At 42.1% G+C, this 288,358-nt stretch overlaps 1 protein-coding gene, 1 non-coding gene and 1 pseudogene across 11 annotated transcripts; 1 reads left to right on the top strand and 2 right to left on the bottom strand.

Annotated features, from left to right (window-relative positions):
• The first annotated feature begins 64,828 nt into the window (after positions 1–64,828).
• On the top strand, positions 64,829–275,727 carry Tmem164 (transmembrane protein 164). Of its 10 annotated transcripts, XM_087902952.1 has the most exons (11): positions 65,914–66,011; positions 66,353–67,011; positions 91,915–91,992; positions 92,108–92,140; positions 93,426–93,500; positions 132,108–132,157; positions 156,435–156,501; positions 194,587–194,665; positions 269,331–269,431; positions 270,993–271,201; positions 275,269–275,727. In XM_087902952.1, the coding sequence occupies exons 2-10, from the start codon at positions 66,625–66,627 to the stop codon at positions 271,197–271,199; spliced, it is 1,077 nt and encodes a 358-aa protein (XP_087759078.1). In that variant the 5' UTR covers positions 65,914–66,011; positions 66,353–66,624; the 3' UTR covers positions 271,200–271,201; positions 275,269–275,727. The 10 variants fall into 10 exon arrangements, with proteins under 10 accessions (XP_087759083.1, XP_087759077.1, XP_087759084.1 ...); XM_087902951.1 differs by lacking the exons at positions 65,914–66,011; positions 275,269–275,727 and adding an exon at positions 65,487–65,625 and having other exon boundaries at positions 270,993–271,212; XM_087902950.1 differs by lacking the exon at positions 275,269–275,727 and having other exon boundaries at positions 270,993–271,212.
• LOC125405593 (U6 spliceosomal RNA) lies at positions 142,241–142,347 on the bottom strand. The gene has a single exon (XR_015737101.1). It is a non-coding gene; the product is annotated as a U6 spliceosomal RNA (small nuclear RNA).
• Positions 160,574–161,471, bottom strand: LOC146889214 (POU domain, class 5, transcription factor 1-like; annotated as a pseudogene).
• Positions 275,728–288,358: the final 12,631 nt, after the last annotated feature.

The raw sequence follows: 288,358 nt of genomic DNA, 5'->3' as shown, positions 1-288,358 counted from the left end.
ATCAGATATAATGCACCATGCCTGTAACATAACAGGTGGGAAATGGAGGCAGAAAGATTGGGAGTTTAAGGACAGCCTTGGGTCACAGCGAGGTTGAAAGTAGTCTAGGCTATATGAGAGCCCATCTCAAAGAGGAAAAGTGAAAGGGCCAAATATAGTATCACACTTGATAGTTCAAGGCTAGAAGACCAGGACTTCAAGGCCATACTTGGTGAGATGTAATGAGCTCATTATATTCTGGGACACATGAGATCCTGTCTAAAAACAAAACAAAATCCATGGGCGCTGAGTGAGGCTCCAGAATGCATGCAGTCAATAATGTGTAAACAGACCATAGATCTCGCATAACTGTTCTGATGTTCTCATAAAAGACTTGCTCAGTAGTTTTGGGGGGAGGGGAGAAAGGATGATGTGGTCAAAGCTGCAAAAGAGAGAAAGTAGTTACCTGCACATAGCCCCTAGCACTTGACAAATGTCAAGAAGACATTTAAAATTATCAGAGTTAGAGCACAATCAGGCTTCCCGCAAAGCTAATGGAACTAAGCACATCTTCTGCCAAAGCTAGTCAGGGCTGTTATTATCCTCTTACCTGTGATTGGTTAGCACAGCTGATAAAAACTTTTAGGTCACTCTGAGATGATACCAGCTTCTTTTAACTCTCCTTTTTTTCCTACTATAGCCAACTATGTTCAATGCATCTAACCATAAAGGGAGACAGTAACAAATGACTGGTTTGGGACAAATTTGTTCGCCTTTTCTGAAAAACAAACTGCCCAGAAAATACAGAGGTTGTTCTAAGTACTCCCTCTTTCTGTTCCTGTACTGGTTAGGCTATATCACAGCTGTGAGAAAGGAAAGCATCAAAAGCTATTCGATGCAGTTAAGGGGCCAAGATCCTGTCCTGGTCCATGAATAAGTCCTTGCTCTTGCCTTGGCTTTCTTTTTTGGCATGCCAGAAGTAATAGATTTGTTTGTTAAGAATTAGGAGATCATTGGGCAGCAGTGGCACATGCCTTTAATCCCAGTACTTGGGAGGCAGAGGCAGGTGGATCTCAGTAAGTTTGAGGCCAGCCTGGTCTACAGAGTGAGTTCCAAGACAGCCAAGGCTATTTCACAGAGAATCAAAAAGCCAAAGCCAAAAAAAAAAAGAAAAAAGAAAGAAAAAAAGAAAAGAAAAGAAAAGAAATTAGGAGCCCTGTATGTGATGTATGTGACTATGTGAAGGGGACCAGCAGAAGCAGATAGCTCTGGGAGGGGTGAAGAATTCGTTTTCCTCTTCTTAGCAGGGCTACAACATTCCAGGATTCCATATTGATATTGGAATCATAGTGCTGGGAATCTGGCTAGAACACACTGGAGACTTAAAGGCAGAGGTGATTCAAAAGTCACCACACCAATCAGGGAAGAAGCCGAAGATGAAATCTGGGTAAAGAGTTCAACGGAAACACCAATTTCAATGAGTACACCAAAGGGACAGAATGGGGACTCTGCAAAACCAGTCCAGAACAGCAGAAGCAAAAACAAAACAAGAAATCCCAAACCAAAATCTCATTACATAGCAAGACCCTGTCTTAAGCAAAACAAAACAAAAATAAGCAAACAAAACCCCTGAGGCACAGCAACCCAGAGCAAGAGGAAGGCAGAGTAAGAGCAACACAGAACTCTGAGTCCTTTGACAGCACTGCAGAAACCCTTTATGGGTCCCTTTGAACAAGATTACCTCACCATCACTAGTATCACCAAAAGAAAGTGTCATAGTGGGGTAAATAGGAGCATCCACTCTAGCATCAGACTGTCATCATTGGTCATCAATAAGTCCTGCTTATCAGCTGTGTGACCCGTGGTTATTGAATTTGCCTTCAGAATTCTTTCTACATGTGCAAAAGGTAAGGAAGGCAGTTCATTCCCACCCTGTTGGGTTAGTTAGCAAGAAGCAAATGAGGACATAGTGAGGATTTAACATACATAAATGATATATTTTTTAATATTATCTTTTTTCTTTATTTATATGTGTACCTGTATAGGTTTATGTTCATCTAAACATAAACCATGGGGGCTAGAAGAGGGTATTGGATTCCCTGGAACTGAAGTTATAGGAGGTGGTCAAGAGCCCCCAGGTGGGTGGGTGTTGGAAACTGAGTCTGAGTCCTCTACAAGGGAAGGGCGGTAGGTGCTATTAGCTGCTGAGCCATCTCTCCAGCCCCTAACACTGTTTTGGTTTACTTTGGTTTGCTTTGGTTTGCTTTGGTTTGTTGAGACAGGGTTTCTCTGTGTATCTTTGGCTCTCCTGGAACTCCTTCTATAGACCAGGCTGGCCTCAAACTCACAGAGATCCACCTGCCTCTGCCTCCCTGAGTGCTGGGATTAAAGGCGTGTGCCACCACTGCCCAGCTGCCCCTCACATTTTTAAAAGGATATCAAGAGATAAATGTAAACCAACTCCAAGCATACTATTCATGCTTAAAATTCCTAAGCAGATGTCCTGAGCACAAGGCAGGGGGGGGGCCTGTGTTCCTGTGGCTAACTTTGCAAAGGTCACTACATCTCCATCCGGCTGGCAGCAGGGGTATAGGCAAGTGAAATCTTTCTTTGATCCTGCCTTCCCAAGAGGATTTTCTGTTTCCCAACAATATTTAATCCCCTAAGTATGCAGACCCTGCTAACCTGATCTTGTGATGAGAAAAGCTCTACTGCCACAGACATGCAAATGGAGTTGCTGCAGCATTATCTCCCACTGCCAAGAACTATCAGAAATACTGGGGAATGGAGTTCAGTTGGAAGAGTTCTTGCCTAGGATGGATGAAGCACTGGATTCCATCCAGCGTGATGGCATATGCTTATAATCTCTGCATTTGAGAGGTAGCCGCAGGAGAATCCGAAATTTAAGCACATTATTCTCTATATGTTGAGTTCTAGGCCAGCCTGGGGAATGACAGTTTGCATGCAAATGGCCTTTATAGACTCATATATTTGAGTACTTGGTTCCCAGTTGGTGGAACTTCTGGGAACAAAGACGTGTATTTGGTTATAGCCATCTTAATCACAAATTAAGTAAGATATTCACCTCTGTAGGGCAAGTTCTGGGCCTAGGATATAACCCTTATTTCCCTGTGAGTTAAGATTGCCTGCAGACTTGTGGATCTCAGGCACCAGAAGTAATTAGCATCCCCTATTAATTAACTTTTACAGACCCTCAGTATTTCCTTATCTCTTCCTGTCAGCTAGGGATGTCTCCAGACCTGTCATTCCAGCATCCTAACCCCTCCACCCTTCTTGCTATATAATACTCCTGAGAAAAAAAATAAGGTTAGCAGTTTGATCAGAAAACAGACTTGCTGTCCATTTCTCATGTCTCTTGCCCCTTCATTCCTCTTCCTTCAAGGTTTGTACTCCCATTTGTGTCCCGCTGATCGGGACACAGAACTTTTACAAAGGATTAGAAGGTGTGGCCTTGTTGGAGGATTTGTGTCACTGGGGTTGGCCTTTGAGGTTTCAAAAGTCCTTGCCATTCCCAGTGGGTTCTCTCCTTGTCTCCAACTTGCAGACAGGATACAAGCTCTCAGCTACTGTTCAAGTGCCGTGGCTGCCTGCCTGCTGTCATGCTCTCCACCATGATCATGGACTCATCCTCTGAAATTGTAAGCAAACCCCCAAATTAAATGCTTTCTTTTATATGATGCCTTGGCCATGGTGTCTCTTCGCTGCAACAGAAAATTAACTAAGATACTGGGTTACATGAAATCCTGCCTTTAAAAAAATCTATCAGGATTTCCTGCAAGAAGGAACAGTCCTGGGAGGTAGGAGGAAATGGAAGCTATGGATCTGCAGGCCTTGTTATTCCAGAGTGATGCTCTGGAGAGACTGGGTCAGAAATTGGGAGAGAGAAGGCTCAAACCATGAGCCACCGGCGTCTTTGTCTTCTTTCCCAGTTTGTAAAGAATTTGGGCCAGTGATTTTGAAAGTGGTTTTCCCTGATTACTTGCCTGAGAACATATTGGAGAAGTGTAGATTCTGGACCCCTCCATTTTGGTTCACTAATTTCGACCATCTGCCTTGTTTATTAGCAAACACGTGCATGAATTTTGGGAGTTGAATTTTTGAGCAGACAACACAGTCACACGGGACAAAACCTTAAAAACACAAAAATATGACCAGGTATGGTAGCACACACTTTTAATATCAGTGTGTAAGGGACTGAGACAGATAATTCTCTAAGAGTTCAAGGCAAGCCTTGACTGTGTAGTGAGTGGCATGCTAGCCAGAGCTACATAGTGAGATCCTGTCTCAAAATAGATATAATTTTAAAAGTCTTTCTCTATTCGTCAGGGATATTTTTACTACTTTTACAAATGTAAAGTTAATTATGAAACTACACTAGGTTTTATTAAGTAGTTTCTTTATTGAAGGACGAGTGGGTGCTTCCAATATTTGAGTAATATAGTCAACTAATATAATGAGTTATCTCATACATGCATCATTTTACAGATGTAGGATACATTTCCAAAAGGAATTGTTTTTATACAGACCATAGGGCTTGAGGGTTGCTAATGTGATACAGCTAATCCACATTTGATTAAACCTCTTTTTGAAGACTCATGGGCATGAAGAATTAAGGGGGGCATTAAAAATACTTTTCCTTGTTACAAATGAGAAATTGATTCTTGAACAGAGGGCAGGGTTTTCCTCAAAGTTGCATGGCATGTTGGTAATAGCTGTAACTGGAGTGTAGATCTCCTTACTTTCAGGCCAGGGTTTTGCTGCGGATGAATTGTCATCTACAAACCAATAAGGCATGTCCTGTGCAAAATACTGTAGTCAGTAGCCAGGGAAGACAGGGAATGTACTGGAAAGAGGAGGCAGAATAGCTTAGGATAGATGCCAGATCTCTTCAGACAGGGAATAGTGGACTTTCATAGAACACCAGAATTAGATAGAAGCTGGGGAAGTAGGTCAATTGGTAGTGTGCTTGCCTAGCATGCACAAAGCCCTGACATCAGCCCCAGAATTACATAAAGTGGGTGTGGGGCCATATACTTCTAATCCTACCTAGCACTTAAGTGGTTGGAAAAAGAGAATCAGAAATTTACTGTTCATTGAGGATTCATTTGACTTGCACATCCAGATTATAGTTTATCCATTGAGGGAAGTCAGGGCAGGAACTCAAGCCAGAGCCTGGAGGCAGGAGCTGTTGCAGAGGCCATGGAGGAGTGCTACTTACTAACTTCCTCCTCATGGCTCACTCAGTCTGCTTTCTTCCACAGTCCAAGACCATCTGCCCAGGGATGACACCACCCCCAATGGACTGCTCTCTCCCCAACTAATCATTAATGAGGAAAATGTCCCCACAGACTTCCCTACAGGTCAATTTGATGGAGGCATTTTCTTCACTAAGATTCACTCTTCCCAGAGAACTCTAGCTTGTTTCAAATTGATAAAACACTCACACACACACAGACACACACAAAAAAAAAAACCAGGACACACTTCCTTCTGTAGCAATTCCAACATCTGTTTTCACTTTCTCGGATAAATAAAGGGAAAAGAAGATTTACTACATAGCTGAGGATAACCTTGAGGGAGGGTAGCCTTGAACTTTTGATCTTCCTGACTCCATCTCCTGAGTGCTGGGGATTGCAGGCATGACCACACCTGGCTCTTACTTCATCTATTGCTTCATCTTTCTGTAAGATCTGATGAAATGAGGAGGGACTGTTTGTATAACACCCCAATTCTGTGCTCAGCTTAAAAGGAGTGAGTCTCCAATTGAAGATTTCTGGGAAGAGATCAAAGGAGCCTGGGATCTTTTGACTGTAGAGGCTGAGCACACCAGACAAAAGAGATGCCATTTTCATACCGTTATCAGTCACTCTGCAGTTCTAATTTTGATAAGAATAAGACAATTGTTAAGTAGAGTGCGCCTCGTTCATCCACTTAATCAGCCATAGCAGTAACAGCCTCCTCTCTGCTGGTCATCAATCACTTGTCTTCTGAGATCACAGAGGGGGAGAGAGAGACCGCAGAAAGCTGGTACTGAAGAAACTTGCATTGCTTTAGCTCGTGTTTTTCTTTAACTCTGAAACATATACAGCCCGAGGGAACTGAGCATCCACAGCTGGAGCCCTCCTACCTCCCAACCCCATTTCCAAGCAAGAGGATGACCTGGGATTTTGCCAGGATCGCAAAGTTTAGCCAAGAATGCTGGACTGTTGGAGTCATTAGCAGCTTTCCTCCAGAGTTTATCTATGCATTCCAGCGTCTCGGGCTCATCTCAAAGTATAGTCCTTGGAACACATCTGCCAGAATCACCTGGAAAGCTTGTTCAGAAATGTTTCATCTCAGATTACTGAGTTAGAATCTCTGGCCATGGGGTGCCAAGAAATCTGCATTTTCTTCAAATTTCCTGGGAAATCTGTTATACCCCCAAAGACAAAAGCTGCCCCCTCTTATTAGGAGCAAATCTGCTTTTTCTCTTTTTGTTTTATTTGGTTTTGTGACAAGGTCCATATTACCTAGGCTAGCCTCAAACGTGCCAAGCAGCTGAAAATGACCTTGAACTTTATCCTCTGTAGCACAACGCCTGCTTGACATGCTACATGCTGCAGTATGGTTCACTAGTCAGGCAAGGGTCTGGAGATTGAAACACAAACACACACACACACACACACACACACACACACACACACAGAGAGAGAGAGAGAGAGAGAGAGAGAGAGAGAGAGAGAGAGAGAGAGAAATAGAGGGGGGTGCCAAGAATGCTCTCTTTATTATGTTCCAGGGAAGATTTGGTCTCCTTGACTAATAGCCATGCCCTAACTCTCAGCTGCAAGCCCACCAGAAACATCTCCCCTGTCATCAGGAGCTCCTGAGGGTCTCGAGCTAAACACAGGAAAACAGCTGTTTACTCCGGCAGGCAAAGGCTCACAGGAAATTCAGGGTCTGGGAGTCCACAGACCCTAACACGCCTCCAAGTTGCTGGCAATACAGGTATGCGGTTCCATTCCAAGCGGTGCTGGGGACTGATCCTAGCAGTTCCTGCACACAGGCAAGCATCCTACCAACTGAGTTGCATCCACTGACCTTTGGGGAGCTTTGGTTTGGTGGTTCCTGCCCTTTCTTTTCAAATCAGTTCCAATGTTACAAACACATGTAAACACGGTGGCAATGACTGGTAGGGTGTATTTACTGAACATTTGTTATATGCCAAACCCTTTACTAAGTTGCCTTGGATATTGTTCTCATATATTTAATCTTTGCAGTTACTTTGAGGAGAAAATATTATAAGTATCTTAGTGATCGTGTAACCAAGAGCTTGAGAAATGAAAGGGAGACAAATAGCACTCAGCCGATCTGGGATTCAAATAGAGCAACATCCGGCTGCAAAGGCTATGATCTGAGTTGATTGGTTGCTGTTCCCTGCCTCCAGGAGTCCTTCTGAAGCTGGTTCTAACCCTGCTGGTGAAAATGAACTGTCAGAATCCAGCCTCTGCTCAGGTCACAATAGCTGCAGCCGCCTCCTCTCACAGATACTGACAGGCATCCTACTGAGATATTATCGGGGACTAACATCCAGGGGCCAGGATTTCTCATCTAGGGCGTGAGTTAACATCAAAGGAGACAAGGCCCATGTGTCCAGCTCCCTTTTCCTCTGCCCTGCCTTCTGTGTGGGAACCAGATAGCCTGACAGCATGCTTGTGCTGTGATACTTTCCCCATCCTCTGAAAGGTACAAAGGCCCCAAAACCGCTCTTCAGAGACCCCACCTATGCAGTCTCTGGTGCTGGAGTCTGGACTCTCCTCTCATGCTGTTCTCTCTCTCTCTCTCTCTCTCTCTCTCTCTCTCTTTCTCTCTCTCTTCATGGCATTCAAAACTTTTCTAATAAACTCCTTACTCCTCAGCGATCCATCTCAGCGTCCTCTTGAACACCCCCTCTCCCTGAAACCAACCAAGGCATAGTCATCCTGAATACAACACTGTGATGTAGAGAGATTGCTGTGGCGGGACAATGTAGCATATCTGTATGCATCCTTTTGTGAGCAGATCTCTTTTCTTCTTCTCACATTCTTCTCAGGCCCATTACACCGTGTTTGGCATTCAGCCCTGTTTGCTGAAAGTAATTGGCTTCTCTGTTTACCTGAGCTTGCAGCATTCTGGACAATGATATTTGTTTGGCTTGACACTCTGTTACAAAACTGCTTTTCAAGCATGCTTTCCAAGTAACAGATTTTTTGATGTAGTGCTGAGTGCTTGTCTCACAAGTGTCAACCTTCCCCAACTCACTGTCTACTTCAGTCAAGATCGTACAATTCCTTCTATTTACAAAGTAACTGTTAGATATTTGTTTGTCTACTTAAGATGAGTCCTAGAAAAAAAAGCAATTAAAAAAACTCTTTTTTACTCAAATGACTTAGCATTGGATTGATCTTGAGATGAGATAGCTAACTAAGAACCACCATAAAATAAATATCATTGAGGAAAAATAACACTTTCACGATTGAATAAATTTGGTGCCACTATTTTCAGCAGACTGGCCACTGTTGGCATCAATATCAAACACTGGGGATGGAGGGATGGCTCAGCAGTTAAGAGTACTGGTTGATCATACAGAGAACCTGGGTTCAATTCCCAGCACCTACACTGCAGCTCACAACAATCTGTAACTCCAGTTTCAGTGCATCTGATACCTTCTTTTGCCCTCTGAGTGTGCTATGCATTGCAGGCAAATTAAAATTTGCTGAAAAGAAAAGGTGCTTTTACAACAGTTAAACACTGCACTCCATCAGTGTGCTGGCCTTCAAGAGGTTGCCACACATCTGCTTCTAGAAACTGACGTGCTTGGAAACAAAGACAAATTAGGTCTCATAGTTTTAGGAGGGGCACTCATTTTTTGGCCTTTAATAATCTCAGGAGCATAAAGCAGTATATTTCTGGCTGGGTGGTTGTAGCACATGTCTTTAAAACCAGCACTCAGGAGGCAGAGACAGGCAGATCTCTGTGAGTTCAAGGCCAACCTGGTCTACAGAGTGAGTTCCAGGACAGACAGAGATACTCAGAGAAAACCTGTCTCAAAAAGCAAAAAAAAAAGGAGAAGAAAAGAGTATAACTCTGTTGGATGGCAACAGGGTAGGAATCTAAACCTGTAATTGAATGTACAGTCCCAGAGGAATCCTTCCTTCCTCGATCTCATCTGAAAGAAAGACCTTGAACTAGAGGATAGCAAACGCCTTCCTTTCACTAAACACTGAAAACAAAATACCCAAAGCCAGCTCCGGAGAGGTGGATAAGCAATTAGAAGAACTGGCTACTCTTCCACCAGAGGACTGGGGTTTGATTCCCAATGCCTGCTTGGCAGCAAGTATTTGTCACTCCAATCCCAAAGAGCTGATACCTTCTTCTGGCCTCCATGGGCACAGGGCATGTAAGTGGTACCTAGGCACAGATGCAGGCAAAACAGCCATAAACATGAAATAAAATTTAAAAAAAAACAGAAACTACATGCTTGGTAATAGGCAATGAGGAATATGCCTATTAATCCTAATAATGCACTGGAGTCATGAGGAGAAAGGAGTCAAAGCGATTTGACTCCCTGAAGTAACCATTCTCACCTTTTCCTATAGTAGTAGGAACTTTAGCTACATGGCATAGATTAAGACTATATTTCCCAGCATCCCTTGTGTCTAGATGTGATCATGTGACTAGAGCATGGTCAGCAGTAGAATCACTTTATCACTGAGCTCTATCCCCAGCTCCTTTTGTATTTTGATACATGGTCTCACCCAGATGCTCATGCTGCCCCTGTAAACTCCAGGCAGGTCTTAAATTTCTCATCCCTATGCCTCAGCCTTCTGAATAGGGTATTATAGGCCTGTGCCACCGCCACCAGGCCTGACTACTTTTCTTCTTCTTCTTCTTCTTCTTCTTCTTCTTCTTCTTCTTCTTCTTCTTCTTCTTCTTCTTCTTCTTCTTCTTCTTCTTCTTCTTCTTCTTCTTCCTCCTCCTCCTCCTCCTCCTCCTCTTCCTCCTTCTCCTCCTCCTCCTCTTCTTCTTCTTCTTCTTCTTCTTCCTCCTCCTCCTCCTCTTCCTCCTTCTCCTCCTCCTCCTCTTCTTCTTCTTCTTCTTCTTCCTCCTCCTCCTCCTCGTCTTCCTCCTTCTCCTTCTCCTCCTCCTCCTCCTCCTCCTCCTCCTCCTCTTCTTCTTCTTCCTCTTTTTCTTCTTCTTCTAAACTAAGATAGTTTGGGGTCTTTCTTATCAAAACAAACTGAGCATATAACTAATGAGAAACTACTGGTAAGTTGCCCTGGAAAGCTGAATATGCACTACCCAGGCAGACCTTACATGTGGAGTCTGGTCAAGCTGCTGGAGGGAGGTCACTGATGTCATTGAGTGCTTGTCGCCTTTCTACTAACCTCATTACAGGTACTGTTTCTAAAACCCTGATAAGACTAGTTGCTGGTTTCTTTTCTTGTTCATTTGTTCTTGTTTTGTTTTAGCTCCCCATTTGTCTTTAGATCTCTTTCTCCACTTTGATAATCTATTTGTTTTGTTTTTCCTTGTTTTGTTATGTGTTGTCTTGAGACGGGTCTCATCTATCCCAGGCTGGCCTTCAAGTCATAGCTTAGGATGATGTTGATCTCCTCATCCTCCTACCTCCATATCCTGGGATTACAGGTATGTACCACCATGCCAAACTTCATGATGTTCTGGGGGTGAAACCCAAGGCTTGGTGCGTGTTCGGCAGTTTACCCCACAAGCCCCTGTTTATCTATTTATATTAACATATTTTTGTTTATCCATACAAGTTGTCATAAAAATAAGGTTTTATGAATCAGATTAGTGTGACTTTGACCAAATCTTAGCTACAATGAGGTTAGCTTCTTTGTTAAAATATAGTCAAATCATTGAATTCAAGAAGTAGTTGTAAGGGACTGTGAGTCAGGATTTTTGAAAACATCTAGAATATTGGGCATTTAGGCATATTAGCTTTACTAGTACTAACAATATCATAGGTACACTGATGGAGGAAGCTCTATTGACCAATCACCTTTAAGAAGTAGAACCTAGTTAAGGCGTGGCTACCTGGAGCCCAGGAAGAAAACTGGGACGGACCAGGTGCGCGCTCTCTCTAGGAGACTCCCACCAGACACGGAGGAACTCGAACTTCCCATTCTTGTGGCGTGAGTTTCCCCTTATAACAGTTAAAAATGTAATTGTTTATCTTTAAGCTGGCCTGGTTATTTCTCGAATCGACCTAAAATTCTACAGTACACTATGAAGTGACCATTGCATATGTGCTAGGCACTGTGATGCGTTCTGAATATATTGCTGATTTTCGCTAGTTCTTATGTGTGTGTGTGTGTGTGTGTGTGTGTGTGTGTGTGTGTGTGTGTGTGTGTGTAAGAAATATGGAAGGCTCAAACATCTGCTTGATTGGAGTTTTTTGAAGGAATGTAGATTACTGGTTTCACTTAGTGGAGAGCTAGTGGGCTCCTGCTTCAGCGATTATTGGTTGAGGCAGCGGAAGTTACTCCCACAACAGAGAGCAGAAAGTTACTTTGGGTCTGGAAAGACTTTGGGCAGAGGAGGGTGGCAGGGAAAAGGAAGTCCATTTATTCTAGTGTGATGATGGCTTCCTTTTCTGTCAATGAGATTCATTCACTGAGTTTTCCAATATACCGTCTGTCGAGTCTGTTAGAGAACATCTGGTATCTCAAGCATGTAAGCCTGTAATTATTATTTTTTTAAGATTTACTTTATATGTTTGAGTGCTTTGTCTACATGTATGTATGTGCACTATGTGCCTCTTTGGTGCCTGCAGAAGCCAGAAGTGACATAAGAACCCCTGGAACTGGAGTTAGAAAGAGTTGCAAGCTACTATATGAGATCTGAACCCGAGTCTTTTTCAAGAATAACGAGTACTCTTAACCACTGAGCCATTCCTCCAGGCCCCTCAAGCATGAAAGTCTTAACTGTCCTTACCCACATTCTTCCTAACTTTGAATCTAGTACTAGTTTCAGTGACAGCCAGCCATTCACTAAGTGAAATTTCATGAATTGTTGCCCTCTTCTGAGCCTCGACTTCCCCATTTGTGAAGTGAGCTGGTTAATGATACTTGCTTCTGTGGGTTTGTTATGAAGATTTAATGAGATAATGCATGCAAACTGCTTAGCATGGTGCCTGCCTCATAGCAATCAGTAGGCATTAGTTATTTTCATTCATGCATTAATTCATTCACTCCATGAGTGTTTGTTAAGTGCTTGGAATGAGCTGTGCTCTGAACCTTCCAAAAACTTTACAATTGCACTGGGAATACAAGACAAAACACAGCCTATGAAACGTTGTGTATATTTTTGGTTGTGAGTCCAGCCTTTAAAGACTGAGCCACCTCTCCAGCCTGAAATGTTACATATAAAGTGGAGTGGGATCTTTGACAAAGAAATCAAGATAAGGTAAGGGAAAGAAGAGGTCATTAAGGAGCAGAATCATGCTTCTAAAACTTTCTTCCTTTGATTCTCACTTCTTCCAAACCTTAGAGCTCTTTTTGGAGCAGCGTTTGAAAGTCAGCGGACTTGAATGAAGAGAAGTCGGTTATGTAGAGGCAAAGGACAGCTTGGGCGGTAGCTAGTGGAGTAACAGCAGGCTGGCGCAGGTATTGAAGGTTTGAAATAGCTACACACAGAACTTGTTCTCAATAGCTGTAGCTCAGAGTATCCTAACCCGTGTGCCAGAACAACAAAGAAGGCCCCAGAACAGTCACCCTAGGATGCAAACAGCCTAATTTCATTTTCTCACAGAATGCTACAGGAATGTTAGCTTTTGCTGTGCCTGCCAGCCCCTGCAAAGGGAGGCGCGGGTTTAGATTCTCAGAGGCCAGGCCGTTATGTTGAGGAGGAATTTTGAAGCACGTCCCACAGCTAAAAGGAAGGATAAAGAAATGTGGAGTAGGTTATAGAGGGTTGCCTGGAGTCTGAGTCATGCTAGCAAAGGTCAGATCCAGGGTCTCTGTATCATTTTCCACACTAACCATATATGGTAAAGAGCTGTTGCTGTTTGGCCTGCTCTGTGAACCCAGCCCAATCTTTACTGACAAAAGAAAGGAAAACCGAATTTAGTGCCCAACCACCCAAACCAGACCTATGGGGAAAACCTTTGTTCTAGTTTGCTTTCTGTTGCTGTAATAAACAGAATGATCAAAGACAGTTTGGGGAAGAAAGATTTATTTTAGCTTATAGGTCATAGTCCACCACTGAAGGAAGCCAAGGCAAGAACTTAAGGCAAGGGCTTAAAACAGAAACCAACGGATGGAACACTGCTTACTGGCTCACTTTTCAGGCTCCCTTTGCTAGCTTTCTTATATAACCCAGGTCCACCTTTCTAGGATCACAGTGGGCTGGCTCCTCACATATCAACTAGTAATCATGAAAATATTGACAGAGGAATCTGATGGGAAAGATTCTGCAGTTTAGTTCCCAGTTTATTATGGAGCCATTTTGAATGACCATGGCCCAGGAACACAGATTTAGGTTACCTCAAGTTCTTTGTTCCAATGTGGAAGCAATTTCATAAAGTTTTATAGCTTTACATAACAAAAAGTCATAAATCAAGGCAAGTTTTAAATACCTTGCTGGGCACATCAGAGAGGCAGACGCATGAGCTGGGGGAAGCTTTTCTATAGGTTCAAGATGCTATCTGATGTCATTCTTAGCTTTTAGATTGATGGAAGCTAGTGGTCTGTTAATATATTGCAAAAGAGCTTTATTTATTAGTCACAAGACATTAGTTCGGGCATAACGGTGAGCAAGGAATGGCTGTTCCAGAGGGCTAGAGCTAGCACAAGATAAGGCAATTAGCCTCTGGACCTGTAGCATTCCGGGCTCTTCACAGTACTGGAATTCTAATCAATCAGTCTCTGCAGACACCACACACAGCCTGTTTTTATGAGTTCTCATTCATATCAGTCATCACAGCCTTTGAAGGTAAGATTATAGTCTGCACATCTGGAACCAACTAGAAAACCACATCGGTATAATACATTGGTGAACATTTTTCTTCCTGACTCTTGGGAAAGAGACTCCAGGGTTCGATTTCAGTGGGGTTTTATATCTTATTAAACAATTTAGCTATTTGGTTCCTTCTCCATAGATGTTTGGTGGGCTTTGCTGAATTTTCCTCCACAACACTCCCTTTCTTTGTATTATCAATGTTCTTGCATTCTCTTGTATAATCAATCTGCATTGTCACCAGAAACAAATAAATATAGCTAATATAATCAAACAAAGCAAGCCAAAGAAAAGTTTCCTGAAAGGCTATCATGAGGGATGGGCTTCCAGAATCAAGAAGCCGCTGAAACACTAGGATTGGAAAATGGACATAAGCTGAAAGAGCTCCAGAGAAGCCATCAGAAGATTCTAACAGAAACAGTGTGTCCAAGACATAATAGTCAAAGCTTAGCATCCTCACAACTGTTACTAGATACATATTACCTCTGTCTCTCTGTCAGTTCTAGATTCATCATCCCAGAAGAGGAGAAAAAGGGAAGGGCTCCTTCTACCTCTGGAGTTAAGGCTGAGCACTATCCTACTAAATTCCATTTTTCTTTTTTATTTATTTTTTTTTCATTTTACATACCAACCCCAGTTCCCCCTTCATTCCCTTCTTCTGCCTGCCACCTCCGCACTTCCCACCCTTCCTCCACTCTTCAGAGGGGGTAAGGCTTTCCTTGCTTTCCTTGAGGAGTCAACAAAGTCTGACATACCAAGTTAAGGCAAGATCAAGGCAGCTCTCCCCGCCACCCATATCAAGGCTGAGCAAAGTATCCTACCCTAGTGAATGGGATCCAAAAAGCCAGTTCACAGATCCTCGATAAGTCCTGATCCCACTACCAGCACCCCCCACTGCACGAACAGATTAAGCCACATAACTGTTACCCACATTCAGAGGGTCTAGTTCAGTCCCATGCAGGTTCCCCAGCTGCCCAGAGTCCATGAGCTCCCACTAGTTTGGTTCAACTCTGTGTTATTCCCCCATCATTATCTTGGCCCACCCCCTTGCTCATGTAATCCCTCCTCCCTCTATTCAATTGAACTCCAGGAGCTCATCTCAGTGCTTGTCTGCAGGTCATTGCATCTGCTTCCATCAGTTACTGGATGTAGGTTCTATGATGACAATTAGGTTAGTCACTAATCTAATTAAAGGGGAAGGCCCATTCAGATACCTGCTTTGTTATTGCTAGGAGTCTTCCCTGGGATCATCCTTGTGAATTCCTAGGAATTTTCCTAGCTTCGGGTTTGTCCCTCACCCCATAATGGTTCCCTCTATCAAGATATCTCTTTCATTGTTCTCCCTGTCCATCCATCCCCCAACTTGGCCTTCTCAATCGCTCATGTTCCCATCCCCTCACATCTACCCCTTCCCAAGAGATCTTAACTATTTACCCATCCTGGGGCCCTCCATGTATCCCACTTAGGGTTCCCCTTTTTATCCTACTTTCTCTGGGGTTGTGGATTGTAGCCTGGTTTTCCTTGCTTTACATCTAATACCCACTTAAGAGTGAGTACATACCATGTTTGTCTCTCTAGGTCTGAGTTACCTCACCAAAGATGGTTTTTTTCCAGTTCCATCCACTTGCCTCCAAATTTCAAGCTGTCATTATTATATTTTTGCCATGGAGTGATGCTCCATTGTGTAAATGTACCACATTTTCTTTATCCATTCTTTGGTTGAAGGGCATCTAGATTATTTCCAGGTTCTGGCTATTACGAATAATGCTGCTATGAACATAGTTGAGCAAATGTCTTTGTGGTATGCTATAAGTAATAAAAACAGCTTGGTATTGGCATAAAAAGAGACACAGGGATCAATGGAATCAAATTGAAGACCCTGATGTTAATCCACACACCTATGAACACCTGACTTTTGACAAAGAAGCCAAAATTGTATAATGAAAAAAAGAATCTTCAACAAATGGTGCTGGTGATAACTTGAAATCAACATGTAGAAGAATGAAAATAGATCCATATTTATCCCCAAGCACAAAACTCAAGACCAGATAAATCAAAAACCAGCATAAATCCAGTTACACTGAACCTGATGAAAGAGAAAGTGGGAAGTAGCCTTGAACACATAGGCACAGGAGACTCCTTCCTAAATATAACACCAGAAGCACAGAAACTAAGAGCAACAATCAATAAATGGGACCTCCTGAAACAAAAAAGCATCTGTAAACAAAGGACACAGTCAATAAGACAAAACAACAGCCTACAAAGTGGGAAAAGATCTTTACCAACCCCACATCGACAGAGGTCTGATCTTCAAAATATACAAAGAACTCAAGAAACTGGTCATCAAAAGAAAAATTAGTCCAATAAAAAAGTGAAGTACAGACCTAAACAGAGAAGTCTCAACAGAGGAATCTAAAATGACTGAAAGACACTTAAGAAAATGTTCAACATCCTTAACCATCAGAGAAATGCAAATCAAAACAACTCGGAGATTCCATCTCACACCTGTAAGAATGGCCAAAATCAAAAACACTGATGACAATTTATGCTGGAAGAGGATGTGGGGTAAGGGGAACATTTCTCCATTGCTGATGGAAGTGCAAACTTTGTGCAGCTGCTTTTGAAATCAGTATAGCAATTTCTCAGAAAATTGGGACTCAATCTACCTCAAGACCCAGCAATACCACTCTTGGGCATGTACCCTTACAGGATGTAAAGTGCCATTTTGAGAGAGCACCTTCAAATAAGGCAATGAGTTCTGGCCAACAAATCCAGAACCCTAAAAAGCCATGGCCTTTGTAACTGCCCATAGCATTTCTCTTGCTTTAAATATTTTAAATGATTTTACCTTTAATTTTTAAATCACCATACAAAACAGTGAGTTTTATTATGGCATCTTCACACATGTAGATCATGTAATTTGCTCACATTCGCCACCCCATCATCCGCTCTTGTTTTAAGCTCCCCTTTCCTACTGGTCCTCTTCCTGTCTTCGAATAGTCGGTGATCTACTTCCAACTGTGCATATGAACGTATATATTAGTTTAATCTACATCCTACATATGAGAGAAAGCATTTGGCATTTGTCTTTTGGAGTCTGGCATATTTTACTTAACGTAATGATTTTTCTAGTCCATCCATTTCCCTCTAAGTGACATCATTTCATTTTTCCTATAGCCAAATGAATTACCATTGTAGGCATGTACCATGTGTTCTTTTAAATTTTTTAGATGTAGTTTTATTTTATGTGTATGGGTATTTTGCCTGAATGTAGGTCTGTGCATTATGTGTTTGTCTGATGTCCACAAAGCCCAGGGAAGGGCATAAGATCCCCTGGAACTTCAGTTACAGATGGTTGTTATCCACCATGCGAGTGCTGGGAATCAAACTTGGTTCCTCTGTAAGCAGCCAGTGGTCTTAACTGCTGAGCTGCCTCCCCTTCAAGGTACCATTTATTTTATCCACTTACCTGCTAATGGACACCTCGTTAGACTTCTCTTGGCTGTGTAGTATTTGTGTAGTATGGGGACTGCATTTCCATCACTTAGACACTGAGCAGTTGTGTAGCTAGACTGTATGCTAGTTTTATTTCTACATTTTGTGATGACTGCAAGTGGTGGCATATTATTACATGCGGTGATATATTGTCAATTTTTTGTTTTGTGCATATCTTATGAGCTTCTGTTTTATTTTCTAAGAATTCATAATATGCCTTCATGTTATAACATAACTTTCAATTGGACCCTCAAAATTAATGATAGCCAGGTATAGTGGAGCATGCCTATAATACCTGCACTCAAGAGGTAGAGGCAGAAGGACTAAGAGTTCAAAGCTAGACTAAGTGATATAGTTACCTTGAGGCCATGCTGGGATACATTGCTTCGTCAAAAACCAAGATTTAATTATATGTATTTTCTTAAGGAAATTTCTGTTTCTCTTTTTCTCTCTTTTGGTTTTTTTTTTATGGTGTTTGTTTATTTTTGAGATTGGGTCTCACTCGGTAGCCAGCCTGCATTTGAACTCTCAATTCTTGTACATTAGCCTCCTGAGTGTTGACATTATGGTTATGGATGGGCAAAGTAAGCTCCTCTGTTGATGTCATGGATTTGATATTTATCCTCTTTCTGCATAAATGTTGTGTCCTAAATACTGCTGTGGTAATCGTCCATCTATTTTTATATGTTATGTTTTCATTTTCATTCTATTCAAAACATTTTCTAGTTTCCTTGACTTCTTTTTTGACCCATTAGTTATTTAAAAGGTTATTCAGTTTTCAAGGATGTAGGGGTTTTTCTAAGTGCCTGTTACCAACATACTAAATAATGCCAAAGTGATCAGAGAATACACATTTTATGATTTGAACCTTCATAAATTACTGAAAATTAATTTGTGGCCCCTAATGTGGTCTATCCCAGTAAATGACCTGTGTATATTTGTAAGAGATATTGGCTATGCTCTTCTTAGAGCATTCTGTGTCAATTTCACTCAGTTGACGGATGGTGCTGTTGAGTAAACTATGTCCTTACTGATTTCCTGTCTTCTTGACTCGTGAATTATTGAGAAGAGTTGTTGAAATATTTAATTAGACGTAGAACTGCCTATTTCTCCTAGAAATTTCATCAGTGTCTGTTCCATGTGTGCTGAATCTCTGTTATCGGGCAATTGGCTCTGTCTATTTTTTTCCAGTCTCTTTTCTCTCCGTCATTCAGGTTGGTTTATTTTTGTTATTTTTGCTCTGATCAGTGAACTTAGAGCAAAATAACAAAATTCTTTCTTTCTTCCTCTCCACTCTGCTACTGAACCCATTCTTTAAGATGTTTAACTTGCCTTTGAGATCTTTGAATTCAATATCGGCACTTGAATCTGCTTTGTATCTTTGCTTCTTTTCTGAGAATATCTGATTTTTATACTTGTACTCAGGTCTGTAATTGTTTATTGAAACATTGTATGATGAAGGTTTCAAACTCTATCAGATCATTCTGATATATGACATCTTTTTTCTAATTCTCCAGTCAAAATGTTTTTATGTTTGAGACTGTAATTTTTAGATCATTTTTCCCATCCCTTTACTCCCTTCAAACCCTCTCATATATTCCTCCCTGCTTGCCTTCAAATTCAAGGTGTCGTGTTTTTAGACCAGGCTGTTCTCAAACTCACAGAGATCCATCTGCCTCTGCCACCGGAGTCCTGGAACAAAAGGCTTGTGCCACCACACCTGGCCCTCATGACGTCTCTTTTCACTAATTCTTATTGCATGCATGTATGTATATATGTATACATATATATTCTTAAATATAACCTGTTGAATCTGTATAATGCTACTTGTATGTATGATTTCCAGGCTGACCATTTGACACTGGTGTGCTCTTCCCTGGTGGAGGAGAAGACCACCTTTCCTCCCAGTTCTCTAGGTTGCCTGTAATTCTTTGTGGATCTCCCCATCCACTTGGGCATGTCCACTAATGTCATCCTTACACAGCTCATGTTTGGGCAGTCTTATTGGTAAGAACTTATGGGTGTTGCTTCTGATGTTACTAGGACATAAAATCTCACAGGAAACTCCCCGTGGCTCTTCAGCTGTACTCTGCTTCTTAAAATCTTTTTGCTCTCTCTTCTGCAATGTTCCCTGATCCTCGGGTGCAGGCGTGTTTTGTAGATGGTATATCTATCATCTTGATGTTGGTATTTATTGACTTATTTTTGCACTTAATTTGAGATCTTCCTAACTCTTAGCATGACACATAGTTTTTGTTTGAAATCTGATTATTTCCGGCATTATGTTCTACCAGGTATTATTTAAGCCCCTGTTTTCACTGGCTTCTTTCAAGAGTCAATGACTCATGTACATTCATATTACTGTCGTGTGGGAATGCTGTTTTCTGTTCCCCATTCAATCTCCGTTGACAATCAAGAATGGGGATTACTCATTAGTTACAGGTGGAAATGCGAAGTTCCGATCTCTACTGGGCCTTTATTTATATTCTCTGGCTGAGAAAAATAAGAATGACTTGCTATTGACACGGTAAGTGACGGTAGTTTTATTACCATTTATCAGCATCTTGACTCTTTGATAAGTTTCCTTTGATATTATTCACACCTGGGAAAGGCAAGGGGCATAGTACCTCTTCCATGTTGCTAGGGTAGAAACTCAGACGTTTCGTATGGTTTCCACTGACAATGTGGAGGGTTTTGCTATAAACTAGCAGTGGTGGAAGTCCCAGGTGGCTTTTCTGAGACCTCCTTGGCAGTGTGGATTGTGGGACTTCATTATTGTCCAGTGAGCCTAGAATAAAGGTCTCTGTACTGGCTGGTTTTGTGCATCAACTTGACCCAAGCCAAAGTCATCAGATCGGAAAGAGCCTCAACTGAGGAAATGCCTCCATGAGAGACAGCTGTAAGGCATTTCCTCAATTAGTGATCAGTACGGGAGGGCCCAGCCCATTTTGGGTGGTGCCATCCTTGGGCTGATGGTCCTAGGTTCTATAAGAAAGCAGACTCTGCAAGCTATGAGGAGCAAGTCAATAAAGAGTGCTCCCCCAGGGCCTCTGCATCAGCTCCTGCCTCTAGTTCAGGTTTCTGCCTTGTTTGAGTTGCTGTCCTTGACTTCCTTCAGTGATGAACAGCAACGTGGAAATGGAAACCAAATAAACCCTTTCCTCACCAATTTGCTTTTTGGTCAGGGTGTTTTCTTGCAGCAGCAGAAACCCTAACTAAGACAACCCTCCACCATGCAAGGTATCAGCCACAGATGATGGTGGGCGCTGGACAGTAGATTTTCCAGTAGCACTGGATTTGGTGGGCTAGGATATGAAAGTGGTCTGTCTTGCTAGGCTGCCCATTTTTCTGATCCTCCTGCTAGAGAGACCAGAATTGTTCCCTGTTATCTTCTCAAAGTTTCTGGCTTCTTCAGCTTCAATTATGAGATACTTGAGGCCAAGGAAAAGCAAGGTAACTTGTCACCACATGGTTCATTGTGTTCTTAAGGTCATAGCTAGTTTTTTGTCTCTATTTTTCTGAAACTTCTTAAATTTGTTTGTTTTATATAAAATTCCCAGGGCTTTTGGTTGCATATAGTAGGAAGAGTGTATTTGTGAGGGGGTGGGGGGTATCTTCGTTACCTCCCCTGAAGGAGAAGACCTGTAATCCTCTACTTTTATTTTATTTGAAAGATATTTCGACTTGGTAGGAATTGTAAGTAGACAATCTTTCAACACTTTAAAGGAGTTGCTTTTAAAGGTCTTCTTGTTTGTATTATTTCTGATGAAAAATCTGTTATTATCCTTATTTTTGTTTTTCTGTATAGAATGCTTTTTTTTCCATGTTGGAGATTTTCACTTTATTCCTGGTGTTGAGCAATTTGATGATGATGTGCTTGGTATGGTTAACTTTCGATTTGTTGTGCTTGGGGTTATATGAGCTTTTTTGTGCCTATAGTTTTATAATTGTAATCAAATTTGGGGCTGTTATTTCTTCAAGTATTTTTGTCTTGCTCCTCCTTCCTTCTCCTTTGGACTATCCATTACACATATTGCTTGTCTCACCGCTTAGTGCTACTCTGCTTTTTTTTTTAATATACATACACACACACACACACACACACACACACACATATATATATATATATATATATAAATTTTCTTCTGTCAGTATGTTTCATTTTGAATCATTTTTATTACTGTGGAAAACTACTTGGGAAATGGTCCTAAGTATCCTCATCCCCTGGTTTTCTGTTCTGTAGTGCCTGTCCCTTTAGTTTGGGTTGGATCTAGTGGTTTTTTTCTAATAAATGTGGCTTTTATTTTGGCTTTAAAAGACAGGATTTCTGTGTATCCCTTGCTGCCCTGGAACTCATTCTGTAGCTCAGGCTGGCCTCAGACTCACAGAGATCTGCCTGCCTCTGCCTCCCAAGTGCTAGGATCAAAAGCGTGTCCCACCACATCTGGCTAAAGATGGCTTTTCTGAGATTAGGTTGTAAATGTCTATGAGCTTCCCTATGACAAGATTCATGAAACAAGGAAATGAAGATTCCTTCTGACCAGCCACCATTAATGACCTGAGACTATCAATCCAAAAGCTTGAATAAACTGTCCTGTGAACTACAGGCACAAGTTTGCAAACAGATGCTTCCCCAATTGAGCCGTGAGACCACTCTGAAGCTTGTAGGAGATCCAGAAATCTACCTGAACTGTCAAGGGAATCTTAAAGTACAGAAAGCAAGACATTTTCAACACTACTATTTCATGTGTCTAAATTTGAGGCTAATTTGTCACACATAAATAGTAATAGTTCTAAAGAGTTGGATACTAGAAAGTATGGCCTTCTTTATAAATACATGAAAAAGCAGAAACCACTTTGAAGTCTTGAAATTGTGAATACTGGAAGACTGGTAGAGGATCATGCTAGCGACAGCAAACGATACTGAGCAAACCAAAGGAGAATATGTGATTAAACACCAGAGAAAAGGGGTGCTTATTATCTGGAAACAGGAAGTTCGGGGACATGGTCATGGATAGCAAAGCACATGCTTAATAAATTTGGATTTCAAGTCAATTTTAGAAGATACTACTTTCTTCCCTCTTCTTATTTAAAGTAAAGAGGGAGAGAAGAGTGAGAAATTGAGTGGAGAAATTTTTTCCAGGCAAACTTTTATGATAAAACAACAAATAACAACAACAACAACAACAACACTCCCAACAATATAAACATAGCAATGGGCATTTTATGTTAAATGAGAGTACAAGATAGTATCTTTATAAGTGTTAGTATTTAAAACTGAAACATTGGAAGGAAGGAAAGACTTTTACTGAAGGTGATTACCCACAGAGGTTGGGGAGGGCTAAGGTTTTGAATAAGAAATAGGTGTATGTATCTTTTGTTACCTGATTTTTGTTTTTTGGGTTTTTTAATAATTATTTTATTTATTTATTTTATATACTGACCAGTTTCCTGGGAATGTAAAATAGAAGAGATCTCTTGGTCTCCTGGGTAAACGGAGGGTGTGAGGAGGGGGGATGGGAACATGAAGGATCTGTTTGGGCTGGCTGGCTGGGGAGAGTAATGAAAGAGATAGATGCTTTAGCCAGGCGGTGGTGGCTCACGCCTTTAATCCCAGCACTTGGGAGGCAGAGGCAGGCAGATATTTGTGATTTTGAGGCCAGCCTGGTCTACAAGCGTTAGATTCAGGACAGGCTCCAAAACTACAGAGAAACCCTATCTCGAAAAACCAGAGAGAGGGAGAGGGAGAGAGAGAGAGAGAGAGAGAGAGAGAGAGAGAGAGAGAGAGAGAGAGAGAGAGAGAGGGATTCTTGATAGGGGTACTATTTTAGGGTTAGGGTTATGGTGCCAGGAAAACTCCCAGGAATCCACAAATCTGGCCCCAGGTAAGACTCATAGCAACAGTGGAAAGAGTACCTGAACTGGCCATCTCTTGTAATCAGATTAGTGACCACCCTAGAGATTCTCTATCCAGTAACTGATGGAAGTCTATGCAGAGCTCCACAACCAAGCACTGGGTCAAATGTCGGAAGTCCTGTTGAAAGGGAGGAGGGGTTATAGGAGCCAGGGCCCTTAAGGTTATGATGGGGTGGGGGTCGGGATTTCACATAAACAGCTGACTTGAGCTTGTGGGATCTCACAGACTCTGGACCAACAGCTAGGGAGCCAGCATGGGATCGTACTAGGTCCTCTGGATGTGGGTGACAGTTGTACAGCTTGGTCTTTTAATGGGGCCCATAACAGTGGGATCAGGACCTGGTGTGGGACAAATGTCTATATTCTGTCAATTATATTTTAAATAAACGCTGATTGGCCAGTAGGCAGGCAGGAAGTATAGGTGGGACAATCAGACAGAAAGTAGAGGAGGGTCAATGAGAACAGGAGAATTCTGGGAAGAGGAAAGCCCATTCCTCTGGAGTTCTGATCCATGATCCACAGAAGAAGCAAGATGTGACTGCCTTGCTGAAAAAGGTACCGAGCCATGTGGCTAACATATACTAGAATAATGGGCTAATATAAGTTATAAGAGTTAATAAGAAGTCTTAGCTAATGGGCCAATCAGTTTATAACTAATGTAGACCTCTGTGTGATTTCTTGGGGACTTAATGATTGCGGAGACCAGTCAGGACAGAAACCCCTGACAACAAGGACCTGTTCCTGGAGCTTAAGCTGGATTTTGGGAGCCTATTCCCCATCCTGGGTTGCCTCACTCAGCCTTAATGTAGGCAGAGGAGCTTGGTACTGCCTCAAATTGATGTGCCATGCTTTGCTGACTCCCCATGAGAGGACTGCCACTTTCTGAAATAAAGAGTGGAAGAATTTTTTAATGTTGTGGTTTTATTAATTTTTTTTGCTTCAATTTCATCTCTTTCTCATGTTTTTTTTTCCTTTGCTTCTTCAAATTTTGGGTTTGACTTTCCGGTCATTTAGTCAAGGTATCTGGTTGTTCATTGAAATCTTTGCTCATTGGAAGTATTCCGTCTTTCAATCTTTCACTTTCAAGTTCAAGGATGATCACACACTTCTCATCTGCCCTCATCCACCGTCTGAACAATGTATTGGCATGCCTAGTTTATGCCATGCAAAAGATTGCACTCAGGGCCTTGTGTATGATAGGCAAGGACTCTCTCTGCCAACTGAGTCACATCTCCAGCCACAAGAGGAGAATTTTTAAATGTAATGGAACCAGAAATTGATCCAGGGAATAAAAGATACTGAAGAATTAACTGGCTTCCTGTAGCCATGGTGATTGTGATAGTTAATCTATTTTTCAGTTTCCCTGCATCTTGAATTTACTAAGAGATAAACTGCCAGGCATACTTGTAAGGGAGTTTCTTGATCAGCTTATCTGAAGTGGGAGGACTCACCCTAAATGTGGGTGGTACCTTCCAGTGACCCGGATTAAGAGACATCTGTTGGGGTACAGTCCATTGCACTGCGAACCCTGAATTTGCATTTGCCTTGATTAAATAAAATTAACCTTGGGTCAGGAGGCTGAGTTAGCAATTACCTGATAGAAAATAATCATAGAGCATCAGAGGGCATCTGGAAGAGATAAAGAGACGCACCGGAAGTAGTAGGGAGGGATTTGGAGTGGCACAGGTTTTTCTGGCTTGGCAAAGCAGAAGCATGGGTCTTTCAGAAGCCAGCAAGGAGAAGAGGTTAGCTGCAACCCAGCCTCTCTGAGCTAGCAGGTTTCCAAAAAGGCCTTTGAATCTTGAGTCTTATTTATAAATAGAATGGTAGAGATTTAGTTAATGCTACCTTTAGCAGTAGCAACAGAACCAGTGCCTGTGGGAACAGAATTCCTGCAAAGCTGTGGCCTGAGTGGCTAGGAGAGAAGCAGGCCAGTAACTGCAGAGTTGCAATTGCTGGCTGAAATAGCAGTAGATTAAGGTGAAACCATTGTGCCAAAGATAAAACAACAGAGATCTAAGGGAAAGGCTTTGCTTTTGATTTATTTTTTTTTTAACATTTCGCTGGTGACTTTTTGAGTATCCTGTCATGGCCGCCACTGCAGCCGCTACATTCTTTTACTCCTACCAGAACACAGTCTTTTCAGGATTCAATTAGTAACTAAAGATCTTGCCAGGCATCATTCAACCAGCCCTTCAGGGCCAGTCCAGGGCCACTGAGACATCCAGCGTAATGGGCTTGGCAGCTACTGTGTCTTAAACCTCTCCAGTGTGAAGACAGACCTTGGACTAACACTGGGCATCTGAACACTTGCTCTCTGTATTTCTGGTGGCTTAGGAGGAGTGGCCTTGTTGGTGGAATCATGTCACTGGAGCCGATTTTGAGGTTTCAAAGTCATGAGGCATTCCTGGTGCACCCTCTCTGCTTCCTGCTGGTGGTGAAGGTGTGTGCTCTCGGTGTTCTTCCAGTCGCCATGCCTTCTGGCTGCCATACTTCCTCTTATTTCTCTGGGACCATTAGTCCAACTCAATCCTCCCTTCTATAAGTTGTTTCATCATGGCCATAGAAAAAGTAACTAATCTAAGCTCCAAGTCAAGCAAGCCCATCTAATAAATCCCCATTTGATATATATTCATTTTATCAGTCCTGTTCTGCTATAAAACCCCAACGGATACAACAATGCACAGTTGTGATCCAGCATTCAAGAGACAGATTTGGGAGGATCATTGAGAGTCGGAGACCAGCCTTGTCTTTATATCGAGTCCCAGGCCAACCAGGGCTATACAGCAAGACTCTGAGTAAGAAAAAAAAATAAACAGAGAAGGAAAGGAAGGAAGGAAGGAAAGAAGAAAGAAAGAAAGAAAGAAAGAAAGAAAGAAAGAAAGAAAGAAAGAAAGAAAGAGGAAAGAAAAATAAAAGAGAAATTACTTCATGTACACACAAAAAAATGATCCACAGAAATAAGATTTTATGACTTATATTGAGAACTGAAAATATTATTCAGTAATACCAAGGACCTGCAAAAGCAATTAAATGTGTGCTCAATTCTCAGATCTTCTTATTGAACAATAATGGCTCTCACCAAACCAAGTGACATTTCTTTGAGCTGGATTAGCAGAAATGCAGTGTAGAAAATGGCTTATTTTAAAGATAATTATAGGTTAAGGCTGGAGCAATGGCTCAGTGGCTAAAAGCATGTCCTGCTCTTGAAGAGAAACCAGGTTTGGTCCTCAGTACCTATACACGGCTCACAACCATTCATACTTCCAATTCCAAGGGAATCTGATGCTCTCTTATGACATCCAAGCCACTAGGCAGGTGTGCAGTATATGTGGCACACATACAGACATACATACAGGCAAAACTTTCAAACACATAAAAATAAATAGATAAATCTTTAAAGATAATTGCAAGTATGATGTGTCTATTGTAGTAAAATTTATTGAGACTCATAGAAATTTCACAAAGATTGCAAAACTAAAGAAACAGATCACAATCTTATTAGCAATAAATAGACTACGCAAACTACACGTTTGCAGCCACGTGCTTTTTATTTCATTTTAAAATGAAGGAGTATTCAGAGAATGGAAGCAAAAACTTGGATAATTGTGCCTACTGCCATGGAAAATTATTCACAATCCATGAAAACTAATTAAGGAACTTACAATGCTTGAATGGTTGTATTTCAGAGTTGCTATGAACCAGAAACTCCTATGTAGATCTGATTGCATCCCGTTTGGAACAGGAACGTCTCTAGTACATTAGCAGTTATCCTATTCTGTCTGATTCATCATTATTTTTTAATTGATTTTTATTGAGCTCTACATTTTTTCTGCTCCCCTTCCTGCCTCTCCCCTCCCTCTTCCACCCTCCCCCAAGGTCCCCATACTCCTATTTACTTAGGAGAGCTTGTCTTTTTCTACTTTCTACTTCCCATGTAGATTAGATCTATGTAAGTCTCTCTTAGTGTCCTCATTGTTGTCTAAATTCTCTGGGATTGTGGGTCAGGCAGTGGTGGCGCATGCCTTTAATCCCAGCACTTGGGAGGCAAAGGCAGGTGAATCCCTGTGAGTTCGAGGCAAGCCTGGTCTACAAGATCTAGTTCCAGAACAGCTAGGACTGTTACACAGGGAAACCCTGTCTCAAAAAACAAAACAAAACAAAAACACAGCCTTCTCTGGGATTGTGGTCTGTAGGCTGCCTTTCTTTGCTTTATGTTTAAAAACCACCTATGAGTGAGTACATATGATAACTGTATTTCTGGATCTGGGTTACCCCACTCAATATGGTGTTTTCTAGCTCCATCCATTTTCCTGCAAAATTCAAGATGTCACTTTTTTCCGCTGTGTAGTGCTCCATTGTGTAAATGTACCACATTTTCCTTATCCATTCTTCAGTCGAGGGGCATTTAGGTTGTTTCCAGGTTCTGGCTATGACAAACAATGCTGCTATGAACATAGTTGAGCACATGTCCTTGTGGCACGATTGAGCATCCTTTGGATATATACCGAAAACTGGTATTACTGGATCTTGAGGAAGGTTGTTTCCTAATTTTCTGAGAAATTGCCACACTGACATCCAAAGGGGTTGTACCAGCTTGCATTCCCATCAGCAATGCAGAAGTGTTCCTTTTCCCCCACAACCTCTCCAGCGTAAGTTGTTATCAGTGTTTTTGATCTTGGCCATTCTTAAAGGTGTAAGATGGAATCTCAGAGTTGTTTTGATTTGCATTTCTATGATGACTAGGGATGCTGAATATTTCCTTAAGTGTCTTTCAGCCATTTTCGATTCCTCTGTTGAGAGTTCTATGTTTTGGTCTGTACTCCATTTTTTTTTTTATTAGATTATGTGATCTTTTGGTGACCAATTTCTTGAATTCTTTGTATATTTTGGATATCAGACCACTGTCTGATGTGGAGTTAGTGAAGATCTTTTTCCATTCTGTATGCTGTTGTTTTGTCTTATTGACTGTGTCCTTTGCTTTACAGAAGTATCTCAATTTCAGGAGGTTCCATTTATTAGTTGTTGCTCTCGGTGTCTGTGCTGCTGGGGCTCTATTTAGGAAGTGGTCTCCAGTGCCAATGCATTCAAGTGTATTTCCCACTTTCTCTTCTATAAGGTTCAGTGTGACTGGCTTTATGTTGAGGTCTTTGATCCATTTGGGCTTGCGTTTTGTGCATGGTGATAGATATGGGTTTATTTTCATTCTTCTCCATGTTGATATCCAGTTATGCCTGCACCACTTGTTAAATATGCTTTCTTTTTTCCATTTGATATTTTTTGCTTCTTTATCAAAAAATAGGTGTTCGAAGATGTGTGGATTGATATCCGGGTCTTCTATTCGGTTCCATTGGTCCTCCTGTCTGTTCTTATGCCAATACCAGGCTGTTTTCAGTACTGTAACTCTGTAGTAGAGTTTGAAGTCAGGGATTGTGATGCCTTCAGAAGTTCTTTTATTGTACAGGATTGTTTTGGCTATAATGGGTTTTTTGCTTATCCATATGAAGTTGGATACCGCTCTTTCGAGGTCTTTGAAGAATTTTGCTGGGATTTTGATGGGCTGATTCACCATTAGTTGTGAGAAAGTTTTCTTTGTTTTGCATGGGGTGACAGCTTGTCTCTTTCATTTTATGGATCTCCGAATGTAACTATATCTGAAGAATTTCCCATTTAGATGACAAGACTCCTGGGTTCTAAACTGATCTGATAATCAGAAGATTTTGAGGGGCATGAGGATTGGGCAAATATTTGCATCAGATGGTGATTATTGGAGGGGATGACAGTAAACTGTTCAGCTGTGGCTCCCAGTGCTCTTGACCTCTGTTATTAATGATCTCACTCTGGGTAGGTGTTGAAATTAGTGACTTTCCCACAGCAGGAAGAATTTAGAAAAAGTGAAAGCAGTCAGGCATAGTGGCACATGCCTGTGATTCCAGCACTCAGAAGGCAGAGGCATGTGAATCTCACTGAGTCTGAGGTCAGTCTGGTCATTGAGCAATTTCTAGGCCAGTCAGAGCCCCAGTCTTGAGAGAAAAAAAAAAAGAAACAGAAAAAAACATGAAAGGAGTTGCCCTTTGAGGGTTAGTTCTCTCTCTCTCCCCATTTACTTTCTCTGCTGAACCCAGCTGATACAGTATGAACTTCCACATGGAGAAACTTATGTGGCAAGAAACTGAAGGTGACATACGGCCGATAGCCAACAAGTAACTGAGGTCTTCTGTCCAACAGCCTCTGAGAAATCGAATGCTACCAAGAATGTGAACTTGGACATAGATTCTGCTCCTTTTAAACCTTTGCAGGATAAAGTTCCCAGCCAATAATTTGTTTGTAGCTTTGTAAGAAACTCCAATGGGATGATTTAGACTAATTATACTCATATTTCTGACTGCCAATACCTGGATTTTTAAAACTGTGTGTGTGTGTGTGTGTGTGTGTGTGTGTGTGTGTGTGTGCTGATGCCCAGCCTACAGTTAACTCAGTTAACTCTACAAAGACTGAGACAGGAAGGCTGCAAGTTTAAACCCTGGATTACATAGAGTATGAGATCAGACTGAGCTATATAGTGAGACACTGTCTATAAAAGTGGGGATAAAAGAGATAATAGCTTGTGCTATTTATAAGGCTAAGTTTGGGGGTCATTTGTTAAACCGCAATAGATAACTAATACAGTTGCTGCATTTAGTTAATAGATATACAATTGCTGATTTTTGCACCTATTATCTTTCATAGGCTATCATTTTCTTTTGTCTTGATCAAATTTTATTATGAGTGTAATAGCTTTATAGAAACGCTTTGGAATCTTATTTTGTCCTTTCTCAGCTGTGAAATAGTTTGAGGAGTGTTGATACTAGTTTTCTTTTCTGTGCATCCATTCAGTACCGGGCTTTCCTTCATAAGTAGATTTTTTTCCTTTTTATGATAGCTGCAATTTCATTGTTCATTATTGTCGTTGAATTTGTACTGTATCCAATCCATTCAGTTCAATTTTGGAAGGTCATACTTACCTCAAAATTTGTCCATTTCTCTTAGATGTTCCAATTTGTGGCATGCAATTTTTCAAAATAGCCTGTAATGATTCTCTAGATTTCAATGATATCTTTGCCTCTAATTTTATTTACTGGGACTGTAATTTACTTTTGTGGCTAGGGTGTGGCAAGAAACAGCTACTAAACTGAGTCTTTTGTAGATGCCTATTAAGTCAATTTGACCTATAGTATTTATTTTTATTTTTAAATTACATGTATATGTGTATGTCTGTATATGGGTTTGAGCTCTTGAGTACAGTGCAAGAAGATGGCATTAGAATCCCTGGAGCTGGAGTTGCAAGCAGTTTTGAACAGCCTGACATGGTGTTAGGAACATGTTGACCGAGATTTTCTGTCCTGCCTGGTTCCCGCAGTCATTAAGTCCCAAGAAATCACACAGAGGTCTACATTAGTTCTTAACTGATTGGCCTAGTATCTCACACTTCTTATTAACTCTAAAATCTTATATCAGCCCATTATTCTTGTCTATGTTAGCCACGTGGCTTGGTACCTTATTCGGCAAGGCAGTAACATCTTGCTTCTTCTGCATCTGGGTCAAGACTGCAGACTGCACCTCTCTCTTCCCAGCATTCTCATTACCTCCTCTCTACTTCCTGCCTGGTCACCCTGCCTATACTTTCTGCCTAGCTACTGGCCAAACAGCATTTTATTAAAATACGATTGACAGTGTACAAACCATTGACCCACAACACTCCTCCCACCCTTTTTAAAGAAGAACTCTGAATCTAATATCCTTTGTTTAGCTCTTTTCCTGACCATTATCCATAACAACTTGTAACCAACATTCTAAACAAAGGAAAATATTTATAGTCCATTTTTTGAGGATGTGGGTGTAGTTTTCCAGGCTACTTCCTGCTGATTGGGGGCACCGATAATCTTATGGGAACCTACAGAAAATTTAGAATTATAATAAAGTCATGACTGGAGTATCCTGTAAGGCTTGATCATCTGACACATCAGTCTTGAATCTGTTCTGGATGTAGAACTCAGACATCTGGACCATCTGCTCCTATCAGAGATTTCTCAGGGTGTCTTCCTTGATCAAACCTGATTTTTCTTAACCCAGAATAGATCCATAGTTTCTCATTTCCTATAGAAACAAAAGCAAAAGCTCTTCTCCAAAGTAACATACCTTTTGACTTCAACTTTGAAGTCAAGGTATTTTCAAAATATTTATGTTTTATTAATCCAGCAGCATTTATGTTCAAATGTCTTTTAGTAGCTGTTGCTCCTTCCTCAGCTATCAAGCAATTCAATGACAACATAATAATATACAGTATTCAAACTCTCTGTGTATTTACCATCCTTATGTGGCTTTACTTTAAATTGTATTTCTTTTATTTTTACTTTTAATTTTTGGCTTTTTTGAGACAGGGTTTCTCTATGTATCTTTGGCTGTCCTGGAACTCACTTTGTAAACCAGGCTGTCCTTGAACTCACAGAGATCTGCCTGCCTCTGCCTCCCAAGTGCTGAAATTAACAAAGTGTGTCACCACACCTTGAACTCACAGAGATCTGTCTGCTTCTGCCTCCCAAACAATATTAGATTCAGAGTTCTTGTTTTTTTTAAAAAAAATGTGGGGGGAAATGCTGTGGGACAATGGTTTGTACCCTGTCAATTGTATTTTAATAAAACACTGATTGACCAGTAGCCAAGCAAGAAGTATAAGCAGGACAACCAGGCAGGAAGTAGAGGTGGGGCAACAAGAACAGGAGAATTCTGGAAATAGGAAAGCTCAGTCTGCAGTTGTGACCCAGCTGCAGAGGAAACAAGATATGACTGCCTTGCTGAAGAAGGTACCAAGCCATGTGGCTAACTCAGACAAGAATTATAGGCTAATGTAATTTATAAGAATTAGTTAATAAGAAGCCTGAGCTAATGGGCCAACCAGTTTATAACTAATGTAGACCTCTGTGTGATTCTTTGGGACTTAACGGCTACAGGACTGGGTGGGACAGAAACCTCAGTCAACAGGAACAGAACTCTGGTCCTCTGGAAGAGGGATGTGCCAGATAGCTTTATGTCCACTTGACATAAGTAAAAGTCACTTCAGATGCAGGAACCTTAATTAAGAGAATATCTCCATAAAGTTGGGTTGTAGGTAAGCCTATAGGGCATTTTCTTAATTAGTCATTGATTTGGGGAGAGCCTAGTCTGTTGTGGGTAGTGCCATCCCTGGGCTGGTGGTCCTGGAATATATAAGAAAGCAGGCTAAGCAAGCCATGAGGAACAAGTCAGTATGCAGCACCCCTCCATGGCCTCTGCATCAGCTCCTGCCTTCAGCCAGGTTCTTGCCCTGTGTGAGTTCCTGTCCTGACTTCCTTCAGTGATGAACATAGATATGAAAATGTAAGCCAAATAAACCTTTTCCTCTCCAACTTGCCTTTTGGTCATGGTGTTCCATTACTGCAATAGAAATCCTAACTAGGACAAGCAGCATGTACTCTTAACTGCTGGGATATCTCTCTAGCCACACACCTCCAGAGTTTAATGAAACTCGTATTTCTTTGGTAATGTTTTTGGCCGACTTATTTGTTGGTGAGAGTTGGAAACCAAAGTCCTCCACCGTTATTGCATCACAGCCTACTTCTCCATTTATGTTCTGTAGATTTTGACTTATAAAGTTTAGTTCTGTGATGTTTAGTGCTTATGGGCATGCACGAGCACACATAACCTAATCATTGTATCTTCTTGGATTGTTCTCTTTGTTAATAGGCTGTGACCCTTTTTCTCTTCTCATTTTTTCTTGAAGCCTAACTTTCAGATTTGAGTGTAGTTGCTTCTGTTTCCTTTTGGATTCCATTTGCTTGAACTGTACTTTTTCTGTACTTTCAATCTGCATGCAGATCCCGATGAGATAAATTACTTCCTGTCACCCTATTGTTGAGTCTTGATTACTAAATCAACCATCTGATCTGTGTCATTTAATTGAAGAGTATCTACATTCAGAATTATTTCTAAAGGTCTCTCTTAATTCCTATCTTCTCACTCCTTTTCTTATCCTTATTTTGAACTTTTGTTTATTTTTTCCCTCTGTATTCCTCTTCCAGGCATGGTGATTTACTCAGTTAATCCTGCTTGATTCTTTCTGTCTTGCTGTCTAGTTTTTTTTTCTTTACTTGTTATTTTGCTGTTTCCTTTTTATCTTGTTTGCTTTTTATGTCTTTATATGAAAAATTCATTCAAGTATCTTCTGTAGTGTTGGTTTAGTGGTTAAGAGTTGCTTTAGTCTTTTCTCACCTTGGAATACCTTTATTATTTATTTTATTCTGAGATATAACTTTTCTGGACAATGTTACTAAGGTTGGCATTGATTTTCTTTCAGGATCAGAAATATACCATCCTATGCCCTTCAGACCAAAAGAATTTCTGCTGAGAAATATGGGCTTACCTGTATAAGTGACTTGGTATTTTTCCTCTTCTACCACAACACAATCTTTCTAAAGATACAGGAATGGGCTGGAAATATGACTCAGTGGCTAAGAGTGCTTGCCACACAAACATAAGGACTTGAGTTGATATCTTCTTGCCTGTTTCTGGAGCCCCAGTATTGTGAGGGGGAGCAAGAAGATTTTTTTGTTGGGCCTTGCTGGCTACCAGCCAAGAAAAGAAATATGGTCTCCAGGTTCTTGGAGAGAACCTGTCTCAAAGGAATACAGAAAAGAGTTATAGAGAACATCTGAACTCCTCTTCTAACCTCTACACATGTGTGCATACATAGAATTAAACTCTAAATAAATGAATGAATAAGACATTAAAAATGGTTTGGGAATTTTCTTGTATTTCACTTAATAGATTTTCTATGTCATTAGTCATTGGTTAAGCACTTTCAGTTATGACAATTACCATAAATTTGGTCTTTGATGTTCCGTAGATCTCTTGTATGTTGTTTATAATTTCTTATTGTTTCTTTACTTCTAAATTTGATAATTCATTAAACTACTTTTTAATACCTGGTCTTCTCTCTTCCACTTGATCTAGGTGAGAGCTTCAACTGAATGCTTTATTTTGACTGATTTTTGCAGTTGGCATCCTGTGTATCACAGGCTAGCCTCAAATGTTCCATGTCATCCAAGTTGATCTTTTACTCCTGATTCTCCCACTTCCACCTCCCAAATGCAGAGATCATAGATGTGTGTCATCACACCAGGCTTTATGTGGTCTAAGGGGTTGAACACAGGGCTTATGCACTCTAGGAAAGCACTACTAATTGAACTGTATTTCAGCCCCTTATTCAATATTTTATTTCCCTGATTTATATTTGTTCTTTTTCAGAATCTCTTTTTTCTACTGACTTACTTTTTCATACCTTCTAACATCTTCCTTAATTATCCAAGTGTTTATTTGTATTCTCTTTGTAATCATAGGTTACTTCCAAAATATCTGCTTCAATATGTGTGGTTCCTGAAGAATTCTGAACTTCTAGGGGGGGGGATCATGTGGCCTTGTTTATTTTCTATTTCCTGTGTAATCTTTCCTAAGATGTGGATAATTTATTGTGAAAGATTTGTTTTTCTATTTTAGATGAGTTTTTTTTCTCCTAAGCAGTGCTCAATCTCCAGTACTGCTCACAGAGAAGGAAACAAGCCCCAGAAACAGCATAAAACAGATACATCAATATAATAAAGACCAATTAACAAGGCTTTGCAGTTAACAACACTGATTGTTTTTCCAGAGTACTAAGATGTGATTCCCAGTACCCATAATTCCCAAACATCTATAACTCCACTTCTTTGCTTCTTTCAGCACCAGGCCTGCACATGGTACACAGACACACATGTGGGTAAAATACCCATCCACAGAAAACAATAATAGAAGTAAATAAAAATAAGCAAAATTTTAATAGTTGTTATCACCAATAACAGTAAAATATAAAAGGAGAAAATAACAAACTAAAAAGCCAACAGCTAACATGGGGTCCAGGTCATTAACACTCACAAGAAAAATAACAATAAAATAATTTTTTGTAAAGGACAGTGTGAACATGAAAAAAGGATGACATGATGAAAAGGAAAACAAAAAGAAGAAGAAGAAGAAGAAGAAGAAGAAGAAGAAGAAGAAGAAGAAGAAGAAGAAGAAGAAGAAGAAGAAGAAGCAGCAGCAAGATTTGAAAGTACCAGAGGAGGGGCTAAGGGTGCTGCTTAATCAGTAGAGTGCTTGGCTAGCATGCCCTGTATTCCTCCCCAGCACCACACAATATGGGGCTCAGTGGCTCATACCTATAATCCCAGCAGTTAGGAGTTGGAGGCCAAAGGATCAGAATTTTATGGTCACCCTTAGCTACATAATGAATCTGAGGCCATCCTGGACATACATAATATGTACATACATGCATGAGACTAAAATGAAAAAGGAAAGAATAAGAGCTTAAAATCCAAATACATAATAAAACTAAATTAAAAAAATAGATTTTTTAAATTTAGTTTTAAATAGTTTTTATTTAAATAGTTTTAATTTATTTATTTAATTATTTATTTAATTTATTTAATTTATTTAAATAGTTTTAATTTAGTTTTTAAATAGTTAAGAAAAGTGAGTTGAATGATGTATCCTCATTGACATACTTAGATGGAAGAAACTTACTTTCTGGTCCTCTACTTTTGGAATCCACCACATACGAAGGAACTCTGGGTCCCAACTGATGTCTATCATAATTCCTCTCTGCTTTCACCACAAAGTTTGGTCCTATACGTTGGTCAAGCCTCACTTCTAATCCTTACTGCGCATGGCTAGTGAAGCTGTGCCATCTGCCAAAGACCTGCATTTACTCTAGATGAGTTCTTTAAATGTGCACTCTGTGCCAGTACTAACTTCAGCAATGTTCCAGTCTATGGGCCAGGCACATAGTGACTTGCTCTAGGGGTGATGAACATCCAAGCTTTCTAAGACTGTCTCTTCTGCCACCCACCCAGTAACTGTAGCGGATTGCTTCTTGGGATCCTGAATCGCTGTTTTCATTTTCTGAGCCTAATTCAGTCCCTAAGAAGAAGGATCCTGGTAATAGCACTCTGAAGAGACAGTGAGCAGTGCAAGGGGTTTCCTCCCTGATGCTGAGCTGCCATGCAAGAGTCACTTTCCAACCAAATCGTGCTAGTAGAGTTCAAGTTTCCAAGAACTATGTGTTTCTCCTGCAGGGAAAACTGCCAATCTTTTATTATGATTTGGCTGACTACACTCTCCAGGCTTAACTTATGCTTTCTCTGAGCTGTCTTGATGCTATTTAGCTGTGCTATAGCCTCCCTTAATTCCCTGAGCTTCTCCTTTCTTTTACTTCCTGGTGTATATGTTCTGCTTTGTTGCTTGGACTCTTATCATTCCCACAATTGTGCGAAGACTGCTCGTATTCCTCCACCTTCCAATCGAAGGACCTCACTGCAGTGGGCAAATGATCTGGCATCACCAGGGAAGAGCTGAGACAATCACAAGTGAGAGGCAAAGGAAGATGCCACTTGCAGAAAGAAGTGAGAATGGAAGCAGAGTTCGGAGTAAAGGACAGAGGAAAAGAGAGAGACCACCACCCCAGGATTGCAAGCAGCCTCCAGCAACTAGAAAAGGAAAGGAAACTAATCCTCCTCTTAAGCTTCCAGGATGAACACAGACTGTGATTTTAGATTTCTTTCCTCCAGTACCATAAAGTAACATATTTGTGGCTTTCATTTGATTGTGTGTTTGAAATTGTGTCTTGAGTACTCAAGCTAGCCTTCAACTTGCTGTGTAGCCAGAAATGTCCTTGAATTTCTGATTATCCTGTCTCCATGGCTCCTGAGTGCTGGGATCACAAGGCGTGTACCACTACTGGAGATTAAATCTAGGACTTTGTGCATGCTCCACATAAGAAATTAATCATCATTCTTTATTTTCAATATGAGATGCATTTAGAACTCATCAGCGTATCAGAGATAAGCAGGAAGCAGTAGGCCCCTGTCTGTTTTAGTGGACAACTGGTGCCTGCTTGTCTAGCAAGGTGCTCTCAGTTCATCCTTAGATCAAAAAGTTAGAGAAGTCGGCTATATGACTTAGCCCACATATCAGAAATGGAGGGAATTGCAAACCTTGGCATCTACATTAAGTAAAACTTTGCATCCTGAACCGATGGGATGAGGAACTTGGAGAAGGGACAATATAGATGTCTGGAAGATTGTACTTCTCTGAAGAATTTAGATAAGGAGAACTAAGGGGAGCAGATAAATATAATTGGGCATATAAAAAAAAGCACTGTTTTGTGCCACATTGACACACAGTCATTTTTGCCTTTTCTTTAGTTTGATACCCAACTTTGCAAGGTTGTAAACTGAACTACTTCACTTTCCCTACTCTGAGACTCCAGTACTGTTATTATGAAGGTGTAGATTGTTGCTTCTCATACAAGGCAAACCTCTACCAAGGGAAACACATCTCCGAGCTCTGTTTGTTCCTCTTAAGCCAGTAGATACGTGATTATTTCCAGGAGCAGAAAAAGAATACACCTTGAATTTGTATCAACATCTCTGAGTTCAATCCAATACCACAAAGTTCACTCTTGTTTTATTTGTAACTCTCCTCAGTGACAGTGAAAAATCCAACTTCTTTCATCCTTTGTCTTCCTGCAGGTGACTTTCTCCTTATCCAAAGCACAACAGTAGAAATGAATCTTACCAAATCAGTTGAGAAGAACTGACACAGACGAATGTAGACGGCTTGCTTCCATTTCGAAGAAGATGGATCTAGAATAGAAGTAATAATTGAGTACAAACGGGGCTGTGAGCTCTCACGTTCCTTTCATCTCTTCCTGTTGTGGCAGAAGCAGGAGCTGTAATGTTGACTGAGCGATAACAATGTGCCTAGCTGTGTTCCAGGCATTTTCAATGCATGGAGAAATGTATTTTTCACCGCAATTCCATGATATGGGTGGTTTATCATTTACAGATGATAATAGAGTGACCCAGAGAAATAAGGTGGCAGAGCTGTATTATGGACCCACACTTACCAGGCTCTATACCATCATGCCCTAGACCAGCACTTCTCCCAAGTACAGCCTCCAAATGAACAGAGCTTTGATGGAGACATTCAGGCTCTCTTGGCCTCTCTGATGGGTGAATGTGTAAGACCATAGAGCACAGGACTCCCATCTTTCTGAACTTCACTCAGAGTGCATTGATTTACTCCCATTGTATGGTTCTGGCTTCCTTCTGTTTGTCCTGCGTTTCTCCTTCTTTCATCAGGGGCATTGTTGGTAAACAGCAGACACTCTGCCCTTTATTGTTAGCCTCTTCTATAAGTCCTCTTTCAACAGATCTGTCTTCCCATCTCTTTTTTCTTAATATTAGTTCATAGCCACATGTTTTTTAGCCTGGTAGATTACAAAAATAATCAATGGAATATTTTCACATTATCTTTGATCAATAATCAATACTAAATTTCCTGTTTGGTAACATGCCATTGGAAACAAATTTCCACACATTTTCTACCTTTTTGTGAGTTCTAAGGATTTCTCAGAGGGATGTTGAAGGGCTCTAGCAAGACTGAGCAAGGCAAACACAGACCAGAGCATGGCAAACATGGTGCCCACTGGTTTTGTTTTTTACCATTCTCCACCTTGCTAAACCATTAAATTACTTTTCTAAAGCTAACCACCAAGATCTATTTCCTTATTTGGCCACTGACTCATTCCTGAGACTGATCACCAAGGTCCAGCTATCAAAACCTCAAGGTCCGGCAATCAAAATCCATTATTTTGAATAACCTAATTAAAATACCCAATCAGAACTTACCAACACATACTAGCTCATTTCTTCCCTTTTCCCTCTTAAAATTAACATTTGCAAAGCTTATTTACTGCTGTTTCTGACTGATTCAGTTTTAGCCACCTTATCTTTTTGCCTTGCTTAATAAAGTATCTCTTTGCATTTGGTTTGTGCTGGGAAACTGGTGCTTGGGTGTGGTCTGTGCCTAGTCTGGGGTCCAGAGGGGAGCACCCTGCAGTATTCAAGTTCCTTTAGGCATAACAGAATCTGCTTAGTTCCCTGTCCTGAAAATCCTCCTCTGGTCATGAGGAGCCTCAGATGACTTAACCCCAAACCACACACAGGTACGCTGGGCTCTGCCTCAACTCTACTCCACCAAGAATTTAAGGACCTTTAGTTCAGGTTCAAGGTCAGTTTTCTTATGGTGTTGTGATGAGGACTTACCCTATGTCCTGACCTCAAGTCCCTATCTTATAGCCTCACTCTGATTCTGGTCTCTACTCTCCCAAGTCTTCAGGCCTTAATAATCACCTGTAGAGGCAGGAGTGATGGCTCAGTGCATAAGAAATGCTCTTCCAGAGGACTTGGGTTTAGTCTCTAGCACCCACATCCTGTCTCAAAACCAGAGGTAACTCCAGTTCTGATCCTTTCTTCTGGTTGCCACAGAAACTGGTGTGGGAGAATTGTCTGTATTCTGTCCATCATGTTTTAAATAAATGCTGACTGGCCAGGCAGGAAGTATTGGTGGGTCAACCAGACAGGAAGTAGAGGCGGGGTGATGAGAACAGGAGTATTCTGGAAAGTAGGAAGCTCTCTCCGCATTCCTGCCCAGACCACCGAAAAGCAAGATGTAACCTGCCCAGCTGAGAAAGGTACTGAGCCATGTGGCTAACATAGATAAGAATAATGGGTTAATATAAGCTACAAGAGCTAATAAGAAGCCTAAGCTAATGGGCCAATCAGTTTATAATCTTATGGAGTCCTCTGTGTGATTTTCTTTGGGGCTTGTCAGCTTTTTGGGGTACCGGGCGGGACAGAAATCCCAACAAGCAGGCCTTCATGTTACAAGAAACCACATGTACGTGGTGCATATCCATGCAGGCCTAACATGTATGTAAAAATCAATAAATATTTAAAATAATAATCCCCTATAAGAGGGAGACTTCTCCTTCCTAGGAACTGCAATTCTTCAGTAATTGTAACCTTGCAACTTTGTGGTTGACTCCCAGCCTAATCTGAATACCCACTGCTTTAGGAATTCCCCCACCCCATGTGCTGTTTACCATACCCAGCAAGATCTCACAAGTCACGATCCCTAGAAAGCTGCCTCACCTGCTGTAATTACATTTCTTGCTCTTCTGTGGTACAGGAATGGATAAGGGGATGAGTAGAAGTTCCGATTTCCCTTGACGGTACATTTTATACCAGGGGCTTAACTGAAGTGTGCTCATTAGACCAATGGTACCTGAGAGCTTTTTAGAAATGCATAAAATGCGGTCCCACTCACCAGCCAAATTTGCATTTCAGAAATACCTATCTGAGCTAGCAGTGGATCCACTACCAAGTCAACAAAACTTCTTCAAGTGTCTCTTGATTATAAGATAATTCGACTAGAAGTGATGGTGCATGCCTAAAACCCCAGCACTTAGCAAGTGGAGGCAGGAGAATCCGAAGTTCAAATTCATCCTCACATATGTCTTGAGCTCAAAGCCTGCTTTGAATACACAAGACCCTGTCTCAGTAATACACAAAAAAGATCGTTTTTGCTCTGGGTTTAAATTTCATGAAGGTCAGGAAATTCATGCATCTTTCACATCATTTTTCTACCATCTGAAAGTGTGATTGACAGAGGGAAGCACTTAACAAATATTCGTTGATGGAATAAGCAAATGAAAAGCTGCATGCTGATTGGGTTCCTCTGGGAAAGTTAATAAGCTGTAAGCACCATCATTTTTTCCCATTTGTGAACTAGATGACAATTTCTACTTCCACTTAGGAGAACTAGACATAAAAACTGGAGATGAGTTGCGAATTGATATTTATTTTGACATATCTTTTCACTGGGATGTGTTGGATTTAGGATGAGCAGGCCTTTTCAACCTTTTTTGTCCATGTGTTACTCAGTGTTCATCCTACATGGCACTGTCTGTGTTGAGGGGTCTTCAGAGAGAGGCTCATTGTCTAGTTACTCCTCCATTTAACAAATATTAACTAAATATTAAGTGCCAGGTAGTCTAAGTGCTGGTGATCAGATCAGGGAATAAAGTAAAGTCCTGTTGGAAACTTATGTCCTGGTGGAAAGAGAGAAAGATGAACGAAAAGACATAGTAAATCCAGTGAAGATATTGATCAAGCGAAACAATGAGGTGGTTTGGTGGAGAAAGGAATGTTGGAGATGTATCAGAACAGAGGATTGGGAAGAATTCTGAAGGATGTTTGAGCAGAAGTCTGTAGGACGCCTATGTGGATAGTTTTACAGTTATTTGTATTGTTCATACAGATAAAAAGTTTAGTGCAAGGGCCCCAAAGTGGGAATGGGCGTGGAGACTGAGTGAAAAAGGATAGTGGCCTGAATCTGAATAAGGTAGTGATGAGGGCCAGGAGGCCTGGTAGATTCTAATGATGTTCTAAAAAAGGGTCAGGCATACTTTGCAGATGCCTTAGTTATGGGGTATCCAGTAAGGAAGATTTTAAGAGTTTAGACTTAGCAACTGGAAGCTTAGAATTGTCATCTGCACAAATGGGCAGATTTAGGAGAAGTGGGCAGTTAGGAAGCCTTTTCAGACAATGTCTTTGTCCTGCTGTGACAAAATATCGGAGACTAGGCCAGAGAGGTGGCTCAGCAGGTAAAGGTACTTTCCCAAAAGCCTGAGGATCCAATTTTGATCTCCAGAGACCACATGGTGGAAGAAATGAAAGGACTCTGCTAATTTGTCCTCTGGCTTCCACCCATATGGTTAACCATGGTGTGTGAGTGCGTGTGTGTGTATGTGTGTGTGTGTGTGTGTGTGTGTGTACACTAGAATCCCAGGAAAGAAAGTGGTTCAAGGAGAAGGAACATTCGTCTATTCAGAATGCAACTGAAGTGTTGAGCAAAATGATATGAATCAGCCATTTGCTTCGAAACATGGAGATTCTCTAGAGGGCTTGAGAAGCACTGTTTTGGTTGAGTAATAGAGACAAAAGCTTGTGTGAAGATGGTTTAAGAGAGACGGGGAGTAGAATCGGGGACAATAAATAGAGCCGGCTCTTTCAAGGAATCTTGTACTAAGGAGATGGGAAATGGGCAAAAGCTAAAAGGAGCTATAGATAGAATAGAAAGCTTTCTTTTTAAAATCTTGGCTATTGCAACATGTAAAGGATGAAATCAAAGATGTAAGAACAAAAAGTGTTCTATATTATTTATCTTTGTAGTGCTGAGATGGAAGCCAAAACGAATACTCTACCATTGAGCTACATTTCCAGTCTAGAATCATATTCTTTGGGAGACAAGAAGAGATGGGATTAAGGGTTTAAGTGGAGCTAGTAAGTGAAGGGGCTAGAATTTAAGCCAAATCTTCCTTTGCTGGGCTCACTGAAAAGCAGCCGTAGCCTCAGCTACTCTGGCCAGAGACAAGAGCGTAGTTCGCATTCAGATATTTGAAGCCAGCTTGGAAAACGTGGCAAGATACTGTCTCAAAAACCAAACCTCTCTTCTCACTTACAATCAGCGTCCGTACCACCACCATTAACCTCTCCTATCCAGACACTTCACACAACACTGTCCATCACATTCTCAAGCATTTGTGTCCTTGGGATTCGGGTCAACATTTCCACTTGATTTCACTTTTGATTGGGTGAAGAATTCAATCTATAAAACATGTCTCTGGCTTATCTTAAGGTCTCTAAAAGTTCTCCCTCCCCACTCTGGATTATACTGTCACTGTAGAGAGAGGACTGCATTAGAGAAGCCAGCAATTGCTGTGGGTTATTTTTTTCTGTAATACTGGCTTAATGGACAGAGATACTATTTCTTCCCCATTTTTTCCTGTACAAACATCTAATATTGCCCTTGATAGGAGTTCAAGCAATCTTAGAAGCAATAGTCATTTCTGTAGGTGCTTTTTCTTCTGCTCAATGAAATAGGAAAAGATGTTGGCTGAAGGGAATGAGAAGTATGGTGAAAAACACTGTTGTGTGTGAGAGCTTTTCCCCCAGGGACACACAATACACATTTACTCATTCCACAAAGGGCACACATGACAGACCAAAGTGATGACTGTCTAAAAATGCAACTTGGTGTAAGATGGAATCTCAAAGTAGCTTTAATTTGCATTTTCCTGATGCCTAGGGATGTCGAACATTTCTTTAAGTGTTTCTCAACCATTTGCAATTCCTTTATTGAGAATTCCCTGTGTAGGTCTGTATCCCATTTTTAAATTGGATTATTTGGTTTGTTGATGTTTACTTTCTTGAATTCTTTTTTTCTTCTTTCTTATCAAAGTTTATTACCGGGATCAGTTTCTGTTTAGTGGGGAGTAGCAGTCTCAGTGTGCTATGGTAATTTTCTGCTGTTATTCTGCTAAACAGCTGTACTGGGGCTGTTCGGCATAGATCGTCTTCAGCCAGTGAAGGAGAACTCTCATTGAGTTCTTTATATATTTTGGATATCAGCCCTCTGTCAGATGTGGAGTTGGTGAAAATCTTTTACCATTCTGTAGACCACCATTTTGTCCTATTGACAGTATCCTTTCCCTTACAGAAGCTTTTCAGTTTCATGAGGTCCCACTTATTATTAATCTTAGTGCCTGAGGCACTGGTATTTTGTTCAGAAAGTCCTGTGCCAATAAATTCAATGTTATTCCCTACTTTCTTTTCTATCAGGTTCATTGTATTCAATTTAATGTTGAGGTCTTTGATCTACTTGGACTTGAGTTTTGTGCAGGGTGATAGATATGAATCTGTTTACTTCTACATGTTATTTTGAGATTCCATCCTATACCTGTCAGAATGGCTAAGATGAAGAATACAAGTGATAGCTCATGCTGGCAAGGATGTGGTGCAAGGGGAACATTCCTCCATTTCTGGTGGGAGTGCAAACTTGTACAGCCACTTTGGAAACCAATATGGCAGTTCCTCAGAAAATTGGGAATCGGTCTACCTTAAGACCCAACGCTACCACTCTTGGGCACATACCCAAAGGATTCTCTATCCTATCTCAAGGAAACTTGTTCAGCTATGCTCATAGCAACTTTATTCATAATTGCCAGAAAGAGAAAACAACCTAAATGCCCCTCAACCAAAGAATGGATAAGGAAAATGTGGTACATTTAGACAGCGAGGGGGACCCTAGTGAGGACTTTGAGTAACGGGAAATATGGAGCCTGAACCGGCCATCTTTTGTAACTAGGCAAGACTTCCAGTGGTGGGACTGGGACACCAAGCCAGCTGTAAAACCTTCAACCTACAATTTGTCCTGCTTGTGAGATGTGCTGGGGTAAAGGAGGCACACTACTGTGGGAGGGACCAACTATTGACTGGTCTAACTTGAGACCCACACCATGAAAGGGAGTCAATGCCTGATACTGCCTGGATGGCCAGGATCTGGGAGCTGGATGACCCAGAGACCTAGGCCAAACATGACTGGCAAAAAAAAAAAATCAATCAATGAAATGATTCTTTCTTTTTCCTTTCTTTCTTTCTTTCTTTCTTTCTTTCTTTCTTTCTTTCTTTCTTTCTTTCTTTCTTTCTCCTCCTCTTCCTCCTCCTCTTTCTCCTCCTCCTCCTCTTCTTCTTCTTCATCCTCATCTTCTTCTTTTTGGTTTTTCGAGACAGGGTTTCTCTGTGCAACAGTTCTTAGCTGTCCTGTAACTAGCTCTTATAGACCAGGCTAGCCTCAAACTCACAGAGTTTGCCTATGCCTCCTGAGTGCTAGGATTAAAGGTGTGCACCACCACTGTCCAGGTCAATGAAATGATTCTTAACGATAATCTTCTATATTCATAGATCAGTGCCTTGCCCAATTGTCATCAGATATACTTCCTCTGGCAGCTGATAGGAACAGATGCAGAGACCCATAGCCAAATACTGGGTGGAGCACAGAGAACCCCACAGAAGACAGGGGGTAAGGACGATAGAATCCAGAGGTGTTGAGGCTACCAGGAGAACTTGGCCTACGGAATCAACTAAGCAGGACTCATAGGGGCTCACAGAGACTGAAGCAGCAATTGTGGAGCCTGTTTGGCTCTGTGCTAGGTCCTCTGCAAATCTGTTTAGCTTGTGGGTTTTGTGGAACTCCTAACAGTGGGAATGTCTCTGACTTTTTTGCCTGTACTTGGGACCCTTTTTTCCTCCTACTGGGTCTCCTCATTCAGCTTTGCTAATGAGAGTATATAACTGGTCTCTGTAACTTGTTATGCCGTGTTCAACTGTTAGCTCTGGGAGGCCTGCTCTTTTCTGAAGGGAATAGAAGGAGCAGAGGATTGGGGTGGAGGTGTGTGTGAGGGACTAGGAGGAGTGGAGAGAGGGGGAGGCTGTGGTCAAGAATGTACTGCAAGAGAGAAGAATTAATGCGAGAGGGAAGAAAAAAAGAAAACGCAGCATGGTGAGCCGGTGAGTTTGTATTGGGATTGCTACAAGGAGTGTCAGTGAGGGGCTGCTTCTAAGGGACGCCTCAAAAGCACCTGTGTTGCTGAAAAGCCCATACCAACACAGGCGCCCACTCAAGAAAACTGAAACCCTGGAGCTCTCCACACAGCTTGCAGGCGGCTCAACAGTCCAGGAATTGGCAGCAGAAATGATCAGAGTCTCCGCCACCAGCCCTTGTTCATTCCTTTTATGAAACCAAAGGGGATTCAAGAATCTTCCAAGTTTCTGTTTTCCCAGGCATCTGAGGTTTTGTGTACCTCCCAAGTTGCATGGACCTCCCTCTCCCTCTTGGAGGGAGTATTCCAATTAGTAGGAAACCGCCATATGACAAGTACCAAAATGTTAGAGTCACTCTGTTGCAGTTACACTTTATTGTAGGGTTGGCAAGCAACCAAGGGAATTCTTTCAGCATAGGTAAGTGACATTTTTACCTCACCTTGCTGCCACAAGGCAGCAAGATTCAAATGTGCTAATCTGGGACACTTGGAGAAGTACATGTTCTGTTTGGGGTGGCTGAATTATCTATCCCCAGAGATGAGGAGACCCAGAGCAGCAGAGAACGATGAGAGACAAAAAAAAAAAAAAAAAATCAACGTTTCAAGTCATGTGACCCTAGATATTTTTCAGGATGTGTTTGAAAGTTAAATGCAGCATTCTGGGTGAAGAGAAAGGAGAAATGGAAGGAGACATGGTAAGGGAAAGAGAGAAGAAAGCTGCTATAGTGGGAAGGATGGATCAGTAAAAGAGACTGCAATTGTGTCTGAGAGAAACAGGAAGCAGAAACCGAACTCATTAGTTACTTTTCATGTTGCTGTGATAAAAACCAGGATGAGAAGCAAATTAAGGAAGGAAGGAAGGAAGGAAAGGTTTGTTTTGGATCACAGTTTGGAGTAAGTGCAATTGTCTTGGGCAAGGAAGTCAGGGCAACATCTGGATTCATGGTGGCAGGAGCTCATAGCTTGAAGGACGCTGGAGTTCCTTAGATCTCAGCAGAACAGGAAGCAGAGAGATTGGGCAGGAAGTGGAGTTGGCTAGAAATCCTCTAGCACACCTCTCCCCTGTAACTCATTTCGCCAGCTAGGCACAACCTCCTAGAGTTCCCACGCCTTTCCAAACCAATGCTACCAGTCAGGCCTGAGGTGCTCAAGCCTATGTGCCCCTGAAGGACGTTTCTAATTGAAATCACAGCACTCAGGCTGATTCTGCTTAATGATAAATATTAATATTTTGGCTCCTTACTCATAGACGCTAGCTGTATCAAAAAAGCGTCTCTGTTTTTTTTGTGTTCACACGGGTATTAATCAGTTCTCTAGTGGCTGGGACAAAATCCCTGACAGGAACAACTTACGAGATGGAGGATTTCTTTTCACTAACGATTTCATGTTGGGAAAGGCATGATGGGAGATTGGCTGCTGTCCAAGGCAGCTAAAACCATAAGGCAGCTTGCTCAAATCTGGGTGGATGAAGAAGTAGAGCCCTTGGGCCAGAAGCGAGGCAGGGTTACAACTTACTGGGCCCCTTCCATATGGCCCTAATGCCCAAAGCTATGTGTCATGTCTAAAATATTCCACAACCTGCCAAAACAGCTTGAATCATCTGGGACCAATTGCGAGAATATATGAGTCTATGGGAAACATTCCACATTTGAGCCATAAAAACCTACTTGAGGGGCTGGGAAGGGAGCTCGGCTGGTTAAAGCGATTGCTGCATAAGCATGAGGACCGACATGAAGCCAGGCACCATAGCACACACCTATAAACCTAGTGCTCTCCAAAGAGATGGCAATGAAAGAAAAGGAGACTCCCCAGAAGCGTGTAGATCAGCTAGCCTGGCACATGCAACAGCAAACAAAGTAAGAGACCCTGTCTCACACCAGGTGGGAGGCAAGAACCAACACCCGAGATTGTTCTCTGCCCTCCACATGCATGCTGTGATTCACACTCACAGGTGAATGTACACACACACACACACACACACACACACACACACACACACACACTTACTTTAACTTGTGACTTTGAATGCTTCTCTCTGAGCAGGAAGAAACACCAGAAGACATTTTTCTGCTGTGAAGCTAAATTATTCCTCTTGTCTTCCTCCTATGTTTGCAGGGCCTGTGACCAATACAGTACTCAGCGTTTACTCCTAAGAACCACCTTGGCTGGCCTCCATTAAACATACCACATGTTAAGAGAGCTCGCATAGTACAATTGGAGCACAGTATTATGTTATTCATTTCTTAATCTAATCCTCTGCCTTTAGATACTGGAAACGGGAATTAGTCAGCGTCTAATCTCTGCAGGGATGTTTTTCTTTCCAGGCCAGCCTGTTCTGTCTCCTATAGAAAACAGGATGAAATTCAATCTTGAGGTGATCTGTCAGGAAAGGATAAGAAGAGAGACAGGCCAGCCACACTGGGAGAAGCCCAGTGGAGGCAAACACCCCTTGAATTCTGATAAATCCCATTTCTCTAAAATCAATATTTTGGGACACACCTTTGTGTGTAAAGTTGAGTTGACACAATCAGTCCCACTAGCTGATGTGGCTCCCTTATAGTAAGCTTTGGTGACTGCTGTGGACCCAAAAGCAGGGGAAAATGATGACGATAAATAATATCAATATCAAGGCTGTAGGGCCAGGTGAGTGGTAGAGAACTTGCCTAGCACACATTGCACTCTGGGTACAATCCCCAGCACCACCAGCCGAAAAGGGACTAAAAAAAGAAAATAACTGGGAAGGATAAAGGATACTCCCAAGATCCAGACACATGTCACTCTTTGATTTCAGCACCGGGGAGGCAGAGTCTAACAGATCTCTGTGAGTTCAAAGTTGGGTTACTTTACATAAAGAGTTCCAAGCCAGTCAGTGGGACATTGGGAAACCCTGGAGTGGGATGGGGGTGGGGTGGTTCTAGGGTCAGCAAAATGGCTCAGCAGGCAAAGGTACATGGAAACCTGAGTTCAGTCTTCGGGTGCCACATGATAGAAGGAAAGAAGCAGAACTGACTGCCACAAGTCACCCTCTGACTTTCACAGACACAGGGCAGCTCAAGAAAGCAAGCTGGAGCGTCTTCTGTTGTGTTAAGCCTTTTCATTTGAAGTTATTTAGATCCACATGTAATTGTAAGAAATGCTAACAAAAGACCACATATACAACTTACTTTGTTGTTTTTATTTTTCATGTTTTTTTTTTAAATTCTAGATTCAACTTAGGGCCTTGTACATGCTTGGTAAGCACACTCTCCCTAAGCTACATTCCCATGTCTGTCCGTGTTGCTGGGGAGAGTCTAGACCCTTACACAGGTAAATCATCTACTACTCAACTGTAGCCACACTTGTGTGTGAATTTTAAAGCACAGGGAGAAGACAATGGTGTGGCTCCCACTCATAATTCCAGCATTCAAGGTGCTGAAGCAGAAGAATCAAAAGACAGCAGCCAACCTAGGCTACATATCAAGACTCTCATGCTCATGGTTATATCCATATAATATTATAAATAGACTGCTAAAGATGGTGCATTCCAAGTCTAGGGAGATGGCTCAGCTCTTAAAGTGATCCCTAGCATTCACTTGGTGTGATGTTTCATGCCTATAATCTTGATAATGGGGAGGCAGAGATAAGGAAGTTTCCAAGGGTTTGATCCCCAACCAGTCTAGCTGAATAGCCAAGCTCTTGGTTTAGAGTGACCGTTTCTCAAAAAATAAGATGCAAAGCAATTGATGAAGACACTGGACATTGGCCTCTAGTCTCTACACACATGCATACACAACCACATTATACCTGCAGACATACATGTACAGATGCACGCGCGCGCGCGCGCGCGCACGCACACACACACACACACACACACACACACACACTAGTCCATTTCAAAGGAAGAAACCAAAAACTTGCACTTGAACCTTACACAGTCTCCACAGCTCATTATTTACCTGCCTTGATGACAGATTCCGCTTTTCCCTACAGAGTTCCTGCAAAGTGTTTCTAAACTAGATTCAAGGAAGTATCAAATATGGAAAATCATGGCATCTATATTTGTTCCTTGGACCGATAGCGTAACATAAGCTGTGTGGGTCACACACACACTGTGCTGTGTATTCCTTCCAGGGGAAGGTGGGCATCTGAAGAGGCAATCTTCAGGAAAGAACAGATGGAAGGCTGGTGAAGAGACAGGCTGGAGGAAGGTGCCAGGAAGTAGCCCTAAAGTTAAGGCTCTGCCACAGGGAATAACATGAGATGGAGGAGGCACTGGATGCAGCCACGATGCATGGAGATAAACGAAGAATGAGTAGAAAATGTTCATTTCTGGGATCCCTGGTGTGTGGGCAGGTGTGCGGGCGTGCATGGTGTGTGTGTGTGCACGTGCGTGAGAGAGAAAGAAAGGGGTACATGCTAAGGGGCAATCCAAGGACAAAATGGGGATGCACCTACCTCTTAATCCATCTGTTCTTTCTGCCTGTTTCCTTAGAAACAGATCCATCAGATTCTGGAGAACCCCATTCAAGAGGGAGTGGCTCCAGCGATATATTCAATCCCCAAGTGTTGTTTTGAAAGCAGATGCAGATGAATCCACAAAAGAGCCAATTTTTTTTTCTTGATTTGAAGCAATAACTAAAAAAGAAAAGATTTTATCCATCTTTTATTTGAAGAGGCAGCATAACTAAGCTCTCAAATGGTTCAAATCATGAGGCCAGATCTGGGACTCAAACCCCTGTGACCATTTGCTTGTCTCTACCCAGCCCTGAACAGCAGAGTCTGAGTACCTATCTACAGCCTGATCCTCCATACCTTGCCAGCTATGTTGCAAAGAGCCACAGGTCATATGAGTCTCCTAGCAAGAGGGACCTTGGTGCAAGGATAGTTGATTGTGCTGTGAATTTAGACAGCTCAGCTCTAGAAATATGTCCTTCTACTTAAAGCAACTCTTCTAGCCTTTCCCCTCCCTCCCTTCCTCCCTCTCCCCTCCTTCTTCTCCCCACTTTTTCCTTCCCTTCTTCCTTTCATCTCTTCTAGGTTTGAGATAATTTAGCATATAACTTCTTAATATATATGATTGCTACTATGATGTTTGTCATTTAATAACAGGTTTCCATAAAGATCCGTGTGCAACTTTGGCAACCGATTGCTTCTTTGGTGCTTGCTCTCCAGACCTCTCAGAAGAAAAGCGAAAGTGTGACTCAGAGGTGGCATACTTCCAGCCATGTGCAAGGTCGTGGCTTCAACACTTAGCAGGATGGGAGAGATTATTTAACTCCCTGCAAGAGTGATTATTAATAATAGTAACCCTTAGTAATCTCAAGTGAACTAGAGTCTGTCTACTTTCTTTGTCTGACTCGTGGAGCCACGAAGCTGAATTCTTTCTTGGCCTCTCCTTGAGGAGGGGCTGATAGATTTATCCTCCCTTGGAACAGGAAAAGGACAGGGCCCTGTATGTGTAGTTGGCAAACAGTGTTGTAGGTGAGGAGAGGGGACTTGCCTAAAGCTAGTGTGGATGTGGCCAACGGCTCTCAGAATCCCCCAGGGGCTCCCATGTGAGTTTTCTAAAAGCGCTTTCAGCATATTGATTTCTGACAGCACTCCGATCCAGGAAAAGAGCAACTACAAACTGCCAGCTTGCCCACAACTCCAAATCAATTGCACATGGAACAGATGCTTGGGTTTCTCTTTGCTTTTCTTCTTCCTCCCCTGCCGGAAAGTATGTGGTTTCTAATAACACTCGGCCATGTTGAGGCAGGACAGGATGTCAGCTTCACCTGAGGCTATAGAGGCGAAAGGCTATTTGAACAGAAATTCAGGCATCATGATCCACTTAGGGTAGATTTTATTTTTGCCTTATGATGAAAACATTATCACTTGCCATCTAACGGGAAGAAGGACCTCAAGTAAAGAGTTGTGGCATTACTTACTTGCCAGCTAAGATGCTAGCTACTTTGCATATGTACTTTCACATCGAACCTTACAACTACACTACAAGGCAGACACTGGGAATAATATACATGTAAAGGGGTTCTGTGTGGTTAAGCCACACGCCTCGGGTTGCCAGGGCTCATTGTTGGGAAATATACCAGAACTTACTTTTCTCCTTTAAGATTCAATTTGCTCATGTACTTTGTTATTGAAATACTGATTCATGAAATGAAACTCCAAGTTTTGGGAGGTGGAGCAGGATCTCTCTTCCAGGCTGGCTTCAAACTCACTATGTAGCTGAGGATAACTGTGAAATTTGGATCTTACTGTCTCGACCTCCCTCCTGCTGGACTACAAATGTGTATCATCCTATCCGGTCTTATGTAAGGCTAGGAATCAAGCCTGAGGCTTCAGACATACTAGGCAAGCACTCGCTCTACCATGTGAGCTACGTCTCGAGTCCCTATTTAGTTTCATGCTACTTTCAGCATCAGGGACTTAAAATATTTCTTGCAACATTAAACCATGGAGAAACAAAGAATGTGGTGTGTATGTGTGTTTGTGTGTGTGTGTGTCCTAATGCTTGAAATGTTACCTTTTGTGAAATTTTACTTACACTTATTTGTACATCTTACTTGGAACACAGCAAATACTCAGCTCACATTTACCAAAAAAATAAAGGTTAATGACAACAAAGAATGTAAGGAAACAGCCCGTGTAGCGATGAATCTTCCCCAAGAAGGTACAAGGTCTCCCATCTGCTATACATCTGTAGCTAGCTTAGCCTGGAACGAATCAGTTTATGTCTGTATTTAATGAAGCGATTCCTTCATTAGTGTATCGGGTCTAGACAGAAAAGAGAAAAATGAGCTAGGAATTCAAGTTTTCAAATCGCAGCCTAAATTTATAAGGGCAGCTCTTCCACACTGCCCTTCCAAGTTGTTTTGAAAGGATATTATTAAAGCTAGAAAGGAATTCAGAAGCGAGTGAAAGTATATTAGAGTCTAAAAGAAAAAACGGAGCCTGAAGACAGCATGATTGACTGATGCTAGTTGAACCATCTCTGGTGTCCAGCTCAGTGCTCTGTTTCTGCACAGTATCGCACCTTTCTGTACATCATCCTTATGATGTGGCTTTCTGAAGTTTGTCACCTGTGTTCAGTCTCAGTCAGAAAATATTAGTGGAAAATTCCAAAAGGAAACAATTTGTAAGTTTTAAATCCCACACCTTTTTGAGTAGGATTTTGAGATTTCACAGTATTTCTTCCTACCCTTCCTGGGGGACATGAAAAAATCCCCTGACATTGCATCGATGAAACCCCTACTATTCTGGTGTCTCAGTGCTAGTGTTCAACTGACTCTTATTTCACTTATTAATAACTCGAATGTGCAAGCATTGTAATGTTACAACTTAGATTTTTATTTAATCGATTATTATTATTTGTGTGCGTGATGGTGTGTGTGGTGTGTATGAGTGAGGGTGTTCACATGCCACAGCACGCATGTGCATGTCGGGGTGGGGGAACACCTTCCAGGAGTCAGCTCTCTCCTTCCACTAGGTTCTAAGAATCAATCTGAAATCAAAAGGCTTTTACCCAATGAGCCACCTCCCTGGTCTTTATGCTGCTATTTAGATACGAAGAGAAGCTGCCCACGCTTCCTTTAAATTGAACAGTGAAAGGCTTTGTAGTTTTATTTAAACAGGATCTCAGCATGTAACTCAGGATGGCCTCTAACTCCTGTTCCTTCTCCTTCGGTCTCCCAGATACTTGGGTTAGACATGTACAATATCATGATCAGCTAAAAAAGACAAAATTCCTTGACTCACTAAGAAAAAAATTGCATGCCAAGGGAAAGAAGAAAAAAATTATGCTTAGATTGTGAAGCTCTATGGTAAAAATAAACCTACCTGTGAAACTGTGAAGAGGGAAAAAGAAATGTATGTTAGCATTGCCTCGTTCCTCCAACTGCAAATAGCTATGGCCATGGTGAATGATAAATGCTTAGTTTTGGTGGAAAATGCATTAAATTTGTATACAAACAGAAAAGAAACATAAACTTAATGGATTGTACGAGTCAGTGTGGGCCTTGGAACACACCCCCTGCATGTTAGAGAGGACTACTGGAGTTTCAATTGCATGGTGATGCTGTCCAGCCAGGCTTTCCCACACTAGGCCAAAGACTGGACAAATCCTGAAAGGTTCTGTGCTGTGCCCAGTATTCCTCAGCAACAATGTTTTGGCTCTGCTTGAACTCAGGACATTTGACCACAGACTTTTCTTTTCTTGAAACCCGTGGAGGAAAGACAGTCATCTCATGACTTTGTGATGTAAGTAGCCAAATGATGCCAAATTGAACTTTGTATGACAAAGGGCATGGTAGTTTAGGACTAAAAGCCAAGAAAATATTTTGTCAATGACAGTTGATAAATGGAATTAAGGAAAGTTTAAGCTTGGAAGCTTGAGGGATAATTTGTTAGTCTTTAACTTTGTTTCAACTTGGTTTGTTCATTCTAGATTATAAATAAAAGGTTTAAGCGTGTCAGTGTGTATTTAAAGTTGCTTTCCATCACACCAAAGTGTTTCTGTCAAAGTTTTTTTTCCATTTAGTATGTACATGACATATGTATCTAAAATGCTTTTCCTGAAAAAGTCTCACCTTCCTCCTGCTATTGTTGGATTTGATAATGGTGATAATCTTTGGAGCAGACAGGGCAACAATACAATTAAGAACCTTCTTTGTATGCTGGAATGATAGAGCTCGCCTTTAATCCTGGCACACGGGAGGCAGAGGCAGGTGGATCTTTGTGGGTTCCAGGCCAGCCTCGTCTACACAGCAAGTTCCAGGACAGCCAGGATTTACGCAGTGAGACTCTGTTAAAAACAACAAAAGCCCCAAATCTAAAAAGAGCCATGTGTATGTTTGTAATGTTATTCACTCTAGGAATATTCTTGCAGAAACAAGATGCTAGGATTTGTGTCTTTCTGCCAACTCTGGGGAGAGCAAAGCAGGAAGTGGGTTAGACAACAGGTTAAAGACCCAAGGTTTTTATCTGGGTAGTTTGTGTCCTACGATAATAATGTTTGTCTCAACTCATGTCTCTGCTCCAATACTGATGACTTTTCTTGTCTGTGGCCAATACCTGGCAGGAAACAACTTAAGGGAGGATTTCTTTTAACTCATGGTCGAGGGAGATACAGTCAATCTTAGCAGGGGAGGATACTGGTGGCAGCCACTTGCAGATGTGGCGGTGGGAGTATGAGGCAGCTGTTTAGATCCTGGCGAGAGTCAGAAGCAGAAAAGGAATGCAGCATTCATCATGCTTTCTCATTTTTATTTTTTGTTCAGTCTGGGCCTCTAGTCAGTGTGATGGTATCCATCACACTCATGGCTAGTTTTCTCTCCTCAGTTAATCCTCTTTGGAAATGCCCTCACAGACATGCTCCAATAACCTATTCAAGTCTTCCAGGGGTAATGGCACATGCCTTTGGTCCCAGCCCTAGGGAGGCAGAAACTTAGATGGATCTCTGTGAATTCAAGGCCAGCCTTGCCTACATAGTGAGTTCCAGGACACCCAAGAAACTCTAACTCCAAAAACAAAAACAAAAATCCACTCAATTCAACCGGGAAGGTTAACTAACCTTCATAGCTCTCTTATGAAGTGATATAGCAGGGAATAAATAAAAAGGTGTTGCTAAAAGGACCAAGTAGGTCAGAAATCGGAGATCTAAATAATAAAATAGATAAGCAAAATCCCCACAGGATGTGAGGTAACCATCTAGAGAAGTTACCTGGACAGCCAGACACTGCAGTAGAGCGAGGAATAAAGTTCAGATAGTAAAGGAAGCTGTCTAGGAAGGAACCCCTTAAAACTGGGCAGCAAACGGAGAGGTCAGCGGGAAGTACTTGCCTAGCCTGCCTAAGGTCCTGGGATTGATTCCAAACACCACAAAAATGAAAGAAAGCCAGAGCCAGGCATGCTGGCTCACACCTGTCATCTCAGGGACATGCGAGGCTGAGGCAGGAGCATTTCAATTCTGGGAGTTTGAGGCAAACCTAGATGAAATAATGAGATCATATTTCTTTAAAATGAAGCAATAGCTAAAATGAAACAAGAAAGAAAATGTCAAGAATTTTACTCTCTCCCTCTCAAAACTGTTTTTTTTTTCCTGATATTTTTTAGATACTGGGATGCGAACCAGGGGCCTATGCGTGCTAAGCATCCACTCTACTGCTGAGCTACATCACAGCTGTGACTACTGGACTCTGCTGAGAATAAGAGCCCAAGTCATCATTGCTCCTGTTGAAGACCTTGAGTAGAGAAAAAGCGGAAGAGTAAAACTTCAGCAGCACGACTAAGCCACTTGTTTGTTTATTTATTTGAGTTTTTTGAGACGGGGTCTCACTATGCAGCCCTGGGTGTCCTGGAACTCACTATTTCAGAACAGGCTGACCTGGACTCACAACAGCCTGCCTGCCTCTGCTGCCCTAGTGCTGGAAATAAAGGCCTGCGCTTTCACCATGCCCATGACTAAATCCATTGAGCATGGTTTCAACCATGGATCTAGAACGTTTATTAATTTGATGGGGATGTTGTGGTATATACCTGTAATCCCAGCACTCAGGAATCAGAGGCAGGAAGGTCATGTGTTCCAGAGTAGCCTGGGCTACATAGGAAGGGTAGCCTGTTTTAGGAAAGGATAGAAGACAAGGCCAGGATTTGTTAGGGGTGAAAGAATGAAGGAAGGACAGGGAAAATAGCAGTCTCCATTTGGTGTTATTTGGGGGTCAACTAGGGCATTTTGAGCTCATCTCTGATGTGGGGATATTTGGGGAAGAGAACTTTATTGTTATGACAAAGAAGTACCCTAGAGAGGAATTCCTTATGAAGAAAAGAGACTTATTGGCTTCAACGGTTTTGAGGCTGAAAGTGGAAGCAGCATGGACATGGCCCAAGCAAAGGCCTCATGACAAACAGCTTGAGTTCAAGTCCTAGGAAGGGATCACACTGCCATACAGCGAACTAAAGAGAGTGCATAGAACTAGGCTGGCTTCTTTTAAAGAGTCCCTGCCCTGGAACTGCTCAAGAACAACTTTAATCTTTTCCAAGGGCAGATTCTCCCATATCTTATGGAACTCCCTCTAGGTCCCACCTCTTAAAGGTCTCATTTCCTTCTACGTTACTACACTGAGAAGCCAACTTCTAACTTACAAAGCCTTGGGAAACAAACTGTATCCAAACATGGCAGTGGGCCTGCATTTTCTTGCCCAGCCCTTTCCCACATCTTTTCGCCAAATGTTGTGACCTTGAGTCAGAAACTGTGAGGATCAGAATTCTTCATTATAGTATGAGACAATAAAAGTAAAAATAAATGAAGTAAAAAAGAATTCTTCCTGCGAGATATATATAATTTGGTGGGGGTTTTTTTTGTTTTTTTTTTTTTGTTGTTGTTGTTGTTTTGACAGGGTTTCTCTGTGTTCCTGGCTGTCCTGGAACTCAGTCTGTAGACCAGGTCGGCCTCAAACTCACAGAGATCCACTTACTTCTGCCTCCCAAGTGGTGGGATTAAAGGCATGTACCACCACTGCCTGGCTTTTTCCTGTGATCTTAAAGTCCATAAAGTTGAAATCTGTGTAGCATATCCCTTTTATTTACTTATTTTATTTATTTACAAGAGCTGTATTCTCTTGTTTCCCAAGATGTGTGAGCTTGATATATTATCAAGGTGTTTGAGCGGTTCTATGGGACTCCACTATGCAGGCACTGAACATATCAGCTGTGAGAACACCCCTGGAACTAAAACTCTGGGGGTGGGGTGGGGAAAGTCTTCCCAGAAGCAGTATTGCCAGACCTCTCATTAAAGCCCTGTGCTAACTGGGTCTTGTGTTTGAAAGTTTAGCGTCTCCTGCACTCAGCATTCAGAGACAGAGAGACAGAGCAAGATAGAGAGAAGAGAGAGACAGACAAAGACAGAGAGAGACAGAGAAGACAGATAGATAGATAGACAGAGAGATAGATAGATAGATAGATAGAGAGAGAGAGAGAGAGAGAGAGAGAGCTGTTTTGATGAACTTGGGAGATAGAATGTTGAGCAAGAGGAGCTAGTCACAATAGCAAAATGATTCCATTTGTATGGCATTCAAGGATAAGCCACGTGAATAGTTATGAAAATCAGAGCAATGGTTACCTCTAGAGGTGAGGATTGATTGGGAGGTGTGCCTGGAGGTCTGAATGGTGATTACAGGGGTGGACACGTTTTTGTCAACCTTGCCAGGCTGTACACTTAAGACTAATAATGCATCTTAGTGGATGTCAGGTAGCCATGAATGGAAAGAAAAAGATTAAATGCTGTGATCTTTTCACAGATTAGCCAGCTCTTCTCCCAAGAGTCTCTGCAGTACTGGCTCCGTGGCATGGTCCCAAGGGGTAATATTGTACATATGCTCAGGTCGCTAGCTTTGGAGAGTGCAAATCTGGGACAACATCTGAGCTGTGGCACTTGGAGGTAGTATGCTCTGAGTTTCCAATCTGCTGCCTGTAAAATAGGAATGATAGCAATAGGAATTATGTATATAAATATGAATAGTGACTGTGTCTCAGGTTTTTGGCCTCAAAGTTTAAATAAGATAATTTAAGTGAATCTCTGGGCCAATTAATGTGTTTGATCACCGATAATTAAAATTTAAAAATATTCTATTCCATTTATGTATCTATTTTATGTATGCATGCGTACATATGGTATATACATATGGTATATATGTGGAGCTCAGAAGACGATCTTTGGGAGTCAGTCCTCTCCTTCTACCATGTAAGTCCCAGGGATCAAACTTTATTATTTAGTTGTTCAGGTAGTTATTATTAGTGGCTATCACCTTTTTACCAACTGAGCTATCTTGCCAGCCCCCACTGAGTGTATGGGAGGTGGGGGTTGTGGACAGAACCCGAGGCCTTGCATACTAGGCAAACACTATGCCACTATACCACAGCCTCTAGGTTTTCAAACTTCAGTGACTAAACTCATGGTTTTCTATCTTTTTAAAAAAAGTCCCATTGTAAGCTTTTACTTCCAGAGATTCTAATTACATTGGTCTGAAAGGCTTGAGGTGTAACCCAGTTCTTGAGTTTTTAAACTTTAATTGCATTTATTTATTTAATTGATTGTGTGCACGCACAACACATTCAAAAACATGTGTATACCCCAGGACACTTGCGGAAGTCAGAAGACAAATTGTAGGAATTTGCCCTTTTTCCACCGTGTGAGTCCCCAGCATCAAACGTAGGTAGTCGGGCGTAGCAGTAAGCATGTTTTCCTGCTGAACCATCTCTCCAGCCTGAGACTTGGCGTCTTACGGCACCAGCTGGACAATTCTCAAGTGTAGCCACAGCTCATCACCATGGGTTACATTTATTTGCACCTCCAAATGGCTGTCTGTTTATCCAGGAGATGTCCGTGGTCATTCCAGCTCCTAGTGGTTTTATTATTATTATTATTATTATTATTATTATTATTATTATTATTATTATTATTATTTTCTAAACTCCGAAAAAAAAAGATGTATAACTGTGACCCAACATAGGCAGACAGCTGTGAAGGGTGCAGCTCTCTGAATGTTTTCATATGTAGCCGTACCTAGATCAAGACACTAAACAAGACTAAAGTCTTTGAAGGCTTCCTTCTAGGCTACTGACAGCTTTCTTCCATCGTACATAGCATGCTGACCTTTCTCCCTGTAGATGACTTTAGCTTTGTTAGAGCTACCTGTGTGCCACAACTTGTGTGGCTGGGATTTGACCTGAGTGTGGGCAACAGGGGCATGAAGAAAGGGCAGACACAGACACACATAGAGAAAAGCGGGGGTCAGGTGGAATCTGATGGCGTGGCGCCAATTATGATCTCAGTAGATGTCTATAGGCATGCAATCTCAGGTTGTAAACAACTAAGAGGCAGAGGTTGCAGTTACTAGTGTTTGCACACATTGGCCAATCATAGAAAGCACTTGTATTTGGATCAGACACTTTGCTATTTCCTGTAGCATGAACAATAAAAATCCAGAGACAGAAATTAGGGTTCAACCTGAAAACCAGAAAAGCAAAACAGTCAAGCCACTAAAGAAGTCTTACCTCTACCAAGGTTGGGTGCCAGTAAGCTAAGCACACTAAGTCTCTCTCCTCCCATTTTATATTCCCCCTAGTGCTGGGATTAAAGGTGTGAATCACCACCTGGATTTGTTTCTACACTGATTTTGTATAGCCCATGGTAGCCTTGAACTCACAGAGATCCATCTGACTCAATCTCTGCTTCCCAAATCCTGGGATTAAAGGTGTGTGTCCAACCCCAGAGAACCTAAACAACAAAGAGGACCTTAAGAGAGACAGACATGGATCTAAATAGGAAGGAGAAAAAGACCAGATCCCCTGAGTAAATTGGGAGCATGGGAGTCACAGGAGAACGTAGAAGGGGAGAGGGGAGGAATGGGGGGGAGTGGAGAAAAATGTATAGCACAATAAAAACACTAAAAAAGAAAAAAACAAAAACAAAAAATAAAGGTGTGTGTCACCATTGTCTAACCTCTAGTGGTTTTAACTTTGCCTCTGGTCTTCAGGCAAGATTTATGAAAATATAAATAATATACCACTGCAGTTTCCAAGGGTTTGAAGCACTGGGTCCTTGACACAGCCACGCCCATGTCAGCACACTCAGGAGTTCCTTTGCTCTTTACACATCCATTCATGGATTCCTTGGCTCCCCCACACCCCTGATTTACAGTTTTGTTTTGAGACAGGATCTTGCTGTATAGCCCCAGCTGGCCTGGGACATGCTTTGTTGCACAATTTGGCTTCAAGCCCTGATGTTCCTCCCTCCATCTCCTGCCTCTTGGGATTGTGGGCAAGTACCATCATACAGCTGGTCCCTGGGAATTTTGTCATACCTGCGTAGGTCATTTGGTCAGGTAGGATTTTCTCTTGTCTGCTTGGCTTTTTTACTCACCCCCCCCAAAGTGTTATTATTTAACCTTTCTTGTTCATAAGTGTTCTCTAGGGTGGATCCTTCGGGGCAAGAATTGCTCACAGGTTCAGAATATTCTTCTACACATTACAGAGATTCATTGACTATGGAGAGAATGAATGCTGGTGTTGAATGACTGGAGTGGGAGGAGAAGTAAGCAGACAGACCAAGACAAAGGCTTCTCTCTTCATCCTCCTCCATTCACATGCAGTTTATTATTCCTGATAGCACTTCCCAGAACATCAGGACTGTGCACTCCTGATAGCACTTCATAGAAAATCTCAATTGTGCATTGTGTTTGTTTGTTTGTTTTGTTTTGTTTTTTGCTTGTGTTTGACTTGCAGGTTTGCTGTGTCCCTTTTTCTGGGGGAGAAGTGGGCAAGTACCAATTCATCCCAGATAGGGCATTAATGATAGACCCAAAACAAAAAATCATTCCACTGAAGCCTAGTTTACTGAACTAGTGAGTTTATCTGGGCTTGTTTATAGAAGCATGGGCCACTCAAAAGAACTGTGTCAGTGAAAAGCCCACCCCAGCATGGGTAACAACTCAGCTCAAGCCACATCTGTGGACCTCCCTTTACTACGCGCATAGGCAACTGCACTCGAGTCTGCCTCTTCCCAAACGAATTTGTTTACTACTTACCTAGCCTTAGGAAGTGGTTTTGTGATTCTTGTAACTTTTTGAGTTTTTCCCAGCATTGTAAATTTACTTAGCTTCCCAAGTCTGAAGAGCCTCTCCTGTCTCTCGGGAAATGTTTCAATTGGGAGGAAATGGCTGCAGAAAACAAGGTTTCATTGTAGATAGAAAGCAGAAGGAGATTCCAAGAACCACGTGCCAGAGGAGAAAGTTAAGACTTGAAACTCCAAGTTTAACTTGAGAGTTTAATAAAAGAGAAGGCACTTCCTGTGACCTATAGGCTCCAGGAGGTCACCTGAGATCATAACTGAAAAGACGCTTTGGTCTAAAGAATTTAGGAGATTGTCTCTACAAGCAGAGAGATGACTCATGCCACCAGACCAGGAGATCAACTCTCTGTCATAAGGCTCCAACAGCCCTGAGAAGACAGGGAGCCGGAGTTCATAGACTTATACCCTTTTATGGCCATCAGGTATTTCAGTCTGTTGTCAAAAACATCCCCAAGAAGCCAGGTAGACTTGTATGACTTTTATCCCAGCATTTCAGAGGCAGAGCCAGGCAGATTTCTGTGAGTTCCGGACCAACCTGATCTATGTTCTGGGGAAGCCAGGGCTACATAGCCAGACCCTGTCTCAAAACAACAGAACAAGCAAACGACACAAAATACTCGCCCCTCCCCCACACCTATCAACTCCCTCCACCCTTGACCCTCCTTCCGCTGTCCACTTTACCCTAGATACACAGGCCCTCAAGCCACTCCTGCCCCTCCCCTCACAGCATTCCTCCCACAACCTACCCAGCTCCTGCAAAACCTTCCCTCTCATTTTCCTCTGCACCCAGCTGTCCTCCCACCCCAGCCTCTCTGAACTGCTGGACCTGTTGTGGAGTCCAGGTCCCCTTTTCACTGTGTGCCACTTCGACTTCCTTAAGAGCCCATGAGGTGGCTCGGCAGGTAAAGGGACTGGTTCCCAAGCCTGAAGACCTGAGTTGGACTCCTGTGAAGACCCACATGGTGAATGGAGAGGGGACCGGGTCCTGCAAATTGTCCTCTGACTTCCAAACACATGGGGTGGTGCTTGAGTGTCCAGTGTGCTCAACTTATAAACAAGTCCAACAATTTAAAAGATACCCCCTTAAAAAGCAAACTTTGTTTCTTTTTGTCAATGATTGGAGGTAAACAGGCTCTCCCAGCAAAGAAATGTCTAGACATTAGTCTGAAGATTTTTGTTGTTTGTAAAACTGGACCCATCATTTCAGTTCAGTTCTCACTTGCCTCTTTACCTATGATGACAACAGTCTCTTTGTCTTTGTGTGGTGTTTACTATGTGTCACCCTGTTAGGTGCTGAGGGGTGTGCTTGTGTAGAAAAGATTAAGACCCTTCCATGCTGTCAAAGAGCTGGGTGTGGGAGGCAGGGCTCACGGAGAACAATGAAAGGCAGTATGTGATTCAGAAGAAAATAAGTAGTGCAGGCAATAAATGCTATAGAAGTTTCGAGGAGGGAGAGGGATCTGGGAACTGGGCGGGGGATTGAGAAGAGTGTGAGTTTCCGTGGGTTTGGGAGGATGGTTGGCTTCTGCAGATGTGAGGGAGGGCACGGAATTGGAGTGTGTGTGCCCACACACTTAAAGGCACATGCAAATGCCCGACTTGTTAGCTGTTAGCACCAGTATTCAGTGGCTACTTTCTGTGCATCCAACATTCTGTATTTAATTCTGTATTCAATTCTGAATACAGAATTCAGTGCATTTGAATGTTATAACTCTATGATTCAGATGACACTATCTTTCAACTAATAGATAAGAAATAGAAGCTATGAAAGGTTGAGCAAATTACTAAAGGCTACCAAAGTAACTGGCATAAATAGGATTAGTTAGAATGTGTATCTTTTAATCATTTTTAAAGATTAATTTATTTTATGTACATGACTGTTTCACCTGCATGAGTGTCTGCACACCACCACATGATTGCCTAGTGACTAGAGGCCAGAAGAGGGTGTCAGATCTCTGGAACTAGAGTTACAGATGGTTGTAAACCACCATATGAGTGCTGGAAACAGAACCCAGGTCCTCTGCAAGAATAACAAATACTCTTAACCATTGAACCAGCTGTCCAGCCCAGAATGTACACTTTAAAACTATTTGGGCGGGGCGGAGGGGGGCTATACAAATGGATCAGCAGTTTAAAGCACTGGCTAACTCTTGCAGAGGAAGCAGGTATGACTCTGAGCAACAACATGATGGCTCACACTTCAGTCCTTTATGGGCACCAGGTACACAAGTGGTACACAGCCATACATGCAGCTAAAACATTCATGCACATACAATAAAAAAATAAATTTGTAAAATATTGAAGAAAAACCTACTTTGTCTAACCTACGAAAAAAAGAAAAAGGAATCTGTGGCTCAGGTCAAGAAGTTGGCCTGGTTCCAGTCATTAAAGATAGTCATTTTGCACACACAGGAGTGGCTAGGCCAAATTCCCTACTGAAGGTCAACATGGAAATGAGAGGGATTAATGAAGCCATTATTGAGAGCTATACCCTCATCTTTACTTCTTTGAAGCTAGGAACTTGAGGCCGCCAGATGCTACATTCCACTGCCAGGAGCTCCCTCGCTTTGTTCTTTGGTCATATTGCCGAGCTTTAGCTAAACACCTAAGGAGAGCCAGTGAGCCTCTGAACTGATTCTTGTTTGTTGCCATTCTTTATTAATTAGCACTTGGAAAACATCATGCCTGCTGTGGATGCTTCACAAAGCTTGGAATCAGACAAGCTTGCCCGGCTGTATTTGCGAGGTTGGAAAGGATGGGAGGGTAGTGGCCTGATAATACAGTCGACTGGATTTTACATTGGAAGACTGACATGCAGCCAACATCTGAAAGTGTTTCCTAGGCAAGGTGCCTAACTGTGTGTGTTTTTTTTTTCTGGATATTTTTCTAACTTATGTGAGGCTTCAGTAAATATTAAACCAATATGAGGTACATTCTGAATAGTTCTTTCCTTAATTCCTGATCCTAAGAAGAGTCAACACAGTCACTAGGTAGAAAGTGCCTGGAAGAGGGGGCCCCTGGACACTAGCTAGCACTCACTTTGTCCAGGCTTTCTTTCCAAGGCTGGGTTAGGAAGCAGCTGCTCTCTTTTGGGGAGGGAGGAGGGAGAGAGGTCAGGGGAAGCTCCTTTGCCTCTGCTGTGGAAGACTCGGGGACACGTGCGCGCACGCGCAGACACACACACACACACACACACACACACACACACACTGAGGGAAGGAGAGAGCAAGAGACAGAGAGAGAGAGAGGGAGAGGGAGGGCGAAAGAGACAGACGCACTAGAGAGACAGAGGGAAGGGAGAGACAAAGAGAAAGAAAGAGACAGAGAGAGAGAGAGGAGGGGGGGGGAGGGAGAGAGCAAGAGAGAGCCAGAGTGATTTGTGAAGCATGAGGAGAGAGGAAAAACATCAGAACCGGAGAAGCCCCCAACTTAGGCACTGAAATAGTAAGTGAGGCTTTGACTGGAAGGGTGAGAGATGATACTTTTATGGTTTTTTATCAATCTCCCATTTCAAGGCAGAAGAGAGGAAGCGGGGCGGGAGCACGCTCCAAAAGTCAAAGCCAGTGTTTCAGTAGTTTTATAGCCTTACTCCTAGAAGTTAGCGAGGGCCAGCAGGGTGCCTAGTATGTGCCCAGGTATACAAAGTAGTGGCCTGAGAACCGGGTCACTTGAGGAGTTCCTTCTCCAGGCTTAGGAGGGGAGGTGAATTCAGTCACAGAGGCTAAGGAGCTAAGCTTTGCAGGCGTGCTCCCATGGCGTGCAGAAGACCAGGCAAGGAGAAGGAGGAAAGAGGCGGGGATGGGGCCTCGGGAGGGCAGCGGGGTGGGGGGGGGGGGTGAAGAGAGGAAGCAGGGCGGGAGGTGGGAGTCGAGGGCTACGTGGGGGTAGGCTGTGGAGGAAAGGCGGCGAGGCGGGGCAGTGGTGGCTTGAGGACGTGTGTCTGTGCGAGCGGGGGGAGGATGGTGGTGGTGAAGTGGACGGGAGGAGGGCCTAAGGTGGAGGGAGTTGACGACGAGGGGGAGGAGAGAGGGAGGGGAAACCGGAGGAAGCGAGCGGCGGCTGCTGGGGGAGGAAGGCAGGGAGGAGGAGCCTTGAGCCGCGGCGGTGGCAGCGGCTGCTGCGGCCGCCTGGGGAGCCCTGCCGAGTGCCGCCTGGGGCTGCGGGGAGTGCGGAGAGACGGAGAGATCGGTCGAGCCCGGGCGGCGGGACCGAGCAGCGGGTGAGTGGAGCCCCAAGGGGACGCGGCGGCCCGTCCCCCGGGGGCCGGGCGAAGAGGAGCGGGAAGATGCGGCGGTGGCGGCGGCGGGGCAGAGGGTGGCGGCCCCGCGGCTCGGCCCCTGACTGGCCCCGCTTCCCCGCCCTCCCTCTCAGCTTCCTCCCGCCGCCCGCCTGCGCCTAGGGGGCTGGTCCCGGGCGGGCCGCGGGCAGAGAGGGTGGTGCTGGCCGGGAGGGCGGGCTTGAGGGGCCAGGGGGTGGAGCTGGGGGTTTGGGAGTGTACCCGGGGGCGGGAGGCTGGACCGGGACCGCTCTAAATTGGCTGGAGAGGGGGCCCCGTCGGCGGCGAAGTTGCTAGCTGGGGGCAGAGACGGCCACGCGGTTGCAGGAGTAAGACACCCCCCCCCTCTCGTGGAGTGCGTGAGACGAGGAGTCCGGCGTCCCTGCCCTCCCCGTCGCCCTCCCCGCCTGCCCGGCCCTGCTAGCTCCTCTCCTAGCCTCCGGTGTCCCCTCTCTCTCACCCTCCTCTGCCTCCCGCTTGGCTCCCTCGGCAGTGCCGGGTCCCCTAGGTCCCCGCCCTGACCCTCTTGGCCTCCAACTTCCCTCGACCCCTGCTTGCTTGGCCACCGCTCCCGTTCCCCTTTTCTTCCCTCGCTAGTTACCCCTCCCCGCTTCGTTAATTCCCGTGCAATTGCCTCTTTGAGACCTTTTTTTCCTCTCCTTCCTTTTAGATTGGCCAACGGCTCCTTTCAACCCTGCCTCGTTGGTGGCCACTGGAGAAGCGCGGGGGGCTCCCCAGACAGCCGTGGGGACAAGTTAGAGCCAGCACTTTACCCCGGGCCTCGCGTGTAGCTTTCCCTCCCCTGTTCTAGGTGCCCCAGTGTCCGGAGGGGGGTGCGGGTGTGCCCTCCTTACATGTTCCACCGCCCGGGCAACCCTTCGGTCTCGTGTTCCATCTCGCTCTTGTTTCCTGTACCGTAGTCAAGTGGAGCCACTTTGCATCATGTCCCGGTATAGCTACCAAAGTCTCCTGGACTGGCTCTATGGGGGTGTCGACCCCAGTTTTGCAGGCAATGGGGGCCCCGACTGTGCTGCCTTCCTGTCTTGGCAGCAGCGGCTGCTGGAAAGTGTGGTGGTCCTGACCCTGGCCCTGTTGGAGATCCTGGTGGCCCTTCGGCACATCCTGAGGCAGACGGAGGACGGTAGGGGTGGCCGTGGCAGCCAGCCACAGCAGGTGACCCAGCGGCCAGATGAAGGCAAGGAGAGCCTGAGCAAGAATCTGCTCTTGGTAGCCCTGTGCCTGATCTTCGGGGTGGAGGTGGGCTTTAAGTTCGCCACCAAGACCGTCATCTACCTGCTCAACCCTTGTCACCTGGTCACCATGATGCATGTGAGTCTGTTGACTTTTTCCTGGGCAGCCTAAGTGATAAGAGTCATTTATGTGCTCAGGACACTAGTGTAGAGCACTTCGTCCCCGTGGGAATTGGGACCCTTAAAGATGATTTTCCAACCAGCGGCCGCCTTTGTGCTAACTTCAGCATTGCACAATGGATCGGCCCTACAGTGGAGGTGAAGAGCCCTAGAAATGACTTGCACTCTGAGCCCCATGCCCCTCCCCTCCCAGCCCTGCTGGAGCCTGGTCTTTTCACCAGCAGGAAGTCCAGCCCCAGCTAGGTGCCCCTTCAGAATCACGTCTGTGGCCCCGTGGTGGCCCAGCCCTCTAGCCTTCTGTAGTAGCTCCCTCCCCCCCCCCACGCCCCGGGGCCCTGGTCACATGCTTTCCTGGAGGTGGTCACACAGGCTTCCTTGTCTCCACTGTGGTCCATTGGGGAAATACTTTTAGGGATTTCTCTTGATTCCTTCTTTCCTTTTGGAGTTTATGCTCTTAGGGAGAGATCTACTTTTGGGTTGTGAGAAGCTTGAGCAGCCCTGAGCTGCTAAGAGCTTTCTGAACTCGGCCCCATACAGATTTGTGGACTTTAGGTTCGGGAAATCTCGATCAGAGGTGAGAGGGTATTTACATTTTTCAAACCCGATTCTCTGTCCTCTGTCTTCTGGTCATGCTCCAAGGGTCCTCAGAGAGCTGATTTTTTTTTTCTTTCCTGACTTCTACCTATTAGTTATGCTAAGGCAAACAGATGGGCTTGAAAGGAGAAATTGCCAGCTAGGTATGTAGTCTGTGTGAGGACCAAAGACTGAGAATTTCTTTACTCAGCCTGAATCTCTAAAGTAACGGAGGGACGAAGGACGAGGGACGACAGAGAAAGCAATTAGGTCTTTTTAGATTCTGGGCTGTGGCAAACTTGGGGAGTGTTACTGGGGGGTAGTTTTGAAGCCCACCATTAGCATCCTTATTGCTTTTACATTTGTTGAAGGTTGTTCTCGGGACTGGTGGCAACCCTTCGCAACCCTTCGTGAGGTGGGAGGAGTTTGAGATTATTACCAGTATTTTACTGCCCCTGCGGGGTTCAAGGAGAGAGGTCACTTCAAGGCAAAAGATGGATTAGCATCAGGGATGGAAAGCCAGCTCTCCTTTGGAGTTAGTTGCGAGCCCTCAGTCCTAAACTGGGAGTGGCAGAGAGTGGTGAGTCCATCCTGTAGGACTTTGCTGTACACTTGTGGCTCATATATTTACTAGCTCACTTTTCCTAGAAATCCATTTGGTTACACAGATTTGGCCTCAGTTTCTTGATCTATAAAATGTGTAGAATGACATTGGCCCCATGGCATCTTGCAGATGGCAAGAAGATGTAGATAGCCCTGGAATAAAGGGTATGGTATCGATTGGGTCACTAAAAGCATGGAAAAGAGATGGAGTGGACAGTGGTTTTCTTTTTCTTTTTACTTTCTCTTCTCTTCTTTCTTTCTTTCTTTCTTTCTTTCTTCCCTCCCTCCCTCCCTCCCTCCCTCCCTCCCTCCCTCCCTCCCTCCCTCCCTCCCTCCTTTCTTTCTTTCTTTCTTTCTTTCTTTCTTTCTAGAGGGCATTGTAGGAAGGGGTGCCATTCACAGCTAGTCCAGGGTTGTCCTAGCTAGATCTTCTGTGCAAATTTGACCAGTCCTCTCGTTTCTTTTTAAGTGAATGGCTTTTTTGTTAATGAGAGGAAAGAATGCATCCCAGCCACCGTCGTGTGTGCCTCTTAAGACAGGAGTGCTATTTTAGGACAGCAGGTGGTGAGGGTCAGAGAGTGCCTCTCCAAAGGGGTCTTGAGGCCTCTGGCCACCACAGATCTAGAAGGTCAACAAAGGGCTAAATTCAGCCTCACTGGGGCTGCTACTGGTGTGATGACGTCAAACCTGGCAGCAATTGTGATTTTTAAAGGAGAGATTTTAGAGGCTTTTACGACTCCAGAGACCTACTTCTGGAATTAATTAGTTGTATGGCTTTGGGGGAAGTCCCCTTTCTGGGCCTCAGTTTCTCTACCTGTAAAGTTGAAACAGTTGTACTCCTAGCCCTTGACAGTCTGGTCTGTGGTACTTTTGCCCCATAACCGATGGCAATATGACAGAGAGCTACTTTGAAAGGCTTTTGACCTCCTTGTGCAAAAAAGGCAAATTGATCTCTGTGGAGGTCAGGTAGCCAGCCAGTCCACCCTTCACTTTTGCTCTATATAGCTCCCAGTAAAATAAATTGTTGAGGCAACCTTTGGAGTCTCAAACACTTGATGTCAGGACAGATATTTGGGGGACTACAGGCTGATCCTTCTGTGTAGCTTTTTCCTTAGCCTATGCCCTGAAGCTATAGGGTGGAGGCAGAGAAAGGACACGTGCTGACACATTCTTGCAGTGTGTGTGTGTGTGTGGGGGGGGGGATTTGTCCGCCTTTGTCCTCTGTCCCCAATCACTGCTTTGATGCATCTGACTTTCTAGTGCCTTCTGTATGGCTCTTCCTTAGAAGCAGGACCGTATGGATTTTTGAAAGTTGACAAGAGTCGGTAAGAAAAAAAAAATAATGACCAGCAGATGCTAACAACCAGTGTTATGACTCGGGTGCACACATTAGTAACGATACTTTGGAGGACTACTAATCACTTACATTTATCTAGCACTTTACCACTCATGCATTATCTAATTCGAGGCTGTGATAGATCAGCCTAGGCCTGGAGAAAAAGATGTTAAAATGCTTTCTGTGATTGTGTCTATTGCAAAGGGGGAGATATTATGAACCAGGAAATGCTTTTGCAAATGAATTAGATGAATTAGGCTATAGTGTAGCAACAGACCTTGGACAAGCAGCGACAAGGCCAGGGAGCTGTTAGCTGAAGGGAAAGGGGGTTTCAAGGTGGACATGCTTATGTTTGATAGCGTCTCTTAACTTCACAACTCCTTGTTTTTTTTTTTTTTGGCTTTCTAGAAAGTTCTTTCCCAGTTGAGTGTAACAAGGGCCATGTTACTTTAGGCCAGGAAGTAGAAGAGTTGGTTGGAAAATTGGTTCCTTTCTCCAGCTCTCATTTTTCAGTCTGCAAAATATCATTTGCAATGCCTTGTTACACAGACCCTCGTCACAGCCATGCTGATTTTGGGTGGCTGCCAACTGTAGTAACATAAGGAAGGGCATAACTTGTGACTGAATTCTGTCCCTGATTAACATTCCTGCTGTTGAGTTTCTTTTTAGTCTCGTGATTTCTCTGAGGTTTGAGGATCGTAGTCTGATAGTGGCTTGTAGGATTACATGAGTGCTGGCCCACAACTCAGTTCCAGCTGAAGACGCGAATGCCCAGGTTAGCACAGCATTATTAAACCCTGTGCTAAATAGCAGGTCTTTCTGCCAGCTGCACCAATGAGAATTTCTTCAAGCATGGCCACTCAATCCCCTTTTGCCCGTGAATTTTGGCAGGTATGCATTACGGGGAATGAACTTACTGAGCCATTGGGCTGTTTACCAAAAAAATCTCCCAGCAACTTAGTGGCGCAGGTGGCTTTAAATCTCAGCTGCCACAGTGGGAATCTGGGATTAGTCGGGAGAGATTCTTGTAGCTGTTTAAGTCTGAAAAAAAAGTTGACAGTTTCTCGGCAGAAGAGTTAAAATGCCAGACAGGCTAGATGTGTTTTTGAAGGCCTGCCTCTCAGCACTAGGAGGTTTAGGAGGGAGGATGACAAGTTCAAGGCCAGTATGGGCTAGATAATGAGACTCTCAAATTCAAACAAAACAAGTGCAGTCTGGCTGATAGTGTCTGCAAATAGGGATCTTTGACTAATTTTAACACATTGGTTCTTTTTCCTTTCTTCTTCTTTCTTTGGTTCTTTCATTACATCTTAACTTACTTTCTTTTTCTTGAATCCAGTTATGTTGTGTTTGTCTTGAGAACTTAATGAAAAGATCTCCTTTTTTCCATGCCTTGTTTAACTGCTAAATTCCTGTGGGTTCTGCATGTGTCTGTTAACATCTGATGAGGCACTGAACTTAGCCAGGTGCAACATTTGCCGTTAAATCCTCAATGCCTGAACACATAAAGCAGATCAGGTATTTAGCAAATTATAATTCATGATAATTGACCTGTAGCTCCCAGCAAGTACTTTATTTTTTTAAAAATTTTGGTCAGTATTACCAAACCCTCTCGTTTTTAAATTTATTTTATTTGTGTGTGTGTGTGTGTGTACCATGGTGCATATACAGAGGTCAAAGGACAACTTCCAGATGTTGGTTATCCTATGCATCTACTCTAGGTCCTGGGATTGAGCTCAGGATGTCAAGCTTGCATGGCAAGCACTTTTATTCTCTGAGTCATCTCTGCATCCTAGGCCTCTTGTTTTAGAACTGTGTTTGTTGTTACATGTTCTGCCTTTAAAAATATATTAATGAGGTTCAGTTTTCACCAGATAGGGCTTTCCTGCCTTGAGTTTGCTAAAGTTTAATCCACCACCCCTTTTTTCTGTCTTTCCCTCCTTTTCTTTATTTCTTTTTTCTTTCTCTGTTCCTCTCCTTCCTTCCTTCCTTCCATTCTCTTCCTCCCTCCGTTTGTCTCTCCCTCCCTCCCTCATGAAAACTCACCAAGGTAATGCTTGCTGACCTGGTGCTCACTTTGCAGATGAAACTGGCTGGCCTCAAACTCACAAACATCTGCTTGCCTCTGCCTCCTGAGTGATGGGAATAAAAATGTGGGCCCCATCTTATGGAGTGGTATATATTCACAGATTCTGAGCTTTCGGCTGGGCTGGAGCCCGCTTGGAAAAGTGTTTATCTTGCATTCCTGGAACCTTAGGTTCAAACCCCACTGCTTGATAAACAAAGCATGGTGGTACATGCCTGTAATTACAATACTGGGGAGACAGAGACAGGAGGAGTCAGAAGTTCAAGGTTATCTTCAGCTACAAAGCAAGATTTAGGTCATTCTGGGATATATGAGATCCGCCTCAAAAACAGAAACAAAACAAAATAAAAACTGAGCCTTTGGTGATACCTTCTTTGACTTATTGAACACTCACAGGTGCGTTCCATTTACCATATAATAGATTTGTTTTAGAGAAAACCAGGCAAAGAGTTGAGAATGAGGCTTTCTCTTTCCCCCTTGACTGCAGATGAGACACACCTCCTCTCTCCACATCTGTTGTCTGGAGCACTGATTACTGTTCCTACAATGGGATCGATGTTCATGGGGAATGGGTACAATGAGAGATCCAGCTATTTGCTGGCAGCTTATCAGATGGACTGTATCCTGTGTCATCAAACCAGGAGGGTACCAAGGAATTAATGTTTATATGTGCTTCAGTGTTGAGGAATGACATTATTTTATTCTTCCCTCCAGAGAAAATTGCAGAGGATTTCCCCATCTTTTGTTGTCGCCGTCTTTAGGGGAGACCACATTCATTATAAACAGAGGTGACTGTGGATTAGTGGATTAAGCATCTATAGCTAACACTGTGGTTGAATATTAGGATGTCTATGACTTTCTGTGGAAACCTGAGCAAATTATTTAGCCTTTTCCTCTCCAGATCTTCACTATGAAAATGAATATGGTAAATCTTTTTAATGTGCGAAGTAACTATGTAGTCACTTAACCTAGCGAAGCTGGGCAAAACTGATTAAAGCGGCAGATGACCAATATGGGTTTACATTAGTCTCAACCTCTTTTTATTTTTTTTCCAATGGCTAGTGAGAGCCATTCTTCTAATAATGCCTGTTGCTTTTCTCTGGATCCTTGCCCATGTCTCCATGCCCTTGTAATGCACAGCATGCAAAACTGGGCACCATAACTCTCAGGAGAGGTCCAGCTCCTACAGAGCAGGAGGAATGTTTCCCTCTCAGCCTTTTCATGCTGTGCACCTGTGAACACAGCCCACCACCATCTTGCTTGCTTTGAAATAACAATATGGTCCTGGCTCCTGCTCAGTGCCTGATTGCAGGCTCAGTGGGTTTTGTTCCCTTACTGCGTGGCCACCAGCCACTGTTGCAGTCTTCGTGGGGCTTGTTTTTCATCCATTCTCCCTGCACGGTCTCCTCTGAGGCTTCTCCTTTTTGAAATCTTTCTAGAGGAGCCTGACCTGACTCCAGTTCATTCTGTTAAAATGATATGTCCTCCTTTGCCAACCCTTCTCAACACTTCTCAGAATATTGGGCAAGGGGTTGGGGTACAGGTCAGGAGCAAGCGTGACACTCTGGGTTCAATTCCCAGCTCCTCACAGCACATTTTGTTTGTTGTTTGTTTGACGAGGGCTCTTGCTTTTGTGTGCTTCTTCAGTTTCCACTTTTTTTGTTTGTTTTTTTGAGACAGGGTTTCTCTGTAGCTTTGGTGCCTGTCTGGAACTAGCTCCTGTAGACTAGGCTGGCCTCGAACTCACAGACATCTGCCTGCCTCTGCCTCCCGAGTGCTGAGATTAAAGGTGTGCACCACCACTGCCTGGCTTCAGTTTCCACTGTTAACAGAGACTGGTTTTTATAAGAAAAGGCATGTGCTAATTTAACTCCATGTCACGCAGGCCTGAGTACAGTGATGTACATGCATGTTAATTGGTGTGGGCCTGGATAATGGTGATTAAGTAAGTGACTGACAGACTTGATGTTTTGTGCCCCCCTCACCCATGGTGACCTGTGTTCCCTTGAGGTCTTATGGACATGGTTCATTTATCTGTTGTGCTCACGAAGTCAATCTTCTGATCTGGTTCTTTTGTTTGTTTGTTTTTTGCTTTTTTCAAGGTAGAGTTTCTTTGGGTAGCCCTGGCTGTCCTGGAACTTGCTCAGCTTAGCTTCGAATTCACAGAGATGCTGGGACTATAAAGGCATGCACTATCACCACCTGGCTCTGATCTGTTTTTGAAATAGCCAGGGGATAGAAGCGGGCTCAGTTTTAGAGCACACAAGTCTTGTGGAAGTTCTGCCACAAAGAGGGCCTATTAAAACCATGAGGCACTCTGGATCCAAAGTACGGCTTTCATCCTGATCGGGAAATTATGCTGCTGGATTTTTTCCTTTATCCCTTGGCAGACGTCTGGGCATGACAACTTTAATTTCTTGCTTTACTATAGAAATAAAAAGAATGATATTAGGCCAGTGACTCACTTTTCTTTCTTTTTGTCCTATACTTTTCAGTCGTAGCTCATTGTTATTGTGTCTACTTGAAATATTCTCAACAAGAGCCAAGTTTTTCAGCTTGTCCTTGTCTTTCATATCTTTTTATTATTGTCATTTATTCTGAAGTACTGGAGAATGGATCCCATCCTTTGTGTGCACTAGGTAAGTGTCATACCAATGAGCTATAACCAAGCCCCATTTTTTTTGCTGTGTGCATATGCTTTGCTACATTGAGAGTATATCTGTCTCAAAGGTCCCTATCTGGCCAGGCTGACCGGGCATAAAGAGAGCTATGAATATGGAGAGGAGTGATTAGCTGCTTATACAGATGCCTGGCTCCCTCTATAGACACCCAAGCAGGTCCAGGGTAAGGATAGCATCATGATTTTTTTTTTGAGATAGAGTCTCTCTATGTGATCCTGGCTGACTCAGAACTCATAGAGATCTGCCTGTCTCTGCCTCCTTAGTGCTAGGATTAAAGGTCCTACGACAAGGGGTGGGGTCTGGCTTCAGAATTTTTTTCATTGGGTTTTGAGACAGGGTCTCTGTAGCTTGAATCTAATTGATTTTAGTAATAAAAACCTGGAGTCAAATACTGGGGTGAAGGCTGAAAGATCAGAGAAGGAGCCAGCCACTAGAGAGACAGACATCTTACTTCTACAGAATCCTCAAACTGAAAGGGCTGAGTTCCTGTCTCCTCCCCCTTACACGCCTCTCTCCACCCAGCCATACTACTTCCTGTCTCCACCTCCCTAGTGCTGAGAATTAAGGTGGAGATCCCAAGTGCTAGGAGCAAAAGTGTGAGCTCTTTTCTTTTGACTGATTGAATCTCCAAGTAGCGCAGTGTGGCCTTGACCTCCACATCTTCCTGTTTCTGCCTCCCAAGTGCTGGGATTAAAGGTGTGTGACACCACTGCCAGGCCTCTGGGCTAACTAGTGGCTGGCTCCGCCCTCTGATCTTCAGGCAAGCTTTATTAGGGAACAAAGTATCTCTATGTAGCTCTGGCTCTCCAGAAACTCAATGAGATCCGCCTGTCCCTGCCTCCCAAGTGCTGAGATTATAAAGGTGTGTGCCACTACCTTCAGCTTTGCATTCTGAATTTTAAAGAAACTCCTTGGTGAACTGGGAATGTGCCTAGCATGAACATTACTGTGTAGCTGGATGTAGTGCTCGTACTTGTAATCCCAGCACTCCAGAAGTGAACTGTCTCTTACAAAAACAAAGCTACCCCCAAACCAAACAAAACTCTCATGGTTCTAAGGTTGGCCAGTCTTGGGTCCCATTTTGGAAGGCATTCGTGGCAGAAATAGTCAGTGGGAAAACAACTCACGTGCTCATCCTGACTGATGTGAAACTGGGTAGCTTATGGGCAAGACATTTAGGCTTTTGAAAGCAATGTATATACGCTGGTAGTATAGGCCATGTAAGTAGTTTATGTAGATTATAATGCATGCAGTATGACTCAAGAAAGAGGGTAAGGTCATGAAATTTTTGTGAGGTGGCTTTTAAGGGAGTTGTTATCACTAGAATATTTGAAGCAAGCCTTTGTTGCCTCCTAATTATTCTTTATTCTTTCCTCTAAGTCAGTGGGTCTCTCAACTGACAGGAGGCCATTTTGACCCCTGATTGATGCATGCTAACTCCATATGTGACACTCTTATTTTAGTTTTAGATGGTTGTAAGAATTTATTTGTCCTTAAACTTTTTTTGAGATTTTTATTTTATGTGTATAGATGTTTTGCATGCATGTATGTCTCTGCTGCATGTATGACTGGGCACCACATGTGTTCCCGGTGTCTGCTGGAAGTCAGAAGAGGTCATGGGATCCCCCAGGACTACAGTTACTGATAGTTGGGAGCTACCATGTGGGTGCTGGGAACTGAACCTGGATCCTTTGGAAGAGCAGTTCATAGGCCATATTTCCAGCCCCAAATTTGTTTATTCCTGTATTCATTTAATAGACATTTATGAATGCCTGTCATATGCCAAACATTGGAGCCAGGCTCTGGAGATAATAATCAGTATTGGATCTTATGTTGCTCATAGTTTAGATGAAAATACAAGACAATGCATCAACTAATTTATAATGTTATGTGTCGAGTCATATATCAGAATGAAACAGAAGGGTAAGGTGTTTTCTTTTTTCCTTTTTTTTTTTTTTTGAGACAGGGTTTCTCTGTGTAGCTCTGACTGTCTTGGAACTCACTTTGTAGACCAGGCCAGCCTTGAACTCAAAGAAATCCGCCTGCCTCTGTCTCCTTGAGTGGCTGGGAAGAAAGGCATGTGCCACCACTGCTTGGTGAAGGCGGTTTTTTTTATAATGCATTTAAGAAAGATTTTTTTTTCCTCTTGAGGAAGTGACATTTGATTTGAGCTGGCTCATGTAGAAGGCATGTTAGCATCATGAGAGCAAGGACCCTTGTTAGTCTTGGTCTCTTGTTTATCTAGAATGGGGACCAACAAAGAGGGAAAGAAGAGAATTCTAGACATAAGACACAATTTATGGGCCAGTAATGGGAGCATAGGCCTTTAATCCCAGCATTGAGGAGGCATAGGCAGGTTGATCTCTGTGAGTTTTAGGCTATCCTGGTCTATATAATGAATTATAGGCCAGCCGGGGCTACATTGAGAGAGATCCTGACTGTAAGAAAAGAAAGAAAAATAAAGAAACAATGAATGTGTGAAGGGCTGAGGGTGTTGATGTTCAAGGTCCTAAATTTGGTCCTGGCTCTTGTTAAAGCAAAAGCAAAAAATTCTACACCCTAGTGCTGCTGCCTCCATAACCAGTGTCGCATCTGTAACCTTGCGTCTTATCAGGGTCGCATTTCTGCTTCTTCCTCGTCAAGGCAAGTGAATCTTTAAGAATGTTTTGTTATTTCTGGGCCATTGATAAAAGTCCCAGGCTTTTATCCTGAAATTTCCGTAGGGGATATTCAATACAGAGAGAGTCTTCTTCTCTGCCCTGTCCCAAGGAAGACCCATGCCATCAAGGACAGATGCCCAGAGCACTGAGGTAAGTTATCAGAGATCAGTGGATATAACATGCACCCATGTGCAACCTGGAGGCGATTATTGTTTTGTTCATGAGATGGTTACCCTTCTGAATGAGCTGGCTTCACAACAGAAACAGAATTCAACGTTTCTGAATTCCCTCCTCCCTCCTTCCCTCCCTATCTCCTTCCCTTCCTCCCCCATCCTCCTCTCCTTCCCCCTTTTTCAAGACTTGTTGTTGCTGCCTTCCAATCTTTCTTTTTCATATTCTTTCTTTTCCATTTCTCTGTCTTTCTACCTGACAACTCCATTCAAATTGGCCTCCTTCCAGAATATTTCACGCTGTAACACAAAGCCTTCTACAGTGCCTGTTCCAGGACTGGTAAGATGGCTCAGCAGGTAGAGGCACTTGCTGCTAAGCCTGTTTCCTTGGAGTCAATCTCTGGGACTCACTTAATGGAAGAAGAGAACCTCTCCCTGCGAGTGTCCTTCTGATCACACTGAGTAAATAAATGTAATAAAAATCTCCATTTCATTAGCGAGTGGGGCCTTCCCCAGGGGAACTGGGAGGAATGTACCTCCATTTTAAAGGTTCACACTGTAGTGGGAATGGCATGTGGGCAGACTCCATTGGCTCTCTGGGAAAGAAGGAGTTAAGAAACTGTTTCCCCAGTTGTAACATATCCTTCAACATTTTTTGTAATGAATTGTTGAATATTTTATTTTTAGTGTGTTTTGTGTGTGTGTGCACGTGCCATGTGCATGCCATATGTATATGTGGAATGTGTGGAGATCAGAGGACAGCTTTTGGAGTTGGTTCCCTCTTCTTTCCATGTGGGTCCTGGAGATGGAACTTAGGTTGTTAGGTTTGGCACCAAATGTCTTTACCTGCTGAACTGCCTTCATATTCCATTATTGTTTCACTTTTAAAAATGAAAGAACCAGGCCAGGTATGTTGGCACACATCTTTAATCTCAGCACTGAGGCAGAGGCAAGCAGATCAATGTGATAAATCGGACCAACCTGGTCTACATAGTGAGTTCTGGGCTAGCCTGGGCAATGTAGTGAGGCAGTATCTCAGAAAAAAAAAGACAAATTAATTTTTAAAACTGAAGAAAACTGTTGCATTGCTTATTTTAGAATTCTTCCTTTGTGTTGGACTGGAAGTTGAGTTTCTTTGTCTCTAGACAAAGTCTAAAGTCCAGCTTCACTGGATTAAAAGTACTGTGAGCATAAAGAAGGCAGACAGCCTATTATGCATAGTTCTTTAAAAGGGGTGGGACTGGAAAACCCTTTGACTTTATTCGTTTATTTAAGACATTCTACTCAGATTTGAGGCTCTGGGCTTTGGATTTTTTTATGTTTTTTATGTTTCCTAATGTTAGTGTAAACAGAACTGCTACACACGCAGAATGAATATAATTATTCCTCTTGTTACTCACTACTGTCATTTTCTAGGATTTCTTTGTGTGAATTTGTTTAAAAGAAAAAAAAACCCTTTTCATAATGACTATTTGAGTTTAAAACTCAGTAAATCTCACCAGGAGTTGTGGCACACACCTTTCCTTCATCCCAATGCTCAGGAGGCAGAGACAAGTGATCTTTGAGTTTGAGGCCAGCCTGGTCTACATAGTTAAGTTTTAGTATTGGTAGAACTTCATAAGAGGCCTTATCTCAACACCCACCCCCCAAAGAAAAACTGAAATCAAATCAATAAACCTCATTTTCAAAGAAAAATAACGACAAAAATTCCTAGTTACTTTTCCCTGGTCTAGTTTTTTAAAGCAGCTGGCCTTTCCCTCATTTCCTGCCCAGGGTTTATGCTTTTTGTTTGATTTCTTTCTTTCTTTCTTTTTCAAGGCAGCGTTTCTGTAGCTTCGGAAAAGTTTGTGCTTTTGTCCTGTCCTCTTTTCCAGACAGTATGGAAGCTGTCAGTCCCTTTCCACCCAGGTGGAGTATTGTGCTGCCTTGATAGCATCCAGGAGATGTGGGCAGCAGGGGGTGTGCGAGTGCTAGCATCCTGGCACGCTGGGCAGGACCAGTGCAAACACTGGCCTGCGGCAGATGCTCAGGTGTGTAGAAGAAGATCATCTGGAGGAGAAAGGAAGCGTGAGCCTGTTGTGCCACCTGAGCGCCTTGCGCCTCCCTATCCCCAACACGAGTCAGCAGAGCTGTGTCACCTTGGGGTCTCTTTTGCCTGTGAGTGGAATGGCCTTTGCCAGTTCACCAGCTGTGTTTGCAGAAAAACTCGAGCTGACTGTGCTCTGGCTGTTGCTAGCAAAGAGACATTTCATTCAGGTGCTGATTAAATAAGGCACCGAGCCAGATTGCACATTAAGGCCCTTAACTGTGGCCCTGGGAGCTCTGAGTAAACATTTATTAGATGTTCTGGGCACAGCAGTAGCCGAGTACCGTGCTGAGGCGTTATCTTCAGAAATCAGGTTGAAGGAAATGGGAGCTAAGAGACACTTCTAGAAAGAGATGGATCTTCTTTTCCTAGAGTCACCAGACCCAAATTGCTGGCATGGACACCGAAGGACTAGAGAGGTTTCCTCATTGACAATAACCTGCCGACACGTCGGGATTGGGACCTTGCAGGCTTCCTAGCTTGAGTAGGGCGATAAAAGTATCATCTCCTTGGCCTAATGTAAGTCGGGCCTAGTGAAGAGAGAGAGCTTTTGATTTCTTCTGTTCCCTAGGTTTGGCTTTGAGTTCCATTACCATGTGACCTTAGGCATGCTATATAACTACTCATCTCAGTTTCACTCATCTGTAAAATAGGAGAACTAATAGCACTCACCAGGCAGGGTTGTTGTGAGAAGTAAATAAAAGCATTTCAATCAAGAATTGAGCAGAAGTCTTGGCTCACTGTGAGCAAGCAACGGACGTTAACTTGTCCTGGCAGTCATTGTGGTACTGTGTATTTCAAGGCAGGGGTGGCATATGGTGGGAATGTGGGCTGAGGTGTTGTAGTCTTGAGTTCAAATCTTTGTAGCTATGTAACCCTGGGTAGCTGAACCCATGTTTCCATATTTGTGAAATGAGATGATCACATATAAATATATACCAGGGTCGTGTAAAGACTGAGAAACTCTTTATGATAGTACATGGTGTGCACACAGTGTGCAGTCAGTATCTCAGCTGTGATAGTGATGGTGAGGGTGACAACAGTCACTCCTGCTACTGTCACCCCAACTACCATGATGACATCTGAAATGAGAGGTGTCTTCAGGATTAGCGTTATAACTGTTGCTGTTTTCAGCTTGGGTGCCTGATGGTAGAGATTTGATACTGGATTTATGATTTTTGTTAATGAAAGCTCCCCTGGAACCTTTGTGTCAGGCATGAAGTGGGCAGAAATTCTGGTTATCATGAAGCTGGTGCCTGGCTGGTAATGGTTGTGGGCATTATGAAGGTTACTTGAGGTTAACCAGCCCTTTGGAGGAATGGGGGGCAGGGGTGGCTGTGGTGGCTTATTCCTGCTCAGTATCAGTAGGCTGACTCCATGGTGCACACTGTCTTGAGATTGGTAGCCTAGGAAACCAGTGAGTAGATGAGCAAAAGTATGAAAGGAGTGGTTTTCAGTGGGTGGGGTGGATAGAGAGAGGTGAATGGGTTTCATTTTTGAATTTTTCTTAATGTCTTTTGATTGAGGGAATTGTTCGTGGAGAATGAACCACTCACAGGCATTAGAGAAGGGCAGGTTTATTATTTTTCACTTTTATTTGTTGCCAAGCTTGGGTATAGAAGAATCCCAGGCCCTGTGCATGCTGGACAAAATAGTCTACCACTGAGCTACATAGGTACCCAGGCCCAGAAGAACAGATTATAAAGCAGGCCAGTGTCTTAGGTGAAAGGCCAGCACAGTGTGGTAGAAAGGGTGCTGGTAGGGGATCAGACTCCTGAGGCCTTTACTTACGATATCAGCAAATCGAACAAGACAAAACAGCAGTACCACCAACAAATCACAATACCATCTGCCATCCTAGTGTTTGGTAAACCTCTCCTTTCAAGAACTACCGCTGTTTTAAAAGAGACTATGCTCTGGAGTCAGAGCCTCCACTTGAGGGAGAACCATTTTAAATGCGGTTTCCAGGCCTTACCTCTTTGTCATATGACTTTATAGCCATGGGTTAGGTGGGTGCCTCACCCCCACCTTGGAAGATCCTTGGGTGCATTCACAAGCATTGGTGGGTAAATAGGCAGTTCTTTAGTTGAAGACTGGGGAGGCAGGCTAAGGTGTTCTCCTGCAGTGGTCCTGGTTCCCTGGGAGGGCTGTTTGAAGGGCACATCTGTAGCAAGCAGCAACCCAAGGGAAGCTTTTCCAGACTCACCCACCATTCTGAGACCTAGGAAAGTTTGCAGTAAAGGATTCTGTTCATCTCACTACTTCCTTCTTAACTGTTTGCGTTTGTTAAGGGTTTTCTTTATTGAAGCTTCAGGCACTGAGTGTGTGCACGCCTGTCCCTGCACTTTATTCTCTACCCTTCAGGAATGTTGTTGAGGCCCCTGTGCACAAGTGCCTCATTATCTTGAATATTTTCACACTGGGCCCCCTGGGCTGCCAGCTGATGCTTCTCCCCACCTCTCCCCCGGGTATTTCTCCTTCCCAGCCATGAGCAATATGGGCACCTGGGAGGAAAATGACTCATTTTACCTGTGGGTCTCCACTCTGTGTGACTGCCCCAGCCAGCTCACCTAAGAACAATCACGTGTGGCCTGTGAGCTCACACCAGCCAAGGTCAAGTGTTCTTTTTTGCTTGTGGGATTTTTTTTTTTCTTTTTGGCCAGTAAGTGAAGAAAAGAGATTGACCTCCAGTCCCGTGGCTGTCCTCCCTGGAAAGGCCTCTTAGGAGAGAAGGATTGTCTTGGGCCAAGGTTAGGGGTGACCTAGTATTGGCCAAGGTTGAGTTGGGTTTGCAAAGAATGTGAAGGCCGCTGTGTTCCTGGGTCTCCTGACCAGCTCATTCTTGTTTGGCCATGTTTCATTTCACAGCTAGCGCTGTGTTTGCTCAGATGGATGCATGTGGACAGCAGGCTTGAATCAGCGTCCCAGATTTCTTACTCCCTGCTTTTGGTCTTTCCTGAAAAACAATTTGCAAAGTACATTGTGGTCCACACCTGTTTTTATTATTACTTTTTAAAAATCCTCTTTTTTCACAGCCCCTTTGCTGTAACCTGGGATTAAGTCCTGAATACTGCTAGTTTCATTGATAATAGAACTTCAAAACTAACTCAGAAAGAAATATAAAGAACATTTTATTAGCATTTTAGAGAAAAACAACAGGCCAGCCAAGTTGTAGATCCTGGCAGCTGCCTGGAGGAGAAAGATGGGTAAGAGGAAGGAAAGCTATGTTTTTGAGCTGGATGTCAGTTTGCAAGTAGCTACATGGGCAGGGAGGGGGAGCATCAGAGAAAGAATGAAAACACTTGCTGTCAGGACAAGCACATGTAGGACTTACCTTTTATTTTCATTTTGCTTTTCGAGACAGCATTGGGTGTCCTGAAACTTGCTCTGTAGACCAGGCTGGCCTCGAACTCAGAGATCCATCTGCCTCTGCTTCCTGAATTTGGGATTAAAGGTGTGAACCACCACCACCTGGTGTAGGATTTATTTAAGTTTCTATTGTATATACGTAGGATTTTAATTGCTATCCAAAGAAGGAATTAAAAGGAGGGAAGCAAAACATTATGCTTTTTGAATTAGAAATCAGAAAAGCAGGGCAGGCTTAGCAGCAAGTGCCTTGTGGAAGAAGCTTCTGGGACGTGTAAGTACACTGTCTTATTAAAAGAGGGTAATTAGTCCTCCTATCTCCTTAGCCATGTGCTCAACTTTTCTGATGTGGCCTCCTAGCACAGAGGCAGGCGCAAGTGGGTTAATGACTGAGGGCAGGGAGGGTGGCAGTAGCATGTTTTGTGATGCTGTGACCTTTTGGGCAGTCTAGAACATTGTGTCTACCCCAAGCCAGAGACAGAGCTCAGATCTCATTCTCTTAACTCAAAATCCTGTACTTGAAGGAGAGATGTCGGGAGGAGGTCCTTGAATGGCCAGCCTCCGCAGAGCTCTGCTGCCTCTGCCTTCCTTTCGTATGACTTTGTGGATCCTCAGGAGGAGTAATTGTGATGGTTCCCTTTCTTAAAATTGGCATGTTGCTGGAGAAATGAGGGCGGGATCCAAGGCTGGGCATGACTGGGAGGATCCATCCTCCATGACCCCCCCCCCAGTCTGATGGTCCTCTGACTATATCTCTTTCTTCCACATTCTTTGTGTCTTCCCTTATCAACGTGTTTCTCATTTTCTTGTCATGTACTTTAAGCATAGCTGGCTGCCAGTTCTGGGATTATAGGTGTATACAGCAGTGTAACTGGCATGATTGCCCTACAGAAACTCTTCTTGCCTTTTGACTCTTCTGCAGACCTTTAAACGACTATAAACCAGAAACAGGGTCTGAGGGGCAAAGAAGTGTGAGATTTCAGAGGAGGAGCTCATGGTAATTTTTTTTATTATCTTACACACTCCTGGAAAAATCGACAGTAATAATAATACTTGTGACTTTGTGTTTTAAGACAAGGCGTTTGTCTTTTTATGTAGTTCAGGTTGTCCGAGAACTTAGGAGACTTTCTGCCTCCGTTTCTGAGGTTCAGGATTAGAGGTGTGCACCACTATGCCCCATACCAATTTGTAACATTTTTGAACACTCATTAGATATGCTGCAGGCTTGGGGCTAAGACTACTTACTGCTCATGTGTTACTTTATTTGCACCCTTCCACAAAGGTCACTTTGGAGTTCGCTACTTTTTTTACTTCTAATTCATCTCCCTGTTTGTTGATTTGCAGACCCAGGATATTCTAGCAACACGGTCTTTGATTGTTGAATCAGCTGAGTGATGGGGAGAAGAGCTAAAAACAAAACAAAACCCTCAGAGATTAGCTCAGAGGTGTCTATCCTCTCTCATTTTCTACTTTCTTCCTTTCTTTTGTTTCCCTCCTTCCCTCCCTCCCTCTCTTCCTCCCTTCCTCCCTCCCTCCTTCTCACCCTCCTTCCTTCCCTTCCTTCCTTTCTCTCTCAGGGTTTCTCTGTAACCTCCCTGGCTGTCCTAGAACTCAGTTTGTAGACCAGGTTGGTCTCGAACTCACAGAGATCTGCCTGCCTCTGTCTCCGGAGTGCTAAGATTAAAGGCATGTGCCACCACACCTGGCATCTTCCCTCATTTTCCAGATGAGCAAACAAACTCAGAGAGGTGGAATGACTCCCCAAAGTTGTGGCAGTAGGGTAGGTCAGAGAGTGAGGTCAAAATTAGTGTATGAAGAACTCCTTTATCTGTGAGAAGGATTGAGAACCTCTTCATCAAGATCAACATGTTAATAGCATGTGCAAAATGAAAAACCTGAGCTATGCAAATGTGTAGCTACACCAGTTGCCAGTGTGTTCAGTAGGGATGCCCTTGAGCTTTCTCCCAGTTCTGCTCCCTTCTCTCTTATTCAAATGTCATTCTATTGTCATCCACTTATCTCTGTCTGTATTTTGGGACAACAGAACCTAAGGACTCTCAGCAGATGTCCAATGTCACAGATTTGCGTGTCTACCTATGGCAGAGTTGCCCAGCTTAAATGGGAGCGGTGCTGGATTGTCTCTGAATTCCCAGCTGGATTGTCTCTGAATTCCCAACTTAGTTTCATATTGTGATCCCACGTGTGGCCTCCTTCCACCTCGAACTGTTGCAGCATACAGTAGAACTAGAAACTTTTTCCTGTGGCACGTGGGATTAAACTCGAGACTTTTGTACACGCTGGCACTTTACCCCTAAGCTACATCCCTAGCCCCAGGAGTCTTGTGAAGTTTGAACGTTGCTGTTCATAGCAGTTCTCAAAATGAGATCCTTTGGATCTGTCTGTGCATCTACTTGGTACAGTGATTTCCTTTGCTGTTGGCCTTTCCCCCCATTGCCTTTGCTTCTCCACAGGAGAGCCTGATCTTGCTGCTTGCTCGTCACAGGCAGGTGGCACAGGGAGCTGTGTGAGCACGTGAGCCTGTGTGTAGAGCCAGCGTGACCTGACTCCAGATGCTGTTTGCTTACACTCATTGCATACGCAGCTGTGGCTGGAAAGAGGCCATTGCCTCCTCCATGAAAGAGACTGGCATCTGAGATTCTCATCTGAGATGAGAATCGAAAGGTTAGCAGCTTTGTCAAGCTTAAGCAACAGTGGTCAAAGAAGAAAAAGGCCAAGATGATCTGCTCACCTACTGGATTTGAACAATTCGCAGTAATAGAAAGTGTACTGGGTTTAGTACAGGGTAGACCTGCGTCCTGATTTTAGCTTTGTTACTGACTGCTTGACAACACCGAGTTGTTTGGGATTGTCAAGTAGCCTGTCTGTGCTTCAGTCATAAGAATAAGACATATGGTGGCTAGTTAAATAAAATATACAGGCCCCAGAGCCGGTCTAGCTGGCTTCAAATCCCAGCACGGCTGCTTGCTTGGCTAAGTTTGTTGACATTTCTGGGCCTGGTTTATTTTGGTTTCTTTTTTCTTTAGGTTTCCAAAGCTATCCTTTTCTCCTGTTTGTTGGTCCCTTGGGGCTAGAGTTACAGTCAGTTATGAGCTGTCAGTCATGTAGGTGCTGGGAGTCAAACCCTGGTCCCCAGGGAGAACAGTCAGTGTTTTTAACCCTTGAGCCATCTTAAGAAGTTCTTATAAGAATTAAATACGGACTGCTAGGGAAGTGTTTGGAGTGGTCATGCATGACAAATGTTCAGTGGTATGAACTGTTGTTTGGAAGGGATGGATGACCTCTGCCCTTTGTGCACTGTCTTGTAAACAAAATGCCAAGCAAGAGGAATCACCCTTTGTCAACAAACAAACAAATGTAAGTGTTTCATTAACATATAGAATGATCAGGATGAAGGGGGTGGCAAATGTAGCAATTAGTTAACCTGGGTCACTAGATGAACTGTGATGGCAGGAACTAAGGCACATTCTGGGAAGAGTATCCTAACAGTACATGCTTTTCTTTCCAACTCTTCCAGCCACTTGATTAGAGATCAAGTGTGACTTTAAAGACCCCCTGAGGACACTGGGAAAGCAGAAGCAGGGTCAGCATTGCCTGACGGCTCCAGCATTTATACAGCTACTGACAACTCTTTTTTTCTTTAGTCTTTTTCGTTTTGTCTTTCATCCATCTCTTCTCTTATCCCTCTGTCCTAGTTCATCTAATTAGTCATTATATTTATCTTCATCACTGCCGTCATCTCTATCCGGTTTCTTCTTGCAGCAGTCTACTGATGAATAGTACCTGCTTCAAGTATCTTTCCTGCTCTGTCTACTGCTCCAGCTGGAGTGATAGATCTTGAAACAACCATCATCCGCTCTCAGTTGTCTTTCTGTGGGGATGGCAGACAAAGAGGAGGTGAATGTACTTTCTGGTGTTCTTGGCTGACGATGCTAATCAGCCATAAGCATGTTTCTTAGGGAGTATCTGTTCAGGTTCAAAATGTTTTTAGAGTAATTTTCTAGTCAGCCACTTAACAAATCAGTCAGAGGTGGCACACAGACAGGCTCGGTGGATGCGCGAGTCCCCTAGGGAATCATACTCCTGAGCTCCATACGTTCAAAGTAAGGATCGGCTGTGATTTTGCTCCCAGCCCTTTCAATTTTGTTTTTTATTTGTGCTTTCAGATTGAGTCATGCACGCTGTGTCCTTCCATGCTTTCCTGAGTTTATACTTTGTTCATGCTGCACCTTCAATGAGATATACTCGTTTCTTCCTATTGAAATAACTGCTAGTCATCATTCAAGACCTGGGCCAGACAGTCACCATGAAGCTGTCTCGGCTTCCAAGCCCGATTTAATGATTCTCGTCTATTTTAGCATGTTATTTTGCCCTATGTTATGTAACTGTTTATGTTATGTCCCTTCCTCAGAGTTTATGTCCCTTAAATGTGAGGTGAAGTTAATTTTTCTGTTACAAATTCTGGTGCACCCTAGGTAACCCCCTCTTCTTCCCTCCCTCTCTTCCTCCACCTCCAGACAGGCTTCAAACTGTAAGGCCCTATGGGTGGCCTTGAACATTTGATCTTCCCGCTTCTGTCTCTGAGTGGTGGGTTTCCAGGCCTTTGGGGATCATAGCCCTGTGTGAGCATACTGAGTTTGTGTGATGCTGGGGGCTTGGCACCTTCCAAGCACTGTCTATCAGTTGTCCTGTATCCCTGGCTCCTTCCTGTTTCCATTGAAATTTGTTTTTGAGTTAATTGAGTTTTGTTCCTTCCCTTTGCTTTTCAAATGAAGAGATGGGCTTAGAGAAAAAGGTCATGAGTACATTTTGGGGTTTGTTTAAATTTCAGATGTTTGAGACATTCAGACCTTTGAGGCTGGAATATTCCCTAGGCAACTGAGGTGTGGTGAGGACTAGAAATGTCAGTTAAGGCGGCATTTGCCTCAAGAATATAAAGGAAGAAAAGACAAGGTACATCCTTGAAGCTCAAATGAAAGTGGAAGAATATTCTAGGGAATGTTTCCTTTTAGGGACAGAAAGATGGTTCAGCAAAGCAGCAACCATATTGGAAATGGAAAGACACCCAGGGAAGTGGGGTGATTGATACCCAGGAGTGGCAAGAGTTTCAGCAAAGGGGCTGATCCTCTGCCAAGCAATGCTGAGACGGAGGCCCAGAAGGACTCAAGAAAAGGCTTGTCCTCTGTTGCCAACCACTCCACCCACCTCTAAATATTTACCCTATAAATGTTAATGTGTGAAGACCTTTGTGTGTGTGGCTCTTTATGGCAGTTGGTAAACAGAGAGCATTGGGAATGCATCCATCAGTAGGCGAATGGTAAATCAGGTCAGTGAATAGTGTGTGGCTTTCAAAGGAGGCTTCTGTAACCACTTTGAAAGCTGCTCACTGTACATTATTAAAACGAAAAGGAAAGTAGCAGAACGATATGCATGAGAGAAAACCCCTTTTTAGGTGCATTTCCTAATGAGCACACTCTTAAAAAGTCTGGAAGAACATATCCCAAAGAGTGCTTATTCCTGAGTGGTTGGGGGAAGGGACCCACTCTAAACTTTTATTTGCTACCATCCTATGTTGTGTGTATTTGCTGTGAGCTCAGATTTTCAACAGTAATTAGGAAAAATGTTTAGGCTTACGGGAGTAGCTCAGTGGTAGGACATTTGCCGAGCATGTGTCAGGCCCTGGGCTCTATCCCTAGCAAAATAAAAAATAACGAGAACAATGACGCATGCAAAATATTTAAAGGAGCGAAGGATGCTGGGGGGTAGCTCAGTGGTGGAACACATGTTTCACATGCATGAAGCCATTTGAGGATCTATCACTAAGGCCTGAAAAAATAGGGCTAAAGAAAGGAGGTGATTGGTAGCTTGAGGGCATGGTCATCATAAAAGATCCAATGGAAGAAAGATTTGGCAACTGAGGAAACATCCAGTATATGGGAGGCTGTGCCACAGGTGCCTTGCTGCCTGGGTGGTACCAGGGCTGGTGATAGTGGAAGATGACTCCCCAAACCAAGCAGTTACTCAGTGTCGGGAAGTTGAGCCAAGAGATTTGTAGAAGAGTAGATAAGTTCCCTCTAGAGGCAAGCAGGGACTGAAGAAGATAGAATTGAAAAAGTAATTGTGTGTGTGTGTGTGTATGTGTATATGTGTGTGCGTCTTGTGAGAGAGACAGAGACAAACAGATCCACCCCCCCTACACACAGACAGACAGACAGACTGACTGACTTGGTGCTGTGAGATATATAGATATACAGACTGACTTGGTGCTCTGAGGTAGACAGACAGACTGTCTGACTTGGTGCTCTGAGGTAGACAGACTGACTGACTTGGTGCTCTGAGGTAGACAAGATCCTGTAGCACCCACCATTGTGTGGAAGTGTCAGCATGAAACAGGATAGAGGAGATGAGAAGGGGATATATGAAATACCAGTTTAAGGAGTATAGAAGCTTCCAGAAAATGAAGAGCTCTCACTCAGGACAGTTGAGTAACTGATATATCTTCCCTCCTTTCCTCCCTCCCTCCTTTCTGAGACATGGTCTCTTTGTAGCCCTGGCTATCCTGGAACTCACCTTTTAGGGCAGTCTGGCTTCAGATGCACAGAGATCTGCCTGTCAGCGACCCCAAAATGTTGGCATTAAAAGTGTGTACTACCATGTCTGGCTTTCTACCCTGTTCTTAAATGTATCTGGGCTGAGGCCTGAATATAGGCATCTTTTAAAGTTCCTCACATGATTCCGGTCAGCAGACAGGATTAATGGGTTAAATTCAGAGCCTAAACTGGGACATTTGTGTCTGTGTGTTGAATAATCTATCTCAACACTGGTGTTTTCTCCTCTGCATTCCCAAAGCCGTTGGGCTCCACTGTTAGTCTAAGTGGTTCCTCTCATTGTGTGAGCTCTGCCTCTGTCTTGAGTGAGGTCAGACCTATGATGTCCTTCAAGAGTTCTTCCATAATAGTCATTGCCTTTGTGGGGCCTAGCAATGAGCTACATTAACTGTGACTCACCCTGAATCATACAACTTGTAGGATGGGTGGGGTACCAGCGCTCAGGCCCGGATTTGCTCCGTACTGGGGAAACGAGCAAAATCTGTGCTACCTAGCTGTTCAATCACTGTCACATAATGTGACAAGGAACTTTGTTTTCTTTTGCAATGCTTCTTTGTATTAAAAGCCCAGGGGTGGTAAAAAAAAAATCTGCCATATTCAAAAAGTCCGGTGGGAGAGAGGTTTGAGGAGACCTGTTTGGCATGCAAAAAGCTTCTTATATGCTAAGTACTGTGTGGTGAATCTACATCATTTAACAGTTATTAAGCAATTACTCGGGGCCCAGCATGGGAAGTGGGAGAAGCCACGGTGCTTGCTTCTGCCTCCAGGGAATTTATTGTCAAGGCTCATTTGTAGTCATTACTGCATTTTTAGGTGGCAGGTTCATACTGAATTCTTGTCCAGAAAATGGGAGAGGTAGGGGAGGGCTGAGTTCCTGTAGTTCATGACCTTTGTTTTACAGATGGGCAAAGAAGCTCAGAGAGGAAGCTACTTGCCCAAGGCCACACCACTTGGGAGTAGCAGAGTCATGACTGGTCTCTCAGGCCACCACCCTTTGAGGTTATATGACACTTTGTCTCATTTGGAGGATGAGTGAACCTAATGTCCCATCTTAAAAGTTTAATGAGAATTCCATTTTGTGCTTTATGCTTCCAGGCTTCCTTGTGTTTTGGGGGCGGGAGAGAAGGACTGAAATTTCTTTCTTTGTATGCCTGTGTCTGGTTTTTACCAGTTTTAGATATGTGTATAATGAGAGGCCTTTTCACCTTTCGCTCCCCGTGATCATCCCTGCTCCTCTCCGCCTAAAACCCATCTTCTTCCCAATATGTCGTTCACCTACTTTCATGGCTTTCTGTGTGTGACCCACTGAGTTTAATTAGAGCTCCCTGCGCGAGTGTGGGTGGGATGTTATTTACTGGAGCATGAGCAAGTCTGCTTCTATCACTGAAGAAAATGACACCCCTCCCCAGGCAACCATTTTTCTCTCTCTTTCTCTTTTTGTTTTTTTTGAGACAGGATTTTTCTCTGTTTAACAACCCTGGCTGTCCTGGAACTTGCTCCATAAACCAGACTGGCCTCAAACTCAGAGACCTCCCTGCCTCTGCCTCCCTAGTGCCTGGCTAGCCATCTCATTTCTTAAGACCTTGCCCAGAAGATAGCACTGCCTTATCAAAGACTAAGTATGGCTGCTTTCTCCTTAACTAGAGTAGCTGGGACTCTCGTTTCTTAGAGTTCGTTTCGATTGCTTCTAAGGCTCTTTCCCAGGCCTGGTGTGTTTCTGATCCCTCTTGGCCCCAGTTCCTTTTTTTCTATAGTTTCCTTTTGTGAAAAGTACCTAGGAGACTGGAGGTGTCTGGTTTTCTATGGGCCCAAGAATGAATGCAATGGTATCAGCTAGAATCATCAGGTTTTTTTTTTTTTTTTTTTTTTTTTGTTTTGAGGTCCTTATTCCTTGTTGGTCAGAAGTTCAGACCCAAGTTTGGGGTTTTCTTGGATTAGGCTGGTGTAATCTGAAGTTGATAGGATGGACTTGAACTTCCTGAGTCGTCTTCTCACACAGAATGCTGAGGAGGTGGTAGTCCTGACTGACATTTGGTGAATAATACCATGTGCCAGGTAGGCTTCTTGAGGAATGCACAGATACATGAATTGGCCTTTCCAGGTTACATACAAAAAAGTAAAGTCCCCATTGGTTAAACAGTGTGTCTGAAGTCACACAGGGAGGAAGTGGCCGAACTGGTATGAATAGTTAAAATCTGGTTGATCCCAAAGCTAATGTGGTTAAATAGAGGTTGACTATTTCATCTGTACAATTCTTGGGAAAAGAAGTAGTTGAGATTTCAGAGGTTTTCAGATTCTGGATTCCTTGCATATGCTTTACTGCCAGATCATGTAAGCACACAAAAAAATTTTGGACTTTGTACTTTTTTTCTTTTTTGATTTGCTTTTGGGAAAAACACTTTCTTTTCAAGACAAGGTTTCTCTGTAGTTTTGGAGCCTGTTCTGGAACTAGCTCTTGTAGACCAGGCTGGCCTCAAACTCAGAGATCTGCCTGCCTCTGCCTCCTGAGTGCTGGGATTAAAGGTGTGCGCCACCACCGCCTGTCTTTGGTTTACTTTTTGGTTACGGTTGGTCTATATGTGCTAAAGTAAGAGAACCTACCATTAAAGGACCTCCGCAGTTAGATTTTTGTATCTGTGGTGAGCCTGTTGACAATTTTCTGTAAGCTTTTTTAGAGAACTTGTCAGAAGACATCTGTTCTGTACTGGGGGACCAACTGTTTGAGGAGACCTACCCATCACCTGCTGTGTCGCGTAAGTCACTTCCCTTCCTTGAGACTCAGTTTCTTTATCTGTGGGAGAGTTGGAGCAGGCAATATTGACATAGTCAATATGTGATGACATCAGGACACTTCTTGCTTTTTCGTAGAATCGAAAAACTGAACCGGATGGGGGACCAAATGTAAGAATGGGGAAGAATGTAATGATACATTCTGGATGGTGGAGTTGCATGGCTTCAGCATGCTCAGCCAGTTACACATGCTTTGGTTTTCCAGTGGGCTTTTTATATCGAAATGGATTTTTTTTGCTGTTAGTCCCACGTCAGGAAGTGTTTTCTTAAAGTGGCTGTTGTTGCTTAATTTCAGGGCCATGATCTCTAAAGAGATAGTTATAAACATCAAATAAAGGCTGAAAGTTAACAGGGGACTTAAATATGTATGAGATACTCCTATTTTATTACTCTATGTTAGAATTACAAGGATGTGTGTTCTATTTTGCATGAGAGCTTTGCTTCAAGAAGAGAATAGTCTAAACAATGGCTCATGTACATGTTTACTATCTCTCTGCAAACTACATAACTAGTTCTAGTGTAATTTTCTTTTTTCTTGTCTATTTTCTCTTAAATATCACTAAGGCTAATAATCTGTAAAACCCCAACACTCCATTTAGAAGAATGATAGTTTTGATTTTTTTTTCTCATTTGAGACATGGTCTCACAGAATACAGGATGGCCTTGAACTTGTTATATAGCCGAGGATGGTAGTGAACTCCACATCCTCCTTGTCTCTACTTCCCGAGTGCTGGGATTACAGGCATGTTCCAGGGTTATGTGGTAAAAGGTGTAGAATTCAGGGTTTCCTGCATACTAGGCAAGAACTCCATAATTAAGCTTCATCCCTAGTCCTAAAGCTTTGATTTAAAGAAAAAAATATTACTATGGGGGTTGTGTGTGAGGGGGGTGTTCTTATGCCCATAAGTCTTGGTTTTTTTTTAAAATTGGGCTTGATAGAAATTTAGAACATGTATAACAAAGGATTGGTTTAAGAGGTGTCGGCATTGCAGGGAGGCTGGGCACTTTCTCCTTCTTTGCTGCCTTATACACATCTTTAGACTTTCTCTGTCCCACTAGTTCTCAGAGAATGGCAAGGAGACTTGTTAATTATGAAAGCTTGGCCTATAGCTCTGGCTTGTTTCTAACTAGTGCTTATAATTGAACTTAACCCATTTGTATTAATCTACGTGTTGCCATGTGTCTTGTGGCTTTTACCCCTCCTCCTGCATGTCCTGCTTTCTCTGTGTCAGGCTGGTGACTCCCCTTTTCTTCCCAGAGCTCTCCGTCTGGAAGTCCCTCCTATAACTCTTGCCTAGTCATTTGCCGTTTAGCTTTTTATTAAACCTCTCGCGGTGACATATCTTTACACAGTGTAATCAGATATCTCGCAACATTCAGGCTTTTTTTTTATAAGGTCAAATGGTTTATGTATTGTATGGAGAAGGAACACCGTCTTCTACCAGGGGACCAGGCATGGAAGACCAAACAGGTAGGTTCCGATGAAGTACGTCCTGGCACATACTGCAAGTCTATCTACTGCATCAGGTTATTTGAGATTTCAGTCAATGGTTCTTTTTCTTTTAAAGGTCTTCTTATTATGTCTGTAAGTGGGTAAGTGCACATGAGTGGAGGCACCTGTGGAGTCCAGAAGAGGGCACTGGATCCCTGGAGCTAGAGAAACAGATGGTTATGAGCCTCCTGACAATGGGTGCAAGGAATCAAATTTGGATCTTCTAGAAGAGCAGCACATACTCTCAATAGCTTGAGTCTGTTCCTCCCCCCCAAGAGTTACTCTTTCTAAGGCCCTGAGGGTAGGTACTGTGTGATATGTATTAGAAGTGCACCACAGCCCTGGCTTATGGAGTCAGTAGCCTCACCTTTCCTCTGACAACCCAGGGATTGCCCCTGACTTCCGTCTCAGTGGGGGTGAGATAAGCCTTTTCTTTGGATAATGAAGGGTATCCACCAGGAAGTCTGGATTTCATTTTCCTAGGAAACTTGAAGTTGTTGACTTTTACTGCCAGTTAAAGAGCTGGTAAGATTAGGGCAGAAATCTCCAGAGAGAGGGTGTGTTCTTCTGCTAATTACTCTATAGACAGTAGGGTGTGTGGGTAATGAGCTGTATGCTGGGTGTGGGAGCTCAGTGCCCACCCTTTGGGAAAACACAGACAAGTTTCACTGACTCTTGTGACATCACTCTCCGACTCTCATCCCTGGAGATGCTTTGGAGTCCAGTAGAGCTAGGGTCCTAGGGCTATTAGCTGCCTCATCGCAGTCATCATAAGCACCATTTAGTTATCTCTGACTTTCCTAGGCGCTCTTCTAAGTACTTCATGTGCCTTAGCTCATTTAATACTCATAATAGTTCTTAAAGAGAATTAGCTTGTCCAGAGTCATGTAACTTATCGGTTAGAATTTGAATTAGGAAACAGATGGTCTGGACCCAGAGCCTAGGGGCATAACCAGATATTTACTACCTTTTTGCTTTTAACTGGTATGTAATTTTGTTAGTTGCTGGTGCCTAGAAGTACGACTGATTTTTGTTCATGATCTAGCTACAAACCTTGCTAAGTACTTTTAAGTTAATGATAACTAATTTACTTGGATTCTTTTAAGTTATCTGTGTTGGTAATCATATATAATTGACAAATGAGACACCTGTGGCTTCCTTTGCAGCTAGTTTGTATTTTGATGTTTCTTGTGATTTTAAGATTTACTCATTTTTATCTATGTATATGAATGTCTTGCCTGTATACATGTGTGTGCACCGTGTGCATACCTGTTGAATCCCCCCCTTGATCTGGGGTTACAGGTACTTGTGAGCTACCATGTGGGTGCTGGGAACTGAACCTTCATTCTTTGCAAGAGCAATAAGTGCTCCTAACCATCGGGTCATTTCTCTAGCACCTTTAATATTTCTCTTTGTGGTCTTACTGTTCTAGTACCATGTTTAGTAGACTATCAACAGTTCATACCCTTATCTTGTTCTTTACCTTAAAGGATATGACTTGAGTATTGTGCCACTCCATGTGGCATTGCTGTAGATTTGTTCAGTGATACACATTAGGTTATAGTAGGTCCTTTTGTTCTCAACTTTGCTAAGACTAAAAAAAAATGAATCATGAATGGATGTTGCAGTTTAACAGACTTGTAAAAAATTGGGACGATCATATCGCTTTTGTTTTCAGGCTTTAAATGTAGTGGATTACATTGATTGATTGTCTAATATTAAACTGACTTTGCATTCTTGGAATCAAGTCACCTTGATTATGATGTATTATCTTCTTTATTATTCCTGGTTATGGCTTGCTAATGTTTTGGTGATTTGGTAGCTGTGTACCTAAGTGAATCTGCGTCCAGTTTTCCTTTGTTGTCTTGTTTCTCTCAGGTTTTGGTATTAAGTTTATGTTACTAGCTTCATATAATGGGTGGGGTAAATGTCTCTTCCTTTTCTAAATTCACCAATAGTTAGCATGGGAATAAGAATCTTACTTGATTTTTTTGTTAGAATTTTATAGAAATTGCTCAGTATACCAACCATTTGGAAAAGCTGTTAAGATTTGCTGTCACAGGGTGGATTTATCTGTTTCTTCTTTTAGCCAATTTTTATGATATGTATCTTAGGACTATTATTAGGAGTAATAAGTTACTTATTTTTTTCATATTCATTTATCACATATTTTATATAGGCATCTCATAGCAACTTGGTCTATAGAAGATGAATAAGGGTGGCATGGTGGTAACAAAAGCATCCTTCTAGGTGGGCTGGGTAAATTGGATTTTGAACCCCAGGGAAGAAACACATTTAAAGTCAAAACTGCACATTTTCAGCTAAAGGCTTATAGTAAATTTTTAAATTTGGCACTGCCAGACAAAATGGACCACCTCATATCCTCCAAGTGTCTGAGGCTTTTCATCAGCATTCAGACACTGGTAAAGCTCCATACTTTAGGATTTGGGCATGGAGTTGGGGGCCAAAGCTTTGTTGTTCATTGGCCTTAATGGCTAGAAGCTGAGACAGGCTTCTGACCCATAGGCTTCTTCCAATTGCTTGTCTTTTCTTTGAGAGTTGACCAAAATCTTGTGACTTTGCTCTCTTCCTTTTAGGTTTGGGGCTATAATTATATGACAGGTGTGAGGTGTGGGAAAATTGAGATAATAGTTACATTGGTATTCTAAATAATCTCTTCTGCTCAATCTGCTGAGAAAGAAGAAGCATCTACAATCCGTAGAAGACAAGTGTTCATAAGGACCAAGTGACTGAAATGATGGCAACTGTTGTCTCTTTTTATTAGATTTTTGAACGGAATCAGACTATGTGAAGTGGGAAGTCCTACTGAGAGGCAAATTGCATTTGAGCACATCCGGCCAGGAATGGAAGTTTTCAGCTTCAGCTCTTGAGCCTACACGGTGCTGTGAAATCTTATTTTCAGGCTCTGTTAGGGCAGTTCCTAGTTCTGATTGCATTTCCCAAATAAGCTCTCTCTTGTCATCTTCCTTGCCCCGCAGAGAATTTTCGAGAAGCGGGAGCAGGTGAGCCAGTGTCATTTCATGTCAGTACAATGAGCCTCCGCTTTCAGTATCTTGGTTTTTATGAAGTAAACTTTTATCTAGTTTTGATTACAGCAACAAAAATGATCGTAAGTAAAAATAGAGGATGGATAAATGAAAGGAGTTGCTCCTGGAGATCTATTTTCCCCATTGTCTCTGAAAAGGCCTTGGCAAATGTTGCTTTGTATTTCTCACAGAAGTGTAGCGTGGGATGAAAGCCACCCAGTTTGGTGGAGGGAGGAGGGCTGCAGATACTACAGATCATAGCTGCATGAGATAAAGATCAGAGCTTGAAGGAACAGCAATTCAAAACAACAGTTAGTCATGCATATGCACTTTTGATGTTTATTTAATTATTTTATATGTGAGGGTGTTTTGTGTCATGTTTGTGCTTGGTGCCCTTGGAGGCCAGCAGAGGGCATCAGGTCCCATTGTGATCCACATGTGGGTGCTGGGAATTGAACCCCAGTCTTTTAGAAGAGCAGCAATGCTCTTCACTGAGCCATCTCTCTAGCCGTGTGAGTGTGTGTGTGTGTGTAAATGTATAATATATATTATATATATGTATTTATATATATAATATATATTTATTTATAATATCAATGGATAAGGCAGAGAATAAGGTTGTAGGTGCAGATACTCTGATCCAGCTGTCTTTGTATGTGTTGGGGGGATGGGTGGCAAAGTGGTACGGTTCAAGTTATATCACTTCCATGAGACTGGGTAATAAACTGTAACATGCACCACACATACAAGATTAGCATTAACACTGGCACTCACTGCCACGTGATCTCTCGTTTGTCTGATAGCATCGCTGGACCATCGCACAAGGTCCTGACAAAACGATATTCCATGGCTCTGTTGTTGCTGTAATTCCAGCAACTTTTAATTTAATTGTCCTCATTACCATATTATATACCTCATCAGAAGGATGGAGGATCAGAACTCAGCCTCAGAAAAGAAGGGATAGAACAAATGTCACTTCCTCTAGTGATGCCTACAAATAAGGAACTAATGGTGGTGTAGGGTGTAACAGAAGCATTATGGGTAGCACCTCGCCCTGCCTCGAATACAGTAAAATAAGTGACAGTGCTCTATAAACTGTACAAGCTGGGTAATAATGCTAAGGATGGTTGTCATCATGACTTCTAAGATTGGCTGTCACCCAGTGCCTTTGCTGTGATATGCTTGCAGGCAGTTATTGAGAGGTCCTGTAAGCCCCTTTCCTGTACAGGTGCCAGGAAGTGGCATAGAAATACTGTCTCCTGATGATTGTAAAAGCCAGGCAGCTAAATTTAATAAGACATTTGTCAAGAAGATGGAAGATAATGACCAATTTTTGGTAGACAGATAGTTGCCTGCTGAAACAAAGCATGTATTGAACTATTTTGGAGTAGGAAGAAGCATTGCTATGACAACAAATTACTTATATTTGATTTAGAAAGAGAGCAGTGCAGCTAAATGGCTCAGAAAGCTCATGAGAACAATTGTTGGTATGGGTCTGTGTTAAAATATATAATGTTAAGTATGATCTGTTAAATAATTGAGCATCTTGGTGTATCCTATATCTTTTCCCTTTTCAATAAAGTGCAATATAAATAAAATTAAATGAAAAATGAATGAGCAGAGTTACACGGAAATTGTTCTTCCTTTTAAGATGCTCCAAATGAAATCCACGGCATTCATTTGTTGAAATACAGACAATGCCGTTTCTCATTTTGCCAGTGATTAATCTCCCTCTTCTCTCTTTCTCTGTGCATATGTGTGTGTGTGTGTGAGAGAGAGAGAGACATAGAGACAGAGAGAGGGAGGGAGGGAGGTAGTGTGTTTATTTGAAAGGAAACCTGCTCTTCAGATCATTTCCGCCCTTTGCTGTGTTCATAGCTGAGAGGAAGGGTAAACAGTGGTTGGAGGCAGCGGCTTGTGGGCATCTGGGGAAATGAGCGTGAGGCAGGAGGTGAGGACATGGCAGATCTAGGGGAAAGGATGCCTGTGAATACGGAGGTTTGGGCCTACAGAGACAACACTATCCAGTTCCTAAAAGGGAAACTTAACCTTTGAGGCCAAACTCATTTGCTGGGGACAGGTCTCAGAGTCTTTGGGCCTGGTTCTGAGGGCAAGTAGATCTTAGAGCTTCTTGAAGGGCTCTTTGATACAGGAGTGTCGAATACATTTTTCATCTCTCCTTTCTGCCTCTTGCTTCACTTTCCCCAGTGTCATCCTTGTTCGCCCATGCCACATCTAGGTTGTAAAGTAGAAGACAAGACAAAGCTTGGAAGTGTACAAGTTAACTTCAGGAAGCCTGAAACATCACCCTAAACGTTAAACTGCCTCTCCAGCCAGAGCTCACACAGCCACACAGCCTTTCCTTGTCTTTTGTGGGGAAGGTCCACTGGTCCTTGCTACAGGGAGGAGGCTGTGTCATATAGAGTTCATTAGGACGAAAGTTGAAGAGTAACGTGCCAAACCTTAGGCTAACCTCCTGTAAATGAGGAGTGGCCCTGTATTCCAGCTGTTGCTGAATCATTGACTTTGATGGGTACACCATTTAAATTCTGTCTTCCTAAATGACAGGTTTAGTGTTTTATTAGCTGGGATCATGTCCTATCCTGCTCCACCTTCTTCAAAAATCTCTACTGCTGCAGGTGTTTATCTGAAATTCTGACCCTGTTCCATGAAGGCCATCCCCAATTGGAAATACACCTTTTGGGAAAATATTAACACATTCCTTGTGATAGAGAATTTGGAAAATACAGACTTACAACCTTTTCCTGTAAATGGGCTTCAGTAATGAACATTGCAAAGATTTGTGGGCCAGGTCACAGCTACTCAACACCGTTACTGAAGTGCAGACGCAATCACGGGTAATGACAATATGTAAATGAGCGTATCTGTGGCTGTGCTCCAACTACACATTATATCTAATAAGTCAGCGAGTCAGATTTGATTTGCAGAACATACTTTTCCAGTCCCTGCATACAGAATCAAGAGCAATCATGATCTCACCACTGAGATTTGAACATTCTTCTGTCCCTCCTATGTATATATTATTTTACACTGTTGAAACTGTACTGTATCTTATCAACTTTGACTCCATTTGGGAGGATTATTACAAATATTGTCTGTAATGAAACTTATGACAATCAGTGCATACTGGCTGTATAGTATTCCATCACATAACTACATCGTTATGTACCTGATAATGTCCTCTAATTCTTTGTAGTTGTAAAGACCATTACAGAAAAGTTCTCTGTATAGATCTGTGTGTTGCAGATGACTTCCTAGGTCTTTTCCCATGAGTCAGGGGATGTGAATGCTAAGCTGCTGCTCAGTGTTGTGATGACCCAGGTAATGGCCATTAACATTTCCACAGTAATGAGGAAGAGCCTGTGCCACCTTCTTCTTGTCAACAGCAGCTATTCTTAGTAAAGCAAACTCTTAAAAGTGCTATCGAGATTAATGTATAATTCTTTGATTATTAGGATGATTATTGAAAGGATTTCAAATAATTATTCCTTTTCATAGTCATTTTGGTTTACTTTTCCCTAAATGCACATTGGACCTAATTTGATTTTCCCTTTCCTTGTGCCTTTTTTTTACACTTCTTCTGACTCTTTCTGTGTCAGTTTCATTCATCCTTTAGTCCCCGTTCTAGGTATGAATTGAGCTTCAGCCAGTGCAGCCTCCCTTAGTTCCTCCCACTCGATATGATCGCTTGGCTTTTGAACTCTGTAGCACAGTGTGCCTCATTCTTGGCACTTCTCTCTTTCTGCCCCCTCTTGGTTTTATCTTGTGTACTGACATTCCTAGAGAAGGGACTGGGCCATTGTTTGTTTTGTATGGACCCCCCCAGAGCTTAGAGGGCATAGTATGCAATGGACAGTATAGTTAGTCTTTTGGTGCTTTGTTGAAAGGATTCAAAGGTCTTGTTGCTTCTTCCTTTTTTTGTATGCCCTGTCGCGACTCCTTGCGATGTTTACAGAACTCTTTGGAATCACTCACAAGCTAGAAACTTGGCTGATGACTTAAAGGAGTCTTTTAGACTCTGGTTGCACTTTTTCTATAAAATCTGGATTATCAAATTTAACAAGCAGTGTAAATAATTTTTAGCATACCTGAGACTACTGTTCAGTCACATATAGAAAACGCAAACTTTTATTTTCTCATTCCTTTGCAGTTATTGTGTGATTTCCTGCAGCTCGTGTCCATGGTAGCAGAGACTGCTGAGGTCTGGCAGTTGAGTGGCAGAGAGTGGCTACCTGTGTGGAAGGAGGTAGCATCCTCTCCTCTGCTGGCAGCAAGAATTGTCCTCAGTAACCTTGGTCCCTTGAAAGAAGCAGTCTGGGCACCCACTTGTGCTTTTTCCATTTGACTGCTTTTGTTAACAGTTATTCTTTGGAAAATATTTTAAAATCTCATTTCCATTTATCATTTGTTTTTTATAGTTTTATGTTGGAGCCCTGGCTGGCCTTAAACTTGGAGCACCCATCTTGCCGCAGTCTGAGTGCTAGTGGTAGGGTAGGCATGCACTACCTCATCAGTTCTGATTTCATTTCTTAACCTTGAATTAGGGCAGACATTTATGATTTTTTTTCCCTTCTACCTCCTCTTTCCTGCCCCCACCCTTTCTTTACTACGTTGCCTGTGTTTTCATAATTGTGTCATGACTTCAACAAATGAGCTTAATAATTAGCTGTTATTATCCTAAGGCCCTCTTGACTCCCTTTTAAAGGAAAAGGCTGCGCAGGCTAGTCTCCCTCTCATCCCCACTCTGCCTGCTGGTCTGGCCCCACCACTGCCATTTCTGCTCTCCCTGTCCTCAGCACTTCCAGGCCCACTTTGGTTCGGGGAGACTGCCTAGTCTAGGGTCAAGCTGTTTCTTAGTAAAACTCATTCTAGTTAAACCAGATCTAGAAATCTCCAGAAACTCTTCACCCAGAAGGGGCCTTGGGACATAGCCAGCAGTCAATTCTCCACATGTTAGTATACTTCCCAATGGTTCAGTGCTCACGGTGGTTGTTCAGTGGCCTTTGGTGGGCCCCGTCTTCTGTCTTCCTTCCTGCTCTGGAGAGAGCTGCAACATCTAGGGAAGCACCTTTTTTTTTTTTTTTTTTTTTTTTTTTGCATAGTGAAACAGTTTCCTTAGAGAGGCCTCTTTAGAGGAAACAACAAAGTAGTTCTGGACTAAGTTGCCATGGAAGTGGGGTGGGAAGAAAGGGGAAAACCAAAAATGGGACAGACCACACATTTCCAGAGAGCAGGGGTTGTCTGGAGGTGGTAGAGCGCTCACCTAGTCTGCACTGAGCTCTGGGATAGAGTCCTACCTCAACTGGTTTAGTGGCTAGTGGCTGTAACCTCAGCAGTTAGGAGATAGAGGTGGGAGGATCAGAAATCCAAGGTCATCTTTTGGCTGCAACAGGAGTTCTCTAGGCCAGTCTGGGTTACATAAGAACCAGTATAAAACAACAACAACAAAAACTAAAATAAATTTGGAACTATACACCTGTGATGTTTAGTGAAATCGAGTATATTTGTATGGTTTCCCTGCTGGTCATGTAAGTGGCATAGTTCAAGGCTCAGAAAGTTCAAAGGCTCCATCTTTGAAAAGATGGAGTCTCACTAGATAGCACAGACTGGCTTTCAACCAGAGGTCTTCATGGCAGGGGTATAGGTATGTGTCAACATGCATGGTTGTTGCTTAATTCTGCTAGGTGCTAGAATCGGACGCTAATGAATTAAAATTTTGCCTCTATCTCTTGTTAGTTGTTTTGAACTTGGACACATTTTCGTACTTCTTCAAACCTCAGTTTACCTATTCTACAATGGAGATAATGATGTCTGCCTTGTGTGGTTTGTATAAGAGGGTCTCCAGGGGCAGTCCTGGGGAGCTAGCCTCATACATGCGCACAAGAACGCTTCTTGGAGCTCTAGCCCCAGCCCTGTTTTAGATGTGTTGACACAGGGTTCCCTTGAACTTGTACTGTAATCCTTACAAAATCCTGAACTAGCAGTCTTCCTGCCGTAGCCTCCTGGATAACTGAGATTAGAGGCCTGAACAGCCAGGCCTGGCTTATAAGGATTCTTTTTTTTTTTAATTACTGTATTTATTTTTTTCTCTTTTTGGTTATAAATATATTTTGATCATAGGTAGATATGGGCAGATTTTACTTCTGGCCTTTTGGTGAGTGATAAAATGGCCTCTGTTTGCTGCAGAAGGTGGTGTGGAAGAGGATGCATGTTTGTTTTGTTTTGTTTTTTTTTTTTTTTTTTTTGAGACAGGGTTTCTCTGTAGCCTGTCCCAGTACTGGCTCTTGTAGACCAGGCTGGACTCAAGCTCACAGAAATCCGCCTGCCTCTGCCTCCCTAGCTGGCCTGGTTTGAAGGGAAGTTTTCCTGGTGCTTTCTTAATGTTCAGAAATAATAGCGGTAATCTCAACCTGTGGGTCTTGACCCCTTTGGGGGTTGAAAGACCCTTTCACAGGACTTGCCTAAGACCACCAGAAAACACAGATATTTACATTATGGTTCACAACAGTAGCAAAATTGTGGTTATGAAGTAGCAACGAAAATAATTTTCTGATTGGGGGTTCAGCACAGCGTGAGGAACTGTGTGAAAGGGTCACAGCAGTAACAAGGTTGAGAAGCACAGCTTCAGCAGGTTTTGGATTGAGGAGACTGAGTGACTCTGGACTGTGAGTTTTCTGTCTAGTTGAGGAGAATTTCTGAAGGGGTGGTGTATGGGTATGGGAGGAGGTGGATGGCCCCTAGAAGGACAGTTGTGTCACACTGACATGGAAAAGTGTGAGACTCGGAGTTGCCCTAATGGGGATTTTTGGAAAGAAAGATGGGATCGCCATGACCAGTCCTAGATTGTAAATAATATACTCCTAGATAGCAGATCAAACACTGTGGAGACTTCCTCCTACGAGCTTAACTCAGCTGTTCTCCCACTCAGCCGCACTCACTTCCATCGCCCTCTCTTTTGTAAGAATAAAAAGAAACGTACTCTTGAAAGACTGATACAATCTACATCTTAAATCCTACTTCAAGGTTAAGAGAAACAACTGGCAGAAGTAAGGAATTCTAGGGAGAATCTCTCAGGCCAGCTCCTTAGTCACTGTACTCTGTGACATTTAAATTGTTGGTGATTACATATTTTTATGTGTTGGATATGCTTCAGGCAGATTACTTTTATCCCAAGCTACAACCTCCATTTAGTGGAGTGGCTGAATATGTTCCTATTCTACTTATGTATCAAGGGAAATGGAATCAGTGTTACAGTCCCCCTTCATCTATGTCCCTAGTGACTAAAGCCTCGGGGCGGTTGCAGCAACTCTACTAGGTCAGCTAGCAACTTTTTTCTGTATGTGTTTAAAAATAGGTTTATTTTTATTATTGTTTGTGTGTGGTGGTTTTGTCTGTGTTTATGTCTGTGCACCATGTGCATCCAGTGCTCCCTGAGGCCAGAAGAGGATGATGGATCCTCTGAAATTGGAGTTCCAGGTGGTTGGAACCCATGAGTATAACCACTGAGCCATTTGTCCACCCATCCATTCATCCATCTATCCATCCATCTATCCATCCATCCCCTCTCAGTTCTAAGCAAGTGTATACAGGATCGCTTTTTGTGATGACACCATGTATGATTGTTTCTTAAACAGCAAAACCTGAGTGAATTCTTGGTGTACGCCCTACTCCTGGCCTTCATCTTTCCCCTACACCCATCTTTCTCGCTGGAATTACTTGCTGTTTGGTCTCAACTCCCGAGGCTGAGCAGCAACTAAGCCTATTGCCTCAGAGGCTCAGGGTCATTCTTCAAAATTGATGATTTTGTGACCTTAATTGTCCACCAGTGCTGTTAGACTCCCAGAATATTAGCTAACCACCGTACAGTGTAGAATAAGACTAAACTGGATTCTGATGGCGGGGAGGCAGAGACAGGAAGATCTCATGTTTCAGGTTTGCCTTGTAGAGTGCTTGGCTAGCATAACCTAACACCATCTTTCAGTGTGTGTGCTGCAAGTGTTTGAAATCACTATCCTTATAGTTAAAAGGGAACATGTTCTTCAATCACAACACTAGACCTTTGTTCTTTTCTGATGTACCAAGTACAGAACTGTAAGGGGTTAAAGATAGCCTTTTTCCCCCATGATTGTAGAAACTCATGTATTATAAAGAGAATTTGAGCAAGTCAGAAATGGCAAAAATAGAAAGTGAAAATCCTCCATAGTCCCATCTGCCACGGATAATCATTAGTAACAGCTAGTGCTTATTCTGATGGGGCTTTGTCTTTACACATTAGAAACACAGAAGTGGCACTGCTCCCTGATATCTGAAACGGTCCCCTTTGATAGTAGTGTTGGAGTACTTTCCAGGTCAGTGAAAATAAATATTTCACTTCTTCTAACCATTGCATAATTTCCCTTGTGTGAAAAGGAAGCTAAGAAGTTTTTGAAGAGCTAGTTTTTCAGCGGGATAGTAGGTGACATATGGACTAGATAGAAAGGCTGCTAACTGCTGTTGAGTGTGAACCAAGCCACCATACTGTCTTTTTTTTTCTTCTCTGGCTCCTATATCTTACCAAATGGTTGGGATGGCCTCAGGAGGCTCCACCTCTCCCTGAGGATCCATAGGCAATTGGTAATGGAAGGAGAGACACTTTATCCAGTCGTATAGCTACCAATAAGTTGCTATGTTTCTGTAAGCCACCGTAATTAAACTCATTGAGTCACAAGGAAATAAAAAGAAAGAAAGAAAGCAAGAACGAATATGTGAGAATATACATATTAAAATAGAAGTGGGGTTAACTGGGAAGAAGATTGTCAGTGGGAGGAGGGGCCAAGAGATGGTAACAGGGCTTGCATATGGTCAAAATACATTATAAGCATGTGTGAAAATGTCATAATGAAGCTCATTGTGTATAATTAATATATGCTAATAAAAACCATTTAAAAATCAGTTAATACTGTTATGAGTTACAAGAAAGCTCTTAAAACTACTCAGGGATAATTAAGAGGCAAGACTGCACATCACATGCACATCAGTTCTTTCAGGACTTCCCCAGTCCCTTGAGACAGCTTCTTATGTAGACCACAGTGGTTTAAACTCACCCTGTGTAGCCAACAATGTTGTTAAACTTCTGACCTTTCTGTCTTTACCTCTTGAGAATGCTGGGATTGTAGGTCTGCACCACCATGCCCATTTTTTTATATGTTAGGAATTAAATCCCAGGTTTCCAAGCTAAAATGATCTACAAGCAGATTTTCTTGTTTGGTTCTGATCTCTCTGCTCTCAGTGGTTGTCAGTGTTTCTTTGTCCTGGGCAGTTGTCACTAGTAAAGCTCCTACTGAGGCTCTCGGGTGTGGCAATTTGTTTTTCTGACACCAGGGGATTGATGGAAGAGAAGAAGGTTATCTGGGGGAAGGGTTAACCAGGAGGTAGTAGAAGTATGGACAGCTATTATTAGGTGGCTGTCAACATAGTGCTCTTTACTTTCTGGCATTTTTCCCTCCTGGGAATGAAATAATCCAAGAATGATAAGCTCTCAATTGCCATCTGTCAGTTTGTGATGCTGCTTGCCCCGTTCTAGTTAACATTGAACACTGACCTCATATGGCATCTGGTGGAACTTACTGGAAGATAAGATGATCATAGGGTGTAAAGCAAATGGACCGAGTGCTTGTGGAGAGATGGACTAAAAGCCAGTGGTGTCTGTTTATCAGCATTTGTCTGTTTTAGGCTCTTACTTCTTCCTTCCCTCCCTTGGGGGAGCTGGTAGCTGATGTTGCCCCCTCAATTCAACTTGTGCCAATTCTTTTAGTAGGTATTAGTAGTTTACTGAGACTACTACTACTACTACTACTACTACTACTTCTCCTCCTTCTCCTCCTCCTCTTTTTTTTTTTTTTTGACACAGGGTTTCTCTGTAGCTTTGGAGCCTGTCCTGGAACTAGCTCTTATAGACCAGGCTGGCCTCGAGCTCACAGAGATCCGCCTGCCTTGGCTTCCTGAGTGCTGGGATTAAAGGCATGCACCACCACCGCCTGATGACCAAGACTTTTTAAATAGGGATGAAGAGACTTAGTTTCCAGGTTTGGTGTGAAATGCTAGCTTTTTTTCTTAAGACGGTAAGATTTAGAGTTGGAAGGTGCGACTCAGTCATAGAATGTTTGCCTAGTGTGTGTGCTGTTCTGGATTCCATTTCAACAGCAACAACAGCAATACAGAAACAGAGAGAGAGAAAGAGAGAGAGAGGCAGAGAGAAGCAGACAAAGAAATACCACACAAAGAGAGACAGAACATTTAACACATGTGAGGGCGGGGTGCAGGGGGGAGATACTCAAGATTGTAGGTGTTTGAAGCTCAAGGGTGGACATACCATTTTTCTTTCAAATTCTCAGCTAGGCATTCAGCATGTAGATATTTCTCTGTTCTTTCTGGCCAGATTCCCTTCTAAGGTAAAATGTATCTGTACCAGCTGTGCTGGGGTAGAAGATCAACAGGCAATTGTGCCCAAGAGCCTGCCTTCCTGGCACGGCTCAATTGAACGAAGAGTGGGCCACCTGTTTCCTTGATAGCCCATCCATCAAGTGGAGAGGAACACAGGCTTGACAAGACGAGCCCATGCAATTTGTGTTCCTCTCTCAGGAAATTAGAATTGGGCATCTAAGAGGCTGCCGATGACAGTTTGCAACAGGGACAAAGGTAAACTGGAGGGCAGGCAACCATGGTGAGCCAGGCCAATGCTGGTGCTGTGTGGAGACAGAAGCCACGAGGCAGAGGGAGCTTATAAGGGAGGAGCGAAGGTAACCCCGAGAGACAGAGGAGCCTCTCTCCACAGCTACCCAATTCTGAGGCCAGCTTCTATTAATACCTGCATCCTCCCCACAGACCTGTCCTCTGGAGCCAGCTTTCTTTGGACTCCATTTTCTTACATTGAATGTAGTAGGATGACATCCAAGCCCCTTCCTCTTCTACCATTGGCTTGAGCCAGCAGCTGTCAGAGGTACCAGTTGGGGCTCACATGAAGTGCTGACGACATTGTAGGCAGTGCTGGGAAGAGTGGAAAAACCCAAGCCGCGTGCTTGTTTTTCTCCAGCTTAGTCCTGGTGCTGCGAACTGTGAGGCCTTCCTTGTTCCTGGCACAACAGTGCTGAGGAAACTAGGCAGGGACCCTGACAGTTCATTTGTCACCTCACAGCTCCGCGCCAGCAGGGGGCCTTCTTTATCTCATTTAACCTCTCAGCTCTGGAGGATTTGCCTTTCACATAGTCCGTCTTGACTTTTCTTATATTTGGGAAAACATTCATGTGAATTAGAGAAGTCCGGCCCACCTTGGCCTCTCTTCCCATCACAGTGGCGTTGAACCCTGGAAATAGAAACAGAAATGGAAACATCTAACAAGAGGTAAGAGGCTGGGACAAATTTGGGTGGGTCATGCAAATTAGCATTTTTCACAAGTTTTTATGTTCCTTCTTTTGAAACGTTCTCTGTTTAAGTTCTTTATCTAATGGGAGGTAGCACGAATATCTGGCTCTTTGCCATTCTTCTCAGTTCAGGATTGGGGCTTGACTGGCTAAAATACCCAGAGTGGTGCTTGTCAGCCCTTGACTCCTCCGGCTTCACAGTCTCTCAGGGTGTTTGTTAAATATGCTAATTCCTGAGTGCTACTGCAGACCTGGTGCGTCCAGATCCCACGGAGGAGGAAGGGAGGGAGGCTGGTCTATAAATATGGCATGCATTTATTGTTTCCTGTTTTTTTGAAAAAAGAAAAAAGAATTTCACTCTTTAATCCACCGTGGCCTGACTTACTTCCTTCAGCTTGTTACAATGCACTTACCTCGGCCTCCTGAGTGCTAGGTTGGCAGGCACATGTCACTGTGCTTGGCTATGAATATGGATTTTAATCCACTCTCCTCCCGCTGGTAATTGCGCACACTCACTTTTGAGAAGGGCCACTATGCAATCACCTGAGGAGGACTAGGGGGAGGGTGGTTCTGGGAAATGAGCGCAATATCTCTGAGTCATTTACTACTGTTATTGGGAGTGAGGAGGAAAAAACCCAAAAAGCCAATAGACAAGCAAAACTGGCGTTTTAAGTGCCAGGGGGTTATAGCTAAGGGAGCTTTAGTGAAAGGAAAGGCCAAACAATAGTGAAGCCTTGGGGTAAGATCAGATGGTCCAGGCACTCTCATCTCTCCTTAATTAATGCTTGGATAATTTGAGAGTTGATTGGGCAAGGGCACAAGAAAACTGTTAGTTAAAGGACTTGGCTGTCATCCATGTTGTCTTTTAAAGATATAGTATCTTCTGTTTTAGTGTTGACTTTATAGTGAAAGCAGCCAGTTACACTTAACATACTGGGGGTGGGGTGGGTCATGTATTTGAATAATAAATATTAGTAGGTACTACTTATTTCTCTCTCTCTCTCTCTCTCTCTCTCTCTCTCATTTATTTTATTTTTTTTTCTTTTTCGAGACAGGGCTTCACTGTGTAATAGTAGCCCTGGGTGTCCTGGAACTTGATTTTGTAGACCATGGTGGCCTCGAACTCAGATCTGCCTGTCTCTGCCTCCAGAGTACTGAGATTAAAGGCCTGTGCCACTACACTGGGCTTCAGTCTTTTTTGTTTTCAATACTGTCTCAATGGAGCAAAGCAAGGTCCTGGATTTCGTTGCTTTCCAGGCATTCTCCAGCAACTGTTGAATCGATTTTTTTTTTTCTTCCCAGAATCGTCGTTGGAAGTCTATTTAGAATTCAGATTGCACTTTCCCATGGACACGATATTCTTCTGGTGGGTCAGGTTCCCAGAGCAGCTTGCAAAAGCCCATTTAATGTGTAGCAGAGTCCAAAGACAGACCTCCTGCACCTAACCAGAAGCCCTAAACATGTTTTTAATGGAGGAAAGAGCCAGTTTGAGCCCTGTGATCTTAGTCACATGCCCCAGCTTCATTTTTAGCAGAATCATAGGATTTTGTTGGTGGAAGGAGCAATTCCAAATCTTAGGTTTTATGTGACCTGGCAGCTGCTCACCTCTCCAGTATCTTGTCTTACCATTTCCTTGGCATTGCTTTGTGCCTAGGCAAAAAGACTACTTTGTACTCTTTGAGTGTGTCTTTATAACTTCTGGACCATTAAGTTAAGCTTTTATTTCATCTCCTCTCTTTTCTCTTTCTGGAACCTCTCCTTTCCTGCCCTCCAAAGAGTGCCAGTGCTTCAGGCTTTCAAAACTGACCACAGTTTTGTTTTGTTTTGGTTTTTTTTGTCTTTATTGTAGTGTGTTTGCATGCTTTTGCTAATTTCTTTTAGACTGAGTACTCGCACAAAAGCAAATAAATACCTTTTCTGTTACTTGCTTCACTATCTTTCTGTACTTAGTGTGGTCACTAGCAGCTAATTATGTGGTAGGTGAGCAAATCTAGTTCAAGGGTTTTCAACCTTTTTATATACACACACACACACACACATGAATGGTGGTCTTCATGTGCTCAATATACTTAAGTTGTACTTCACAATAATACGATGATATTTATGTTATACAGAATTTCTGATTGCTTTATCTGTAGTTCAAGCCTTTTTTCTCTGATTCAAGAAAACATAATGGGAATACACGTTAGAAAGGGTTTCATCCTCATGCTGTCTGCCCCCCAAAATGCTGCTCTCACCTCAACAGGAATAAGATATAGTGTGTTCTGGAGCCACATATGAGTGTCCAAGGTTCAGGAAGTTGGAGCTAGGTCACCCCAGCTTCCATACTCCTGTGGAAGGACAAAGCCATAAATCAAGGCAGTTTTGAAAGTGTGAACTTTGCAGGTGAATACACCGAATCATGATGTCAAACAGTTGTACATGCCTGTAAGTTTCCTTAGGATGTATTCTGGCATTTAACCTGATTCCCAACTATTGCATTTCCTTCCAGAAGTGTTATTTCTTTATAAATAAAGCCAGAATGCACTGCAGCCAACTAATCCACATGGGAATGTTTCAGGTAGTCTCAAACACTTGGCCAAGGGTTCTTACTGGTGATGGAGTGGTTGCAACCAGTAACACGCAATAATGAAGTTAAGTGCCTCCTGGCATTCCAATTTGGTTCAGTTGAACCTAGAGGAGAGCCAAAAGAGATTAGCTTAACCAAGGCATTCCTTACAGTCTACACAGTGGGTGCTTTTCATTATTCTGGGATGTCACAGCTGTGGATAGTATAGAGCATCACTACATGCTTAGTGGAGGTTTCCTGATTGTGTGCTTTGCTGACATCACTCACTATGCTGACAACACCATTTGGAATCTATTTTTGCCTATTTTGTATTTAATAAACATGTGGTTTGATAAACTTTATTCACTCATTTGAATAATAGCAATGCTTTGCTGTGGAGCTGAGAAAACACTTTTGATCATTTGCTTCAACTATTTAAATACATTTTAATATATCTTGATTATCTGTAATATGAAAAGCTGAGAAGTGAAACTTTCTGAGTTTTAATATGATGCTCAAAACGTTTGAGAGTTAATGTTCACCTGGCAGCTCATATTTTAAAATTGGAACGATAGAAAATTAGCTTGGCTGTCAGACAAGGATGACAGGTGGGCTGGAGAGATGGCTCAGAGGGTGAAGGCGCTTGCTGTGCAATGTGCAAGCCTGGTGACCCGAGTTCAATCCCTAGAAGCAACTTAGAGGTGGAAGGAGAGAATCAACTCCACTGTGGCACATGTGCTGGCCACATATGCACACAAATGCGTTCACGTGCACATACACACACACACACACACACACACACACACACACCACACAAAAGTACTAATAAATTAATGCATTTAAATGGTGATGATAGGCAGATCGGGTAGGGCCTATGTTTTACATTCTTTTTCTAAAGATTTGTAAAAGAAGATTTTGAAGGTTTGCCAACACAGAGAAATAATAAATGTTTAAGGAGATAAGAATACTCTTGTCCTGGGTTCATCATTGCATGCTGTATGTTTACACCTTGAATCACCACTCTCCACCTCCTGCATATGTAATTTTAGGTAATTCTGAGTGAGGTAGACAGATATACATGCAGAAAAAAATTTCAGCTGCGTGTGGTGGTGCATACCTTTAATCCCAACACTCCTGAGGCAGAAACAGGCAGATCTGGGTTTCAGGTTCCAGCCTAGAGCTACATAGTGAGGCACTCTCTGAATATGTTTTCTACAACTGTCTGACGCCTTTCTTTCTCTGAGGGCACTGGATTACTTCCTCACTAAAGAGTGGTGGGCAGTGATCGGAAATGCCAGGTTTCCAAGTTTAGAATTAGGGGTGCTTATCTGCTAAAACATCTGCAATCATTCCCAAATATGAATGAAATTGGCTATCTGAACTGTTTGTGGTTACATTTTAGATAAGATATACTCAGCCTGTGCTTTGGATGCCTGCTGCTAAATGCTGTTTATTTCCATGTGGGTCTTTAGTGTGCAGATTAGGATTTGTTAGTAGACAGCACAAAGCCTAATGGATAACCTTTGGAGAGTTCAAAGGCTTTTAGGAGGAAGGCCAGTTTGAAGAGAGGAAATATCACAACCCCTGGAAGAAAAAGAGAGGGTTGTTGTGGGCGTATGTTTGGGATTGAGAGTTGGCTTCCCGTGGCTGCTTTGTGGCCGCCTGGGGGAAAGGCATTGTTCACTGCTCTGCCTGGTTTTACTGTAGGACACACACCAGGAATTTCACACCACACTGCCTTTTCTCTTTTGTAATGAAGAAGCTAGTTGGCATGGATGTAAAGAAAATGATTGTAAGTCCCAAAGCTACTGTTAAATAAAGGCTTGTGAGACCCAGCATCCTTCTCTCTGGCCTCACAGATTCCTTCACAGCTGGTTGTCCAGCAGCATAATAAAGGAGAGTACCACCCACTGCTCCAGCTGTGGAGGCACTAGCCGACCAGCCACGGTTTGCAGTTTGTTCTACCTCAGACTGGCTTCTATGCTCCTTCCTTAATGGCACCCTGAAGAAACTCTCACGTGTTTGTCTGAATCCAGGAGCTCAGAGTCACGCATTTCCTTCTCTCTAGTAACTGCCAAACCACCAAACTGGTCCATTTACATCCGGCTCACTTTCTCCTAACCCTGCAAAATGAGGTCTAGGGCTCGGTACAACGTGAAGCTACCTGTTGTGAAGCAAATGTGGAAAGTGCCATAATTTGAGGTAGTTTTCAGAAGGGCCCCTTTTGATACAAAAAGGCTCTTTTTCCCCCCTTTCTTTTCTGCCTCTTTTTTTCTTTTTCATTTATGCCTCATCACATTTTGTCCAATTTCAGCCCCTTGCTGCTGGTATTTTCTGTTTGATGTCTGCTTTCTAGAATAGTCAGTGCCTGGGTGGGGGGATAAAAGAAAGAAAGGAAAGAAGAAGAAAAGGCCATCTCCCCAGCTCTCACTTTGCACCACCCCCCCACCAGCGCTTTCATCCTCCACAGACTCCAGGGGCAGAGCACAAGCAGAGGAAAGACCCTCTTTAGAGCCCAAGCACGTGTGGATTTCATGTTTCATTCTTGTCATCTTGCTTCCCAATTGGGTCAGGTACATGAGGAGAAGAGCGAGTAGGATTGAGCCGTGAATGGATGGTTCGCAACTTCTACAAAAGCTAAAATTGCCAGTTTTCAGAGAAAGTTTGATTAAGAAGAAAATGGGGTTTTAAGGTTTTAACAGACTAACTCGAGTTGCTTTCAGCCTGTAGGGCATCTGTGTGGAGATACAGAGTTTGCGCGGTGTAATGCAGACCTTGTACTGCTAACACAGGACTCCTTTGTTCCATTGCTTGCAAATTATGGAATAGCTACCTTTATGTTGTCTTGAATATAGACCTGCCTTTGAGGGGAATAGCTTGCTTAAAGTAGGTTTTTTTTTTAAACTAAACGTTTTTAAAAATTTTTTCCAAGATCCTTGAGAATTTTTGTTCATTGTATTTTGATCACAGCCCCTTTATCAACTCCTCCCATAGCTACCCCCACTTTTTTACTTATCTAGCTCGTGTCCTCTTTTGTTTTCCTAATCTGGTGAATACAGTTTTGCTGCCCATGTATGCATACTTGGCTGTTTGGCCTTCCACTGGAGTGTGCTTGATCTGCCTTCAAACAAGCCGACTCTCCCTCTCCCAGCAGCTGTCTACACATAGCTCCTCTGCTTGAGTGAGGCCTCTTCCTTTCTCTAAGGAACGGTAGAACAGGGATTGGAAAACGCAGACAAGATACCTAAGACTTGGCAGGTTAAAGAGGTGTGCTGTGAGCTGATGATGCCAATACTGGTACATTCACAGAGTGGCAACTTCGCTTCCATAATATCCAGGTACCCAGTGCCAGGGATTCAAAGAAGTCTTTCCAGTTGCTGTGGAGGAATAGTCCTACTTCTGCTTGGGATGGTTTGCCCAGAACTTTCTAGGTTTTTGAACCTGTCTCGCCTTCCAGTTAACTCCCTTCTCCTGCCCTCAATGCCGTGGTTTTTATTTTTCTTTGTTTAGTTTTAGGTGGGCTTCCCATGTAGTCTAGGTTGACTTGGAACTTGTGGTTCTCTTCCTGGCTCAGGTTCCTGGTTGCTGAGCTATAAAAATGTGCAGACACACCCAGCTTGGTTTGAGCTCTAAACATGGAGCATATCCATGTTACCTGGTGTATTTTTCTCTGGCTGATGAGAGTTTAAAGGAAAGAGACTAGAATGCATGACTTCCTGTAATGTCTGCTCACTAACTTGCTAGTTCTAAATTGCCATTACTGGTTTCTTGAAAAGCTTGACAAACACCAGGTGCATTGGAAAATTAAAATGCCACAAACATTTTAAAGTACTTTTTATTAGGTAATCAGGTCTATCCATTTAGTATATACCATATAGTATGCAGACATGGTCTATCCCGTTGATCACTCAACAAATACTGGATGCATTATGTATGATATAGATACTCTGGATGAATGTTAGAACTACATACAACCTGCTCTTTAAGACACTAGGGTTATTTAACAAAAAGACAGCTCCTTAGAAATTAGAAATGGTGATGCATGTTGTGAAAGAATAATTTCCATGCTTTATTTCTGCAGCAGTAATTGGCAAGAGTTCTTTGTCATCCTTGCTTTGTGCCCTCCCATCTGTGCTCACGTGCAAAGGCATATGTGTACATGTGTGTGCGCCTGCAGCTGAGTGTGCATGCATTTGTGTGGAGGCAAGAACTCACTGAACCTTCAGCCCATTGTTTGCTTAGATTGGCTGTCTAGCAAGCTCCGGGAATACTCCTGCCCTTCCCTGCCTCTCAGTATTGAGGCGGTAGCTGCTGGACTGCTCTGCATGGATGTTCTCTGCAGTGAGCCTCTTGCCCACAGGAGCTGTGTCCTGTGTCTTTCTATGTGTCTAGTACACAAATGGTTTTAGATAATTGGGTTGTTGCTGTAGTATGTTTATTTGAATAATTTTTGGTGTCAAACTCAGCCTTTTGGTTGCTAGGCAAGCACTCTACTACTGATCTAAATCCACAATCCCTTGTCCCACTTTTTTCTGGCAAGCTCTTTACCTATTGAACTGTTTTCCAAGTCCTTTTCCTAGTTCTTTGATTCAGAGGTGTGGATGGAAAGTTGGCAACAAAGTCACAGAAACAAAGGAATATACCCCCACCACAACTTATTCTGGCTAGGAATAATGAGTTGCTAGGAGGTAAGTTAATTACAGATCAGCCTGCTTTGTTATTTATTGTTGATTGTGTTGTATACCCCTCCCCTGGGTAGTCTGAAGGTTTCCTGTAGACAGGAGCTATGCTCCGGATCTCTTGTGTGCCTAGAACACAAACTGCTTACAGGTACTGGGCTGTGACTCTCTCCTCTTCCCCTGCTTTAAGGAGCACCACATATGATAGAAATTCTTGTAAAAAAAAAAAAAAAGATCGTGTTTTATTTTTAATTAGGGGTGTGTGTGTGGAGGGCTTGTGTGCATATGAGTGTAGGTGCTTGTGGAGTCCAGAAGATGGCATTAGATCCCCTGAAACTGGAGTTATAGGCAGTTGTGACCCACTCGACGCTGGTGCTTGGAATGGAAGTTCTCTGCAAGAGTAATGAAGTGCTTTTAACTAACCGTTGAGTCATCTCTCCAGCCCCATGAAAGGTGTTTTTACTCCTATTTTATTTCAATGTCCTTTTCCCAAGTGCTGGGGACCAAACTCAGTCTTACATTTTCTAGCCAAGTGATGTATCACTGACCAAAATCTCCAAACCCTTATTCGTATTTTAAAAGGTATAAACAATTTGGCCTCAGATTTGGGAATGTGGCTTAGTTGGTAGAGTGCTTGCCTAGAATGTACAAAATCTGGGTTACAATTCTAGCACCTTATAAACCACATGTCGTGGCACACATCTGTAACCCCAGCATTTGGGAGATGGGGACAAGAAGATTAAGAATTAAAAGCTTCAAGATCATTCTTAGCTATCTATGGAGTTTGAATCTATTCTGGAATACGTGAAACCTTGTCTCAAAAAGAAAAGTCAAAAAAAAAAAAAGAAAAACTAAATGATGGAAAACTAAAGATGGAAAAAGTGAAAAGGCCTAAAGATATGGGAAAACCTCTTTCCTTTGTGTATGCATGTGGAACCCAACAGCTTATGCCAAAAGCCCAAAATGAGATCCTTCACCAGTATTGCATGTAGTCATAGCTAGATCTTGTTGGCAAAACTCAGAAAACATACTGATTTGAGTGCCTGTGAACCTGACCCAGTTGGTCATCTTCCTGCAGTGGGAGTGGACACTGTCTATCCCTCCCACAGATTGGTGTAGCCTTGGTTACTTCAGAATTCTCTTGAAGTTCCATGATAACCAGGTCGTCTTGTTCTAAATATTTTTCTGGGATTGAGGTCCAGGCGTGAGCGCAATACTTTCCAAGTGGGTCAGATGAGGACTTTCTACATACACCCCATGAAAGATCCAATCCTTCATTCTCTTTCAGATTGCAACTCTGGCTGGGCTCCGCCAGTGATGTCCTACAGTGCCTCTTTCTGCCCGACACTGTTGTAGGCACCACAGGGAATGCAACAAATCACCTTATAGTGGAGACAGGAAGTAGTAATGGCTATGTTCATCACCTTTATTATTAGATAGCTCTGGGGACTTGTTGTTTTGAGACAGGGGTACCATGTAGCCCAGACAGATTTCAGTCCTACTGTGGAGCCAAGGATGACCTTGAACTTCTGCTCTTAGCTCCTCTATAACTGAACATAATAGGTTCACAAACTTACAGTACAAAGCGAAAAATCAAAGCTCATACATCAAAGAGGGGAGAAGCATTTTTATTTACTGCTGATAGGAAAATACAGCTTCCAAAGATGCCACGCTCTCCTCCCTTAAAGAAAGTATGAGGAATTCCTATTGGCGAGGCAGTTTGGGGAGGGTATTCCTATATATGTACAGTTTAATATGCATACTTCTGAGCAAGCTAAGTTAAGGCCACAGCAAAGTATCTGGCTCCCTTCAAAAAGTTACTCTGGTATAGTTTCCTATGTGTCTACTGGGAGGTTGAGGGGGGGGCTCAGATATCATGTGTGAGGAATGCATGAAACAACACATGGAACGTTCCAGCTCTCATGTCAGCCACATACAAAGTGCCTGATAATGAATTTTGTTATTAGCAACAACCCGGAACCAACAAACCAATTGCAGTTGTTTCTTTTCACATGCAATTTCTCCCTCTGCAGCTTTAGGCATCTCCAGTAAATTGTGATTGAAAAATATGAAGTGAAAAGGTCTGGAAATGAATAATTCATACATTATAAGTTGGGTACTATTCTGAGAGGCAAGACGCTTTCTGTTCTGTCCTGTCCAGGACACAAATAATCCCTTTGTCCAGTGTCTGCACACTGTGCATGCTAGCTGTACGGTAGTTATTTTGTAGCTGTCTCAGTTACCAGATCTAATGTGACAGTATTCTATGCCTGAGAGATCTCATTTGTATACACTTTGTATTGTGATACTTTTTGTATTTCATTGTATTTGTATTGTATTTGTGTTTCATTGTTGTCTTTGCTTTGTTATGGTGTCTCACTTCGGAATTAAAATCTTTCATAAGCCTCGAGATTTAGGGGATAAACGTCACTTCTAGAGTTTGGTGGTACTTCAGTTTTAGGTCTCTACTGTGGGTCTTGGAAGGTATTCTCTGTGATGAGCTTGGGACTGCTGTTCTGGACAGTACCAATAAGAACCAATGGATTTGAAGAAAAGGAGAAATTTGTATGAGTATACAAAAACATTCCATGAGGAAGTAGAATGAAATACGCACGGTGGAGAAGATCTGAAAGTGGGGTCTGAAGTGATCTGGAGTAGGGACCATGTCTGACATGCTTTGATGTCCACCGACCTGTCTGTTATCATGACCAATTATCTCCAGCCCTTTGTGGCTCTCCATTTCAAGAGTCTCACATTATGGAATGCAATACAGAAGAATGAGGTTAGGGTTCAAGTTGGTTCTTTAAGCTCAGCTTGAGGGTCTCTGTGCTTTAGTGGACTTGACATAAGTCCTAACTGGAAATTGGTTTGTGGCTTTGGAGTCCTATTTTCATCGCTTTACTCAGGTGTGCTGGAAACCTTATGGCCAATATGGTGATGGTGAGACGGAGCTGCACAGGGATGGTAACGCTGAATTAGTCATTTCTGATAGTAAGATTCCTGAAGCCTAATTTTAGGGTGGCTTATTTTACGATTCTGGATCCCTTGAATGACTCCATGGGAAAGTCCATTTAGTGTCAGATAGGCTACAGAGAATTGTCCCTTTTTGTTTGTCAATCACACCTTATTGTATGACTTGAATGTGTTTTGCTTTCTCCATTGCTGTGAATACATCAATAATTTCAGAGAGTTTCTTTTTTCTGATTACATGTGAAAACTGTATACTATCCGTGTATTCATTCTTCTAGAGTTTCTTTGCCATGTCTTTTTGTTTTGTTTTGTTTTGTTCTTTTTGAAACAGGATTTCACTGTGTTGTCCAAGCCAGCGGATCTCCATGTATAGCCCAGGCCGGTCTGGTGCTCCTAATCCTTTTGCTCAGCCTCCCGAGTGCTGGGAACACAGGTTTGTACTGCAACGCCCACCTTATCTTCACTAGGTTTCGAAATGTTATTGTTATAGTCATTTTTCCCCCTCAAATGTTCTTTTTGGCTTTATTTCCAAATTCCAGGTATGTTTCTACGAAGGGCCACCGCGAACGGCTATGCACTGCACAACCCTAGGAGGGGGTGCCATTCACATAGACTATAATTGAATGGCGCCACTAGGGTTGTGCAGTGCACAACCTGCACAGCTGTACTCGACGTTCCTGACATAATGAATGAATGTATTAATGCTGTCTTCATCGAGAGTGTGGTTCGGGGCAGAAATAAGAGGGTGGCAAAATTTGGAAGTGTTTCCAAGAGGTCTGAAACAGAAAGCTGCTGCTCCAACCAGAAACATTAAAAAGATGTCAAGTAGTGGTGGGGTGGGGGTGGTGGGAATCATTATTCTCTGGCAGAGGCAATCATCACACGGGACGGATATTTGCCTTTATTTACTCAGTGAATGATGCTTGGAGAGCCTATAATAAGAATTGAAGTGGGGGAAGGGCTGGCATAGGAGAGTTTTAGCAATGGGCCTTGCAAGTGAAGCTGGGCAGAAACTTATAAAGATAAGCAAGGAGGAGAGAATCCCCTTCCCGGGGGGTGGGGTAGTGGAGGGGTATATGGAAGTTGGAGCCTATGGGGGTATTTGGGTAATGGTGAATGGTTTATCAGGGTGTATACAAATGCATGTGAAAGAAGTGGGGGTAATAACTTGTGGAGGATCAAGTGATGTAATGGTAACTTGATGGCTAAATGAAAGCTTTTGCCTTTATTCATCAACTAATACGCAGCTATTCAAAGTTTGTGGATTTTAAAAGCCGCTTTATTGAGATATATTTACACACTATAATCCTCTCATTTAGAGTGTTTCTTTGAGAACCCGTGGTGGTGGTGCATATCTGCAGTCTCAGCATCTGCAAGGCTGAGGCAGGAGAAAGGAGAGCTCACTGCCTGCCTGGGCTACAATAGTGGCACCCTGTTTCAAATAGAAAGAAATGAATGACTCGCTAAATAAAGTGCACAATTTGAATGGTTTTTAATACATTCATATGAATATGTAACCATTGCCATAGGAAGGGTTAGAACATATTCATTAATTTCCCACAGAAATTCCTTCCTGCACCACCTGCAAAGCCTCAGAGTACTTTTGATCTATAGATTGGCCTGTTTCAGAAATTTCATATCAATAAAGTTATAACATGTCTTTTGTGTGGCCTTTTTCACTGTGTGTGTCTGTAATTACGTGGGTTGTTTAATTTTGCAGTGCTGAAGATCAAGCTCCGTTACATACATGCTAGTCAAGGGCACTCACTGAGCTTCACCTCCAGCCCCTGATATGACATTATTAAGGTTCATTCATGTTGTAGCATAACGTTGGTACTCTATTCCTTTTATGTCAGGGTAATAGTGTCTTGTATGGATGTGTACATCTTGTGTATCTTTATTCATTGATGAACACTGTAATTAATCCTTTCTGCTTTGATGCATACTATTTTAACCTCTATGTATCAGCGTTTGGGCCTGCATGTGTTCTCATTTTTCTTGGCTATAGAAGTAGGATTGGAGGCTGGAGAAGTGATTCAGAGTTTTAAGACCATTGGTGGCTGCTCTTCCAGGGGACCTTGGTTCAGTTCCTAGCACCCACTTAGAGGCTCACCACCATATGTAATTGCAGTCCAGAAGATCTGATAACATCTCTTGGCCTCCTTAGTTATCACACACATACATATGGTGCACAGATATATATGTAGGCAAAACACCCATACACCTAATAGAATAAGATTAAAAAAGGAATAGAATTGTTGGATTATATGATAATTATATTTAACCTTTTGGGGAATTGTCAACATTTTTCTAAATAGTGTAGGAGGACCTCAATTTCTTCATATTCTGTTCATTACTAATTATTGTCATTTAACAAATCTGTATGATGTGTGTGCATGTGTAGTGTGCATGCGTGTGTCCACTTACTTATGCCAGTAAGCATATATGCATGTGAATACAGGTGTGACTGCTTGCCTTCCACCTTGTTTAGGGCAGAAATTCTTGTTCCTTGCAACATAGGCTGGGCTAGCTGGCCTGACAGCTCCTGGGGATTCTCCTGTCCACATTTCCCATCTTGCCTTAGGTGTGGTGGAATTGCAGATGCATCCAGGTTGATGTAAGCTCCAGAGATCCAAACACAGTTTCTCACACTTGGAAGAGACTTTGTCCACTGGGTCATCTTCCCAGTGCTAGTAGTCTCTTTTATTGTATTTCTGCCGCTGTGTGGGATAATGTTACCTCCTTGAGAATTCAGTTTGCATTTCCCTCATATCTGGTGATGTTGAACATATTTTCTTACGTGTATGGACCATTTATACATTTTCTTTGGAGAAATGTCTATTGAAATACTTAGGTCATTTTCTATTTTTGATTTTCTTTCTAAATTTTTTAATGGTATATAGTCTTACTATTATCCCTTGTTGACCTCAGACTTGCAATCCTGTCTCATTTTCTGTGATGCTAGGACTATAGACTCTGTGCCACTATGCTGAACTATTAGTCTACTTTTAAAATTGAGTTATTTGTCTTTAAAACGTTATACTTGTTTATGTGTGTTTGCATGTGCACACATGTGTGGAGGTCAGAGGACAACTCGCTGGAATCAGTTCTCTCCTTCAAACCATTGTTCCAGGGATTGAACTCAGATTGTTAGGGTCAACAACGAGGAGTTTAAAGGCCCGGATATTCGGTTGTTGTTAGTTGCATGGCTCACAGCATCTCAATTCTCTGTTTGTTTTCTCAGTATCCTGAAGCACAAAATATTTCAACTTTTCAAAAGTTCACTGTATATTTTCTGTTGACTCCTCTGTTTCTAGTATAATATTTTTTAATTTTTTTCTCTGAAAGCTTTCATCCATGTTGGGTTGCAGAGATGGCTCAGAAGAATACTGGCTACTCCTAGAGGACCTCAGTTCCACATAGCCATTCATGACTATACATAGCTCTAGTTCCAGGGAATCAGATGTTCTCTTCCGGTTTCTACGGTCATAGATAAACACATGGTACACATATATGTAGACAAATACTTATATGCATAATTTTTTAAAAAAAAAATTAGGGGCTGAAGAAATGGCTAAGTGCTTAGGAATACATACTGTTCTTACAGAAGACCCGAGTTCAAATCCTAGCACCTATGTTAGGCGGTGCACAGCTTCTTATAATTCCACCTCCAGGGGATTTGATGCCTCTGGCCATTGCGGGCTCCTGTACTTAGTTGCACATTACCCATCTCTGCCAAATAATCTAAAATAAAATCTTAAAGAAAATTTCATATGTGCATTCAGTGTATTTGATTGTACCCACTTTCCCACTCTTTCAACTTCCTCCAGATACCCTTACAGTGTCTCTTTCCCCATTTAATGGCTTCTTTTTGAGACACGGTCTACATACCTCTGGCTGACCAAGAACTCACTATGTAGACCAGGCTTTCCACGAATTCAGAGAGGCCCACTTGCCTCTTTCTCCTGAGTGATGGGATTAAAGGGAAGCACCACCAAGCCTGGCCGGGCGGTGGTGGCACACACCTTTAATTCCAGCTCTTGGGAGGCAGAGGCAGGTGAATCTCTGCGAGTTCGAGGCCAGCCTGGTCTACAAGAGCTAGTTCCAGGACAGGCTCCAAAGCCACAGAGAAACCCTGTCTCGAAAAACCAAAAAAAAAAAAAAAAAAGACTCAATCTAATTAGAGTTGCTCGTATGCACTAACGTGTGGAGCTATCCAACCTGCCAACACGGACACCTGCCAGTGGCTATATAGCTGAAGAAAAACTACAACTAACTCCTCAACCAGGAGTGAGAACTCCGGACCTTCCTCCTCCTGATGCTTGGGTTTTGATGTCATATCTTTGAGTTCATTGTCAAATCGAAGTCATCAAGATTTATCACACACTTATAAAGTTTGACTGTCATGGTTAGATCTTTGATTTTGAGTAAACCGTTGTCTGTGGTTTTATGGTAAGACATTCTTTTGCATGTGAATAACTAGGTGGCCTGGCATCATTTCCTACAGTGAGTACGCTTTCTACCTTTAATGGTCGTGTCATTCATTCATTTCTTTAGAAGTCAGTTGAGAGGGTTCTCTCCCATCATTTGTATGCCAATCATTGATGTTGGTACCATACTGCTTCGGTTCCTGTTGCCATAGGTGGAATTTTGAAGCCAGGTATCATTAGTTTTACTTACTCTTATTTTAAATGTTGCTTTGGCTGTTATTGTCAGGTGAATTTGAGAATTAGCCTGCTACTCTCTGCAGTCCGTGGGATTGTGATGACTGCAGTAAATCTGTCACTAGAAATTCTTAAGGACTGTAATGTGATCAGACACTCTTTTAAATTTAGGGTTATAACAATACTTTGAACTGAGATGTTGGAGACCGGAGTTTAGCAAGGAAAACTGTAGGTTGAGGGAGTGATATTGATGAAACTAGGAAAAGATGATAAGGATGAACTTGAGACACAGTGAAAAGGTTGTAGTGGCAAGATGCCACACTGTGGGAACTGGCTGCATGTGAGGATTCAGTTCAGAAAGATAGGAGGCATCAAAATAGCTCTGAGCTTCGAAGAGAAGCTGATTGCGATTGGCTCACAGGTTCTTTTAATATTCGTCATCATCTTCAATCTTCCTTCACCTCCTTATTTCCTCTTCCCTTCTCTTCTGCCCCTTTTTCCTCCTCCTTCAGGTTGGGTCTCTCTTTTATGTAGGTCTGGCTGTCCTGGAACTCACTATGTAGACCAGCCTGGCCTTGAGTTCTCAGAGAACCACCTGCCTCTGCCTCCCAGGTGCTGGGATTAAAGGCGTGCACCACCACTCCCAACTGTTAATTTTGTTTCTTGAAATGATTGTGACTTATATATATCAAGGTTTCAAAGATAACTAATAGCCATCCAGTATACCTCCTGCCCTGCTTCTCCAAGTGTTAGTATCTTGTGTAATTATAGTACAATGCCAACACTGTTAGTGTTGGTACAGCATTATTAGCTAAGCTAAACACTCAGTTCAGGTCCCAACAGTGTTTCCACGAACTTCCTTTTCTCCTCCAGGCTCCAGTCCAGAGCCTCATGTTCCCTTGCCTTGGCCTGCCATTTTAGTCTTCTCTAAGCCAGGACAGTCTTCCAGTCTTTTTTGTGACCCTGGCAGTATTAAAGAATGCTGGCCAGTTTCTGTGGAAAAGTTCTTAATGTTTCAACTGGGATTATGTCATTTGAGTCCTATTATCACAAAAATGGCATATTCTCTCTGTCACATGAAGACATACATGGTGACATGTCTTATTAATATGGTACTATATGGTTTTCCTGCTTAGGGTGGTAACTATCAGGTTTCCACACTGTGAATGACTAGTTTGGAAATGGTTAGCACTTTCCTTATTAACTAGTGTGTCTTTTTTTTTTCTTTTTGTTTTTTTAAGACAATTTCTCGGTGGCTTTGGAGCTTGTCCTGGAACTAGCTCTTGTAGACCAGGCTGGCCTCGAACTCTCAGAGATCTGCCTGCCTCTGCCTCCCAAGTGCTGGGATTAAAGGCGTGCTCCACCACCACCTGACAACTTGTATGTCTTGTAGTGCTTCTTGCCTGCCACAGTTTTGGCTGTGGTTGTTGGCCTAGTTGCAATTGTTACGTTTCTCTCGTTTTTTTTTTTTTCCCCTACTCTTCTTAATGGGAAGTCTACTATATGGAAGGATAGGCCCCTTTTTCCCAGTTGTTAAAGTGGAGTAGACAGGGAAAGAAGGCAACAAGTTCAGAGTTAAAGCAAGCTCTCTGGGAGGTGCCTGTATGCCATCCTCATGAAAATCTCCAAAAAAGAATTTCACACCTACGTGGAAATAACAGTTAAAGCTGTGACATCACAGCTAAGTGCCACTATTCTTTCCATTTAGAAATGCAGAAATGGAGATTCAGTAATAGGCAAGGCATCACTGGGAGGCCACATTGGCAGGGGTGGGGGCTGCCTTTGATTATGCTGCTGTGGGCTTGTTCAGTGGCTCAGCCCTGGCAATTGGAGCTATGTCTGAAAGGAAGCATTGGTAACCATATCCTCGCTTTCAGTATACCGTGCCACTATGTGCAACTGTGTGTGATGATAAAGAGCCATTTAATTTCTCAAATTAAATGAAATCCAGTAAAAGTGTGTGAGGGTGTCTGGAGTTATTGTGGAAGACTGTGGAGGCAATATAACTTACCCTGTGCTTTGGTGGATGGAATTTACAGGGAGATGGGAAAGGGGTATCCCGATACTCTCCGTAGGTTGCATTCACTTGATTCTTTACGTTCTGCCATCCACTGAATTCAGTGGTCCAACCTTCATTTCTCTCACCTACCTTATGAGATAGTTCTTTTGTAATCCCCATTTCACAGACGAGGAATTTGAGCCAAAATGGCTAAGTATTTTTCTCCCTTTAGGCAGCTTGACAAGGAAAGCCAAGTCATATATCAAAGTGTTATTAGTGTGAGCATAAAATTAGAACAAACGAGGTAGAGTGGATTGCAAGTTTAAGCTAAGCTGTTGCTGATGTAGTTTGCAATAGGAATGGATGTTCTATAGAAATCAGGTCTATACCATGTATTTAGGGCTGACTGTGGTAGGCATTGTGCAAAGTGCTGTCGCTTTTTTTTTTTATCACGTTTGATAGTCTGAAACCCAGTGAGACATAGGTCCTATTTTCAGTCCCATTTTACAGATAAAAACCCTCTTCTTTTCCAAGGCCACAGGATTTGTGAGTGTCAGAATCAGTGTGTCAGTTCACATCTGCCTGGACTGGAAACCTATACATAAGCAGACCAAGGTGGTGCATGCCTGTAATTCTAGCATCCAGCATGCTGAGGCAGGAGGATTATGTGTTACAGATTAACCTGGGTTGCTTTGTGTGGTCCTGTCAAAAACAAAAAATACAGACTTTTAATCTGGGTGGATTTGCCAATTGGGTCAGAAGCCATTGTTTGAGTAATGGATGTCACTAAACTTAAACATCCCTCTGCACTTCTTATCCTGCATCCCAGTGGTTACCCAGCCAACCCTGATAATTTTTCAGAGATCTTTCAAAGCAGGCTCCAACCTGGTCCGTTAAGTCTATGACTTTACAGCTTACTTGTTTTCAGGCACATTTATTTCAATTTAAGTTCTCAGGGGGAAACATCTTTATAAGTTTCTTATACTGGCAAAAATGGTAAATTCTTACAAAGAGGTGAGCTGAGAGAGCTGGCTTGGGGAATGGGGAGTAGCATTTAAATGTGGGTTTGTACTTGGGGAAGGGTTCCTGGGGTAATGACTTGCGTTTACACAGTACATCAGAAGTAGCCACAGGAGGGAAAGATATTTTGGGAGGCCATTCTGGAATAGTGAATAGGACTACCGAGGGCAATTTCTTGGTGTTGCAGACTGATTGATTGATTGATGGGACAATATTTCTGTATCATTTACCTTTCTATTGTTGTGATGAAACACCAGGACCAAAGACCAAGACAATTATTGTAAGAAAGGGTTTACTTGGGCTCACTGTTCCATGGCAATTAAGAGTCCATGTCAGAAAGTGGAAGCAGAAGTTTTACGTCCTGAACCCATAGCTGGAAGCAGAAATAGAGACCTGACAGTAGGTGAGGCTTTTTTACTCTTCAAAGCCTGTCCCTGGTGACATACTTCCGCTAGCAAGGCCACACCTCCCAAATCTCCCCAGACAGTGCCACCAAACTAAGACCAAGGGTTGAAATGTCTTAGACTATGGGGGACATTTTATTCAAACCACCAGTTTCACTCTCTAAGTCCATGGGCTTCAAGTATCTATGTAACCTAGATTGGCCTGGAACTCACCCCTGTCTCAGTTCTCTCACCTACTGGGGTTCTATTTGTAAGCTACCATGCCTGGCTGATGTTGTACTTTTTGAAATTGAAATGAAACAACTATGAAAGTATTAGGAAAGCAAAAGGTGAGCCATTTTGTAATCCCAGGGTTGTAAAAGATTTTCAGAGCTAGAAGCCATAAAGGAAATAATATGTACATCTGATTGGCTAATAGTAAAACTTCTATATATCAAGAAACTACTCTAGGTAGAGTTGTTATGGAGGGAAACATGTCTACAATAGAAGTGTGTGTAGTCTAGATTAAGTGCTTTTGTCTTTTGAGATAAGATCTCCTATAGTTAAACTCCTGTCTCCTGCTGGGATTACAGGTGTTCATTGCCCTGCCAGGTTCTAAGTGCTATGAATATGTAGATAGTTTTTGTGACTCATTAAAACAGAAGCATATAAATTGTAATTGAAAAAGTACAAAGATGGCCACCCCCCCAAATGAAATACATCTCATTAGTAAAGCAGTTTAATGTTTCTGGATTTCTGAGACACACAAAAACAACTACAATCCCACTTAAGTTTCTTAGAGCTTTTCAAGATGAGTTACCATTTGATCAGGATGCAGCAGAAGAGAACACATTCTCATACATGCCTGAAGGAAATATCAATTCAAATAACTTTCTTAGAGCACAGCTTACCTATGAAATCAAAAGCCTTAAGGCATATGTGGTTGGCTTTTCATATCTTTTGGTTATACTACCTAAGAATTCAGCCAACTCCAGAAGAAAACTATCTTTTTATTAAAAAATTCCATTTATATTTAAAATGTGTGGGACAGTTCTTTTTCTTAACATTATCCCACAAATGATATAGTTTAATGTTGCTATACAAAAGTGTTCCATACTAGCCTAGAATGGAGTATAATAAAGGTTTGTTTATTAGGGGGGTAAACTTGTGTGCACTGGAAACAGGAACTGGAAGTGAATCCAGCAGCCAAGGGCCCCCCCATGCTTTAAGTCTGCATTTATAGTGCATGAGACACACCCAAAGTGAGCCAGTATCTTAAAGGCTATTGTCTGAAGGAGTTCCCACAGCAGTTTAACATCTCTTTACATAGTGTTTACATTCTATTAGGCATTATAAGTAATTTAGGGATCATTAAAATATATAGAAAACAAAAATAGGTGACATATAAATGCTACAGCATTTCTATATTGGAATTGAACATTCACAGATGCAGATTCGGGGGGTCTTGGAACCAATTCCCCATGAATATGGAGGGGTAACTATTTCTATTTCCTTGGTCTCAGAAAGTCTCCTATAATTGTGTACTAAGGAAATGGTAAAATTATGGCATGTGTATGTAATTGAGTAAGGTGAAGCTATTAGAGATAAGCTGTAGAAATGACTGGCTCCATGGTTAAGAGCACTGGCTGCTCTTACAGAAAATCCAGGTTCAAGTCCCAGCACCGACATGGCAGCTCACAGCTGTCTCTAAGCTCCACAGTTCCTGGGGATCTGATGCCAATTTCTGGCTTCCTTGAGCACTGCATCCATGTGGTGCACAGACATGCACACAGGCAAAATAGTCACATTTAATACTTTAAAAAATATGAACAAAGAAATGGAACCATAGAAGCACATGGACCAGCATATTATATGTTAAGGGTACTGTTGGCATTGTGCCTGCTTACATGGAAAATGGAGCCTGGAGCACAGATGTACTTATCTGCTGTGCTTTTCTTTAGGTATCGGCCAGACTTGGGAGGATTTAAAATAGCACAACAGAGTGACATTTTAGATAGATCTTTCTTGTATCATAGTGCCTGATGGGGGTACATATGGAAGAGATTGTCACGGTGGTCTAGAGAGAAATGATAAGGCTACAGAGGTATGAGCAGGAGTGGGTAGAGCTTCAGGATAGACTTTGTGCAACCCAGGAATGTGATCTTCCCTATGGTCAATAAGACTCACAAGCACTTGTCCTTAGGAATCCCTAGATATCTGGGTGATTTCATCAGAAATGAAATCAGGAAAACTAAAGCCAGAGGGCACTAGGACCTGGAGGCTAGTGTGCTAGGCTCCAGGTCAGTCCCTTGAGCCTCTTACTCTCAATTTTTATTTCATATAGTTCAACTATGTCCCTTCAGTGCTTAACTGGGCCAGCAGCTCATTTAGAATGGACCATGGTAAACTTGGGGCCAGTATGACTGGGGACAGGGATAGGGAGTAGGGCAAATGAAGGCTGAGATGGTGGGAGGCCAGGAGGGGGCCTAGAATCACAACAGTTCAGAGTTAGAAGGTGAATTGAGACAGCAATTGTGTAACTGAAAAGAGTTAAATGTACTGTTTTCTGTGCTTTTATGAAGTTTTTTTTATTTACTTATCCCTCTAGGGAATTATGACTAGTTTTCAATAGCATCCAGACATTTTTTTCCCCCTTGGGATGACTTGCCTCATGTGACAAATCTTAACTTGAGTTTTATAAGGATTTGCGAATCACATGTACCCACCAGACCTGGGGCTGAGAAGAGTTTGAGCCAAAATGAACTAGTGTGGGCATTGCTGGATCTGTGTGCTGGGCTGCCCTGTTGGGTATGTTTTGAGATGTCTCATGGCGTCGAAAATAGATCTCAGGAATGTATGTGGTAGTACTGACATAAAACCCCATGTGTTATTTGAGTGTAGTGAATGGGCAGAGCTGTAGGGGAAGGAGGGGCCTTTGTGGCAAGTACATGGAATTGGGGTTTCATCTGAAATGCTCGTGAGAGCTTTTCTCCCCCAGTTTTTTCATCTGGGAAATGAGGTTAAATAACACGGCCCTGCCTGTGATGGGATGTGTCTGTGTAACACTGTCTGCTTGCTCCGTAGTTTTTCTCTTACCTTCAGGAACTGTGCTGGGCAGTTTTGAACACAGATAGGAAGCACCGAGTGGGTGCTGGAATCTGCTGGCATCCGTTTTCATCTCTCATCTGCTTTGTGCTTCTAGATGCCCTCTCTCTCCTACTGTTTGCAGCTCAAGGGGTGTTTTTGTTTTCCTTCTGCCAGTCGAAAATATATGTTATCTAAAGATGAAGGTGGTGGAGCCACTCAGTGAATTCCTGGGGATCCTTGGGCTGTTAAGTTAAAATGTTTTTACAATTCCTGATCAATTAAGAATCATTATAGTTGTGATCTTAGCCTGACTAAGCAGATGTTTAATTTTAGAAATCCTTCAAGTGACTGAAAGAGTCTGTGGGTTACCTTAGAAAGGTGGGCTTTTTTTTTTTGCTTGTATATTTACTGTATTTGTCTCAAAGGATTGCACAAAAAACAAAAGAAAAGAAAACAAAACAAAACCAAAACTCTATCCTAGTGATAGACATAGACAGGCAAGGTGAGAAAGGCTAGAAGGTCGATTAGAATATTGGGCCCTATGAAAGTAACTGTTGGTAAGCACATGTAGACTCAAGACTCGACTAGCTTGCTGTCTCTGTGAGTGGTGGAGGAAAATCGGACAGTGGAGTAGCTTGGAACTGGAGGCTTAATCCTTAAAGTAAGTTCATGAATACCTGCTGTAGAGAAGGACAGAACCAGTTAAAGGGTTATGTGCTTGCCCCTAGAGGCTACAGACAGAAATGTAAGACTTCATTAATTGTGAGGCCCAGTATTGCATTTTTACTTTCTGTTTGGCATGTTGCAAGTGTCTGGGTATTTCCAAAATTTGGGGAGGCTGTTGGCATGGCTCTCTGGCATTCTCCAGATGAACTGGAGACCTTTCCAAGGTGGGTGGGACCCGTTTTCCTCTCTGTACTGTAGCTTCAAAGTGTAGGCTTTGGTGGGCGTTATGCTGGGTCACTATGTACAGCCTCCAACTTGGTTCTTTGCCTAAGGTAAGTAACCTTCCTGCTGTGTCTGGGGTAAAGAAGACCAGCTTCATTTAGTTCTTTTTTGGGCTGCTCCTGAGGGCTAAGTAGAGTTAGTTCAATGTGGTTCAGTAATCCACTTCTTTGGCAACAATGAATGCTAAAAGCATTTTACAGTGAGGTCTGGGAATGCACCCCACACAATGAAATACATCTTATTTCTGTGGAAAATACATGGCAGTTCCCCATAAATAAAGGGAGATCACCCCCATTCAAGTCATGCTTTGAATAAGCATTCATTTTTTTATTTTAGAGCCTTTTGGATTTGGGGTCCAATAGAGAATTGTGGACCTGAAGTTATCTTTGAGTTTTCACTTAGACAAATGGACCCATGGGGGAAAGGCGTGGTCTGGGGTGCTGGTAGAAAGCTCTTTCCTTTGAGTGGCTCTCTGATGGGTATCCTGGGTGATGGACTCCCACTGGTATTCTTTTCCATACTCTGTTCTTTTCCTCTTAGCGGGGATTCTAACTGCCAAACCGATGTCTTCCCTATGGTATAGCCTACTCTCCCTGTAGACTCTGAGAGAATGGAGAAACAAAACTCCAAAGCATGCAGACTCGGCAAAATCAACGTCCAATAATGGAAATTGTCAGAGCTTTCACCACGACAGGGACAGTTATCAATGAGTTTTTTAAACCACATAAACAAATCAGTTTGGGTCAAGGGACCCTGCAAACCTAAGGTTTAGGTATATCCTAAAGGTTGATCCTCAGTCCCTTGTGTCTTTGGCCCTCAGAGTAGTTTAGCCCAAGAGCACACGTGAGGCTACCAGGAATGACTGACTTCATTCGCTCTGGAACTTTGATTCAGCATGCATGTGGTAGTGGGGGAGGTCCCAGGTTTGCAGAATGAGAATGCTTTCTGTGAGAACCTCGGGATTTGCATATTTAGCAAATTTTGCAAAGGATGTTTTGTCCTTGAAGACAGTTAAAGACCACCATATGGGTAAAGTCCCAGCAACTGCCGGTCTTCAGTGGCTGTAGTCCAGGCCTGTGTCACACCAAGAACAGGGAGCTGATTGGTCTCTTAGAATGATAGATTCTTCTGGTTTACATTTTTGCCTGTCATGATAATAGAACCTTCTCAAATTACTTAGATCGATTTGTAGATACAAACAAAATTCAGTGGGGTTTAGAGTCTGAGGTGGTAGTTTGTTAAGAGTTGTGGGAAAATTCAGGATCCCCAGTTACATCCAATTTTTGGATAAACACAAAGCAATGTTTTAAAGAAATGGGCTTCATGCAACACTTCCAGCCTACTTACACAAAAACATTACTCATTGTTTCTCTGGAACTCCAATTTAACTTGGTGTCCTGTATTTTCATGTGCTAAATTTGGCACCTCTGAGTATTGATAAGCCCACCTACCCCCATGGGAGGCAAACCAGATGGCATGTGTGTGCATCTTCCATGTGCAGAATCTATTTTTACCTGCCCTGGGTTAAAGCTTCAAAGACTGACTACTTATGGCATATTGACGTTAAAGCACTGAAAACCAAGTCTTTCTCTCTCCATATGCACACACGCACACAAAAATACAAATGTACTTCGGTAAACTATCTGTTTGCCTTGTAACTATAAAAATTTTAACCAACACACAAATATACAAATTTTACTTTTCTAATTTTTTATATACATTTTTTTTTTTGTTGTTGAAGTAAGTGGCATTGTTAAAGTAACCCCGAGTTGCTGTGCTCAGTGTTTTGCTCACTAACCATTTTTAATTCTTCAATTGCAGATCTTCCTCCTGGCCTGCCCTCCATGTCCGGGAGCTATCGTCGTCTTCAAGTAAGAGAAAATTGTGTTTTACTCCATGGTCCTTCCTCTTCAGGCTCTTCTTTTCATTTGATGATAGAGGACATGTGGTGTCAAGCCCCTGGACTGTACTTCTTGGTCTTCTGGCCTTTCCTAAGGAATGAACATCTGTTGGGGTCTGCTGAACTGTCATGCACATGCTGTATGTAGGTTGTAACTGTGATGAGCCCTGGCAAAACCCACTGAAGCAATCTTTGTAATTACCCAGCCATGGCAGGGTAGCTTGGCAGCTTGTTGACCTACTGAGGTTACACGTGAAAGCTGCTGGGGACTACCTAGCTTTAGTCCATAGTTCCCCTCTATCTGTCTTGTCACTGAGGACATGGTACTAAAGGCCATTGTTCCTGTGTCTTAATGGACATTTTTCCTTCAGGTGCTAAATAAAGTGACAGGGATTCTGGAGATTGAATTCCGGGCCTTATGCCTGCTGCACAATGTTTAACCAGTGAGCCACACCCTTAGCCTTATAAATCCTGACTTTCTTGAAAATATCAGCAAGCATCAAATCCATTAAAGTATACTGCAAGCAAACATGGTTCTCTGAAGGCAAGTTTACTTAAATTAAATTAGTAAGAGGTCCGGAGCTCTGATTTTAGCCACGAGGTGTGATCATCTCCCTCATCAGACCTTTTATTAGACTTGCTAGTGCGAGGTAAAATGGGCTGAATTAATCCCCCCCTCTGCATGTTGGAGCTATTTCTGAATTGTGAAATGGCCAGAGGGAGAGAACAGGAAGTAATACGCCTAGGAGATGTGTCGATAGTTGAGAGTAGAGTAAATGGCTTTCTGATTTACTTAAGTCATTAGAGTATTAGGTAGGGGGCTACCCCATTTGCCCCTGCAAACAGCTCCTCAGAGTAGCCACTTAGTCCCTTGCCTAAGGTGAGTAACTTTCTTCTGGGTGAGGGCTAATGGATCCTGACTTTATATATTTTATGAAGACAGCTCCCACAGAAAAGGGCTATTTAACCTTACTTCCCTCCCTTGCCTTTTCGAAATGAACTCAATTATTCAGTGTAATGTTTTTAAAGCAACATTCATTGATTTTATTTCATTAGGGTGAAAGCAACAATTCTCATCAGAAAGAAAATAATCACCACCTCTCTCCTTCCCTCAAGAGATAATTTCGGTTATTGTCTTTCCTTTTTTGATAAGCAGAAATCATTGTTTACTCATTTTTACTATTTATTTTCTTATTTTAATTTAATTTGCTTATGTTTTATACTCATACATAAATATAGAAATATGATTACTGGGTATGTCATAATGGCCCTTTGCAATCTCTTTTTGCTTGGCCCTTAACTCATACTATCTCTCTGTATACTAAACCAGTATGTATCTTTTTCCATGGACATGGACAAGCTTATGTGACTTTTAGAAGTTTTTGTTAACTGTTTTTTTTTCTTTTTGTAGTTATACTTCTTTTTTGTTGTTGTTTTTATTGAGCTATGTATTTTTCTCCCCTCTCCTTCTGTGCTCCCAGTTTACTCAGGAGATCTTGTCTTTTTCTAATTCCCATGTAGATAGATCCGTGTATGTTTCTATTAGTGTCTTCATTGTTGTCTAAGATTGTGAATTATAGGCTGATTTTCTTTGCTTTATGTCTAAAAACCACTTATGAGTGAACAGATATGATATTTGTCTTTCTGGGTCTGGGTTACCTCACTCGATATGATATTTGTTAGATCCATCCATTTGCCCACAAATTTCAAGATGTCATTATTTTTTTCTGCTGTGTAGTACTTCATTGTGTATATATACCACATTTTCCTTATCCATTCATTGGTCAAGGGGTATTTAGGTATATTAGGTTGTTCTGGCTATGACAGTTCTGCTATGAACACAGTTGAACACATGTTCTTGTGGCACGATTGAGCATCCTTTGGATATATACCCAAAATGGTATTGCTGGGTCTTGAGGAAGGTTGTTTCCTAATTTTCTGAGAAATCACCACACTGACATCCAAAGGGGCTATACCAGCTTGCACTCCCCCCAGCAATGCAGGAGTGTTCCCTTTACCCCACAACCTCTCCAGCATAAGTTGTTATCAGTGTTTTTGATCTTGGCCATTCTTACAGGTATAAGATGGAATCTCAGAGTTGTTTTGATTTGCATTTCTCTGATGACTAAGGATGTTGAGCATTTCCTTAAGTGTCTTTCAGCCATTTTAGAATCCTCTGTTGAGAGTTCTCTGTTTAGGTCTGTATTCCATTTTTTTCATTGGATTATTTGTTCTTTTGATGATCAATTTATTGAATTCTTCATATATTTTGGAGATCAGTCCCCTGTCTGATGTTGGGTTGGTAAAGATCTTTTCCTATTCTATAGGCTGCCATTTTGTCTTGTTGACCATGTCCTTTGCTTTACAGAAGCGTCTCAATTTCAGGAGGTCTCATTTATTAATTGTTGCTCTCAGTATATGTGCTACTGGGGTTATATTTAGGATATGGTCTCCAATGCCAATGCATTCGAGTGTATTTCCCACTTTCTCTTCTATGAAGTTCAGTGTGGCTGGCTTTATGTTGAGGTCTTTGATGCATTTGAACTTGAGTTTTGTGCATGATGATAGATATGCGTCTATTTTCATTCTTCTACATGTTGATATCCAGTCATGACAGCACCATTTGTTGAATATGCTTTCTTTTTTCCATTTGATATTTGTTTTGCTTTTTTTTGGTCAAAAATCAGGTGTTTGTAGGTGTGTGGATTAATATCCAGGTGTTCAATTCGGTTCCATTGGTCCTCCTGTCTGTTTTTATGCCAATACCAGGCTGTTTTCAGTATTGTTGCTCTGAGTAGAGTTTGAATCAGGGATTGTGTTGCCCTCAGAAGTTCTATTATTGCACAGGATTGTTTTGACTATCCTGGGTTTTTGCTTTTCCATATGAAGTTGAGTATTGTTCTTTCAAGGTTGTTTTTATTTTTTAATGCATCCTGCTTTTTCACTCAGCAACATTTCATCGAAATCTATCAATGTCTACTGGAATAAGTTTTATTTCAGAGAGCTGCAAAATATTTCATAAATACACAATTTATCTTGGCATTGCCATATTAACGGATACTTACTTTCTTTCCATAATGCTGTGATAACCATTGCTGTGTACTAACTTGGTATATTGTTGCTTTCAATTTTCATTTGTGTGTATATGCGAATGTCTTGCCATGATAGTTGTCTTTTCCATGCAAAGATTATTCTTATATAACTTCCACATTTCCAATTCTACTTAAAGTTGCTTTACCAAAGATGGGTAACCAGTTGCACTAGAACAGTGTATTCCATACTCCCTGCTTCTTCCTGTAAACTGAACATCCATCCTTGTCAGCTGGTAGATGTTTTATGTACTAGGCTCGAGTTTTTGATTCTGTATCCTGTTCCACTGAATTGTGTACCAAGACCATATTCACTTGATTACATTAGTTTAAAATTCAGTTAGCACTGTCTTGTCAATTTTCCTATTTATAAATTTTAAGATTTCCTTTTACTTAATATTCCCTTCCACTTCTAATAGGATTCTAATTAGAATTACATTACATTGGGTTTAACTTTTTAATTATGTGGTTCTTTTTAGCTAAGAAATTGTATTTCTTTGCATGTTCACATCTGATTTTGTGTTAATTAGATTTATTCTTTTCTTCTTATCTATTATACACTCTTTTTGATACATTTCTCAAGAATTAATAGCTTTTCTCCTGTTGGGGCTCAAATATCTTCCTCATCTCCATTGCTAAGTGCTATTTGCTATCATTGAAAATGACTATTGATTTTTATGAATATTTATTTTACATTAGCTATTATACAGATTCTCCTATTATTTCTGGTAAATTTCATTTTCTTCTATCTTTTCAATACTTACTTTTTTGTTCCATTTTACATTTTTTGCTCTTTTTTTTGAAACTCGGATAGTTAAATAGAAATCCTGTTGATGGCCTATTCTGCCTAAAGATTTTAAAATCAAAATGTTTTCTGTGTTCTTTTAAATTTTCTGTCAGCATTTGTTTATTTATTTGGTTTCGAATTTTCATTTTGTTTTGTGTTTCCACATTTCCTTACAGAATTGGCTGCTGTATTTGAACAGCAGCTGCATGAGTCCGCAGTTGTACTCTATGGCTTTTCTTGTCTTTCCTGGAGCACCTTAGTCAAGTTCTGTGAGCTATACCCTGAGTTCTCAATTATTTTTTCAATACAATGAATTATGTTAATAGAATTTCTCGTTTTGAACTACAATTACAAAGGCTTATGAAGTAAGCCTGCTGATCGCAGTGTGTTATCATCTTGATACAAGGCTGAATTCTGTTCATCAGTGTTTTTATTTAGAATAGGTCTTCATTATTCATAAGTGAGATAGGACTCTTGTGTTTTTTGTTAGATTTGAAGATTAAAGATGGGTAATATGTAGTAGAGAAAGTCTCTTCTTTTTCTTTGGCCATAATACTTAATTATCCTTAGAAATGATATGTGTTTTGAAAGTCTGACGACCTTCCCTTGTAAAGCGCATTTGGAACTGGTACCTTTTTCAATAGGTAGAGCCATAATTACCTTTTCAATGTCTTCTTCTCTGGAAATCAATCTATTCAAATCTTTTGGTTTAATTGTGGTTGTTTGTGTTTATTAGGAGATTATCTGCCTATTCCGTATCTTCAGATTGCTTCCCATAAGTTTGGCTGAGTAAACAGACCACTCTATCATCACTTGACACTCTTTCCTCATGTAGCTATGCTTGGTTTCTTGACCTTAATCTTGTATGTTTTCTGTTGCTTCTTCTGTATTTAAATTTGCTCAGCAAGAGTGTTATCAATTTTTGATTGCTTTGTAGAAAATAAAGTCTTGAATTTATTTGCCCTTTCAGTCTTCCTTTTAGTGTTAAAACCATCGACCTATGTCATTTAACAGTCCGTACATCTCAGTGCCCACACCTAGGCTCCGCTGTGGGCTCGGTGACAAGCATGACCTACCTACCTGTTTCTTATTCCTCCACTAGTGCTTTGCTATACCAGTACTGTGCGAGTTTTCTGGCTTCCCAGCTAAACAGAACTTGGCATGTTCTTTGCAGAGACATGCCCGGCCACTGCAGGAAAGGGGTTCTGATGTGTACAGCAGGTTGCATTGTGCCATGCTGGTTTGGGACTGTCAGTTCTTTTGGGCGTGGAGTCGGGGCAGGATTCTCTACAGGGATCCCATGGTCTGTTTCACAGGGGAGAATGATAGTTTGCCAGTGTTTCAGCTGGGTCATAACTGTTGTGTTTCTGTGCACCTCTGCCGACACGTAGCCTGCTAAGTGCCGCTGCTGGAGCCTGCTGCTAAGAGGGATGCCTTAGCAGAAGCCATGCGTCTGAGATGTAGAGCTAGATTTGGCAGGGTTTCTACTTGGCCCACTCCACAGCAACCTTGGGCATGGCAGTCTTGCAAACTGTAATCGCACCAACTTCTGAAATTCCTGTCTGATCGCTTTCTGCTTCTTAGAGCCCCTTATCTTTATGTTTCTAGGCGTTCCTTCTTTCTGGTTGAGCAGTCCTAGCATCGTTTGTTGTATTGTCTTTGTACTTGCAATGCGGTTCTCCATCTCTTTGAAACTGAGCCACTTTCGTTTTCTCATTTGGCTACTTAGGATGACTTTTCCCTTAAGAGCAGTTGCCCAGTGCTTTCTATGGCCACCCTATAGGATACTTTTTCCTCATTCAGGTTTGACTGAAATCAATCCATTCTGCCCTCTGTGTTGAGGTTCCACCTCTCCAGAATCAGCCAGCTGCACACTGAAAGGTTTGTTTGTTTCTTTTCAAATTACATCTGTTCTAACAGGAGGCTCTTTTTCTTGTCATTATCCCCTAAACACTATAGTATAACACATGTTTACAGATTGTTTACATTGCATGAAGTGTTGTTAAAAACAACAACCAAGTAATCTAGAGAGAGAGAGAGAGAGAACAAGTATTGAAGTGCAGCAAATTTGAAGTTAGTTACCTATCTCAGTTACGATTAGGGAACCTATCCTGTCATATGTGAAGCAGTTGGTCTTCCCCCTCCCTAGTTTGTTTGTTTTCCTTTCAAGATAGACTCCCCACTATGTATTCCTGACTTGGCATCAACTCATACAGATTCATCTGCTGCTGACTTGGAACACTGGTATTAAAGGCATGTGAAGCCTTGTGAAACCCTCAGTCTTAGTAAATGAGACTTCTTCTTTAAACTGACATGTGGTGGGGTAGGGTGGGGTTATGCACTCCTTTAATTCCAGCACTTGGGAGGCAGGTGCAGGCAGATGTCTGTGAGTTCAAGGCCAGCCTGGTCTACAGAGTGAGTTTCAGGACAGCTGGGACTGTTACACAGAGAAACCCTGTCTCAAAAACCAAAAGAAAAAGAAAAAAGATTTCCTGTTGATAAAGAAAAGGATAGGAAAGAGGACCATGCTAGAGAGTCCCTCAGTTCTCCTAAACACCTCATTGGAACTTTTTCTTTACTTTTTTCTCTCAACCCTTTTCCTCAGTTTTCTTCTTCTTTATTATAGCAGATTTCAGAAATAGACATATTACATTTATTCTCATGTTCTTTCTTAAAAAAAAACCAAAGGATGTAGTTTCACTTTTTATTTATTTATTTTTATTCATTTATTATGTATACAGTATTCTCAGTATTCTGTCCAGAAGAGGGCACCAGATCTCAAGATCTCATTACAGATAGTTGTGAGCCACCATGTGGTTGCTGGGAATTGAACTCAGGACCTTTGGAAGAGCAGGCAATGCTCTTAACCACGGAGCCATCTCTCCAGTGCTATTCTCATGTTCTTTATACATTCGTATAATTTCTTCTGTGGACTATTATGATACTAATTTTATGTAGGGATATTTCTCTTCTTAGTTGAATAAATCAGATGTATATGAAGTCTAGAAGTCTTAATTTTGCCTTTTATATTCTCCTTTACCTTTTACGAGTATTGTTGTTAAGTTCAAAAGAGGACTTATTTTTATGTATGTGCTTGTGTGTATATATGTACATATGTAGACAGGTGCCAAGGAGGCCAGAACAAGGTATCAGATCTTCTGGAGCTGGAGTTACACTCAGTACTGAGCCTCTGACATGTGTGCTGGGACATCCATAAGAGCTGCAAAGTCTCTTAATCACTGAGCAGTCTCTTCTCCAGATCTCCCTTGGAAGTTTAAGACAGCTCTTTATCTATTTTGAATCAGTCTACAAATCACTATGTAGCCTAGGCTGGACTTGAACTTGAGATCATCCTGCTTCAGCTGCCTCAGTGCTTGGTTTACCGCCATGCCTGGCTTAGGTTATAACATTTCTTTTTGAGACAGGGCCATGTTATGTATCTCCTGATGGCCTCAGACTCACAGAAATCTGCCTGCCTCTACCTCCTAATTGCTGGGATTAAAAATCTACACCACATAGCCCACACCTTTTAACTTTTTATTGAAGTGTTTGCTATACAGCAATTTTGCATTTTTCTTGATCAAATTGATTACTTCTTCCTTCAGATCATGAGTATTTCCTATGTATGTATGTATGTATGTATTTAATTATTTGAGACAGGGTTTCATTCTATAGCCCAGACTGGCTTGAAATTGACTGTGTATCCTAGTATGGCCTGGAATTCTTGGTTCTCCTGTGTCATTCTCCCAAATACACCACCACAGCCAACTTTCTTTCTGTATTTTATGCCTAAACAGATTTTTTATTATAAGATTATAGAAAATCCAGTGTTATGCTTGTAAAAAATATTTAATGTGACCATTTAAAATTTGTACTAGGAAAATGGTGAAGTAGGGCTATAGCTTATATTTTTTCCTAAGTAGTTTTTTTTCTGTATTTGTTGTTCATTTGTTTTGACAGAGGATCCCATGTAGCAGAGACTGGACTTTAGTTTCTAGTCTTCCTGACTATTCTTTCCCAGTGCTAGGATTATAGATGCCGTCACACCCAGCAAAGGATTCTCTAAGGTCGTTACCACACTTAAGCTCTTGTATGTGCTAGGAGTTAGCTCAGGGGATGTTTTATTTTTTTATTTTTTTTTTGAAAGTAATTTTATTAAATTATAAAAAGTTTCCATTTACGCCCCTCCTCCCAACGCCCTCCCACTCCCCCCCCTCCCTCTCCTCCTCCCTCTTTGTCCCCAAGGGCAGTCAGGGTCTCCTGCCCTGTGGGAAGTCCAAGTTCCTCCCCCCTCCCTCCAGGTCCAGGAAGGTGAGCATCCAAACAGACTGGATCCCAAAAATCCAGTATATGCAGAGGAAACCAGTCCCAGTGTCATTGTCAATGGCTTCTCAGAAAGACTGCAGGCCAGCCACATTCAGAAAATCCGGCCACATTCAGAGAATCTGGTTGGATCACATGCTCGTTCAGTCACGGTCCATCTGGCCTTGGTAAACTCTCATTAGATCCGACCCCTTGTATCAGTGGGTGATAGTATCCCTCGCAGTCCTTCGTCATTTTCTTCCTCCTTCTGCTCCTCATTTGGATCTTGGGGGGCTCAGTTCGGTGCTCCAACGCGGGCCTCCATCTGTATCGCCATCCATCGCCAGATGAAGGATCTATGGTGATAAGCAAAATATTCATCAGTATGGTCACGGGCCAAGGCCGGTTCAGGCACCCCCTCCTCTGTCCAGAGAACAATCTGGGGATCTCTCCTTGGACCTGGGATCCCATATATAATCAAGTTTCCTGTAAACTCTAAAATGACTCCCTTAGTTGAAATATATTCTTCCCTGATCCCACATTCATCCTTCCTCCCTTCCCCCTATCTCGGTCAGCCGAGCTTTCTCCATTCCTCCCCTACTCCCTTCTCTCTAACCCTCTCCCCTTCCAACAACCCTCCCACCCCCCCCCCATGCACCCAAAGTTACCTGGGACTCTTGACTATTTCCTACCTCCTGGCGGATAGCTAAATAATCTTCATCAGGTTCGTCTTCTTATTTAGCTTCTCTAGGATCACGAATAATAGGCTCAAAGACCTTAAATTATGGTTAGAATCCACTTATGAGCGAATACATACCGTGTTCCTCTTTTTGGGTCTGGCTTACCTCACTCAGTAAAGCGTTTTCTATGTCCATCCATTTGCATGCAAAATTCAAGATGTCATTGTTTTTTTACCGCTGAGTAAAACTCTAATGTGTATATGTTCCACACCTTTTTTAACCATTCTTCTATTGAGGGGCACCTAGGCTGTTTCCAGGTTCTGGCTATTACAAATAGTGCTGCTATGAACATAGTTGAACAAACACTTTTGTAGTATGTTTGGGAATCTCTAGGGTATATTCCCAAGAGAGGAATTGCTGGGTCCTGAGGGAGGTTGACTCCCAGTTTCCTGAGAAACCGCCACACTGATTTCCAAAGTGGCTGCACAAGTTTGCATTCCCACCAACAATGGATGAGTGTTCCCCTCATTCCACATCCTCTCCAGCATAGGCTATCATTGGTGTTTTTAACTTTAGCTATTCTGACAGGTGTAAGATGGTACCTCAAAGTGGTTTTGATTTGCATTTCCCTGATCGCTAAGGAGGTTGAGCATGACCTTAAGTGTCTTCTGGCCATTCGAAGTTCATCTGTTGTGAATTCTCTGTTCAGATCAGTACCCCATTTTTTAATTGGGTTAATTAGAGTTTTAGTGTCTCGTTTCTTGAGTTCTTTGTATATTCTGGAGATCAGACCTTTGTCTGATGAGGGGTTGGTGAAGATCTTCTCCCAGTCAGAAGGCAGCCTTTTTGTCCTACTGACAGTGTCCTTTGCTTTACAGAAGCTTCCCAGTTTCAGTAGATCCCATTTATTCATTGTTTCTCTTATTGTCTGTGCTGCTGGGGTCCTACTTAGGAAGAGGCCTCCTGTGCCTAAATCTTGTAGACTACTTCCCACTTTCTCTTCTATCAGATTCAAAGTGGACGGATTAATGTTGATGTCTTTAATCCATTTGGACTTGATTTTTGTGCATGGTGATAGATATGGATCTACTTTCATTTTTTTACAGGTTGACATCCAGTTATGCCAGCACCATTTGTTAAAGATGCTTTCCTTCTTCCATTGTATACCTTTAGCTCCCTTGTCGAAAATTAGGTGTAAAAATATGGAACGCTTCACGAATTTGCGTGTCATCCTTGCGCAGGGGCCATGCTAATCTTCTCTGTATCGTTCCAATTTTAGTATATGTGCTGCCGAAGCGAGCACAGGGGGATGTTTTATTATTCTGTTCATCCCTCTCTTGGGTTTTAACCCAGCTTCATATTTTCTTTTTTTAATTCTTCTTACTTTATTTTACATGTATGGGAATTTTGCCTTTATATAAGTCTGTGCACCACATGTTTGACTGGTGCCCGTGGAAGCCAGAAGAGGGTGTCAGATTCGTGGACCAGTTGTGAGCAACCATGCGGGTGCTGGGAATTGAACCCAGATTCTCTACAAGAGCAGCTAGTTTTCTTCACCGCTGAGCTAGCTTTCTAGCACCACAAGAAATGATGCAGAGAATAGCCCAGAATATCATGGCCTTCCTTGGGTGGACAAAGGAACAGATTAGGGCCCCAGCTTTATAGCCTTGGATTTGTAACAGCAGGTAGGTAGACCAGATCTCCCTTTGCCCTCTCAGCCTACCATGCTACCTACAGTTCTTTTTAGTAGCTATTCTCAATCAGTTTTTTGGTTTCAGGGAAACTTTAAATATTTTCCTCAGGTTCTCTTCCAAATCCTGTCAGGATTTTGACTTCGCTTACTTTAATCCTATGATTTCACTGATGTCATCACAGCGTTGAATCTCTTCAGCCAGGATTTTTTTTTTTGGTTGTTTTGAAACAGGGGTTCTCTGCGTAGCCCTGACTATTCTGGAACTCACGCTGTAGACTGGGCTGACCTCAAACTCAGAGATTCACATGCCTCTGCCTCCTGAGTTCTGGGATTAAAGGCTTATGCCACTACTACCCACCTTCATGAATTCATTTCTTAATTTCTTGACATTTTCTTTTATATTCCCCTGTGTGTGTGTGTGTGTGTGTGTGTATTTCCCACATATTTCTCAACAATGACATTTAAATACACTTTGTAGTTTATGGTCTTTTATTATATCTTCTTTTATTACTGATGATCTGTAGGAAAGATTTCCAGTTTTGTATGTTTGTTTTATATTGGGCTACTGTGCTTCAGTCTTATTTATATAATAATTTTTCAGATTTTCCCCTTGGATCATTTTTCTAAATGGTAACTTTACTTCTTTTTAAAGAGCAAAACTGTGTTGTTGTTTTTTTTTTTTTTTTTTGGCTCAAGCCTGGTTGTGTTGGCTAGAGTTTCTGGCATCATTTTGAATAATGTTAATACTGGAAAGAATCCTTATCTTGGTTTTGATTTTAATGGAATTATTTCTGGTGCTTCATTTAATGGTGTGTTAGCTAAGTTTTCTGTTGCTGCAACGAAACATCATGACTAAAAAGCAAGTTGGTGAGGAAAGGGTTTATTTGATTTACACTTCAGCATTGCTTTTCATCACTGAAGGAAGTCAGGACAGAAACTTAAATAGGGCAGGATCCCCAAGGCAGAAACTGATGCAGAGACCATGGAGGAATACTGCTTGTTGGCTTGCTCCTCATGGCTTGCCCAGCCTGCCTTCTTATAGGTCCTAGGACCACTATTCCAGGAATGGCACCACCCAAAATGGGCTGGGTACTCTACTCATTGGCCACTAAGTGAGAAAATGCATGAGACTCCTTCCTCTGATGACTTCAAGTTAACACATAAAGCCAACCAGTACAAATGGGGATATTTTTATGTTTAACTCTTACATTGCCTATTGGCTTAAGTTAAATATGATATAATATATAGAAATTATCTTGTTCTTAAGTTGTTAAGTTCATTTAAAAATTAAGAATTTATCTATCTATCCATCCATCCATTTATTTGTTTATTTCTTGCAGTGCTGGGGTTAGAACCCAGGGCTTTGGACATGCTAGGCAAGTGCTCTACTGCTGAATCACCCCCTCAGCACATAGGTGGCTATTGAGTTTAGTCAACATTTTCTAGATAGAAGATGTTGAGTGGTTCATTGGTACTTTTTTCCCTTTGACCTCGTTTGTTATGTTATTTTGATAGAATTCCTAATCGCAACTGTTGAAGGGCTGCTAATGTAATCTGCTCTTTTCCTCTGTGTGTTTGCAAGAGATTCATATTTGGCTTTCTTCGCATGAACTTGATTGATTTTGCTCTCTGTCACCCCACCATGAAATTTAACTCCTTGTCATTCTTCCTTACTTTGCAGACTTCTCTTTTTGCCTCAGCTTGTTGTTTTTCTTTCCCAGGGCACCTATTCTGGTGGCTTTTAAAAAGTAACTGCTTCTTAGAGACCAGGTTTTCTTGCATACTCTCTAGGATGCACTGAGTTTTGTAAAACCCTTTCTAGTTCTTACACTAAATTTGGATGTTTGTGCTTCTCCAAGTCTTCAGAATGATATGCGCTTCCCCATGTGCTGCCAGACGTTTTCATAGGAGCTGTGCTGGCGTTTTGTATGTCTCTGCATATTCAAGGAGGGTCTGTTGTTTGTCAGAGACAGATTGTATATAGTGAATATTTTTATATTCTCTACTGGTTAGAACCACTTCTCAACTCCATTCTTTGCTGGCAGGTTAATTCTTACAGCTTTTTAACATGTTTCTCACAGTCTAGTAACTACTCAGATTTTCTGTCCCAACTACTAAACGCTCAAACATGCTGAACAAATAAAGTTTGTAAAAAGTCCTAGACTCTTTTATGTGTAACTCCCAGAGGTTTTCTTGTGAAGTCTCCCCTTCTCAGTACCAATCAGATTTGCCAGCATCAATCAGATCATATTGTACTCTGTTCACTTTGGAGAATTGATTAGAGCCCCTAATTAGATATAGACAAGATCCAGGAATTATTAATATTACCTGCAAGCAGTTGTCAGCCGTGGAGGAACGGCTTTCTGATTTGTGGGTTGCCAGCCATGAGGCTGATCATAGCAAGATCTTACTCTCTTCTTTTCAGGTTGTTAGAAGCTGCTGCATGGCTCAGCCACAGATTTTTTTTTTTCTCACTTTAGCACTATCTATATTACTGACAAAGATTTCTTGCAGATTCTGGCTGTCCGTTTGTCCGACAGTCATTTAAGGTTTTTACTGATTTGGGGAATTTGATCATTTTTGGTACCTTATAGTTATTTGAATGGATAGTTGGAAGAGGCTGTAAACCATGGATTTTAAGGTAGAAACCTAAGGTATATTTTGGTTTGGGGTGACTTTTTTTAATACGTAAAATAAAGGACTATATAGCAACATTTTAGACTTTAGGGGCTCATGACATAGAACAACATAATCTCTGGCCTTGAACAATGTTCTTTTGATAGAGAGAAAGAAACCTAAAAATATGTAAAGGAATGAATATGACTATGTTCCACTAAAGTGTTAGTTATGTAAGCAGCAGGACCAGATGCAAAAGTTGTAGGGACTGCTGAGGGTAACAGTTGTGCGACATCACTATTCTTAGTGCTGAATCGTAGAAATAAAAATAGTTAATATAGGGAATTCAGTGATAGATATGTTATCACACCCCCAAAGGAAGAGCAGGGCCATAGTTCGCTAACCCTGACTTTACGAGGATTTGATCTAGCGTACAGAGAGTCCGCAGTTGAGGTAGAATGAGGTTTGGACTGTACAATAGAACATTAGCCTTGTTAGTTAGGTAGATGGCAGTAGGTGATTTTTTTGCCTACTGTGATGAATACCTGGATGAAGGATAAAGAATTCTTGAAAGCTGAAGTTGCTTCTGGTGATGCCATCCCATGGTCGTTAAGGCTGCAATTAGTCATCATGTCTTCTGATACAAGAATCAGAACACAGATTTTTCTCTTTGGGAAAGTTCTGGTACTACCACAGGTCTTCATATTGGAGGCATCTTAAATAGCGAACAGGGAGGGGCCTTTGAGATGTCTCAGTGGGTAAAGGTGCTTGCTGAAAAGCCTGATGACCTGAGTTCAATATCCAAAACTCACATACAGGTGGAAGGAGAGAACCAGTGCCAAAAAGTTATTATCTGTCCTCCAAATTTGTACCATGGCAACCATGCATCCCTCCCCCCAATAATTACAATATTTTTAAAAACCCTCTCCTTCCTGATTATAATACAGTTGTTAGTTAGACTGCGCATAGTTGATCTCATCACTTCTCAAGGCTAGAAGTCCTGGTTCTTAAGTTATTGACCACAGTTGGCTTACTAGATAAAAGAGCACACACTGGCTGAAGTCTGTGGTCTATAGATAAGTTCAAGGTAAACGTTCTTCCTTGTCAGATGGAGACTTGGGCTTTTACATATGGAGAGCACTTTTGAGCCTATTACTTTTCTCTTGGTGCACAGAGGATAGTATCTACTTCTCAGCTCTAGTCTTTGCTGCCCTATTTGACCAACAACTATGAACAGCCTAAATTCCTGCTGCATTCTCCAGTCTGTCTAGGAGTTAGGAGCTGGGTAAGCAGGGCACTGGTGTGTTTGGTGTCATGCCTGGAAAACAGCAGATCCAGGTCTATTTTCCACTACCCTTGTGACATTACAGGAAGGCTAAGATCTCAGTGCTAGGGGCACCAAAGTCCTGGAGCCACATAGCAGGTTCAGAGTTCCTCTGTCTCTATTGGGTCTATTAGTTAGGCTAAAGGTGGTATTGCCATCACATGGGAGAATGCTTTTACACCCCTTCCTGGTCTTTGAAGCCTGTTTCCACAGGCGAATGTAGTTTTCAGCTTGGTTTTTATTGCCCTTGCTGTACTTTCCTTTCATCCACCCACCCACCCACCCACCCACTCATCCGTCCATTCATCCATCCCTGGGTCTTACTATGTTTATTGTATAGTTTGACCTTGAATGCATGGGCTCAAGTGACCCCCCTCCCAGCCTCTCCAGTTGTTGGGACTTATAGGACTGTGCTGCCTTGGCTGGCTGGTTGCTCATTTTAAAAGATTTCACAGGGGTCTAGGAGCTTCTTAGAGAAGATCTTTTAGGACTTGCTCCTTCTCTCTCTTGGGATACTTTGAAGGAATGGAAGGGAAAAGAGCAGCAGCTAAGGTTTTCCAAGTGTTGGGTTATGAACCAACAGTTCCCTTGCACTGTGAACACCCACGGTTAATGTGATGGGTTAACCCAACTGTGCACCAAAAGTCAGGGATGCTCAAGCCTTAAGTCTGTGACGTTTTGAATGGCTACAGGTTCCTCCACTCATCCTGTGTAAGAAAAGTGGCTGGCGGAGGGCTGACCAACACCCTCTGCTTCTGGAAGCCTATGGTACCTGCCCCTCCCCCACCCCTGTTCTGAAACTCTGACAGCTGCTCATCATGAACACATGGAAAGCAGAGGAGCTGGGATGCAACTGAGATTATCTGATCATGAGTATCTGCTGACTCAGTCCCGGGAGGCTTTTAAATGAGAGGAGATGAAATTTCATCTGTGCCGCAGAGAGCAGAGGTGCGCTGCGGGATGCAGAGAGGACTATAGGCCAGGTGTGAGCCAAGGTAGGTGAGGGAATGTGGGGGTGGGTGAGGGTAAGAATTAGGACAGCCTGACATGTGATCATGGCATTGAAAGACTGATAGCCCATTGACCTTTAGGCCACATGATATTAGAATAATTCTGTAGCCTCGTGATACTCTCTTTTTTAGCTCCCACTTAGACTTTATTGTACTCCCTGAATTAAATGTTTCTTTTTCTAAGATTATCATATAATTATTGAATTTTAAATATCATGGCTTTCTCCAAAGAACCTCATATCTGGATCTGTGAGTGTTCTGAGGCTGTGACATTCAGCTTGAACCAGTTGATTTTTTCCCCCCTCTCTCCCTCCCTCACTTCCTCCCTAATCCACCCACAATCAGTGTTGAAGACTGAGCCTGGGGACTCATGCATTGGAGTTAGGCATTTCACCACTGAGCGTAGCCCCAACCCTAACATGTCGTGTCTGTTTTTCCCAGTGCTTATCTTGTGTGGAACCTGAAGTTTGGAACTGTAGCTCAGCTTAGAGTAATAGATAAAGCTTTTAAAGGGATAATCTTTTTGGCACCCTTGCTGTGGAGGCGGCTGATTTGGGTTTGACTTTGGACTCATTACTGAGAAAGGTTTTTAGAAGATGGCCTCTGACCTGTGCAGCTTTATTAAATCTTGGTCTTGGCAAGGGAGAGAAAGCTGGCCAGAACACTATGCAGTTAAGAGGGAAGGAGAGCAAAAATCTAAAAGACTAAGAAATTAACAGTAGTTCTGAGAAACAGTTTTTTCGGTGGTGTGGTACTAAGCTCAGGTATCCCCTTTCCTAAGACCTAACTGTCTGAACCCTGCCTATATTCACAAGCATTCTTCCCTTAGCACTTTGAGGAGTGAGGGACTTTTCCAGTTGATTTTAGGTCTATTTCCCTTCCATGTCCACAACATAAACTAGCTTCTTCCCCACATAGTTAGTTTTGCCTTTTACACATCTCCTGTGACGATCTTACTGAGTAGGGGCTGCTTTCTTTTTTCTTCTTTTTCTTTCTTCTGTGTAACTGTGTTTCATGACCTGTGTTTGGGCATGCACCATCTTCAGGAGAAAGAAAGGCTATCACCCCAGATAACTTTTCCCATCTTGAGAAAGCCAATGGTGGACTCTCCTGCACTGTGTGTTTAAGAAAAGAACAAAATAGTTTAATAAGATTTGGGCAAGGTATGTTGAAGCTGTGCAGTCTTCAGATGCACAGTCTAGAGATGCCCCAATCTTTTTAAAGTCATGTGTGCTTGCTGTACAGAACAAAAGGAAACATTTCATAAAGTAACAAAGACAGTCATGGATAACAGTAATTTCTGTTAGTAGGATGATATCATTTTCTTCTAGATTTCCTCATGTATGTACTCAGAAATAAGAATTATTCTTTTTTATGCTTCGTAATTTTTTAAAAAGCAAACAGACTAGACATGGTGGTGCATGCCTGTAGTACCAACAGGTAGGAGGTGAAATCAGGGGAATCAGGTTATATAGCAAGGAAAAAGCCAGCCTGGGCTACATTAGAGCCTGTCTCAAAAAACAAAAAGGCAAACCAAACAAATGTTAGTAAGCACAATTACTTCTATATTTTAGTTACTATACTATAGTTGTTTCCCTATCTATCTTATTAAATACTTCTCTAAAAATTATTTCTAATGGCCATATAAATATCTATTATTTGGATGAATAATGTATCATAATGTAGTATAATTAATATAATATAATATGAGTGGCTATAAACAGTGTCCTGTTAATTTAGCATTTATCTTCTTGGCTAGATGGATGTTGAAGGAGTCTTGAGTAATCCAGTAGATTTCATGACCTGGGCTATATGTGTGCTTTGCCTACTTGCTTCTCAATCCTGAGTAAAGATGAAGGCCTCCATTTCTGCATTTTTAAAAAATGTATTATTAGTAATGGCTCCCTCCTTGCATGCTGATAACAGTTAGGGAAGCTGACCCCTAGAAATATTTTAGCATGGAGCTGACATACACTAAGTACGCAATAAGTGTTCCTAATAATACTAGCATTAGCCTCGTTTTTACTCTTCGCCAGCTCTCCCTGTACCTCACTTTTAAAATTTGAGATTGAAAATTGCTTTCATTTAGATAAGTAGAATTTCAGAATGGAAATTACTTTCATCTAAATAGCCTCTTTTACCAGTTGAGCATTTTCCAGATGGAAACCTAATGTCAACTTCATAAGAGGGGTCAATGTTCTGGAACCTTTGCACTTATGCTGACCCCATTTGATCCAGGATAAGGTAGTAGAAAGCCACTGGCTGCAACGGGTGGGTGGGGGGAAGGGTGGAGGGGGGTGGTCATTGTGCCCGCAGACAAAACCACCCAAACTTCCTCTTGTACCTATTACCTTTAAATGATCTTTGTCTGTTTTTTATGCTCCGATTTTCTTTCTTTTTAAAAAAATATTTATTTGTATTTTACATCCATTGGTGTTTTGCCTGCATGTATGTCTGTATGAGGGTGTGGGATCCGCTGGAATAGGATATAGTCTGCTCTGTCTGTATAATGTTACTTTGTATGATGTTTTCAGGGCGGACTAGTGTTTTATCTTAAGAATGTCGTATAAATGAAACCTTACTGCGTATAGCCTTTAGAGGATGGCTTTGTGCATTTGTGCATGCAACATAAGGCCTTTTTTATTCTTTCTTTTTTTTTTTTTTTTGAGACGGGTTCTCTATGAATCTCTGGCTGTCCTGAAACTCACTCTAGACCAGGCTGGCCTTGAACTCACAGAGATACACCTGCCTCTGCCTCCTGAGTGCTAGGACTAAAGGCATGCACCACCATACCTGACCTCAAAGAATAGGTGTTTTTTTTTTTTAATTTTATTTTTGAAATAGGGTTTCTCTGTATAGTCCTGGCTGTCCTGGACCTTGATATGTAGACCAGACTGTTCTTGAACTCACAGTGTTCATACATTCTGCCTTTCACACATCCTTCTTTTGAGATATATTCAAATTGTTACCTTTATCAGTTGTTTCCTTGCTTTCTATCTGAGTCATTTTCCACAATATGCATTGTCCAGTTTCTTTAGTTTTTTTTTTTATCATTTAAAGGGACTTGTACTGAATCTGTATTTTGGCTATTACAAAAGTTTTGTCAACATTAGTGTGTGCATTTTCACGGAAACATACATTTTTACCTCAGTATGGTAAATACTCTGGAGCAGAATTATTGGGCCACAGAACAGGCAGTTTTAGCTGTCTACACTTTTATAAATTTACTTTTCATTGGATTTGTTTACTTGATATCTAGTTTTGTGAGTTCTCCAAAGTTATTAATGACACAGGGTCTATCAACCACTCCAGGGCAGATCTCATTTTCAGGAGTTTTTCTTTTTGGGATGATGGAGTTTGTTTTTTAGGTTTTGGGGTTTTTGTTGTATTGGGCCTTTAGTTTGTTTGAGAAAGAACTTAAAGTTGGGTGGGTAGGGAGGAGGAGGAGAGGAACTGGACGAACTTGAACTTGGGGGGAAGGGAAGAATATGATCAAATATACTATACTGCCCAACTTTCCTGAAGTAGTCATTTTATATTTCCCATTGCTTCCCACAACGGATGAGCCCTCCAGTTTCTTTCCTTTCTGTGTAACAAATTCTGCTGTGGTGTTTTAGCAATTGTATTTGAAGGTGATGGCAATGTTCCGCTGTTCTCATAGTATTTAGACTATGGCCAAAATCACATGAGCCTATCAATGTGGTCTGACTCTGAAGTGTTCTGTTTTGATGACTGATGGGTCTGTTCTTGACCAGTGGCACATTGTTTTGCCTTCTGTAACTTTAAAATCAGCTACTGTCATGGTTATGTCTGTCCCTATGTCCTTTCCATGTGCATTTTAAGATCAGTTTATCCATATACACAAAACATGCTGCTGGGAGTTTGATCAAAATTGCTTGGGAGCTGTAGATGATTTTGATGCGAGCTGCTGTGGAGCTCTAGGTTCTAACCAACTAAGTTCACAGAGCACAGTATGAACTAAAATTGCGTATAGGAGGGTTGGAGTGATGGCTTAGCCGACTTAGAGTATTTTCCACTCCTGTAGAGTATCTGTGTTGGGTTCTAGTATTCACAAGGCAGCTCACAGTGGTCTGTAACTCCAATTCCAGGGGAATCTGACACCCTCTTCTGGCTTTGGGGAGAAACAGGTACTCCATGCTATACACACATACATGCAGGCACACACTCATACACATAAAACAAAACGTCTCATAAAAACTGCCTGCAGAGGAAATGTGATAGTAGTAGTTGCTCTTTTGTGGTTTTCTTTTACCAGGTGGCCAGTCAGGTGTAGCTAAAGAGGAGATAGAAGAGAGGCCGGAGAACAAGGTTTATTTCGTTTGGAAGGATCTAGTTTGGAAGGGGCACATGGAAAAGACATCAAGATGAAGTGGTCAAGAAGAAGAACATTTAGGCCACTGACCTTGAGTAGTCTTTGGGAAGGCAAGACAAGGCAGAGCTGGGTAAAGGGTTCAGGGCTGACTAGTTTGACTTCTTTCTATGTGCTCTAACTGAGGGGTGGATTTGAGTTGTATGGCACCTGATCCTGGGATGGCTGAAGTGGAGAAGTGTACTCAGATGAAGGGCGACTATGGACTGATTAGTTTACATACCAAAGATTTGCCCACAACTGAGCCCTTCTTTCTTTAGGACTAAGTCTCCAGAAAGGACATACTTTCCCTAGTCAGAAAGGTTATGGGGATGGGGCTGGAGAGATGGCTCAGAGGTTAAGAGCATTGCCTGTTCTTCCAAAGGTCCTGAGTTCAATTCCCAGCAACCACATGGTGGCTCACAACCATCTGTAATGGGGTCTGGTGCCCTCTTCCGGCCTGCAGGCATATACACAGAAAGAATATTGTATACATAATAAATAAATAAAAAAAGAAAGGTTATGGGGAGTACATGCTTGAGTGTGTGTGTGCATGCATGAGTGTGTGAGTGCCTGCATGTGTTTGTGTGTGCAAGCACTTGGGATAGAACCCAGGGCTGTACACATGAAACATATGAAGCAAGTGATCTTTCCTCTGTCCTTCTTCTCTGTCACACACACAAATAATTAAAATATTTTAAAAAAGACCTCAGTCTTTCCAGATTATAATACAAATAGTGACTAGTTATGCAGGACATACGTAACACTCATGCCATGTGTGAAGATGGGTAATAACTTGTTATACAGGCTACATGTGATGCTCATGCCATGCATGAAGATGAGTACAGTGGCAAAAATGGGTTTGAAACTTATGACCCACGTGATCTTGGGCAAGTCAATTATTTGGAGTTTTTGTTTTCTCCGTTATGCAATGAAGAAGATAATGATTATTATAATGAAACCTAGGTAAGCTGAGTGTGGTGGTGTATACCTTTAATCTCAGCACTCCAGAAGAAGAGGCAGATGGATCTCTGTGAGTACAAGGCCAGTCTGGTCTACATAGTTCCAGGACAGCCAGAGCTACATAGTAAGACCTTGTCTCGAAACAAATAACTAAAACAAAACAAAATAAGAACCCAGGAGGATTGAATTAGCTATCTTTGAATACTTAGCCCAGTGATTTACAAATGTTCAATATTTTTGTAATTATTTATGGTAAAGTCCTTTTTATGTATTAAATATTATTCACTTTACACTCGCCACACACCTTGTATAACTGAGTTTTGAGAACTTTTTTTTCTTTTTTTGAGACAGGGTTTCTCTGTTAAAGTCCTAGATCAGGCTGGCTTCAAACTCACAGAGATCCACCAGTCTCTGCCTCCGAAGTGCTGGGATTAAAGGCTTGTGCCACCACTGCCCGGCAAATTTTGAGAACTTCTAACAAGACTTGCCTTTATATGGAATTTTTGGATCTTGATACTAATTTTGTCACTGACCTAGTATCACTTGATGTTATATTTATCATTGATTTTCCATGGGCCCTTGGAATCTGTTCTATCATCCCTAAGATGTAACTTTGGATACCCAAATGTCTAACTGGCCTTGCATGAATGTCAACTTTCCTTTGAGGTTAGTGACAAAGGCTGGCACCAGATTCTAGTGGTACATGGATCATCGATGTGACTTTGGCAAAGCCTGGCGCCAGATTCTAGTGGTACATGGATTATCGATGTGACTTTTCTATTCCCAGCATGAATCTACACTGTGGCTATGATAGGGCCAAGTGGCAATGTTAGGCCAGAGTCAACCTTACTCAAGATGTAAAATCAGTTTTCCAGAGTGCAGAGTGTCTTGGTGGTTTTTCTGGAAACTTGACTGGTAAATTTACCTCAGCCTGAGGAAAATGGCGTGGCATTTGTTTGGTCTGCCTACTTGCACTAACCTGCATGATGAGAGAGTCTCTCACCCTAAAACCACTCTCAATGTCATGTTGAACATAGGGCAGATGATGCAGAAGGTAGAGACATGCCCAAAATCAAAGGAAGGGCAGAAGCATTTTTCCGTATTCTCCAAGGTCATATTTGGAAGAAAGGGAGGCACTGATATAAGGTAGTGATAAATGCTGGAAATTTGAAGTGTGATGTCAAGTAGATGTGGGTGAGTCTTGGCATTCAGCATGTTACCTTACTTTCCTGAATGAACTTTGTTTCCACAATAAAATGATGAAAAAGTCAGAGTGCCTGTTTAGAAATTTGCTACCAGAACTAGGTGAGAGGTTCATACAAAGCAATTAATGTGATACTTTCCTAAAGTGTATTAAGTGAACATCATGATCGTTGAGGCCTTGGTGACAAAGAACAGTAGGAGGAAACAGATTAGCAGGGATGAAAAGCAGTCAGTCTCAGGACTTTGTGCCATCCTATGGGGCTGCGCTTGAACATTTCTTGGTTGTCAGGCCACTTTTGTGAGCGACAAGAGGAGCGCCAAATGTCTAGGTGCAGGCATGTTCAAACTTTTGATGCCGGGACACAACATTGTCGTCTACAAAGTTCTCCTTTGAATACAATAGCAAAAGTCCCAGCATTGTGTTTTACGTTCATGACTGCTCGTTGGCCCACATTCCTAGTTATACTGGGCATGTGCAGCCCATGGTCCAAAGTTGGCCACACCTAGTAGGGTTCCCCTTCAAGATAGCCTGTTGTCCTAGGACTAGAATGTGTGTGTCGGGGCGGAGAGCGGGGCTCAGAGGTAATCTAGCCTCTTGTTCAGTTGTGTCTTCCTCAGTTTGTGCAGAGACACAGGTCAGTGATGGTTGGCCATGAGCATCCAATCAGCTTTTCTTCAGGAGGAACAAACTCATATTTTTGCCTCTTTCTCAAGAACCATTTGCCACGAATGGTGAAGAAAGCTAGCTGCTTCAATCCCTTCTCAGAACCTCCCAAGAAGGTTTATTCTTGGGTTCTTTGTTCTTGACATAGGAAGTATGGATAGTATGCATTTTATTTTCTTCTTCTTCTTCTTCTTCTTCTTCTTCTTATTATTATTATTATTATTATTATCATTATTATTATTATTTTTATTATTATTATTACTGTTTTTTGAGACAGGGTTTTTCTGTAGCTTTGGAGCCTGTCCTGGAACTCACTCTGTAGACCAGGCTGGCCTCGAACTCACAGAGATCCACCTGTCTCTGCCTCATGAGTGCTGGGATTAAAGGCGTGCGCCACCACCACCTGGCAGTAGTATTCATTCACCAAGTCTGGTATTGAGACCTAGAAACACTATCATTACTTGATGTTCCTCTTCTCTTGGTCCCTTCCTCCCCCCTCTTCTGTAATGCTGTAATGTAGGCTAATCCAGGACTCGACCACCAAGCTAAGGTCCTAGCACTGATAGCCTTTAAGTGACAGAATCCCTTATATAAAATAGATGAGAGATAGCCTGAAGGTTTTTTTTGTTTGCCCTCCTCACCTCCTGCAGCAGCTACTAAGTGCATTGCTAACAGCAAGGAAACAGTTTGCACCAATACCACAGCCAATCCTGTTAGTTTCTTTTTCTGTGGTTGTGTTAAAATACAGTGACAAAAGGACCTTATGGGAGAAAGGGTTTATTTTGTTCCCAATTCCATGTTCTAGACCCTTGGTGTCAGGATGTCAAGGCTGCAGGTGCCTGAGAGAATTGCTCACATTACATCCGCAGCCAATAGCAAAGAGCAATAAGTTAATACATGCAGCTCAGTTTCCATCTCTGTTTTACACAGTCTAGGATCCCAGGCCAGGGAATGGACCTGCTCAGTCATGGTGGGTCTTTCTGTCCCAGCTAACCCAAGTTTAATAGTCCATTACAGACATTCTCAAGTTAACGTTAACCCAGAGATTTCTTCACAAGTGTTCCTGGGAGCTTGCCTCCTAGATGTCACATTGATGTCACAGACCCTCATAGACAGCTCTCTAGCTTGCACCAACGCTTTCTGTCCAGATCTTTGGTGGAAAGGCTGACCATCGCTCAGTAAACAAGCAGTCGCCTTCTAATAAACAGGCTGCTATAGTAACAACAAGTGCTTAACCGCTGTGCTTCCCCTTTTCAAACAAATGCTGCAGCAGTTAGAGCCGTTAGGTGGGGCTGACAGAATATTTAGGAAGCAGACCTTGGAATGTAGTGAACGGTTGGAACCAACACATGTTCAGGAAGAGTTTGGGGATTTGGAGGTAGTATGTGTTTCAGGTAATAAACACAAAATATACTGATTTTCATCTGCTTTGCATTTGGATGAGCTCTGGGCCTGCTTTACACAGAGGGATACTTCTTACACATGTCCTAGCTCAACCTCAAACATTTTCTTCTCTCTCGTGACCCACTTGTCTTCTTTCGCCTACAGGTTACAGATGCACATGCTGAATGGAGCTCTTCTGGCGTTGTTGTTTCCTGTGGTAAATACGCGGCTGGTAAGTTGTCTCTCCTAAGAATGAATCAGCAACATCTGAGTCAAGATAACTTCTTTGCTACCCATTGTTTCTCCTGAATCTTTGCCCTTATGGCCACATGATTTGAAGTTGTGAATATCTGTTGATGTTTGCCACAGTCATGTCTATAGTTAGTGGAGGCTTTGTGGAGCAGGAGTACTATGTTAGATTTGTGCTACAGCATGGGTTTAGATCAGAAGTAGAAAAACCAAAACTTTATATAGAAATTGGAGAGGTTCTATGGAAGTAAATGGGTCTAAGTCTTCACTTTTAGGCTGAGACTTGTAGATGTTTTAAGAGGTGCAATGATGTAGACTAACATGCCAGGGAGCCTCAAAACTTGTCTGTTTTACTGGAGACCCTCTTGAGTAAGCAGATTTCTTCTCCATCCACTCAAATCAACAGGGTAGAATGGATCGCTTTCTCCACCTCCCCCTTCAGGAGATGGAGGAGCCAAAAGGCTGGGGAATAGTATACTGTCTAGACTCCTACATGTGGGGCTCCTGAAGTTAGTGAGACACTCATTGAAAGTCCAGGGGACGATTATTTTTAAACATGGCTAATATAGCTTTTTGCTTTCACGACTTAAGTTTGTCTTTCTAATGAACATTATAGTGTTATCCTTGAAATGGAAATTCCTCTTGTGGATAAAATTTCATAGCGTACAAGGTCTTTTGCTATGCTAGGCTGTTTTTGAGGTAGGTACATAGGACAGCTATTACAGCCTCTTGCTTCATAGAGGAAGAAACTGATACTCAGGATGTCACCTGAATTGTGACAGTTAGGACCAGAGTCTGAGCCTCTCAGTCCTAATGACAGACTGCATGCTGTTCCTTCTACATCATGTAATCATCTTCGCTCCACAGATGCTCCTCAGTACTGTAGGTTGTGCTGGTCTAGATTTATATCACATAGCAGTAGAAATTAAAAGTCAAAGTTCATATAAAGCAATGAATTTTGAACCTTCTCACTAGGCTCCAGACTCATCAGATTATTAGCTGGGTTATGGATTTAGCTCAGTGCTAGAAGGTCTGCCTAGTCTATTCAAGGGCCTGGTTCCCACCCCTAGCACTAAGAAACAAAGAAGCAAATAAAGAGGCTAACCAGGTCCCACAGGCAGAGAAACTGGTTGGGGGGGCAGTAGCAAACAGACCCCCAAGTGATATCAAAACAGGGCTCCTCAGACTGTTCCCAGAGAACCCATGTGTTAGGGACTTCTAATTCAGTTACTCTAAGTGTATAATTTGAAGTGTGGCCTGAAATTAAGCATCAACTGGGTGTCGTTTATTAGAAATGTGGGGGTTCAGGTCCCACCACAGATTCCTTGTTTCTGAATCTACTGAGATGGTACCCTAGATGACCTAGATCCTTTCCTTCCAGGAGCCCTTAAGCACCTTTTATGTGGACCATTTGGGGTGATGTGAAATGAAAGATGGCAGGCAGTATTGTTCCTCATTTAATATACAGGGTTCATTCTGATCAGTGTTCCCTTATGAGATGGCATGGGCAGAAACAGGTTGCATCAGAGGTACAGTTGCTCTCAATTCTATGTCCCACATAATATAATTTTCCTGAATTGGCCTGCTAAATTGTAGAATCTGAACTCATGCCTTGGGACTCCATGGGAGAGCATGTACTTCTGGTGTACAAGACCCTGGATTCTTTCCCCAGTACCAAACAAACAACCACAGTAAAATACCTCTCCCTTGGTCCTCAGAACAGAGGGCATAATGTATCACAGAACGGCATGGATAACCCACATTAACAGAATAAACTTGTACTTGCTGACTTTGTACCCCATTGCTCTTCACCTCCTGTGGCCCAGGGATGTGAAGCAGAAGTTGCTGTCTGCCTGTGGTAGGAACAGCTAAGGCTTAGGAAAGTGCCCACTGCTTTCTTGTGCCATCTCCCTCCTCACCTGAGTCTATCTCCCAGGAGACGGAGAGGCCAGGTGACCCTAGAGCTGCTGTCTTACTATTCCTCAGCTTTCTCAGCTACCAGGCCCAGTACAGGGGGTGAAGATACCTCAGAAAATCATTCCCTGGATTAATGGAGCCAGTGATTCTGAGTTTGAAGGTGCCCCCCCGCCGAGCTCTTGCTAAACAGCTTGGGCCACTTGCCTTTCTGTTCCCAGTGAAAACCTTGTAGAATCCTGAGTGCCAGACAGAAGTTCAGACTACCATTGAGAAAGGTGGAGAATGGAAGTTCCAAGGGGCTTGGTCACACACCTGAGGGCATCTAGGATGCTGGTGGCGAGGTGTTCATTGAGACAGTCTTGTTAACTGCAATTGGGTGTCTCACCAGGTCTCCGGATGTTGTCCTCAGCTTGTTATCAGTAGCTACGGGTGCAGCAACCTCAGCTGCCCCTTCCTGAGGGCCTATTTAGTGCCAGGTGCTGCTGTAACTGTTTTGCACGAGTGGATTTAGTTAGTCTTTTCAGCTTCCGAGGCTGTGTTCAGTTATCATCTTCAAGGCCAACATGCCATCAGGATTGGCTTCTTTAGGCCTCTTTCTTGGGCTTGAAGGTGGCAGCCATCATATGCTTGGCTCATGATTTCTTGTGGCTAATTATTCATGGAGACATCTATCATGTTGGATCAGTACACATTCTAATAGCCTACTTTTACCTTAATCTCTTCTTTAAATTCTTGTCTCCAAATATACTCACATTCTGATATACGGGGTTAGGATTTTGACATATAAATAGGGGGTTGCAGAGGACCTTCAATACACCGATAACCTTGTTTCTTCTCTGCCCCCTTGATGTTTTTTCCTATCCCTGACTTCTTTCCTCCATCCCTTTTCCCCTCTCCTCCTTTCTCCTTTTCTCTCTTTGCCCTCCCCCCATCTCTTTTCTTTTCTTTCCCTTGTCATGGCATGGATCAGCTACTACAGTACACAGTGCTTTCTCAATAAATGTCAAGGTAGAATTGTGTATTACTTTGTCACTGAAATTTCTTAAGACATGAGTCTAGTCACCCTAGTAAATCTTTACCCTCCCCCATTCTAAAATAAAGCTGACCAAAGCTCACATCTCCTGCATTTGTCTGTGAAATTGGTATTGACCTGACTCTTTCATGTAGTCAGGGCTTCTCTTGAGCAACTTTGGCCTTTAGGCAGCCAATTTTGCAGTGGTCAAGTTCAGATAGTCTTCAAATGAGACACAGGGAGGCTCGCTCTTCTAGCTGAAGCCTGATGATGATCCAATTAAGCAACTTTGACTTCTCTTTTGCCTTTCCTTCTTGGCCCTTTGTCTTTTAGCAATGATGAGGAAGCAAGAAAAAGGACTAATTAGTGGTGTGCCCATCCTACAACATGCGGACACTTGCATGCCCGAAAACAGGGTGAGAGGGAAGTGGAGGAGGTCACCACGGTCTGCTGAAGGATTTGAGGTCATCAGTGACTTTCTGTGGAACTTTTCTGCCCTGCAGCTGATTGCCAGCAGGGTCTGCAGATCTAGAAAATGCCCCACCTTCAATCCTATGGGTTTCTCCATCTTTAAAGCTAACACCCTAGAGGACGGACCTCTATTTCAATGGACCAAGTTCCAAGTAAATAAGTGCCCCTTATAGCTAGGATCTAGCTTGAGATGAAGCATCTTCAAGGCAGTTTGCAGCGTTGTGTCCTTTTGCTTCTTGAAGGCGAGCAGAGGAAGTTCATCATGAACCACTGGTTAGATTAGTCAGGTGCTCAGAGCTTGTATGATTTGATCTTATCTTCTAGTAGGGAGATGCCCTCCCTTCCTTCCTCCCTCCCTTCCTCCCTCTCTGTCTCCCTCCGTCTCTCTCCCTCTCTTCTTGCTATCCCATGCTTCTTTATTTAAGAACAAAATGATGAATGATTAACTCATAATCAATGGTATTACTGAACTTCCTGTTCCCTTTAACTACCCCCCAACAGTTCCTGTCCCCCCTGCCCTTTTGTGCTTCCAATCCCTTCTCAGTAACTGAAGAATTTATTAATCCCCAAACTGTGGTGGCAAAGGCTCCAGGTTCTCTTTATCTACCTCTTCTGTTTCCCTCAGCTTCCTGCATTCATGGGCAGGGCTAATGGTTCAGTTTGAATGTATTGGAGAGCCTAGGGCAGTGAAAGGAATAGAGGAAAATGCTTCATCCTTGAGAAAAGGGATCTGAGAGTAGAGCCTGGTGAAGTGGGTGCCCCCATGCCTGGAGCACCAAAACTGGGCCCTGAGGACAGAAGAAAAGATTGAGGCCTCCCTGGGAAAGGAGACCTGAAGCCTCATACTCTACTCATTGGAAATAGTCAATGCTTGACTGCTCGCCTGGCAATTACAGAAGCACAGACAGACTATAGCCTTCTCTAGTCTAAGCTGCTTGGCAATGCCACTGATCACTGATCCTCTGCAGGGTGGGTTTGGGGAATACAGGAACATGTTCTCCAGGTTCCTTTTTATGTGGTCCTCGATGCTCCAAGTTTCTCTGATGGGCCTACATCAGGGTCTCCACTTTGTACATCTCCTGAAGGTTCTCATTGGTGTTGACTTCCTCCCCCACATCTCTCCAGCAGCCCCATAGCTTACACGTGTTCTTGAAACTAGCTGCAGGGACTCAAAATGGCAGATGGTCATCTGGCTGAGCTTTTCCAAAGAGAATGCCCAGGTGAGCCCCACATCAGCCTGGGTATACCGTAAGGTCATCCTCTTCCACTTTAGCAGCTTGACAAGCTGTTCTGGTTCTTTCTGCAGGACTTTCATGTTCTTGGACTTCTTGGTACTTAACTTTACTCTCTCCTTCTCTACCTTCATGGCACTGGGGTGGACAGATAGTATAGGACTCAGGGAAGCTCCTTTCAAGTTGCCTGCCTACCTCAGGCTGCAAGGTCTTCAGGCTAACTTGGGGCATTAGGCCCACTCCAACCTGAGACCCACAGTGTGCCATCCCTCTGCAGAATTCATACACTGGGGGACATGGAGACATGGGGGAGATCCCCATATTGCCAAGCTTGGCCAAACCCCTGGTCTGATTTGGGGCTCAATCAGACAACCTTGAAAGCTTCCAGGTCTGAGGGTCCACCTACCCTGACTCCCATCCCTGTTGCGGGTGAGAGGGCCAGTTCTGAAGCCAGGCATCTGACCATGGAGAAGGTGGGCACCCCCAATCCAGGGGTGTGATGGAAGGAGGGTTCACTTATGGACTGCCGTGGCAGGGAGATTTCTGAGGTTAAGTGACTTGCTGAAGGAGGAGGCATGCCTAGAACCCCGGCCGAATGGCCACATCTATTCTGTGACCAAGATTTATAGTTGAGTGAGTATGCTAGCTGCTGAGATGAGGTGTAAGCAATGCTTTCTAGCTTCTTTTAGCATTAAGAATTGGATCATAGGCCTTGCTGAGTAGCTGGAAGAAATTGTAGAGCCTCTTCCCAGACAAATGCACAAATATTCTTCTTTGTGTGTATAGTACTAGGGGTCAAACCCAGAGGTATGAATATGCTAGGCAAGTCCTCTACCATTGAGCCCTAGGCCCCAAGCATATAATTTGGTATACAGTATCAGGAGGGACATGGACCATCACCTCCCTTCCTTTACTTCTTTCCTACCCATTTATGTATCCAAAATTATGTTCCCCTGCCCATATAGATCATAGTTTGGGAAACAGATGTGTTGTGTACTTTGTGTATTTCTTGTTATCATCATGAGCCTTTTGTCTTTACAGTGATGCTGGTTTCCACATCTGTACCTGTGTCTTTGCAAAGAATATCATGTAAGCCTGGCGTGGTGGTTTGAAAGAAAATGGTTCCCAAAGGGAGTGGCACTATTAGGACATGTGGCCTTGTGGAGTTGGTGTGGTCTTGTTGGAGGAAATGTGTCCTGGTGGAGGCAGGCTTTGAGGTCTCATATATGCTCAAGATACCATCCCGTGTTGGAGATCAGTTCCTGTTGCCTGCAAGATGTAGGACTCTCAACTACTGCTTCAGCACCATGTCTGACTGTGTGCCACCATGTCCCACCTTGATGATAATAGATTGAACCTCTGAACTGTAAGGGAAGCCACACTATCTAAATATGTTCCTATAAGAGTTGCCATGGTCATGGAATCTCTTCACAGCAATAGAAACCCTAACTAAGACACCTAGCTAAATTACCTTCTGGTAAGATCAAGCAACCCAAAAGTGGCATCCATGGAGGATGGCCACGGAAGTTGGCTAGAGATGTGATTACCAGCTACCTCCAAAGCTGGTAATCTGGCCCTGAAAAGAGGCAGGGGGCCCACGTGGCATCCTTCGCCCTCTGCCTGTTCCTTTTGTCTGCTAACTCCCATGACACTTCCTTCTCTGTGTGAGGTGTTCTGAGCCACAGAGAGCAGGCATAGAAAACAAGCTTAAGACAATGTATCGACCCTTTGCCAGATGGAAGAAGCTAGCATGGCCTGTGCCTGTATTTGCAGGCTTCTGTCTTCTACTAGGATTGTAAGGAGAGTGATAATGATCCTTTTCATCCGACTCCTTTCTTCTCCAAGGCCCGAAGCTCTAGTATATGATTATCTCATTATCCAAATTGCCCAGTATTGTGTATCTGTCTTTGTGGAGCTATTAGATTCATTCCCTCTCCCACCCCTCCCCCTTTTCCCAGTCCTCCCCTTTCCAGTGTTTCTTTGAAGTTCTCCCCACTCTCAGCCTCAACAGAACTTCAGAAACATTGTCGCAGTGTTCTGGGGATGCAGCTTTGCTGCTGGCACACCTTGTCCCCATGTGTGTTGCTGGGACAGCTTTGCTGTCAGCAATGCAAATAGGCTTGAGAATCTCACTCTCTGCTAATTGGCACATTGAAACGTGCTAATTGACCTGGAAGAGTTATTTGTGTGACTGACAAAATGGAGCTGCTTTTAAAAGTTATACTTTGGATTTTCGATTTGAGCTGAGGACAGACTATCTTTTTGGTTTCTTGAGGATACTTAAAGCATCAAAAGCTTGATTTCAAAAGAGGCCTTAAATTGCTGAAGCATTGACTGAGGCAAAATTGTTCCTTCGCTTTCTACAAAGGAGGATGTGTATTCAATCAGATAAATGCAGTGTGTCGGAGCCGTGGGGTCTGTTGAAAAGGATTTGAGGCTCCCACGTTTAACTAAATTCTACCCTCATATTTGGGTTATAAGTATAGTAATGATTACTAAAAAAAAAACTAGTCAGAAGAAAATAAAAAGGGGAGATTATTTTATGCTACCAACCTTCAGTGTTATCACTCGAGGAATAAGTTGTACTGAGGGCTTATGTGTCTGTCTTTTCATACTTCGCTCTTGTTCATACCTGCAGATAAAGATTTTCATAGTTCTTAGACTGCTGGATTATTTGAGATTAAGTTTCTTGCACAGTTGAGATTTTATTGTAAACATTATTCCAATGTATTTTTCCTATGATCTAAAACTAGACAGTCAATAATCTCATTAGGCACACACACACAGTTCTTTCCCATGCTTGATGATTGGGCTAGATCATACATTGTAAGTATTCTCTGTGAGGGTGGACAGTGTTTCTTGCTTTCTACCTAGGCCTTGCGGGCCTCATGCTCAGAACTTTATAGATACCACAGAGAAGAATAATTGAATATTCAGGGCCTAGAAATGCAGGTCTGTATGATGCTGAGACTGGAGGGCTACAAGTTCAAGGCCAGTTGGGCTTTATTTTGAGTCTGAGGCTACTCTGAGCAATTTAGTGAAACTTATGTCAAAATAAAAATTAAAAAGGGGGCTAATTCAGTGCTGGAATGCTTGGTTAACATGTGGGAGGTCCTAGATTTTACCCCAATACAAAAAGAAGACTTGAGATTGGGAGGTAACATGTTGGTAGGAGCATAGTGGGGATGGATGGGGAAATTGTGGGTAGATATGATCTTAAGCATGTCTGAAAATCTCAAATAGTCAAGAAAAAAATTTAAAAAAGATTAAAAGACACACCATCAAATCTTCCATAATATTGAGAGAATGTCCTGAGGTTCCTTTCCTGTGTTTTGGAATCTTGGGTTTGAAGAAAGAAAGACGGTAGAGATCTTTTCTAGGTGAGTTACTTTTTTCAGCCACTTAAAATCCTTTTTATTTTTGTGATTATAACAAAAGACAAAGTTATTACTGAAAATGCATGCAAGATAGTAAAGCAGAAAGGTCATTACCAATGCGTAGGTGGTTCCTCCCCCCATAGATTACAAACGAGATGCAAAAGGCTCTTGTGTGTGTGTGTGTGTGTGTGTGTGTGTGTGTGTGTGTATGTGTGTGTACTATATATGTGGCTGTATTAGAGATTAAGCTTTATTCATACTGGGCAAGCGCAGACATCATTCATCGTAGGCAATGAACCTTTAAGCTCCATCCCAGGCTTGTTTTCTTTGTTAGTTTGTTTTTCTACATTTTATTTTATAATGCCATTTCACTTAGTAGTCGAGGTAGGTTTGAATTTTGAACCCTTCTGAGTAGTTAGGATTATAGGCTGGACCACCTTGTTTGAATATATGATTTTTGGATAAAATTAATATATGTACAGTGCAGAAAAAGGAAAATACAGAAAAATACTCAAACCAAAATTATGGGCCAATAATGATGGCCAATGTTGTTCATTTCGTGTTCTAGAAGGACCTTTTTCCCCCTCTGTCGACATCACAAGTGCCTTGTGTGGAGCCAGGCTGCCTGTGGCTTTCTAGTCAGTTCCTGTGGGTACAGCCACATGACCTTGTGTAAGATAGTGGGTGTCCTTGCGGCCCTCATTAGCTTATCTGTAAGTTTTGCTGTGTCTGTGCGGCAGGAGGCTTGTAGTTAGCTGGGCCTGCCCCACAGGAAGCTGTGGAGAAGCACCCCATGGGAAGGGGCTAATACTACTGCTAATATTATCTCAATAATTCTGAGGAGGCCTCCTGTGGTGTGCTGTTTTTAACGTTATTCTGCAGCATTTTGGCCTCAGCTCAGGGTCCTGAAGGGGGCTTTGTTTCTGAATTAGCCTTGCTGAGTGAGATTAAAATTCCCTGGCAGGGATCCTTGTTTGAGCTGATGAACACTACTTGTATTTTTTGAATTCTGTTTAGGGGCAGTTTGTTTGAATGGGAAACCGGCCAGCCCTCACCCTTTCCTTCCCTTTGGACAGGTAAATTAGGCCCACTCCTGCTCCCACCCCCTATCTCTCTTCTTTACTGCCTTCCTCTCTCTTCTCCTTTCTCTAAAACAAAATAGACGGACCTATTGGGTAGATCAGAAGGTCCAAGCCAGAGGCTGAGAAGCTGCTCAGGGACTGGCATGGTTGGAGTCACATGTCAGCCTATTTGCCTTCTGAGCTCCTGGTGGCATGCCTTGGCTCTATAGGACACAGTTCTCCCGATTATCTTTTTGTTCACCCCGAACCACTGTTCTAAATGTTGACCTTTAAAGGGTGGTGCAGGGTCTTATGTGTTCTTGCTTGGTCTCAAACTCACTATGTAACTACAGATGACCTTGAACTCCAGATCTCCTGGCACATTTCTCAAGTGTGGGGATAATGCCCATATACTGCCATACCCAGGTAAGAGATGCTTCTTCGTGTGGCAAAGGTCTTATTTACCAAGTTACTTCTTTCTTCCCAGTCTGTAGATTGTTGGTTGTCAACCCTGACTGCACAATTCAGATTCCCAAGGCTCCTTTCAAAATGTACCAGTGGAGAAGTCAGGATGTGGCTCAGTAGGATGAGTACTTGCCTCGCATGCATGAAGTCCTGGTTTTGCTCTCCAGCACTTCACTAAAAGGAAAACAAAAACAAACAAACAAAAAACAAGCAACAACAAAATGTGACACAAGCCCTTAATCCTGGTGCTAAGGATCAGAAGTTCGTAGTCCTCCTGAGCTGCATCAGAGTCAGCTTAGGATGCATGAGAGGAAACAAAACAGCACACCACTGAACACAAAGGACCGCTGGCCATTCCACTGAGCAGCCAGGGCAACTGGGCTGCTCTAGTCCCAGTTTGTCTCCAGCTGGACCTGAGGTCTTTGGAACAGTTCGGTTCACCTCATCTAGCATTAGATAGCCAAGTAGGATTGGTGGCATTCATTCTCTGTATAGCCTAGCTATGGCATAGAGCAAAAAATACTAAAGAAACGAGGGTAGATAAGAGCTTTGGAAAGCCAAAAGTACTACGGAAAGGACTCCTTGGCCTTCTGCCATTATTCAGTAATATTCTTGGAGCAGGGAATTAATTGAGGTTCACCTTACATAAAACAATTGCATCCTTTTTTTTTTTATTTTTCGAGACAGGGCTTCTCTGTGTAGCCCTGGCTGTCCTGGAACTAGCTCTGTAGACCAGGCTGGTCTCAAACTCACAGAGATCCACCTTCCTCTGCTTACTGAGTGCTGGGATTAAAGGTGTGCACCACCATGGCCAGGCTAGGTGTTTTGTCATTGATCATGCTTTCAAGGTTCATTCATACTACAGCATGGATTAATACATCATATTTGTGAGCAAATAATATTTGTGTGATGTTTTATTTAGCTAATCAGGCATTAATGTTGTTTCTTTTTTGGGCGGGTATGACTGATGTGCTGTGCACACTTGTTTAATAATAGATGTCCATTTAGGTGTGTACCTTGAAGGTAGATTGTTTCATCATAACGTAACTCTGTCTAGGACTCGGAGGAACCTGCCAGACTATTTTGTACCAGTTCATAGCCTCACCAACAATGAATCACTTTAAAATTCTTCACATGCTTGCGCTCTTCTGTCTGTTTCATTAGAGCCTCAAATGTGGGATATCATTGTGGTTTTGATTCCTCTGGTAAACTAAATGACATTGAATGCATTTCCATGCACTTGCTAGTCATTTTTATATCTTTTGGGGTTTTTTTTCAAATTTCTTTTCACTTTTCATTGAGTTGATTTTTATTATTCAGTTTTAAGAATTCTCTAAATATTAGACCCATAGTCGGACATATGATTAGAAAAAATTTTCTCTTTGTCTATTGGCTGTTTTTTTCATATTTTTTGTTTGTTTTGTTTCTAATTTTTGAGAAAAGATCTTATTTATCTCAGGCTAGCCTTGAATTTGCCATGTAGACATGGATGACATTGAACGAATCCTCCTGCCTTCATCTTCATTTCCCAAGTGCTAGGATTACAGGTGTTCACTGTCACATCTGGTATCTTTGCATTTTCTTGATTATGTCCTTTTAACTAAACATTTTTTAATTTCAAGAAACTCTAATTGCCTTTGATTTGGCTGTCCTGTGAAATAAATATACATTTAATTTTTTTAAAAAAAATTCTAATATATATCCTTTCAATTTGGTTGCTTTTAATTTTTGGTATAACATGAAATGTATTATTGGCTAAGATAATGAAGAGAGGACACGTAAGAGACTTATAAGGTCAGCTCTTACTTTGGATTTATGATCATGTTTGAGCGAATTTTTGAATATGATGTGGGTCAGCAGTCTAAAGTCATTTTTTAATATATGAACATCCAGTTGTCTTTGTGCCATTTGCTGAAATGACTGCTTTCACACTGCCATCTATGTCAGAAGTCAGCCAAAAATAAATATCAGGTTTATTTTGGAATCTTCAATTCTATCCTGTTTATCTTTGTCTTGCCTGATATAAATGCACTGTACTGTGTCACTCACTGTCGCATGAGAGGAGGCTTGATGTTGTTTTGTTTTTAGATAGAATCTCTCTGTGTAACCCAAGCTGGCCCAGAATTTTGGTTCCTTTACCCTCCCAAGTACTTGGATTATAGACTCACACCACCATGCCTGATGATGGAAAGTTTGAAAGCTGAGACATAAATGGTTTTCAGGAAGGTTTTAGTTTTTCTGAGACCCTTGGTTTACCATAAAATTTTTGTGAAGCAGCCAATAGAGAATTTGATAGAGAGTGTATTGATTTTAGATTCATTTTAGAAGCTTGTGCATCATATTAAGTCTCCTAATCCATAAACACAAGGTATCTAAGCATTCAATTCTTCAACTTTCAGTGATACCTGGTATAAATGAGATGTATAGGGTATATATATAGGATATATGTTTCATTTGTTAAATTTGTTCCTTTGTATTTTATTCTTTTGTTTGTTTTCTTGAGACAGGGTTTTTCTATATAGTTCTTGCTGTCCTAGAATTTACTATGTAGACCAGGTTGACCTCGAACTCACAGAGATCCATCTGCCTCTGCTTCTCATGTGCTGGGATTAAAGACATACGCTACCATCACCCAGCTCCTAAGTGGAATTCTGACCTTTTAGATTGTTTACTGCTACTCTGTAGAAATACACCTCAATCTTCATGCTGGTTTTGTATCTCCTCACCTTTTAAGACTAATTTGTTGTCTCTAATAACTTATATGTGGGCTTCTGAGGATTTTCTATGACAAATCTTGTCACCTGTGAATGGAAATACTTCTATTTCTTCCTTTACAATCAGGAAACATTTTCTTATTTTCCTTGCTCAGTGGTTGTAGCTGGATCCTTCTAGAACAGTGTTAAACCTAAGTAGCAGAAGCAGACACCTTTATATGCATTCCTAACCTTAAAGGGAAGCCATGCTGTCTTTCATCTCATTAAGTAACTTACGTGCAGTGTTTGTAGATGTCCTTAACACACAGAGAGATTCCTTCCTTAACAAACGTTGTTAGTGAACTGCGCATAATGTTGCTTAATATGGGGAAAGTTAGTCATTTCTGAATTTGAAATAAGTGGAAAAGTATCAGTTCTTTAAAAGGGATTAATTATGATGATTCGGAGATCCAAGCAAGCTGTGTTCAGATTAAAATATGGAATTCTGTGTGAGGGCAGTGGTGTACACCTGTATTCTCAGTACTTTGGAGACAGAGGCCAGAGAACTATGAGGTTGAGGCTATCCTGGGATACATACCAAGATCTTGTTTTAAAACCTGAGGGTATAAGCATATGTAAATGACTATTCCAAGCAGATAGCTTCTGTGAAATACTGTAGTACTATATTGTAATGAGGCACATAACGTGAAATAAAATGCCACTTCATAACTGGCATATAGTTGATCTCAACAAATGACTGTGATATGACTATCATGCTTAGAAGGGATGTATGAGTCAGCTTAGGCTTCCATAACAAAATACAGTCGACAGAATGGTCAAGCAAAGAAAAATTCTAGTTCTGGAAATGTGGAGATGTGCTTTTTTGAGTGACAACATGCTAAAAGTTTCTCTGGCTTGCTGGCGATGATTTCTCACAGTGGAAGAAAGAAGTCAGTTCAGTATAAACTAATCTTTAAGGCTCTTTCAAGGACACCAACCCTGTGTTGATGTTTGTGTGTAACTGGAGATTTCCTTCCTGCCTGCCAGTTCCCGAATAACAATTCTAAGACTTAATAGTAATTACAAACTGTTTGACCTGTTAGCTCAGGCTTATTATTAACTAGCACTTACAACTTAAATTTACCCATTACTATTAGTCTATATTTTACCACGAGTCACCTGGCTTGTTATGTCACATCTTGCTTCTCCTGCAGCTGCTGGCATCTCCCTCGACTCTGCCTTATTTCTCCCTGTATTCAGTTTAACTTTCCTGCCTACCTATATTCTGCCCTGCCATTGGTCAAAGCAACTTCTTTATTAACCAATGGTAATAAAACATTTTCACAACATACAGAGGGGCATCCCACATCATTTGTGTTAGGTTTCTGTCACAGGGATGATGGACCCAAGACAATCATCTTATAAAAAATAAGTATTTATTGTGGCTCGAGAGTTCAGAAATTTGAGTGCTCATGATTATCTGACTTTTGCTTCCAGGCCTCTGGCAAGCCAGAGCATTATGACTGGTGGTGTTAGAGCTTCCTCACAGCTTGGCAGCTAGGAATGGGGGAGAGAGAAGAGAAAAGAAAAGAGAGGAGGATAAAGAATCATAGGAGGAGGAGGGAAAAAAGGGAAGAGATCTCGATATTTTCTTCAAGTACAGGCCTCTAATGACCTAACTTGCTTCCTTTAGCAGTGATTCTCAACCTTCCTAGTGTTACAACCTTTTAATACATATTGTGGTGACCTTCTTTCATTGCTGCTTCATAGCTGTAATTTTGCTAGTGTTATGGATCATAATGTAAATATCTGTGTTTTCTGGTGGTCTCTGGAGATCTCTATGGAAGGGTCTTTCGATCCCCCACAGGGTTGCAATCCACAGGATAAGAACCACTGCTTTAGGCCCATCTTCTACAGATTACCACCTCTCAATACAGTCAGAGTCTGGTAACTAAGTCTTCATGGAATTTTGGGAGATATTTATGTCAGTACTCCCAGACAGTGCTCTTCCCATGCTCCATGTGTGAGCCCTCGGTGGGATGCTTTGTCTCAGACATCTGGGACCTAGAGTCAAATGACTTGAGACCTGAATACAAATCAAGACTTTGGAAAGTTGAAGAGGCCAGAAGTCCATTCTAAGTCCTAGTGCTTTAAGGCCAATGGAAAGACTGTGGTGAGATGTGTAAGATACAAGGAACTGACCCAGGAAGAAAGTTTGGGGCAGAGAAATGTGCAAAGCCAGGAAAACTATACAGAATGCTATACAATTTTGACCATGGACATGTGCATGTAGCATTGTCTCTTTGTAGGTTTTTATTAATTAGTATTTTAATTGTATGAATTTATGAGATACAGTGTAATTTGGTATGTGAATTACTGGTGTTTAATGATCAAATCAGTGTAAAGACATTTACATCTCAAATATTTAAAAAGGTATGATGGTGCATGCCTTTAATTCTAGCACTGGGGAGACAGAGGCAGGAGAATCTCTGTGAGTTTGAGACCAGCCTAGTCTACAGAGTGTGTTTCAGGACTGCCAGGGCTACATAGAAAGACCCTGCCTCAATTTTTTTCAGTTGTCACATAATCATATATATGTAACATGAGGGGGCCGACTTGTCGGGGTTTCCGTCCTGCCCAGTACCCCCCAGCCGGCAAACCCCAAAGAAAATCACATACGGGACTCCATAAGGTTATAAACTGATTGGTCCATTAGGTCAGGCTTCTTGTTAACTCTTATAACATATATTACCCCATTATCCTTATCTATGTTAGCCACATGGGCTCGGTACCTTTCTCGGTGTGACAGCTTACATGTTGCCTCTTCGGTGGTCTGTACAGGAATGGCTGAGAGAGAGCTTCTGCTTCCAGAATACTCCCAGTCTCTTTTCTCCACCCCTACTTTCTGTCTGGCTTTCCCACCTATACTGCCTGCCTGGCCAATCAGCGTTTTATTAAAATATGATTGACAGAATACACACAATTCTCCCGCACCATTTCCCTCTTTTTTTTTTAAACAAAGGAAAATACCCATAATCCATTTGTTGGGAATGTGGGCGTAGTATTTCAGGCTACTTCCTGCTGGTTGGGGGCGCTGATAGTCTTAAGGGGACCTAAAGAAAATTTAGAGTTATAATCAAGTCATGACAGGAGTATCCTGTGAGTCTCGATCATCTCAAGCAGTAGTCTTGAATCTGTTCTGGATGTAGAACTCAGACATCTGGGCCATCTGTTCCTATCGGAGATTTTTCAGGTGGCCTCCCTTGGTCAAAGGTGATTATTCTTAACTCTGAATAAATCCAGAGTCTCTCGTTTTCTGTGGAAACAAAAGCAAAATCTCTTCTCCAAAGTAACATACCTTTTGACTTCAGTTTTGAAGCAAAGGTATTTTCAAAATTCCTATCTTGGGTTAGTTCAGCAGCATTTATAAACAAAAGTCTTTTAGCAGTTGTTGCTCCTTCCTCAGCAATCAAACAATTTAAAGAGAGCATAAAAGCATACAGTATGAAGATTCTCTGTGCATTTTTCATCTTTATGTGGCTTTATTTTAACCTCTATTTCTTTTATTTTTACTTTTACTTTTTGAGACAGGATCTTTGTATATCTTTGTCCTGGAATAACACTGTAGACCAGGCTGTCTTTGAACTCAGAGATCCTCCTGTCTCTGCCTCCCCAGTGCTGGGATTAAAGGTGTATGCTACCACACCTTGAACTCACAGAGATCTGTCTCTGCCTCCCAGGCATTGGGATTAAAGGCGTGTACTACCACACCTTGAGGTCACAGAGGTCAATCTACCTCTACCCCTTGAAGTCACAGAGGTCAATATGCCTCTGCCTCCCAGGCATTGGGATTAAAGGTGTGTACCACCACACCCAACTACTCTCTTTTTTTCCTTTTAACTTTAAGAACTTTAACTTTTAGCCTGCATATACACACTGTAAACCATTTAGAGGTTTTTTTCCTCTTTGAATCTCTCTTTACTGTATATTTTTCTTTTTCTGACCACATGAGCCATTAATTTACTAAGCAATATGGAGAGCCGTGGCTTTGACAGCTAGATCCAGCTCATTCCTTAGCATTTCAGCCTCAAGGCTGAGGTACCAGCCAGAGCTGTGTTCACTGCCACAACTCTATGGCGTTTTAAAGTCCTTGCCAGCAAGCAAGCTGTAGCATTCTGCTCACAGACCACACTCAGTCGGACTGCCTGCCTGAAAGAGTCAGAGTTTGCTCTGGCAGGACAGCCCAGAAAGCCGGCATTTTAAAACAGCACAGCTTTTTTCCTGCTACGACTGAAAACCGAAAAGCATGTGTTCAGCTTTTCACCAACAGCATTTAAGTGTTTCGTGGCAGGACCTCTTAATGAGCTGCAAGGTTTTGCAGTTAAGGCTGAGTCAGGAAGCCTCCCTTAGATGAGAGCGCTTGCTTGCTCTAGCAAACAGAGCAGACCTGAGAAATTGCTACTACCAAGAAAACATACTTTACTCTATTCTTTCCCAAACTTTCTCAGGCTTTCTGTGGATTCATTTATCCACGTCTGGGCGCCATATGTAGTGAGGGGCTGCTTGTTGGGGTTTCCATCCCTCCAAGTACCCCAACAGCTGGCAAGCAACAAAGAAAATCACACACAAGACTCCATAAGGTTATAAACTGATTGGCTCATTAGGTCAGGCTACTTATTAGCTCTTATAACTTATATTAACCCATTATTCTCATCTATGTTAGCACATGGCTCCATACCTTTCTCAGCTGGGCACGTTACATGCTGCCTCTTCGGTGATCTGCGCAGGAGTGGCTGAGAGAGAGCTTCTGCTTCCAGAATACTCCCAGTCTCTTTTCTCCACCCCTACTTCCTGTCTGGCTTTCCCACCTATACTGCCTGCCTGGCCAATCAGCGTTTTATTAAAATATGATTGACAGAATACACACAATTCTCCCGCACCATATATATTTATGAGGTACACTGATATTTTAATACACATATAATATGTAATGATCCAGTTGGATATTTAATATTTCCTTATCACACCTTTGTTTGAAGATTTATATTATAGAAAATTGAAAGATGTATCCTTGTTCATCTGTCTCGTGGTTTCAGCAGTTGTCAACTCATGGCGTATGCTTTGTTTAACTGGTGTACTTCACTCTCCCTCAAGTCTACCTTCATCCAACATAAATAGCTATTCCTGAATATTTGGAAAAAGAATTCATGTAATTTTAAATGAAAGTATTTTATTGACCGTCTCTAAAGTGTAAGGATGCACACATTACAATACCATGATCATAGTTAGAATAACAATTTCTTAATATCACATGTCTTTTCAGCAGAACACATGCTTTCAATGTAGACAGGCTGCTGTTCTGGGATGTGTTCTGTTGCACGAATAACTTTCTGATAGTTAGTTTCATATTGTAAGATGATAAAAATCTTAGCATTGTTCAGTAAGACAAAGAATATAAGGTACATATTTCAAGTTTCACACATTGTAGTAAATGTTCAATAAAGCTCACCTAATGTTATTAGTAATATAAGACATATTAACTGTCATTAAGGTGCCTTTGGGAAGTATTTTGGCTTAAGATTAGTAGTCATACTTAGAGCAGAGCAAATGGATTCTTTTTGAAAACAATAATAATTTTTAGAAAGTGGTCCCCACTAAACTACCAAAGAGCACTGGTATACATTGGCAGTAGATCTACAAATAACAGCATCCTTACCATCTGCTGTCTGTGACTCTCTCCCCACTCCCCCAGGGTTTCTGTTCACCATGGTACTAGGATGTAGATACTGAAAACTTCTTCCATTCCCTGGAGGAGACAAGAGCATATAGGCATGGGAGTTTCCAATGTGGGGAGCTATTTGGGGTAGGAAAGGACACTGCATTTGAAGGGGTGTGGGTCTCCAAGTGAAGATCTTTGTTCCCTCTATGGCCATGAACATGAAGCGCCCCCATTGAGCCACCCTGCTTTCTGGCATGGGGTCTGGACACGAAGCAGATTCACTTTGCTGTATTGTCCTTGGAAATCCCCCTTGCACTGAGATGGCCTGCTCTAGGCATCAGCTGAGAGCTTTTTAATAAAAATGAAGCCCAAAGGAGAAATGATAAGGTATCTGATTTTAACCCAAAGTGAGAGAACAGCAGATGTTTCATTCTGTCTAAGGGTCTGAGGGAGAAAAAGCAATTAGCAGCTGCTACTGATTTAGCAACAGACACCTGCTAAATGAAAATCTGTAAACCCGGCCAGGCTTGGCACCAGAAGCATGTATACTGCTTCTCAAGCATTTCTGGGAATTGTAAATTATGCTGGCTTAAAATGGCAAGCAGGGGGCTCAGAGAAGCTCAATATGTACATCTGGACCAGGAGATTAGTTTTCTAAGATGGCAGCAACTTAGATACAGCCTCTTTGATTGTTGGCCACAGAACAAGAGGAGTAGATGTATGAGGTGCCTGATTACTCTGCGTTTGACCTGGCTATAGGACAGCTTCTGGGCTGGGAATTCACCAAGCAGTATGCCTATTCCTTCTACCATAGGAAATGTCTCAGAATCAAAGGAAAACACAACTCTGGGTATTCTTAGCTCTACTGTCATTATTGGCTCTACACATGATCTAAATGCCTATTTAACTGTTGCTTTCTTTGATTTGGTTGGGAAGGAAGCTTCTCCATGACCTGTCACCTTCCAGGAGTCTTTTCCAAGGGCATATTGACTACTGATCTCTCCATCTGTTTTCCTGAGACCTACAGTAAAAACAAACCTCAGAAATATAGAACTCCATGAAGAAGTCTTTAGGGATTTGCAATATGTCAGGTGTGTGTATGCATGTTGGGGTAGAGGAGACAAGCTTCCACATGGAGCAGTAGTCAAGGCCTAAGTGACTTAAAAGGTCACCTTGTCAGGGCATCTACTTAGAATTGAAACAATTGGGTGACTCCCATTTGTACCTCATGGCACATTCGCTGTATGCACCTGCCACATCATAGTCTTTGAGCTAGGCTAGAAGCCACCTATAGCTGGGTGAAAGAGATGAGTCCTGTGTTGTTTCCAGGCTTAAGGCCAGATCCTTACAGAACACGCCAACCATGGATTCACTGAAGCTGTGTTCCCAGTCTACCCTTGACTCACACCTTTGTGGCCGCTGCCATTCAGAAAACTCACTGATGATAGAATTTGTCTCAGTGTTAGAGCTGCAAATCCCTAGTGATTGGATAAGTCCTCTGTTAACCAGAGGGAAGATGTCTTGTTCCAACATCATATGTTCTAAGAGGTCCTAGGTGATAGTCTTTCCCATGATATGCTAGTCTTTTGTTGTCATGATAAATGACTGAGAGAAGCAGTTCAAAGGGAGGAAGGCTTTAGTTGCGCTCATGGCTGAATCATTGCTCTCTGAACTTGTGTCAACATGGGGCACCGTGGCAGAGAGGCATGGTAGATCAGAACTGGTTATGAAGACCAGGAGGCAAAAGAGGGGAGGGAGGAAAGAAGGAAAGGAGGCTGGTTACAGAGTGTATCTTTCCAGGCAGTATTCCCAGTGATCACTTCTTCTAACTAGTCCTCATGTCCAGCATTTCCTTACATGTTATGAATTCATAGTAGATAAATCCATTAATTATGCCTGAGCCCTCTGAATCTGGCCACTTTTCAGTGATTTGAATCCACCTGCTGGGAACCAAACTTTCAACTCATGAGCTTTTCGGACCCACTTTATATCCAAACCATAATATATGAGCTCTATGAATGAAGGCAGGCAGGACTTGTGTATTCCAGCACACACAAAAGAGCATAAGATTACAGTGGCCACACCATGCCCAGAAGACAGCATTCTCTATCATACCTTCCCTTCTTCCAGTTCTTATACCTTTCCTGCCCTTTCTTCTGCTCTTTAGGCATTGAAGGAGGATGAGCTAGCTAGCTAGATGCGACATTTAGGGCTGAGCTTTCTTTGTTTAGTTGGGGGTTTGTCTGTGTGTGTATCATATGTATATGTGCTGCATGCATGTGAGAGTGTGGGTATGCATTTCAGTTCATACCTATGTGGAGGCCAGACATCTTTCTCTCTATCTCTCTACCTCATTCTCTTGAGACAGGCTCTCCCACTGAACTAGAACTTTGACTTTTCAGCTAAGTTGGCTATGGAGCTCCTGGGGTCAACCTGCTTGTTGTATGCGGCCATGCCAGTTTTTTTTTTTATGTTGATACCTGGGATCTGAACTCATCCTCATGCTTCACAGTGAGTTCTCTTACCCACTGGGTCATCTCCTCAGCACAGGGCTAACCTTCCAGACATCGCTTGTCATTTCGACCACTATTGCCCACTGTTTGTTTGTATAAACAGCTCTCTGTCTCTGTCTCTCTCTGTCTCTCTCTCTCTCTCTCTCTCCACACACGCACACATGCATGCACACACACACAGTTATATATAAGGCAATAGCAGTACCTTCTCCACTAAAGCATGTGACCTACCCAGCCATCATTGAGAGGGGAGGAGCTCATAGAGCACCACCTCGCCATAAGGATTTATACACACTTAATAGTTTCTGAGATAGGGAGAGTCATTCTTATCAGTGGTGTAGCCAATGACAAGTTACACATGCTCCTGTAAATAACCTCTCCCCCATGCTCCTGTATGTGATAAAACTCATTTGGTCACATCAAAAAGGCATGAAAATCGAAATGGGATGAATGGGGAAGAGGGAAGGAATCAGTGTGAGGGGGAGGGGAGTAAGAAAGTCTTGGAGTGAATATGATCAGAACACCTTCTGTATGTGATGAAATTGTCCCGATGAAGCCCATTATATGTGACTAAAATATACTAATAAAATAGAGGCTAGACTGATGGATTGATCTATGGGTAAGAATGTTTGCTGCTCACATAAAGCTGTTCATAACCACCTATAACTTCAGCTCCAGGGATTTGGATGTCTTCTTTTGGCCTCCAAGGGCACCCATACTTGTGTTTAAACACCTTTCCAACATACACATAAAAATAAAGACTAATTTTGTTTCCTTTTGATTTTTTTGAGACAGGGTTTCTCTATAACAGCCCTGGCTGTCCTGGAACTCACCCAGTAGACCAGGCTGGCCTCAAACTCCCAGAGATCCACCTGCTTCTCCCTCCTGAGTGCTGGGATTAAAGACATGTGCCACCACCACCCAGCTTAGGAATAAATCTTTAAAACTTAGCTGAAAGAGGCTGCTTGACAGCACACATGTGACTGATGTGTGTTGCATGGACTATTACATTTTACTTTAGGTTATGAACTGCATGTTGGGATTTTTTTTCCCTTTTGTTTCTTTATAGCCATGTTCTTTTTTTCTCTGATTTCACAGCCATATAGTCTTTAAGCAAACTGATTTATTTGTGGTGTCTGTACATGCATATCCATGTACACATGCTGGTGCGCACGTGGAGGTCAGAAGACAGTCTGTGGCAGTTAGTGCTCTCTTACCACGTGGGACTGAGGATTAAACTGAGGTCATCAGGCTTGGTGGCAAGTGCCTTTATACCTTTACCTGGTGGCAAGTGCCTTTATACCTTTACCTGCTGAACCATCTTACCAGTCCCTTATAACACTTTCTTAGGAATTGCTTTATTGAGATAAAATTCTCACAGCAAAATCTATCCACTTAATCTATACAGTTTATGGCCTTTTAGTATATTCACATTTGTACAGCCAAACCACAATCAATCTTAGAACATTTGGATCAGCCCCAAAGAAATCTGTGTCCATTAGCTAGTGTTTCCATGGTGCTCTAGAGTCTCTCCCAAGTATAAGCAACAACTAATCTTTTTTCTTTCTCTCTAGGTCTGCCTGTTCTGTGCACTGTGCACCAATGCAATCATGTAATCTTTGCCCCTTTGTTCTGTCTTCCCTTTCACTCAGCAGGCAGTTCTCAAGGTTCCTCCTTTATTACCTACTAATAACATTTGATTATGTGGATGTGCCATTCAAGTGTATGAATACACCGTGCTTTTTTATTCACCAATTGGTGGGCACCTTAATGACTTTTACTTTAGGCTATTGTAAAAAATGCAGCTATGGATTTTGAGGCCAGTCTGACCTACAAGAGTGAGGTCCAGGATAGGCTCCAAAGCTACAGAGAAACCCTGTCTTGAAAAATAAAAAAAATGCAGCTATGGTTATGTGCAACCTTTTTGAGATAGATTTTTTTGTCTTTCCCAGATATTTCCCTAGCAGTATATATTGTATTAGGTAGGAATGTAATCTTACTTATTTATATATAGATCCTATAATATTTAGTTAGCATCCCTCAACTTAGATGCTTGCTTTGACAAATAGTTTTTATTTTGTATCGTTTTAGCTTTTCTTTCCTTTTGTTTTTAGCTTTTTTTTAAAAAAGCATAGTATTGCTTTATATAATCAGTGTTCATTGTATACATATTTATCCCCCTTTTGACTCATTGATGTGATTTAGATATGATTTGGAGAGCTACCTTTCGTGAACCAAGGCTTCATGTACTGAAAGATAATCCTTGTTGTGATCTATTGGGATAGTGGAAATTGTGTGCAGCAGTTAGTTGTTGGGGTAGACCCCTCGGAAAATGATGGGTAACTTAGAGTATAGTGCCCATGGTTGAACTATGATGGCTTTATAAGAGCAAACACCACCTACCTCCCCCCTCTACCCTAGTCTCTTGCCAGGCAAATCTCTGCCTTATGACTCTGCCAGCAAGAAGGTCAGCATTAGATAAGGTACCTAAGTCTTACACCCCAGAACTATTAGCAAAATGAACATTCTTTTCTTTATCAAGTAGCTCACCATGGGTGATTTCATTAGTCATGAAAAACTAACATAGCTGGCGTTTCTTATTACATCTCAGACTTTTTTTTTCTGGAATTTCTTTATGCTTTCACACACACACACACACACACACACACACACACACACACTCACTCACTCACACACACACACACATATTCCTCTTTCATTCTTGGAGGTTTTTTCATTGCTTCACATTTTCTAGGTTCATATTTCCCATGTAAAATGAAGTTATATTTTCTCTATATTGTGTCTTTTATACTCTGTGCTTTGAAAAGTCAATGATCAGTGTTAAAGTTTTGGTTAAAAAAATCTTTTCTTTTCGGTCACTTTTAAGAAATTCTTTGTATTGGATGTTCTGCAGTTTCACTATGGGATGTTTTGATGTTAACTTTTCTTTATTCTGTTAGACTTTCTCTTTTCTGTTTCCCCTTCCTCCCTTTCTCCTTTTCTCCTTTCTTCCCCCAGTCCCATGAAACTGGGGATGCGGCACTCAACTATACTCCTGGCTCCTCTGAACTGTTCAAGTCTGTTTGCACATGTCTTTTAGAAGGTTTCTGAACAGTCCAGGCTGTAATATCTACTGAAGCTGCCTTTCTATCTATCTTCTGGAACAATATTTGAAAGAACATTATTCATCCCTGTCTTCCCAGTCCTTAGTCTTTCTTTCATAGTTTTCACCTTTTTGTCTTGATATACTGCATTTGGGATAATGCCTTCAGTCCTGTAGTCCAGTTCCTATCTCTTTAGTTGTACCCAATTAGTAGTTCTCCTACTGAGTTTTTGTGTCAATTCCTGTATATTTAATTGTTAAAACATTGAACGGTGTAGTCTATCATGTGAGATCTTGAAATGATCCTGGGCTTGACTCCTTATGTCTTTACCTAGCACTGTTGTTTTACTCTAAGTTTCTTCTTTTCCTTATGATCTTTATTTGGGGGGATATTTGGAGTGTCAAGTTTCTCTAGAGAGAACTTGTTTCATATGAAACTCTGATTCTATGGTCTTTGGATTGCCCAAGTAGTGTATGTTCAGATGGTGAGGTCCCTGTGGTTTGAAGGTGATAGTGGAAAAGCCTCCTTCACTCCTCCTGTCCTAACTCAGCATTAAATTATGAGACTGGGCCTCCCCTCCCACTGTAAGTGAAGAGACTGTTTGTGTTTCTCACGTTCCTCTAAACTAAAGTGTAGTTTTTTTTGTTGGGGGGGTGTCTCACCTCTCTTAGACTCTGCAAAATATTTGCCCATTCCCTGTGTCTCATTAGCCTATATAAAACTCAGCTCACATTTAGTTGGCTAAACTGGAAAATGATGATGTAATGGATCCCACTTATTTCACTGGGGTCCTGTTTTTACTTGGTGAAAATAGCCAGAAAAGTCCTTTTGTTTCAGATTTTTCTTTTGGGTGGCACTGTGGGTCTCATGCATGCTAGACAAGTGCTCTGCAATTAGGCCGTACCTTCGTCTACCAATTGTTCCAAGTGTCCTTAAAAAACAACTCAATCTATTTCATGCAGGGCTTTTTCAAAACTAACTCTTTTAAAACTAACTGTTTTAAAACAGGCTCTTTAAAAACTCACGTTTGATTGATCAGAAATGTGTGTTGATCTGCTTTTCCATCTCTTTTCAATCTTTTTTATAGCCATGTCCTTTTCCTCAGCAGCAGTTAGGAGGACAAGTTTGTCTATAGGTTGTCCTTGTTCAGAAATAGCTTTCCATCAGTTGACAAATACCTACATTGTGTCCAGTATTGCCACTTTCTGTGAGATATCAGAAAGTCCCCTTGACCTATTATGCCGCTAATTCAACACTATTATCAGTGGCCTTGAGTCCTTGAAACTAAACTAAACTAAACTAAATTTCTACATTCTAGAAATCAGCCTCTAGCGTGAGGGGAGTATAAGGCTTTAACGTTCATGAAGGCAAGACATCATCCTTTGTATTTTACTGATGGTGGTGTCATAAAGTAGATACTCAATATGTATTTGCTAAATGAATATGTTGGGGTGTGTGAGGCATGATCAACTCCCATATAAGTAGATTATTCCCTGCCTTAGTTCGCATGGGTGGGGGGAGGGAAAGAATAAACAGTGGATGTCAAACTGTCATGTACTTTGTAAATCAAGTTTAAATGTATTCCTCTGGCCCGGAAGTGGTGTCGCACGCCCTTAATCCCAGCACATGAGAGGCAGAGGCAGTCACATCTCTGTGAGTCCAAGGCCAGCCTGGTCTACAGAGCGAGTTCCAGGATAGCCAGGACTGTTATATAGAGAAACTTTGTCTCAGAAAAACCAAAAAAAAAGTATTCCTCTGTACCCCAAAAGGTAGTATAGGTTAATGGATAAGAATATCAAATCCCATAGTCAATTTGTCTAGTTTACCTGCTTCTTTTTGTTTGTTTGTTTGTTTTTTTAGACAGGGTTTCTCTGTAGCTTTGGAACCTGTCCTAGAACTAGCTCTGTAGACCAGGCTGGCCTCGAACTCACAGAGATCTTCCTGCCTTTGCCTCCCGAGTTACCTACTGTTTCTATGAGTAACCGTGGGACAGTTACCCAATTAATGTCTCCATTCAATTTTCTTGTATATAAAAAGGAAAATTTTAAAGCTATCTGAGGGACTCATCATAAGAATTAGTATGTGGAAGGTTCTTCAGCCTCCCTGCAGAGTAATTCTGTACAACAGCAGTTATTAATTATCATTCCTGTAATTCTGACTTTTGTCGTTGTTTTGAGTGCTCGTCACATTACTATTTTAATGAATACATTTCCTTGGCAGCTGCCTTCCATTCCTTTGTGAACATGCTCTAGTTTCTACACTTCCCATTCAGAGATTAAGAGATTTTATTTTTCAGAGTGTACATTGAACACTTCTACACCCAAATATCCTTAGGGAGCTTTATGAAACTACAAATTTCTGGGTTCTATCCAAAGAAGATTATTTTGGTGACAATCTGATAGAGATAAAAATTGTATACACTATGTTGCTTGAGACAGGATCTACTGGGAGTATAAATTTAACAACTGTCAGTGTTGATGGAAAATATGGGAACAGCTTTGAAACCGGGGAGGAGACAGAATAGGAGAAAGAACTCCAAGAGAAGTAGAAAGAGAAGTGAACAGAGTCTAATCATGCCAGGATATAGTCAAGTACCTTTTACCTCTGGTGGCCTGAAGGGAGGTGTGTGACATTTATTTGCCTTTAATTGATGGAGAAAGCGGTGGACTTGGCTCAAGCTTATAGCGGGGCTTATAGGGTGAGTTAAGGGAGATGTTGAAGGTAGCAAGACGGGGAGGCCTGCCTCCCATTTTCAGGCCTGCCTATAAAAAGTTCTCCCATCCCCAGAAATGTGTCCCCCGGAGAGTTGAAGATTAACTAGATTCCCTACTTGGTAGCGGTGGGATAGAGAGCAGGCTGAGTGCCCTTGAGCTGTTACAGCAAGACTGAGAGCCTTTGATTTAGTGCTAGTAGACTGACCTTATCTCTAGCCACTTGATGCTGAAGTCCTTTGAAGTCAGTAAATAGGGAAGGTGGGGGAGGGTACCACAGATTGCCTGGGCTAATGAGGAAGTGGGAATTAACTTTATGTGGATGAAATGGTCAGGGTAGAATCTGCAATCTGAGGTAGGACAGAATGATGTTCAGGCTGGTGAGTGATTAGAAAGGCCCTCTTTGAGCCCCTTGCCATTCTACCAAGCGTGAGGTCCAGCCTTGGGCAGGTCACTCTGGATGTGTCATTTGGCCTCTACAGAAACAGTCTGATTGACCTTTGCCTTGTCCTCGGTATCCCTGGAGACTTTTTAAACTGTCTCTGTGTTTAGCTTTTCCTTTGGGTTCTGCAGAGAAAAACAAGTACTGACTTTCTCTTCTTGAGTGAGAAATCAATGTGTTCATGGCTAGACTTCCAAGATCTGACGGACCTTCTTGTGAACTCTGAAAGTGGCCTTGTAGATTGCAACACAGTATGCAAAAGTTTGAAAAAGTGGGAAACCAGGAGTTGTGTGGTGACATTTCATTTGTTTTTTAATAAATAAAGCTTGCCTGAAGATCAGAGAATAAAATAGCCCCACTGGTCAACCTTATAGACCAGGCAGTGGTGACACACCTTTAATCCCAGTAGCTACACTATTTTGCTATAGAAACCAGGCAGTAGTGGTGCATGCATTTAATCCCAGCCCTAGAGAGGATTATAAGATGGGAGGAGACAGCTCTTACACACAGTCTCATTCTGAGATTCCTGGAGGCAGGATTGCCATTTTGGATTGAGATAGAGGTAAGAGCCAGTGCTGGCTGTTTTGTTTTTCTGACTTTCAGGTTGAGCCCCAGTTTCTGTCTCTGAGTTTTTATTACTCGTGCTTCAGAGTTGGTGAATTTCAGAACCTCTGTGTCCACCTCTGTCGGCAGTGCCCATCTCATAGTAGCCAGGTAGAGCCCGGCATGAGTCTCACAGGTTACTCTAGCTCTATTCTATCAGTAGAATGGCATAAAGAATGGAGGAGGCCACAGTAGTGCAAGTCATGGGTTCTGAAGTCAGATGTCTTGAGTTAAAATCCTGACTTAGCCATTTAACAAGCTTTAAAATGATGCACAGGCTAGTTAACCAAACCTCTGTTCCTCTCTCTTTTAAATAGATATTGATACACATAATTGGGGTCATCAAATTTGCAATCATGGCTTTCTAGCATCTTTGCCTTTCATTCCTGCATATTATCTTTTTGGTTTGCATTTGCATGTGTTTGTTTATAGACAACATAGTTCCTGTAAGCCTAGCATAAGAACTAACCCGTGTGCTAGCCTTCCACTCCTGCTGCCTCTGGCCTTAACCGTCCCCAAGAGAAAATGTAAGCCTGAGTTACAGTTACTATTCCTTTGCTTGTCTTTAAAAAAAGTTCCATAGGAAAGATTTTTTTTTTGTTTTTTTTTTTTACAAGTCAGAAGTATTGGACATACATAGCAGAAGCGATATTTGCTGTACATAACAGGGCTCTTGGACACATCAGCATGGCCGCTCTGTGACTGCATGCACAATTCCTACACAAGATCAAGTGTCCAAAATCAGAGGGCAGATGGACGAAGGCCTCATGAAGCCCAGCCCAATAGCAGTTGATGGCTGTTGAGGGATGGAAAGTCTGTTTTCTTTAGGGATGTGGTGACTGAAGGTTGCAATGCTCCAGCTGATGGACCTGTATCATGCACAAACAGACAGCACTAAGTTTACTCAGTGGGTGTCCAAAAAGAGAGCACATGAAATTGAGAGAGAAAAGTGGTCAGGGGTGGAGGAAGAACCGGAGTCTAGGGGATAGGGAATGGCACTGGTCAGTATATACTGTATGCGTGTGTACAATTTCCCCAAACATTGTTTTAGCTCTCAGGTGTGCAGATATGTCTATAAACATGAGTATGCAGTTATAGATTCCTAAACAAGATGTTATTTCGTTTTAGTTGTTTACTGGCCTTTATGGAGATGGTATCGTGTGTGTGTCGTTTTCTAGGACTTTCATGTTTTATGCAAGAGTGTGTTAGCACGATTCATGCCTGTAACTGTATTTACACTTTTCACTGTGGTCTCCCCTCACAGAAGTTGACCAGTGTCCTCCACTGTTCTACCTGGGATCGCCGTTTGGTTTCTAGTAGTTGGCTATTACAAAAAAGATAAACTCACTCTGTGCTGCAAGTTCTCCATGGAGGAGCGAGTGACTTTCGTTGTGGCAGCAGAAACATGGGGCAGCTGTCACCTTGCATGCAGTCCAGAAGCAGAGGGCATTGAGCACTGTTCTCAGCTCAGTTTCCCTTTTGCCTTCTCATTCGGACTAGAATACTGGTCCATGTGCTATCTTCAACATCTGAGGTAGCTCTTCCCTCTTCAGTCAAACCTCTTAGGAAAACATCCACACAGACATCCTAGAGCTGTTCTCAACCTGTGCACAGGTCTCAAGCATCGGACAACACCCATTTCCGGCGATCAAAACTGAGACACTGTTCAGTAGCATAATTACAGTTATGAAGTAGCAGTGAAATAATTTTATGGTTGAGGGTCACCACAGCATGAGGAATTTTATTAAAGGGTCGCAGTATTAGAAAGGTCACATTGAGAACCAGTGGCCCAGGGATATGCTTTCTAGGTCATTTTAAGTCCAGTCAGGTTGAAGATGAAGATTGGCCACCACAGTTGGCCAGGGTATTAATTTTCTAGGACTTCTGTAATAAGGACTGTACCGCACACTGGGTAAATGGGTATTCCTTACAGGTCTAACATCAAGGGATCAGTGGATAATATCTTGGGTCTTCTCTTTCATTTCTTAATGTCTTCCATGTTTTTCTATGTTTTCTAATCTTTTTCCAACCTAGAGGATATTGGTGGTCTATTGAATTAGGACCTAATGGTAACTAGAACCCACCTTTATGATGTATTTAAAGACTTTGTCTCTATATGGTCACATAATTAAGTATTGGGGTTATGACTTTAATACTTGAAATCTGGGGAGATAGTGAAATCCATTAGAGTTTGGTCATTAAAATCATTATGTTTTTTCTCCTTGTCATTAAAACTCAGGAAAATATACCGGATTTTGTGATAATATAGTCCCTAGGAACTCTTCATTGTAGTTGCTGTTCCTATTGCTGTGATTATTGTCATTATCACTAAGCATCCCATGCTATCAGGGCTTCTTCTTGCTTTACCCTTCCTTTCAGGTGTGACTTTAGGATCCAGCAACTAGAGTAGTATTTGGTCATTTCCCACGAGGACAGGTAGCAGCTCCAAAGTCAGTGAGAGGTGGAAGATTGGGAACTAAGAGAGTTCATTTTCACCTTGGTTAAAATAAAGAACTAAGTGAATCCTTGCAGAATACTTCATGGCACAAAGAGCTGAAACCGCCACTCCATGTAGTTCTATGGGCCTGTCCAAACAAAGCAGGCAGGTCTGGGCAACTATGCGTTTTACACCACGAAATTCGCTCGCCCAGATTGCTGTGTCACCAGAGCAAGTAGCGTCTTTGCTAAGCTCAGACTATCTCCTTTGACACTAGGGAACTTAGCAGCCATTTGGCAAGCACTGGTGTGTTCCTGTTTGCTGAGATTCAGAGAACAAAGGAGGAAGTCAGGAGTGGTGCTAGGGGAAAGACCAGCGCACTGCCCTGACTCACTCATTCCACCTTATAATGTCAGCAAAGGGAATGAGGCGGATCACAGTGTGCCTGCTTGGGTTGTTTAAGTTGAGTGTGGTGGCACATGCCTTTAACCCAGTGGTTCTCAACCTTTCCAATGCTCCAGGCCTTTAATACAGTTCCTCATGTCGTGGTGACCTCTCCAAGCATAAAATGATTTCATTGCTGCTTCTTAACTGTAATCTTGCTACTGTTATGAATTGTAATGTAAATATCTGATATGCGACTCTAAAGTGTCATGACACACAGGTTGAGAACCACTGATGCTTTAATCCCATCACTCAGGAAGTAGAGGCATTTGGATCTTTGGAATTTCAAGGCCAGCCTGGTCTACATAGCAAATTTCATGAGAACCAGTACTGAATGTGAGCTTAACCAGTTTCAGATTGACAAATATTTGTGTTTTCTCTTATATGTGGTTGTTGCATTTTATATAATAATATAAAGTATAAGACACAGAAAAGTATAAAAAATTATCTAGGAGACAAAAGGGACAAATGGGAAGGGGATAGGGAGAAAAGGGCTGGGGAAGAATATGCTTAAGATGCTGTACGTAGCCACTCAAAAATTAAAAATAACTACAAAATAGAAACACTCTCTATACCCTGTTCTCTTTTTCTGCTAACAGTGATGGCATTCATGTGGGGCTTGCTTTTTCACATCTGACTTACTTCATTTAAGCATCATGTTCCCTAGATTCAACTGGATTGTTTCAAATGACAGGCCTTCATTATTAGTTTTGATTCTTTCAGAGTTTCATACGTGTATGCAATGAGATATGAAATTCAATCATAGATACCCTCCCATTTCTCCCAACTCCCTGTGGATCTCCTCCCCTATGTCTTTCTCCCAATTTCATGTCCTTGTCTTTATTTGTAAAATAAGAGTCTACTAAATCCATTTAGTGCTACCCATATGAATATCCACTAAAGTATGGGGCAGCCTGTCAGTAGCCACATCTCTAAAGAATAACAATTCTTCCTTCCTCAATAGCTAATAATTGCTACTAGTTTCTCGGTAAGGAGTGGGTCCTGATGAGTCTGAATGCTATTTATTGTACATCTATACTGTGTTTTCTTTTTTAAGGAAATTTATTTTATTTATGTGCGTGTGTGTATTTTTGTGTGTATGTTCCATGTCATGTGGATGCCCATGAAGGCCAAAAGAGTGTATCGGGTTCCCTGGAGCTAGAGTTACAGTTGGTTGTGAGCTGCCCAAACATGGACACTGGGAACTGAACTTAGGTCCTATTGAAAGAGCAGCAAATGCTCTTAACTGCTGAGCTATCGCTCCAGCTCCAATATATCATATTTTCTTTATCTTTACATCTGTTGATGGACACGCAGGTGGACTCCATACCTTAACTGTTGGCAATGCTGCGGCAGTGAACAGCAGAGTGCAGAAACAGTATATACTGAGAAAATTCCTCTCGTGCTAAAGAGGCAGTTGCTGATAATAGTGTGTAGAATTCCTCTATTGACATTTGGGCAGCTTTAAAATAGTAGTTGTGCAATTAGTACTGGACTACTTTTAATTTGCTAGTAGATTTGCCTATAAAAGTATAGAAAATCTAAAGTCAAGTTATCTTCTTCCCTTTCCAAACCTTGTCAATCTTTTCCCCTACTCAGTTTGGTAAATTGTAGTCCAGTCTTTGTTCTATGCAAAAGATGTATACAAACTTTTCATTTTTGTCCTATAAAAAAGATCACATTTGATCAAAAATGAAATTGTTTTCTTTCACCTAGAAATGGTTAATGCCTTCTTTAAAAACTGTGGTGGCATAGTTCATCTTCCAGATTATTTCCTGGTGAAATTCTCGTTGATGGACAGTTAAACTGATCTCTCCTTTTTGTATTTACTTTCCAAATTTTGGATTGCTTCTAAAATTTTCTTTGGGACCTGGAGAGCTGACTCAGAAGTTAAGAACAGTTTCCGATCTGACAGAAGGCCAGGGCTCAGTGTCCACTATTCACATGATGCTCACAAGCATATGCAACTCCATTCCCAAGGCAACTGATGCCCTCTTCTGGCCTACACGGGCAGCAGGAGCTCACCTTATGCTCATACATCTATGGAGGCAGATACTCATACACATGAAATAAAAAGAAATAAAAACTTCTTGGTAACCTAAATATGCCAGAATCTAAGTTATCATAAATTTCCATTATTTTTGGTTTGGTGGTGGTGGTTTTTTTTTGTTTTGTTTTGTTTTTTTTTTTTTTTTTTTTTTTGGGATGGGTTCTCTGTGTAACAGCCTTGGCTGTTTTGAAACTCCCTTTGTGGAACAAGCTGACCTTGAATTCACAGGGACACATCCACCTGCCTCTGCCTCCCTATTCCTAGGAATAAAGGCACGTGCCACCACACCAGGATACCATAAATTATAAATTTCTAGTAGGGAGATGAGCAAGTGAAAATAAATGAGCATTTAAAACTTTTGATAACAGTTGACAAATTGTTATCCAAAATGAATTTTATCTCTCTCTTCCCCCCCCACCACGCAATCTTGCAATATTGGTTCATGACGATATATGCCATTTAAATTGAAAAGAATCCCCAACGTTTTAGTAAACAGCTATTGAAAATTAACAAGCTGACCTAGTAGCAGCATCAAGTACTTTCTCCTTCCTGCTAGAGCAGTGCTTACCACTCTCCCACATTCACTTTCTAAGTGTATCCTGTGTCTAAACTTGCTGAATGTTAGAGACAAATGTAAGCTTATTTGGTCTGTGTCAGCCTGCAGTTCGGAAGAATAAGGAAATCCTCTTGCATAAACATAGTAGCATTATCATGTTCCAGAAAATCATCAATCATTCTGTAATTCTAGTAAAATTGTATTCAGATTTGCCCAATTATCTCCCCAAATTTACATAACTTTTTTAAAAACCAAGGTCTAGGGCTGCAGGAAATGGCTCGGTTAGGAGTGCTTGCTATGGGAGCATGAGCGATTGGGCTAGGCTCTCCAGTACCCAAGTTATCAGCCAGGTGTGCATGGATGCAGTGGTGGTGGTGAGGAGATGGGAATTGCTGTGGGCTGCTGCTTGCTGTCTAGCTGAATTGAAGCAAAAACAAAATAACAGCAAAATTCCGGTGTGCTCCATGTTCAGTCAGAGGCTTTCTCAAGGGAATAGGATGAATAGCCGTAGAAAAAGACTCCTAAATTCCTTCCCTAGTCTCTGCAAATGTCCACTTGTGTGTGTACATACGTGCTTTCTCTCTCTCTCTCTCTCTCCCTCTCTCCCTCCCTCCCTCCCTCCCTCCCTCCCTCCCTCCCTCCCTTTCTCCCTCCCTCCCTCCCTTCCTCTCCACTACTCCCCCCTTTCTTGGTCTAGTCAGATTTTAGGTATTGGTTTGATTATTCTATTTCTTTCATTTTTATTGATTTGCTTATTTAGTCTAAGAACAGCTCACCCCCTTCATGGTATGACTGTGTATAGTTACTTTATAGAACAGTCCATATTCCTGATGTTTTGTGTTTTCTTAATATTAATGTTCCCTGAATGTATTGTGGCTTATTTAACTCTTTACTGATGGTTATATAGGTTGTGGGCCTTCCTTCCTTTTGTGACTCCTCTAATAGGTAGAACTTAATTCAAAGGAATTTGTGGTCTCACTTTGCTATTTAAAGTCTGTGATTAGTTAGTGAAGATGAACTGTTCCAAAGCCAAATGTTGCTGGAAGGAATAATGCCAAGAGCAATTGTACCTGTGGGCTGTATCCTTTCCCATTTAAAAGGATGTGGATTGCCAGACCTAGTGGTACACACCTTTGCTCCCAGCTCTCAGGAGGCAGAGGGAAGCTGATCTCTTTGAGTTCAAAGCCAGCTTAGTCTACAGAGCGAGTTTATAGTACAGCCATAGATGTCCACAGAGAAACCGTCTCGAAAAACAAAAAATGGGGGAGGGTGGTAGGATACAGATTAAGTTTTGGAACATCCTGACATCAGATATGGACTATTTATCATAAAGTTATTATTATTTGTTCTTCTGTGTGATGGTAGGAGGTGTGGGGGGGGGGCTGTGTCAGAGGACAGTCTTCAGGAGTTGGTTCTGTTCTTGCCCCATGGGATCTGAGGATTTAAGTCTTGTCATCAGACTTGGACAGCAAGTATTTTACCTGCCGAGCTATCTTGCCAGCCCTACACACAAGTCCTTTAGTGATACCAAGTCTCCTATAGTATGGTATCGTCAGTTCCTCCAACACAAAGCATATACCCTACCTGCGTACAGTTATTCTTTTCCCAACCTGTCCTTCCTTATCTCTGGATTATTTGAACAGGAAGGGGCTGGGCCACATACCATGTAGAGAGACAAGTAGGGACATGTTCTAGTTCCATGACGGAACCCATCTTTGCTACCACTATTACCACTCTGGTTGAGAATAGTGGCCTTCTGCATCAGCACCTTCTGTGGGGCAGGCTTTTGGAGGGGTACTGAGCAGGGCAGACTAGAGTTCTTCAGCCACAGGTGTGTTGACCATAGATTCTGCACCCACAGATTCACCAACTGGATTGCATGTATTGGAAACACGAGTCTATGCTAAACAAATTCAGACTTTTGTTATTCTCTGCTCAGCACAGTACGAGGACTCTTTTTCAGCCTTTACATTTACATTAGGGATTATAAGTCATCTATAACTTAACAGGGATATCCAACCTTTTGACATTGTGACATGACATTGTCATTTACACATGTGTGTATGTCCTGCATTCATAGTTGTCTTGGGGGCCATGTGACCAGGCCTGGTCTAATATATCTAGGCAGGTACTAGAGTGATGGCTCAGTGGTTAAGAGTATACCCTGTTCTTTCAGAGGACCTGGGTTCAGTTCCCAGGACCCACATTGGGCAACTCACAGCCACTTGTAACTCTCTTTCTAGAAGCCTGGTGCCCTCCTGGCATCTGTGGCACTGCATATATAAACTCAGGCATACACATATACACCTAAAATACATAAACAGATTATTAATTAAAGGGGTCTGGAGAGATAGTTAAGTGGCTACGAGCACTGTTTGCTCTTCTAGAGTACTCAGGTTCAATTCCCAGAACCCACATGGAGCTCAAACCACGTATAACTCCAGTTCCAGGGGATCATATGACCTCTCTGACTTTTGTGGGTACTGCATGCTCTTGGCACACAGACATACATGCAGACAAACCACCCATACACATAAAATAAAAGGAAAATTAAAAAGTGGAATAGAATCCCCCCTAACCCTAAAATGTCTAAGCAGATGTTTATACACAAGGGCTGCATTACTTTTTTGCTAGGGACTTGAACATCTTCAGATTTTGGAATGTGGTAGTGGGATCTTGGAATCAGCCCCCCCAAAGATACTTAGTAAAGACCGACTGCATACTGCCTGAGATTATGCATTTGAGGTCAGCCTGCATGCATTTGAATCCTGTCTCCACAATGAGCTGTAAGTTATCTTTCTTTTCTGTGCCCCAGTTTCTTATCTGGAAAACGGAGATAGTTGAGGCAGTATACTTAATAGTTTACAAAATGTTTCTGTCATAGTAGTTCCTGGCCCTATGGTGTTCTAAGATGGATATATAATATATTCTATATTGCTAAGTATAATATATAATATAATAAGTGTATATAAGATATATAATATATTATATATCCATCTTAGAACACCATAATTCTTTCTATTTAGTTGATCCCGGAAATTGAGTGGAGTGGTTAGGTGACTTGCCCACAGACATAGGCATGTTGAGTAACAGAGTCAAATCTCAAATACAAACATAGCAAGCTTGAATGGCATATCTTAAAGCCAGTGTGCTCAGCCGCCTGCCAGGACATGCAGGTGGATGCTTTGCTTTCTCAGAGGGCTCTGCAGGAGGCATGGGCAAATGGGTACAGGGAGCAGTGGAATCGCATGGCATTTCACAGTGACTGTTAGACACACAACGTTGATTTGGTTTTGTGCTTCATACTATGGGATGGCAGCCTGATCTCAGGCTCCTTTTGGAGAATGGTCAGTGTTGTGACTTTACCCAGAGAGTCAAACCATCCTGACATTCTTTACTCCTTGTCTGTTTTTGGGTGACTTCATTGAAATAATTGTTACCCCTACCACCCAACCCCCCATTTGCCTCTGTGCCTTAGGTTCCTTATCTATCAAAGGTGAGAGATTGAAAAGATCATGGTATAAAAATATTTGAAAAGCATAAATAATAACCCAAATTAAAACCACTATAATCATTCTTAACCATATCAATTAGGTTCACATCGGAGTCTCTTAGGCCGCCGTACCAGCCTTCTGCTGGTGATGCTGTGTGACAGATGGCATAACCAGCTGTGGTGTGTTCTGCAGACTGGTTTGGAACCTTGTCTCCTTTTCTGGGTTTAGACATTCCTCTGTGAACATAATGTAGTAGCTGTGTATAATCTCGGCCCCTGGGAAATTTTCCTTCAGTGTGGAATTCTGTAGTCAAGACCCATTGTCTGTATCCAGGGTCCATAGTTGGCCCAGCTACCATTCTGGGAATGCTGCCAAGTCTTCGTTTCAGCTCCTGGCACAAGGCAACCTTGGGCTCATGTGCTTTGGTTCCTATAACTGTTTCCTCTCATTAGCACACAGACTTGATTCTGTGTTTGCACTGAAGGGAGCAGGGAAGCAGCTGACACCTTCCCTGGAGTTCTTGTCTTCTGGGCCTGCCTTGGTGTCTGTATTGTGTGAATGTGTGTGTGTGGGGAGGGGGTGCGCATGCACACACACACCCACACGCACATCCACACCCACACCAGGGCTTGAGAATTTGCCTCGGATGAACCGCCTGGAAAAATTCTTTTTTTCTCCAGAGTTAGTAGTACAGCACTGAGTTTTATTTTGTGTTGTCTTTTTTTTTCCATTTTGGTCTTTTAAAAATTAATTATTTGAGGCTTTCATAAAGCATATCCTTATATTCTTTCTCATCCTCTCAGCACTTCTGTTTTGAGAGAGACAGAAAATGGGTGAGAGAGTATTGGACGTGGGGAGGCCAAAGGTCTTTCTGGAAAACTATCAGAATTGGCCCCACTCCTTAGTACTCACTCTAAAATAGGGTAAACCCTCAACAGACACCCAGGGTTCCCATGGAGAAATGCATTATTCTTGGAGCTGGACTTGACCACACCTAGGGTTTCTCTTCTTTTTTTCATTTGAATATGAGTTTCTTAAACCCTCCATTGAATGTTCTTGTCAAATGAGGAAAAAACTTTTAAATTCTCTGCCATCTGCTTTCCAAGTGTGGAACTATAAGGTTGTTTCTTCAAATGCATTCTACAGAATATTATTATTATTATTTTAATTTATTTATTTTAAATATATATATATATATATATATATATATATATATATAGATAGATAGATAGATAGAGAGAGAGAGAGAAGCACAGAGAGACAGACAGACAGGGTTTTTTGGTGGCCATGGCTGACCTAGAAATAGCTTTGTAGACCAGGCTAGCCTTGAACTCATAGAGGTCCTCCTACCTCTGCCTCCCGAGTGCTGGGTTTAAAGCCCTGTGCCACTACTGCCTGGTAGAAATATATTTTTCCTAAGGAAACACTTCAGAAAGCACGATACAAACCACTGAAGTTCCTTTTTCACCAGTGGTCTTCATGGTGCATCTCTGAGTGGATTTGTTGCTACACGTGACATCCATTCAATTTGAATACACTTTTCCTGGTAGAGTTTTCCTTTTACCATCTCTGTAAAATACAGCTTGAAATATGCCAAGATGAGATGAGAAAGTTCAATCGTTTTGTCCTTTTTTTTTTTTGAATTGTGACAGGAGGTGAAAGGATGAAATGTCACAATTGCCACCTTGTGGGTCCTGAAGGCTAAGGGTGTCTAGCAGAGTCTAATGCACCGTCTGTTCTGAATGTCTCTCTGTCTTCTCCACACAGCTCCCCTTTGAACTGGAGATTTACTACATTCAGCATGTTATGCTCTATGTGGTCCCCATCTACCTGCTTTGGAAAGGAGGTAAGACAAGCAAAGCACACGCCTCTGGACTCTCCACCCCTTTCCTTTCTCTCTGTCTAGAGGGGTTACATTCTCTTGGGTGCCTATCAGGATCTTGGGGTGCTGCTTGGCTGAGTGTCTACAGCATGCTTAATGTTGGTCACTAGGCGCTGGGGCAGTGGGCATGAAAGAGGCCTGCAAAGAGTCTGGGCACTGTTCAGAATCATCCCTTGTCGGTGAGCATGGTACTGCTGACTGCCTGTCACAGAACCTCAGTGTTGGGTTCTTGCTGATGGCCTGGGATGTGCATGGAACCCAACACACTGTGTCATTCTTATGCTTCTGCCTCCTCCTGGCCATCGCGCACCTCAGATTAGGAGAGAAAGAAGGCACTCTATCTTCTCAAGAAAGAGACTGCATTCTTGCTCTTTGAGTCCATGGTCTCAGAACCAGAAAAGCTATGGAAAGGGAAAAGACATGAACAGACTAGGGGATTATGGGATTGAAGATGTGCGCAGAATAGGAGATTAAGGAAATGAAGACATGCACAGAATAGATTATGGGATTGAACACATGCACAAAGTAGATTATGGAATTGAACACATGCACAGAATAGGAGATATGGGTATTGAAGACATGTACAGAATATGAGATTATGGGTTTGAGAACTGCACAGAATAAAAGATTAGGGGTTTGAAGATGGGAACATAATAGAAGGAGATTAAGGGATTGAAAATGTGCAGAGAATAGGAGGTTAGGGAATGAAGAAATGCACATAATAGGAGATTATGGGATTGAACACGTGCACAGAATAGGAGTTTAGGGGATTGAAGACATGCACCGAATAGGAGGAGATTATGGGCTTGAAGACGTGCACAGAATAGATTAGGGCATTGAAGAGGTACACAGAATATGAAGAGATTATGGGATTGAAAACGTGCACAGAATAGGAGATTAGGGGATTGAAGACATGCACAGAATAGGAGATTAGGGGATTGAAGACATGCCCAAAATAGGAGAATATGGGATTGAAGACATGCACAAAATAAAGATTATGGGATTGCAGACAAGCACAGAATAGGAGATTATGAAATTGAAGATGTGCACAGAATAGGAGATTAGGGGATTGAAGACGTGCACAGAATGGGAGATTATAGGATTGAACACGTGCACAGAATAGGAGATTATGGGATTGAAGACGTGCACAGAATAAAAGATGATGGGATTGCACACAAGCACAGAATAGGAGATTATGAAATTGAAGATGAGCACAGAATAGGAGTTTAGGGGATTGATGATATGCACAGTATAGGAGATTATGGGTTTGAAGATGGCACAGAATAGGAGATTATGGGATTGATAATGTGAACCAAATAAAAGATTAGAGGTTTAAAGATGTGCGCACAATAGATTATGATATTGAAGGCATGCAAAGAATAAGATATTATGTTATTGAAGACCTGCATAGAATAGGAGATTATGGGATTGAGGATGTGAACTAAATAGGAGATTAGGGGATTGAAGACATGTGCAGAATAGATTAGAGGATGGAGACATGCACAGTATATGAGGAGATTATTGATTGAAAATGTGCACAGTATAGGAGATTAGAAGATTGAAGATGTGCACATAATAGGAGATTAACTGGTTGAAGATGTGCACAGAATAGAAGATTATGGGATTAAAGAATATGCACAAAATAGAGTATGGGATTAAAGATGTGCACAGAATAGGAGATTATGTGATTGAAGATGTGCAAAGATTATGAGATTATGGGATTGTAGACATGCACAGAATAGGAGATTACAGGATTGAAGACATGGACAGAATTAAAGATTAGGGGATTGAAGATGTGCACAGAATAGATTATGTAATTGAAGATATTCACAGAATAGGATATTAGGGGATTGAAGCCATGCACATAATAGGATATTATAGGATTGAGACTTCACAGAATAGATTATGGAATTTTAGACGTACACAGAATAGGAGATTCAAGGATTGAAGATGTGCACAGAATAGGGATTTATGTGATTGAAGCATGAACAAATTAGGAGATTAGGGTATTGCAGAAGTGCACAAAACAGGATGTTATGAGATTGAAGACGTGCACAGAATAGGAGATTAGGAGATTGAAGAACTGCACAGAACATAAGATTGTGGGATTGAAGGTGTGTGCACAACAGGAGATTACGGGTTTGAACTTGCACAGATTAGAAGACTATGAGTTTGAAGACATGCACAGACTACGTTATTAGGGGATTGAAGATGTATGCATAATAGGAGATTATGGGGTGAAGACGTGCATAGAATAGGAGATTAGGACATTAAAGACATCACATAATAGATTATGGGATTGAGACTGCACAGATTAGGAGATTATGGGCTTGAAGACTGCACAGAATATGAGATTATGGGATTGAACACGTGAACAGAATAGGAGATTAGGGGTTTGAGGATGTGCACATAATAAGAGATTCAGGGATGAGACTGTACATAATAGGAGATTATGGAATTGAAGACATGTACAGAATAGGAGATTAGGGGATTGAAGACATGCACAGAATAGATTATATAATTGAAAACGTGCACAGAGTATGAAATTATGGAATTGCAGGCGTGTACAGAATGAAAGATTATGGGATTGAAGATGTGCACAGATTAAGAGATTAGGGTATTAAAGATGTGCACAGAATAGATTAGGTGATTGAAGACATGCACAGAATATGAGATTGCATAATTGAAGACATGCACATAATAGGAGATTAAGGGATTGAGACTGTACAGGAGATAATGGAATTGAAGACGTGTACAAAATAGGAAATTAGGGGATTGAAGACATGTGCAGAGTATGAGAATATTGGTTTAAGACAACACAGAATAGGAGATTATGGGATTGAAGATGTGCACAGAATAGGAGGGGATTATGGGTTTTAAAGCGTACACAGAATAGGAGATTAGGGGATTGAAGATATGCACATTACAGGTGATTATGGGATTGAAGTCAAGCATAATAGAAAATTAGGGAATTGAGGAAGTGCACATGGTAGGAGATTATGAGATTGAAGACGTGAACAGATTAGGAGATTATGGGATCGACGACATGTACAGAGTATGTTAGGGAATTGAAGATGTGCCCAGAATATGAGATTATGTGATTGAAAATGTGTAAAGTATAGGAGATTAGGGGGATGAAGATGTGCACAGAATAGGAGATTATTGGCTTGAATTCAGCACAGAATAGGAGATTATGGGATTGAAGACATGCACAGAATAGGAAATTAGGGGATTAAAGAATTGCACAGAATAGATTAGATGGTTGACGATGTTACAGAATAGGAGATTTTTGGATTGAAGGCATGCACAGAATAGGAGATTATTGGATTTGAAGATGTGTACAGAATAGATTAGGAGATTGAAGACATGCACAGAATAGGAAGAGATTATGGGGGTAAAAACATGCACAGAATAGGAGATTTGGGGATTGAATATATGCACTGAATTGGAGATTATTGGGTTGGAGTCATGCACAGAATAGGAAATTAAATAATTGAAGGCATGTACAAAATAGGAGATTAAGAGATTGAAGATGTGCACAGAATCGTAGATTATGGGATTGAAGGTGTGCACAGAATTAAAGATTATGGGATTGAAGACGGGGACTGAATAGATTAGTGGACTGATGCCGTGCACAAAATATGAGGAGATTATGGGATTAAAAACGAGCACAGAATAGATTAGGGGATTGAATACATGCACAGAATAGGAGTTTAAGGGATTGAAGACTTGCACAGAATAGGAGATTATGGAATTGTAAAAGTTCACTGAATAGGAGATTATGAGTTTGAAGTCATGGACAGAATTGGAGATTAGTTGATTAAAGATGTGGGATTGAGACTAAACAGAATAGGAAATTATAGGATTGAAGATGTGCACTTAATAGGGGATTATAGGATTTAAGATGTGTAGAGAATTGGAGATTAGGGCATTGAAGACATGCACAGAATAGAAGGATATTATAGGATTGAAAATGTGCACAGAGTAGGAGATTATGGGATTGAAGTTGTGCATATAATAGGAGATTATGGGCTTGTAGACATGCACAGAATAGGAGATTATGGAATTGGAGATGTACATTGAGTAGGATATTAGGGTATTGAAGACGAGCACATAATAAGAGATTATGGATTTGAAGACATCTGCAAAATAGAAGATTAGGGGATTGAAGAAGTATACATAGTAGGAGATTATGGAATTGAAGATGTGCACAGAATAGGAGATTATAGGATTGAAGATTTGCACAAAATATAAGATTAGGGGTTTAAAAAATGGACAGTATAGATTAGGGGATTGAAGCCGTGCACAGAATAGATTAGTAGTTTGAAGACATGCACAAAGTAGAAAGAGATTATGTGATTAAATACAGGCACACAATAGGTTATTAGGGGATGGTATATGTGCACAGAATAGATTATGGGATTGAAGACTTTCACAGAATAGGTTACTAGGGGATTAAAGACATGCACATATTAGGTTATAGATTGAAGACCTGCACATCTTAGGATATTAGGGGATTGAACACATGCACTGATAGCAGGAAATTATGGGATTGAAAACATGCTCAGTATAGGAGATTGAAGATGTGCACATATTATAAAATTTTAAGATTGAAGACATGCACAGAATAAAAGATTAGGGGTTTGAAGAAGTGCATAGAATAGGAGATTATGGGATTGAAGATGTGCACACAATAGATTATGGGATTGAGACTGTACAGAGTAGGAGATTATGGGATTGAAGACATATACAAAATGGGAGATTACGGGATTGACAACATGCACAGAATAGGAGGAGATTATGGGGGTGAAAACATGCACAGACTAGGAGATTAGGGGATTGAAGATGTGCACAGAATTGGAGATTATTGGATTGAAATCATGCATAGAATAGGAAATTAAGGGATTGAAAGCATGCACAAAATAGTAGATTAAGAGATTGAATGTGCACAGAATAGATTATGGGATTGAAGATGTGCACAGAATAGGAGTTTATGGGATTGAAGACTTGCACAGAATTGGAGATTAGGGGATTGAAGACGTGCACAGAGTAGGATATTATGGGATTGAAGACATGCACAGAAAAGGAGATTAGGGGATTGAAAGCATGCACAGAAGAGATTAGGGGATTGAAGGCTTACACATAATAGCAGATTATGGGATTGAAGAGGTGCACATGGTAGGAGATTATGGGATAATCTACAAAATAGGAGATTGGGGATTGAATACATGCACAGATTAGGTGATTAACCACATTCACAGAATAGAATAGGTGATTGAAGATGTGCAGAAAATTGAGGTATGGGATTGAAGACATGCCTAAAATAGATTATAGGCTTGAGGATTGCACAGAATACGGGAATAGGGGATTGAAGACATGCACATAATAGATTATGGGAGAGATTCTTGAGCATAGGAGATTAAGGGATTGAAGATGTGCACATAATTGTGGGATTGAGACTACCAAATAGAAGATTATGGGATTGAGGATGTGTACAGAACAGGGGACTAGGGGATTGAAGTCTTGCAATTAATAGATTATAGGATTGAGACTCTAAAAAATGTGAGATTATGAGATTGAAGACGTGTACAAAATAGGATATTTGGGGATGGAAGAAATGCACAGAATAAGAGATTATTCGTTTGAGGACAACACAGAATAAATTATTGGATTGACGATATACACAGATTAGGAGATTGAAGGCATGCACATAGTAGTAGATTATGGGAATGAAGACGTGCACAGTATAGGAGATTAGGGGATTGAAGTCATGCACAGAATAGGAGATTATTGGCTTGAAGTCAGCACAGAAGAGGAGATTATGGGATTGAAGACGTGCACAGAATAGGAAATTAGGGGATTGAAGAATTGCACAGAATAGATTAGATGATGGAAGACATTACAGAATAAGAGATTTTTGGATTGAAGACATGCAAAGAATAGGAGATTATGGGATTGAAACTGTGTACACAATAGAAGATTTGAGGTTTGAAGATGTACACAGATTAGAAGATTATGGGATTGAAGCTGTGCACTGAATAGGTTATTAGGATTTTAAAGATCCTAATAGGAGATTATGTGCCTAATAGGATATTATGGGGTTGAAGACATGCACAGAATAAGAGATTATGGGATTGAAGGCATGCACAGAATGAAAGATTATGGAACAGAAGTCTTGCCCAGAATAAAATATTATGGACTCTAAATCGTGCATACAAAAGCACATTATGGGATTGAAGTCATGTACAGATAGGAAATTAAGGGATTCAAGCCATGCACAAAATAGGAGATAATTGAATTGAAGGCATGCTCAGAATAGAGGATTGAAGACGTGCAAAGATAGGAATAGATTATTGGAGTGAAAACATATACAGAATAGGAGATTATGGGATTGAAGACCTGCATAGAGTAGGAGATTAGGAGACTGAAGACATTCACAGAATAGGAGATTATGTGATTGAAGATGTGGACAGATTAGTAGTTTACAGGATTGTAGACATGCACAGAATAGGAGGTTATGGGATTGAATGCATGCACAGAATTGAGATTAGGGGATTTAAGACATGCACAGAATAGGAGATTTTTGGATTGAAGACCTGCATAGATTGGGAGATTATGGGATATAAGACATACACAAAGTAGGACATTAGGGGATTTAACATGTGCAGTGAATAGGAGGAGATTATGGGATTGAAAACATGCACAGAATAGGAAATTGGGTGGTTGAAGACATGCACATATTAGGAGATTATGGGATTGAAGATGTGCACAGAATAAGAGATTAGGGATTTGAAGCAGTGCATAGAATAGAAGATTATAGGATTGAAGGTGTGCATAGAATGGGTTATTATAGGAATGAAGTCCTGCGAGGAATAGATTATGGGATTGAAGATATACATAGAATAGGTTATTAGTGGATTACATACATGGACAGAATAGATTGAGATTAATTGATTGAAAATGTGTAGAGTATAGGAGATTATGGGACTGAAGACATGCAATTAATAGATTGTGACATTGAAGACATGCACAGAAGAGATTAGGAGATTGAGGACGTACACAGAATATGAGGAGATTAAGGGATTAAGAAGTGCACAGAATAGGAGATTAGGGGATTGAAGATGTGCACAGAACTAGAGTTTATGGAATTGAAGACTTGCACACAATTGGAGATTATGGGATTGAATATGTGCACAGAATAGGAGATTAGGGGATTGAAGATGTGCACTGAATACGTTATTAGGTGATTGAAAATGTGCACAGAATAGAAGATTATGGGATTTAAGACGTGCACAGAAGGAAACAATGGGATTGAAGGTGGGCCCAAAATATATTAGAGGATTAAAGTCATGCAAAGCATAGTAGGGGATTATGGGATCGAAGACCTGCACAGAATAGAAGATTATGGGATTGAAGGTGTGCACAGAATAAAAGATTATGGGATTGGAGTCATGGACAAAATTGGAGATTACTGGATTGAAGACATGCACATAATAGATTATGGGATTGAAGACTTGCACAGAAGAGATTACTAGGGGATTGAAGATGTGCCGATATTAGGAGATTATGGGATTGAAGACGTGCAAAGAATAGCAAATTAGTGTTTGAAGTTGTGCACCGAATAGAGATTATGGGGTTGAAAACCTGCACAGAATAGAAGATTAGCATATTGAACATGTGCACATATTAGATTATGAGATTGAAAATGTTCACAGAATAAGAGGGTAGGGGTTTGAAAAATGCACAGAATAGGAGATTATGGGATTGAAGTGGTGCATATAGTAGGAGATTATGGGATTGAAGATATGCGCAGAATAGGAGATTGGGAGATTGAAGACATGCACATAATAGGAGATTTTTGACTTGAAGACAGCACAGAATAGGAGACTGTGGGATTGAAGTCTTGCACAGATTAGGAAATTATGGGATTGTAGATGTGCAGAGAATAGGAAGTTATGGGATTGAATACATGCATAGAATTGGAGATTAGGCGATTGAAAAAATGCACAGAATAAGAAATTTTTGTATTGAAGATGTGCACAGAATGGAAGATTATGGGATTGAACACGTGCACAGAATAGGAGATTAGGAGATTCAAGGCATGCATAGAATTGGAAGAGATTATGGGATTGAAAGCGTTCACAGGATAGGTTATTACGGGATTGAAGACGTGCACATATTAGGAGGTTATGGGTTTGAAGAACTACATAGAATAGTACTTTAGAGGATTGAACACATGCACCAAATATTGGGAGAAGATTATAGGATTTAAATCGTGCACAGAGTAGATTGGGGGATTGAAGATATGCACATTTTAGAAGATTATGGGATTGAAGATGTGCACAGAATAAGAGATTAAGGGTTTGAAGAAGTGCACAGAATAGGTGATTATGGAATTGAAGATCTGCATGTAATAGATTATGTGATTGTGACTAAAGAGAATAGGAGATTATGGGATTGAGACTGTACACAATAGGCAATAATGGGTATGAAGACGTGTACAGAATGGAAGATTAGGGGATTGAAGACATGCACAGAGTTAGAGATTATTGGATTGAAAACATGCACAGAATAGGAGATTATGGGATTGAAGTCGTGCATATAATAGGAGATTATTGACTTGTAGACATGCACAGAATCGAAGATTATGGAATTGGAGATGTGCACAGGATAGGAGATTAGGGTATCGAAGACAAGTGCATAATAGGAGATTATGGGATCGAAGATGTCCACAGAATAGATGATTAGGGGATTGTAGAGGTGCACATAGTAGGAGATTATGGGACTGAAAACCTGCACAGAATAGATTAGCGTATTGAAGAAGTGCACAGAATAGATTATAAAATTGAAGATGTGCACACAGTAGGATTATGGGATTGAAGACCTGCATAGAATCAGAGACTAGTGGATTGAAGGCTTGCATAGAATTGTAGATTAGAGGATTGAAGACATGCAGAGAATAGAAGATTATAGGATTGAAGGCATGAACAGAATAGATTAAGTTATTGAAAAAGTGCACTGAATAGGACATTAGGGGATTGAAGACATGCACAGAATAGGATCTTATGGGATTGTAAACATGCACAGAATAGGAGATTATGAGATTGAAGGCACATGCACAAGATATTATGGGGTTGAAGGCGTACACAGAATAAAAGATTATGTGATTGAAAACTTGCACAAAATGAAAGATTATGTGATTGACGACGTGTCCAGAATTGGAAATTAGGCGATTCAAGATGTGCACAGAGCAGATTAGAGGGCTGAAGATATACACAAAATAGGAGATTTTTGTTTTGAAATCATGCACAGAGTAGAAGATTATGGGATTTAAGACGAACACAAAATAGGAGATTAGGGGATTGAAGAGGTGCACTGAATTGGAGGATTATGGGATTGAAAATGTGCACAAAATATGAGATGATGGGATTGAAGATTTACACATAATAGGAAATTATGGGATTGAAGACATGGATAGAATAGGAGATTATGGGATTGAAGAGATGGTCAGAAAGGAGATTATGCGATTGGAAATGTGTGCAGTATAGGACCTTAGGTGATTGAAGACATGTACAGAAGAAAAGATTAGGGATTCAAGACGTGCATAGAACAGGGGATTATGGGATTGAAGGCATGTAGAGTATAGGAGATGATTGGATGTAGACATGCAAAGAATAGGAGATTATGGGGTTGAAGATGTGTACAGAATATGAGATTATGGGATTAAAGATGTTTATAGACTAGGAGATTATGGGATTGAAGACGTGCATACAATAGGAGATTAGGTGCACAAATTAGAAGATTATGGAATTCAAGATGTGCACCGAATACATTTTTAGGGGATTGAAGAAGGGCACATAATAGGAGATTGAGGTTGAAGATATACACAGAATAGGAGATTATGGGATTGAAAGTGTGCACAGAATAAGAGATTATACAATTGAAGGTGTGCACTGAATTGGAGATTATGTGATTGAAGTCATGCACAGATAGGAAATTAAGGAATTTAAGGCATACACGATATAGTAGATAATTAGATTGAAGATGTGCACAGAATAGGAAGAGATTATGGGAGTGAAAACATGCACAGAATAAGAGATTATGGGAATAAAGACATGCACAAAATACAGGATTAAGAGATTGAAGACATGCACAGAATAGGAGATTAAAGGGTTGAATATGTGCACAGAATAGATTAAGGGATTTAAAGAGTGCACAGAATTTGAGATGAGATAAAAAATGTTCACAGAATAGATTATGGGATTGAAAATGGGCACAGAATAGGAGATTAGAGGATTGAAGATGTGCAGAGAATTGAAGATTTTGGGATTGAGACTGCACAAAGTAGATTATGGGATTAAAGACGTGCACAGAATAGATTAGGGGATTGGAACATGTGCACAGAAGAGAAGATTAGGGAATTTAAGATGTGCACTGAATAGGTTATTAGGGGATTGAAGATGTTCACATAATAGATTATGGGATTGAAGATGTTCCTAGAATAGGAGTCTATGGAATTGAAGTTGTGCACAGAATAAAAGATTATGGGATTGAAATCGTGCACACAAAAGCACATTATGGGATTGAAGTCGTGCAGACATAAGAAATTCGGGGATTCAAGGCATATTCAAATATGAGATAATTGGATCGAAGACCTGCACAGAATAGATTAGGGGATTGAAGACATGCACAGAATAGGAAAAGCTTATGGGAGTGAAAACATGAAAGAATAGATTATGGAATTGAAGACGTACACAAAGTAGGAGATTAGGAGATTGAAGACATGCACAGATTAGGATATTATGGGATTGTAGATGTGTACAGAATAGGAGGTTATGGGATTGAATACATGCACAGAATTGGAGATTAGGGGATTGAAGACGTGCACAATATAGGTTTTTGGATTGAAGAAGTGCACAAAATGTGAGATCATGGGATTGATATCATGCACAGAATATCAGATTAGGAGATTGAAGACATGCACAGAATAAGAAGAGATTATTGGATTGATAACGTGTACAGGATAGGTTATTAGGGGACTGAAGATGTGCACAGAATAGATTATGGGATTGAAGAGTTGCACAGAATAAGACATATGTTTGAAGACTGTAGAGAATAGGAGATTATGGGATTGAAGACATGCACAGAGTAGGACATTAGGGGATTGAAAACATGTACCAAATAGGAGATTATGGGATTGAAAACGTGCACAGAATAGGAGATTGGGGGTTTGAAGATGTGCACAGACTCGAAGATTATGGGATTGAAGACGTGCACAGAAAAGGTTATTAGGGGATTGAAGGCATACAGAGAATAAAAGATTATGGGATTGAAGAAGTGCACAGAATAGGAGATTAGGGGATTGAAGACGTCCACAGAATAGAAGATTAGGGGATTGAAGAGGTGGACATGGTAGGAGATTATGGGTTAGAGACTGCACAGAATAGAAGATAAGGGGATGGAATATGTGCACAGAATAGTAGATTAGGGGATAAAAAACGTGCATAGAATAGATTAGTTGATTGAAGACATGTGCAAAACAGGAGATTATGGGAGAGACTCTTCAGAATAGGAGGTTATGGGATTGAAGATGTGCATGTAATAAGAGATTAGGTTATTGAAGACATGCACAGAATAGGGAGAGATTATAGGATTGATAACGTCCACAGAATAGGTTATTAGGGGATTGAAGACATACACAGAAGAGGCTATTATGGGACTGAAGAATCCACAGAATAGAAAAATAGGAGATTAAAGACATCCACAGAATAGAAAGAGATTATGGGAGTGAAAACGTGCAGTGAATAGGAAATTATGGGGTTGAAGACATGCACAGAAAAGGAGATTATGGAATTAAAGATGTGCACAGAATGGGAGATCATAAGATTGAAGACTTGCACAGAATAGATTATGTGATTAAAGAAGTGCACAGATTAGGAGATTATGGAATTGTAGAAATTCATAGAATAGGGGATTATGGGATTGAAGTCGTGGCTAGAATTGGAGATTAATGGATTGAAGATGTGCACATAATAGGAGATTATGGGATTGAGACTAAACAGATTAGGAGATTATGGGATTGAAATCGTGCACAGAATGGAAAATTAGGGGATTGAAGACATGCAGAGAGTAGGAGATTAGAGGATTGAAGATATGTACAGAATAGGAGATTATGGGATTGACAGCATGCACAGAATAGGAGATTATTGGATTGAAGTCATGCATATAATAGGAGATTATGGACTTTTAGACGTGCACAGAATAGGAATTTAAGGAATTGGAGACATGCACAGAATAGAAGATTAGGGTGTTGAAGATGAGCACATTATAGGAGATTATGGGATTGAAGACGCCACAAAATAGATGAGGGGACTGATGAAGAGTACACAGTAGGAGATTATGAAATTGGAAGTGTACAAAATGGAGATTATGGGATTGAAGACCTGCACAGATCAGGACATTAGCAGTTTAAACAGTGCACCAATAGTAGGAGATTATAGGGTTGAAAATGTGCACAGAATAGATTATTAGAGGATTGTATATGTGCACAGAATAGGAGATTATGGGATTGAAGACTTTCACAGAATAGGTTATTAGGGGATTGAAGACATCCACATATTAGGAGGTTATGGGATTGAAGATCTGTACAGGTTAAGTCATTAGGGGATAGAACACCTGCACCGATAGGAGGAGATTATGGAATTGAAAACATGCTCAGTATAGGAGATTGGGGGATTGAAGATGTGCACCTAGTATGAAATTATGGGATTGAAGGCATGCACAGAGTAAGAGATTAGGGGTTTGAAGAAGTGCACAGAATAGAAGATTATGGGATTGAAGATTTGCATATAATAGGAGATTATGGGATTGAGACTGTACAGAATAGGAGATTATGGAATTGAAGTCATACATTTAATAGGAAATTTATGGGCTTGTAGACATGCACAGAATAGGAGATTATGGAATTGGAGACGTGCACAAGATATAAGATTAGGGTAATGAAGATGAGCACATAATAGGAGATTGTGCAATTGAAGACATCCACAGAATAGATGATTAGGGGATTGAAGAGGTGCACATAGTAGGAGATTATGGGATTGAAGCTCTGCACAGAATAGTAGATAGGGTTATTGAAGAAGTGCACAGAATAGGAGATTATGAGACTGAAGATATGCACAGAATAGTATGGGATTGAAGATGTGCACAAAATAGTATATTATGAAACTGAAGACATGCACAGAATAGGAAATTAGAGGATTGAAGACGTACAGAGAATAGGTTATTTTAGGATTGAAGTCGTGAGCATAATAGGAAATTAGGGTATTGAAGAAGTGCACTGAATAGGAGATTATGGGATTGAAGGCATGTACCTAATAGGAGATTATGGGATTGAAGTTGTGCACAGAATAGGAAGATATTATGGGAGTGAAAACGTGCACAGAATAGATTGTAGGATTGAAGACTTACACAGAGTAGATTAGGAGACTGAAGACATGCACGGAATAGGAGATTTTGTGATTGAAGATATGCACAGATTAGAAGATTATGGGATTGTAGACGTGCACAGAAAAGGATTTTATGGGTTTGAATACATGCAGAGAATTGAGATTAGGGGATTTAAAATGTTTACAGAATATGGTATTTTTCGGATTGAAAACCTACACAGAATAGGAGATTAGGTGATTGAAGACAAGCAGAGAATAGATTAGGGGATTGAAGGCCTGCACATAATAGGTTATTAGGGGTTTGAATAGGTGGAGATTAATAGATTGAAAACATGCACAGATTAGGGGATTATGGGACTGAAGACTTGAAAATAATAGATTATGGGATTGAAGAAGTGCACAGAATAGATTAGAAAATTCAAGACGTTCACAGAATATGAGGAGATTATGGGAATAAAAGCATGCACAAAATAGTAGAGTAGAAGATTGAAGATGTGCACAGAATGAGTATATGGGTTTAAAGACTTGCACAGAATTGGAGATTGTGTGACTGAGTTCATGCACATAATAGGAGATTAGGGGATTGAAGACATGCACAGAATAAAATATTATGGGATTGAAGATGTGCAAAGAATAAGAGATCCTGGGATTGAAGACATGTGCAGAATACGAAGTTATGGGATTGAAGGCATGCACAGAATACTAGAATATGGAATTGAAGGGTGCACAGAAGGAGACAATGGGATTGAAGGTATACACAAAATAGATTAGAGGATTAAAACCATGCATTGAATAGGAGGGCGTTATGGTATTGAAAACCTGCACAAAATAGGGGATTATGGGATTGAAGATGTACACAGAATAGGATATTATAAGATTGAAGACATGCACAGAATAGGAGATTATGTGATTGAAGACGTGCACAGAATAGGAGATTATGTGATTGAAGACGTGCACAGAATAGAAGATTCTGTGATTGAAGATGTGCACAGAATATGAGATTATGGGATTGAAGACATGCACAGAAGGAAACAATGGGATTGAAGGTGTGCGCAGAACATGAAATTTTGGGATTGAAAACGTGTGCAGAAGAAGACAATGGGATTAAAGGTATGCACAAAGTAGATTAGAGTTTTAAAGCCTTGCATAGAATAGGAGGGTATTATGGGATTGAAGACCTGCACAGAATAAGTGATTAGCGGATTGAATGTATGCACAAAATAAAAGATTATGTGATTGAAGACGTGTAGAGAATAGCAGATTATGGGTTTGTAGACGTGCACAAATAGGAGATTATGGAATTGGAGACGTGCACAGAATAGATTAGGGTATTGAAGACGAGCACATAATAGATAATGGGATTGAAGACGTCAACAGAATAGAAGATTAGGGGATTGAAGAAGTGTTCATAGGAGGAGATTTTGGTATTGAAGATGTGCACAGAATAGATTAGGGTATTGAAAAGTGTACAGAATATGAGATTAGAGGATTGAACACAATAACAGAATTGGAGATTATGGGATTGAAGACATGCACAGATTCAGAGATTATGGGATATAAAACATGCACAGAATAGGAAGTTAACTGATAGAAGACGTGCACAGAATATATTAGGGGGTTTAAGACATGCACAGAACAGGAGATTATGGGTTTGAAGGCCTGTAGCGAATAGGAGATTATAGAGTTGATGATGTGCACAGAATAGGAGATTATGGAGTTGAAGATGTACAAAGAATAAGAAATTATGGGATTGAAGATATGTTCAGAATAGGAGATTATGGGATAGAAGATGTGCACACAATAGATTAGATGTTTGAAGATGTGCACAGATTAAAGAAGATTATGAGATTGAATCGAGCACAGAATAGTTTACTAGGGGGTTGAAGATGAGCATATAATAGATGATTATGGGGTTGAAGACGTGCACAGAATAGGAGATTATGGGAATGAAGTCGTGCACAGAATAAAAGATCGTGTGATTGAAGATGTGCACATAATAGGAGATTATGTGACTGAAGACATACACAGAATACGAATATAGGGGATTGAAGACGTTCACAGAATAAGAGATTATAACATTGAAGACATAAACAGATTAAAAGATTATGGGATTGAAGACGTGCTCAGATAGGACATTGGGGTATTGTTGATGTATACTGAGTAGGACATTAATGGATTGAAGTTGTGCACAGAATTAAAGATTAAGGGATTGAAGATGTGAACAAAACTGGAGATTAGGGGATTTAAGACGTGCATAGAATAGAGTAGGGGATTGAAGACATGCACAGAATCGGAGATTAGGAAATTGTTGTTGTGCATAGAATTGGAAATTAGGAGATTAAAGGTGTGTACAGAATACAAAGAGATTATGGAACTGCATACGTGCACAAAATATGAGATTATGGGAATGAAGATGTGCATCGAATATTAGATTATGGAATTGGAAACATGCACAGTTAGGCAATTATGGGTTTGAAAATGTGTACAGAATAGGAGATTAGGGGTTTTGAAGACATGCACAGAATAGTAGATTATGGAATGGAAGACGTGCACAGAATAGGAAATTAGGGAATTGAAGGCATGCACAGAATAAGAGATTAGAGGATTGAAGACATCCACAGAATAGATTACTGGATTAAAGATGTGCACTGAATAGGAGATTATTGGATTGAAGACGTGGGCAGAATAGGAGATTAGAGTTTGAATTCATTCACAGGATAGAAGATTATTGTATTGTAGGTGTGCACAGAATAGGTTTATTAGGGAGGTAAAATGTACACATAAGAGGAGATTATGAGGTTGAAGACGTTCACAGATTAGGAGATTATGGGATTGAAGATGTGCACAGAATAGGCGATTATGTGATTGAAGACATGCATATAATAAATTATAGGATTGAAACTGCACAGAATAGGAGATTATGTGATTGAAGATGTGTACAGAATACAAGATTAGGGGATTGAAGATGTGCACAGAACAGGAGATTATGGGATTGAAGACATGAACAGATTAGGAGATTATAGTATTGAAGATCTGAACAGAATAGACGATTATTGGATTGTAGGCATGCACAGAATAGGTTATTAAGTAATTGAAGATATGCACATAACATGAGATTATGGGGTTGAAGACGTTCACAGAATAGGAGATTATGGGATTGAATATGTTCACAGAATAGATTATAAAATGTAAGACATGCCCAGAGTGGGAGATTATGTGATTGAAGATATGCACAGATTAGGAGATTATAGGATCATAGATGTGCACAGAATAGGTGATTAAATGATCGAAGACATGCACATAATATATTATAGGGTTGAGACGGCACAGAATAGGAGATTATGTGATTGAAGACGTGCACAGAATACGAGATTAGGGGATTGAAGACATGTACACAATAGGAGATTATTGGATCGAAGACGTGCAGAATTGATTAGGTGATTGTCAACATTCACAGAATATGAGGAGATTATGTGATTGAAAACATGCACAGAATAGGAGATTAGTGGATTGAAGATATGCACAGAATTGGTTATTAGGGGCTTGAAGTCATGTACATAATAGGAGATTATGAGGTAGAAGATGTGCACAGAATAGATTATGTGATTGAAGATGGGCACAAAATAGGAGATTAAAGGATTGAAGACATGCACAGAATAAGAGATCATGTGATTCATGATGTGCACAGATTAGGAGATTATGGTGTTTTAGATGTGCACAGAATAGGAGATTATGTGATTAAACATGTTACAGAATACAAATTTAGGGGATTGAAGACATGCACAGAATTGGAGATTATGGGATTGGAGATGTGCTCAGATAGGATATTGGGGTATTGGTGATGTGCACAGAATAGGAAATTATGGGATTGAAGTTGAACATTGAATAAAATATTAAGGGATTGAAGATGTGCACAGAACGGGAGATTTGGAGATTTAAGACGTGCAGAGAATAGATTAGGGATTGAAGATGTGCACAGAATAGGAGATGAGGAAATTGAAGTCATGCACAGAATAGGAAATTAGTGGAGTGAAGCTGTGCACGGAATAGGAAGAGATTATGGGATTGAATATGTGCACAGAATATGGGATTATGGGGTTGAACATGCACAGAATTGAAGATTATTGTATTGAAGATGTCCACAAAATAGATTATTGGCTTCAAGATTGCACAGAATAGGAGATTAAGGGATTGAAGCTATGCATAGAAGAAAGGTTTAGGGGATTTAAGACGTGCACAAAATAGGAGATTTGGGGATTGAAGGCATGTAGAGAATAGGACATTATGGGGTTGAGGACATGCACAGAGTATAAGATTATGGGATTGATGTGTGCAGAATAGGAGATTATGGGATGGAAGACTTGCACACATAGGAGATGAGGTGTTTGAATACATGCACAGATTAAAAAATATGGGTTTGAAGACGTGAGCAGAATAGATTATTAGTGGATTGAAGAAGTGCACATAATAGGAGATTATGCTGTTGAAGACGTGCACAGAATAGATTATGGGATTGAAGATGTGCACAGCATAGATGATTATGGGATTGAAAGCATGCACAGAATAAAAGATTATGAGATTGAAGACATGCACAGAATAGATTAGGGGATTGAAGACATGCACATAATAGGAGATTATTGGCTTGCAGTCAATACAGAGTATTAGATTATGTGATTGAAGATGTCCACAGAATAGAAGATTAGTGGATTGAAGGGGTGCACATGGTAGGAGATTATAGGATGAGACTATGCAGAATACAAGATTAGAGGATTGAAGACCTGCACAAAATAGGAGATTAGGGGATTAAAGGCGTGCACAGAATAGATTAGGTGATTGAAGACATGCACAAAATAGGAGATTTGGGGTTGAAGACATGCCCAGTATAGGAGATTATGGGCTTGAAGACTGCACAGAATAGGAGATAATGGGACTGAAGCCGTGCTCAGAATCGATTAAGGGATTGAAGGCGTGCATATAATATGAGATTATGGGAGAGACTCTTCAGAATAGGTTATGGGATTGAAGACCAGCACATAATAAAATATTATGTGATTGAGATTGTACTGAATAGGAGATTATGGATTGAAGACGTGTACAGATCATGAGAATAGGGGATTGAAGACATGCACAGAATGGGAGATTATGGTATTGAAACTGTACAGAATAGGAGATTATGGGATTGAAGACATGTACAAAATAGGATGTTAGAGCAATGAAGATATGCACAGAATAAAAGATTATTGGCTTAAAGACAGCACAGAATAGAGGATTATGGGATTGAAGATGTACAAAATAGGAGATTGGGAGATTGAATGTGTGTACATAGTAGAAGATTATGGGATTCACGGCTTGCTCAGAATAGGAGATTAGGGGATAGAAGATGTGCACCAAATAGTATACTGGATTGAAGACGTGCGCAGAATATGTGGATATTCTGGGATTGAAAATGTCTACAGAATAGGGGAATTAAAGATTTAAGATGTGCACAGTATAGGTAATTATCAGATTGCAGACGTGCAAAGAATTGATTAGGGGTTTCAAGTCATTTACAGAATAGAAGATTATGGGATTGTAGACGTGCACAGAATAGATTATTAGGGGATTGAAGACTTGCAAATAAAAAGAGATTATGAGGCTGAAGATATGTAAAAAATAGGAGATTATGTGATTGAAGATGTGCACAGATTAGGAGATTATTGTACTGTAGACGTGCACAGAATAGGAGATTATGGGATTGAAGTTGTGCACATAATAGATTGTAGGATTGACACTGCTCAGAATAGGAGATTACGTGACTGAAGACATGCACAGAATACGAGGTTAGGGAATTGAAGATGTGCATAGGATAGGTGATTATGGGATTGAAGATATGAATCGATTAGGAGATTTTGGGATTGAAAATGTGCTCAGATAGGACATTGGTATTGGTGATGTGCACAGAATAGGAGATTATAGGATTGAAGTCATACACAGAATGAAAGATTAAGGGATTGAAGGCATACACCGATTAGTAGATTATGAAATAGAAGATATGAACAAAATTGGAGTTTATAAGTTTGAAGAATTGCACATAATAGGCGATTATAGCATTGAGACTGCACCGAAAAAAAAGATTATGTGATTGCAGACAGCACAGAATAGGAGATAATGGGATTGAAGATGTGAACAAAATGTGCTCAGATTGGACATTGGGGTATTGATGTTGTGCACAGAACAGGAGATTGTGGGATTGAAGTAGTACACCAAATTAAAGATTAAGGAATTGAAGACTTGCATAGAATAGGAGATTAGGGGATTGAAGACGTGTACAGAATAGATTAGGGAAATGATATTTGTACAATGTAGGAGATTATGGGATTGAAGACATGCACAGAATAAGAGATTATGTGCTTGAAGGCAGCACAGAATAGGAGATTATAGGATTGAAGATGTGCACAGAATAGATTGGGGATGGAAAACGTGTTCATAATTGGAGATTATGGGATTCAAGACATTCACAGAATAGAAATTATATTATTGAAGGCATTCACAGAATAGGATATTATGGGACTGAAGACATGCACAGAACAGGAGATTAAGGGATTGAAGACATGCACAGAATAGGAGGTTAGGGGACTGAAGTCGTGCACAGATGAGAAATAGGAGGAGATTATTGGGTTGAAGACATGCACAGAATAGGAGATTATGGGATTGAAGTCGAACATATAATAGGTGAGTTTGGGCTTGTTGACTTGCACTTAATAGGGGATTATGGGATTGAGACTGTACAGAATGGGAGATTATGGGATTGAAGACGTGCAGAGAACAAGATTAGGGATTGAAAATATGCACAGAAAGATTATAGGATTGAAGACATGAACAGATTAGGAGATTTTGGGATTGAAGACCTGCTCAGATAGGGATTTGGATATTGATGATGTGCACAGAATAGGAGATTAAAGGATTGAAGATGTGCACAAAATTGGAGATAGGATTGAAGATGTGCTCACAATAGATTATAGGATTGAGATTGCACAGAATAGGAGATTATGTGTTTAAAGATGTGTACGTAATTTGAAATTAGGGGATTGAAGACATGCACAAATTAGGAGGTTATGGGGTTTAAGACTTGAACAGATTAGGACATTATGGGATTGAAGTTGTACACAGAAAAGTAGATTATAGGATTGAAGACGTGCACAGAATAGGAGGTTATAGGGTTGAGACTGCACAGAATAGGAGAATATGTGATTGAAAATGTGAACATGTTAGGAGATTATGGGATTGAAGACGTGCTCAGATAGGACATTGGGATATTGATAATGTGAACGGACCAGGAGATTCGGGGATTTAAGACATGAACAGATTAGATTATGGAATTGAAGACATACTCAAATAGGACATTGGGATATTGATGATGTACATAGAATAGGAGATTATGGGGTTGAAGTCGTGCATAGAATAAAAGATTAAGGGACTGAAGATGTGAACAGAATGGGAGATTATGGGATTGAAGACATGTTCAGATAGGACATTGTGACATTGATGATGCGCACAGAACAGGAGATTAGGGGATTTAAAATCTTCACAGAATAGATTTAGGGATTGAAGATGTGCACAGAATAGGAGATTATTGGATTGAAGATGTGAACATAATAGATTAGGCATTGTAGACATTTACAAAATAGGATATTATGGTATTGAAAGAATTCACAGAATAGGAGATTTGGGAATTGCAGACGTGCAGAATAGGAGATTAGGGGATTGATGTCTTGGATAGAATAGATAATTAGGGTATTGAAGTCATGCACAAAGTAAGAAGAGTTTATGGGATTGAATATGTGTACAGAATATGAGAATATGGGATTAAAGACATGCACAAAATATGAGATTATCGGATTGAAGACGTGCACAGAATAGGAAATTAAGGGATTAAAGGCATCCACAGAGAGATTAGGAGATTGAAGTTGTGCACAGAATAGATTAGAGTATTGAAGATGTGCACAGAATATGATGAGATTATTGGATTGAAAACATGCACAGAATAGGAGATTAGAAAATTGAAGACGTACACAGAATAGGAGATTAGGGGTTTGAAGTTGTTCAGAGAATAGGTTATGGGATTGCAGACGTTCACAGAATAGGTTATTAGGGAATTGAAGATGTGCACATAATAGGAGATTATGGGGTTGAAGACATGCTCAGAATAGGTAATTAGGGTATTGAAGATGTGCACAGAATAGGAGATTATAGGATTGAAGACATGCACAGAATAGATTATATGATTGAATATGTGCACAGATTATTAGATTATGGGATTGAAGACGTGCTCAGATAAAACATTGTGGTATTGATGATGTGCACAGGATAGGAGATTATGGGATTGAAGTCGTGCACAGAATAAAAGCTTAAAATATTGGAGCCATGCACAGAATAGGGAATTTAATACGTGCACAGAATATATTAGAGTATTGAATAAGTGCACAGAATAGATTAGGAAATTGAAGTCATGCACAGTATAGGAAATTAGGAGATTGAAGGTGTGCACAGTATAGGAAGAGATTATGGGATTGAAGACTTGCACAGATGAGATTATGGTATTGAAAGCATTCACAGATCGGATATTATGGGACTGAAGACATGCATAGAATAGGTGATTATAAGATTGAAGACATGCACAAAATAGGAAGAGATTATGGGATTGAAGATGTACACAGAATAGGAGATTAAGGGATTGAGGACATGCACAGAACAGGTGATTAGAGGTTTGAAGATGTGCACAGAAGAGAAGATTATGGAATTGAAGATGTGCACAGAATAAGAGATTAGGGAGTTGAAGATGTGCACAGAACAGATTAGAGGAATGAAGATGGGCACAGAATATGAAAAGATTGTGAGATTGAAAATGTGCACAGAATAGGAGATTGGAAGATTGAAGATATGCATGAAATAGAAGATTATGAGATTGAAGACGTGCACAGAATAGGACATTAGGGGTTTGAAGTCATTCACAGAATATAGGATTATGGAATTGTAGACATGCACAAAATAGATCAGAGGATAGGTGTGTACAGAATAGGAAGATAAGGGATTGAAGGCGTATACAGAATATGTAATTTGGGGATTGAAGACATGCAAAAATAGGATATTAGGAGATTGAAAACATGCACAGAATAGATTAGAGGATTGAAGATGTGTACAGAATATGAGATTATTGGATTAAAAGCGTGCATAGACTAGGAGATTACGGTATTGAAGAATGCACATATTAGGAGATTATGGAATTGAAGACATGCAAAGAATAAGAGATTAGGTGTTTGAAGAAGTGCACAGAATAGGAAGAGATTATGGAATTGAAAACAGGCACAGAATATATTATTGGGATTGAAGATGCGCACAGAACAGATTATGGTATTGAAGACTTACACAGTATAGGTTACTAAGGAATTGAAAACGTGCACATAATACAAGATTATGGGATTGAAGATGTACACAGAATAGGAGATTAGGGTTTGGAGACGTGTGCCAAATAGGAGATTATGGGATTGAAATTGTGCATAGAATAGGGGATTCGCAGATTGAAGACATATACATTGTAGGAGATTGTGAGTTTGAAGACGTGCACAGAATAAGAGATTAGGGGTTTGAAGAAGTGCACAGAATAGGAGATTATGGTATTGATGAGGTACACATAGTAGGAGATTATGGGATGAAAGATGTGCACAGAATAGGAGATTAGAAGATCGAAGACATGCACAGAATAAGAGATTATTGACTCTAAGATAGCACAGAATTGGACATTATGGGATTGTAGATGTGCACAGAATTGGAGATAAGGGGATTGAAAATGTGTTCAGAACAGGAGATTTTTGAATTGAAGACATGCACAGAATTGGAGATCAGGAGATTGAAGATGTGCACAGAATGGAAAAGATTATGGGATTGAAAGCATGCACAGAATAAATTATTAGGAGAATAAAGATGTGAACATATAATGAGATATGGGATTGAAGACATGCACAGAAAAAGAGACTGTGTGCTTGAGGACTACACAAAATAGATTATGGGACTGAAGATGTACACAGAATAGGACATTAGGGGATTGAACACGTGTGTCGAATAGGTGATTATGGGATTGAAAATGAGCACAGAATAGGAGATTGGAAGATTGAATACGTGCACATAATAGGAGATTATGAGATTGAAAACATGCACAGAATAAGATATCAGGGGTTTAAAGAAGTACACAGACTGTGAGATTGTGGGATTGAAGATATGCAAAGAATAGAATTCTGGGATTAAAGACATGCACAGAATACAAGATTACAGGATTGAAGACATGCACAGAATAGGATAGCATGGGATTGAAGAGGTGCACAGAATAGGAGATTAGGAGATTGAAGTCATGCACTGAATAGATTAGAGGATTGTAGTCATGCACAGAATATGAGGAGGTTATGGGATTGAAAACATGCACAAAACAGGAGATTAGAAGTTTGAAGTCGTCCACAAAATAGATTATGGGATGGGAGACACGTACAGAATAGGATAGCATGGGATTGAAGACGTACACAGAATAGGAAATTAGGAGGTTGAAGCCGTCCACAGAATAGGAAGAGATTGTGGGGTTGAAGATGTACACAGAATAGAAGATTATAGTATTGAAGATATTCACAGAATAGGGTATTATGGGATTGAAGACATGCACAGAATAGGTGATTATAAGATTGACGAAATGCACAGAATAGGAGGATATTATTGGATTGAATACGTGCACAGAATATGAAATTATGGGATTTAAGACTTGCACAAATGCGAGATTATGTGATTGAAGAGGTGCACAGAATAGGAGATTGTGGGATTGAGGACGTGCACAGAATAGATTAGGATATTGAAGACGTGCAAAGTATAGACTAGATGATTGAAGACATTACAGAGTAGGAGATTTTTGGATTGCAGACATGCATGGAATAGGAGATTATGGGATTGAGGATGTGCACAGTATATTTCATTATGTGATTGAAGACGTGCACAGAATAGGAGATTGTGGGATTGAAGACATGCACACAATAGGAGATTAGGGGATTGAAGATGTGCACAGAATAGATTAGATGATTGAAAACTTTACAGAATAGGAGATTTTTGGATTGAAGACATACACTGAATAGGAGACTGTGGGATTTAAGACATGCAAAGAATCAGAGATAATGGGATTGAAGACATGCCCAGGATAGCAGATTATGGGATTGAAGATGTGCACAGAATATAAGATTATGGGATTGAAGTTGTGCACAGAAGTTGACAACAGGATTGAAGGCATGCACAGAATAGTAAGAGATTATGGGATTGATGTGCCCAGAATAGGAGATATTTGGATTGAAGACATGCACAGAACTGGAGATTTTGAAATTAAACACATGCACAGAATAGGAGATTAGGAGACTGAAGACATGCACAGAATAGGAAGAGATCATGGGGGTGTAAACGTGCAGAGAAGAGGAGATTATAGGGGAAAAACACGCACAAAATAGATTATGGAATTGAAGACTTGGACAGAATCGGAGATTTGGGATTGAAGACATGCACAGAATAGATTAGGGGATTGAAGATGTTCACATATTAGGAAATTATGGGATTGAAGATGTGCACAGAATAATAGATTAGGGATTTGTAGAAGTGCACATTATAGGAGATTAGGGGATTGAAGACACATATAGAATAAGAGATTAGTAGATAGAAGACTTGCAGAGAATAGAAAGAGATTATGGTATTGAAAACGTGCACAGAATATCTTATTAGGCAATTGAAGATATGCACACAGTAGGAGATTAGGGGATTGAATACTTGCAAAGAATAGATTACGAGGTGATTGAAGATGTGCACATATTAAGAGTTTATGAAATTGAAGATGTGCACAGAATAGGAGATTAGGAGTTGAAGACAGGCACCGAATAAGTGAAGATTATGGGATTGTAGACGTGCACAGAATAGGTATTTAGGAAATTGAAGATGTGCACAGGAGATTATGTGATTGAAGGCGTGCACAGAATAAAAGATTATGGAATTGAAGACGTGAACAGAAAAAAGAGATTATGGAGTTAAAGTCGTATACATATAGGAAATTAAGGGATTGAAAGAATGCATAAAATAGGAGATGATTGGATTGAATACATGCACAGAATAGATTAGAGGATTGAAGACGTGCACAAAATAGGAGATTATGGGAATTAAGATGTGTACAGAAGAGGAGATTGGAGACGTGCATAGAATACAAGATCATGTGATTGAAGACATGCACAGAATAGGAGATTAGGGGATTGAAGACCTGCATAGCATCGGAGATTATGGGATTGAAGACGTGCACAGAGTAGGAGATTAGGAGATTGAAGATGTGCACAGAATATGAGATTATGGGGTTGTAGACTTGCATAGAATAGGGGATTATGAGATTGAATACGTGCACAGAATCAGAGCTCATGGGATTGAAGATGTGCACGGAATAGGAGATTAGGGGATTGAAGATATATACAGAATAGGAGATTATGAGATTGAAGATGTGCACAGAATAGAGATTAGGGGTTTGAAGATGTGCACAGATTAAAAGATTATGGGATTGAAGACGTGCACTGAAGAGATTAGGGGATTGAAGTCGTGCATGTATTATGAGAATATAGGATTGAAGATGAGCAAAGAATAAGATTCTGCATTTGAAGGAGTGCAGAGAACAGTAGATTATGTTGTTGAAATGGTTTACATGGTACAACATGGGATTGAAGACATGCACAGAAGAGATTAGGGGATTGAAGACATTCTCAGAAAAGGAGATTATTGGCTTGAAGACAGCACAGAATAAGAGATTATGAGATTGAAAATGTGCACAGGATAGAAGATTAGGTGATTGAAGATATGCACATAATAGTAGATTATGGGATTGAAGACTTGCGCAGAACTGATTAGATGATTTTTGTAGACGTGCACAGAATTGGAGATAATGGGATTGAAGACCTGCACAAAATATAAGATTATGGGATTGAAGACATGCACAAAATAGGAGATTAGGGATTGAAGACATACACAGAAGAGAAGATTTTGGGATTGAAGAGGTGCACATGGTAGGAGATTATGGGATTGAACATGTGCACAGGATAGGAGATTAGGGGATTACATACACGCACATAATAGATTTGGTAATTGAAGACATGCACAAAATAAGGAGGTATGGTAATGAAGACATTCCCAAAATAGGAGATTATAGGCTTGAAGATTGCACAGAATAGGAGACTATAAGATTGTAGAAATGTGGAGAATAGAACATTATGGGACTGAAGATATTTACCAAATAGGAGATTATGGGATTGAAGGCGTGCATACAGTAGGAGATTAGGGCTTTGAAGATGTGCACAGATTAAAAGATTATTGGATTGAAGATGAGCACAGAATATATTGTTAGGGCGTTGAAGACATGCACATACTAGAAAATTATGGGGTTGAAGACATGCACAGAATAGGAGATTATGGGATTGAAGATGTGCACAGAATTAGAGATGAGGGAATTTAAGACGTGCACAGAATAAGAGATTATGTGATTGAAGACATGCACAGAATAGGATATTATGGAATTGAAGGAGTGCACGTAATAATAGATTATGGGATGGAAGACATGGACAAAATAGGATATTATGGAATTGAAGGCATACCCATAATAATAGATTATGGGATGGAAGATGTGCACAGAATAGGAGATTAGGAAATTGAAGACATGCACAGAATAGGAGATTATTGGCCTTCAGTTAGCACAGAATAGGAGACTAAGTGATTGGAGATTATGGTATTGAAGGCATGCACAGAATTGGATATTAGGGGATTGAAGATGTGCAGAGAACAGGAGATTATAGGATTGAAGGTGTGAACAGAATAGGAGATTAGGGTATTGAAGAAGTGTATAGAATAGGAGATTAGAGGATTGAACACATGTACAGAATAGGAGATTATGGGATTGAAGACATGCACATAATAGGAGTTTAGGGGTTTGTAGAAGTGCAAAGATGAAAAGATTATGGGATTGAAGAAGAGCACAGAATAGGTAATTAGGGGATTGAGGATGTGCACATACTAGGAGATTATGGGGTTGAAGACGTGCACAGAATAGATTATATGATTAAAGACGTTCACAGAATAGAAGATTATGAGATTGAAGGAGTGCATGGAATAAAGGACTATGAGATTGAACATGTGCACTGAATAGGAGATTATGGAATTGAAGACATGCACAGAATAGGATGTTATTGCCTTGCAGTCAGCACAGAATAGATTATGTGATTGAAGACATGCACAGAATTGATAAATTGATTGGAGATGTGCACAGAATATGAGGAGATTGTGGGACTGAAAACATGCACAGAATAGGAGATTAGTGGATTGAAGATGTGAACAGAATCGGAGATTATAGGATTGAAGATGTGCACAGAATAGGGGATTATTGGATTTAAGATGTATACAGAATTGGAGATTATTGGCTTTTAGTTAGCACAAAATAGGAGATTATGTGATTGAAGACGTACACAGAATAGATTAGGGGATTGAAGAGGTGCACATGGTAGGAAATTTTGGGATTGAGACTGCACAGAATAGGAGATTAGGGGATTGAACAAGTGAACAAAATAGGAGATGAGGGCATTATAGACGTGCATAGAGTAGATTAAATGATTGAAGACATGCACAAAATACGAGATAAGGGATTGAAGACATGCCAAGAATAGGGTATCGTGGGCTTGAAAATTGTACAGAATAGGAGATTATGGGACTATAGACATGCAGAGAATAAGATATTATGGGATTGACGATGTGTAGTGAATAGGAGTTTATGGGATTGAAGACGTGCAAACAATAGGAGATTAGGGGTTAGAAGACGTGTACAGATTAAAAGATTATGGTAATGAAGATGAGCACAGACTATGTTATTAGGAGACTGAACATGCGCACATACTAGGAGATTATGGGGTTGAAGACATCTACAGAATAGGATATTATAGGATTGAAGACGTGCACAGAATTGGTGATGAGAGGATTCAAGACTTGAACAGAATAGGATATTATGTGATCAAAAACGTGCACAGAATATATTATTGGATTGAAGGCATGCACACAATAATAGATTATGGGATGGAAGACATGCACAGAATAGGAGATTAGGTAATTGAAGACATGTACAGAGTATGAGATTATTGACTTGCAAAAAGCACAGAATAGGAGATTATGTGATTGAAGATGTGCACAGAATTGATTAGGTGATTGTAGATATGCACAGAATATGAGGAGGTTATGCGATTGAAAATGTGCCAGAATAGATTAGTGGATGGAAGACATGCACAGAATAGAAGATTATGTCATTGAACACATTCACAAAATAGGACATTATGGGATTGAAGACATGCACAGAATAGATTAGTGGATTGAAGAAATGCACAAAAGAGAAGATTAGCATATTTAAGACATGCACAAAACAGGATATTTTTGGATTGAAGGTGTGTAGAGAATAGATTATGGTATTGAATGCATGCACAGACTAGGAGATTATGGGATGGAAGATGTGTACAGAATAGGAGATTATGGGATCGAAGACATGCACACAATAGGAAATTAGGGGTTTGAGGACGTGTGCAGATTAAAAGATTTTGGGATTGAAGGCATGCACAGAATATGAGATTAGGGAATTGAAGATGTGCACATATTAGGAGATTATGGTGTTGAAGATGTGCACAGAATTGGAGATTAGGGGATTCAAGACAAGCACAGAATAGATTATGTGATTATAGACATGTACAGAATAGGAGATTAGGGGATTGAAGGCATGCACAGAATAGGAGATTAAAGGATTGAAGACATGCACAGAGTACGAGATTCAGAGTTTGAAGATGTGCACAGAATATGAAGAGTTTATGGGATTGAAAACATTTTCATAATAGGTTATTAGGAAATTGAAGATGTGCACAATATATGAGATTATGGGATTGAAGATGTGCATAGAATAGTTTATTAGGGAATTGAAGATGTGCACAGAATAAGAGATTATAGGGTCGAAGACTTGAACAGAATAGGTTACTAGGGAATTGAAGATTTGGGGATAGAAGATGTGCACAGAATAGAAGATTATGGGATTGAAGATATGCACAGATTGGGAGATTATGGAATTGAAGATGTGCACAGAATGGGAGATTATAATATGGAAGCCATGCGCAGAATAGAAGATTATGAGATTGAAGACATGCTTAGATTTGGAGATTATGGGATTGTAGATGTGCACAGAATAGATTATGTTATTGAAGACATGCACAGAATAAAAAATTATGTGATTGAAGACATGAACAGAATTGAAGATTATGGGATTCAAGACAAGCACAGAATAAGAGATTATGTGATTGAACATGCACAGAATAGGAGATTATGGGATTGAATGCATGCACAGAATAAAAGATTATGAGATTGAAGATGTGCACAGAATAGTTGATTATTGGCATGCAGTCAGCACAAAATAGATCATGTGATTGAAGATGTCCGCAGAATAGAAGATTAGGGTATTGAAGAGGTACACGTGATAGGAGATGTTGGGATTCAGGCTGCACAAAATAGGAGATTAGGGCATTGAAGACATGCACATATAGGAGATTAAGGGTTAAAGACGTGCAGAGAATAGATTAGGTGATCGAAGTTGTGCATAAAATAGGAGATACGGGATTGAAGACATTCCCAGAATAGGATATTATGGGCTTGAATACTGCACAGAATGGGAGATTATGGGATTGAGGATGTGCACAGGATAGTAGATTATAGGCTTGATTTTGCACAGAATTCAATATTGTTGAAGACGTTCACTGAATAGGAGATTAGGGGATTGAAGACGTGCGTGTATTAGGAAATTATGGGATTGAAGATTTGCACAGAATAAGAGATTAGTGGTTTGAAGAAATGCACAGTATCAGAGATTAAGGGATTGAAGACATGCACAGAATAGAAGATTAGGAGATTGAAGACATGTACAGAATAGAAGATATGGGATTGAAAACGTGTATAGAATAGGTTATTAGGGGTTGAAGATGTGCACAGAAAAGATTACTGGTTTGAAGACAACTCAGAATAGGGGATTATGCTATAGAAGACACGCACAAAATAAGAAATTATGTCATTAAAGATGTGCATAGAATAGATTAGATGATTGAAGACATTGCAGAAAAGATTTTTGGCTTGAAGACATGCGCAGAATAGGAGATTATGGTATGAAGACGTGCAGAGAAAAGGAGATTATGGCATTGAAGACGTGCAGAGAAAAGGAGATTATGGCATTGAAGACGTGCAGAGAAAAGGAGATTAGGAGATTGAAGACATGCACAGAATGGATTATTGGCTTGAAGACAGCTCAGAATGGGGATAATGGGATTGAAGACATGCACAGACTAGATTAGATGATTGAAGGTGTTACAGAATAGATTTTTGGATTGCAGACATGCACGCAATAGAAGATAATGGGATTGAAGACGTGCAGAGAATAAGAGATTGTGGGATTGAAGACGTGCACAGTATAATTCATTATGTGATTGAAGATGTACACAGAATAGGAGATTCTGAGATTGAAGACATGCACACAATAGCAGATTAGGGGATTGAAGATTTGCAAAGAATAGGAGATTATGGGATTAAAGTAGTTAACAGAATAGGAGATTAGGGGATTCGTGACATTAACAGAAGACTAGATTATGGGATTGAAGATGTGCACAGGAGACAATGGGATTGAAGGGGTACACAAAATTAATTAGAGAACTGAAGCAATGCACAGAATAGGAAGAGTTTATGGGATTGAAGACATGCACAGAATGGGATATTATGGGATTGAACACATGAATAGGAGATTATGGGATTGAAGTCATGTACAGAATATGAAATTATTATGGGATTGAAGATGTAAACAGAATAGGATTTATGGGCTTGAAGACTGCATAGAATAGGATATTATGGGATAGAAGATGTGCACAGAATAGTAGATTAGGGGATTAAAGACGTGCACATATTAGGAGATGATGGGATTGAAGATGTGCACAGAATAAGAGATTAGGGGTTTGAAGAAGTACAAAGTATAGGAGATTAGGATATTGAAGTTGTGGACAGAATAGGATATTAGGAGATTGAAGATGTGCACAGAATAGGAAGAGATTATGGGATTGAAAAATTGTACAGAATATGTTATTAAGTGATTGAAGATATGCACAGAATAAGAGATTATGGGATTGAAGACTTGCAAAGAATCGATTACCAGGGGATTGAAGGTGCAAAGGATAAGAGATTATGGGATTGAAGAAGTACACATAGTAGGAGATTATGGGATTTAGACGTTCACAGAATACAAGATTACTGGATTGAAGACATGCACAGAATAGGAGAACATTGGCTTGAAGACAGCACAGAAAAGGAGATTGTAGTGTTGAAGACTTGCACACAGTAGCAGATTAGGGGATGGAAGACTTGCAAAGAATAGGAGATTATGGGATTAAAGTAGTGAACATAATAGGAGATTAGGGGATTGAAAACGTTAACAGAATTCTAGATTATGAGACTGAAGACATGCACAGAAGGAGACAAAAAGATTGAAGGCATGCAAAAAATAGATTAGAGGATTGAAGCCATGCACAGAATAGGAAGAGATTATGGGATTGAAGATGTGCACAGTATAGGAGATTTTTGGATTGAAGACATGCACAGAATAGGAGATTATGGAAGAAAGATGGGCACAGAATAGGAGATTATGGAATTGGAGACATGAAGAGAATAGGAGATTATGGTATTGAAGACATTAACAGAATAAGAGATTATGGACTTGAAGATTGCATAGAATTGAAAATTATGGGATTAAAGAAATACACAGAATAGGAGATTAGTGGATTGAAGCTGTGAACATATTAGGAAATTGTGGGATTGAAAATGTGCACATAATAAGAGATTAGTGGTTTGATGAAGTGCACATTATAGGAGATTAGGGCTTTGAAGACATGCACTGAATAGATTATTGGCTTGAAGACAGCACAGAATAGGGATTATGGGATTGAAAACGTCCACAGTATAAGAAATTAGGGGATTGAAGGCATGCATAGAATAGATTAGATGATTGAAGATGTTACAGAATAGTAGATTTTTGGATTGAAGAATGCACAGAATAGGAGATTAGGAGATTGAAGATGTGCAGAGAATAGGATGTTATGGGATTGAAAACATTCACAGAATAGGAGATTATGGGATTGAAGACATGAACAGAATAGGAAGAGATTATGGGATTGAAAACTTGCACATAATAGGTTATTAAGGGATTAAAGATGTGTATAGAATAGGAGACTATAAGATTGAAGATTTGCAAAAAGTAGGTTACTAGGGCATAGAAGACATGTACATATTAGGAGATTATGGGATTGAAGACATGTACAGAATAGGAAATTAGGAGTTGAAGACATGCACTGAATAGGTGGAGATTATGGGATTGAAAACGTGCACATAATAGATTACAGGATTGTAGACATGCACATATTAGAAGATTGTGGGATTGAAGACATAAGGAATGTACAGAATAGATTATGCTATTAAAAAGATACGCATAGTAGACATGCACAGACTAGTTGATTAGGGGATTGAACACATGCACAGAATAGGAGATTATTGGATTGAAGGTGTGCACAGAATAAAAGATAATGGGATTGAAGACATGCACAGAATAGGAGATTAGGGGGTTGAAAACATGTACAGAGCAGGAGATTATTGGCTTGTAGTCAGCACAAAATAGGAAATTATGTGATTGAAGACACACAGAATAGAAGGTTAGGGAATTGAAGAGTTGTACATGGTAGGAGATTTTGGAATTGAGACCTAACAGAATAGGAGATTAGGGGATTGAATTCATGAACACAATAAGAGATTAGGGCAATAACGACGTGCACAGAATAAATTATCTGATTGAAGACGTACACAAAATACAAGATATGGGATTGAAGACATGCCCGAATAAGATATTATTGGCTTGAAGACTGTACAGAATAGGAGATTGTCGGTTGTAGACTTGCAGAGAATGATAGATTATGGGATTGAGTATGTGTATTGAATAGGAGATTATGAGATTGAAAACGTGTACACAATAGGAGATTAGGGGTTTGAAGATGTGCATAGAATAGGAGATTATGGGATTGAAGGCATGTATAGAATTGGAGGTGAGGGGATTCAAGTCTTGCATAGAATAGGAGATTATGTGATTGAAAACGTGCACAGAGTGGGTTATCAGATTGAAGGTGTGCACATAATAATAGGTTATGGGATGGAAGACGTGCACAGAATAGATTAGGGAATTGAAGATATGCACAGAATAGGAGATTATTTGTTTGCAGTAAGCACAGAATAGGAGAATATGTGATTGCAGATGTGCACAGAATTGATTAGGTGATTGTAGATATGCACAGAATATGAGGAGATTATGGGATTGAAAACATGCACAGAATAGATTAGTAAATGGAAGACATGCACAGAATAGAAGATTATGGGATTTGACACATGCACAAAATAGGAGATTATGGGATTGAAGATGTGCACAGAATAGATTAGACAATTGAAGATGTGCACAACAGACAAGATTAGGGTATTTAAGACATGCACAAAACAGGAGATTTTTGGATTGAAGGTATGTAGAGAATAGGAGATTATGGGGTTGAAGACACGTACAGAATAGATTATGGGATTGAAGATGTGTACAGAATAGGAGATTATGGGAGTGAAGACCTGCACATAATAGGTGATTAGGGTTTTGAATACTTGCACATATTTAATGATTATGAGAATGAAGACGTTCACAGATTATGAGATTAGGGGACTGAAGACATGCACATAATAGGAGATTATGGGTTGAAGATTTATACAGAATTGAAGATTAGGGGATTAAAGACGTGCACAGAATAGGAGATTATATGATTAAAGATGTGCACAGAATACAAGATTCGGAGATTGAAGATGTGCACAAAATAGGAAGATATGGGATTGAAAACATGCACATAATAGGTTATTAGGGGACTGAAGATGTACACAGTATATGAGATTATGGGATTGAAGAAGTGCACAGAGTAGGTTATTAGGGAATTGAAGATGTGCACAGAATACAAGATTATGAGTCAAAGACTTGAACAGAATAGGTTATTAGGGAATTGAAGACTTGTCCATAATCGGAGATTACTGGGTTGAAAACTTGCACAGAATAGGAGATTATGGGATTGAAGATGTGCACAGAATTGAATATTGGGGATTCAAGACGAACACAGAATAGAAGATTATGTGATTGAAGATATGTGCAGAATATGAAATTATAGGATTGAATGCGTGCACAAAATAAAAGACATTGGGGTTGAAGACATGCATAGAATAGAAATTTATTGGTGTGCATTCAGCACAGAATAGAATATTATTTGATTGAAGACGTCCACAGAATAGGAGATTAGGGGATTGATGAGGTGCACATGGTAGGAAATTATGGGATTGAAACTCCACAGAATAGGAGACTAGGGGATTGAAGACATGCACAGATAGGAGATTAGGGGATTAAAGACATGCACAGAATAGGTGATTGAAGACGTGCACAAAATAGGAGATATGGGACTGAAGACATGCCCAGAATAGGAGATTATGGGCTTGAAGACTGCACAGAATAGGAGTTTATGGGATTGAAGACATGCACATAAAATAACATTAGGGGATTTAGACTGTACAGAATAGGAGATTATGGGACTGAAGATGTGAACAAATTATGAGATTATGGGATTGAAGATGTGCACACTATAGGAGATTATAGGATGGAAGACATGCACAGAATTGGAGATTATGGGGTTTAGACTGCACAGAATAAGAAATTATGTGATTGAAGACATACACAGAATAGGCAATTAGGGGACTGAAGATGTACATAGAAGGAGAGATCATGTATTTCAAGAACACATAGAATATTGGATAAAGGGATTGAAGCCATGCACATAAAAGGAGATTATGGGATTGAGACTGCATAGAATAGGAGATTATGCAATTGAAGATGTGCATAGAGTAGGAGGATAGGGGATTGAAGACATTCACAGAATAGGATATTATGGTACTGACAACATACTGAATAGGAGATTAGGGGATTGAAGACGTGCACAGAATAGGAGATTTGGGGATTGAAGTCATGCAAATAATAGATAATTAGGGGATTGAAGGCATACACAGAATAGGAAGAGATTATGGGATTGAATATGTGCACAGAATAGGAAATTAGGGGATTGAAGTTATGCACAGAATAGATAATTAGGGGATTGAATGCGTGCACAGAATAGAAAGAGATTATGTGATTGAATATGTTCATAGAATATGAGATTATGGGATTGAAGACATGCAAAGAATAAGAGATTATGGATTGAAGACATGCACAGAATAAGAGATTAGGGTATTGAAGACATGCGCAGAATAGGAGATTATAGGCATGAAGATAGCACAGAGTAGGAGATTATGGGATCAAAGTCATGCTCAGATTAGGAGATAAGGGGTTTAAAGCTGTGCATAGAATAGTAGATTGTGGAATTGAAGATGTGCACATAATAGATTAGGGGTTTGAAATCATGCACAGAATAGGAAGGTAAGGGATTGAGGGCATGTACAGAATAGGAGATTAGGGGATTGATGATGTGCACAGAATAAATTAGAGGATTGAAGGTGTGCACAGACTATGAGATTATGGGATTGAAAACATGCACAGAATAGGAAATTTGAAGATTGAAGATGTGCACAGACTAGGAGATTATAGAATTTAGACTGTACCAAATAAGAGATTATGTGATTGAAGATGTGCACAGAATAGATTATTGGATTAAAGATGTGCACAGAATAGATTATAGCATTGTATATGTGCACATAATAGGAGATTATAGAATTTAGACTGCACCAAATAGGAGATTATGTGATTGAAGATGTGCACAGAATATGAGATTATAGGATTGAATATGTGCACAGGATAGGTTATTAGGGGATTGAAGATGTGCACAGAATAGGAAATTATGGGATTAAAGACGTGCACAGAATAGATTATAGCATTGAATAGGTGCACATAATAGGAGATTATAGAATTTAGACTGCACAAAATAGGAGATTATGTGATTGAAGATGTGCACAGAATACGAGATTATAGGATTGAATATGTGCACAGGATAGGTTATTAGGGAATTGAAGACGTGCACAGAATAGGAGGTTATGGGATTGATGATGTGAAAAACAGATTATGGGATTGAACATGTGCTCAGAATAGCAGATTAGATGATTGATGATGTCCATAGAATAGGAGATAGTGGTATTGAAGACATGCACAAAATAGGAGATTATGGGATTGAAGATATGCACAGAGTAGAAGATTAGGGAATTGAAGATGTACCCAGGCTAGGCATTTAAGGAATTGAAGATGTGCTCATAATAGGAGATTAAGGGATTGAAGACTTGCACACAATAGGTATTTAGGGAATTGAAGATATGCACAGAAGAGGAGATTTTTGGATTGAAGACATACATGGTACAGGAGATTATGGGATTGAAGACGTACACAGCATAGGAGATTAGGGGTTTGAGGATGTGCACAGAATAGCAGATTATGGAATTGAAGAAGTCCACAGAATAGGAGATTAGGGAATTGAAGTCATGCACAGAATATGAAATTAGGGGATTTAAGGTGTGCACATTATAGGAGATTATTGGATTGATGACATGCACAGAATAGATTAGAGGTTGAAGACTTTCTTAGAATATGAGATTATTAGATTGAAAACTTGCACAGAGTAGGATATTAGAAGTTTAAAGATGAGCACAGAATAGGATGTTATGGGATTGTAGATGTGCTCAGAATAGAAGATTAGGGGTTTGAAGGCATTCACGGAATAAAGGATTATGAGATTGTAGACCTGCACAGAATAGGTATTTAGGGAATTGAAGACGTGCACAAATACGAGATTATGGGATTGAAGATGTGCACAGGATAGGAAATTATAAGATTGAAGGCATGCACCTAAAAGGAGATTATGGGCTTCAAGATGGTATAGAATAGAAGATTATGGGCTTCAGGTCGGAGCAGAATAGGAGATTATGGGATTGAAGACGTGCACATGATAGGAGATTATGGAATTGAGATTGCACAGAATAGGAGGTTATGGGATTGAAGACATGTACAGAATAGTATATTAGGGGATTGAAGACATGCACAGAATAGTAGATATTTGGCTTAAATACAGCACAGAATAGGAGATGATGGAATTGAAGATGTGCACAGAATAGGAGATTATGGGACTGTAGACATGCACAGGATAGGAGATTATTGGCTTGAAGACAGCACAGAATTGGAGATTATGGGTTGAAGATGTACACAGAATATGAAATTAGGGGATTTAAGTCATGCACAGAATAGATTAGATGATTGAAGATGTGCACTGAATAGGAGATTTTTAGATTGAAGACATACATGGTACAGGAGATTATGGGATTGAAGACGTGCAAAGAATACTAGATTATTGGCTTGAAGACAATACAGAACAGGAGATTATGGGTTTGAAGTCTTATACAGAATGGGAGATTAGGGGATTGAAGACATGCACATAATAGATTAGAAGATTGAAGACATGTACAGAATTTGAGGAGAATGTGGGATTAAGAACCTTGTATAGCATAGGAGATTGGTGGATTAAAGACATGCAAAGAATAGGAATTTATGGCATTGAAGACTTGCACAGAATTGGAGATTATTGGATTGAATATGTGGACAGAATAGATTAGCGGATTGAAGATGTGCACAGAATAGGAGGTTAGGGGATTGAATACATCCATATAATAGGAGATTATGTGATTGAATACATGCAAAGAATAGGAGATTCTGGGATTGAAGACATGTACAGAATACAAGATTATGAGATTGAGGGCATGTACAAAGGTGAAGGCATGCACGGAATATGGTATTATGGCACTGAAGATGTGCACAGAAAGAGACAATGGCACGAAGGCATGAGCAGAATGAGATTATCAGAATAAAGATGTGCACAGAAGGAGACAATGGAATTGAATGTGAGCACAAAATAGAATAGTGGATTGAAGCCATGCATAGAGTAGTAGGGGATTATGGGATTGAAGACATGCACAATGTAGGAGATTAGGGAATTGAAGGCATTCACAGAATAAAGGATTATGGGATTGAGGACGTGCACAGAATAGGAGATTAAGGGATTGAAGATGTGCACAGAATAGGAGATTATAAGATTGAAGACATGTACACAATAGGAGATTTAGTGATTGAAGACGTGCAAGATTAGGAGATTATGGATTATAGACGTTCACAGAATAGGATATTATGGGATTGAAATCATGGACAGAATTGGAGATTAGTGAATTGATATGTGCATATAATAAATGATTATGGGGTTGAGACTAAACAGAATAGACTATGGGATTGAAAACTTGCACATAATGGAAGATTATGGGATTGAGACTGTACAGAATAGGAGATTATCACATTGAAGATGTGTAGAGAATAGGAGACTAATTTTTGAAGACATGCACAGGATAGGAAGAGATTATGGGATTGAAAACGTTCAGAGACTATATTATTGGATTGATGTCATGCATATAATGGGAGATTATGGGCTTGCAGACGTGCACAGAATAGGAGATTATGGAATTGGAGACGTGCACAGAATAGGATATTAGGGTATTGAAGACATGCATATAATAGGAGATTTTGGGATTGACGACGTTCACAGAATAGATTAGGGGATTGAAGAGTTGTACATAGTAGGAGATTATGGGATTGAAGACGTACAGAGAATAGGAAATTAGGGGTTTGAAGGCATTCACCGAATAGAAGATTATAGGATTGTAGACATGCTCAGAATAGGTATTTAGGGAATTGAAGATGTGTACATAATAGGAGATATGGTCATGTGCACAGAATAGGAGATTATAAAATTGAAGACATGCACAGAATAGGAGATTGTGGGTTTTAAGATGATGTAGAATAGTTGATTGTGGGATTTAATACGTGCACATAATAAAAGAATAGTTGATTGAAGAAGTGCACATGATAGGAGATTATGGGATTGGGACTGTACAGAATAGGAGATTAATGGATTGATGTTGTGGACAGAATAGTATATTAGGGGACTGCAGAGAGTAGTAGATTATTGGCTTGAAGACAGCACAGAATTGGAGATTATGGGATTGAAGACATGCACAGAATAGGAGATTATGGGATTTAAGGCATGCACATAGTAGGAGATTATGGGATTGAAGCCATGCACAGAATAGGTGATTAGGGGTTTGAAGACATGCACTGAATAGGATATTATTGCCTTAAGACAGCACAGAATAGCAGATTATGGGATTGAAGACATGTACAGAATAGGAAATTAGGGGTTTGAAGATATGCACCAAATGGCTTGAAGGCAGCACAGAATTGGAGATTATGGGATTGAAGACATGCACGGAGTACGAAATTAGGGGATTGGAGACGTGCACAGAATAGATGAGAGGATTGAGGATGTGCACAGAATAGGAGATTTTTGGATTGAATAAATGAGCAGAATAAGAAATTATGGGCTTGAAGACTTGCATAGTACAGGAGATTAGGGGTTTGAAGATGTACACAGAACAGGGGATTTTGGGATTGAAGACGTTTACAGAATAGAAGATTAGGGGAATGAACGGGTGCACATTGTCAGACTATAGGATTGAGATTACACAGAATAGGAGATTAGGGGACTGAAGACATGCACAGAAAAGGAAGAGATTATGAGATTGAAAACTTGCACATAATAGAAGATTATGTTATTGAAGACGTGCACAGAATATGAAATCAGGGGGTTGAATACGTGCACAGAATAGGAGATTATGGAATTGAGACTGCACAGAATAAGAGATTATGGGATTGAAGACACGCACAAAATATGAGATTAGGGTATTGAAGATGTGCTCAGAATAGGAAATTCTGTGATTGAAGATGTGAACAGGAGATTATGGGATTGAAGACATGAACAGAAGATTATTGGATTGAAGATGTGCTCAGAGTAGAAGTTCAGGGAATTGAAGTCATGCACAGAATAGGAGATTATGTGATTGAAGACGTGCCCAGCATACAAGATTAGGGGATTGAAGTCATGCACAGAATAGGATTTTAGGGAATTGAAGATGTGCACAGAATAGATTATGGGATTGAAGATGTGAACAAAAGAGAAGATTATGGGATTGAACACGTGCTCGGAATAGCAGATTAGATGATTGATGATGTCTATAGAATAAGAGATAGTGGGATTGAAGACATGCACAGAATAGGAGATTATGGGATTGAAAACTTGCACAGAGTAGAAGATTAGAGGATTGAGGACGTGCACAAAATAGGTATTTAAGGAATTGAAGACGTGCACATAATAGGAGATTAGGGGGTTGAAGACTTACACTGAATAGGTATTTAGGGAATTGAAGATGTGCACAAAATACGAGATTATGGGCTTGAAGACATGCACAGAATAGGAGATTATGGGATTGAAGACATACACAGCATGGGAGTTAGGGGTTTGAAGATGCGCACAGAATAGTAGGTTATGGAATTGAAGAAATGCACTGAATAGGAGATTATAAAATAGAAGCCATGCACAGAATATGAAATTAGGGGATTGAAGGTGTACACAGAATAGAATATTATGGGATTAAAGATGTGCACAGAATAGGAGATTATAAGATAGAAGCCATGCACAGAATAGAAGATTATGGGCTTCAATTGGCACAGAGAAGGAGATTATGGGATTGAAGACGTGCATAGAATATGAAATTATGGGATTGACGTCATGCACAGAATAGATTAGATGACTGAAGCACAGAATAGGAGATTTTTGGGTTAAAGACATCTATAGTACAGAAGATTATGGAATTGAAGACGTGCAGAGGATAATAGATTATTGGCTTGAAGACAGCACAGAATAGGTTATGGGATTGAAGATATGCACAGAATAGGAAATTAGGGGATTGAAGACAGGCACAGAATAGTAGATTATTTGCTTGAAAATAGCACAGAATAGGAAGATTATGGGATTGAAGACATGCACAGAATAGTAGATATTTGGCTTGAAAACAGTATAGAATAGGAGATTATGGAATTGAAGACATGCACAGTACAGGAGATTATGGGGATTGATGATGCGCATGATGATGCGCATAGCAAGGATATTAGGAGACTGAAGAGGTGCATATGATAGGAGATTATGGGATTGAGACTGCACAGAATAAAAGATTAGGGGATTGAAGACAAGCACAGAATAGGAGTTATGGAATTGAAAGCGTGCACAGAATAGGAGATTATAGGATTGAATATGTGCACATAATAGATTATTGAATTTAGACTGCATCGAATGGGAGAGTATGTGATTGAAGTCATGCACAGAATATGAGATTAGGGGAATGAAGATGTGCACAGAATAGGATTTTAGGGGACAGAAGATGTGCACAGAATAGGAGATTAAGGGATTGAAAATGTGAACAGAATAGAAGATTATGGGTTTGAAGACTTTCTCAAAATAGCAGATTAGAAGATTGATGATGTCCATAGATAGGAGATAATGGGACTGAAGATGTGCACAGAATAGGAGATTTTGGGATTGAAGACTTGCACAGAGTAGAAGATTAGGGGATTAAAGATGTGCACAGAATAGATTATCATATTGAAGATGTGCACATAAAAGGATATTATGGTATTGAAGGCATGCACAGAATAGATTTTGGGGTTGAAGCCTGCACAGAATAGATTATAGGTTTGAAGACTTGCACAAAATAGGAGATTATGAGATTGAAGACGTGCACAGAATAGGCTATTAGAAGATTGAAGACATGCAAACAATCAGAATAAATTATGGGATTGAAGACTGCACAGAATAGGGTTTAGGAGATTGAAGTCCTTCAGAGAATAGGAGATCATGTGATTGAAGACATTCACAGAATAGGAGATTCTGGGATTGAAGGCATGCGCAGAATAGAAGATTAGGGGATTGAAGATGTGCTGAGAATAGGAAATTATGGGATTGAAGGCGTGCACAGAAGAAAAGATTATGGGATTGAAGACATGCACAGAATAGGAGATTATGTGATTGCTGACATTCACCAAATTGATTAGAGAATTGAAGACATGTACAGAATAGGAGATTATGGTCTTGAAGACAGGACTGAGTAGGAGATTATGGGATTGAAGTCATGCACATAATAGGAGATAAGAAGATTGAAGAAGTGCACAGAACAATAGATTCTGGGATTTAAGACATGAACAGAATAGGAGATTATGGGTTTTAAGACATGCATAGGATAGGGATTAGTAAATTTGAAGATGTGTACATAATAGGAGATTATGGGATTGAGACTGCAAAGAATAGATGATTATGGGATTGAAGATGTGCACAGAACAGGAGATTATGGGGTTGATTATTTGCACAAAATAGGAGATTAGGGGATTGAAGTTGTGCACACAATTGGAGGAGATTAGGTATTGAAAACGTGCACAGAATGGAGATTAGGGGATTGAAAACTGCACATCATAGAAGGTTATGTGATTGAAGACTGCACAGAATAGGAAATTATGGGATTGAAGTCCTTCAGAGAATAGGAAATTAGGGGATTGAAGGCCTGCACAGAGTAGGAGTTCATGGGATTGAATATGTGTACACAATAGAAGATCAGGAGATTGAAGGCATGCACAGAATAAAAGATTATGGGATTGAAGACATGCACAGAATGGGAGATTTTGGATTCGAAGATAGCACAGAATAGGAGATTATGGATTGAATACATGCACAGAATAGATTAGGAGATTCAGTGCGTACACAGAATAGAAGATTAGGCGATTAAAGAGGTAGACATAATACAAGTTTATGAAATATAAGACATGCACAAAATGGAAGGTTAGTGGATTGAAGAGGTGCACATAATAGGAGATTATGGGGTAGAGACTGCATAGAATAGGAGATTGTGGGATTGAAGACATGCACAGAAATGGAGATTAGGGGATTGAAGATGTGTACAGAATAAGTGATTATGGGATTGTAGATTTGCCCAAAATTGGAGATTAGGGGATTGGTGATGTGCATAGAATAGGAGATTATGGGATTGAAGACATGCACTGAATAGGAGATGATAGGATTGAAGACGTGCACAGAATAGGAGATTAGGGGATTGAAAACGTGCACAGAATAGATTTGTGGATTGAAGACATGCACAGAATGCGAGATTATGGGACTGAAGACATGCACAGAAATGGAGATTATGGCCTTGAAAACTACACAAAATAGATTATAGAATTGAATATGTGCACAGAATAGGATATTAGGGTGTTGAAGACGTGCATAGGCTAGGAGATTATGGAATTGAAGGCGTTCACAGAATAATAGATTATTGGGTTCAAGACATGCACAGAATAGTTTAGGGTATGGAAGACATGTACAGAATAAGAGTTTATGGGATTGAGCACCAGCACAGAATAGGAGATTATGGGATTGAAGAGAGCGGAAGATAAAAGTATTATTTAGCATGTCTGAGAAAGAACTACGACTTCTCTTTAGCCAAGCAGGAGACAGCATTGACCTTGTAGAGACAGACTGCAAAGGGACCTGAAGTGCTACTGACTCTGCTGTAGATGGACGTACAGGAGGCCAGGACAGGTTTTGTGCCTTCTGGGCTTCCTGAAAACCTTTAGAACTGGAGGATTCTCTTTTCCACTCACTACTAGAGCATGTCTGTCCTGGTTACTGGGAGCTTTCTGGGAGACAAACCATTTCCTACTGCACCTCAGGCAGCCAAGTTCCATTTCTATCACTTTCAAACCGGCCACTTGGAGCATTGTGCTCACTAGTTGGTACTCCTGAAGAAAGGTTGGGCTCAGCTGCCTCTTTTCATCCAGATTTGTCTGCTCTTCCCTGGTTCTGTCAGGTCTGCTTTACACTTGGTGACTGACTGTCCTTTGAGGCTGTTTAATCCGATGTTGCCACTAGGTGTCTCACACTGTCAAAGACCTCTTCCCTTTAGTTAGATTTGAAAGGATTGTTTTCTGACTGAGTGCCTAGAGAAGCCTAACATTCCTCCATCCAGGAGACGCCTGCTGCTTCTCAGCTCTGTCCTGGGTGGCAGAGGCAGCTGTCTAGTCATCATCAAATCTCAGAAGTTCATGCATTCCGAGTGGAACCAGAACACCGGCCCGTAGGTAGCTAATTGTTCCTTTCCTCTGAGGTGTGTGCTGGGAAGTATGGCCAAATCCGCATGTTTGTCATTGGCATGATTTTGTACTCCGAGCTCACCATAAAAAGCTGTCCAGTAGCTGTGTGACAGTGGTCTATCGTGGAACGTGCCAGATGGTTAGCGCTCCACCTTCTGGGGTGGGAGTGAGGGGTCAGGGAGAGACAGCTCAGGATGTCATGTCTTCTAAACAGGGTTGATTCTCTGCAGCCCTCTGTGGAGGCGGTTTCTGTCTTTTTTGAGGCAGCTGAGCTGAGGAAATAGGTATTCTGAGTCTTCAATTTGTTTCTTATTTTCAGTCTTCACTCGATGGGAAGCTGCAGCAGTACTAAGAGCCACAGTAAATAGGAGTAACTGACTTTTTATGGACTACTTGCCCTGTGCAGAATATGTGTACGTGTTTTGTATGTGCACTTTTAAATGGTCTATTGATGGACCCTCCAACGGACAAGAAAAGTAAGGTTGAGAAACGTTACATACTTTGTCCATTGCTCTAAGGAGGCAAAGCTAGATTTCAAAAGCTAGCCAAACTTCCTCCCATGACTAAAGCTTTCCCCCCACGCACCATCCCATCCAGAAGACCAGATGTCTTTGCCTTTACCACATCAGCCTGGGAGTTCTGTCCCTTGTGTGTTCTTTCTCCTCCACTTCAGTTCAATTACTCAGTGTGGATTTGTTGAACACCTCCCATGTGTCAGGCATTCGCAAATGGGGAACCTGGGGAAGGTAGAGCATTGCAGCACAGCGTGGGAGGTGCTACGGAGGGGAGTGTGCAAAGAGAATGCCATTTCCAGATGCCACCTCATCTTCGTTTCTCTACTGTTTCCAGGAAGGTAATTGTATGTTCTTAGAGAAAATACTGCTAGTATCTGAGGGTCCTAACTCAGGAGATGCAAACTAGGACCATAAGAAGGGGCCGTCTGCTCTTTGGTAATACCTCATTGTCAGCTGAACTTGGTGAGGATTTAGCTGGCAAGACTGGAAGGATAATGTCCCTTTTACTCCAGGTCTGGGTGAGAGCTCCTAAGTAACCAGTAAAACTTGAAGGTCCTCTCCTTTCCTTCTGGACTGTGGAGAGCAGTTCCCAGGATTTGGCTTCTTTTCTGACTCTTTGCTGCCACCTGCTGTTCACTTGAGAATTGTGAGCACAAAGAATAAAATTCTAAATTTCTGTCAAAGACTAGTGTTGTTTCTTGTCCTTAGCCTTGGGCTCTACCCCTTCAGGAGGGGGCTTGAATCTGGAGATAGGAGATGCTAAGTACCTGATAAATCAAGAAACCATAGTTTTTTGTTTCTAGTCTCCTCGAGACTCTGGATGTATTCCTGAAAGAAATGCTTGCAAGTTTTGGCATGAGCACAAAGTTTCTGTTCCCAGAGCTCTGGTGTGGGGAATTGAGTGGGAACCCCATTCCTTCCTCATTTCCATGGTGCTAACACATCTTCACAGGCCATATTGGCTGTTTGTGGCCCTAATGTTCTTTTTCTGCTCCGACCTGACTCTTCCCTTCTTCCCAACTCTTTGTCTTTGGTTTCCTGGACGAAATTTTCTCTTTGTTTTTCCCCTTTGTTGTTGTTAATGTTTGTGGTTTTTTTTCTTATTGTATCTTGCCACATTGCAGTTGTATTTGCACACAGGGCACACTACAATAGCACACACATGGTAGAATGATTGAATCCACTCGTATATAGGATACAGAATAATGCTGAAGCATATATGATGTACAAGAATTGAGTCGTGCTAATCAAAGCTCACTCTTGGAAACACCCTGGCCAGCAACTCTCTACAGAACCAAGACTCTGATGTTTTCCCCAGGGCTGTGCAGTGTGCCCTGCCCCGTGTATTGCCTGGTAATTCCACCATCTTCCCTAGGTCATTGCTGCATCTCAACTCTGGGGGAAATGCTTTCTCCTTTATCATTCTCTTTACAACTACCACCTCCCTCTCTCCTCTCCTCCCCTCCCTCTTCTGAGTGTGGGGTGAGAGGCACCCATACATACTACCATGCCTGGCTTATGCATTGCCAGGATCAAACTCAGGATCTTGTGCTTTCTAGGCAAGCAATCTGTCAGTTGAGCTATATATATCCCCCGTGTCTCTCTACTCTCCTATTCCCTGCTACCATCACTTGGGTTTCTTCTTTGCTATGAGAGCTCCTTCAATAGCCTTTAAGATACCAGCCCACTTGGATGTGGTCTCTTGTACTATAAATGCAAACATATAGCTTGTGCCCCTCCCCCTCTCTCTTGACTGCTGGATTCGGTTTCTGTTCCCTGCTCATGCAGAGGACTGTGATCTGTGAGTCTACCCCTAAATAAAGAACCCTTTATTATACTCAATTCTGAGCTAGTGTGGGACTACTGTATAGCATCCATCTATACTTTTTTGCTTCCTTCACACTCTTAGAAATCTGTGGCCCATGGCTCTCAGGATTTCCATTGCAGTGTTAGGTGACATTCCCTGAGACTTGTTGCGAAGAATGTTGGTTGCACCCCTGCCTTCTCAAGGTTTGGGCCTGTAAATTGCATTGGCTTCCAAATGCCCTTCTCTTTCACTACCAGGATCCTGCTTTCCCCCAGGACTGCTCTGTTCGAGATGACAAACTGCTCTGTCCATGTCTTTGATCTATAGCTTCACTCTTCTCAACTTCCGGTCTTCCCACTTAGCTTGCGCCACCATAAGCAGCTGCTGGAATTTTCCTTTCCCAAGCTCCTGACCGTTTCCTATGCCCCTGTCCCCTGTAACTGGGAGCAGTTTCCAGTTTCTTTGTCATGTGCCCAGTCTTAGCCTAGTGGGAAAAAAGTTAGGGATTCTGATGCCGGCCACTGAAGCTGCAGTCTCTGTTACAACTTCGGTCAACACTGTGGCTCAGGTCTTTTCTCTTTGCTTAGATGCTTCCTCCACACATGTAAATGATTAAACATTTCCCACCTCAACTGTCCTGCTCACTGTACTCACACTTCCTAGTCTTTACATGCTCCAGACTCTGCCCGCCCCTCAGACGGATAAAATGGAAGTTAGTGTATGGGAATTCTCTCATGCTTCTCACCCCTTCTTTAGTGTCTTTCCCCACATTACACTGACTCAATGTTCATGTCCCTTCTTCTTTCATCTCAGAAGAAGAGGTAGTCCTGACTGGCCAGTCACACCTCTGTTACCCTCCACACCTCATGGGCAGACCCCATTTCTTCTGTTCTTTTTTGGTGGTTTTGGCTGTTTGAGACAGGGTTTCTCTGTGTAGCCCTGGCTGTCGTGGAACTTGCTTTGTAGACCAGGCTGGCCTTGACTACAGAAATCCACCTACCTCTGCTAGGGTTAAAGAGTTACATCACCACTGCTCAGCAACAGTATTTTCCCTCCCTCCCTCCTTCCTTCCTCCCTTTTTCTCTCGCTCCCTTCCTCCCTCCTTCCTTTCCTTTCCTTCCTTTTCCTTTCTTTTCCCCAGGCTTTTCAAACAATTAAGCCCAGCACAGTTCTGTTTTTGTTTGTCCAGTCCAAGAATAGTTGAGGACAGCTCAGCACAGAATCATACACTCACGTAAAATATTGTGGGTTTTCTTTGGTGATTCGGTTCTTCTAGCATGAATTTTGTGGAGGCCACAATATCAAAAGGCAGAGGATGCATGGTGTCAATAATATTTCCACGTTTACCTCTTTACTTATGATGGCTTTTTTGCCTTCTTCATATGAACAACATCTATTACTCAGAATGTAATATATGTCCTTGAATCTATTGATTTTAAAAAAGTGTGGTTATTCTTAAGGCAACCCTCATAATGTCCGTTAAAGCGTAGCTTTGATTTCCTGTCTGTTTTTTAGACACTTGAAATATATATCACTTTTTAAATAATTTATAACCACATATCCCCTCATGAGCTCTGTGGACTTGTGGAAGACACACATCTGCTCTCTGAGTCTGCCTTCTCCATTAATCCTTAAAGCAGTGCAACCTGACATCCGCTCTCTTACGAGGCTCTTCACAGAAATGGCACTGCCAAGGTCACCACCAACACCTGTCTGACCAGAGCTAATAACCAACTTTTATCCAACAGGAGCCCTGCTGCAGTGGAGACTCTTGGCTGCATCCTTTTGGAAGACTTTGGGTTTTGCCTTCCCAATCTCCCTTTCTTCTGGCCTGCGCTCCTCACTGCCTCTGCTTTCAGGGTGTCTCTCACAAGGCCCCTTTCTGTAGTCTTCTGGGGTGTCTGTTTCCCAAGAGGTCTGGTCTAGGTACATTTCCTCTTGAAGATCCTGGCATCATTTTGTGTTTTAGATCTTGACTGTCAGTCGGTGTAGGGCTGGCTGCTGCCACCATCCATAGGTCTAATTCATGCTGTTGGGGGTGGGAAGTATATGCTATGGTGCGCATGCGTAGACAAGAGACTAGCTTTTGGGAGCTGATTCTCTGCTTCCAGTTTTATGCGGGTTCCAGGCGTTGAACTCAGATAGCAAGTCCTGTCAGAGAGGCATTTTACCTGCTGAGCCATCTTCCGGTGGGTCACGAGGCTTATTTTTTAAAGCTCACCACCAGCTCTACCTGAGTGTCCCCAGCACACCCGCTTCAGCCTGACTGTGATTTTATGCTTCTCACTTCCCCTCCAGCATGTCTGTTTTTCTGATTTTACTCAATGGCATCACAGAGTCTCTCAAGATAGAATCTAGGAAGATCCCCGCCCCTAGGACCCCACCTACCCTTTCATTCATTCCTCTGTGCTATTTTAAGTACCTTTTCCCAGCAAGCCTCCTCACTGGCCACTAGGGTGCGCTAGTGAGCGAACTCCAGACTATCTTATCCCACTCAACTTTTGTGGGTCCCTGCCCAGAGAAAAATGGATCTGTTATAGAAATAGGGTAAAACGGAGATGAGTACTGGGAAGAAAGGGAGCATTCGTTCATGAGAGCATAGGACAAAGCAAACTGACCTAGTCTGGGGGCTTGGGAGAGAGAGAGAATTTCCCCTAACACTTAAATGGAGAATGGAAGGGTAAGTGGGAGTTTATCAGGCAAGTAAAGCTGTAGAAGCCGTGAACTCTTTCTTGTGGCTGGACAAAATGTCATGTATATTTGTGCCAAGGGTGAGAGTGATGGAAGAGGCTTGTGACAGTGGGCCCAAGTGGCAGGTGGGGTCACAATAAAAGGCTCTGTGAACCATGAGAGGTTGGTCTTGTTTATACAACACAGGGGAGGCAGTCAAAGTTTTAAGAAGGGCATAATGCTGGCTCGTTTTTCACATTGAATTTGTTTCCAGATTCAAGTTCATTTACAAAATTTACAAACCTTAGTTTAAGAGCGGAAATACTAAAACCTACAGTATTGTTAAAACTTTCTACTCTTGTTCCGTCTACGTTTCCCCGCGCTCACTATGGAGGCAGCAGCTACTTTGGTTTTTTGCATACCCTTCCATGGTTTCCCTCTGTACAGTCGACCTTCTGTGTCCACGGGTCCTATTGCATTTATTTCTCTATTTCTGGGCGTGCATGTGTGTCACAGCACACATGTGGAGGTCAGAGGACAGCTTCCTGGATATGGCTTTTTTCTTCCACCAAACTCGGGAGTGGATCTAAGGATGAAACTCAGGTCCTTGGGTTGGCAGCAAGCACCTTTACACACTGAATCATCTTGCTGGGCCCGGGTTCTGTTTCTTTCCATATCCCTGGGTTCAGTCAAACTTTATTTGAAAGTTTTTTTTTAAATTGTCTGCACTGAACATGTACAGCCTTTTTTCTCATTATTGTTCCCTAAACAATATAGTATAACAACGTTTAATATAATGTTTATATAGTATCGGGTATTGTAAATGATCGAGAGATGATTTAAATTATGAGGAAGGTTTGTGTATATTATGTGCAAACACTGTTCTGTTTTGTATAATCATCTGGAGTAGTGCTTATTTTGGTATCTCTGCAGGTTCCTGGAACCAAGCCCCTTAGATATCAAGGGATAACTATACAAGGAAATGAAAACATGATTTTACCCCTTCTTAAGACAAATACTCAAAAACAGCATGTCTGCTGTCGCTGTTAGTATGGCTGTCGCCTTAGTTTAGCTTAGAGAATGGCTTCAGGTAGGCCCACAGGGATCTTTCCCTTTGTTTCCATGGCAGCCTAGAATTCCATATATCGATGGTAGAATATACTATAATAAGAATGACCGTACCTTCTCTAACACAGCTAATGCCAGGTATTCCTTCCAGCTTTAGCTCACTTGATCACAACAACACTTTTAGGGAGGTGTCCCTGTTATCTTCTGCTTATTTTTGAGGAAATGGATGCTTAGTCCGTAGCAGATGCAGCATTTGAATGGGAGACTGTGGGTTGACAAAGGGCTCTTCCCTTTGAAGAGGGACTTGGGGGTTACAAGAGTGGACCATAATTTATTGACTGATGTGCATTTGGGTTGTTTCCATACAGATGTGTTTCTAGTCTTTTGTATTTTTTGCTTATCTGGTGGGTGAAAAAAAAAATCCAAACGAAAGCAAACTAGTATAACAGTTCAATTTTCTTCTCAGTTTCTTTTTGTTTGAGTAGAGCTGAGTACAGCTGAGCACTTTAGGAACAAGTTCACAGTCTTTCTCTCCTTGCTGGGATGGAGCTCAGGGCCAACACTTTACACTAAATAAAGCATACTCCCAGTCCCTTCTTTTTTATGTTTGGGATTGTATTTGATTCCCCCTTCTCTGAACTCCATGTTTCTCCTATGTGCTCATTTTTCTATTTTGTCAGTCATTAAATACATTGAATCCCAAAAGTTCTTTACATATGAATACTAGATATGGTGCCAAGCTTTGTTATCTTTTGACTTTTGATTTTATTTGACTTTATTTGTATTTGGTTTTGATCAGGCAGAATTTCTATGTGGTTTTAAGTTGTCTGTCTCTTTTTTAAAAAAAAGATTTATTTTATTTAATATATGCTTGTCTGCACGACAAAAGAGAGCATCAGATCTCATTTTGGGTGGTTGTGAGCCACTGAGTGGTTGCTGGGAATTGAACTGAGTACCTTTTAGAGAGCAGTCAGTGCTCTTAACCTCTGAGCTCCAGCACAAGATGTCTGTCTTTTAAGTCCATGGCTTCTGCCTTTTGAGTTGTGCTAAGAAGGCCTTTCCTCCTCCATGGTCATCTATAAGCATTTAGTACCCCTCCCTTATTTACCTGTAGGGGTAGTACCCAAGGCTCCCAGTGGGTGCCTGCAGCTTCAGGTAGCATCAAACCTTGTACATAATGTGTTTTTTCCTTTGGTTATGTTTTCATTTATAAGTTAGGTATAATAAAGGATTAATATTAGCTATTATTAAAATAATTATAGCAGTTTCTGCTATCTCTAGAGTCGCTCCTTGGGGGGTCCAGCCTTGCAGTCCATCGCTTCTTCAGTGGTGACAGTTGGCTCCCGATGGTTTTCCATTCACCTTGACACTCCATTGGACTTGATTGTAAAGTCACTTCTTAAGTGTCTTCCTATTTAGAAACTTTCTGTGGCCCCCATTATACCCAGGACACAAAAGACCCCCTGTAACCTGGCCTCTAACTTTTCTCCTACCACATCTGTTTTGGCCCCTCCCTTGCAGTCTATTGCTTGGCCATATCAGAATCCTTTGTGTTCCCATTGCTGCAGCTTCTGCTGAGATTGGCCTTTGTCCTGCCAGTCCTGGGCCTGGACAGTATTCGTTTCTCTAAACGCCCCTCAGCTGTGGCCTTCTCCAGGCACCCCACTCCCCACTCAGCTCCCCTCAGCTGTGGCCTTCTCCAGGCACCCCACTCCCCACTCCTTGGCTGCCTCCTTCACTCCTTCTGCAGGCTGCTGAGCAGGTGGCTCTTGGTGTCCTTTTACATGCTGGGCCCCTGAAGGACAAGAGTTTTTCTTTTGTTATTGGTTGGAGAGTGGGGTGAGTGAGTGAAGGAGCCTCTGCACATACACAGAAGGGAAGATATGGCTTCTGAGCTGAAGGTTGTTGTCTGTGCGCTGCACACTTTTCTTCTACTTTTCTTTGTAGAATCTTGATCTCATTTAATCTCCCTGCATCTGCCAGACTTAGGGGAGCCTCACACACCTGGGGCTCACGACCTTGAATGAAAAAAAAGCAAAACCAAACAACTATATCATCTATATTAACTCCAAGTGAAATGAAGTGTTTCAGTCGGTTATTGAATATCAACAACGAACTCCAATTACATCTGCAGCACTTGGCACATTTCCCTTAATGTAAATCAGGGATCTTCTCCTCCCATACTACTATTGATGTGGAGAGCTCAAAAACGCACTCATATTTATCAGTACCTAAAACCTTGTGGATTTTCTATTTGAAAATATTTCAATAACCAGATTTTAATACGATTGGTTTCGTTTGTACTTGTCTATGTCCTATGCTTACAATTTTTATTCAAGGCTGTGGATGTAGCTCAGTTGATCGAGGACTTGGCCTACCAATATATGAAGCCTGGGGTTCAGTCTCCAGCACCACATCCACCAGGTGTGATAGCACGGGCACGGAATCCCAGCACTTTGGTGATAGAAACAGGGTTATCCTTGGGTACATAGTGAGTCTAGTCCCAGACCTGCCTGGCTACTCAAGAGCTACCGTGTGTGGGGCTGGGGAGATGGCTCAGTGGTTAAGAGCATTGCCTGCTCTTCCAAAGGTCCTGAGTTCAATTCCCAGCAACCACATGGTGACTCACAACCCTCTGTAATGAGGTCTGGTGCCCTCTTCTGGCCTGCAGACATACACACAAACAGAATATTGTATACATAATAAATAAATATTTTTTTTAGAAGTAAACTTTATTTTTTTAAACTTTATTTAACTTTATTTCATGCACATTGGTATAATGATGTCAGATTCTCTTGAACTGGATTTACAGACAGCTGTGAGCTGCCATGTGGGTGCTGGGAATTGAACCCAGGTCCTCTGGAGGAGCAGTCAGTGCTCTTAACCACTGAGCCATCTCACCAGCCCCATAAATAAATATTTTTAAAGAAAGAGCTACCGTGTGTGTGTGTGTGTGTGTGTGTGTATTCATTCTGGGAGGAAGGAATAGTTAGGCTTCTTCAACTGCTCCAAGAGTCCATGGTACCCAAACTGAGGGGTACTTTTTCTGGAGTTTATTCCAGCACTTGAAAAGGGGCCCTGCGGGCTGGCTTTCACACATCACAGAATCACTGGATTTAGAACTGTGGGTTCGAAAATTGATATTGCCAGTTGCTAGTGGACTCTGGCATAGTGGTTAGTGCTTTGAGGTCTCTGTGTCTGTTTGTCACTTTGCGTGCTGGGGTGTAGTACTAGGACCTACCTTCTTCATTGTCACAAGGACCCCCAAAGCTGACATGCTTGCCAAGTCCCTAGAGCAGCAACCGGCACTAGTGGTGACCTCCCCCCGCCCCCCCCCCCCCCCCGTCCTGCTGTTATTAGCGTTCACCACTCTTCTGCCTCTTATGAATTTACATCTGTGTCTTTTGACTAGACTGGGGGCTCTGGTGGTGAGGATTATGCCTTGATCAATTCTAAAGCCACAGAACCCTGCATGGACAGATTGCATGATTAGCAGTGGATTTAGCGGCTTCTGCCCCCTTCTTTGAGATGCTGATTTCTCTCCAGGGCCAGATGCTCCTATTACCTGGTTTCCTGCTCTGACTGAGCTCCGCTGCTTGGGATGCTCTGCTTTGCCCACCCTACCCAGTTGCCTGTGGACAGGTAGCGCATGCTGGACACTCTCATACGGACACTTCAAAAGATAATGGCCAGCACCAGACTCCTCAGTTGTCCCCTTCTCCCAACTTGTACTCCTTCCTTGTCCTCCATCTCCCTCCAGTTCAGTCCCCCTCCGTTGCTTCATTTTCTCCACTGACCGGTTCAGAAGTTCTGACCTCAAACGCCTAGCAGTGCTGGCATATTTTGCCCCCCACCCCTACCCCGCCCTCAGCCTAGTGTAGTTTCTTATCCACTAAAATAGGGGCTACTTTATTTTCTCACTCGCATCCTTGCCTCCCCTATCCCTCTCCTGCCCTCCACCAACTCTGCCCGTCATAGCATCAGAGTTGTCTAAAAGAGCAGAGCTGATAGCTTTTGTTCGCTGCTTCTAACTCTCACCTAGGATTTTTGTAACATGCCCATTGCTTCAAGTGGTACTGAAGATCACTTCCAATCTCACCTTGCCTAGCCTGTTTTGTTTCCTTTCAGGACTCTGACCCTATTAGTCCTTTGACTCAAACAATCTGCTGTTCTCCAAACACACACACAGCACACACACACCTACACACCAACTTTTTTTCTGTAACCCGGTGGACCCCAGCCAGGCCCTTCTTTATAAACTAACTTAAGAGTGCTGCCTTTTTTCTGGAGGGGTCTCTCACTGAGGCAGCTAGAAAGCACTTTTCTCTTATTGTTGTTGTTTGTTTTTCTAGACAACAAATCCCTGGATGCCCTAGAAGTCAATCTGTAAACCAAGCTGGCCTCGAACTCACAGAAATCCGCCTGCCTCTGCCTCCTAAGTGCTGAGATTAAAGGTGTGCACCATTGGGCATTTTTAAAAAAGATTTATTTTTATTTCTTTATCCTTTTTTTGTTGTTTCTTCGAGACAGAGTTAATCTGTAGCTTTGGAGTCTGTCCTGGAACTTGCTTTGTAGACCAGGCTGGCCTCAAACTCAGAGTGCTGGGATTAAAGGCGTGTGCCACCACTACTTGGCTTATTTTTGTTATTTTAATTATGTGTATGGGGGGTATGTGCACATGAATTCAGGTGCTCACAGAGGTCAGAGGTGAGATTCCACTGGAGCTAGGAGTTACAGGCACTTGTAAGTCATCTGATGTGGGTGCTGGGAATTGAACTCAGTGTCAGGAAGAGCAGTATGAGCTCTTAACACAGAGCCGTCTCTCCAGCCTGCATTTTCCTTTATGTGCCATTTTCCTTGCACTTTTAGGATGTGCATTGACCTAAACTGCCACAGCTAGTGGATGCTAATCTGTATTTCACCACCAGGTGGCAGTAGTCGCACATTTTTAATCTCAGGCGAGCAAGTCTGTTTGGATATTTGTTTTGCATCATTAAATGAATGCTAAACATTGATAAGCTAATAATCATTGTTGTAATTAAAATTCTGTGGGATCAAGGGAAACAGTGCAGCCCACAAGCCTTCTAGGATTTGGGCTTAGGACAGGGTGGGAGAAAGTGCTGCTGACAGAGAGGAGGTGGCACAGAAAGGAGCAGAGTTTAGGAAGTGATTTTTTTTTTCCGGACTGCTGTAACAAAAACACCATGCATTAAATACCTTATAAAGATCCGAAATTGATGCTTCCATTCTGGAGGCTGGGAAGGCCAAGATCCAGGTACTGACAGATGTAGTGTCCGGTGAGGGCCCCTTCTTCATGGGTACCACTGTCTGTCTCTATCCATACATGCGCCACAGATAAACAGGTCTTCTTCGGCCTAGTTGACATGGACAGTGGTCCCATTTATAAGAGTTCTGCCCTGTAATGCTCCACCTTCTAGTACCATCACATTGACAGTGAAGTTTCAACATGAATTTAGGGGATAAGTATTCAATCTGTAACAGAAAGGAAATGGTTGAGCTTGAGGTGCTTCTAACCTGTTCAGGCTGAGTTGTCCAGGAGACAGTAGGATAGAAAGTTCCAGAGCTGTTTGTGGGAATTCTGGAAAGGGGTGGGCTTCAGTATCACTGGTATAGAATTAGTGACAGAAGCTTTGTAATGAATAAGTTGGTCCAGGGTAGCTAGGTAGCTGGTGTGGTAAGGGAACCTGGAAAGAACACTCAGGGTAAAGCAACCTGCAGAAGGTGGAGAGAGAAAAGAAGGCTGTTGGGAGATAGTAGGAATGGCTGGAGCAACAGGACAGTTGAGTTGTCCAGAAGGTAAAAGAGTAGAAAGTTTCACTTGAATAACAGTAGCAAAACTACATGGGATGTGAGAAGTACAAGATCAGGCCTCTGGAGAAGAGGGGAAGTTGTGTGTGCCGGAGACAAGGACCCATGGGCATCGCAGAACCGACGGGAGAAGTTGCCTTTCACTGCTACCTCCATTTTCCCTCATCTTGGTTCTTTCCTTTGTCTCCTCTCCCCAGGACTGTGCACGTTCAGACCCCATGATAAGGTCCTTGGCGTGAGAGAACTTTGAAAGTATGACGGAGAAGCGGAAGTCAGTTAATGATGCAGTTAGGACACATGCTGAAAGCGGCAGGGGTTTGGTGGTACATTAGAAATGACGGTCCCAAGAGGACCAGGTGATGAGGAAAATACAGGAGTCTAGGCTCTTTGAGTAGTGTCCATAGAATTGTTGTGTGTGTGTATGTTCATGTGTGTATGGTTGTGCTTGTGTGGGGGCATGTGTAATACAACACGTGTGTAGGCTGGAAGTCAACCTCTAGTGTTGCTCCCATCCACCATCCACTTTGCTCAGGAGAAAGGGTCCCTCACTGGCCTGACGCCCATTAAGTAGGTGAGGCTGGACGGCCAGTATGCCTCAGGAATCCATCTCTCTCCTCCTGAAATTATAAACGCATGCTTGCCACAAAACTTGTTTTTCTAATTTTTATTGGCAATAGATTTTTTTTCATATAATATATTCTGATCGCCCTTTCCCCGCTCCTAACTCCTGTGACCCCTCTTACTTCCTCACCCACCCTTTCTTTTTCTCATTAGAAAACAAACATATACATACTATAGTATATAAGCAAAAGACTTAGAAGGTAAATCTCCTCAGTGAGACTCCATTGGAGAAACCTGATTTTTCCCTGGTGTGCAGTAATTAGCTGGAGATAGCTTCTGGGTTAGGGATGGGGCTTGTGTCTACTTCCCCTTTCAGCACCTGGATGCTCTCTGGCTTCAACCTGTGTTGGTCCTGTGGCTGTACCACAGTCTCCTGTGAGTTCATATGGGCATCAGTCCTGTTGCATCCAGCAGGCCTTGTTTCCTTGGTTTCTTCCATGCCCTCTGGCTCTTATAATCTTTCTGCCTCCTCTTTCACACATGGTAGCAGCTGAATGCTAGCGCATCTTATGCAGGTCTTCTTTAGCACCTTCCCTCTGGACACAGCTTCCTGCTCTGTGCAAAGAGAATGGAAGGAGGCTCCGCACGTAGAGAATGGAAGGAAGCCCCATACATGCACGTAGAGAATGGAAGGGGACTCCGCACATAGAGAATGGAAGGAGGTTCTACTCATAGAGAATGGAAGGAGGCTCTACACATGCATGTAGAGAATGGAAGGAGGCTCCACACATGCACGTAGAGAACGGATGGTGACTCCAGCTAAAGCAGGTCCTACCTTACTCCCCTCCTGTCAGAGGCACTGAGAAGTAGAGTAGAGAGGAAGGTATACAGGTCTGTCTGCTCAGAGACAGCCTATATTGGCATGTCCACGATAATGAGGTATGCTCTGTGCACTATGCAGTTAGATAACTTGTTTCCAAATTCCAAATTCTCTTTTCAGAAAGAGATCCTTGAATCCAACGTCCCTTGCTTAGTTTCCTCCCTTATCACAGCCAGTAACAGCAACCAAGTTCCCTAAATATAGTAAACATCCATGATCCATTGAATGGCCACAGACTACCCACCCCACCTCTTGGGGATGTGGTGTCATGTTCTCTAGACTGCTTCCTGTTGTCTGGAAGCAATGCCATCTTTAGGGGACCCTGAGAAAATTGAAATAATGTTCAAGTCCTGGGAGAGATAGTTGTATTGTTTTTTACTTAGTCTCTGTGTGATGGGAAATTGTAGAGCTTATCTGAAGTCTTGGATGGAGTAGTGCATGAGGCTGGACCATCTCAGCTAGCAGTTTTGAAGTTGTTCTGGATGCAGGATTTGAGGAAACGGTAACAGAGGCATTCTGAAAGGCTGGATCACCTGGGCTGCTTCTATTTATATATCTGCATCAACACAGGTATTGAATGTGCAGTGTGCACAAGTCAGTTAAAGATGATTTTTTGTTTTATGTTTGGGAGGTAAAAGGCACCTGTTAACATTATGTGTTTGTTTGGACTGTATAACCATATCTCTGTGTATGCCATATGAAAGTATGGCATGTAATAAATCATGAGGATTCTGTTGCCAACAAGATTTATCATGCCTCATCCAGTCTCAGAGTTGTTCCTGTAGTAGAGGGATTGACATATATGTCACCTGTTCATTAGCCTTTCTTGGTTTCTTTATGTCTGTAGCCAAGATTTTCTGTAGGTCTCCCCTGGTCAAATCTGATCTTCATTAATTTTGAAGAGAACCATAGCTGTTTGTTTCCTGTGGAAACAAAGGCATAACCTTTCTCCCAACATTGACGTCATTCTGACGTGAAGACATTCTTAAAATCTATAGGTTGGTTTAATTTAGAAGTTTCCATAATTCAGTGTCCCTCAGCAGTTACTGTTTTTGTACATTAGCATTTAAAAATTCAAAGTCAACAAAGCACCACACAGGATCCAGATGCTCTGTGTATTTTCCATCTTTATGTGGCTTATACTTTTATCTTACTTTAGTCTTTCTTTAAAGACTCTATTTTTTCTATTTATTTATTTATGCTCTGTCTTTATATATACCTACATGTCTGAAGAGGACACCATATCCCATTATAGATGGTTGTGAGCCACCATGTAGGTGCTGGGAATTGAACTCAGGACCTCTTAACCACTGAGCCATCTCTCTAGCCCCTGCTTTACTATTTTTAAGCTATTTTTCCTGTGACTGTCTATACCCATTTATTCCTTTATTTATCATCTAAGTACATTTTAAAGCACACTGTAACCTGTTCAGAGATTCTTTTCAGCCTGGACCTGGCTTTTTTGTGTGTTTGTGTTCGTAGCCTCCTCTGACAGAGTGAGCCAACTACCACCTAGCATATGGTGCACCAATGGCTGGCTCTGCCCCCCTCAGGTCTGTGGGAGCCTAGTCTCATGCTGGCAGGTACTGGCCTGGGGCCTCATTTACCCACCCCAGCTCTGGGAATTTGTTGTGTCTGCCTCAAGTAGGAGTTTGTACTCAGTGCCACCTGTACAGCGGGACCTCTGGGTCTACTCTAGAGACTGCTTTCTCAGGCCCTATGTGGCTCTTCGAGCCTACACATTGGACATCATATGTAATGAGTCTCTTTCTATCCCACCAGCCAGCTCCCAAATAATGACACAGAGAATTCATATTAATTTTGATAGCTTAGGCTTGTCCCTAACTATCTCTTATTACTTAAATTTACCCATTTATATTAACCTGTGTTCTATCGCACGACATTATCTCTCTTCCATCTTGCACCTCCTGTTTCCTCTCTGTGTCTCCTGGTCTTGTGTACTTCAGTTATCTGAAGATAACTGAAGAAAGCTCCTACTTTCTCTCTCTGATCAGAAGTTTCCCCATGTACCTCCTGAATAGCTGCTGGCCATTCAGCTCTTTATTAAACCAATCACAGCAATCAGTATACAAACTCACAATTTACAAATATTCCACAACACTGGGCTGGAGTGTGTGTGTGTGTGTGTGTGTGTGTGTGTGTGTGTAAGGGTGAGGGCCGCAAGGGCTCTAGGGCCCATCCACTGTAAGAATGAGGAAATGAAAGCTGAACTCGTCAGAAGTTGTGGTGAGGTTATCTTAGCCAAGGTGGGGCCCATAGAACGATGGCAGACGGCAGGTTGTGAGTTACAAGGCTCAGCAGACCTGTGGAGCTTCAAGATGCTGCTAGGTGAGGTTAATGGAAGAGGTGCCCACATGGATGTTGAAATCTCCCTCAAGGCTCTTGGGAGGGGGGGGGGGGGTAATGTGGAAAGGAGGGCTGCGATTCAAGTAATGTTAGTCTCAGGTGACATTGCTAGTGACCGTGAGGAAAGCAGTAGTGACCGTGACAGTGAGACCTGGAAGAGTGCAATCTTGAAAGGAGAAGTGGGGGGAGGATGAGCATTCAGAGCAAGCCCAGAGGGCGGCAGGCACTGGGTTTCCTCTGCCAGGAGGCTGACAGTGGGGACCAAAGGATTGGAAAGAGTGAGCTCTGCGTAGGGGGACATCCTCGGGCACCATAGTCTCCTTAGTGTGAAGACGTGAAAGGGACACTGGAGAAAGGTGGCAGACAGTATTAGTTAATGGTAGCTGGGTTCTTCCTTTTCCTGATGCACTCGTGGGATGATTGGGAGGAAAGCCACAGGGTTGGTGGCGAGTGCATCTGCTAGCTTTAGCCACAGGCTTGGTTTCTGCCTGCCAGTCTTTCTTCATCCTGCAGTGCTGAGCGATTGGGTGGTTTGGGTAGTTGAGGTAGCTTTTCTTGAGGCAGTGGTTCTTAGCCCGTGGTCCACCAGCAGGATTTAAGGCGTCCCAAGCTTTAATAAGGGGAACTGGCAAGCACCAGGTCTCTTGACTACACCTGTGACTCTCTTGTCACTGGTCAGCACAGCCTGCTGCCTATCACATCATAATAGCTGCAGCCACCTCCCAATACTGCCAGTGCTCATCGGTGCTTTGTAATTAGGGCAGTTGTCAAATTTGCTGCTAACTCTTAGGGTATGCGTTTATTTTAAAAAAACATATCCGGTTACAAAGCATAACAATATTTTGATAATCATTTTAACTGTGCTAACTCTTGGGATTCTTTCCTCTTTATTTTCTGTTTTTCAAGCATAAATGTAGAATTGCTGACCCTCCTTTGCCTGGTCTCTAGGCTGCAGGAAGCCTCTCTTGCTTACACTAGAGGGCGCTCTCGCTTCAGAATTGGCAAACAGGGTCTTTTAATGAGGAAGTGGTTGTTTTGAAGTGTTAACAATTCAACAGCCCTTGGGGGGACATTTCTGGAGGCTGGGGTTTAAGAACCCTGGTGTTATGCCATCCGGGAAAGCTGCTTCTCCAGTTGACTTTCAGCTTCTTCAGCAGCACCAGAATTGAGGCAGAGTCCCTCTTCTAGTTTGTTTCCAGGACCTGGAACCAAGTTCTTTGTTTGCCTAGGAAAGCTTAAACAGGCCCCAAAGGTCATTCCCTCAGGGTCCAGGTTGAGTTTCGTGCTTGTTTGCCCACGTGAGCCCATTGTCTGTCATTGCTGGCAAAGGTTAAGGTTCTGGGAAGTTCTTATCAATTAGGCTTTCCCACTCTGGTTTTCTAGTTAAACAAGACCAGGGGAAAGACTGAGAAACTCCTAAAACAGACAAAGGCCCCTGAGAGGTGAGAGGAGTGGGTGGGGAACTGAGTGGAGGAATTTAAATAGTAGCCAAGGGCTGGGCCTTTCACTGTGGGGCTGTTGGATACTCTCTGAAGCCATTGAATTTTCCTTGCTAAGGAGGAGGTCAAGGTGGCTTTGTGCTGGTCAAGGGTTTTCTGCCTTGATTTGATCACCTTTCAGAAAACACCGCAGTTCCTACCTGGCTACACTGTTTTCCCCTTACTGGTGGCTTTCCCCAGGCCTCTTGGCTTCAGGCTCCAGGGTTTTCTCTCCATCAGTGGACCTCCAGTGTTGTCAGAAAACCCGAGTTTTGGGTCACCCTGAGGTGCTTGTTACTTAAATAGGAACTGCAGGATCGGCCGTTAGCTCTAGGGTTCAAGCCCCAGGAAGCAGGTCCTAAGCATTAAGCATTGGCGTTTGCTATAAAGTCCCCAGGACCGAGTGCTCCCTGCATCAACAGCATCAGGGGAGCCACAGAACCATGTATGTTCTTAGACTCCAGATTGGAGGTCACTCTTTGTGTCTACTGAGTCAAAAAACTGCTGGGTGGAGGCCAGAAAACTTTTTAATCAGCCATCCAGGGAGTCCTGTGCCTTGGAAGACTGAGTCTCTGCCCTCAGAATATTTGATACAGACTGATCGTCAAGCCTCATTGCCTCTAGTCATTCAGGAGTTGGCCTTCCCTTACTCAGAGCACACTGCGAACTCGGTTTGTCCTCAGTGCCTAACTTGGCTGTACAGTGGTGGGTGTTCTGTGTCTCCATGCTTTTAGCTTTTCATTTGCTGGAAGGGAGGGAGGGTCTGGACGTTTCCTGCTAAAGGATCCCTCAGGCTTTGCAAAGAGTAGTAGCCGGGAGCTGACTCTTTAGACTCTAGGATTTCTGTTAGGTCGGGGCCACCCACTGGACTCTGTACCTGCTCAGAACTCTAGCCCAAGTGCTGACTGTCATCCTGAGATGAAGATGAACTTTTATGATGCCTAAGTCACAAGCTTAGTGACCAGTCAGCCCCCACAGCACACACTGTGTCAAAACTCGGCCTGTGTGGGCTCTCTAGTCTGTTGGGGCAGGTGCTGAGCACATTCACCTCCTTTGGAAGCAGCCAGCACACAAATCTCCTCCACCTTTGTCACAAATCTTACTCAGTGAGGGGATGGGGCTCATTTGACCCACTGCCTGGGGGAAAGGAAGTGTAGCGAGAGCCTGCAGTAGGTGGCTACAAATATTGAATCAGATATCCATTGTCATCTCGGGGTTGTAGCACTCGAAGGTAGCTTCTGGGCGATTAAAGCTGAATCAGTGAGGTTTTTTTGTTATGTTTTGTTTTGTCACCGTGACAAATACCTGAGGAAGAAACATCTTCAAAGATGGGAAGATAAAGTTTGACTCATAGTTTTTGAGTTTCTGATCCGTGGTTAATTTGGCTCTGCTGTTCATGGGCCTGTGCGCGATAGAAAAGATCACCACGGCAGAGAGGGCAGACCTAGTGGGGCAGAGATGCTCACCTCATGATGGCAGAAGCAGAGCAGCCCAAGAAAGGGCCAGAGCAAAGGTCAGCCTTTCCGAGGCATGCCTCTGGTGAGCCATTTCCCTGCAGTAAGTCCATTAGGTGATGAACCTCGTCAGCGGATTAATCCATTGATTTAAGTTAACAGCTTCACAATGCAGTCATGACACTGGTTCCAGCCACACCTTCGTGGGGAATACCACGTATTCAATATAATGACAAAGGCTTACAAAAGCCAGAAATGGAGCTGTCTCTTTCACAGAAGTCTAATGAAGCATGTTTGACTATGTGAAGGATTTGAGCATGCTGACCGGCTCATGCCATTCTTTCAACAAACGTGGAATCCCCACTTGGTGCCTGGCAGTGGAGTAGTCACTGAGAATAAACACACAAGAATCCTTGCTTTCATGGACATTACATCCGTGTGGGAGGAGCTATTAAAGAAATAGGGAAATGATGCATGAGTTAGATATAAAGTGCAATGCAGGAGGCGATAATACAGAGTTAAACAGATGTTGCATGGGGGTGGAGGCTGATGTTCTGAATGAGGTGGCCTCGTTTAAAGGAAACGTTTCACTGGCAGGGTGACATCTGAGCGAAGGCTCGCTGGCAAAGGAGCAAGCCCTTTGATAGGAAAGATACGGCAAGCCAGGTAGATAACAAGTGAAATGGCCATGAGACAGACATGTTTCTAGATTATTCCAGGAACCATGTATAAGCTAGTGTGGTTGCTTCCATATGAGTGAAGGGGAAATAGTAGGATATGAGGTTAGAGATGCTAATCACAGTAAAAATAGGTAAGACAGACAGGTGAAATCAATAGGCGAACGAGAGCAAGGTCATTGGAGGATTGTTGAGGGAGAGACCGATGAATCTATTTTAAAGGATTGCTCGGTGTCGGTGCTAACGTTAGAATGCGGGTGTGCAAGGGTATGACGACAGACGACAGATGCAGGAAGCAATGTAAGTGCTTTCAGCAATATCTAAGAAGCAGCTGATGCTAGCTTGGACCAGGATGCAGCAGAGATAACGAAAAGGTGTTGGATTCTGAGAACATGTTAAAGGTACAGCCAACATTTTGTGAATGAATCAAATGCATGATGAGAAAGAAAATGAAGAAAGGCCCAAGAGTGAGTTTAAGGTTTTTGGCCTGGTCAAATTAAATGGATGGCCATTTACTGAAATAAGAAAGGCTTTGGGCTGGGCGGTGGTGGTGCGTGCCTTTAATCCCAGCACTCGGGAAGGGAAGCAGAGGCAGGCGGGTCTCTGTGAGTTCAAGGCCAGCCTGGTCTGCAAGAGCTAGTTCCAGGACAGACTCCAAAGCTACAGAGAAACCCTGTTGAAAAACAAAACAACAAAACAAAACAAAACAAAAAACCAAAAAAAAGAAAGAAACAAAGAAAAAAAGAAAGGCTTTGGGAATTATGCATTGTCTTTTTTCCTTTTTGGTCTGGTTGGGCGAGTATTGTTTCAATTCAGTAATACTAAATAATAACCCTCCCTAAAACTTAGTGACTTAGAGTAATAACATTAATTCCCACAGTTGGGTGGGCCCATTGGTCTGTTCTTTATGGATTAAACGTTGGAGTTCATCTAAGATCGTTCATATATTGAAGCTGTGTCCCACAATGTGATGCTGCTTCAGAATTGGGTCTTTGGGTTATAGTTAGGGTGAATTGAAGTCATAAGATATATTGTCTCATGATGGCATTAATGCCCTTGCTAGAGGACAGACTTTGAACTGGTACTACCCTCTCTCTACCACGTGAGGAAGACAGCGCAAAGGTGTTATCTGTAAGCCAGGAAGTGACCCCTCAGTAGAAATCAACTATCATATGCCTTGATTGCAGACTTTTTTTAGCTTTCACAAATTAATTTCTGTTGTTTTTAAGATATCTAGTCTATATTAAAATGACTTGAATTGACTGAGACATTCCTCTGGTCTTCCCTGGACGTAGCTGGGACCCTGGAATGCTTGGGCCTCTTTATTCCCACAGCTGTTCATGGTATGTGGATCTCAGGGTAGTGTTTCAAAGAGGGCAACTCCCGGTGCCCAGGTCACATCAAACCCCTGATTGAATTTTCTTTGCTAAAGCAAGCCATGTGATTGAACCCTGTCGGTTGGTCTCTCTCTCTCTCACCCTCTCCCTCTTCCCCTCCCCTACCCCACCCCCACATTGTTCTGGAAAAGTTTGGAATCTAAGGAAGTGTAATTCACACACAGTCCTTACCCGACAGTGATAAGCTCTGATGAGAAGGCTGGTTTAAGGTTGAGACACCCACTAGCTGTTGATTCTAGAGTTCAGGGTGGAGGTCCGCAGAGATGTAAGTTTTGGAGTAGTATTAAATATGCATTTAATACGTATTTAATATGCATGTGGATCGTATTAAAGCTGTGAGCTGTGTTGACACCAGCTATAGGGTAAAAGTAACAGCAGAGCTCTGAGTTCTGCAGCCTGATCTTGTCTATCATCTCGAGATCAGCTCCATGGGGAGGAAATGACAGGGCACGTGTTAAGAAGCAGGGAAGGGGGCTGGCGAGATGGCTCAGAGGTTGAGAGCTCTGACTGCTCTTCCAGAGGACCCGGGTTCAATTCCCAGAACCCATATGGCATCTCACAACTATCTGTAACTCCAAGATCTGACAACCTCACACAGATAGACATACACGCAGGCAAAACACCAGTGCACATATAATAAAAATAGATAAATTATTTTTAAAAAAGAAGCAGGGACGGAGGTAGGAAGATAGATGAGAGTGAGCAGTAGCTCGGAAACCAAGCACCCAGTGTTCTAAGAGTAAATTGGTATGTAGGGTGAGGCCTGCAAATTGATTATTGGATTTAGAAGTGAAAAGGTTATTTGTGACTTTGATGGGAACTGTTGTAATGGAGGAAGAGGAACCCAATCTAAGTGGGTTTAAGAGAAAGCAGGAAGAAAGAAATTTGGGGTAAGGAGAATAGACCAGAGTATCTACTAAAAAAAAATGTGAGTCATGTGTCTATTATTTCAGGTGTTCATAATTACACTAAAAATAAGTAAGACAAACAGGTGGAATTAATATTAAATATAACTTATTATACCTAGTTTATCCAAAAGCTACTATTCAAATATAACTAATGTTAAATTATGACTGGGATATGGTATATATTCTTTACTATCCAGTGTCTATATGAGGCGCACAGCTCAATTCAAACTAGTGACTTTTGAAGCTCTGAATGGCACGTGGCAGTAGCTACCACAACCACACTGGCCCGCCCAGATATAGCCAATTCCATCTTTGTTGTAAAGGAGAGACATGCAGTTACTGGGAGCTCTAGGGAGCTGTCAGGTGTCTGTTTTTAGATGAGAGCAATCTCTGTATATTTCCTTTGTTTTCATGGCCACAGGAATAAAACCTCGTGGAGTGGTGGGTAGATAAGGGAGTCACTGATATCAGGGTCACAGAGGGAAGTTTGGCCCAGACTGAGAACCTCTCTTTACAGCTCTTCTGTGTCGCAGAGATGAAGGCAGAGCAGGCCAGACAAGTGTGAATCTGTGCTGGTGGAGGCTCAGAATGTCTTGAGTAATTCCCTTCTTCGAGGTGAAGTGCGAAGTGACACCCGGGTCACAGTTTGACAGCAAGGCTGGGAGGAGAGGATTAAAGGTTTGTGAAGAGAGGAGAAGATATTAAATTGTGACCTGAGAAAGCAGGAGAGTGAATAGGCAGGGGAATATAGTGTGATTGCCTGGCGACATGAAAGATGCACCTCAGGTCTGTGAACACAAACGGGACATGAGGATAGTCAGCGCCGCCGTCGCCCCTCCACCATGTTAAGTTGTATAGGGACAGGCAGGAGGAAAAAGAAGATGAGATTTAGCCAGGGCAGAGGATTTTTTTTCCTCTTCTTTTTTTCTCATAGTGAGAAGAGACAAAGGTGTCAGCAAAGGAAAATAAGAGTAACAGGGCATGGAATTTAAGAAAAAAAAGGGAGGGAGACTGTTGAGTGAAAAGATGGCGGGACCAGTGAAGGGATCACAGGTTCTATTTGTGTCAAAGGCCAGATTGGGTCACGGTTGGAAGAAGTAAGCAGCAAAGGTAATAATGATGACTAGGGGCGGGGGTGCATGTCTTTGAGATCAGAGAGAGGCTGTAACTGTTCCTCATCACAAGGTCCCAGGTTCGACCATGACAGTGAATGGACAAAGTCTAGCAATGGGAACAAGACCATGGAACTGAGTGGATCCTGGAAGATTCTTCCAGGGACATGTAGCAGTGAGCAAGGCATAGCACGGGGATGGTTTTAGAGAGAGTACCAGGTATCAATATTTTCAGAGCAAAAGGGCCGTCATCTCTAGTTGACAGCCAAAGGGGAGAATGCTGTGCAGGCCACTGGCAGTCGTGGGGTTTTGGGGTGAAGGGAGAGCCAGCAGACTTGGAGAGCAATGGAGAGAAAGCAAGCGCTGCCTACCTGGCATGGTTCCATGGGTTAGAGAGGGCTTTCGAGGGCTGCCAAGGCAGCAGATGACGGGTCGGAAGAGGTTTGTGGGTGCGAGCAGAGTTGAATCAGGTGTGGTGCTGTTTTCACCTATAATCACCGTCCCTGAAAGGCCGAGGCAGGGGCGTTTCTGAAAGTTCGAGATCGGCCTTGGCTACAAGACCCTGTCCCAAATCCAAAACAAAATGTAAAAGAAAACAACAGGAGTCCTTCCAAGGAGAGACTGAGAATGTAGGGGGTTGCCTGATCATTTCTATGTGGTTTTATATTCTGACACCTTTTCTTAGAATTCACTTCCTTACTTTGGTTAGCAGAAAAATGTCTTCTAACAAGTGGCTCTTTCATAGCTCCTTAGCTGAAACTGCCCTAGCAGAGAGTACCAGCGGCCAGCTCATTTCTGAACTCTGAAATGTTCATCTTGGCTTTGCTGTGCCACCCCTACAAGAGAAGGCTCTCCCCACCGGAATTTTCTGTGGTCATGGGAATGCTTTCTGTCTACACCGTCTAATATGGCAGTCACTCGGCACGTGTGACTGTTGAGCACCTGAGATGTGGCTTGCATTGTTGGTTAAATGCATTCCAATAATGCTGCTGCGTGTGACAAGTGGCTGGTACCAAAGACAGAGTGCTTAGCTTAGCGTTGCTGGCCTTCTTTGTGCTCTCTCCCGGGTCTAGGACAACACCTCTCTTCCAACCCTGTGGCTGTCTCTGGAGTTTGCTCATCTCGCTCATCTTCTAATAGGTCTCTCTCTTCTAGCCACCTAAATATCGCTGTTTTCCAGACCCCCACTCTTAGAACTATAACCTCATTTTGTGGACTCTTCTTTGTCTGTTTTAGCCACACACCAAGCTGTGTTCCCAAACCATTTCCCTCTCCTGAGCTCTAGACCTCAGGATGGGCAGCCATTACCCAATGGAGGCATCTGCTGGTATGCCTTCCAGCATTCAGTGCCGTGCCCCAGCCTGAGCTCATCTCTCCCCTAAACCTCCTACCAGTTCCTGAAGGCATGGACCCGGAAGTTCCTGTAGACGGTCCTCCTTTATGTCTGGCGAGGAGCCAAGCCATCTGCGTCATGACGACAGCACCTGAGTTCTCTTTCCCTCTGGCCCACTGTCTGTTCTCCTGCTGGAGCCATCCAGCTGACTAGAACACAGATCTCACCTTTTCATCTCCTAACACCTTTCAGTGGCCTCTCATTGGATAGAGGATAAAGGCCAAGTTCTCTGGTCGTGATAACAAGGCTCTTCCTTTTTCAGGTCCTGTTTTCCTGTCTCTCCAGCCACCTACTGACCCATGACCCCTCTTTGCTCTCCTGTAACAAGGAACCACACATAATCGCATGTAGACAGCAGGCCACTGACACCCTTATACCTCTTTTCTGGCTCTACCTTCTGCCTAGAATGTTCCTTTGGTCACGTCTTACCCCAGCTGCTTCCTGTTGTTCGAATCTCCTGAACTGTGACCATCTCCAGTGCCTTCCCTTCCTCAGTGTCCCCAGTGCCAACATGTTTCCTTCACTCTGTCTGCTCTCCCTTCGTTTGTCAGCTTCAGTTTGTCAACTGCAGCAGGTTGGTTCCCCGCTCTTGCCATGGAGTGCAACGTGCGTCAGAGCTGTTGAATGAGTGGGTAGCATGGATAAATCAGTGACCCGAAGGAAGCAGAAAGATGGGCTAATAGCAGGCTACCCTACCCAGCGTTGAGTACTTGGTGTCATCCTTCCTGAGAGAGAGTGTAGGAGGAGAGAAAGATCCCTTGTGGGGGCCCCTGGGGGTCTTTGCTACTGCTGGAGCAAGTGCCTTGGTTCCCAGTACTCCTACGGCTTCCTTCTGGCAGAAATCAATTTTCCAGAAACTATCATCTTGGTTTCCCCCTACCTTTACTGATGACGCGCTTCTATCCTCCTGGGATAGAAAATGCTAGCAGAAAAATGTCACATACTTTCTTAAAGAGGAAAAAAAAAAGCATTTTATGATGTGTTGAATTTTCCTGAATGTGATTCAGTTTCTGTTTTTCTTTTGAAGAAAACTGGTTTTTCACTAGGATTATCTCAAGGGCCACATCCAGGTATCCAACAAAGTATTATGTGGGTTTGCATACAATTTGCATGTATTCCTATGGGCCATGTTAGCAGTGCATAGGGTACTTTTCGACTGTGGTTTTGGAAGGAAATGGAACATTGGATCCTGTTTGCCACAGGCAGTCAGTCTCCCTCCACAGGGGAGGTGGCCATTTCCCCAGAATGCCCCTCCTCTTCCTGCCTGTCTATGAGTTTGGACGCCTGCGATCCCTGGGGTGAAAATAGCTCCTTGCTAGGCAGCTGCTGGATCTGCTTTCTGTAATGCCTTCTGCCACTCCTCCGCCCTGAGCAGTGGACGCTGCCTCTAGTTCCTACACAGGAAAACAACTTTAGAGGAAGTGTGATTTGCTCAGGGTCACTCCCACAGGGAACATGGGGCTGTCTGACCTCCCCCCCCCCAGGCCTTTGTTTTTAAGCTACTACATTGTATTTTCTTTTATGTCTGTACTGTTTGATGTTCTGCCTTTTATACTTGGTGTTGCTCATTCGGGACTGGTTTCTTCATGCATGGACAATCCAGTCGCCATTTGAATGGCAGTAGACTCTTACACAATATTGAGGTATTGTAGTTTACTTAACCTATCTCCCTAGTTGGTTTGTTTATAGTTTCTCAATATTATAGAGAAAACAAGCCTAAATATCTTGGTGCAGATAAGGGTGGTTTGGGAGCTCTATAGGTGTTTGAAGATCATCTTCCCAGTGCTCTAGCATTGACTTAAACTCCCATTTATGATCCCTCACAAGTCTCTGCTACAACTTCGGCCATGCAGTGAGCCTTTGAGTAGCCACCGTTCATCCAGGACTGAGGTAAAAGCAGAGCTTGAGGGAGAGCTTCTCCCTCTGTCAACAGGCAGTCTGGTTGAGGCAGCTGATGCAACAGACAGGGATGGGGCTTTGCAAAGGGTCAGTGAGTACACTGAAAACCATGTCCCCTGATAGTATCTCAGTGTTCCTTTCCCCTAGAACACACCGCACAACACGGGAGAAGCACAGGGAAGGGACATCTGTCCTGGGCGTGAATCTTCGTCCCCTTCTTCCCTAGGACTGTGGTTGCTGAACTGACCCCTGGTTGAGGACACACACGTGTTCAAGTCCATTCCTGTACCACACTTGGCATCTGAGGCATGTCACTGCTGCTCAGCTGCATTGGGGTAGGGGCTGTTGAGCAGAAGTCAGAGGGAAGAAAAGAATAGGAGAGTGCATGACTTCCTGGGCACCTGTCAGCCTTCCAGGTCTCTACTTCCTTCTTGTGCCCTTGGAAACTGAGGCAACAATGTGGTGCCCAGGCCACACTCATTTATTAGACTGACCAGTGTCCATGCTCTCAGTATATTGCTCAACGTTTTGTTACCAACCAAGCGCTGAGGGGGCAGTTGGGGAGACATACAAGGTTCTTGATTTGGTGGAACATTGGGACAAAGGTGTGTCCAACACACGGGCTGTATGTGGCTCAAGATAGCTATAAATATAGCCCTGCACATGATCCTAAAGCACAGACACATCAACATGTCCAGGATGCGCTTCACAGGCTAGCCCCCGACTTCAGTCACCCCACTTTGTTCCTCCTGCCTACTCCCTGATCTTGCACTTGTTCCATGGAATCTTGGCTTTCAGTCTCATTTTTCTCTCACTGTGTACAAATGTTTCCATGACTTTGTTTTCTCCTCTGTGCTGATGTCACCCATCCTTGTATGCTCACCTTATCCTCTTCGTGGAGTCTGTGGCTCATGTCATAAAAATAACAAGCACTTGTTAAATCCCTGGGACCATGAGATAACTGTGTCATCTCCTCTGACCAACAGCTCTGTGCATGAGGCGGTGCCTGTTCCATTATACGGATGAGTAAAACTGAGTTGAGGAGATACTGCGATTTGACCAAAGCTCTGAAATCCATAATTGATAGAAGCAGGGTTTGAATAGTTCCCCCTTCTAGGCTCTAGCATCCAGTGTCACCCTTCATGCCTTAGAGTGTATGCAGTCCCTGCAGGAATGTTTGCGTGTGGACATTTCATAGACACAGATACTCCGTTTTCAACATGTCTAAAATGGACTTCATCATTTCCTTACCCTTACTTCAATCGCAATAAATGGCATCATCAATCCAGTGGTGGCCAAGCTATTAGTACAACTCTGAGAGTCCCGCCTGTCCTTCCTCTCCCTCAACCCCACGCTCCTGCCTTGTACCACATCCTTCTGATTTTCACTTCTCTCTTCATTTTCTACCTTGCCGTTTTTTACCTCCAGAAACTACCTTGCTCTGGGCTCCTGGAGAGTCCCCTTGGCAGTACCGCTGCCTTTACTCTGACCCTTGTACCCTAATCTGAATGACCAGCACTCACGTTCTTTTGGTGGCTCTGTAGCTGAGCACATAGAAATCCCAGGGACTGAAATCCATCTGGAATACATGTTTTGCTTGGCCCATTGAACATTCTAAAGCATTTTAAATAGTTGCCTGCATTTAAAAATCAGGACATTCCACATAAAGTTTCATGTTTCTGGCTTTCCTTTGAAAAAGCAAGAAGCAGGCACCTCTTGAGCCATGGTCTAGCAAGGTAGTGGATGGTGGAGTTAAGTGGTAGCTGAGCTCTTTAGAAAGGGCATGGTCTGTTTACCATATTCCTTGGTCCTAGTCCTGCTTCTGCGTCCTAGAATCTCTGTGAGACAAGGCACATTTGGCCTTGCAGTTTTGTTGCACACATGACACCCAAAGCCCTCCCCCCACTCCTCCCCCCCCCCCCCCCCGCATAGCTCCTTGAGGCTCACATGGCTCAGCCTGGGGCAGACCAGCTTTGCTAACTGCTTCCTCACTACCTCCATTAAACTCGCCCTGTGACTTTACTAAACTATTTCATTATTATTGTTACAGCGATTATCATTATGTGTGTGTGTGCGAGGGAGTTGTGTGTGCATGTGAGAGAGATATGTATATGTGTGAGTGTGGCCTGCATGTGCCACAACATGCATGTGGCATTAGAGGGCAACTTCTGGAAACTGATTCTCTTGTTCCACCTTGTTTTGAGGCAGGATGTCTCTTGTTTATGCTGGGCTGTGTTGTCTGGGTCACCTGGACCACTACCTTCTGGGGGATCATTCTGTGCCTTCTTCCCATCTCACCATAGGAGTGTTGGCATTACAGACATGCCCCATCACTTCTGGCATTTCTACTTGGGTCCCAGGCTCAGGTCATCAGGCTTGAACAATGCCCAGGTTTTCCTGTTGAGTCTTCACTCCCCCAACCCCCACGGCTGCCACTGAACTGCCTGCCTTATGTCTGTCTGTGTGCAGGTTGGAAGGCCTAGCACCCTCCTGAAGTCCCATCCATTTCTCAGGACTCTACTCCAATGCTGCCTCTATCCAAGAAACCTTCCTTACCCCACCTCCACCCCCACTCCCAGGCTGAGTTTTGTCTTCCCATAAGAGAAAGTACCAGGAAGTACGGCTCTCTGTCACCCCACCCCCAGCTTGCTGTATTGTCTTTGTTGCCTGTATTTCTCAAACTGTAGGGACCTTGTCTTATTCCAAAAGCTACAAGGTACGAACAACTGTTGGGCAAAAGGCAGAATCAATGAAAAGCTGACCAGGGCAAACAGTACTGTACTTTGGGGGGATGGGAAGGTGTTTTTCATGTCCCTTTCTGAATCACCCCTGCCAAGTGTCCAAACAGAGAGACCCTCCCAGTCTCCTGTCTACCATGTCCATGCTTTGTAAGCTCTAAAATACATCCAGGCCTACAAAGAAGGGAGTTCACAGCAGCAACAGGAGAGGCAAGACATCACTCGGTGTTCTTGGGACGGAGTTATTCAGTAGTTGAGAAACAGCACAACCACTAGATAAAACATTCACGAGGGCTCTAGATTTAACAGTGACAGTAAGAGAACACCGATCCCCATTGAGCAGTCATGTTACACCAGACTTTGGGAACACAACTATCCCGTGTTGATGGGCAAGTAAGATTTGCAAAATTGTTGCAAGTTTTGTCAGAGCCAAACAGCTAATGAATGGTAGAGTCAGAATTTGAACCCAAATTCACCAGGCCAAGATGGTGGTGCACGCCTTTAATCCAGCACTGGAGAGGCAGAGGCAGGTGGATCTTTGAGTTCGAGGCCAGCCTGGTCTACAGAGTGAGCTCCAGGACAGCCAGGGAAACCCTGTCTCAAAAGATCAAAACCAACCAAGCCAAAAAATTGAACCCAAATCTATCTGACCTCAACAATAACGTTTTCAACTGCTACATCATACTATTTAGAACCATGAGGAAATAAATGCAGACACAAAGACAGTTGCATATATAGTACTAATTTTAGAATTAATTTTAAAAATGCATCCCGGGGCATGAAGAGAATGACCAAGGGGATGGTATATTTGTGCGGCTTCTATTCTAGGAGCCAAGTGCTGGGATTGAGTCCCTCCTTGGCTTCTATCTTCTTTTCTGGTTTTTTAAACAATTCAAAACCACTTTCAATACTCATGAATTAACCATTCTTTCTAATGCTATGATATCAATGGGCAGAAAGCAGGGTTAAGAAAGGGCCACCATGGTTCCTAGCTAAGCGCCGAGGCCCTTGGAAGATGCTGTCATTGACAAGTGCAAGAGACACCACGCCTGCTGCAGCTGTGGCTGTGACCTCAGCACCTGCACCTGTGCAACCAGAGAAGCGGCTGTTCCTCCTGGCTCACCATCTCCCGTCTTCCTCCAGGTGCTTACACCCCAGAGCCCCTCAGCAGTTTCCGGTGGGCCCTTCTCTCCACGGGCCTCATGTTCTTTTACCACTTCAGCATCCTGCAGATCCTCGGCCTGGTAAGTTTGCTTAGCTCCCCTTCTCTCCCCTCTGTTTGGAGTTCTTCATAAATCTTGATAATCCTGGTTGGTGCTGTGGTATCATTTTGCTTTGAAAAATACACAATGCTAAAGGCCAGGATGTCAGATTGTTGTGTCTGGGGTGCTGATTTATGATACAGAGCTTTGGCTTCTCCAGAGAGTTTTCTGAATCCTTCAGTAATGGTTGTTCCTTCATTCCTGGGGATGCAATGGTACCCTTCATTCATGGCTCCTTGGGTCTGAAACAGTGACCTGTAATTGGCAAGTGCTTTTCTGTGGGCCTCTTGGGCATGTACGATCCTTATCCTGATGGCCCTGGGCCTTGTGATGGCCTTTGATCTTGGGTCCACTCTGGAGATGCTCGCAGGTCTTTCAGGAGACCCTTCCTTCAGCAGTGTGGCCAGTGGAAGTGAGAGGTTGGGAGCCCAGAGCTTTCTGTAGTCTGAGAAGTGCCTGGAATATGGAAACTGGCTAGCCTCAATGTTGAAATATCCAGAGTCCAATAGCGCCGAAAATGCAAGGGTATGTATCAAGTGCTGAAGTGAGGAGAGAGAGCTCATGCCTGGGTGTGGGGACAGGGAGTTTTCTTCCTCCCTGTAACGAGATACAAATTGAGAGATGGGAAGGACTTGTCTTTAACCGTGAGCAAGCTCTTAAGAGCTCCGGAAGGCGGGTGTTGTGGCTGTCCTTGGGGCAGGAATGCCATATTTGGTTTTGCGTGGTTGGCATGCAGGGTTAGTCATGTGGAGCCGTGTGCGGCCTTGCATGATAAGGTCATGTAACTGGATGTCCCCAGTGCCTCTGTGCAAGCCCCTTCTTTGTCTTCCTTGCTCTGGTTTGCCAGAGGTAGGCTGGGTTCTTTGCCAGTAGTGTGAATGCTGCCTGTGCTTGTATAGGAAGGTTCAGCATGCTTCTGAGCCGCACACACCCCCTCCTTACGTCCTGCTGCTCCCCACCTAGTTGCGGTTTCCAGGGGTGTTGGTGTTGCTCACGTCACCATACATTACCATGTTCTGCTACACCTTCCTCCAGCAAAGCTCTCCTCACCCACTCCTCGCCATAACCCTTGTCCATCTTTCATGAGTCCATTCACGTGCCACTCCCTCACACAATCTTCCGAATGCTCCTCACACCTCCTCGTGGCATGTAAAGCTTAGTGGGCACCATCTAGTTGGAGAGCACATGCAGTCAGCTGATTGCCCTTGCTACTTGGAGACAGGGACCATGAAGCTAATGGCTCTAAAAAAATAATGCAACCTTTCTCCAGGAGCTAGGCACACGATACATGCTTAGGAATGACAATGGACTCTGGGCCCACCTGGAGGGCAGGACTGAGCAAAACTGAACAGCTTTCGCCCAGGACAGTGCTATATCACCCACTAAGAAAGCCTAGGGCAAAGTAGCCCCTTTATGAACAGGCGGGGATTGGTCAATCCCTCCTTGTCCAGTTGTCCCTAGGGAGGAGAGATGGCTGAGCTGGCGGTAGCCAGAGGAAGCCTCGGGATGGCGAACGCTCACTCTACCTCCCTTGTCCCTGCAGGTCACCGAAGTGAATTTGAACAACATGCTGTGTCCGGCCATCTCAGACCCATTCTACGGCCCCTGGTATCGCATCTGGGCCTCGGGACACCAGACTCTCATGACCATGACCCACGGGAAGCTGGTCATCCTGTTCTCATACATGGCTGGGCCCTTGTGTAAATATCTGCTGGATTTGCTCCGGCTTCCAGCCAAGAAAATAGACTGAAGGTGCTTGGGTTTTTGTTTTGTTTTATTTTGTTTGTTTTTTGTTTTTGTTTTGTTTTGTTTTGTTTCTCCCTGAGGAATCAAGTCCTGACTTGACTCAGAGAAGACCCAGTTCTTGACAGACTCATTGGCGAGGGCGATAGGATGCTTGGTGCATTTCTTTTTTTCCTCCTCTCTGTCCCTTTCTTCCACGACTCTTCCCTCCTCAGCTCCTCCCCATGAATGGCTCTTTGTGCCTGGGATAGTGCTGGGGCCTGGAACTTACTTCCTTTCATCCCCTGGCCTCTGGGTCCCTACTGTGTGTCCCGGTCCCTGTGCTTGGCCTTACCCAGGGAAACGGTAGTCAGTGCCCTTCACACTGTTTGTTGGTGCTTTTAACAACAGCTAGTTGAAGAAGCAGGGAGCAGCAAGCGGTAGTTCCCCCAGCGCCCCAGCAATGAAACAGTGTTCGGTTCACTTCTCCACTGCCAGGGACCTCCAGGCTCATGCTGGGGTCCCCTTTTACCTCCAGCATAGCCCCCACCAGAAGGGGACCAAGGCCTTGTTTCTATACCAGCTGCAAGTCCAGAGCCAAGGGACTTCCCAGATCACAGCCAAAATAGATTCTTCCAGTGCCGGGTGTCCCATGATGTAAAGCAGGGAGCCACCTAGCCACTCCTTCTAGGGTGCTGCCTGGGTTGGGAGGTGACAGCAGTGTGCAGACCGAGGGCAAGATTCCACAGAGGGCTGCTAGAGGTCTGTTGCCACAGTGAGTCTGAAGTCAAGAGGGTGAAGGTGTGCACAGTACCCGACAGGACACCCCCCGGCTCCCGTCCCCCCCAAAAAAACCTTCCCTATGAAATCTGAGAGGCGATCTACACTCCAATCCAAAGTGAGCATAAAAATTAAGAAGCCAACTAAGTCGAGTGGCAACTTGAGAAAGCCGTGATCTGAAGCCTAGTCTGTGTCATGTGGATAATTAGGCAACACTCTAGTCTCAGCTGCCCCCAACCATCCTCATTGTCTCTGTACATGTCTCTGTTTCTCTTTGTCTGAGGCTGCTTCATGGAAGAGGGAGCTGGGGGAGGGGCTTGGGTGCTGTTTGGCTGTTTTGTATTTTGGATGTTTGAAATGGGGGAACCCTTGCATTTCGGGAAGGTACTCTAGAGCCATTCCTGGCACTTTGAGGACATGTCCACAGCTCCCCAAGGCACTTTCTTTACGCTTGATTTCTTTCATGTAGCTAGACATGCCTAAGTGTTCAGTGTGGGGAAATATCCCTGGTTTGGCAGCTTGATGATGTCCAAAGCCCATGTGTAGGCTGAAAGGGAACCAGGTCCCCATAGGTAGCAGTTCAAGTGTTCTGAAGGAAGGAACTTCGGTTGAAAGAAAAGTACTTAGTCATGTATGGACCACAAAGGGCACCAGTGTCTGGACATTGCTGACTCCTTGTCAGCTTCTAGTAGGAGGAGATTTGTTTAAGAATAGAGAAAGAAGTTTGTGTCATAACCACCCCATTTCCCTGTTCCGGTTGCAGTATTTAACGTGAGTTTGTGGGTGTTAGGCCTAACCTGAGCTTTAGTGACTCAGTGGCCATGATTTTAAGAAACGGGCCTGCTGGGGAAGCAGCGGCAGGACAGTCTCCCAGAGCAAATGGAAACTAAGGGAAGCATCTCTGGGGAGTGGTTGCTTGAACATGAGTTGATTGGCTCTGAGGTACGGAGAGCAGGAAAAGGAGAACTCGTAGTGCGCTTGCTCCCCGTGTGCTCCTGCCATGCCTCTTCCTCCTCTCGCCCTCTTGCTGGTCCCTGGAAGTACTTCTTCTGTTGCTGATTTCCCCACCCCGTCAGAGAAGTCTTGGGTGAATGGAATGTGTGACAGCCTCTCTGGCCCTGGCCTATAGAAGAGCATGGAAATAGGTCATGAATGAAGCTCAATAAATAAAAACTCAGAGACAGAAATTGGGGTTCAACCTGAGGATCAGAAAAGCAAAGCAGCCAACCACTGGCCCCTACCTCAGTCCAGGAATCTCAGAATGAGACTGTGTCTGAGAGCTGCTTCCTCCTGTCTTGTGTTCCTCTCTAGTACTGGGATTAAAGGTGTGGCTTACCACTGCCTGGTCTGTAAGGCTGAGCAGTGGGGCTCTTTTACTCTCTGATCTTCAGGGACGCTTTATTTATTAAAATACAAATGAAATGTTGCTACACATGAGGCCTACCATGGCCCTTGCCACATATAGCTGCTGTCTGTGGTGATGTAGGGCCTCAGCTGAGGGAGCCAACTCCAGAACGCCACAGAGGTGGGAGTGCCGTACACGCTTCTTCCCCGTCTGAGACACCATGGCCCAGATTGCCAGGCATCTTGGGCTTTCCTTGCATTGGCATGCCTCCAGTAGCTTGCCTCTGCTTTGGCAGCAGCTCAACAGACCCATTTCTGGTAGGCATTTTCTGGCGCTCAGAGGGAGAGAAGAAATTCAAAGCCATGCTGCCTGGCTCGGCCAGGACTGAGTCAGACACACCTGTCAAGAAGGAGGAAATAAAGTGGAGATGCAGGGCCCTAGGTTGGCTCATAGGTAAAGAAATTAAAAGAAACAGTTTGTGGCTCTTTCAACCGATTCCACAGGGAGTATTGGCTTAGGTTTGAGGTGTTGGGGAACAGGTGACCCTCTTCATTGCTTCTCACTCTTACTTTGGTCCAGACCCACAGGAAAAGAGGTAACCTACCGAGGCTCTAAGCTCTGTGTTGTGGAAGTTGCCCCCAGGTATATCCCACAGCCTTCCTGACAGTAGAGACTGTTACCAGAGACAAAGGAGAAGACAGCTGGGACTGAATCTACAGCTCCTCCTCAGGCCTTTCTTGTCCCTCTGAAGGCTGTTCCATAGTTACCTTGGCCAGAGTTCTGTATGTCGCCTACCATACTGTAATGCCTGTGTGAGAGTTTTCATAGAGGTGGCCTATTTCTTTGAGATTGTCCCAGCAAGAGGGCCTAGTGCATCCTCAAGCCCTCAGCATCCATGGTCAAGGGGCTGTGCCAACAAGAACAATTGGCTAAGCCGGAAAATTTGTGGCAGCCACTCTAAGTAACAGAGGTTGTCTTTCCCACTTAAAGCTTCTTCCTGCCCCCAGTATTTGGTTTTGTATATCTAAGACTTGGCCCAACATCCTCCCAGAAGCCTAGCAGCAAGCACTTCTGTCCTCCTGTGGTACACTGTGGGGATTGGGAGCCACCACCCGCACCTCTCCAAGTCTGTCTTCTGTCTTCCTGTGGACTTCTTTGTACCTGTGGACTTCCAGGGTCTAAGTGGGCTATGTGGGGTCTGCTGTGCACTTTATTCTGTGGTTCTTCCGAGTACCTGTCAGACCATTGCTTTTGCTATAGCCTCTGCTAGGGCTTTGCTGTATGTGGTCATGGAAGAGTCAGTGTTTTGTGACGTAATTACAAGCTTCTCCCAGATAACTCAGTGTTAGCAGGGCACTACGCAGAAGAACTGGGGTTAAGGAATGTTTTGAGTTGTGTTGAGCTTGGTGTTCAGGAGATAACAAGGGCCCTTTTTAACTCTCCTGCTGCCAAATATACTTGCCTGGAATTCTGTCACCCATTTTCTTTGGGAGAGAAGTTTCTGAATGGTTTCTACTGTAAGGGAGGCTTGCGGGGAGGAAAAGGGGATCTTCCGACACTGTAGGACATGACCCTGCTACTGGTTTTAGTGAGCCAGGACCAGGCCTCCCAGGCAACTTGGGAAGGCCCAGGACTGGGAAGCCATGTCCTGTGCCTCCCCCCACCTCCGGCCTTGCCCTCTCTGAGTCCACGAGAAGAGCCAGTCTTCCGCTGGTATATACAACTGCAGAAAGACCACAAGGTACTTGCTGTCGCCCTCGTCTACAAATACACAGTGTACAGTAGACACTTGTGTACACTGATTTGCTACTTGTGGCGTTGAACAGACCCCCCCACCCCCACTCAGTGATAAACAGATCAGAAACAAAAGTCATTTTAAGCAGAAATGATGTTTTGGAAACTTTTGATTTATTTTGGTGTCAATATTATATTTGATTTTAAAGCATTCTTCATTTATTTGATGCAATTGTAGTGAAGAGAACAGGATTGGATGGTGTCCAATTATTTCTTCTGGGACACTGGTGAGCGCCTCTTCCTCCATCCTTCTTCTCCAGCTGGGACTGCCATGTACTGTCACCCTCATGTGCAAGGCTCCCTTGAGAGCCAGTCTCTGAACTCCCTAGATGGCATCGAGCCTCTTTGTGAGGCTGCTCCTGGGGCGCTCTTTACTCCCCCACTCCAGTCTACCTCCCCTCTTTGGGTGTTTTTGTAATGTGTTTTCTCTGTTTTGTACAACCCCTTTGATTGTACTGAAGTGGTTTCTGCAGCCACCTTTGGAAAGAAATGGTCCTTAATTTGTGTACTTAGCGTTTTTGAATCTTAGCCTCAGGTGTTCCTGCTGTTGACATCCCTGAATGAAAAGGAACCCTCCCCATGGGACTTATTGTTACAATGTTTTCTTCATTTGCTGTTATTAAAAGATTTATGAGAACTCAGGCGTTCGGGCCTTGCTTCTGAGAACCCTCTCAAGAAGGCTTTGCAAAGTAGACAAAAGGGGTCATTTGCTGGCCTTGTGTGTTATACAGTATCACCACCTCCCCCAGCCAGGGCAGCTGGACTCAGCACAGCTTGGCCCATGGGCAGAAGAGTGACTTCGACTTGATTTCCCATACACTGCCTACTTCCTATCAGGCCGTTGGCTCTAAGGGGAACTTATCAGTCAGGGAGGGACATAGGCTTTCCAGGCCCCATGGTAGGCTAGGCTAGATGGTGAGGTCAGACAATGCGACTTCGGGCCTTGGGAGATGGCTCAGGGGGTGGGTAAAGTGCTTGTAGGACAAGCGAGAGCACCCGAGTTTCAATCACCAATACACATGCAAAAGCCAAGTGCAACAGCATCAACCTTTAACCCCAGCCCTTGGGGGTGGAGACGGATTCCAGGGCCTTGATGGGTAGCTGATCTGGCCAATCAGTACAGCCTATGAGATTAATGGGAAGACATTGGTCGTTCACCTCTGACCTCCGCACATACATGTGGGTGAGTGTACACACACACATGCACATCACATACACAAGAAAGAATGTAACTTTAAAATATGTTGACTTCTGGCCCAGAGTCCCAAATGTCCTTCAAGTTAAGTAGTGTCCATGCAGGCTCAGACTGTCCCTTAGCGAAGACTCTGAGCAAGGTAATAGTGTCCTTTGGGAACAGCCAGCTGTGATTACCCAAAGTCCTCTGTGTTTTTTGTTGATGCTGCCACTTCTAGAAGGAGATACATAGTGGCAGTCAGTGCAGGGGGATTCCCCTCACCCCTGTTGGCCAGGCGTGGGCCCCCTAGGCTGTGTAGCATGCAGCACCGTATATAGTCCTAGACTAGAAATAACCAGCTTGCTGATTTCTTCACTGGCTGCTGAGGTTCCCACTCTGTACCGTGTGTCCATTCCGGTGTTTAGTGCCTCTCCATGTGTTCCCGAAATACTCCCCGCTGGATGCTCTGTGAGTTGACTGGCACTGTAGTTTCTACTTCGGTCATCAGCAAGAAGCTGGAAACTAGCACTGTAAGATACCCCTCCTTTGGGCTCCGCTGCCTTTTTGGTTTATTAGATTGCTAGGGAGACCGTGGCTTAGGGGCCAAGCTCTCAGAGAAAAGGGGGACGAGGTCTGCGGAGATGACTTTGTCGATGAGAAGAGATTGCTGTGAAAAGCATTCTAATCTCTAGAATCTATGGAAAAGCCAGGCTTTCCTAGATGTCCCTGTAAGCCCAGCACTGGTGGGAAGGAGACAAGAAGGCTGCTGGGGCTTGCTGTTCAACCAGTCCAGCTGAAGAAATTAGTGAGCTCCAGCTTCGGCAGATGAGGACGGCCCTCGTCAAAGTCAGTCTGATTCGTCTATCCCAGTTAGTGTTATGCATAGCATTGAGGTGGCTGAGTTGCAGGTCAGGGGGCTTCTAAGCCATCCAGAAAGGCAGTAGGAGAGATTGCTCCAGCCGATAACACCTTCTGCCTTAGCAGACCCCCTAAACTTGATCCTGTGGCTCCTGTGTGTCAGCATCTCACAAGGCAAGTCTCATTGATAAAGATGGGGCTGCCTTGGCCTATCCTTGCCAGGGTCTAAGGACAATAGCACGAGCCACTGGTCAACTCTACTGTCCAGCAACTCAATCCCAGCCCCACCTCTGTACCAGCCACCAGCTTTCCCTGCTGACTCTTGTCCTTAACCTCGTTTTCCCAGGGGCTTTCAGAGGTGCAACTCACCTGCCCCTGCTCTGTCTAGAGTTTCTTCTTCCCTAACAGTCAGGAGCACAACCTCTTTGCCATTTCAGTTTTTCACAAAAATCCCAGACCCTCCAGCGTTATGTCTCATGGGAACTCAGGCCTTCCTATGCATTCTTGGACATACTTTAGGTTCAGAGTGTGCCAGAGTGGGCAGGCTCATAAATGCTGTGTATTTATGGCCTGGGAGGCAGTGGCGGGGGTGGGGGTCGGGTAGAGAATGTCAGTGCTGAGCCCTGACTCAAGCACATAATTCCAAGCAAACTTTTCTGTGGTGGTTGTTCTTGCTTTAAGCTTCTAGGTTCTGAGTCATCTCTTTGACCTGACAGTCTATACTGGCGCTTTTATGAAACCTTTTAAGACATCTAAAAGGCACGGAGAGTAACAGCTAAATCCAACTTAAGGGAGTGAACATTAGCAGCGCAATTGAAGCTCCCCCAGACAGCTAGAAATCATTCCTCCACACTTCCTAGATTCTGAGGAGGTACCTTAGAGGGCCCCTTCTGGGGTGAGGGATAGGAGGCAGAGTAGTTGGCCTCTGTCGTTCATCACGTAGCTTGTCCTCAGAGTAGCCATTAGCAGCTACTGGGGCTTTGACTGTTCTCTCCCGCTGTGCCTCTATGCGCCTTGTGTTGTGAAAGTCTGTGTGTGTGTGTGGGGGGGTGTTGTGTTTAGAAGAGGTGATGTCTTTGTTTTAATGGATTTCTCTCTGTTTTTTTGGCTCTACGACATTTTTGGTCCTATCTTCATATCTCTAGAAAGCTGAATGTACGTTACGACATTTCAACCTCTTTCACTTCCAGTGCGGTAGCATAAGAGACATCTCACAACCTAAAGCACTTCAGAGCCACTATAAATACTCTCCTTGTTTCTTCCCTTCTTCAAGGAACTCTCTTTCCTGCCACAGAAAACCTGTTTGTGAAAAGTTGTAAACAAACTTTTAGCATGTGACATCATTATCACACTTTGTCCCACCTAGATGTGGTAGTACAGGCCTGAAATCCCAGCACTTGGCATCCGCACGCTTGGGATGCTGCGGCAGGAAGACTGCAAGTTGGGAGGACGGCCTGGGCTACATAGCAAGATCCCATGTCAGTGAAAGGACACATAAACCCAACACAGTCTTCTTTCTCTACCAGCATCCATGAGGCCAGACAAGCGTCCTGCTTCCTACGTGAGAGGTTCACTCTGTTGAGCTGTCTCCCAAGGCTGGTGGTTTGGGGGACACAATAGCGAGGAGGCCAAGTACACCCGCATCAGAAAGACCATTGTGCCTAATGATGGGGAGGGAGCCAGACAAATCAGACTGAGCCAGGTCCAACAGCAATGCTGCTTTCTTTTTTTCCTCATTGTCTTTTGTTTTGTTTTGTTTGTTTTCCAACCACAGCCTAGAAAGACAGCTCAGTCTGGTTCCCTGGGGAACTTTGGTTAGTCAGTGCTAGGCGTGAGGTGAGCTGGCAGCAGTGGGGGCACAGAGGAGGTAGAGCCTGGCCTGGCCAGAAGCATCCAGGTTGACGTAAGTGGTTGTCTGGCCCACACAGAGGAAAGCAATGATTTCCTGGCTTTCTCAAGGTAGAGGAAGGGGAGCCAGTGGGCCTTTCAAGGAAAATCAACAGTTTGACCTGAGGCAGCTTGAACCCTGGGTATTTCCAATAGCCTGAGCAGTTGCCAACTGCTAAAAGTCTTCCCTAAGTTCTGGCTGCCTTGCAAGCTCTGTTTGGCCCATCATAACCTTCAGGTCATGCTCTTCCAGAAGGAAAAAGGTGTGTCTGCAGCAAACCTGGGATACTTCTTGGAGTCAAGAAACAACTTTTGGACATTTTCCCCTAGAGGGTTTAGCAAGATCTGATCATCCTGGATTAGAGCTGCCCTCACGTAACTGGGTTAAATTGTTGGCCTACTTAGGCCCCTCCTGCTGGGGCCTCCTTCAAAGCTGATGAGGCCGATTAGGGGGCTATTTCTGACCACCAGTCATGTACCCACAAGCTTGAGAGCAGTCCCCCACCCCCAGACTAGAAAAACAATTACTACGGCCGAGGCAGAGTCGGCCTCGCTTGTAGGGAATGCACTACTGTCAGACACATCTTAAGTCCTGGGAAAAGAAAGTAGCTGTAAGTCAGGGCTGTGGGTATTGATCTTATTAAACCAGAGCCACCTATTCGTTTGTAAATACAGACTTACAAAACCAGACCAACCAATTCATTTTCCAAAATGGACTTAGTCCTATACCTTTTACCATCTCCATTTATAGAGAGAGATGGTGGGTCATCAACAGGAGGTCCTCAGTGGCCTACACTCAGTAGATCCTCTGCATTTGAAGAAGATTGTTGTCTTAACCTGTCTGAGCCTGAGTTTTGTCATTCACAAGAAAACAGTAACAGTATCCACTTCAACGTGCTATCGTAAGGATATATCGTAGAGTACATAAAACGCCTGGTTCAGGGCCTCGCAGCGTATTTTAGGAACTGCTTCCGTCAGCGCTAAGTATCACCACTACCATCAGCATCACCACTACCATCACCACCACGATAATCACCATGGTCATCACCATCATCTTCATCAAGACCAATAGTGAATGGTAAAAAGCTCGGTCTCTGGAGCCCAACAAACTTGATTTGAATCCTGGCTTTGCCCCTTTAGGTAGCCATGTACAAGGGACAACTTGTGTGAATTTCATTCGAACATTGTAAAATGGGAAAAAAAATCATCGGGCTGTTGAAAAATGTATATGATTCCTAGTTCGCAGGATACATTTAATTGGTGTTGGCTTTTTTCAATTGTTAAAAAGAAATGATCATGAAGAATTTTGCCTAAATGTTTATGGTGGTGGGAATGAATATGCCAAGCAGTGAAACTGTGCAATGAAACCATTCCATATGTTTTCATTGTGGATACACTTCTCAGTACACAAAGGATGTAAGCATCAAACCCAAAGGATGCACAGTAGCAGCAGTATACCCTCCTGTAAACCATAGACTTTGGCTAATAAGTTTGTGACAGTGGAGGCCCATCAGCTGTGAATGGAATTCTGGTGCGGGGTGCAGAGAGTAGGGAGGACTGTGAAAAGGGTGGGGAAAGTTTCTGTTCAGTATTGCTGCAAAATTAAAAGTGTTCTAAACAGTAAAGTCTGATTTAAAGGAAAATTCAGAAAGGAATGATTAGCTAGGTGTTCAATATATCCCCATGGTAATCATTCAAAAATAACTAAAAAAAATTAGAAAAAGGAAATGGAGAAGGAATCAAAAGAATATACTGCAAAAATTTTACACCTCATCAAACACCAAATAAGGTAGTGACCAGAAGAACTGAGGAACAACGTAAATGGAAGATATATAGAAAGCGTTACACACTGGCAGGATTAAGCACTTAATTATCAACACTCACTTTAAATCTAAGCGAATGAAATTCACCAACTAAAACACAGATATTGGCAGAATGGATTAAAAACCTTCTGGGACTGGAGAGATGGCTTAGAGGTGAAGAGTGCTTCCTACTCTTCCAGAAGAGCTAAGTTTGCTTCTCAGCACCCACGTTGGGAGGCTCATAGCCAACTGTAATTTTAGCTCGAAGGGATCCGCCCCTTTCTTCTGTCCTCGATGGTACCTGCTTATATGTGACATACACTGATACACATACATACACATGAAAGAGCACATCCATGCAAATCATAACTACAACGAAGCTGAAGAGATAGCTAGTTACACTAATATGAAACACAATCAATTTCTAAGTAAAAAAGTGGTAAGAAACTAAGTATTCTAGGTGGTGGTAGTGCACTCCTTTAATCCCAGCAATTGGGGGGCAGAGGCAGGTGGATCTCTGTGAGTTCAAGACCAGGTTGATCTACAGAGCTAGTTTCAGTACAACCAGGGCTACACAGAGAAACCCTGTCTTAAAAAAACCAATCAACCAACCAATGAGACAAACAAAAGAAACTGAAGCATGATTAATAAAAACTCAGGGTCAGAAATTGCGGTTGAGCCTGAAGATCCAAAAAGCAAAACAGTCAGCCACTGGCTCTTACCTCGACCTCAGTCTAAAATGAAAATCCTGCCTCCTGGGATCTCAGAATGAGACTGTGTCTGAGAGCTGCCTTGCCCCATCTTATATTCTTCTCTAGGGCTGGAATCAAAGGCATGTACCACCCAGTTTCTATGGCAACTAGTGTGCCTACTGGGATTAAAGATGTGTGTCATTATGGCTACTGGGATTAAAGGTGTGTGTTACTTTAATCTGGTCTGTAAGGCTGACCAGCAGGACTGTTTACTCTCAGATCTTCTGACAGTCTTTATTAAAATATATTTGAAATGCCACTACAAGAAACAAAGTCTATTTTGTTGATAAGAGGAATAAATAATAGTAAAGATATAGCAATTCAAAATGTGTGCATCAGACAGAGCCTCCATCATATAGTTGGATGGTATGTTTTTGCCATAAGTGATCTTTGTCAGAGTAAAAAACTTGCCTTCTATTCTGAATTTGCCTCATGTTTTCATTAGGAATGGGTGTTAGCTCTTGTCAAATTCCTTCTCTGCCTCTGGTGAGGGGATGATATTTTTCCCTTGTCCAGTATAAGACTGAAAGTTTCCTCCTATGATCAGGGAGACCTGTCTAGTATTCACGCCTCTGCTAGTAACATGGTACTGGGAATCCTAGCCAGATTAGTTGAGCAGAAGTCTTTGTTTTGAGTCTCTGTTCTGTAAGACAGTTTTGTTTCTACTATCATGTTTTTTGTATATATATTATTTTATATATGCATATATATGCAACCTAGAATCACAAATTAGAGAAATGGAGCTTAAACTATGTGACATTTTCCTTTCTTAGACAGACTTAATTCTCTACTTGCACTTGTTTTACTGCGAACAACATGATTTCACTTTTCTCTGTGGCTTAAAGAATTTCATTGTGATACAAGCCACACAAAAATATTAATAAAAAGAGGACATGAGACTGGGAAGGGGATGTGTTGTGGGGGCAATGGGTAGTGGGTGGAACTATATCAAGATATATCACATACAAGGAATAATGAAAAATGGATCTATAAAGGAAAAAAGAAGAAAAAACATCTAAATTTGGAAATTGGGAAAAGCAGGGACTGTAAAGATGGGTTTGCCAACAAAGCACTTATCTCTCAAGCAGGGGGCCTGAATTCCTCAGGGGAGCCTGAGTTCCGTCCCTAAAACCTATGTACAAATGCCAGGCATGGTGGCACATGCTTAATCTCAGCACTGGGAAAACAGAGACAGGAGATCCCCAGAACTCACTGGTCAGCCAGTTTGACTGACTTGGTGAGCTGCAGACCAAGGAGAGCCTGTATCAAAGGAAGTAGATGGAATTCCTGAGAGAGATGCCTGTTGTCCTGTGACGTGCATGCACATGTGTGTGAGTGTGTATACACATACGGAAGGAAAAGCAAAACTATATGCAGACAATATCATTATATTAATATATAAATAAATCCCATAAAACGTATCCACTCAATTATGGGAGTCAATAATACATTCATCAAGACCGCAGGATATAAAAACCAGCACATCAAAATTAGCTGTGCTTCTGTATGCCAGAAATAAACAATTTAAAAATGAAGATGACCCTATTTATGATAGCATCTAAAATGTTTTCTTTCAAAAACATAGGAGTAAATGTAATCAAGGAGGTAAATGATTTGTACATAACTATAAAATAGTGCTTAAATGTGTATATAAGTAAGATACCATGTGTTGGATAATTGGAAAAATAGTAAGATGGCAGTGATCTCCAAAGCTAACTACTGCCCTCATCAAAGTTTCTATAGCCTGTTTCTCTTCAAAAATGGACATGCCAACCTTAATTTTATATATAGACTCTCAGAATCTTGAATGTTTGAAACAGCACTGAGAAAAGAAAAAAATTCTTTGTTTCAAAATTTACTCCAAAGGTACTGTAGTCAAGGCTATTTAGTGCCAGGATAAAGATAGACCAATGGAAAACAATAGAAAAATCCAGAAATAATCCTAAACTTTTATCGTCAATTGATTTTCAACAAACATGCCCAAACCATTCAATGGGAGAAAATGACATTGGATCAGTCATGTAACTACATGAAATTTGAATGGCTACCTCATATTTATATAAAAATGAACACATCAGATCCTTAAATGTAAGGGCTAAAAGTTAATCTACAGAGCTATTAGAATAATGCATAGGGAAAGTCTTTAGAATCCTGGTTTGGCAATGAGTTCTTAGGTCTGATAGAAAAAGCACAAAGCAGCAAGTTAAAAACTAATAAATTTTGATAGAGGCTTAATATCCCATATGTATAAAGAATTCTTATAACTTGATAGACAAAAAACAACCCCCCCCCCAAAAAAACAAAACTGTGAAACAAATTGTCCAATTAAGAACTGAGGGAAGACCTTGAACAGAAACTTCCTTCAAAGATGTGCCCTAGATACACCAATGACCAATGAGCATGCCGAAACTCATTTTGCCTCCCTGGTCACTAAAGAAATGCAAATGCAAACCATCATGAAGCTGGCCATGATGGTGCACATCTGTCAGGGATGTGGGATTGCGGGGTGCATGAGTTCCAGGCTGGCCTCCACTTCAAGTAAGAGCTTGTCTCAAAAAACAAAAGCCAAAATGAGTTGAACAGATATCAGAGAATGGATTTCCATGGAAGAAATGTGTCCTTTGGCTCACAGTTGTATGGCTCCTCAGTGGCTTGGCCTATTGCACATCACGGTAAGCACCAGTGGTGGACAAAGGTGTGAGCTTCATATTTGCTGGATGCCAAGGCAGCCAGCAAGGAGCTAGGGTCCCAGTATTCCCCTCATGGATGTGCCTGAGTCAGTAGACTCCTTCCTCTAGATCCTCACCTCTTGAAAGTTCCACTATTTCTCAATAGTGTCACAGGCTAGGGACTTGGCCTTTGATACACAGGCCTTTGGGGGCCACTTATCCAAACCATAATATTGAAATGCCATTTCACCTCCACTAAAATGTTTTTAATTTTGAACAAAGGCCTAAATGTATATTTCTGAGACATGAAACCACATGCACTTAGAAGCTTGTATAGGACTGTCCATAGCAACACTGTCGCTGAGAGCCAAAAGGTGGAGACATTATGATGGGCAAACAAATTGGGTTACATGATACAATGAAATATTATTCACCCATAAAAAATAGCAGTATCAAGACGTGGGTGGGGGTTAAGAAGTGACTTGTTACTGTTGTAGGGTGCGCTTATAGAGTGATGCCCCAAGTGTGTGGAAATTGAAAGCTGGTTACTGTAAAACACCAAAGACACTGTTATTGAGACTCCCACTATAAACTGGTTAATTGTATACAATCTGAGTTTTACCTTAATAAAAGAAAATGTCAAATAAAAATAATTAAACCAAGCAGTTTTTTTTTTCACTCCCAAGTGCCCTGTGCACCGCTTCTCATAGTACCTTCTGGTATAACCATCCACAAAGCAAAAAGTGTTGGCCATGTGTTCCCACTCTATGCCAGTACACTGTCTATTTGACCTTCTTCAGGGATGCAGATTCTACTGGAGAAGATGATTACAAATCTCCTGCAAAAGAGGAGTACATTCTATCTGAACAACTGGGCCACCCCATATCTCTTAAACCTGTCATTCAGGGATGCTATTACTAGACATGCATGGTAAGACAAACAAGACCCAAATTGACAAGGCACATGGCTTCACTTACGCTCGTAATGGAGACCACACACTGTTGTCTTTGATTCTTGTAGAAGCCACGGCTGAGGCTTGTGCTGCAGGGTTACAATGCCCCTACAAATCTCTGGAATTCCCTTGGATGTTTGCAGTAGAGAGAGTATTGGGAAATATTTGCATTACTCACACTAGCACTGTTCCTCAAAAAGATGGGCTCTTCAGGGCTGGACAGATAAATCAGTGGTAAAGACTGTGCCCCAGCACCCATGTTTAGTGGCTTACAACTTCCCAGTGCCTGTAACTCCAGCTCAATGGAATCAGCTACCTCTAGCCTCTGTAGGTGTCTGCATGCACGTGCGCTCTGCATGCACGTGCACATACATGTGCACGGGTGTGCATGCATGCATATATGTGCATGTTGTTTGTGCATGCACACGTGCGCACGCACACACACACACATACGCACACTCTACTTTTTTCCATAGGGTTTCCCGCTCTTTCCAGTTCACGCCACTCTCTTTATATTCTGCTAGGCTATGCTTCTGCTAGACTATGCTTGAGTGGGCACTAGTGTGTTCCTTCCAGCTATCTGGTCAGGTCCCTTTTATGTCTTATGCTGAAACCCATAATGTGTATGTACCATTATGGATTATTCCAGAACACCACTTAGGAGGAAATCCAGAGTCCACAGAAAGTGACACAAAAATTTCCCATTTTGAATCCACCAGATAGTCACTCAGTGGCCACCACCCAGCAACTTTCTCTCTGTTCAAATGACATTTCCAGAATGTCTATGGCTTCCTGTCTCAAAATAGCCACAACTGAATTTTGCCTGTTCACCTTTCCTAGGTAGCAGGGGATTCATAAAGTTACCCCGGTTTCCCCTTCCTCATCATTTTACCTTTGTTATTCCTTCTCTCCTCCTGCCCCACGAAGGGGTTTTGCCTCCTACGGGATTAGCATTCCACAAGGAATCCTGCCGTGCATTTTCATTTTGGGTCCAAAGGCAGCTTCTTGGAGCAAATGGCCTAGAACCTGTTCGCTCTTATCTTTGTCCTCTGTCTTGGTGCCAGGAAGGGCCATATGCCTCTCAGAGGGCAGGTTCACAGGAAGGAACACAACTTTCAGTTTCCAAATATCACTCTGCATGTCCACAAACCTTATTCTTGAATGATCCCAGCGACCTTGCATATTTCTCATAGGAAACAAGACAGCGAGGATGGGGGGGAACCCCAGTTTTCCTCACAAAGTGTTTTTGTGCTTCATGTGGAGTAGTTTATGACACGGACATGTTGGAGGGACAGAAATTAAAATGCCATTTTTCTTAACATCATTCTGAGGTGGAAGCCATTTAGAAACACCCTATAATGACAAGACACTGCAGTCTGGATCCAGTCTGAAGTTTTTGCAGCAAGAGCTAACTTGTATGCCCCTCCCAATTCTTAGCCCAGATTATTAATTTGTCTTCTACAATTACATGATATTCATTCTGCAACTAAGCAAAGCACCGTGGCTCCGAGGCCACAGGCACTCAATAAATATTGATGGATCACATTGAGCCTGACATTTGGAAGGAAAAGGCCAAAAACGGCAGTCATTTCATCTAATGACGGCTTCCCAGTGGCTCCCAGAATAACGCGCAGTTGGGACTCCAGCAGTCACTTTGGATTATTCTGTGGGACCCTTGGCTTATTGTACCTGTTCCAGTTATCCATAAACACCATTCGAACAACACACTTACATGTGTGTTTAAGTATATACTATTTTTAGAATGTAATTTTAAAAAGAACGGAAGAGAACACCTCATATGTTACATCTAGAAGAGCGATAGAATGCCCACTGGTGAGTTAGCAGAAGCAAGTTGACTCATTTCTGCTCCGCAGTGGGGGCGATGCGTCTTCCTGCTGGAACTTCTTGAAGCTTTGACAGGTTTTAGCTGTACTGGGCTTTTATGGCTTAGGCTGATATTGGACCCACTGCTATGAGATCGTATGCATAATATAATGCCTTTACTTTGTGCAAATTAAGGCCTTCTTGCTGTTGCCCAGCCACACTAAAATACAGAAAGAAATTGAGTCTGGAAGCTAAGTATGACCACCATCCCTCTCCCCAATCACAATTGTATTGTAGTTGCTAAGGCAGCCGTATTGTTCTTAACATTACAAGCAACTGGCATCCATTTGTGGTAGACAGCGATGAAATGTCACTTTATGTTTATTTTTAACACAGTCAAGTGACAACTATAATTTTGATTTTTTTTTTAAAACAACAACTCCTTCTTCCATTCTGAAAGGAGAATGATGGTGGAACAAATTAGCCACCTTTTCTGACCCAGATGTGTTGGAAAAGGGAGCAAGAGCTCACGGATGCCAGGGCAGTTGACGAGCACAGAGGCATTCAAGGCTCTTGAATGTAGAGCTGTATGCAACAAACGTAGACAGCGGGCCATCCATCTCCCTGAGTGGAAATAAGTAATCAGTGGCCAGGATGAAAATCTGCAAGCGCAGGTCCACACCTGCCTACAAGAAAGCATATGGTCCCCTCCCATCTCTCAGGGTGGTCCCACTTAACGAGTTCGAGATACACAATACCTGCTGAACATTCCAATCACAGTCTGTGGCTTCAGATACCCATAGTTAACTATAGTCCAAAAGTATTAAATGGAAGATTCCAGAAATAAACAAGTATTTGTGCTTCCTTATTTATTTCTTTTGCTTTGTGTGGTGGGGTGACACAGGAAACGCCTTTAAGATTCTGGAAAATTAGTGATATGCAGCAATATACAGCTAATGACATCTTGACTAGGCACATGATTAGACAGGCAGGCACATGACTGGGCACTAGCAAAGACTTTGTCTTTGCACGCAGAGGGCTACAAGCACCACCTCCTATGCCAGCATATTCTAATGATCTAGCATGACTGTCCTTTAAACCCCCTTTTCGCTTGCACCTCAAAAGTCCCTAACATGTCATAGCCAGGCTGGCTGCATAGACCTCTAATCCCAGCACTTGGTAGGCAGACCATCTCTGCGTTCCAGGCCAGCCAGGCATACAAGAAAACCCTGACTTGACACCCCCCCCTCCATCCCTAACATGTTGCTAATTTGTGGAGACTACCTTCAGTGCAACCAAGTACTAAAGGCTATTTGGGGATACCCTTACACAGCCCCATTCTTTGATCTG

Source organism: Myodes glareolus, chromosome X, assembly GCF_982192425.1.
Source record: "Myodes glareolus chromosome X, mMyoGla1.1, whole genome shotgun sequence".
NCBI lineage: Eukaryota > Metazoa > Chordata > Mammalia > Rodentia > Cricetidae > Myodes > Myodes glareolus.
The sequence above is the reverse complement of the archived record's forward strand: the minus strand, read 5'-3'. Positions and strand labels throughout refer to the sequence as shown.

Coding starts and splice junctions, on each gene's coding strand:
- Tmem164 (XM_087902952.1), top strand. CDS start 66,625: ATGTCCCGGTATAGCTACCAAAGTCTCCTGGACTGGCTCTATGGGGGT. Junction 92,141..93,425: donor AACCGGATGGGGGACCAAAT/GTAAGAATGGGG, acceptor TTTTTTTATAAG/GTCAAATGGTTTATGTATTG. Junction 93,501..132,107: donor AGGCATGGAAGACCAAACAG/GTAGGTTCCGAT, acceptor CTTCAATTGCAG/ATCTTCCTCCTGGCCTGCCC.